Genomic DNA, 288,358 nt, shown 5'->3' with positions numbered 1-288,358 from the left:
CACATTTACCCATTATTTTTCTGCTGTGCTATTACTATTATATACTCTTCCAACAGGACTTTTTATAAGTCTTTTTCTTCCAATTCATCTTATACATTATACTCCACAAAACTTCCTAAAGTACTAGTTTGCTTACTTCATGTTCCTAATCCAGCTAAATAAAATATAAATTCTAAACTTGACTTTTCAGACCATCTATGTTAAGACATAAGTGCACTGTTTTCTTTTTTTTTTTTTACGGCCACACCTGTGGCATATGGAATTTCCCAGGTTAGGGGTCCAATCGGAGCTGCAGCTGCATGCCTATGCCACAGCCACAGCAACACCAGATCTGAGTCACATCTGCATCCTATGTCCCAGCTTGCAGCAAAGCTGCATCCTTAACTCACTAAGTGAGGCCAGGGATTGAACCTGCATCCTCACAGAGACTATGTCGGGTTCTAACTGCCGAGCTACAATGGGAACTCCTAATTATTGTTTTAAATTCTATCCTCTACAAAATCTTCATGCACATTATTCTCCAGAAAATTCAAATAATTGCTTTTCCTCAATCCATGGCATTTCCTAGCTCTATGCACTTTTTTTGCTATTCCTTCCACTAGGAATATACTTTAATCTCCCTTTTTCGCCTTTAAGGCATTCACCTGAAATTTTCTTCTCTTTCAATGGCTTTTTTTGTAGTAGTAGTTAATTATGGTTGTGTGGCAAGTTACTCCAAAACTTAGTAGTTGAAAACAACTAACATTTATTATCTTATAATTTCTTTGCATCAGGAGTCTAGGTATAATTTAGCTGGATGCCTTTGTCTCAGTGTCTTTCACTAAGCTGCAATTGAGGTGTCAGTCAGGGCTGCAGTTATCTCAAGGCTTGACTGGAACAAGAATCCACTCCCAAACTCACTCATGTGGTTGTTGGCAAGATTCAGTCTGCCATGGACTATTGACTGAGGTTGTCAACTGGCTTCTGATTACAGGCTGCCCTCATTTCTTTGCCACTGCAGAGGGCCGCTCCCAATATGGGGGCTCGCTTCACCAGAGCAAGTAAGTGAGAGAGAAACAGAGACCAAGAAAGATGGAAGCCAGTGTAATTTTGTAATGTAATTTCAGAAGTGACATCCCATCACCTTTGCAGTATTCTATACATTAGTGGAGAGCCTCTTAAAGGGAAAGGATAACATAAGGATGTGAATATTAGGAGTCAAGGATCGTTGGGAGCCGTCTTACATGCTGTCTACCAACTATACTCTTCCATTGCCATTCCTTTCTTGTTTCTCACAGGAAATACAAACCTTTTCTGGTATGTGAATTCCTATACTAGTTAATTGGCTTTGGGTTTTATTTTTATTTTTTTGCCACTAATCACTTTTCTCTTTTTGTTAGAATACTGTCATTCATACTTGCTATCAACTATAATAACCTTAATTTTCAATCTGTTTCTATCTACCACCACATTTCACATGTACTATGTTTGACTAAATATTGCCATGCAGCTTCTATTTATGACATAATGTCTCCTGAGAGAATCACTTTCTTGGACCTTCCTCTTCAAACTCTCACCTCTAATATCATGAACACTCTAACTAGGAAAACCAACATAAACTTGCAAAGTACTCAGGTTTGATCCCTGGCCTTGTTCAGTGGGTTAAAAGATCCGGCGTTGCCATGAGCTGTGGTGTAGGTCGCAGACGCGGCTCAGATCCCATGTTGGTGTGGCCGTGGTGTAGGCCAGCAACTACAGCTCCAGTTCAACCCCTAGCCTGGGAACCTCCACATGCCACGGGTATTGCCCTAAAAAGACAAAAATAAATAAATAAATAAATAATAATAAAATAAAACATACTAAAGATTGGTTAATAAACTAACACTCATTCTATCTTAATGGAACTTAAACCTAGACAATAATTTCATAAATCATAGCATAGCGATTTCATGAAAAGTAGTCTAACAATGAACTGATATTAGCTCTCTCACCTCATAAAATGTGGAGAAGAGTAGTCATTATTTTTCACTTATTACATTAGCTAATTAACATCCTACATTATTTCTATAAATTACCTTAAAGTTATTTGTCTTTTTTAATAGTTTACAAATATACTGTCTGTATTAGATTATACTCTCATACCAGAAATGCTTGACTTAGAAAATCCAAGACTGGCCAATCACAAATAAATGCCTATTATAAGCATTTTAAATGACAGCAATTATCATTTTCTTCTTAAAACTGTCATTTATTTATTTTAAAAGTAATAAAAAAAAATTTGAATAGTTAATACTTACAGCTAAGAATGAGCATATATTATTTCTGTAACTTTTACTACCAGCATCAAAGAATAGCACCATTTACTCGATTTTAACCATTGATGACTTTCCCCCAAAGACACTGTCAATTGGAAGGCCAAAGGGATCATTGGCAATGATACAGAAACATTTAAAGATCACCATGTGGTACACAGAACTGTCATAAATTAAATGCACCATCTGCTGCTGTTTAAATAAAATAATGGTTTGAAACCTCCACAAAACATACAGAAACTTCAGAAAACATATTTTTACTACAAATATGAGTATAAAATTTGTTTCCAAAAAAAAAAGGAAACCACAAAGTCCTTGAATTCCCTCTGAGATTAAGTTAGAATCCAGATCCTCCTGAATTCAATTCATTTTGCATCAGATCTTTAGTTGATCTGGTTTCCCAAAAGATATAAGTTTCGTTTTCATAATTCATTCCCAGTTTGGCCTGGAATAAGATAGCTTACCTCCACATTCCTGGCAAGCAACATTTCTTTGCTGGAAGAAAAGTTCACCTCTTAACTGAATGTTTGGCTAGAGATCAGGAAAAAATAAGATCCGATTTCTTTTACACTTGACTTCCTTTTTCATATGACCCTTACACAGAATTGTCTTTATTCTTCACTCTGTCAGCTGGAATATAATAAATTATGCCAGTTCCTGTTGATCTAGCACCCCTAGGAATTCTTAAGCATATTCCACAAATAATGTATCTTTCTGTTCATTGAAATCTAGCAGCTTGAGAATTCATCTCAAACAAAGGATGTGAAATGTGTCTTTACTTCCTAAGAGGCCAAGTGTACCAACTGCCTTTAAACTGGTGTTTGATTTTCCAGGCTTCTAACTAGTGCCAATGTTCCTTCTTTACAATATTGCTGATTCTGCAGTTTTAGCCTCCTCTCTTCTGGCCCTCTGGGCCTGCAAATTTCTCTCCTACAATCTTTAAACTGCTGTTGCTTTGTTTACACAAGTTAACAATTTCTTACCAACTCTCTCCCCTTCCCTTCTCCCCTCCCCACTCCCCTGAACAATCTGGTCAACAAGGGAAGGCATGAAGGAAGGAGGTAGAGAAACTTGTGGCTTCTAAAGTACATTTTGATGAAGAGGATGGTTGTAAATGATCCAGTTTAATATTAAGTTTTTGCTATGACAGTTTATGCATGAAAGAATTGAATGCTCCATGTAAGATGAGTAAAAAGACTACCTTATAGCAATCTCAAGATGAGTAAGACAAACATACCAAGAAGAATGTTGTTTAATAAAATAGAGCCATTATTGAAACAATACAAATATTTTAGGGGTTGACAAAGTAAAATACGAGAACTTATATTACATGGGAGGGCTTCTGTTATTGCTTAGCTCAGATGTATGTATATCTGTATGTATGTATCTGTATCTCAGATCAATCATCTATCTACCTACCTACCTACCTATTTATCAAGAGAACACCACTGTTCCACCATATTTTGTTCCCCTAATAGTGTCTAGTACAGTGTCTTGCAGGCTCTCAGATCCTTGTTTAGTTGGTTTGAAGTGAGTTTTTATTTGAGTAAAAAAATGTATAGAACAAAAGAATCTCTTGAAGACTCAATAGGAACAAAGACTGAAACATCTTCAGCTGAATGGGTGGAGAAGGAAAATAAAGAAAGATATCAGCCAAGGTCTAGTCAGGAAAACTGATTACACCAGTTCTTTTAATGGAGAGAATTTAATATAGGAAATTAGTTAAACCAGTACTGAAGGACCAGAAAGGCAGCAAACAAAACCAAGATAACATAGAGATAGTAATTTCTAGGGGCATCCTTCATCTGTAGGGTTCATGGAACAAATGGGAACAATTGGTCATTCGACTCTAGAAGCTTGCAGTAGGTTTCCATGAGGCTGAGACTCACAACTCTTAAGTCAAGGTGCTGTCTGGTGATGCTGGTACCTCGGGAACTCTGAACCCACACCTTTGAGGAGCCAAGCACCAGGTGGTTCTTGCTAATATCTCTGATGTAGCTCTTTAAGATGTAAAGCAAACCAAGGAAAAAAGAAAGTGAAAGTTGTAACCAGTTACCACTGGAACTGACTGCTACTTCCTGAGGAGGATGAAGAGTCATCCTGAGGAGACACTGGCAGGAATAGCAAGCACAAAGGAAGGAGTGAGTGCCTTCTTCTTCCTCCAGCCTTTCAACCTCAACCTAATAGGAGATAGCTGGCAAAGCGTAGTTTGCTGAGTCCCAATTCCAGAATCACAAAACAGAATAGGAGGGGGAGGGGGAGGGAGAGGGGGAAGGAGTGGGGTGGTTTGGGAGCTTGGGGTTAATAGATACAAACTATTACCTTTGGAATGGATTAGCAATGAGATCCTGCTGTGTAGCACTGGGAACTATAAGTCTAGTCACTTATGATGGAGCATTATAATGTGTGAATAAAGAATGTATACATGTATGTGTAACTGGGTCACCATGCTGTACATTAGAAAAAAAAATTGTATTGGGGAAATAACTATTAAGAAATCATAATAGGAGTTCCCGTCGTGGCGCAGTGGTTAACGAATCCGACTAGGAACCATGAGGTTGCGGGTTCGGTCCCTGCCCTTGCTCAGTGGGTTAACGATCCGGCGTTGCCGTGAGCTGTGGTGTAGTGTTGCAGATGCGGCTCGGATCCCGCGTTGCTGTGGCTCTGGCGTAGGCCGGTGGCTACAGCTCCGATTCAACCCCTAGCCTGGGAACCTCCATATGCCGCGGGAGCGGCCCAAGAAATAGCAACAGCAACAACAACAAAAAGACAAAAGACAAAAGAAATCATAATAATAACAAAAAATAAAAAATAAAGATGATTATTTCAATTAAAAAATAAATAAATACAGAATAGGGAGGGCCCCAAGAGAGAGTAGGTGAATAACCAACACAAGAAAGGAGAAGGAACCAAGAGAAGACGCAAGATAAGGCTACCTGATGGGAGCAAACTATCTGGGCATGTGAGGTGATTGGGAGTGTGGTAGAGAGGCTGTGAAGGGTGCTCAGGAAAGCCAAGAGGTCAGGGTTTGCCCTTAGTAGAGCTTTGGCAGCTGGTTCCGGCTGCTCTCTCTCTCAATCATTGACGTCACTCTCCTTGTCTAATGCCTTTGATGCCTTCTCACTGGCTGTTGACTGAAATTCGGTTATTGTTCCCTTGTGCTGATATACCTTCATGGCGTGGCTTCTTCCTGCCTTTCCCATCTTCTCTTCTCTTCCTCACAAGGGCTCTAGCTCCAGCTACCTAAAACTGTTTGCTGTTCCCAGAACCCAACATGTTGCCACATTGAAATGTTATTCTCTCTTTCCAGTACATTCCTACTTATGATTCAGAACAAAACTGAATTGTCCCCTCCAGGTGAGCCGTGTCTGTGGAGCCCTGTCTTTGTTCCCTCCCCTAATAAATGACCTGCATCACTCTGTTTTACTTTTCTGACCTCGTATTATTCTTCCCTCTCTCTAGCTTACTCTGCATCAGCAACTCGCCTCTAGGTTCTTGTCTCAGGATTTGGCACTGGCTTTTGCCTTCCTTGGAAGCCTCTTTCCCATTTGGCTCACCCCTCACTTCTTTTAAACTTTTGCTCAAATGGCACCTTTTCAGTGAGGTTTTTCCTATACATATTGAAAAAGTTCTAGACTGCAAATCCATCTGTCCCTCACACTCTCCCTTTTCTTGCTTCATTTTCCTGCATAGCCCTTACCACTTTCTAATATACTCCATAACTTATAACATCTACTCCATGAAGACAAGTTTTCAGTCTATTTTATTTATTGTAAGTCCACAGCACCTGGACAGGGTCAGCCACATGCTAGGTCTCAGAAAATATCGTTAATTGAATGAATTGGGGCTGAATAAGGCATCACAAAGCACTGGGGAGCTGAAATACATCAGCTGCTAAAGAGAAGTAATGAAGCATGAAAGCAACAACAACAAAGAGAGGCTGGTGGATTTAGTGATGTTGTAGTCACTGGTGGCTATCAAGAGGTAGTTTGAACAGGAAATAGAAATCAGATTTTAAAAGCCTGAAGAGCAGTTCCCATCATGATGCAACAGAAACGAATCTAAGAGCCATGAAGTTGCAGGTTCAATCTCTGGCCTCACTCAGTGGGTTAAGGATCCGGCCTTGAGCTGTGGTGTAGGTTGCAGACACGGCTCAGATCTCACATTGCTATGGCTGTGGTATAGGCTGGCAGCTGTAGCTCCGATTTGACCCCTAGCCTGGGAACTTCCATATGCTGCGGGTACAACCCTAAAAAACAAAAACCAAAAAAACCTAAAAGCCTGAGGAGAGAGTGGGCATTAAGGCAATGGATGTGAACTCATTTTTTGCAAAGATATTATTCTTTGAATGTACACAAAATGTGGGAAAAAGTCATTAATTTTTAAGAGAATTTGGAAGTATTTTTAGGTTGGGGAGTAATACAAAACAAGAATTTGGTAATTTTCAAAGCACATTTTTGAAGGAAAAGAAGGTAATTGATTATGAGCCTAAGTAACATGGTTAAACTTTAAAAATAAAGGGGAGGGAGTTCCCGGTGTGGCGAAGTGGTTAACAAATCTGACTAGGAACTAGGAACTACGTTGCGAGTTCGATCCCTGGCCTCGCTCAAGGGGTTAAGGATTCCACGTTGCCCTGAGCTGTGGTGTAGGTTACAGATGCGGCTTGGATCCCATGTTGCTGTGGCTCTGGCATAGGCCGGCGGCTACAGCTCTGATTAGACCCCTAGCCTGGGAACCTCCATATGCCGCAGGTGCAGCCCTAGAAAAGACAAAAAATAAATAAACAAATGGGAATTCCCATAATGGCACAGTGGAAACAAATCTGACTAGTAACCATGAGGTTGGGGGTCAATCCCTAGCCTCGCTCAGTGGGTTAAGGATCCGGTGTTGCCATGAGCTGTGGTGTAGGTCGCAGACGTTGCTGTGGCTGTGGTGTAGGCCAGCAGTTGTAGCTCAGACTGGACCCCTAGCCTGGGAACCTTCATATGTCGCAGGTGCGGCCCTAAAAAGCAAATAAAAACAAAAACACAAAAAATAAAGAACTTTAAAAATAAATACTCATTCTCCTCTGAGACTGGAAGAAAAGCAGAAAAGTGAAGGTAAGGGATTTTGTTTCAGGGGTAAGAGGAGAGTTGCAGAATGCCTCTGAACAAATTAGGACATTATGTCATCTAGTTATATACCTGGTCAGAATGAGAAGTGACAAGTCTTCTATAGTAATGGCAGGACCAGCCAGAGTACCCCCAGCCAGAGATAACCACAGGTGCCCCCAGAATACTTGTCCTGCTCTTTGAGGATATGGAGGGAGACCAAGCACCTGGTTCCTCAACTTTCTGCAGCAGCATTTCACAGGGCAAGCGCAGGATTAGAGGAAGGAGATTTGCATTTGTCAATGTCGCTTCTGAACTGAACAGATGGCAATGATCTGAGAGCAACTATTAAAAAACAAGGCCAGTGTTGATTGCAGCTTTTCTGTACAACTTGGCAGGTAGAAAGTGAAGACCTGTCATTTGCTTAGGTTTTTGAGGAATACAGGATGTGTGGTGGGAAAGATCCAGCTTTATTTAACATAATCGATAGAAAGAACATTTGCAACAAGATTGATAATGTAGGAGTGCCCCTTCAACTCAAGCCAGCTCATACCACCAAAGTACTCAGTGGAAAAAAGATAGATGGCCAGCCTGCAGAGCGAATTGGAAACAGGACTGGCAAAAGGGAATGAAAATTGAACTGAGTGTAGGTGGAGTCAGCCTTCTGGGATGGTGACCGAGGTGAAATGATGAAGTAAGCAAGCCTTTCATGAGTAGTCTTAAGGGAATTTAGGCAAAAGTTGACCTTAAAGTAATGCATGCAGATGATGTATTTGTTCAGTGTGGTAATTCTCATGTTCAACTGTAGTAGTTCCTGCATTTACTCTCAATTCACCTTGGGAGGCAAACAAGTTTTTCTGTAACAGTCAAGGGACACTGCCAAGATACTCGTCTGCTAAAATCACATTTTTTGGAGAGTTAATAAATGCATGAATTAAAGTATATGATTTCTATGATCATATACTGACTGGTTGCTTTCAAACACAGATTTAAAATTATATGCAAGCATTATTGAAGTTCTTGAGTTCCTGAGATTTGTGGTAGATGCATAATATGTAAGGAGATTAAAATAATGTTGGTATATAAGGAGGCTAAGGTAATGTTGGTATACCAAAAACTGAATAAAGAAATTTGCCTGTATCTTTATAAATCCCTATGTCCTTTATCATATATCCTTACAGTATTTAGGGCCACTAAATTTCCTGGTATTTTAAATGTGGTACTCATATATTTATTTTTCTCATTTATGCCACTTTGAACTTAAACTTAAGAAAGAAAATGTATTTTGTCAGTTTATAGACTGAGAGTATATAATATTTAGGATGGATACAATTAAGATCTATTGGTAGGAAACAGTATTAAATGAGTCTACAATTTAAAAAATATATAAAAACTAATTTTTTCAAGTCATTTTATCCATTTCTAAAATAATATATTTACACTATTAATTCATCAGCCACATCTTTCCATTAACAGGATTTTATACGCTGAAAACACATGCTCTTCAAAAAATGTATTCAACTTGTAAATCAGCCCCATAGTGCTTTTAAAAGTACTTTCTTTATCAATGGAAGAATCTAAATAGAATGCCAAAATGTACTTAGCCAGCGTATATATGCAAGATTTGGCTTGATTTGGTTATGATTGTTGAACTATCCTAGTTACTTACTTATCTGCTATATGGCCTGCAGTGTCACCTAATATTTCCTCTCCATGTTTTGAGGTTTAGAAAGACATGCTACCAGGATATAATACTCTCTACAGGGTAAACACTGACTTTCTCATTAAACCCCCATACACTGTAACTATGACACATCTTTGAAAATGTATGACAGTTAATATAATGAGACTGTGAAGAAGATCATTGCCACAAGAAAAGTTTTGAAAGATTTTTTTTTTTTTAATACAGTGGGTGCTCAGCAAATATTTGTTTAAGAAATGTTTCTTGGAGTTCCCATCATGGTGCAGCGCGGAAAGAAATCCTACTAGGTTGCAGTTCAATTGTTGGTCTTGTTCAGTGGGTTAAGGATCTGGTGTTGCTGTGAGCTGTGGTGCAGGTCGCAGACGTGGCTCGGATCTGGCGTTGCTGTGGCTGTGGCATAGGCCTGTGGCTACAGCTCTGATTAGACCCCTAGCCTGGGAACCTCCATATGCTGCAGGAGGCATAAAGACAAAAAGACCCCCCCCCAAAAAAAAATGTTTCCGGACAACAAGGGAGAAATAAATGAGGGAGAGGGAGAAAAATAGAGAATCCAGGAGAGGGAGGGAGAGGGAGGGAATTGGGGGGGGGGAAGCCTTTTCTCAGCATTGCCTACAAAATCCTGAGATAAAACTTGGATTAGACCAGCCTAAGTCATTTAGCCAAGAAATCAAATGCTACCATAGTCATATAAATTCACATATTTTCTTTAGAACCACGTAGATCCCCAAACAGGATTCAGTGGTTCCAAATGGGAGAAGGTGCGAATGGATGTTGGGGAGGCTATCAATAAAGGAATTTTTTAAATGAATGCAATGTAATTGTAATTACTTGGGTTCACGTCAAGGACAACTGTGTCCCCTCAAGGTTCATTGATGCACTTCATAGACATGGAGATACTATATGCATCTGTCTATTTGACCAAGGCTCTCCCTGACCAGAAAACGAGCTCCACAAGGAAATGAAAACATATCCTGTCTTTTTTTCTTTTGTGGCAATTCATCCATTGTATCCCTAGGGCTTAATACAGTGGCCAGCACATACTAAGAGCTCAATATATATTTTAATGAGTCAATAGAATAAATCTAGGTCCTGCTGTATATCCAGTCACTTGTGATGGAACATGATGAAAGATATTATGAGAAAAAGAATGTATGCATATATATGTGTGTGTGTATAACTGGGTCACTTTGCTGTACACCAGAAATTGCCAGAACATTGTAAATCAACTATAACAAAATTTTTTTTAAAAAATCTCGTTTCACCAAACCTTTAAATACCTATGTGGCATACTTTGCTATTTTCCACATATGTTATTACAACCAAAATTAATAAAATGAGGATATTTGAAAGGCTATTTTAATGGAAATTAAAATTTTTTTTAATATTCTATTACTCTGAACATCCATCTACAGGGAAATGTTTTCCTAGGCTCAGGCTACATGACCACAGTTGAATTGGATCAGTGTTCAAAAACTAATTGAACAATATAGCCTATGTGTTTGCTGAGGGCTATTTCATACATCATGAGTGTCAGGACTAGTTCTTCTAGTTCTCCACTACTGAATACAGGCATGTAGACGAGACATGATTCACTGTGCCAAGGCCATTTTCAGAACTTTCTGATTCTTAATTTTAGTCCTCAAACCATGATATGTGATATTCATGAACATCTCACATTATTCACCAAAAGTCTGTGGGCAGCAGAAGTTATACCCTGTACCTAGAGATCCATCCAAGGCCCTTGGGCACATGCAGTTTGAAAGCAAGCACAGCTCAATAACCAAAAAACAAATAACTGCATCAAAAAATGGGCAGAAGATCTAAACAGACAGTTCTCCAAAGAAGACATACAAATGGCCAAAAAACACATGAAAAGATGTTGAACATCACTCATTATTAGAAAAATGCAAATCGAAACTACAATGAGGTACCACCTTACACCAGCCAGAATGGCCATCCTCAAAAAGTCTACAAACAATAAATGCTGGAGAGGCTGTAGAGAAAAGGGAAACTTTTACACTGTTGGTAGGAATGTAAATTGGTGCAACCACTGTGGAAAACAGAGTGGAGATTCCTCAAAAAATTAAAAATAAAATTACCATATAATCCAGCAATCCCACTCCTGGGCATCTATCCAGAGAAAACCATGACTCAAAAAGATACGTGCACCGCTATATTCATTGCAATGCTATTTACAATAGCCAAAATACAGAAGCAACATAAATGTCCATTGACAGAGGAGTGGATAAAGAAGATGTGGTATGATAATGTGAGAAAAAGAATGTATATATATTTATATGTGACTGGGTCATCTTACTGTACAGTAGAAAATTGGCAGAACACAGTAAACCAGCTATGATGGAAAAAAATAAAAATAATTTAAAAAATAAAAAAAGAAGATGTGATACATATATACAATGGAATATGACTCAGCCATAAAAAGAAATGAAATAACAGCATTTGCAGCAACATGTATGGACATAGAAATTATCATACTAAGTGAAGTTAGTCAGACAGTGACACACAAACATCAGATGTTATCACTTATATGTGGAACCTTAAAAAAAGGATACAATGAACTTATTTGCAGAACAGAAACTGACTCACAGACATTGAAAAACTTATGGTTATCAAAAGAGATAGGTTGTAGGGGAGGGATAGGCTGAGGGTTTGGGATGGAAATATTGTAAAATTAGGTTGTGATAATGGTTGTAGAACTATAAATACAATAAAATTCATTGGATTAAAAAATAATAAAAAAAAAGAAAGAAAGCACAGTAGCTTCAGAGTCTTTGGAAGTGACTTTTCTCTTATTTTCTGACTTAGATTTAGCTGTTTATAGTCCATAGTTTTAGGTGATCATCTTAACACCTTTAAACAAATTTATTTTTTTTTAGGAAAAAAATTAAAGTCTAAAACAGTGTTTTGCCAACTGACCACAAAGCAAGAGAATCTCAGAGGATTCAGTCATCATGCCCTGGCATAATACACATAAAGCCTGACTGGTTTGTTCATGCTTGGAAGTCGGCCTCAGGATAGTTTGGGTTTTATGTTTTGTTTTGTTTTTATTAAAAAGAACTAAGAGTACAGCAATAGCAACAAATTAATTTAAAATAAATCATCTAGTAGTCCTTGGTGGAATCCTAGAATAGAAATTAGTCATTAACAAGAAACTAATGGGAGCCCTCATCGTGGCTCAGTGATGATGAACCCAACTAGCATCCATGAGGACTTGGGTTTGATCCCTGGCCTCTCTCAGTAGGTTAAGGATCCAGCATCATGGTGAGCCGTGGTGCAAGTCACAGATGTGATTTGGATCTGGCTTTGCTGTGGTTTTGGTGTAGGCTGGCAGCTACAGCTCTGATTGGACCCCTAGCCTGAGAACTTCCATATGCCATGGGTACAGTCCTAAAAAGAAAAAAATTAAATAAAAAAACAAGAAACTAATGAAACTCGAATTTAGTTTGTAGTTTAGTTAATAATACTGTATACATATTGATTAAGTAAAACAAACATACCATAGTAATGTAAAATGGTAACAAGAGGGAAAGCTGAAAATAGAGTATATCTGTACTAACTTTGTAACTATTTTTTAAAATGTAACATTATCTAAAATAAAATTTTATTTTTTAAAAGAAAATTGCATGGAAATTACTCTCAAAAACACCAAAGATTCCATTTATATACATGTCAAAAATGATTGAAATTTAACATTTTTCATTCCTTTTTTCCTCAGTATCTCACATATCGTAACTGCCTCAAAGATTCTCTACTATTCCACATGAAGATTCCTATATTTTTATCCTACACATAGACTGCCAGAGTTCATTCATTCAACTGCTGATCCTTTCTCATTTCTCCTGTTTTTTCTTCTCATCAGTATCTCAGCTTCTTTGTTACCTGTCTCATTATTTAACCATATGCTGTAAAATATTCTGCAATCACTGAGCAAGACAAAATTCTTGGTTGTGTGTGAAACAATGACTACATGTATATTAAAATTTGAGCACTGGTAACTATGTCTAATCACTTCTGATGAATCTATCTATACATGTATGTGTAACCAGGTCAACATGCTGTACAGTAGAAAATTGACAGAACACTGTAAACCAGTTATAATGAAAAAAAAATTTTTTAATAAAAAATTAGAAACAGATTATAACACAATAGGATTTCAGCAGAAAGATTTATTATAAAATAATTCAGATATTGTTCATGAATGATTGAGAAACAATACTTCTGTTAAATAATTTGTCTATATACCTACATAAAGGTTGGGTATCATCAAATTGTTTTTTCTGTAGTAATTAATGTGTAGTTAAGGAAACTACAGAAGTTCTTTCAGAATGTTTATCAAGCTTGAAAACTGATCCTAAAATTTGCTAGAGTCAGAAGGGTTCAGAAATAGCCTGTATAGTTCAGAAAAGAGAATAATGATTAAGAGCTATCCTTACAAGACAGATTTATCACTGTCTGCTATACCTATATTTTATGCTATTTACATCTCTCTTCTACAAATAAAATATGTTTCCTAATGGAATATTGTCTTTTCTTTCCCATTGCTATATTTATTATTTCTATAACAATGCTTGGCATATAATATCACTTTGTTAATAATTGTTGAATAAACCAATTATAAAATTACAGTCTTTAAGTCAACGTAGTGTGAAAAACAGCCAAATAGCAATAGACCAAGAAACAAACCCAAGCATACCTGGACCTAGGAATATATCAAAAGAGCTATTTAAAATTAGTCAGACTTGGGAGTTCCTGTCTTGGCGCAGCGGAAATGAATCCGAGTAGGAACCATGAGGTTGTGGGTTCGATCCCTGGCCTCCCTCAGTGGGTTAAGGATCTGGCATTGCTGTGAGCTATAGTGTAGACCGGCAGCTACAGCTCTGATTAGATCCCTAGCCTGGGAAACTCCATATGCTATGGATGTGGCCCTAAAAAGACAAAAAGACAAAAAAAAAAGTAAAATAAAGTTAGTCAGACTCGGCAGAGGAGTGGATAAAGATGTGGTACATATACACAATGGAATATTTCTCAGCCATTAGAAGGAAAGAAATAACAGCATTTGTAGCCACATGGATGGACCTAGAAATTATCATACTAAGTGAAATCAGTCAGACAGCGAGATACCAACATCATATGCTATCACTTACATGTGGAATCTAAAAAAAGGACACAATGAACTTCTTTGCAAAATAGATATTGACTCACAGACTTTGAAAAGCGTATGTTTCCAAATGAGACAGGTTGGGGGGTAGGGGGAGGCGCTGGGGGTTTGAGATGGGAATGCTGTAAAACTGGGTTGTGATGATTGTTGTACAACTATAAATGTAATAAAAATGAGTAATAAAATATAAAATATAAAATTAGACTTGGGAGTTCCCTTAGTGCCTCAGCAGATCCTGACCAGGCTCCATGAGGATGCACGTTCAATCCCTGGCCTTGTTCAGTGGGTTAGGATCCAGCGTTGTCGTGAGCTGTGGTGTAGGTCACAGACGTGGCTCGGATCTGGCATTGCTATGGCTGTGGTGTAGGCCGGCCACTGTAACTCCAATTCAGCCCCTAGCCTGGGAACTTCCATATGCCATGGGTGCCCTGAAAAGCAAAAAAAAAATTAGTCAGACTCAAAGGAATCTGTGTTCCATGGTGAGCCTTGTCAAACTATATATAGCTAGAACATGAAAAAAGAAAACAACTCTGGGCCTGAAACTTCTTTTTGTGCCAAAATATGAAGAAATACTCAACGAGTTATGGGGACATGTGTAAAGGTAATAGAAGCCATCTTGAAGGGGCTACCTCTGACCAAAGCTGGGATAATTCATACATCAAAATAAATAAAGATGTTAGGAAATTAGAATCTATTGAACAAATTAAGAATCATGAATCAACATTGCTGTAATGAAGGAATGGTGACTGAATGAAAGAAGACAGGATGTTCTTCCTTGCTAACTCATAAATGCAGAAGAACTGATAGAAGTAGAAAATAACCAGGAGCTCCCATTGTGGCTTGGCAGAAACAAATCCAACTAGTATCCACGATAATGCAGTTGGATCCCTGGCCTCACGCAGTGGGTGTGGCATCTGGCATTGCCGTGAGAGCTGCAATGTATTTTTCAGATGTGGCTTAAATCCTGAATTGCTGTGGCTGTGGTGTAGGCTGGCAGCTGCAGCTCTGATTTGACTCTTAGCCTGGGAACTTCCATATGCACTGAGTGTGGCCCTAAAAAAAAAAAAAGAAAAAAGAAATCAAAAGAAAAGAAAAGAAAAAAAGGAAAAAGAAAATAACCATTTGCCAACCATCACAAGGACTTAGATGCAAGAAGGTATTAAGTGTAAACATATGGGTGAATCTAAATAAACATTGACTATATAAAATAATAACAGTATGGTTCACATTGTTGAATTAAAATGAAATAAAACAGAACTAAAATACTGGACAAGAGCATGAGGTAAATTGGGAGAGGTTGATCACAATTAAAGCATACTACAGTCTTTGTATTGTTTGGAAGGAGAAAGAATAAAGGTTGATTTTGGAACTTAAATATACATATAAAAATTTCTAGGGTTTTCTCCAAAAGTTCCAGGCAAGTTGTAGGCTGGGGTTACAGTAACCTAAAGACTGGATTGAGGCTAAAGGACCATTTCCAAAGTAGCTCTGTCACATTCCCGGCAAGTTAAGGCTCATTGTCGACAGGAGGCCTCATCGCCTTGCCTCATGAAACTTTCTATGGGAACATTTTTTAGGTTGTGTATTATACGTGCTTTTAAAAAACATATATGGGAGTTCCCGTCATGGCTCAGTGGTTAACAAATCCAACTAGGAGCCATGAGGTTGTGGGTTCGAACCCTGGCCTTGCTCAGTGGGTCAAGGATCTGGTGTTGCCATGAGCTGTGGTGTAGGTCGCAGATGTGGCTCGGATCTGGCATTGCTGTGGCTCTGGCATAGGCCGGCAGCTACAGCTCCAATTATACCCCTAGGCTGGGAACCTCCATATGCTGTGAGATCGGCCCTAGAAAAGACGAAAAGACAAACAAACAAACCAAAAAACCCATGTATTCTACAATTGTTGGATATGGTGTCATAAATACACATTAGCTCCAGCTTTTTATTTACATTCCTCAAATCATCTGTATTCTTATTTTTAATTTCAAAATAATATACAATGTGCACATAATAAAGCACACAAATCCTGAAATTTCACAAATGCCTACATCTATATAACCACCACCCATATCAAGAAATAGAGCATTACTAACACCCAGAAATTGCATTCAGGGCCCTTCTAAGTAATTGCTTCCCCAAAGGGAATAATTCATGACGTTTAACACTGTAGTTTATTTTTTCCTGTCTTTTTTGAAAATCACATAAATAAAATCATGTAGTATGCATTCTTTTATGCCTGGCTTTTTTTTTTTTTTGCTCAATTTTGTAAGTTTCAACCATGTCTTTGCATATATAGTGGTTCATTCTCTTTCATTGCTATGTAGAATTAACTGTATGTTTTCATGAAAACTTATTTATTTTTTAGCTATTAATGTCCATTTGGGTTATTTCTCCTTTGCAGCTATTACAAATGATGCAACTATATATATATCTTTATATATATATATATCAACATAGTGTATAGACATTTACAGTTCTGTAAACCTGTATAAACTAGGATGACAGTGCTGCATTGGAGGAATGAATGTGTTTCATTTGAAAAGTATTTCCAAATATTTTTCCTAAGTTATTTTCATTTTTTTATTTTTAATTTTTTTTTAATTTTTTTCCACTGTGTAGCATGGGGACCAAGTTACACATACATGTATACATATTTTTCCTCCCATTGTGTTGTGATGTAAGTATCTAGACATAGTTCTCAATGCTACACAGCAGGATCTCATTGTAAATCCATTCCAAGAGCAATAGTTTGCATCCCTTATCCCCAAGCTCCTGATCCCTCCCACTCTCTCCCTCCCCCACCCCACCAGAAGCCACAAGTCTATTCTCCAAGACCATGATTTTCTTTTCTGTGTAAATGTTCATTTGTGCTGTATATTAGATTCCAGCTATAAGTGATATCATATGGTATTTATCTTTCTCTTTGACTTATTTCACTCAGGATGAGAGACTCTAGTTCCATCCATGTTGCCTCAAATGGCATTATGTCATTCTTTCTTATGGCTGAGTAGTATTCCATTGTGTATATATACCACATCTTCCTAATTCAATCATCTGTTGATGGACATTTGGGTTGTTTCCATGTCTTGACTATTGTGAATAGTGCTGCAATGAACATGCGGGTGCAAGTGTCTTTTTTAAGGAAAGTTTTGTCCGGATAGATGCCCAAGAGTTTGGATTGCTGGGTCATATGGTAGTTCTATTTATAGATTTCTGAAGTACCTCCTCCATATTGTTCTCCATAGTGGCTGTACCAGCTTCCATTCCCACCAACAGTGCAGGAGGGTTCCCTTTTCTCCACAACACCTCCAGCACTTGTTATTTGTCGACTTACTAATGATGGCCATTCTGACTGTGTGAGGCGGTATCTCAAGGTAGTTTTTATTTGCATTTCTCTAATAATCAGGGATGTTGAGCATCTAAGTGATTTTCATAAGCTATATTGTTTTCCGAAGCATATGAAAGTTGCAGGTATTCGACATCCTCACTAGCCTTTGACATTAACAGTTTTATGTATTTTAAATTTTTAGTCCTGATGTACATATAATAGAATTTGTCCTAATTTTAATTTTCTTCTCTATAATATTTAGTCAGTGGTGCTGGTATAGAATCTAGGTTGTTTGTTTTATTCTCTCAACACTCCAAATATTTCACTCTATTCTCTTCCTGTTTGAATGGTTTCCTAGAAGTCAGATGTGATTCTTCTATTTGTTCTTTTATATGTAAATGTTCTTTTTCCCTCATCTGGCTATTTTCAGAATATGTTCCTTATTTTTGACTTTGTGTAGTTTAAAAATTATATACCTAGGTGTGGTTTTCTTGGCATTTGTCTTACTTGGATCATGTGAGCTTCCTGAATCTGTGGTTTGGTATCTAACACCAATTTGGGGAAATTTTCAGTCATTATTACTTCAGATATCTTGTCTGTTCTTTTCTCTCTTACTCCTCCTTTGGTATTTCCATTATTCATGTTACACCTTTTATAGTTGTACCACATTTCTTGAATATCCTATATTTTTCAGTCTTTATTCCCCTTGATTTTTAAATTTGGGGGTCGAGATATCTTCAGGCTTAGAGATTCTTTTTTGAGCCATATCCAATCTGCTGATAAACCTGTCAAAGTTATTCTTCATTTCTGTTACAATGTTTTTTGACCTCTAGCCTTTCTTTCTTTTTCTTTCCTTTTTTTTTTTTTTTTTTTTCTTTTTAGGGCTGCACCTGCAGCATATGGAGGTTCCCAGGCTAGGGGTCAATTTGGAGCTGGAGCTGCCAGCCTATGCCACAGCCATAGCAGCAGAGGACCAAGCCACATCTGCGACCTACACCACAGCTCCCTGCAACGCCAGACCTCTGACCCACTGAGTGAGGCCAGGGATCAAACCCGCATCCTTATGCATGCTAGTCAGATTCATTTCCACTGAGCCACAATGGGAGCTCCTCTAGCAATTCTTTTTGATTCATTTTGAGAACTTTCATCTCTGCTTACATAGCCAGTTTGTTCTTGCATGCTCTCTACTTTGTCCACTAGAGTTTTTATCTTTATTTTTATGTTCCTGGTCTCATAATTCTAATATTCCTGCCATATCTGAATTTGGTTCTGATGCTTGTTCTGTGTCTTCAAAATGTGTTTTTTTGCCTTTTTTATGTGTTTTATATTTTTTCTTGATAGCCACACATGATATCCTGGATCAAGTGAGCTGTGAAGTAATAGTCCCTTAGTCATGTGGTGGTAATGTATAGAGGACAGGGAAGCATTCTGTAGTCTTACAGTTAGGTCTCAGTCTTTTAACCAACCTATGCCCCTGGACTTTGACCTTCACAAGGGCTTTTTTCTTATCCTTCCTCCCCCTGCCTCGTTATGTGGGATATGATGGTTGCTATGTGCTTGACATGGGTATTTTTCTGCCTCTGTGTGGAAGGCTAGAGTTGGATAAAGGTGGATCTTTTCCTAACCCAAACCAGGCTAGGCTGTGATAAAACTCCCATAGATTGGACTATGATAAAATAGTTTCTCCTGAGTGTAAGGCATCTTGAGAACCCCTTAAACATTATGCTTAGTGAAAGAAGCTATGACAGAAAGATAAACACTGAATGATGTAACTTATGTGTAGAAGCTGAAAAAGTAGAACTCATAGTAACAGAGGGCAGAGTGGGGGAATAGAGACATGCTGATCAGAGGGGACAAAATTTCAGTTGTAACATGAATAAATTCTGGAGACCTAATATACAGCATGGTGACTATATAAAATATATTCCATATTATACATTTATATTATGTATAATATATTCAGCAATGTGATTGTATTTGAAATTTGCTAAAAATAAATATCATGTTCTCATACACAAAAATATAATATTTTATGCATTATATTATACTACATACAATATACCTTATACAATGATAATAATGTACTATATATTTTAAATTTATATTATACTACGTACAATATACCTTATACAATGATAATAATGTATTATATATTTTAAATTTGCTAAGAGAGATCTCGTGTTCTTCTCACAAAAAAATAATGACTTTAATAAGATGATGAATATGTTAATTAGCTTGTTTGTGGTAATCATTTCACAATGTACACATATATCAAAATATCATGTGGTACACCCTAAATTTATACAATATTTATTTGTAATTTATACCTCAATAAATCTGAGGGAAAAAATGAATGAACATGTATTCTCCATGCTCAACTGGGACACAGATGTGATGGTGGGAGCTGGAGTAGCCACTTTTGTACCAGACATAGAAGTCAAAGGTGATGGTGCCAACCCTGGGACACTGACCTCAGGGCTGTTTTGTGAACAAGAAATATATTTCTGTCTTTTTTTTTTTTTTTTTTTGTCTTTTTGCCATTTCTTGGGCTGATCCTGTGGTGTATGCAGGTTCCCAGGCTAGGGGTCCAATTGGAGCTGTAGCCACCAGCCTACACCAGAGCCATAGCAACTTGGGATCCAAGCCGTGTCTGCAACCTACACCACAGCTCACAGCAATGCTGGATCCTTAACCCACTGAGCAAGGGCAGGGATCGAACCCGCAACCTCATGGATCCTAGTCGGATTCGTTAACCACTGCTCCACAACAGGAACTCCTATTTCTGTCTTATTTTTAAAAATCAAAAATGCCTTGGCATATCTCAAAATGATTTATTTTCCCCATTTCTGCCAGAAACAGAAGGGGATTTGCCTCTAGTATTTACTGTGAGAATGTAGTTAAACTCCTGGAGGTCAAACTCCCGTATGTATGGGAACTCCCTGTAGATGACCCCCTGCCACACATACACACACTTGGAGTTTTTAACTCTCAGACTTGTCCCCTCTGCGCCTCTAGAAATTTGTCAATTACAAGTCATGTTGTCCTACCCTGGCATGGTTTCTGTGGAGATTTTTGCTCAGAGGGGTTTCTGCTCTCTTAAATTGTGATAATCTACAATTTCCTGTCTGTCTCTCTAATTATAAGGGCAGCACTTTGCACTGTGACCTCACTTCTCTAATGGATCTAAGAAGAGCTGTTGTTTTTTCAGCCTTTAATTTGTTGTTAGAATAGAGTGACAACTTCCAATCTCCTTATACACTGGACCAGAAACCAGAATCACCCCAATTATGCTTTTAATTTTACTTTATATGTCTGTACTTCTACTCCAGGCACACTAAACAAGTTACAGTTTTTCTGATGTTCTCTGCTATCTTATGTGGTTACCTCCAAGGTGAGAAAGCTCTTTGCAAGAAAATCAGCTTTTAAAGGGAAAAGAGAGAGTTATATCTAGTGGAGAAATAATGATGACCCTAGGGTCATAATTTGATGGATTGATTAAAAGGGTGAAGAGAGATGTTGAAGTTCCTGGACAGAGAACGTAACTGATGGAGCAAAGCCCAGAAATAAAAATGAACTTGACACAGCTCTCCTCTAGAGATGATGGAAGCTGAAACATCTCATTATTCTTAGGAAGAAATTACTGCCTATAATTAGAAAGAAAGGGAATCAGAGGATCAGAGAGGTTAAATGCGTTACAGAAAATCACAATGGCCAATTAGTGTAAGATGATTCTTATGTATCAGATGCAGCAGTGATGTCAGAATTCCATTTTAAATCATTTACCGGGAGTTCCCATCATGGCGCAGTGGTTAACGAATCCGACTAAGAACCATGAGGTTGCGGGTGCGATCCCTGCCCTTGCTCAGTGGGTTAACGATCCGGCGTTGCCATGAGCTGTGGTGTAGGTTGCAGACGCGGCTCGGAGCCAGCGTTGCTGTGGCCCTGGTGTACGCCAGCGGCTTCAGCTCCAATTCGATCCCTAGCCTGGGAACTTCCCTATGCCGCGGGAGCGGCCCAAGAAATGGCAAAAAAAAAGACGAAAAAATAAATAAATAAATAAGTAAGTAAGTAAATCATTTACCACCCCCACAAAAAACATTATGCCTAAAAGCTTCATTCACTGTGAGGTCTGTACATCTGTACCTTAAAACCACTGCTCTTTTTTTTCACAAGTGAAGTTAGTTTTACAGCGTTGTTTTTGACGAAATTGACTCTGTCAGAAATATTTTTAAGAAAGCCATTAGGCCATCACATGCCTCATGCCATGGTTTCAGTGTGGGCCTGCCTTCTACAAAACCATTTCTTCTGAACGTAAAAGGACTTTTCTACTAAGCACAGTTTCATCTTGATTATTTTGGACATGATATAAATATACAATTACACACAGGAAAGTAAGGAGTGGCATTTTGTTTCAAAATTATCATGGTATAAAGTGAAATAGATGTGAATAATGAGAAAACTACATTCTCATACTAAAAGAGTAGCTGAAATCATAGTACTTATTCCGTACACTTGCTTTTGCAGGATAATGATGAAATTGTGCAGGCAAACAATGTAATAAATTAAATAATAGATCAACTAAGTACTATGAAATCACATTTAAATATACTATCCTTGATTGCTAGAGTGAAGTTCAGAGTATACACTGGGAAAATCAAGTTGTCTTGAACTAGTTATATGGTCCTTAAATAAATTATGCTTTGCTAATGCATTTGCTTTTACACATGATTTTGTTCTAGACAAAAGAAAACTCTCATACTGGCATACCTTGTTTTTTGTGTGTTTTGCTTTATTGGGCTTCACGGATACTGTGTTTTTTTAAAAATTGAAGTTTTGTGGCAACCCTGTGTGGAGCACGTCTATTGGCGGCATTTTTCCAACAGCATTTCTTCAGTTCCTGTCTCTGTCACATTTGGGTAATTCTCACAATATTTCAAACTTTTAAAATTATTTTCGGAGTTCCCGTCGTGGCGCAGTGGTTAACTTAACGAGTCCGACTAGGAACCATGAGGTTGCGGGTTCGATCCCTGCCCTTGCTCAGTGGGTTAATGATCTGGCATTGCCCTGAGCTGTGGTGTAGGTTACAGACGTGGCTCGGATCCCGCATTGCTGTGGCTCTGGCGTTGGCTGGCGGCTACAGCTCCAATTCGACCCCTAGCCTGGGAACCTCCATATGCCGCGGGAGCGGCCCAAAGAAATAGCAAAACAACAAATAATAAAAAATAAAATAAAATTATTTTCATGTTTGTTATGGTGATCTGTGATCCATGTTCTTTGATGTTACTATTATAAAATCATAAGCAATAATGGTTAGCATTTTTTAGCAATAAATTATCTTAAAATTAAGGTATATACTTTTTTAGAAATATTTCTATGCTATTGCACACCTAATAGACTACAGTATAGTGTACACATGACTTTTTTTTTTTTTTTTTGTCTTTATTGGGCCGCATCCGCGTCACCTGGAGGTTCCCAGGCTAGGGGTCGAATCGGAGCCATAGCTGCTGACCTACGCCAGAGCCGCAGCAACTGCCAGATCCGACCCGAGTCTGTGACCTACACCACAGCTCACCATGATGCTGGATCCTTAACCCACTGAGCAAGGCCAGGATCGAACCTGCAACCTCATGGTGCTTAGTCGGATTCATTAACCACTGAGCCACGACGGGAACTCCCTACATAACTTTTATATGCACCGTAAAACCAAAACTTTTGTGTGACTCAATTTATTGCAGTATCGGTTTTATGGTGATGGTCTAGAACAGAACTGGCACTGTCTACAAAGTATGCCTATATAAACCCCCCCCCAAAAAATAAAATTACTAACATCTTCTCTTATCAGGAAATATAATCATTCTCTAGGTCAAAAATATGCTCTTGGTAGTATTCATAATAAATGTGGCATTGTTTTGTAGTAAAAAAGAACATTAGATTTTGTTAAAATAAGCAGATTATACAACAGTCTTTTGCCACTAATTGTATATACAACTTTGAGATACTCATCTGGTTTTGCCAGACTTCAGTTTCCCAACTGGAAAAGGATAGAATTACATATACTAACACTAAGATTTCTGATTCTAATATTAAGTTTCATGAAGAAAGAGCTTATCATGTGCTAAGCTATTTATTTATCTTTTAATTTTTGTTCAGAATCTATAAGGGAGGTATTAGTATCATTTTACAGATTAAAAGCCTAAAGTTTAGAGAGGTTAAGTACAGTAGCCCTGCTCTTATCCGTGGTTTTGGTGTTCAAAGTTCAGCTACCTGCTGTCAGCTGTGGTCCCAAAATGGTACATGAAAAATTCCAGAAGTATTTAATAAAGTCTTGAGTTGTGCACCATTCTGAGCAGCATGATAAAATCTCCTGCTGTCCTCTTAGGTCCTGCCTGGGATATAAGTCATCCTCCTGCCTGTGAGCCACTTAGTAGCTGCTCTCTTACCAGATGGACTGTTGAAGTAACTTGGTGTGCGTATTCATGTAACTCTTATTTTACTTAATAAAGCCCCAAAGTGCAAAGGTGGAGATGCTGGCAGTTTGCGTCTTCCAGAGAGAGCCTACAGGGCTTTACTGAAAGGAAAATATAAAAGTTCTTGACTTAAAATCATATGCTGAGGTTGCTAAGATCTGCAGTAAGAACAAATCTTCTATCAGTAAAATTGTGAAGAATGAAAAAAGATATCTCTGGTCGGTTTGCTGTCATAACTTAAACTGCAAAAATTATGGCCACAATGCATAATAAATGCTTAGATAAGATAGAAAAAACATTAAATTTTTACAATAAGATATTCTTAGAGGAAGAATAATCACATTCACATAACTCTTATTATAGTATATTGTTATAACTATTTTATTATTAATTATTATTGTTAATGTCTTACTCTGCCTAATTTAGAAATTAAACTTTATCATAGGTATGTGATGATAAAGTTTACATGCCCACAGATATCTTCAGATGCCATATTATGTCTGCAAATAGGAAAAGATGGCATATATAGGATTTGGCACTCTGCATTTTCGGGCATCCCCTGGGGTCTTGGAATATCCACCTCCCCACCCCCACAGATAAGGGGGACCACTATAATGCACTCACAGTCAGGTAGCTAGTTAGTTGCAGAATCAGGATTTGAATCTGCCGCTTAGTCTCAAAAACTCATTTTATTCCCTTATTTATACCCATGATTTTTGACTAATGCTATTGCCTGCCCATCTTTGAGCTGACGTTTCATCAGTCTTTGTAAAAGGAAGAAGAAACAAATGCATTAATTGCTATTTCTTGAGGAAAGAGCAAAATAATTCCCACAGCACACACTAGAAGGAACTCATCACTGAAGGGCTGCCAGTTGATAGAGCCAAGAGCAAATAGGATGCTCACTTAGCCTCAGAAAGGATGTAACAATGTTGCTGTGGAGATGCAAAAACTAAAATTCAGAAAATGATTACCCATGGCATTGGCATGCTTAGCTAAACCTACTTATAGTGTCACATGCCCACAGATATCTTCAGATGCCATATTATGTCTGCAAATATTTGTTTTCTCCATGTAATAATGGTAGAGGAAAAGGGGTATTGAATTTTCAATAACTTTGGACTATGTAGGCATTGTGGAGATGACGCAGGTGAGTCATGGTGAAAGAGGGGAGATGTACCTTCCTCACCCTTCAGATGAACTCTGTCCTTGAACCCTGAATCACCTTCGAGTTTTGCATCGAATTTAAAGCTAGAGAAAGTTTCTATAACTAGAATGCTCAGATTAAATTTGAGCTGAGTAATTCCTTTGACTCAAATGCACATTCTCAGGGATTTCTGGGCCTATTTGGGGGTCAACCAGTTTTTGCTATTGGGGTACAGACCCTTTCCTCTTGAGAGGAAACACCTCTACACCAGAAGGAAACACTAAACCACCACAGGCCATGAGATCTGGCTTACAGAAGGCCTCCCAAAGAAGCCAAGTTTCTCAGCCTAGAAGCGAGGTGAAGGTATAAGTTGAATTTTAGCCATTGGGAAAGCAGGAGTTAGTGGAGATGTACAGAGACATTACCCTTTGATCCATATTTCCATGAAATACTCTGAAGTAGTGTTAGTATGTGCGTAGAGCCCATCCAGGGAAGACATGCATGCTCCAGCAACATGTGACCTCACAGAGCCTTCCTGAAACAGTAGCCAGCACAACAATGTGCTTCACCTGCTTTCTCATCTTTCCTTGCCTCCCCCGCTTCACACTCACTCTTGCTCTTCTGGTTTTGTATACTCCCATCCCCCACCCCAGTAGAGCATCAGCTCTTACATCTTAGCCTCTGATGCTGCTCCCTTGTAAACTTAGTTTATGGCAATAGACTGCTAAACAATAGAGATGCCAGAGTAATTTGTGAGAACTGAGTTGTGGGAACTAAAGAAAACACAAAGAGGAACCTGGATTCTTTAAGTTGGAAGTGAGAAATTGAAAGAGAGATGGAAACTAGCCTTTAAGATATTCATGGTATGCTGGACACAACACCTCATTTAATCATATTATCTTCTTTATAATGGTAAAGAAACAAACACTTGGAGAGGTCCTGTGGCTTGCCCAGGCCACAGGTTTTATAAAAGGGTGCAAGGATTCAGAACTAAGTTTTTGTTTTGTTTCGTTTTTACTCCAAAATATAAACTATCTCCAATTAAGAAGTGGAGGAGCTGAGAGAAGACATATTTTTGTAGGCAGACGCTCTGATTAAAATTTCAGTACAGTAATACAGACAGAAACAACTAAACCAGGTGCTTTTCCTAAGGAATAAAAGGAGGTATATAAAATAAGACAAAATATTATAACCATCCTATCATTGCATCAAATAAAATCATTTCATTTAGGAGAAGAATGCAAGCTCTTAAAAATATGTAACTAGTATATGGAACAACAACAAAAAAATCACTCCAGTAAAAAAGAAGGGAAAATCCAAAGGTCCATTGTACTGTTGGCATATTGTTGGCAGATATTTTTAAATCGAAATTCTAGAACTGAATGTTCGAGCTACTAAAGGGAAATGCCCAGGGGCAGTTGGCCTGGGCCTGGACCACCGCTCAGGCCTCTACACTGGCAGAGAGTAGTCAGCACTGAAATCGTCAGCACAGTTGAAGGCGTTTATGGGAAAGCCAAGACTGAAGGTGAAGGGAAATGAGATGGAGGAAATGAAACGGCTGTATTACTCAAATGTGCTGCAGACAAATCTTCAGCTCTGGAAAAAATGCACTCTGTATTCCAGGTAAATGTATTAAGTTAACTGATTCCAGCTGTTCTCAAGGATAATTGATTCATTCAGCAAATATTTCTAAAGTACCTACTGTGTGAAAAGCAATGCTATGAAAAAGAATGTGTGGCCAGCATTCATTCATTTCTGGAGTTGCTCCCAATTTCACATCATTGGTCTTTATTTTATTGTCATGCATTTAAAAAAAATCAGAATTTTCTCCAATGCAATTATTGGTTAAGAATCTAGATGGTCAGTATGAAATCTCTTTATCTGTTTCCCGTCTACACTTTACTTCAAAGATTTTTCTCCCCATTCCTCAGTAACTTGAACTAATTTACTCTGTTATTGTTTGTGGCAAAGTCCATATGTTTGAAATACTTTTGGCTTTACTGTTTTCTGCAAAGAATTCTCTAGATTTTACCTAGAGACTTGTAAGATAAAGGTATCACAGTGACTAAGAGAGAAGTTCATTCTAATACATTGTTCCCTGAAAGAGAAGATCCCCCAATTGGGAAAAAAATTAAATGATAGAATATAATATTATTCTTTGTCCTTAGTTTTTTTGCAACTACAGGAAAATAATTAATACAGTTGAAATAGAATACATTTAAAGTTGAAACAGCTTAAGATATTTTGTTATTACTAGCTGATTGCTTAAATACTTTGTATTAAAAGACAATTCTTCCAACAGCAAGCATTTAACTTTTAAAACTTCAGTTTCATTTTAATGTGTTGGAAGTGAAACACAGTATAGTAACTTGATAATTGTTATATGTATGATATAGGTTCCTGGAAAAGATTATTTGACCAAACTTTAGTCAAGCACCAGAACCTTCTCCTAGGCACATCTGTGCTCTAACTTGTAAGGTGCAGTATTAGCTAGAACCTTGCTAAGTTAGTTTAGTAAGAACCCTTACCCTTGACATTTGATTGGGTTTCTCATTCTCCATCATCCCCCAGATGATGTCTGATCACCCTGGCTGTCTTCTAGGATATATATACATATATTCAAAAACTATGCTCTTAACAAGATCACTTTAATTTGTTTCAAGTTGCTTGGATGGTTCATAAATATTCAAAGCTAGCGTTCCATGTTAGCATAATTTTCTTCAGTAGTGTAGACAAGAATAATATTCATTTACTTTAGAAATAGTTGGCTCTGATAACTAGACCATTCAAGAAGATCTAGAGATATGAAATGAGTCATTTAAAACAACTGAGGCCCAGGTGCGACATCTCTGGAGGACAAGATTACAGTCTTGAGATGGCAATGAGAATGGTTTATGTTCACAATTCTTCATGATATTGCAACCTTGTCATGAAAATAAATTACCTATAATCCTCTGCCATGTTCTGTTCTTGTCTCATCATGATAATAAGGCACAGGTTTTTCACATTCAATATATTCTGAAATGCAATTTCATATAAAGATGTGTGGGGTACCGAAACACTTGTTACCTAGGTTTACTCATAGATTTCACTTACATTCATATTTCTGAAGGTACTGCCTGCTCTGTCTAGTGATATATGAAAATTAAAACTACGGTTCTGAAATATGGATGGCTCCTTATAAACAATAACCCCTAATCTCATTTTAATCAATTAGGGTGAAATGTTTTTCTAAATTTAGAAATGCCAAAAGTAACTACAGGCAATTCAAGAAGTAGGATGGGAAAAGGCATTATATTTCCATACTATTTTTTTCAAAGGAACATAAATATTTTTGCTTGGTTAGGTCACATGCTATCTTATCACATCCTAACGTACTCCCACACACTAAGCCTATGGTTACCAGGACGTGGTCCTGATATGCAAAATCATTTTCCAGTGACCATATCTCATAAATGGGGGAATTATCACCCTATTAAGAGGACACAGTTGAAATGGAGCGTACTGCTATTTTTTTAAACAATAAGGAGCTATTCTGTTCAAAATTTTAAGAACCATCAAAAAGATATAAAAGATGGATTTTTCAATGTAAGATATGCTTATTTACAACTAGAGAAATATCACAAGTGAATTAAAAATTGGTAAAATGGAAATTTTAAAAGCTTTTTGGAATAAGATAGCTAGATAAATGATAAACATCATAATAAAACAATCTTACAAGGTTTGGATGAGAATAAAATACCCTGTACTTTCTCTGATATAAATAGTCCCAAAATCTAATTACTTAGCTAATCCTGTTCTATGCTATATCATTAGCTTCATAAGAACAGAAATCCTATGTACATCTCATGGCTACATCTCCAGTTTCTGGTACTGTGTTCAGCACATGGTGGATACTCAATGAATGTTTACTAAATTAATGAGTATTTATCTTTAATCTAATAAAGAAAATTGAATGGACATTACAGAAATGTTGATAGGTTCTAAAAGTAACAATACCAACATTGTCATATCAAATATTGACAAAAAATTAGCATATTGACAATATGAAAAATAAATATAAAAAAGTAGAAAATCTGTTTTCTTTTTTTCCTTTTTACAGCCTCAACTGAAGCATATGAAAGTCCCCAGGCTAGGGGTCAAATTGGAGCTGCAGCTGCTGGTCAACGCCACAACCACAGCAACACCAGATCCGAGCTGCATCTGTGGACCTATGCCACAGCTTGTGGCAATGCCAAATCCTTAACCCATTAAGTGAGGCCAGAGATCAAACCTGTATCCTCAGGAACACTATGTTGAGTTCTTAACCCACTAAGCCACAACAGGAACTGCATAAAAAGTAGAAAATCTTAATATGCCATTTGGGACACCTACATATTTTCCCAGCTCTTATCATTATTGTTAAACCTCTATTTTAATTAAGTTACTCTATCTTTATTCCAGATTTCCTTCCTTACTCTTTTACCTTTACACATATCGTCCTAACAGTAGCCAAAGTGGCTTCACGCTGTATGTCAACCATAATTGATTGATACTGGCTCTATTGAAGACTGCAAGGAGTTTAGAGGAGAAGCGTTTGGGGCTCTATTAGCAGTGTCTGCCGCAAGTAAAGCTATTAGTTGGGGTAGCCTTACCACAGTGTATTTGCTGATGTCCTGCAATCTTTGTCTGCAGACATTCTCCCTTTCCTATACCTATCCAAATGGACCTAATCTTCAGGGTCTAGGTCACATGCTAACTCTTCTAAAATAGTTTTCGCAACCATTAATTCAAAATAGTCACATCCTTCTATAAAGTTCTGTGGTATATATTTGCCTAATTTTGTCATAGATGTTATCTTCATATATCTGAAGCATTTTTTTTTTCTCCTGGACAATGAACTTGTAATCTTTTTAAGAACAAAGACTACATTTTTTTGGTCTGTTTTTCCTACGTTATTTAAAATGCTACACATGAAAAATCTCACTATATCCCAAGTGAAAGATAGATTTTTATATGTAGAATTAATCAAGGTGCTTTCCTCATCAATACCGTGGTGTGTTCTCTTTTGAAATTAATTCTCGCTGGTGAATTTTTTTTAATGTTTGTAAATACATAAAATTTGGTATATTACTTTACTATTCCATTGTAAATGTGTTTTATTTTGTAAAACCAGTTTCAAGTTAAAATTTTTCAAAATTAAAATTTGTCATAAATCTCTTGTCCACATCTTAATTCTTTTACCGTTTTTAAATTGGGCATCATACTGAAGAATTTTTTCCCTATTTTTAAAATATGACATACTGGAGTTCCTGTTGTGGTTCAGTGGTTAACTAATCCATGAGGATGCAGGTTTGATCCCTGGTCTTGTCAGTGGGTTAAGGATCCAGCATTGCTGTGAGCTGTGGTGTAGGTTGCAGACATGGCTTGGATCTGGTGTAGCTGCCGGCCTATGCTACAGCTCCAATTTGACTCCCAGCCTGGGAACCTCCATATGCCATGGGTGTGGCCCTCAAAAGCAAAAAAAATAATAAATTAATTTTTAAATAACATATTTAAATACATTATAAAACAAAATTCTACTACTTTGAAAATCTGATATATTTAGAACAATTTTCCTCATTGCAAAAATCTTCCCTGGTTTGCTGTTGATACAACCAGTCTCTTTCTATAATCACAAAAAAAATTCTAAATGGAATATCACCTTTAAAACACTAAATGAAATATTAATTTTTGAGTAATTAGAATGCAATACACAGGCTCAAATTTTTCATTCTTCATCTTTCTTAAAATTAATCTAATTGTAAGGCTTGGGATTGAGATGTTCTTCCATGTATTCCAGCTCATCTTAATCTGACAATCTCATCTTTATCCTTAAGCTTAGCTGCAGCTTTGACCTCTTATGGGATGTTATATGATCCCCCAGATCTGTGTCCTCCAGAAAAAGTTGGAGCCTTTCCTCTCCATATCCCCACAGCATATCCCAGTTCCTCTAGTTCCTTCCATCAGAGCATTGATCACCCACATTGTTCTTATTACGTGTATCTCCATTATAACTTTCACCTCTTTTGGAAACCTCTTCTTTCTTTTACTCTTTGTATCTGCAGTGCCTAATACTAAGTAAATCATGGCTAGAATAAACAAATGAACAGAAAAAGGATTCACTGGGTACTATTAGAACTCGCAGTAGCATAGTGATTGCGGATAATCCTAGAGGTAACAAATTCCAGATTCAAAACTATCACTGACATTTGAGAGCTTTGGGAAATTAGTTAATGCCTCTACAAGTCAGACATCTCTCTGGGGATGAGAGAAAGTACATCTCATAGAGTTGTGAAGATGAAACTGAGAAATGAACAAACATTTAAATGCAGGCACACAGTATGCCAAGAAAATGGTATACTGTAAATAAATAATTTGGGAGGATTGATTTGTTTTAGCTGTTATTATTGTTTAATATAACAATTATGCCATTAAGTGACTTATAGACTAAGTATCATAAAATATGTTTAAGGGGAATTCTGGTTAACAGGCAGAGCTAAAGCTCTGCATCTTTCAGTCTCTTTCTCTGATCACATAGGAAATGGGGAGGGGGGAGATTGTGGTGGGCAGTAAAGAAGTGGGGTTGGTGCAAGTTCCATAAGGTTTAGGAGTGAACTGCTTCTCACCCAGTATTGGGGAGAGGCTCTATACTTAGATATTTACTGAGACATGAAATCGTTCAGTCAACAATTATTGCATTTTATGTCTCAGAAGTAGGAGTCATGTTTGGAAAGGAGGCAGAAGGTCAAAGCTTAGAACAAGTTGGAAATCAGAGGAGATAAAGGAGATAATTCATAGAAGCAAAATATGATCTGAAAAAACTCTTCAGTTAAAAGAAGAAGACTAAAGTGGAAAAATGAGAATTGGGCCTACAGTAATACCAGGGATATTTGGGGATGCCATGGGTGGTGATTGTTTTTTTGCTTGTATATTTTTATTTCTATTTAAAATTTATTTTATTTTATTTTATTTTTATGGCCACACCTGTGGCATATGGAAGTCTTCGGTAACATCAGATCTTTTAATCTCTGTGCTGGGCTGGGGACTGAACCTGCACCTCCACTGTAGTTGAATTCTTAACCCACTGCACCAAAGACGGAACTATACTTGTAAATTTTTAAACATGAATGTTGATTCAAATCATTTTGGGCATGACTGCATATTAGACATCCATTTGAAAGGATTGAAACACAATCCTTTTCCTGTCCTCCCCGGGGTACATGGAGTTCCCAAGCCAGGGGTCAGATCTGAGCCACAGTCCCAACCTAAGTGGTGACTTCGGCTAAACCGATCCTTAACCCACTGTGTCAGGCTGGGGATCCCAACCTGTGTCCCAACACTCCCAAAACACTGCCAATCCTGTTGTGCCACAGCAGGAACTCCTAGATTTCTTCTCTTGATTCAAATAACAGTTTTAATATTTCCAATCCACCTTTGAAGCCCTCAGAGCCCCTAATCAAATCAACAGTCAATATAAAGTATCTATTGGTTGTCCAATATGTCTTCAGCTCTTGTTGGTCCTTGAGAAGTCTAACAGACACCAATCTGCAATCTTTGAGATGATTGAGTGGATAAGACCATTACATACATAAGACAGATGTGAACTGTATAATTTTAACAGCAGAACAGGTTTTACTATTATTAAACAACTTCAATTAGATATCTTTCTTAAAGGTACTGAACAGTATCTTTATTTTGTAAACAAGATAATTAAGTAAAATGGTTCTTAATGATTAGCATCATCCCTGTAAACATCGCTGGCTCTTCTCTGATATAATTACAGCACTCCTTGTTGATGGCAGAAGCAAACACTCATTTGTATACTTAAGAAGTTATAGATATTTTTAAAATTGTTGAGATAAAGAGTAAGAATACGTTCCCTTACATTAAAGCTCTCTGAGACATTAGGGGGTTTTCTGAGCACTCAAATCTATGTAAAATTATTTTTTCCATCTTTCTGGCTGTTAGCTCTTATATCTAATTTTACATTACCCATTACTTTCCTCTGGCCTTCACCCCACTCCCCTTTCTAAGTTCTGATTCTAATTTGTTGTGTACTGAGACAAGATAAATGGCTTTATTAAAATTTTGTCCAAATTAGGAATGAATACATTTATATATTTCCAACAAGTAAATTTTATGAACATTTGGTTATTAATTTCTTTTTTGGTTTCTTATTATTTAGTTTCCAAATGGATGAACTTGTCTAATAAATATCATGTCTGAAAGTGACACGTATTCAATTTAAGTATATGATTAAGTATAGTACTGTTTGATTCAAGTCCCACAATTTCACTTAATTCCAACAAGGAGAACATTGATGAAGCCTGCATAGTGAGGAAAGCCATTAAGAGACAGCATTTGTTGTGTTTCTACAATGTCTTCCTTAAGAGGTACTGGGTACTGCGGAGAGCCTGACATGTAATCAAAAGAAATCTGTGTCATACAAAAGTGGGTAAAAGGAAGGAGAAGACAGGGCAGAGATGAGGTGATGGAGGTAGGATGGGCCAAATGGCTAAGAACAGGGAACACCCTGCTTGGATTGTGGATGTTACTTTTTAGAGCAATTATTCTTAAAATTTAATGTGTTTCAAAATCACCTGTTCAGCGTGGTAAAAAATGCACCCATAAATGTGAGAGTGACAGCCTCAAGACAGTGATGTGGGAATTCCTAGTGCTGGTCCCTTCCCCAAAGCATTAATTTGAACAACTGTTCATGCAGGAAAATACTTTCCCAAGAGCTAAGACTTCCAGGATAGAGATTACACTCTGGGGTAGAACACAGAAATAAGAAAAATGCATTGAAGATGGGAGGAAAGAGTTTCACATTGCCCATTGTCCCTTACACAAACCCAGGAGGCCCAGCACAGAGAGAGACACTCTCCCTTCCCCACAGGGGAAGAATGAAATGACTACCCAATTTGACTTCAAACTCTAGCACCAAGCCCACATTAGGGTAAGGCAAGCTCCCATGGACCCAGCTCTGGCCGACCCCAGCTCCAGGCCTACCCCCATGGTCCAGGCTCCAGATGGACTCCTATGGACCCAGAATTCTATCCCATCTCAGCACCAGGCTGGCCCTCAGGGCCACAGAATCCAGGCCAGCTCCTGGAGATCTAGAACCCAGACTCGCTTCTGTAGAGTCAGGCTTTGAGCCTACCAGAGTGTCAGACCAAGCTCATGGACCTCTAGTTAGTTCCTACAGAAATAGGCTACTAGGCTGCCTCAGTGCCAGGTTGGCCCCAGGGGCCCCACTCTCCATACATACTCCTGTAGACCCATGTTCCTGGCCTGCTCCAGCCTCAGGTTCCAGGCAGAGCCTTATGGACACAGGCTCTAGGTCCACATTAGTTCTAGGCTGACTCCCATAGTCATAGTATCCAGGCCAAATCCTATGGACCTTACTATGAACATGTCAAAAAGGCAGAAAGATCACGATTTTAAAGTAAAAAAATTCTGTTCTTTTGTAGAGATATCGCAGTCTCTCTTTCAATATTCTACAAGTCACTGCTAGAGCTGAGAGAGACATCAGAGAAAACAAGTGCTATTTATTTCTTTCCATGTGAAGAAATAGCCTCTTTCCTTGATTGATATGTTGATTGATTTAGCTACAATTTATTGAGGAACTACCATATTACAGGTGCATTTTACTAGGTGCATATAGTCACTGTGAACAAAACTAGATATGCTTATTTGTAATGTCTTTGTTTTGGTACTAGGTTTTGGTACTAGGGTAAAGCTGACCTAGTAGAATTTATTTCTATCCTCTGAAAGTGATTTTAGACAACTGGTGTGATTTCTTCCTTAAATATTTGATAGAATTCTCCAGTGAATATTCATCTGGGCCCATCATTTTCTGTTTTGGAAGGTTATTAATTATTGATCCAGTTTTTGAAATAGGTATAGACATGCTCAGATTGTCTGTGTATTCTTGTGTGAGTTGTTGGTAAATTGTGTCTTTCAAACTGGTCCTTTTCATCTAGGTTATCAAATTTGTGGGCATAAAGTTATTCATAATATTCCTTTATTATTCTTTAATATGCCCATGAGCTGTAATTATGTTCCCTGTTTCATTTCTGATATTAGTAATTGTGTCCTCTTTCTTTTTTTTCTTAGTTAGCCTGGGTGGGGGCATATCAATTTTATTGACCTGTTTAAAGAACCAGTTTTTGCTTTCACTGATTTTCTCTATTAATTTTCTGCTTTAAATTCCATTGATTTATGCTCTAGTTTTTATTACTTTTTTTCTTCACTTATTTTGAGTTTAATTTGGTCATCTCCTACTTTCCAAGTTGGATAGTTAGATTATTGTTTTAGATTTTTAAAATTTTTCTAATATGTGCTGTAAATGCTATACATTTCCCTGTACTGAAACACTTAAATTTTAATGTTTAATTTTAATTTTCATTCAGTTCAAAACATTTTTAAATTTCTCTTGAGATTTCTTCTCTCACCTATGTATTATTTGGGAGTGTATTCATTAAATTCCACGTACTTTTGTATTTTCCAGTTATCTTTCTCATTGATTTCTAGTTTAATTCTATTGTGGTCTGACAGCAGACATAGTATGATTTCTCTCTTTGTTTTCAGTTTGTTAGGGTGTGTGTGTGTGTGTGTGTGTGTGTGTGTGTGTGTGTTTTCTTTTTTGGCCATACCTACCGTATGTGGAAATTCCCAGGCTGGAGATCAAAGCCATACCAGAACTGCGACCTACACCATATGCAGCAACTCTGGATCTTTATCCAGTGCGCTGGGCCAGGTATCAAACCAGTGCCTCCACAGAGACTAGCCAGATTGTTACTCCACTGTACCACAGCAGGAATTCCCTGTTAAGACAAGTTTTATGGCCCAGAATGTGGTCTATTTTGGTGAATATTCCATGTGAGCTTGAGAAGAATGTATATTCGCCTGTTGTTGGACGAAATAATCATTAGATGTCAGTTATTATATCCAAATGATTGATGATGTTACTTAGTTCTACTATATCCTTATTGATTTTTCTACCTGATGGTTTTATCCATTTCTAACAGAGAGCTGTTGGTTTCCAACAATGACAGTGGGTTCATCTATTTCTCCTTGCTGTTTTATTGGTTTTTTCCTCACATATTTTGATGCTGTATTGCTCTGAGTATGTACATTAAGCACTGTTATGTATTCTTGGAGAATTGCCCTTATATCATTGTTTAATGACCTTCTTTTTTTTTTTTTTTTTCTTTTTCCCTTTTCTAGGGCCGCTCCTACAGCATATGGAGAATCCCAGGCTAGGGGTCTAATCGGAGCTGTAGCCACTGGCCTACGCCAGAGCTACAGCAACACAGGATCTGAGCCGTGTCTGCAACCTACACCAGAGCTCCCGGCAACACCCACTGAGCAAGGCTAGGGATTGAACCCGCAACCTCATGGTTCCTAGTCGGATTCGTTAACCACTGCGCCACAACAGGAACTCCTAATGACCTTCTTTAGTTTTATGATAACTTTTCTTAACTTTAGAATCTACTCTGTATGAAATTAATATTCCTACATCTTCTTTCTTTTGATTAGTGTTAGCGTTATATATCTTTCTCCATCCATTTACTTTTAATCTATATGTGAATTAATATTTGACGAGCACGTTTTATAAACAAGTAGTTAGGTCTTATCTTTGTTCCACTCTGAAGATTTCTGTCTTTTAATTGGTACATTTAAAATATTGACAGACAAAGAGATTATTGATAGAGTTGAATTAATAGCTACCATACTTATTATCACTTTCTGTTTGTTGTCCTTGTACTTTGTTCTTGTTTTTTTACTTCCTTTTCTGCCTTCTGTGGTTTTAATTGAACATTTTATTTGATTCATTTTTCTTCTTTCTTAACTTCTTGGTTATACTTTATGTTTTTTAATTGGTTTCACAAGAATTTACAGTATACATTTACAACTAATCCAAATCCATTTTCAATTAACATAATACTTCTTCACAAGAAGTATAAGTACTTTATAATGATAAAGTAATCCTAATTCTTGCCTCCTGTCCCTTATAGCATTGCTATCATTCATTCCACTTATACATGAGATATGCAAATTAGCATACATCTCCAAGACCATTTTTGTCATTATTAATTTGAACAAACTATTAGTTGTTAGATCAATTAAGAATAAGAAAAATAGAAGTTTTTATTTTACTCTCACCTATTTCCTCTCTGATGCTCTTCCTATCTTTACATAGATTCAAGTTTCTGACCTATACTATTATTTGCCTCTCTAAAGAACTTCTTTACGTTTCTTGCAAGGTAGGTCTACTTGCAAAAAATTTCTTCAATTTTTGTTGTCTGAGAAAGTATTTAATCTTCTTAACTTTTTTTTTTTTTTTTTTTTTTTTTTTTGTCTTTTTAAGGCTGCATCCATTGCATATGGAGGTTCCCAGCCTAGGGGTCTAATCAGAGCTGTAGCCACTGGCCGACACCACAGTCACTGCAATGCCAGGTCCAAGCTGCATCTGCAACCTACACCACAGCTCATGGCAACGCTGGATCCTTAACCCACTGAGCAAGGCCAGGGATCAAACCCACAACCTCACTGTTCCTAGTCAGATTCATTTCTGCTGTGCCAAGATGGGAACTCCCTAACTCCTTAACTTTTGAAGGATAATCTCACGAGTTACATAACCAAGGATGATGGGTTTTTTCTACCAACACCTTTTTTTTTTTTTTTTTGCTTTTTAGGGCCACATCCGCGGCATATGGAAGTTTTCAGTCAAGGGGTTGAATCCGAGCTGTAGCCTCTGGCATACACCACAGCCACAGCAATGCCAGATCTGAGCTGTGTCTGTGGCCTACACCAGAGCTCACAGCAACATCAGATCATCAACCCACTGAACAAGGCCAGGGATTGAACCTGTGTCCTCATGGTTACTAGTCACATTCATTTCCGCTGAGCCACAGTGGGAACACCAACACTTTAAATATTTCACTCTGCTATCCTGTTCTTCTTTTTCTTTTTTCTTTTCCTTTTTTTTTTTTTTTTTTTTTTTTGGTCTTTTTAGGGCCACATTTGTGGCATATGGAAGTTCCCAGGCTAGGGGTTGAATTGGAGCTGCAGCTGCTGGCCTATACCACAGCCACAGTAATGCCAGATCCGAGCGACAACCTTCACCACTACTCATGGCAACACTGGATTGCTTAACCCACAGAGCATCAAGACAGGGATTGAACCCATGTCCTTGTGGATACTAGTCGGATTTGTTGCTGCTGAGCCACATGGGAACTCCTTACTCTCGTATCTTCTTGCTTGAATAATTTCTGAGGAGAAGTGGGATGTAATTCTTATCTATATTCCTCAATAGGTAAGATCTTTTCTTCTGGCTTCTTTTGGGTTTTTTTCTGGCTTTGATTTTCCATAGCTTGAAAATGATAGGCTTAAGGGTAGTTTTCTTGGGATTTATTCTGCTTGGTTTTCCTTGAGCTTCCTGGATCTATGGTTTGATGTGTAACATTACTTGGGGGAATTCTTGGCCATTATTTCTTCAACTATTTTGTCTGTTCCTCTTTTTCTTCTCCTTCTGGTATTCCAAATATGTATATGTTACATCCTTTGTGGTTGTCCCACAGTTCTTAAATATTCTGTTCCTTTTTTCCCCCAGTTTTGTTCTCTTTGCTTTTTAGCTTTGGGGTTTCTATTGAGATAATCTCAAACTCAGAGATTGTTTCCTCAGCCATGTCCAACCTAGTAATAAATCTATCAATGACATTCTTCAATCCTGTTACAATGTTCTAACATTTCTGTTTGTTACTTTCTGGGAATTTCCAACTCTCTGCCTACAATGCCCATCTGTTTCTTGCATGTTGTCTATTTTATCAAGTAGGGCCCTTAACTTATAATTGTTTTAGATCTCCAGTCTGATAATTCCAACATTGCTCTCTTGTCTGGTTCTAATACTTGTTTTGTCCCTTTAAATTGTAATTTTTGCCTTTTAGTATCCCTTGTAATTTTTTTTTTCTTGATAGACACACATAAGGCTCTGGGTGAAAGAAACCATTGTAAATAGGTCTTTAGTGGTGTGATGGTAAGGTGTCAGGGGAGAGAAATTGTTCTATAGGTCTCAGTCTTTTAGCATCTATGCCTCTGGACTGTGAACTTTACAACTGCTTCTCAGATTTTTTCTCTGCTCCCCTTAGATAGTATAGGATGGCCAGTGTGGACTGTAGTTGGATATTTCCCTTCCCCCAGGTAGTGAGGCTCTGGCAATACCTAGACAGGTTAGACTCAGGCTAAATAGTTTCCCCTGAGAGAGGGCCTTGATAAGAACAAAATGTTTTCACATGCATAAAAGTGATTCATTCATTTTTCCTCTCCTCCTTCTTGAAATAAGAGAATTTTTCTCTAATCATTGCTGTGAGAACATGATCAGGCTCCTGGAGCTAAAACTCAAAAACTTCTGGGCGTCCGCATGACAGGATTCCCCCTGGAGTTTTTAGCTATCAAAGTTGTCTGCATTAAGCCTCCAGAAATTTGTCAATTACAGTTTGGGTAAAAACGAGCAGTTTCTGTGCATCTCTCCTCTGGTAGAGCTGTGGCTGTCTCTAATCACTTGTCTCCAATACTGGGAGCAGTGATTTACCCTGTGCCCTCCACTCTCTTATAGATCAAGGAGAGTTTTGATTTTTTTAGTCTGTTAGTGTTTTACTTTTTGTTAGGCTTGAGCATGTGAAAAAAGACCCAGGAATCTTCTAGATACATATCCTATCTTCTAGAGTTTGCTTTCCATAGCTAGAGATGTCTTTTACTGGAGAGACTAATGGAGGAGTTAATGAGAATGCTTAAGGGCTAAAAAGAAGAGGTGCATTAAAAAGAACTAATCTATCAAAGTAATGTGATGTCTTGATGTTGTAAATATTGAGTAAGGAGAACATTTATTTATAAATGAATGTTTATACCAAAGGGAAAATTAAGTATTTGCAAAGAATTTTAAATCAGAAATTCCACATTTCAGTATATCCTGGTTCTTCCACTGTTCAGTTACAAAAGATATTTCAAGGTACTTAATTTTTATGATTTACTTTTGTGTAAATAAGAATAAATATAAGATTTTACACCCAGCCTGCAACATTCTAAGATGACCAAATAAAAATGCATAAAGAATCTGAAAAAGAATATGTGTGTGTGTGTTTATGTGAGTCAATTTGCTCTACACCAGAAACCAACACATGATAAATCAACTACAGTTCAATGAAAAAAAGTTCTTTAAAGAATTTTGTAAACTATAAAGGGCATGGGGCTGTTATCTGACATTATTAAGCAAGGTAGAAGAAGTACTTAAACTCTTGAGCTTAATCTGTAAATACTCATTGGTGATGTTTGAAGTGTTTATTGTGACAAGAAGTGCAGGTAAAAATTGCCCCTCTTTTTTGGCATTTGGTCATCACAATAAAATGACCCATGGTCAAAAGATTAGAGCCTGTATTTTTAGAACTGACTTTTTTTGGTGATTGTTGAAATTCTGTTAACTTGTCATTGGAGGCTTTTTCAGAATGATCCAGTTTTGAAATTCCTACCCAAACAAACCTGCCTTTCTTGTAGTCACAGTTCCATACATTAAGTTATGGCGATAAACTCAGGTTTTAAAAAAAAATCTTCCTTAACTAAAACAAATATTCGGGCTTTCCAACTTTTGTAAACTGCATCAAAATTAAATTTCAACAGTGAGATGTTTCCTCAATGTTTCCTTAAATGAACTGTTGACAACTCTTTGGAACATTTCAGTATTAAATTTGGCTTCCCTCACAGTAAGGCTTCTTCTGTACAGATTGTTAAAATCTAGTCACACAACCATAGGTCCAGAATTTTCATTTTTGTTCCAAAATGTCACTGGAAGGGATTTTGTCCTTGCAAACTGCATAAAATTTACAGTAGAATATTTGTAAAAGCAGAATGCTGAAATAGATCTGCTTTGATTCCTCGGTAAAGAGAGAAGAAGGGCAAGAAGCTTCAGCTTCTGTTTACCCTGGCATTAACTCAAGATAAGCCTTAAAATTACTTTTTGGTATACAAACAGTGTGGTTTCTCCATCAAAAGGTTATTTGTTATAAAAGGGCTTTATTCTATAAGACATTGGGTACATTCACTTTTTAATTAGAGCTGCCAAACTCTAGGCCAGGGTGAGGTCAAAATCATGTCTTTTTATGATACTCTTTTTCCTGATTATAAAAGTAATAACAAGTGCGACAGAACCAATTTCTTTCCCAGAGGATTCTCTCAAGTTAACTGAAAAAAATTAACCAATAAACTGATGCCCTGATTTTGCCCTTAAAGATGTCTTTAAATACTACAGTGGGATCAGAGGGACTATATTTTGACTAAAATTGGGGTTGTGTTGCTATTTTTATTTTTGTTGTAGTTCTTTTTCATATTCATCTGGTACTCAGTGAATGAATGAATGAATGAGTGTACATGAGACAGACTTATTTTTCATGACCTGCCAGATGGATGGGCAACAAAATACAGTGGCAATAAAATATGAATTTTATGCCCCATTAGTATTGTTTTGCTGAGAATTATGGAGCAATATCAGGAACACAGTGGCTAAGCATGATAATTTTTTCTACTTAGACTTAATAATGAAACAGTGACATTCAAGTGATATATTAAATCAGTGTCTTTTTCCATTACAGATTCTGATTTGCCATGTGTTTCCACCTACATAATTCTTTAATTCCTTATTTCACAGAGGTAAGGTGAACAGAGCCTAAAATGAAGTGGTTATTCTTCAATTTTAAGCATCAAACTTTTCTAATATACTTTCACCAACTATGAAAGGTTTGAACATTAGGCTTTATTGAAAGAGAAAATCTTTTTTTAAAAATGTCTTTTTTTTCAGTTCACAAATTTTCCCATTGCAAAGGCAGCACAGAGCTTGAGAGTCTGAGCTTAGGGTTTTCCTACAAAAACCATAGAAGAGAGGATGGAAAAATGTAGGAAGTCCATGCAATTCGGAGAGAAAGGATAATCCTTCAGTCTTGGAACTGAGTTGGAAAGAATTGGGTGGATAACATCATGATGCAAAAGGAGAAAGCTGCAAAAGCAGCTTTTCCTTAACTCAACCACTCAAATCCACCCCAAAGAAGAGATAGAATGCTTTGAAGAGAGATACTAAAACACAAGGAAAGTGATGGGGAAACTAAAAGCAAAGACTGTTTTTGTGCCCAGCTTCTTGATTGGAGAGCTAAGAAGAGACTATACATTGTACCATCATGGTTCAGCCAAAGCACAGTACAGCCAGTTCCTCATCATCTATGTGACACAATAAACATTCTTGAGGACCTAGAGAGGGGATAAAAAAAATGATGAGAAGCCCGGTGGACCATGATTTTATAATGACACTATTGCAGGATACCCTATGACATGAAGGCCCCGGGGACATCACGATGGAGACAATGTGGACTGAAAAAAAACAGCAGAACAACCAGAAGACCTTTCTTCCCTAAACAGGAGGTTAGGCATACTTTGCCCTCATCATATTAGACCATCTTGATAAAGAAAAGGGGAAGAGAAAACTCTTCCATATGGGAAGAAATATGAAATGACCAGCTAAAAGACACTAACACCAGGGATAAATATTGGAGTACCAAGATTAAAGTTTGATTTTTGCTTTTCTCTGTTTCCTCTTCTTAATCAGTGAGAAAGGAAACTTGAAAGCAAGATGAGATCAGATATAGAAAATAAATCAGGAGTTCCCATTGTGGCTCAGTGGTGAACAAATCCAATTAGGAACCATGAGGTTGCGGGTTCGTCCCCTGGTCTTGCTCAGTGGGTTAAGGACCCGGCGTTGCCATGAGCTGTGGTGTAGGTTGAAGACTTGGCTTGGATCCCACGTTGCTGTGGCTCTGGTGTAGAACAGCAGCTGCAGCTCTGATTAGACCTCTAGCCTGGGAACCTCCATATGCTCCAGGAGCAGCCCTAGAAAAGGCAAAAAGACAAAAAAAAAAAGAAAAGAAAAAGAAAAGAAAAAAGATCCTATCATATTTTAACATGTCTGAGTTGTAGTTTGTAACTTCTGGCCTGCTAAAGTGGCATTACCCAGACATTCCTTGGCACCCTCAAGCTCTGTTTCCACTCTTTGCTGTGGGACTGTTGCAAGGTAGTATTAATATTTCCAGGCTAGGAGTTCCTGTGGTGATGCAGAAGGATCAGCGATGTCTCTGGAGTGCTAGGACGCAGGTTCAATCCCCAGCCCGTTACAGTGGGTCAAAAATACGGCATTGCTGCACTGTAGCTGCAACTGTGGCTCGGATCTGATAAAAAAAAAAAAAATGCTTATATTCCCAGGCAAACAGTCTCACTTGCAGAGGAACAAAGCACTTGTTCATTCTGAGAAAAATATCATAATTGTATGCAAGCACAACTTTGCTCTCCCACAAAAAGAAGAAAGGCCAATTATGCTAAATTTTAAATGTATTTTTATAAAAATGTCAAGATATACTCAAAACCACAACTAAAACAAATTAATGAAAATGGTTTGGAAATAGTTCAGAAATAATAGACCAAAATGAATGTTACTTTTGGAAAATAAAGTTGTGCTACATTAAAGTATATTATACTAAGCCTTCTAAAATTGATTATATTACACACTAATACTTGACAGAGTTATAGTCTCATATTTATTTTTATGATAATTAGTTTTAAGACAATTATATCCAGAGCAAAATATGCTGATAAGATATAATCACAAAAATACTTTAGACTTCCTTCTATTTTGCCTATTTTTCCCTATAATTACATTGACAGAATGAAAGCAAAGTGAAAACTTCAGCACTGGATAAATATAACTTCCTGAATTATTAAATAAATAAACCTCTTATTTTTTTATTTGTAGAGTAGTTGTACAGGTAATTTTGTTGTCCTTTCCCTAATCCTGCATTTGAATTGTGTGAATAATGCACTTCTACTTTACTTTGCCAGTGAAAATAAAGCCCAAAAGATAGAGAGATGCAAATATTTTGCATATCAAATTTTTTACTTTAAAAATTAAGGTTTAGAACTAGAAGAGAGCTAAATATTTAAAGTTCTGTGATTTGATAATTCTCTAAAATTTATGTCTTCAACACTTGCACTAAAATCAGAAGAAACTACATGTGCATGTCATTGCATTTGTATCCATTATATCATCCCACTTCAGTTACTTCAGAACTCCATAAGAATATGTAAAGAATTGCTTACATCTTTAGTTTTATAGAAAGGAAAAAACCCACTAAACTTCAAAATCAAGGAAGGACTCATATAGCCATCTGGTGGCTACTTTGGGAAATGCATCTGAATCTTCCCATCACTATTATTTGTACATTAGTATATTAAAGAATATAAATCATTCTTTAAAATAAGTTAATATTTGTATAATTTGAAATATCACCTAAAACACTCTAATTTCCTGTGAATTTATACCTTATTTTATATTTTTCCTTTAAAGGATAAAGCTTTTCCCATTCTGACACTAGTAAATGTATCATTGTCCTTTGCTATTTATTGTAAATTGTGTCATTGTTCATTTTAAGGTAATAGCTGTCCTTAAATGTAAGTTCCACATAGACTAAGCACTTACTGTTGGATAATTGTTGATGATATTTTTTATAAATACTCATATATACTACTCATATTTATATATAGATCCTTTCAACCAATATACATATATTTATATTATTAAATTCCAGGCTTCATAATAATATGAAAAGCATAGCCCTAGTTTTATAAACACCATAAAAAAGAACCTAAGTAATAATACATAAGTATATGTTAACACTGTTGAACCTTACTAAAGTATTAAAAAAAAATCAGAGAACGATCATATGTAGTTCTAATAAAAGGTAATTGCAGAAAAATCTGCCTATGCATTGCTTTCACATGACATATTATTTACATAAAATTTTATAAATATTTGTATTGAATTTGTATTTTAGAAAAAGAGACTTTCTTTTTCATGTAGCTGTTCCTAAGCAGTGAAATAAAAACACTTATAACTTAATATGGCCTTGATGAAATGAAGAAAATATTGCACATATTCTTAGTGAGGTTTTTGTAGGCAGAGACAAAACAAATGTATAAATTTACCAAAGGAATGTTTTACTATGTCTATATTTAAAAAAGAAAAGAAGTAAGAATAAATTAAAAGCTAAATAATAACCCATGTGGTATTAGCTTCCCCTAAAGGTAACCAACCATTTTCCCAATATTAAAAAGTAAGGGTTGTTCACAAGACAAGTATATGAGTTTAGCAGTGCATTTGCATAACACAGAAATTTATTGGTAACAGAGTGTTTTGCTAGACTTTTATGGCATCATTGCATATGAGATTTAATGTAATGTTCACTTAAATATGGAGGCTCATCTCCACATATTACCAAGGTTAAAAACCCTACTTATCAGTGATTTTCCAAATGTGTGATATTTTTAATCCTAGGATTTTATTGCCAATTTTATGAATAAAGGCATACTTCATTTTATCATGCTTTGCTTTATTGAGCTTTTTACAAATTGAAGGTTTGTGGCAACCCTGTATCAATCAAGTCTTTTGATGCTGTTATTCCAATATCATTTGCTCACATCATGTGTCACATTGTGGCAGTTCTTGCAATATTTCAAACATTCTCATTATTGTTATATTTGCTACAGCAACCTGTGATCAGTGATCTTTGATTTTACTGTTGTAATAGTTCTGACATTCTTTAACAATAAAGTATTTGTTAATTAAAGTATGTGTGGGGTTTTTTTAGATATAAGGCCCTTGCACATTTAACAGATTGCAATATAGTATGCACATAACTTTTATATACATTGAGAAATCAAAAATTTTGTGTGACTCAATTTATTATAATATTCATTTTATTACAGCGGTCTGGAACCCAACCCACAATATTTCTGAAGTAAGCCTGTCATTAATTTTTCAATAAATGAAACTTTTTAGAAGCAATATATAAAATTTTAGTCAGGAGAAAATGCAAGTTTACAAGGCAGTCAATCTGGTGAGTTCTCTTGTGGCACAGTGGGTTTAGGATCCAGCATTATCAACTATAGCAGCTTGGGTCACTGCCTGTGGTGCAGGTTTGATCCCTAGCCTGGCAGAAACTTCCACATGCTGCAGACATGCCCCCCAACCCCAAAAGTAAGACAATCAATATGAAAACCAAGGAATACTTTAAAGCAATCAACACTGTTTTTCAACTCCAGCATTTCAATCTAGTAATACTTGTCTGAACAATAAATTCTCATTAAAACTCATGACTTTTAAATTCATTGTGGTACAAGTAACATATAATTAAGATGATCAAGACCAGTTTCTTCAATTCTTGACTTCTAAGTGTAGCTTTGTTTTCATCAGGCCAAGAAAAAATATGGAAACATCAGTGTTTTAAAGGATTTTATGTGGTATTTACAATTTTAGATTCACAGAAAAATGGAGAGGAAGGTATTGAGATTTCTCATCTATCCTCTGCCCTCACACATGCATCACCTCCCCCTCATCAGTGTCGCCCACCAAAGTGATATATCTGTTAATGGGTCTACATTGACACATTGTAGTCATCCAAAGACCATAGTTTACATTAGGGTTCACTCTTGGTGTTACACATTACAAATATATTTAAAAATGTAACTATCATTATAATATCATACTGAGTATTTTCACTACCCCAAGCCCCACTCTCTACTGCTAGCAACCACTGATCTTTTGAATGTCGTCACACTTTTGTATTTTCTGAAATGTCATATAATTGTAATCATATAGTATATAGCTTTTCAGATTGTCTTCTTTCAAGTAGTAATATGCACTTAAGTTTCTTCCATGTCTTTCATGACCTGAGAGTTCATTACTTTTAAGAGCTGAATAAGGAATTGTTGTTATGATTCAGCAAGTAACCCAACAGTGTCTGTGAGAATGTAGGTTCAGTCCCTGGCCTTGCTCAGTGGGGTAAGGATCTGGTGTCACTGCAAGCTATGGCGTCAGTCACAAGTGTGGCTCAGATCCCATGTTGCTGTGGGTGTGGTGTAGGCCTGCAGCTGCAGGTCCTGTTTGACCTAGCCTGAGAATTTCCATGTCCCTCAGGTGTGACCCTAAAAAAAAAAAAAAAAAAAAAAAAAGGAAAAAGAAAGCTGAATAATATTCCATTGTCTGAGTGTACCACAGACAATTTATTAATTAATTCACCTATTTATTTTTGAACTTACTAATTCAAGGCATCTTAGTTGCTTTCAAGTTAAGTATTTATGAATAAAGCTGCCATAAATACCTGTGTGTAGGTTTTTGTGTGGACATAAGTTTCAATTCCTTTGGGTGAGTACTAAGGACTGTGATTGACGGGTCATAGGTAAGAGTTTGGTTAATCATCTGAAATATTGTCAAACTATCTTCCAAAGTGGCTGTGTCATTTTGCATTTCCACTAGCAATGTATGAGAGTTCTTTTTGCTCCACATTTGTGTCAGTATTTAGTATTGTAGGGATTTTGGATTTTGGCCATTTGAATGAGTAGGTAGTGATATTGTTTTAATTTTCATTTCCTTGACCACATATGATGTGGAGCACTTTTTCATGTGTGTGTACTATCTGTGTGTCTTCCTTAGTAATGTGTCTGTTAAGGCCTTTTGGCCCATTTTTTGGGGGGGGTTGTATATTTTCTTATTGTTAAGTTTTAAGATTTTGGGGGGGGGTATATTTTGGATAATAGTCCTTTATCAGATATATCTTTTGCAAATAGCTTCTCCCATCTGTGACTTCTCTTTTCATTCTCTTGACAGTGACTTTTACAGAGCAAAAGTTTTTAATTTCAATGAAGTCAAGATTATCAATTATTTCTTTCATGAATCATGCTTTTGGTGTAAAAAGTCATCACCATATTCAAGATCGTCTGAGTTTTCACTTTTGTTATCTTCTAGGAGTTTTATAGTTTTACATTTTACATTTAGGTCTATGATCCATTTTGAGTTAATTTTTTAAAATTGTGTTAGCCGTATGTCTAGATTCATTTTTTTTGCCTGTGTAAGTCCAGCTGTTCCAACACCATTTGTCTTTGAAAAGACTGTCATTCTCCATTGTATTACCTTTGCCTCTCTGTCAAAGATCAGTTAACTATATGTATGTGGGTCAGTTTCTAAGCTCTCTCTTATGTTCCATTGATCTATATGTTTATTCTATCACCAATACCACACCATCTAGATACTATGGCTTTATAATACATTTTGAAGTTAGGTAATGCCAGTCCTCCAACTTTGGACTTCTTCTTCTTTAGTATTGTGTTGTTTATTCTTCCTCTCCCTATAAACTTTAGAATTAGTTTGCTGATAGCCACAAAATAATTGACTGGCATTTTGATTGATATTTCATTGAATTTTTAGATCAAGTTGGTAAGAATTGACATCTTGAGAGTGTTGAATCTTTCTATCCATGAACATGGAATAACTCTCCATTTATTTAGTTTCTTCTATCAGAGTTATCATTGCAAGGTATTTCACTTTTTAGATGCTAATATAAATGATATTATGTTTTTATTTCAAATTGCATGTGTTCATGACTGAATTATATGAAAGCAATTGACTTTTGTACATTAACCTTGTTATCTGTAGCTTTTTTATATTTGCTTATCAGTTTCAGAAGGTGCTTGTTATTTTTTGTCCAATTCCTTATGATTTTCTGCATTGATGATCATGTCGTCTGTACATAAAAAAACTTTGATATCTTCCTTTCAAATCTGCATACCTTTTATTTCCTTTCTTGTCCTAGGGTATCGGCTAGGACTTAGAGTACAGTGTTGAAAAGGAGTGGTCTGAGAGTACATCCTTGCCTTGTTCCTGATCTTAGCAGGAAAATTCCACTTTGTCATTATGAACTATGATGTTATTAGCTATAGGATTTTTGTAGGTATTCTTTATCAAGTTGAGGAGGTTTCCCCTCTATTCCTAGTTTCCTGAAAGTGTTTATTCTGAATGGGTATTAGATTATGTCAAATGTTTTTTTCTGCATTTATCCATATGGTCAAGGATTTTTTTTCTTTATCCTGTTGATGTGATGGATTACATTAGTTGATTCTTTAAATGTTGAACTAGCCTCGCATGCTTGGGATAAATCTTGCTGGGTAGAAGTTCCTGTTGTGGCTCAGCAGAAACTAATCTGATTAGCATCCAAGAGGATGCAGGTTTGATCCCTGGCCTTGCTCAGTGGGTTAAGGATCCAGCATTGCCATGAGCTGTGGTGTAGGTCACAGATGTGTCTTGGATCCCCTGCATAGGCCAGCAGATAGAGCTCCGATTCAGCTCCTAGCCTGAAACCTCCATATGCTGTGGGTGCAGCCCTAAAGAGACAAAAAAAAACTTACTGAGTAATGGTATATAGTTATTTTATACATCAATGAATTTAATTAGCTCATATTTTGTTAAGGATTTTTACATCTATATTCATGAGAGGCATTGATTTGTAGTTTTCTTATGATATATTTGTCTGATTTTGGTATTAGGATAATGCTTGCCTCAAAGAATGAGTTAGGAACTATTCCTTCTGCTTCTATCCTCTAAAAGAGATTATAGAGCATTTATAGTATTTCTTCCTTATATATTTGAACACATCTGGTCTTGTTGCTTTCTGTTTTAGAAGGTTAGTAATTATTGACTCAATTTCTTTGATAGATATAGGCCTATTAAGACATTTATTTTTTTGTTGTGTGAGTTTTGTGCATCTTCAACTCCACTTTAAGTCTGAACTTTGAAATTCTAAAGCAGTCGCTCAAGTATGTAGTAATTGGAGAATGCCCTTTGCTACAAACCCTCTCCAAAATTTGTTATAGTCAGAATTTTCAATGCAGGTAATGTAATAGCATAACACTATGGTTAAAGTTAATATTTCCTTGATCACATATAGGGTTGATCATTTTTTTACTTGCTTGTTGGCCATTTACATTTTCTCTTTTGTATAGTGCCTCTTTAATTCCTATTGATTTATATGGATTATCTATATATTATGCAGGTTTGTGAATTGTGTTGCAAATATCTTTTGTCACAGTGAGCTTGTTGGTTTGAATTATCTTCACAGTGCCTTGATAAGCAAAACACATTTTTATTGAGGTATGATACATACACAGTAAAATGCTCAGATTTTCTTTTTATTTTCCCAAAATATTTGTGTAAGTAAATATCATTTCTCCTCTCTTCACTAGTTGTATAGAAAATTATGATTTTTATTTTGTCTGAGTTTATCTTGTTGTCATGGAAGCTATGTCATTTCTCACATAGCTCTACATCCTAAGAGGAATGTCAATTATCTGCATCCGTATTAGACAACGTAATATTGATCCATATTAATTTATGACATAGTACATGACTAATAACCTTCTTAAAGCCTTAATATTTTTAAAAAGATTTATCATGCAAATTAAACTCAGATTAATGAATTTTCAGATAATTTGACAAAATAAAGTAATGCTTTTCAAAGATTGTGTATAGTTGAAATCTGTGTATGTATTTCAGAGTCTTTCTTCCTCCTACTTCTTGTCTACCACTGCATTCCCATTCTATTTCTTTTTTTCTTTTTCTCCCCCCCCTTTTTTTAAATGGCCACACCTGCAACGTATGGAAGTTCCCAGGCTAGGGGTCGAATCAGAGCCACAGCTGCTGGCCTAGGACACAGACATAGTAACACTGGATCCAAGCCACATCTGTGGCCTACACAGAAGCTTTCAGCAATGCTGGATCTTTTAACCCAATGAGCAAGGCCAGGGATCAAACCTGCATCCTCACGGAGACAATGTCAAGTTCTTAACGCAGTGAGCCACAATAGGAACTCCTCCATGTCTTTCTACAGATATTTATATAAGCAAAGAGAACATTTTTTTCACCTCTTTAGCCAACAATAGCATATTTCCATATCTGATCAAGATTTATTATTCCATGATTCCTTCTTTCATGATTCTGGGCCACACATAACCCCCATTTTATAAACTTTTATTGAATTTTAATTACATAATTTTCATTATGTGTGTTATCTTGTTCTGTAACTCTTTCACACATCTTGAATCATATGTTATGAAACTTTCAGCTGCAAGTAACAGAAATCAAACTCAAAACAGTTACATATAAAGGTAAATGTATCAGCTTCTGTAACTAAACCATACAAAGATAGGAGTGGAGACACTTTTTAGACAGAAGCTGAATGAGTTGAGAAATCAAACAATATCAGCACTCTTAATTTTTCTCTCCAGCTTTCTCTCTTCACCCACCCACAACCATCACTATTCTAGACTTCTGTTTTTGCATGATATACCCGTTGTGGCATAAATTCATGGTCTATGGAGGAGTCAGGGCTCTGACTTTAATTCTCTTTCTTTCCAGACCTGTGTAATGAGAAATTGTTTGGGTTTATATCTTAACAGCTTATGATTCTAGAAGAAAGAGCTATTTTTCACTCTAATTTGGAAATCAAGGAAAGACCCTGATTGTTCTGGTTTGGATCACATATCCACCTCTTGGATACCATGACCAAGAGGATATAAAACTATCATTAGCTTAGCCTGAGATATATTCTCCTCTTTGGCTGTAGAATGAGATAGGTTGGGACAGAGTACTTTGGCAATCTTTTATGACCTATCAGAATCCCAAAGTTCTGGAACTAAGTGCCTGAAAATTAGGACTTATGGTATCCTTTAGTGTCTTTTTTCCCTATATTCCCCTCTGAACAGAAAAAGTGCTTTCAGAGGTCTTCTGATGATAAGAAATATGTGTTGATTTAAATTTATTGGCTGAAGCTACTGAATTTAAAATACGTTCATCAGAAAAATTTTGTTTGGTTTTGTAGTTATGTTTGGGCTGAATTAAAGTGATATTGTTTACCTATTTCTTAAACATTGGTGGAATAAATAGAGTATTTATTATCAGAAGAAGTTAAGATGCTTAACGTGTGATGTAAAGATATTAAATTGAGGAGTTCCCGTCATGGCGCAGTAGTTAATGAATCCGACTGGGAACCATGAGGTTGCGGGTTCGATCCCTGCCCTTGCTCAGTGGGTTAAGGATCCGGTGTTGCCGTGAGCTGTGGTATAGGTTGCAGATGTGGCTCGGATCTGGTGTTGCTGTGGCTCTGGTATAGGCCAGTGGCTACAGCGCCAATTGGACCCCTGGACTGAGAACCTCCATATGCTGTGAGAGCGGCCCAAGAAATGGCAAAAAGACAAAAAAAAAAAAGATATTAAATTGAAAGAGTTAAAGATTTATATCAATTGGTGACAAAGAATAGGCAAATGTTAGTGGTAGAGTTGAAACAACCTCTTTTATCTGTCTCCCTAAATCTTTTTTTTTTTTTTTTTTTGTCTTTTTGCTATTTCTTTGGGCTTCTTCTGTGGCATATGGAGGTTCCCAGGCTAGGGGTCTAATCGGAGCTGTAGCCACCAGCCTACGCCAGAGCCACAACAACGCGGGATCCGAGCCGCATCTGCAACCTACACCACAGCTCACGGCAACGCCGGATCGTTAACCCAGGGCAGGGACCGAACCCGCAACCTCATGGTTCCTACTCGGATCTGTTAACCACTGCACCACAACGGGAACTCCTGTCTCCCTAAATCTTATGCCCAGGAGTAATTTATACCCCTCTCTTGGTTCTCTGTGGAATTCCAGTCTTCATCAATGTGTTCTTTCACCGATCCTACTCTGCTTACTTGTTTTTCACCACAAAGTAGAAATCTGATCATTTATTTGAAATCATTTATATGATCATTTTATTTTCATAAAAATATGTGTCAACTGCCTCAATTAGGTTCTAGATTTTTTTATGGAAAGTGGTATGCCTTCTGCTTTTTACATCTATGTAATTCTAATCATAGTTCTGAACCCATAGTCAGCTAATATTTGTGGACAGTAAAGAATCAGAATAGAAGAGGAGTTCCCGTGGTGGGCTCAATGATTAACGAATCCAACTAGGAGCCATGAGGTTGCGGGTTCGATCCCTGGCCTTGCTCAGTGGGTTAAGGATCCAGCACTGCCGTGAGCTGTAGTATAGGTTGCAGACATGGCTCGGATCCCACATTGCTGTGGCTCTGGTGAAGGCCGGTGGCTACAGCTCCCATTAGACCCTTAGCCTGGGAACCTCCATATGCCATGGGAGCGGCTCAAGAAAAAAGGCAAAAAGACAGAAAAAAAAAATCAGAATGGAAGGTTAGGAACTCCCAGCAGGATATATCTTGTTCCTGCTTTGAAGGTTGTTTAAGAAAAAAGCATCATGTCTACCAAATATACATTCTTATATTTACTGTTACAGATGCCAGGTCTTTACCATCTTCCTTGAGGTCTGGAAAGGAAGAGGACTAAAGTCAGAACTCTGACTCCTCCATAGACCATGAATTTATGCCACAAGGGGTATATCATCATGGGGAGGAAAGGATGGAAGCTCTGCTGGCTTCTATGATTGTATCTTCAAGACAAGGGGACCAGATAGTTCTCTTCCTACCCATTCAGGATGGAACAGCAATTTAGGACTTGGATTTTATCTTAAATTCTCTGAAGAAAATGACAGGATATAAATAATTGAAAATCAAATGATTCATTCAAAATACAACAAAGTCTACTTTGCCGGCCTTACCTGAAATAGAACAAAGAATCTATATATTTCTCTGAGGAAACTTCTGTGTTGAGGGCCTTTTCTCAATTAAATTTAGTTTCAGGGTTCATGAAAGTTGTGAGGTCAGGAGAGCTGGCCCCAGTGATTGGGGCAGTGGCACATAGTGGAGATGGAACCCAGACATCAGCTGTATGTAAAGAGGTTTTAGCTGGTCTGCCTGTACTAAGGCGAAGATGAGGGCACATGTTTTCTTTTTCACAAGAGCTCTACCCTACTAATGTGGCCTTGCTAATGCACTGGATAAACTAATATCTTGTGACTAAATTGAGCAAGTCCATTTCTCATTAACTACCATGCATCTCTTTCTTCTACATTTAATAATATTTTCAAATTCAGACCACATAACTTTTTTGTCCAGAAAACACTTCTGAAAAAAATCAAATAAACCAAGTAAGCAAAATATAATCTCTGATTCTAAATATAGAGAAGCAAGAACACAAAACACATCAATAGTGATGAGAGAGCAAACTTGGCCTTAACTAAAATTCCAGCACAGAAAATGTTTATTTTACTAAAAATAAAGGCATGTAGCTATTTAGCGGCTCCTTTTATTGAAATGCAGTGACCTTTAGTCTGATTTCTGACTTGAGAAGTATGGTTCTTCTTGAGGCTCAAGCATAGTCTCTGTTAGTGGCTGATTCTCCCTTTGTACTATTTTGACCACAAAGTACTTTGGGTGGGATGTAGTGACTGGACACATCTGATTGTTATCAGGCTTATGTTAAAGCCCCCAAATCCCCATGGCAGTAGGGAGTAGAGGCAGAAGAAAAGGTCTAGTGTGAGCATGCATTTGGGACTGTGTCAGCCTCACAGAGTGGCACAGAGCAAGAGCGAGATGGACCCTGTGCCCCAGAGCGGAAGTGTGGAAGTAGCTGAGAGGTTGATCAAGGAACAGTGCAGTGACAACTGGATGGACCAAGGACCAGGAATCTTCCAGCACCATGTACATCTCAGGAGATGCCAACAGGGACAGAGATGAACACTACAAACCCTTTACTGCTCAGAGTTTGGCACTAAGAAAGCCACTAAGAATTTTGATGAGTTGAAGGTAGAGTGGAAAGAGATCCTGAATCAATGAAAATTACTTGGAATGGAGAAAGGTTAACTTTCTGTCATGAAAATTGGCCAGTCAAATAGACCTTCAGTTTAGTGCTAAAATATAAACATCCATTTCTGGTCCAGCTGTTTTTTGCATTTTTTGTGCTTTTTTTTTTTTTTTTTTGGACTCAGAGTCATCTTTGATGCATTTGAAAAGCACATTTATTTCAAGAGAACAGATAATCATGGCAGTTACTCCAGGTTTTAAACTTTGCTACATTTCAGAAGTTTCTTTTATTCTGGAAAATGACTTAGGAACACAAGGAGTTGAGGAAAAGCAGACAGCAGAGGTTTCAGAGCAAAGACCTAAGCCCTCAGATTGTGAAAGCAGATGCACCCAGGCCTGTGTAGACTGTTGTCAAGAGGAAGCAGTATCAGGGTTAGAAATGCTGATGGGAGGAACTAGGTATTGAGGAAGAGGTGTGCCTAGCTCATTTCATAACAAAATTTCTAAGTTTTGAAGGACAAAGTCTCCTCAAAAATTCATCCTAAAGAAAATAGTTACACAACTTGGTCAAAGGACAGGCCCAGGGAATATATATATATATATATATATATATATATATATTTTTTTTTTAGTCCCAACCTCATGGCAAATGGAAGTTCCCAAGCTAGGGGTCAAATTCGAGCTGTAGCTGCCAGCCTGCACCACAACCACAGCAACGCCAGAGCTGAGCCACGTCTGTGACCTATACCACAGCTCACAGCAACACCAGATCCTTAACCCACTGAGCGAGGCCAGGGATCAAACCAGCGTCTTCATCTACACTAGTTGGGTTCCTTACCACTGAGCCATGATGGGAACTCCCCAGGGAAATTTTGAGTGTAATATTTATACAAGACATAAATAGACAAAAGTGGCTAGGGACAATTAATTCCTTCTGGTTTTAATGGGGAGGCTGATGGCCACTTGATATTCCAGCCAGTTATTCTAAAGGATACTAGTCCCTGGGGCCAGCTGGCAATCACAGGAATTTATAGGTTATACCTGCATGTAATGTAAAATAGAATGTGCACAAACATGTCATAAAATACACTGCTTTTTTTTGGGTAATAAACATTTTTGGTAATAAGAAAGCAAAAAAAAAAAAAAAAAACAAAAAAAAACTCCACCAATTTTATAAACATTTATTACTGAAATTTGTTTCTCAAGAGAGTTGATAATGAATATGTAACTGGTTCAAAACATGTGCTGACCTTACCATCTAGTATGAGGCTACAGTGATATCATTGACTACATAAAAGACAGAAGAAATAGATCTGATGATGAGGCATCAACAACTATTTCAAAAAAGCAACAGTGAGTTTTCAAACATTGTGCTCACGAAGACAGAACAAGTGTGGCTGCCGAAGGTACATGTACTATCACATTGTGATGCATGACTTTTCACATACATCAAATAACTGTACTTCTGAATTACTTTTACCCATTTCAATTCCATGATTTCTTGGAGAACTATACATGATTGCTGTTAATATATTGGTTCTATTAGCAAAAGAAGATGTTTATAGAGTTAAATGAGGCCAGTTTTATTTATTTATTTATTTATTTTTTGCCTTTTTAGGGCAGTACCTGCAGCATATGAAAGTTCTCAGGCTAGGGGTCTAAGGGGAGCTACAGCTGCTGGCCTACGCCAGAGCCTCAGCAACGTGAGACCTGAGCCGTGTCTGTGACCTACACCACAGCTCAAGGCAACGCCAGATCCTTAGCCTACTGAGTGAGGCCAGGGATCGAACCCACAACCTAATGGTTCCTAGTGGGATTCGTTTCCACTGCGCCACAAAGGGAACTCTAAATGAGGCCAGTTTTATATCATAACATATAGCATATATGTAATCATATAAGCTAATTTTAATAATGCAATAATTTATTCATTCTATTTATGGAGTCAATATAAAGCCTTGCAAGTTTATTTTTTCTGAAGTTAAATGTTTGATATTATTATAAATGCTGCTGTGAATTCAATTAAGAAGATCAAAATCGAAGATCATTTTTATATTGAAAATTAAAAATACTACATTTTCATGAGATTAATTTCATTATAATTTAACAATGCCGGGAGTTCCCTTCCTGGCTCAGTGGTTAATGAACCCAACTAGGATCCAGGAAGATGGGGGTTTGATCCCTGAGCTCACTCAGCGGGTTAAGGATCCAGCATTGCTGTGAGCTATGGTGTAGGTTGCAGACACGGATCCCAAGTTGCTGTGGTTGTGGTGTCGGCCAGCCCTGCAGCTCCTATTTCACCCTTAACCTGGGAACTTCTGTATGCCTGAAGTGCGGCCCTAAAAAAAAAAAAAAAAAATTAACAGTGTAATTCCTAAATTAATAATCTATGGAAAATTAGAAATAGACATTAGAAATATTTTTTGAATTAGTTGTAGTACAAACAAAATTCATCATTGTATCTATTAATTTTCTATTCCTTCTATAACAAATTACCACAAACACTGGCTTGAAACAACACAAATTTATTTTCTTTTTTTTTTTTTTTTTTTTTTTTTTTTTTTGGTCTTTTTTTTTGTCTTTTGTTGTTGTTGTTGTTGCTATTTCTTGGGCCGCTCTCGCGGCATATGGAGGTTCCCAGGCTAGGGGCTGAATCGGAGCTGTAGCCACCGGCCTATGCCAGAGCCACAGCAACGCGGGATCCGAGCCGCGTCTGCAACCTACACCACAGCTCACGGCAACGCCGGATCGTTAACCCACTGAGCAAGGGCAGGGACCGAACCCGCAACCTCATGGTTCTTAGTCGGATTCGTTAACCACTGCGCCACGACGGGAACTCCACAAATTTATTTTCTTATAGTTCAATAGGTCAGCAGTGTAACACAGGTCTCACTGGGCTAAAATCAAGATATAATAGGGCTGCATTCTCTTCTGGAGGCTCTAGAGAAGAGTCGATTTTCTTGCCTTTTCCAGATTTTAGAGGCCACTTATATAGCTTATATAGCTTCTGTCCCTCTTCCTCCATCAGTGATGCACCTTCTCTTTCACTCTGCTTCTGTCCCCACATCTCTTCCTCTGATCATAGAGGTTGTCCACTTTTAGAAGCTGCGACATTCGGTGGGGTCACTCCCGTAATTATCCAGAATAATTTTGCCATCCCAGAGTCCTTGGCTTAATCAAATCTATGCAGTTGCTTTTGCCACACAAAATAACATACTAATAGTTTTCAGATTAGGACATGAAAATCACTGGGGCGGTGGAGGCCACTCTTCTGTCTACTAGAGCATCCAAATAAACCAATGTATCCTACCAACCCAAATATAAGCTTCCATAAAGACTCTGAAGGTGAACAATCTCACAATTACAAATTTACCAACAATAATGCTGTAAAAGAAAATTATAAGGATCATGAGAATGTGTAGCAGGAAAGATGTCCTGGATGAAATTTGAACTGATAACCAAAGAATAGGTAGAAGGTAGGAGTTCCCGTCGTGGCGCAGTGGTTAACGAATCCGACTAGGAACCATGAGGTTGCGGGTTTGGTCCCTGCCCTTGCTCAGTGGGTTAACGATCCGGCATTGCTGTGAGCTGTGGTGTAGGTTGCAGACGCGGCTCGGATCCCACATTGTTGTGGCTCTGGCGTAGGCTGGCAGCTACAGCTCTGATTAGACCCCTAGCCTGGGAACCTCCATATGCCACGGGAGGGGCCAAAGAAATGGCAAAAAGACAAAAAAAAAAAAAAAAAAGAATAGGTAGACGATAAATATGTGAGGATTGTTGAGCATGTAGTCTGTAGAGCAAGATGTTTTCAAGAAACTAAAAGGGAGTTCCCTGGTGGATCAGCAGGTTAAGGACCTTGCTACTATAGCATGGTTTCAATAGAAGGCCAATGTAAAGGATGTACAATGAACAAGAGGAAGAGTGGCATAATATAATACCAAAAGAAGAAGCAGGGACCTGATCAAACAAGCTTTTTACATTGTTAACTCTTTAAATGCAATGATAAATCATTTAAGGATTTTAGCAGGAGAAGTGTTATAATCAAATTTAGGGTTTTGTAAGATATCTGGCTCTGTGATTCACCATGGAAAATGGATAGGAAGGAACAAAAGTGGATACAAGATACGTGGACTCATGATCTACTCAGAGATCTCAAGGTTACCTGGAGAAATCTCAGGTCTTCTCACATAAACCAATTTATTTATTTATTTTTAGGGGTCCTCCATGTAAGTAACCATCCAGTTCTACAAGCCAAACTCTGGAAATCATTCATGATCTAGCTCTTGAATCTGTACCCATCTTTCCCTCTTCACTCCCAGCACTCTAATGAAGACTGCCTTTATTTCTTACCTAAAATCTTGTAATAGCCTTTTAACTGACTACCCCCCCAACACACATGGATTCTTATCTGATTATCTATGCTGAAACCAGTGTAGTTTTTCGAAAGCACATGTTTTATTAAAATCCTTTACCATACCTTGCATTTCCTACCTCTCCTCTAACATTCACACACACACACACACACACACACACACACACACACAAAACATGCATGTTTGGAACCCGTGGGTGTGTTGGACTCTCTCATAATGGGGCTGTTTCACATGCCAGCTTCTTAGTTTCTCTGCCTAGAATGTTCTTCCCTGTGCCTAGATCTAATTCTAATTCTCTTTCACATCACGGATTTTGAAAAAAGCATTTCTTCAAGGAAGCATTTCCTAATACCTCAGCATTCATTCTTCTGTGCCCTCATGGAAGTGATGCTGGCACCTGGACCCAAGTCCAAGTGGATCTGATTCTCAATTCCATGCTTTTGACCAGTAAGATACCCACCACCCTCCAGTTTAACTTTCCTCCTCCAATGTCTCATAGTTCAAGAAAGGCTACCCTACTGAGTATATATCAATCCATTCTCAATTTAATTTTCAGCAAGAACATAAAACTTAATATCAAAAACCTGGCCAATTTTAATATAAAAATGAATTTTCTGTAAAAGTGATTGAACATTTATAAGTTTTTGTTTGTACCCCAGCTACACATTTAACAAATGAAAATCAGTGATAAGGATTTCCAAAGTTGTGTTTTAAGAACAGATACACCATATGTACTTATTAGCATGAGTCCTGTCTGGAAGTGGAGCAAATGAACCCCTGACTCTGGGAGGGCTCTCACAGCCATTACCTTTCATGGGAAAAATCATGAACACAATAGGTAACTTTGCAAGTAAAAGAATAAGTAAGAAACCTTCTGTTCCTAGAGAAAAGAGGTGAGAGGTACTAATGAGGCTGCTTAGAGTGGTTTGCATTTGCACTATTTGTGCCCTGCGATAGATAAAAAGGGCTCCAGTCTCCAAGGCTGTCACTCCATCACCCTTCACAACCCTAAACTCACTTAATTTTTTTTTTTTCACTTTAACAGCTAAGGATGTTATCACTTTCTCTGAGGTCACTGAGAGGGTAATACTACTCTTGGTGACGCTAATGAAAAGGTACAGTGGTGACATGAGTTAATTGCATAGTTACCACACAATTACCAATTTATGCTCTACTGATGTTAACAGAGAATGGAAGGGAGCTGGCATTATGTGTACTGAATGCTGCCTGATATAATATAAGAACAGTGCTTGGTAGTATGTGACATTTTCATGAACAGGTTTACTCACATAAACAAAGAAGATTAAGAAAACGTATGCTTTCCCATATCTCTTTGTCTACTGCTGCTTAAAAATGGACCTAAGAGCAATGACCTTTCTTTAACTCCTTCTCCTTTAATCATTCAGGTTTCAAATATCTGGTTGCTAGATTAAAAAAATCATTATAGTAATTTTCAGCTACAAACATAATTGTTTTCTCCTGAATGCAAGCTTCAATTTGACTTTGCTTTTCTATACATGAAGCTTTATTTGATAAAGTACAGAGGGACAAAATAGATTCAGCTAAACAAGCTCAGTTCCCATAACAGAAAAAAAAAAATCATTATTAAAAATTATAATTGTAAACCTCTTTTTCTTGGTTTTATTTTATTAATTTATTGTCTTTTTAGGGCTGCACCCACGGCACATAGAGGTTCCCAGGCTAGGGGTCGAATCAGAGCTGTTGCTGCCGACCTGTCGGAGACATGGCTCAGATCGTCAGTGTGGAAAGGTGAGTCACATTAACACGGGGAGATCTCAACAAGGCTCTTTACTTCTGCAGAAGGGCTCAGGTACTCCAAAAAGTGTGCCCACAAACAAAGGACCCTCCCCTATTTATCCCTAATGCAGGTGAGTTTCCTGTACCCTTCCCATTGGTCAGGTCAGGGCACACATTCTTCCTGGTTGGCTAATTTGAAACAAATTGTTACTGGGAAAAGAGGGAAAGGGGAGGGGTGGGGTTCACAGGAAGGCAAAACCTGAGCAAAGTGGAGTAACCAAGATTTCCTCTGATAGAAAGGACATTATGTTACTTTCCACAGACCTACACCACAGCCACAGCAATGCCAGATATGAGCTGCGTCTGTGAACTACACCACAGCTCATGGCAATGCCAGATCCTTAACCCACTGAGAGAGGCCAGGGATCAAACCTGCAACCTCGTGGTTCCTAGTCGGATTCGTTTCCGCTGTACCACAAGGGGAATTCAAATCTCTTTTTCTAATATTTCATTAGTTCTTTACTTCCATTTAATTTTTAGGATCTTCATGTTTTTTATGTTTACAGTGTCACACATCCCCAGGAAAACAAAGAGGACTGTTTTTCTGTATTTTCTGAATCACCTTTTTTGAGATGCATTAACATATAATAGAATTATCTGAACACAAATACACCAGTTTTAAAACAAGGTTAATTTGGTAACTCTCTGAAGGATGACTTCAGTTCAGGCTAGGAATGATTCCTTCTATAAAATCACCCATAGAACCTCTAAACTCATCTCTTGAGAAATTTTACCTTGAACACCAAGTGGGGCCCATCAACCGTGCATATATAGAATGAACTTAAGGGTAAACCTTCTATTAAAATAATTTCATGCTGAACAGTTTTCAGTCATACCCAACCTTCAGCTACACATATTTTCTGATAATGAGCACAGTGATAAAAAGCTATAAGTCATGAATTCTTGTCATTATTCTGTCAAAAAATACATATTAAGTACAAGGTACTTGTAGAGTCATGTTCATAAACAGGATGGACACCACCCCTAAAATTTATTTCTTCACCATTCTTAATATTTTTATAAGTTATTTAATACCGTGTTCTAAATACTTTCCTGCTTTAACTAGAGTAGAATTCTGTTTTCTGAATGCTGACCAATACAGCTACTAATGCTTTCTTATATAGTCACATGGTCCTAAAGTATCCTGTCTTTCATAGAATATGTCTTAACTGCTGACTCAATATGTTGTCCACACTCTAGAATACATATGGGATTGTTTCCCACTTCCATTGATGGGAAAAGCAATTTTCCAATTATTTAGAAGCTGAATACAATCCTCACTGCAGAAAAGTGACCTCCATCATGCTTGTCCTTAAACTGTTTCAGGCTCATAGTTAAATAGTCTGCCAAAAAATGTTGGGTTAATACTTGTGTATGTCATGATCCATCAGATCAGGTTCTCAAAGTGTGGTCATTGGCCCAGTAGCATCAGCATCACCCAGGAATTTCTTAGAGATGCAGATCCTTGGGTCCCAGGCCAGAGCCTACGGAATCAGAAATTCAAAAGCTCAGGCCCCCGAATCTGTGTTTTGACAAATATTCTAAGTGATTCTGATGCACATTTAGTTTGAGAAATTCTGGGCTGAGTTATGCTCAGGTAATAAATTTCTTGTGACTTAAATAAGATTTATTTCTCACTCATGCAGGATATTTTTTGTGTCTTACCTGCTGACTCCTTTCTCTGATAATGTCCTTCCTTCAGAACCCAGGCTGAGGGAACACTCCTGCTACCATTTAGAAGAAAAAAGTAGATCTGGCAATTAAATATGCTGGCCTAGAAATTCACAAATGTCACTTCCACTTAGAACTCATTAGCCAGGTCTGGTCACTCTGTCACACCCAATTATAAGAGGGTCAGGAAATAGTATCTAGCATATTCTTAGAAGTTAAAGATCGGAAATAATTAGTGAGGAGCTTTGATGATCACCACAACTCTTACATCAAATAATGAAATCTTTGGCTGATTTCTCTTTTCTGGACACAAACACACTTACCCTCTAAATGAAGGCAATAAAACAGAAGTCCCATCCAACATGGCATCAAGCCCTAAATCCACATTCTTTGGGTGATACATCATAGTTTTTAAAGTTAGGGATAATGTGGGACAGTCCATAGCAGACCTAAATGTAGCTCTCCCTAATTTGGACATCCATGACAAAAAACCAAATTACTCTCACCCAAAAACCAATGGTGGAAAACACCTCTCCACTTAAGGATAGTGTGTTCCTCCAAGTCCTGAAAAAAGTAGATGCCAAGATGGGAATAAGCAAGTCATTATTTTTCTAGGGGAAACACCTGTGGGGGAGAATGAGGAACGGTCTAGAGAAGGCTGGAAGACATACCAGAGTATGATGTACGTCGGACCCTGATTGAAGGAAGAGGGAAAGGAGTAATGGGAAAAAGCATCTTAGATGGTCATGACATCAAAAAAGGGTTCAGTCAGGCTTCCAGATGTGTCTGTAGCCAAAGTCAGCTGTCAAAGTAATCCCATATCTCTTAGAAATGGGCTGCCTTAGTATTACAGGTGCACTCAGACACTGACTGTGAGAAGTCTCTGGTTAAGTGTGGGCAAGGACAGACATGGGTATCAAAATGCAACAGCTAGGTCAGTTAAGTTCCCAGAAGTTGGAGTTTTGCAAGGCACATTCTCACAGCCACCACAATCTACCCCTTGTGACATGTAGGTGTATTTCTCTCCCAGGTTCAGGAAATAGCTCTTCCATTGTTCCTAATGGCCCCCTCTTCCTGAATGGAGTTTCAGAAGAAGAAGGTTAGTCAGTCAAACTACAACCCTTGTCATTGAATTTGATCTTGGGGATATAACTGGTCCTTATCCTCTCTTTCCACCATCGTCCATTCTAATTCCCTTTACCTTCAACTATCACCTTGGCACGTATGGGTGTAAAAGCAGCCATACCTCCTCCTGTGCTGTTGATCAGGAATAGCTGAGTATGATGACTCTCTTTTTATCTACTGGCTGCTGGGCATAAGCACTCCAAAGTGCTGGTAGTAGCCACAACTTGTAGTTCCATAGGAATCTTGCTATGTCCCCTTCATGAATTCCACTCTTTAGGGACCAGGACTCCCACACTTACAGATCTCAGATTTGTGAGGACAGGAAGCACAGTATTTCTCAGTGAGTCGTTGAACTGATATGGAAGCCACTTTTTTCCCACTTCTTGATTCCTCAACATAGGTATCTTTCTACCTATGGATACAACATCATGTAGAGACCTTTGATTTACTAAACGCACACATCCTGCAGGATGTATTCCATTCCTTCAACTATTTCCTCTAACATGGTGCTTCAGTTGTGCTTTTGGAAACTTGATTGAGAATTCCAGGAAGCTGGGTGCCTCTGGGTTACGCAGCATGTGATATGTACTACAGATCCCATGACCATGGGCCTGCTCCCACACATGATGCTGTGTGGGTTATATTGGGATTTAGCCCTAGTTATCAAGACAGTGTATAGGAAAGTACATGTTGGTGGCTTCTAAAGGGGGAGTAAATAAAGCACCTGTTCTCTGGAGTGGGAGTGGTTTCTGTAGCATCTTCTAGCCCTTGCTAGAGAAGAGTGGGCTACTTCTCTAACCCCAAAGGGTCCAGTGTGGTTAAAGAAGCAACCTTCTTAGGTTCATTCATCTTGCTCTACCATGGGAGCCATGTAAAATGTGCACCAGGATTCAAGAGTCCAGGTTGTCCCCACTAGACTCCCAAGCATCATGTAACAGATCAGCCAGAGCTGAGCATTCAGGCATCTCTGCAGTCTTATAATTGTAATGGTTAGGCCTTCAGCCTTTCCTCAACAATGTCTGCCCTTCCTCTATAGGTAGTGAGGGTCTCTTTGTTAGCTAAGAGAGAGGTTCCTTGACTTCCATGCTTAGTTACTAACTTCTGGTTATCAGCTCTCAGGCCCTCATCATTTTGCAGGGTGAGGGCACAGCTTAACAGAAATGAGTGATCTTAGCTGTCCTTGTAGGCATTGTTCCATCCTTATTTTTACAAAGATCTGTACCTTTATCACCTCTTCCATAACATCCCCCTCCACTAGGACCTTTCCCCTAGTCCCCTTTGGTGAAATCTTGAGCAATTGTTCTGTTCCTTTGTGCCAGAGATTATCTCTACTCCATCTACCGGCTAGAATGGTGTCTTCCTCACCCACCAGGTGCCTGGTGAGCTAGGTTTATTTTTGTACTCCTTGGGATTAAGAAATATTTGAATTTTCCAACTCTCCAAGTCCCCTAAATTTTTCTATTTCTTTTCGCTTCTGCTTCTAAATCAGCAAACTCATTTTTCTAATCATCTTTGTCTTACAATTGCTTGTCAAACATAGCCAATAGCAGCAAACATTGTTTCTAACATCTATTTTCAGATTGTGTTTCCCGGCAATCAAGTTAACTTCCTAGTTAATAGAATCAACAGTTTACTAAAATGCTTCATTGACATGGTTCATGGATCCCAGTTTTTGAAACCAGTTTCTTCACAGCCTATGACTGCTCAGTCCTCTAACGATTGCCTGATGCTTTACAGGGCTTTAGTATCCTTATAAAGTAGCATCACACTTCTAGTACCAATTCGTTTCACTTAAAATTGGCTAGATTGTAGGAGTTCCCATTGTGGCACAGTGGTTAACGAATCCGACTAGGTACCATGAGGGTGCAGGTTCAATCCCTGGCCTTGCTCAGTGGGTTAGGGATCTGGCATTGCCGTGACTGTGGTGTAGGTTTGCAGATGCGGCTTGAATCCCGCATTGCTGTGGCTCTGGCATAGGCCGATGGCTACAGCTCCGATTAAACCCCTAGCCTGGGAACCTCCATATGCCGCAGGAGCAGCTCAAGAAAAGACAAAAAAAAAAAAAGAAAAGAAAAAAATTGGCTAGATTGTACTGCATTAACAAACAAACACACAGATTTTAGCTTAAAAACCAGGATTTTTTTTTCACATTTATACAAATATCCCTGGTGGAGTAGCTAGCGACTGCGTTCTGTACTCTACTTTCTTTTCACCCCAAGCAGATGGTTTATTCACTGGATCAACTAAAGACCAAGGTTGAGAGGAAGGCCCTTAAGGGTGTCATAGCATCAATTAAATGCTTCAGCCCACAGGTGGCACTCTTCTGCTCAAAACTAGTCACATGGTCCCACCTATCTAAAGACAAACAGGAAGTATAGAAGACAGATAATCAGAAATATTCAGAGGATATAGTTAATAGCTAGCATAGCAGCAAAAGAATGACGGATTTAAAAAAAAAAAAGTTTCTGTAATAATTCAAGGAAAAGAGAAAGCCTTCTGAATTACGGTGGTCAGAACAGTTTTCTTTTCTGAATATATGGAGCATTTTCATTGTTCCCTAAAGAGAAGTGGAAAGAATATTGCAGGACGGTGGGGCAGCCCATACAAAGGAATGGATGGTTCCAAGCTTTATTACTAAGAAGTGAGAAATGCCATAAGTTTACTAAATTCCATTTCATATTTCTTTCTGGGCACATAAAAATGATACTTCCTTGGTACAAACTATTAGAAGGGGCCATGCAGCTATTCCGGGATAATTAAGCCTGATTCAGATGGACATGTGTCTGGCTGAGGCTGAGGCAATAAAAAGACCCTTTGTGATTCTCCAGTCTCATCGAGTTCATGCTGTCATGAATATGGAGGGCTCTTGTTGAATGCAGAGCCTCAAGTTCTATGTAGTCTTGATAATTGTCACTTTTTTTTTTTTTCTTTTTGGTCTTTTTAGGGCTGGACCCTCAGCATATGGAGGTTCCTAGGCTAGGGGTCTAATTGGAGCTATAGCTGCCGGTCTACACCACAGTCACAACAACTCGGGATCCAAGCCAAGTCTGCGACCTACGCCACAGCTCACGGCAACACCGGATCCTTAACCCACTGAGAGAGGTCAGGGATTGAACCCACAACCTCATGGTTCCTAGTCGGATTCATTAACCACTGCGCCACGACGGGAACTCCTAATTGTCACTTCTTAGAGTACGACTCAGCCTTTGCCCTGAGAAGTATACTCCTTTTTAAAACAATTGTATCACTAGGGAGTTCCCTTGTGGTGCAGTGGGTTAAGGATCTGGCATTGTCACTGCAGCAGCTCGGGTTGCTGCTATGGCATTGGTTGGATCCCTGGCCTGAGAACTTCCACATGCCATGGGTACAGCCGAAAAAAAAAATTATTCCATTGAGACTTTGCAGTTGTTTGTTGCTGCCACACAGGTCCAGCCTAACCTAATTCTTATAGGAAAAGGTTGGGGCCAAGTGTGGACACCCATCTATGCTCCTTCTTAGATGTTTTGATAATTCTCTTTAGTTATTCAGACATCATGTAAAATACTGGAGCCAAAAAGTTAAATGAAAGCAGTCTGTTTTGTTTTAGGACAAAACTAACAGTGTGTTGGTTGGTTTGGGAAAGGAAGAAACGAAAGGCAAAGAAATCAGTTCCTACATCATTGCCTTGATTTAATGGAAAGGAAAAAAAAGATGCAAGAGTTTGGGATAAAACAACATCAAGAGTTTGTGATTAAGTGGCCAAGAAGAGCCAGGAATAGGGGGAAATGAAGATCATTCTAAGGCTTCATGTAAGAATAATAAGGAAAGCTCTGGCAGCTTTTTCAGAAGTAGAAATGTTGTGGCTGGAGACTATTTCAGTGTGTTTGTTCTAGATAAAGGTAGGGTACAGTCAGGTAAAGATATTCCCAAGTAAATAAAAATAAAACATTGGGGTTCAGGAAAATAAGGGCGAAGAGATTTGGGGTATGGTTAAAGGTGAGTGAGGCACAAAGGATAAATCAAAGTGTTTGAGTAAGTCACTGGGGTCAGAGGTTGAGGTTATACATTTCAATGGATTAACAAGGACCTGGAATGGCCACTTTAAGTCAAAGAGATAAAAGAAAGAATATGAATATGCATGCCTACAAAGGCTTTGTTGAAGCTTCAATTTACCTGCTGTGAAAGGGGAGCTTGCTTTTGTGATAGAATTTCCAGCTTGAGGCCAGGGAGGAAGAGTTCAGAGAGCAGAGTAGACTCTGTGTGAACTGGATAAGCTTCAGTGCCAAAGGCCAGTAAGTAAGATCAGGGTGTTGGTGAGAAGAGTACTGACGTGGAGTTCCCATTGTGGCGCAGCGGAAGTGAACCTGACTAGGAACCGTGAGGCTGTGGGTTCGATCCCTGGCCTCACTCAGTGGGTTAAGGACCCGGCATTGCCGTGAGCTGTGGTGTAGTAGTAGACAGCAGCAACAACTCCAATTAGACCCCTAGCCTGGGAACCTACATACGCCGCAGGCGCAGCCCTATAAAGACAAAAGACAAAAAAAAAAAAAAAAAAAAAGATGAGTCCTGACATAACTCACCATGGATTCAGCTGTGGCTGAAGAGGTTAATGAACTTGGAGAGACAGGAACATCAGGTACCTGAAGGCTGTGGCAGAAGTGAAAATACACCCCTACCAGCTTTTGAAGATCCTTTCGAACGGCATAAAATGTTGGCTAAACGTGAGGAGGCTCCTAGAGCATTGATTCTGCTGGTGTGGCAGGGGACAGGGAGAAGCTAATTTGTGTTTCACTGTGTTCTGCACGATCAAATCCAATCTTAGAAGAAAGAGCAATTGTGAACAAGTCCCATAATGACATCGTTTAAAAGAAACCAAGTATGATTGCTGGGTTCAAACTTTTACTACATTCCTGTATGCCTGTCGCTTAACTCTGGGATACATGTGGTTTTGCATCAGTAAAACTACCTCCTAGGGCTCTTATGAGAACTAAGTGAAATCATACCCAAGGTGCTTAGCACAGTGTCTGTTACAGTAACATTTTTAATTGATAGTTTATGAACATTATGAGTAATTGTGGTGACGTGGCAAAAATACTATTTTTGGAGTGTCACAAATGCATTTACAAGACTTGACAAATAGCCCCATAAATATTGACTGGTGCCTTAATTTTTTGAATCTACCATGTCAGCAGTGGGAGCATTGGTAACCTTAGTCAGAGATGAAAGTTATACACAAGTGTGTAAAATTTAAGTGCCACATGGGGAACCCCTTTGCCCTGATTCTTGGTGATGTCTGCGTTTCCACCATTCAAGATTTATTCACTCCATAAAATTTTTTCCCAGATCTATTAAAATGCAGATACCTTCAAAGAAATGAAGCATTAAGCTATTAGTAATTACAAAGGAATTTCTTATACTCTTTCAACAGCTTATCAATGAACTAAGGTGAAGAAATAAATTGAGAGCATACGTACATTCTCAGGTAAGGCTTTGGCAGCCAAAAGGCAAACAACCTCTCTACTGTGTATCTCAGAATTTCATTAAAAGGAAATGTTAAAAGAACTTCGTGTGTCTTCTGATAGCGAAAGCCAAATTTATTAGTTCGCAGTCACAAAACCTATTATCAAAGATTACAGACACATTAACAATTAGCAGCAGGTGACGAAGAAATAAGACATATGGTATATATGAGAAAATTGAAGTAGCACAGAAGGGAAAACTGACAAACTCTGTTGGAGGGGGCTTGAGAGGAGGACTACAGGAGAAGGTTCATTGTTTACAGAAAGAACAAGGCTCAAAAATGACTAAATGGGAGTTCCTGTTGTGGCGCAGCAGAAACGAATCTGACTAGTATCATGAGGATGTGTGTTCAATCCCTGACCTCGCTCAGTGGGTTAAGGATCCAGCGTTGCTGTGAGCTGTGGTGTAGGTCACAGACGTGGCTCAGATCCTGCGTTGCTGTGGCTGTGGGGTAGGCTGGCAGCTGTAGCTCTGATTTGACCCCTAGCCTGGGAACTTCCATATGCAATGGGTGCAGCCCTAAAAAAGCCAAAGGAAAAAAAAAAAAAAAAAAAAAAAAAGAGTACATTTCATGTTCAGCAGGAAGATAAGGGAGGGGACATCCCAGATGGATGTGACAATGGACGTAAAGATACAGAGGGAGACGAGCATATTGGGCCCAGGCACAGAAACCCATTCTTTCACTGCTGTAATTTGCTTGGAGGAGATGGGAGCTTTGAGTGGTCATGAAAATCAATGGTAACTGGGAAGAACAACTAAGGCCCACGCTAAGCTTTTTGAAGCTGATAGGAAACTATTGAAAGTTTTCAAATGAATGACCATGGAAGTAAATGTGTCTTTCTGAAAGTTATCTGGGATGTTGTGGCAGAGCAGAGACTGATAGCCTGGGACACATGAAGGCCTTAGGGTTCCTAGGTGGCATGCTAGATGTCCGTAGTCACTTGGACATAACCTACAGTGTTCCACTTTGTGTAATTGTTTACTTCTTCTGAGAGAAAGACAGCTTGCACTAATCCACACTGGCTGCTATGACAAAATACCACAGACTTAGCAGAAATTTATCTTCTCACCGTTCTGGAGGCTAGAAGTCCATGAGCAAGGTGTTGGCAGTGTTGGGGTTTCCAGTGCCAGCACTCTTCTTTCTTTGCAGGTGCCCCCTTCTCACTCTGCCCTCACATGGGTTTCCTGGATGAGCACACATGGAGAGAGAGGGGACAGAGCAACCCCTCCAGTGTGTTTCGTGTGAGAATGTTAATCCTGCAGGGTCAGTGCCCCACCCTTATGGACCTCTTTTAATCTATTTACTTTCTAGAGGTTCCGTTTCCAAATGCAACCACACTAGGAATTAGGGCTTCAATATATGAATGGGGTTGGGGGCATATAACTGACCAGGCTAATTATGAACCGGAGGCAGGGAGTTAGAAAGTTAAGTGAATGCATACAATGGATAAAATAGTATTATTAAGACCATGCCAGGTTGGAGTTCCTGTCCTGGCTCAGCGGAAACAAGTCTGACTAGTATCCATGAGGCCGCAGGTTCCATCCTTGGTCTCACTCAGTGGGTTAAGGATCCGGCATTGCTGTAAGCTGTGGTGTAGGTCACAGACACAGCTTGATCTGGCGTTGTTGTGGTCTGTGGTGTAGACCAGTGGCTACAGCTCCAATTCGATCCCTAGACTGGGAACCTCCATATGCTGCAGGTACGGCCCTAAAAAGACAAAAAAAAAAAAAAAAGATAGTAACAGGTTAAGTGAAATGGTATTGAAATATGAGAGAAGCAGTCACTATAGTTGCACACCCAGTACCTATTCTCTGTGCTTTCTCTGTGATTAGAAAAAAAAAAAAAAAAAAAAAAAAAAGACTTCTCACATGCACTTCAAACTCAGTATTTCCCAAACTCTCCTAAGTTATCTTCTTCCCAAACTTGCTGAAAAGTTTGCATTAATTAATGGAACCATGATTCACCCAGCTGTCTAAGCCAGCAACATGGAAACCATTAGTGATGCCACCATTTTCATTGCCTAGAGTTAGTATTTCAGTTCATCTTCTCCAGTGGATTAAAATAAGGGTTTTGTTTTTCTTCCATAACAAAAAGTCTGCAGGTAAGGAGTTCCCAATTGGGAAGGCAGCTCAAGAATTCCTTCAGGGCTCAAGCTCTTTCTGGTTTCCCATCCTACCATCCTCAGTGTGAGATTCTCACCCTCCTGGTTGCAATCTATATACTTCCTTCATTTTATCTGTACTCCAGACTCTACTTCCTGATGGGAGCATGGCACAGTCATAGTGCTTATAGGGGTGGGAGGAACTTGTGTTCATTTTTTTAATGGACTGGAAAAAAAAACAGAAGATAATTTAGGAGAGTTTTGGAAATATTGAGTTTGAAGTGCCTATGAAAAATCTAAGAGTTTTAGAAGGTGATTGGAATATCAAAGTTCCTACAGTACTGGCACTTAGGAGAAAGCTATGGGTTTGAATATGATTGAAAGATCAATAGCCAATTTCATAATAGGGAACATGGATAGAGTGCCTGAGATTGCCCAGGAAGAGTGTATATAGCATGAGAAGACAAGAGGCTAAGGGGAAAACCTTAGAAAAACCAGTTCTTACGGATGGTTGGAACAAGGTGGTAAGAAATATAGATAAGAGAATGTTTAAGAGGGTTAGTAGACATAGACTCTGGCGAACTTAATATAAGGTCTCAATGTGTCCTTATTGGATTACCAGCCAGGGATTGGTACTAAGTAAGGCCCTTCCAAAGAGCAGAGTCTGTGGAATGGAACCAATGAAAGCCAGATGCTGGTGGGAAGAGGAGTGAACAGAAGCATTGATAAAGAGACCATAAATTGCCTTGGCTAGTCATTCTTGGCTGCAAAGGACAAAAAAATAGGGCAACACCTGAAGGGGACAGAGAAGAGAGAGCAAATTCAGTTTAAATTTTTTTTTTTTTTTTTTTTTTTTACCTTGTTGGTAAGATTTGAACATATTTACAACTTGCAGGAAAGAAGCCACTGGTGAGAGAGAGTTCAGAGATGCAAGAAAAAGAAATAATTGATAGAACAAGGCCAGGCATAGGCAGGAAGGGATGGGATCAAGAACACAGGTGGAGGGATTAACCTTAAACAGGAATTGAATCTCTTCTTCCTGTGAGAGCATCAATATTTCTTCCTGAGAAGGGGAGGGTGCACTTAGATCCACATGGGATACTCAGGAGGGATACAAAGGGCCTGAGTGCCATAGTCTGAGCTTTTTATCTGATGTCTGATCTTGATTGGAGGTATGTGAGACCTCAGAAAGGCAGAACTGGTGACTTCACTTGTGAGTGTTAAACCCTGGCAGGAATCCTGAGCCAGCTGCTGTCAGCTTTTGAAAGCAGTCACTACTCTTAAATTCATACCTACATAATAGAGTGCTCCTTAATAATTAATATTTTGAATGTTGTGTATTGGAAGATGAAACAAAGCAGAAGACTGATCATTCACCTATAGTTTCCAAAATCATCAATCTGCCTCCAGAAGAGAAAGCTTGTTCTCATGATACAGCGATATGGAGAGAATGTGAATACATTTAATTGTAATGATGTAAGATTCTTGACTCTTGAAGGAGCTCATATAAAGCAGCTGTATTGAAAAGAGTAGAATAATTAAAGAGGAGAAAAATATGTTCAGAATATATATAAATTTTGTTTAGGAAATGAAAATTGAAATTAGAATGAGGCAAGGAGAGGAAATGATTGAGCCAATAGAGCCAGTTAAATTCAAGGATAAATCTTTGGTAGTATGGTGAAGGGCTTTTCAAGGACTGTTTGACTTCATTACTTAAAATATAAGTGGGCATAGACTGTATGATAAATCTGTAGTAAAGTTTTGATATCTGTCAAAAATTATATTAAACAGATGAGATAAATGAATATGTTATTTCATTATGAGAATATATTTCCTTAGTGCTTAATGAGTGGTATTTTTTTTCCTTTTCATTTAGGTGTCTGATATTTTGCATACCAAATTTCAACAAACAAATTTTTCTTTTGGATGTATCTTATATCTATTTTATCTCATAACATGAATTGCAGTGTTTTTTTTTTTTTTTTTTTTTGCTTCATTTCTCTGTGGGAGGCAGGATGATATGGAAGTTGCTAGCCTTGACCTTGGAACCAGGTCAGCTCCGAACTTACCAGCTTCATAATTCTGATACTTATCTTCCTCACCTATAAATGGCATTAATAAGACAAATCTTTTAGGGTTATTGTAAGTACTCAATGTATTAACTGATTGAAAGCCCATAAAACAGTGCATAGCATAGTGTAGGCATTTCAAAAAAGGTCGGCTATCATTAAAATATAGTGATGATGATAGTTAATGACTATTTTGCGCAGCAAAGCTTCTCCATATCCTCAATATTTAATTATGTGAGACTGAAAGAAATGTAGTTTAAGTTACCAATTAAGTACATCTTAACCTATCTGTTTTTTGATATTTGGTCAAGTTAGTTTTTAAAGGAGTATAATATTTATAACAAAGCATCAAGAGCAAGTATTTAATTAACCCCATCTTTTTTCTCTCTCTTTTCTTCCTTTCTTCCTCTTTTTTTTATTTTTTTTTATTTTTTTTTTATTTTGTCTTTTTGCCATTTCTTGGGCCGCTCCTGCGGCATATGGAGGTTCCCAGGCTAGGGGTCTAATCGGAGCTGTAGCCACCAGCCTACGCCAGAGCCACAGCAACGCGGGATCCGAGCCGCGTCTGCAACCTACACCACAGCTCACGGCAACGCCGGATCCTTAACCCACTGAGCAAGGCCAGGGATTGAACCCGCAACCTCATGGTTCCTAGTTGGATTCGTTAACCACTGAGCCACGATGGGAACTCCATCTTCCTCTATTTATTCAATTATTTTATCTCTCTCTTTCACTGTGTCTTGCAAAATGGAGGGTGGATTTCTGTGGATATTTTAGAAGTTCAAATCTAAGTACAATACTTAGTTTCTTTTTGAATTTAAAGAAATTTGAATATCAACTAGATGCAAAACTGAAAAGGAGTTTAATTCAGCAGATGACAAAAGGCATAAAATCTATGGGGAGAGGATATGCGGAAGAAAAATTATAATTTAGAATAATAATATAATATACAATATTATAATTGCAGTATAGTTATAATAATACATTGAGTATCTCAGCAAAGATCAATAACCTTAATGATGACTAAAGACAAAAGGAAATGGAATGCAATTGAATGATCACTTTATAGATCCCCTAATTGTTTACTTCCTTTTCCTTTAAATTTTAAAGTTGCATTTTCCTTTTTATTTCTTAGACTTGGCTTGTATAAATAAGAAAACAGCTAGAGATTCAATCTTTTTAGTAGGTCTAGAATCTCATTTTCTTTTATGTCCACTAGATGGCAGGTAGAGGATTCAGAATGCCTTTCAGAAGCTATGTGTCAGCTCTTCTTATTTGCAGCACTGGATGAGAACACTGATTTGGTCCAAGGTAGGAAATTTTAGAAATGATTCTCTTTTTCTTTCACTTCCCTCAGTCTCCTACACATAGACTTAAAAAACAAAAAGAACTGGTAAAACTGGTAAAGGGGTATAGAGTTTCTAATAAGGCTTTTATGTTTTATCTACAAGTACAGAACAGAACTTTGCAAATTTATTTTTCTTATGGAAAAATTGTGAAACTAATGCCCAGCAACAAATCTGTATTTGAGTAGCTATGTATTTTCACAAAAACTTTAGGATTTTTTTTCTTTCTTCTTTGGGCACATGCAATCTAAATGGTGTGTTGTTTCTGAATAATCTAAATCCTTTTATTTTCTCACCATGGAAGGTCTTGTTATGCGAAGGGCAGTTGGTGATTACCTTATAACTTGGTAATTGATTTGTTTATTTTTCTTTATGATAGGAGAAAGTAGGGAAGTAAAGAACTTTTAAATGATTCTTTTTCTTTTCTCTCTTTCTTTTTTTTTTTTCCTCCACAATTTTGATTGGAGTTATTTTTCCCCTGGAGTGAAATGAGGTAGAAATAATTGAATTTTCTGGTTTGAGCTCATGCTTTCCATTGAGGGGCCAAGGCCTTGGAAATGTAAAGGGCCAATCTTTGTTGCAGAGGGGTTCATTGCAGAGAAGGGTGTGTTCTGCAAAGACAAACAGGTCCCACAGATAGTTGCCAAGGGCACCAAATACATCTTTGAATTACACCTTGAACTAGCAGGTTCATATCACCTCTTTTTTATTGCCTGCCCCATAAATGACTGTAAAAGTTTGCAAATCTTGCAGAGATCTTGGCAATCAATACTTCAGCAGGAAATCTACAAAGAGAGGAGGTAGGGATAAAAGAGACCTAGCCTAGCAGTTTGCTTTTTTTGGCAGAGGACCCATACAGTTGACGTTGAGAATTAGTGAATATTCGATTTTGACAGGGTCTCGGCTAGATGCCTAACGTCCATCCAAAGAGGGGTTTCAATTTAGAAGCTTAAATCTGAAATCTTGGTTTTACATTTATAGTAACAGGTAATAGGGTCATTCCGTGGCCATATTTACTCCGGGCTTAATCTGGGTGCTCCTGATCTGTTACTAGAGCAAAACAAAAAGACTTTTTTTTTTTTTTTTTTTAAGGGCCACACCTAGACTGGAGGTTCCTCAAGCTAGGGATTGAATCTGAGCCGTAGCTGCCGGCCTACACCACAGCCACAGCAACGCCAAATCCCAGTCGCACTGTGACCTACAGGGCAGTTGGGGGGGGGGGTTATCCTTAACTGACAAAGCGAGGCCAGGGATCGAATCCGCATCCTTATGGATGCTAGTCGGGGTTCCTTACCGCTGAGCCACAAGGGGAACTCCAAGAAAGGCCAATTTTTATCTGGACCAATGCGTGGCGAAGGAGGGTGCCTAGTCCTGGAGGCCTTGCCTTGTAGCTTTTCACAAGTGTTTTCAAGTGCCCGACTCCCCCAGAGAGCCATGCAAGGGTCTGGACGTTACTTTTTAGGATCCACTCGGTGTTGATAGCGGTGCTGTTGAAGGGACACCAGTCAGTTCCTCCTCCGTATTCAATCTGCCTGTTCTGCTAGGTTTTGAGGTTTCTATTATTATTTGTTTGTTTGTTTTGCCACTTTAAATTCAAAGTATTAAAGGCGGGTGCCCCGAAGAAAGTTTGGCAACTCCAACAGACCAGGATACCAAAGCCCGGGATTCAGAGTCAAAATCTGTTACTACTCCGGGCAGGAGAGGCAGACCTCGCGGAAGCGACTGCGCAGGGTCGGAGGAGATGAAATGGCTTAGCATCCTCTTTCCCCGCGGCGGGAGCCCCTGGCAGTGCCTCGCTCAGGGCTGTACTAGGGTGCAAAAGGTCTGTGCTTTCTCTGAAAGAGAAGGGGGTGGACTACAAGATCGCGAGCAGCTGCGGGAGGGGAAAAGCCCCGAGGCCTGGATGGCTCTAGGCTGTTCCCCTCAGCCCACTACCCGCTAGCAAAGCCTTTTCCTCACCCCAGTCCCAAGTATCGGGATCCCGGCCTTCACTTCTGATGCATAAAATATGCGGTGGAGTCCAGAGAGTTTTTGAAATTCTGGCCGAGGTTACTTTACCCGTTGTTTTGCCCCCAAGGTCAAACACAGCCCGAAAGGTAGAGTTGGGAATGCGCTTAGCGCCGCTCCAGACTTTTAAATTTCACCTGAGTCCGGGTGGCTGCTTCCAGCTCGCCTTTCTTTACATACGAATAGCCTGCAAGGAGTCACCTGGATTTTGCCCAAATCCAGAAAGAATCGGCAAATGGAGAACTGCATGAGCGTTTGACTTTTCCTTTGTTTTTCCCAAGGCGTGTAAGCGTGCGTGAGGGTGGCCGGCCATCCTCACGGACTGCGCCCGCCGAGGCGGTGGCCCGCTCCAGTGTGGGTGCGACGACGGTCGCACCAGGTCAGGGGAGGTGGGGGTCGCCTGGACCAGTAGAGGACACGTCCGTTCGCATCTTGGGAAGGTTTCTGTACTGGCCAGGGGCTGGGGTTGCCCTCGGAAACACGGTCTCTAGGTGTAGGAATCTTCAAGACCTTTTTTTCCCTCGAGGTTCCGCGCGCCTGCCCGCGCCCTCCCCACCTCCCAAGCGCTCTGCCAGAGGCCACTGCTTTTCATTAATAGTATCAGAAACGCTCCCGGGAAAACGCGGAGTTTTTCTCCAGACGGTCTGGGGGCATTGGAAAGAAGGGCGGGGGGGGGGGGGGGGATGGTGCAAAAATGGTGATCAAAGCGGAAAGGAAAAGCCCAGGCTAAATGGGACGTAAAGTGAGGCAAAGGGTTTTCTGATGCCACTTTTCTGTGTTTAGTTTCGGAGCACATGTGACATAAATATATATGTGTATAATTTCTTCCTAAACACTAACTATTGAAACAGTACTTTGCATCTTCTGAGAATCTTTCCCTAAAAAATTATCCCGATCTCTTTCCTCTCCTTGTGCTGTTCCACCACTCCCTACCTCGCCGTGCATGGAGCACGTTTTTCATTTTCAGCATCATAAATCCACGCCATGAAGAATCATAATATATTAGTTTTAGGGACAATATAAGTGATGCTCTAAAATTTGATCAATTGACATTGGTTGGTTTAGAAAAAACTGCCATACCGAGAGCTGAGCCAACTCCCCATACTTTCCTTTAGCCCTCAGAGTCACCTATTTGTTTATTTATTTAGTCACCTGAAACCACTCCCTACTTGCTGCTGATGCAGGAGGACTGGCAGTGTTACATACACTCTTGGAGATTTTTCTAAATTGAACAAATGCAATGCTTCCTTTAGAAGATAGCAAAGTCTTAACAGAGTTTATACTTCTTTTAATATACTGTCAATTTCCTTATTATTACTCATAATCCTTGTGGCGATAAAATTCCCTGGCAGACATTCTACATATTGTGTCAAAATAATTTTGAACACTGAATATGTGATGATCACTTCCTGGTAGATCAGCGATTCTGCGACACATTGATGAGGAATTGATCATCCAAAACCCAACCCACTGACATCATGAATTGCTAGCAATGAAATAAACTGAGGCTATTGAACTAAAATATGGTTTCTCTTCTGGGAACAACAGATGTCAGATGGCATTAAAGCTCCCGTGAATGCGAATGGACAGTTTCTGTTCTCAGACTTTTCAGCGTTTTATGGGAACTGTATATTTTTATTTTGGCAAGTAATAAGACAACCTTCACTATCCAAGTATCTGGAAATATTTTTAAAGAGAATGTCCACAGGTAATCTTTAAACAACATACCTGTGAAATATTTGCATAATAAATACAACCTGCTAATTGTTTCTTTTCCGCTTCAGCATTCTCTGGACAGTTTTCCTGGAGCCAGCATGGGCAGAGGCCCTCACTCTGACAGGGTTTGCAGACCACGTGGGCAATGAGGACTTAAAGAATGTGTTTTGCTCAACAGGGTCGATTTAAAGAAAATAGTATATGATCTCTCCCCTTTGTTCTGATTTCTAAAACAACCATTTGTTTTTAAAAGAGCCTTTCAGCAAGAGATTCAGAAGGAGGAAACTGAGAAAGTTTAGTAAACCCGATCTAAAAAGAAAAAGAAAAAAATACCTAGCCCTTTGATCTCCCTGGCATTGTTATTACAGTCTTAAAATATCTGCCAACCCCCTGGTCGGAAAAGAAAAACCTTACGGATTAAGTAACTATTTATCGCATGAGGATAATTACTTGTTTGACCTGAAGTCATTCATTCCTGAAATCACGAAGTTAAATTGTTGAGATGTTTTTAAAAGCCACAGCTTCTGACTATTGCTTGGTTAACAAAAGCCTGATCCAGATGACCAGAGCATCTCAAATGGGTCTGAGCATCATTTGTCAAAGTCTAAAGTTTGCGACTGCGCCTAGGGTAATGGGAAGACGAAAGCAAGCTTTCCATCGGATACTTATGTAAAGAGGTGCAAAGTGACTGAATCCACAGGTGGCTGGGTTGACCGGGAATGGAAAACCAGTCTTCCTCTTCTTCCCAGAACTCCAGCAGAGCAAGGTGGTCACAAGCCTCAGGCAGAAATTAACCCCAGCGGCCAGAGGTTGCGGCTTCCGCTAGTGGTGCGGCCTCGGTGCTGTCCCTAGGAACCTGTTTGATTCCCTTTACTAATACTTCCGGCCCTTTTGTCATTGGCTCAATGGCTCGGAATTATATCTGCATTCTTGGGTCAGCAAACTTCTCTCCGCAACCTCCTGTCCAAACGCGCTGGCCCAGGGTTGACACCGCCCTGGGCGAGGCATGACCCGGGCGGGGTAGGGGGACGGTGCCTGCGTCGCGGGGACCTTGCTTAGCCTCAGGCCGCGGGCGCGGAACCTGGCGGGGGTCCTCCGGGTGCGGGAGGCGGGAGAGAGAGGACTCCGGCACCCAGTGGTCGAGCCGCCGAGCGCCGAGCCCTGATGGTGGAAATTAAGGCATGTGGCTTGTAGGTGCCGCCTGGCGGCCTCCGGGAGGCCCCGGAGAGCAGCTAAGGTCCACGCAGGCCGGGCTTTGGGACTTACTGGCCCTCCCGCTGGTCGCCCTGGGGCCTTGGGAACAGGGAAATGAGCGCGCCGAGGCGGCGGCGGCCCCGCCGCTTTCAGTTTTCATTGAGGCTGCTGGTTACTGTTTAACATCCCCACCCACGTTTCAGTTTGTTTAGTAAATCGATCGGACTGTGAGAGACAGGCCGCGGCTTTGTCGCCATTGAGCAAAGCTAATATTCTCCCAGCATATGGTCTAAAGTCTTTGCTAGAGATCGGGGAAAACAAACAAACAAACAAACGACAACAACATCCTTAAGCCTCTTCTCCCAGATCACCCCGCCCCACCCCCACCTCCCACCTCCGCGCTTTCAACCTACTTCCCAGGCTGGGAAAAGTGCGGCACAGGACCCCGCTGCAAGGGCGGGTTGGGGGGACCTGCTGCCGGGAGATGCGGCGGCTGCCGCGCAGTTGACTGCGACGCGGGAGCTCCGGCAGCGGCTCCGCGCAGGTAAGTTTCTTAGCCGACGCCCCGGCGCCTGGGGCTGAGCCGGAATCCTCCGCCCCCGGCCGGTGTGGGGCAAGGAGGAGGCTCAGCTCCCCTCAGGCTGCTGGACGAGGGACGCCCGCCCAGGAGGGACTGAGCCTTAGGACCCCTAGGCCAGGCAAGCTTGAAAGCAGATACCCTGAGGCCTCCCACAACCTGCGGTGGAGGGAAGAAGAAAGGGCAGGAGAGGCAGCGGGGGGCATGCGCGAGACGTTCCCCGTGGAAGAGTAAAAGAAAACTTGGATTTGTTTGGCAGCGAAAGTTTCGGTGTCTGTCGGCGGGTCACGTGGTTGCTAGGTCTTCTGGGGGCTTAGGTGGAGTTTTATTTTGTTTTGGGGGGTGCCTGGGGCAAGTCTAGGGCTTTGGAATGTCTATGGCCCGTGGAGGTGTGTAGGGAGGTGCTTCGTCCTGAAGCATCACTGTAAGGCCTTTGCTCCAGTCTCCGTTTCTGCCACTTGTCTCTTAGACACATCTTGAGAGTGGGCATCTTCCAGTGATGCTGCTGGAGAGATTATATGAAAAATATATGTATATGTCTGTCTGTCTATCTATCTATACTCGTATGTGCATAAATATATCTAATTCTATTTAAACCACTTTAGCTTCTTTTGGGAAGAAATATCCTTTGGAAGCTTGTTTAAGCAAGGTGCTAGATAAGCAGTAATCATTCATTCCATCTCTAACGGGAATAAGCCAGCACGTGATAAGATGTTTGAATTGAATGTAATGGGCTTCATACCTGGTGTGCTGTGCTCAAAGCAGAGTTAAAGGACCACTCTCCAACAAGCAGTCTTCAGTCAGCTTTCCATTGAGGGCACGGGCTAGAGAATGCAGAATACAGAGGTTCAAAACTTAGTGTGATGTCATGAAAACTAAACACCTCATGAACAGTAACATTTCCTGTTTTTCTTTTGTTACTTATTCCCGCTTTTCTGTTCATTTTACTTGTACCTTCTCTCTTAACAAGCATTCCTTCATCATGACAATATTCTTCCCCTCCAACTATCAACATTTTTTCTAAGAAGCTTACTGTCCCCCTTGTGGCCCTCTCATCACACTTCCCTCTGTTTTCATCTTTTGTATTCACTGTTAGGCAAGTCACCTGATATATTTATTGTGAGGTTGAAAGTCAGTGGCCTAGGAGGGTTGGGCTCCTCCATGATACCATTTGGGGGAGAGGGTGGAGGAGAGAAAGGTGGCCAGTGGTGGTAAACCACTCATTCTTCACTTTTCAAAGTGGAGTAGAGATTGAGAGTTGTTTATTCTCTTCTTCCCACCCCTCCTAAGCTCCATTTATAGGCCTATAAATAGGGAAAGTTTCTCAACATGCCTTATGAAGGTAGTCTAATTTTTTAACTAAAGTGTCAATTAAGATCTCATAAGCATGTAATTCTGTGGTTGTGATTATAAGCATATGGGACAGTGGAAATTAATTTTTTGGATTGCTAAGATTTTATTACCCCTATGCAAAAAATAACTTTTTTTTGGACTTTCATTTCTTTTGAAGATTCTTGTTATTTCTATGAATTTTAAAGGTACTATTCTAAAGGTACTTGACTAGTACCTTTAGAATTCATAAAAAAATTATGGTAAACAATAAATTGAACCCCCTTCCCTATTCCATTCCATGTGTATAACCACCATTGATGGTTGGATTTATGTCCCTTCTTGTGTATAACCACAGAAATTTTTCTTCCATTATTTCAAAAAAAATTGGATAGTGGTTCATATATCAGTGTCCTGAAATTTATATCTAATATTTCTCTGTCAATGTATTAAAATAATTTTTTTAATGGCTACTCAATGTAGCCAGCCAGCCAGTATCCCTCAGAATATTCCCATACTTGGATTTTCCAATTTCTTACTATTACAAACAGTGATGCAGTGGGTATCTGTGTACATTACCTCTGCAAGGGTGTTCCTAAATATTTTTTTCTGAGAAGAGAATTGCTGGTTCCAGGGGAATGTTCACTCTAAATTCGATAGATCTTGCAAAGAGCCTTCCTAAGTACTCCCAGTATATTTACCATATTCTTGCCAACACTGTATATAATGATCTGTTTAAAACGTTGCCGGTGTGGCTGCTGAAAAATGAATTTCTCATTGTTGAAGTTGAATATTAGGAAATTATATAAGCTGGTCCTATAATATATGATTTGGAGAGTCTGAGAATTTTGCTTTGAAAATCTAGTCATAAAGTGGAAAGGGAATTAAATGCATCTCAAAATACCACCTTATTTTGAGCTTATAAAAGATGCCACTGTATTAGTTGCTATCTGTCATTTACTGAATAGCTGGAGATACTGGTACTTGGTAAGTGAGAATTTCTGGTTTGCAAACCCATGATTCTGGAGTGCCTAGTAGTTGCTGTTAATGATTTTGTGGATCTTGACTTATGTGTTTGCCACCTTCATAAAAGAGGATTCACATCCTCAGGGATGAAAGCACAATTTTAAATAAGACAACATAATTTTTGGTCCTGAGGAAGCTGTAGATGCAAACAAAACAACTGAGTGTACAATGATACATCTTGTACAATGATACATCCATGATTCATTGTTGTACATTCTGAGTGTATAATGATACTTCTTTCAACCCTCCCCATAGGAACTGGCACCTATTGGTATTAATCAGCCCTTACACAGACCTGTGGAATGCTTCAGATATGGCTTACTCTTACAGTTGGGAGAGCTATTTAAGAATATTAGTAGTATATATATATTTTAGCTGAAACTAAGTGAATTATGAATATATGCTACTTATTGTTCTAGGCCACTTATTTGCATTTTTTCCTTTTAGATTCTTTAAACAAGAATCTATTATATTAATATCCTTCCCATTTTCAGATGGGAAGAATGAAACAGAGAGAAATTTAAAAACTTGACTAAGGTTACACATCATTAAATCCTGTTTAATTCTGGCTACTGTGGCTCTAGGCCATAATGGTAACCATGGCATCTCCATATGGTCCTTGGTTGTTCACTGCACAGGGTTGCCCCTCTGAAGGGGAAGTGAGGAATGATACCTTGATTGGACCCGAGAGGCCAAGCTATGTCCCCTTATTCTTGGCTGAGTGTTCTTGGGGGAAGTCACTTTTCTAAGTCACAAAATGGCTGTAAGGGCTCACAGCAGCCCTGCTCCTGATATTCAGGAGCTTCCTTTAGCCATATTTGCATACTTGTGTAAGTACCTTTGGAACTCAATACTACCTTGCCTATTCATTAATACCCTTTAACAAATCTCCTTACTACCTATTCTCCCTACCTTGTATTTAATACACAAGGAGACAGCAGGCTCTCTGTATTTGGAAAATTAACTTGTAGCCCCTGACATTGTATTGACATGAAAACCTTTGGTTTTATCAAGATGATTTTTTTGGAAATGCAAGAGGAATTTATTTATTTATGTATTTATTTGTTTATAATTCTTTTAACATTTTGGAACATATGAATGTTTTTGCGAATGACCATCTCATGGGCTACAAGCAAAGAGAGAAGGCTTTGTTTTCACACAGGGGCATTTATATTCCTGTCCAGCTATATACTAAAAGGGGCGCAGAAGCTGGGGCACTGGGCAAAGTTAACCTCTTTGAGGCCTAATTTCCTCATTTTTGAAGTGTATGTGATCACAATACTTATCTTGTAGTATTGGTATGATGATTATATACATTAATTCATGAAAATATTTAGGACAATACCTGGCATATACTGAGTACTCAGCATGTATTCTGTGTTGCTGTCGTTGTTGTGATAGAATGAGATAATTCATCTAAAACACTGCTTGATTTAAGGTAAGTTGTTAATAAGAGTCCCTTGTTTTTATTGACTCTGTCTCTAGAGAGATTGTATTTACATACACAAACAAATTGCATGAGACTTTAAGAGCTTATGGACTCCTAAAGACCTGGCCAAGCCCTCTAATAGACTTCGGAGGTCAACGATGAATAAGAGAGATGTACTCCCTGACTTCATGAAACTTTTAACTAAGCGGTATAGACAAGGATCCCCCTAAATTTAGTTCAGCGGTTAGAACAGGGGCTTAGAAATCATGAAAACCTGAGTACAAATCTCTGTTCTGCCCTCTGCCAGCTGTGTGTCCCTGTGCATTATTTAACATTTCTGTGCCTCCACTGAAAAAGTTTTAAAATGACAATAACATTCTTTTCTCTTAAAGTGTACATGGATTAATTCTTGTATTATTTAAGCCAAGTATTTTCTTTGTTGAATGTTTAACTTATTTCAATACAGAAGAATATCACATTTATATCTAATAGCAAAAAGTCAACATAGACATCGAGGTAGTGTGTTCCTGCCTCATTTAAAAGTATCTGCTGATAGCATCGACTGTGCCTGGTAATTTAGTATTTAATATTTTGAATCTTTGAGTATTATTCTTCAAGGCTTGCATACTGTGTTGTACTTTGCTTGTGTTTCTGGCTTACTAAAAAGATTATGAAATCTGTCCCAGTGTGTTTTTCTTTTGCGTTTTCTTGTTTTAGACATCATGGACATAGTTTGCAAATAAAATCTATGTATTAATTTAGATGGAGTGAAATTATATGCACTGTACTAGATGCCTGGTAGAAATAAATCAGTGTCCCCACTTTGAAACACAAATAATCTACTTGTAAGACAAACATATATAACTATCTATTTCATAGGGTGATAACCTAACCTTTGCATTAATAAAATAAAAATACCATGGAAAATGGAAGCACAGAGGATATAGTTAGCTTGAGTAGCCTGAAGAGATTTCATGGAGGGGTTAATGATTTTCTGATTGGAACTTGCTGAAGAGAGAAGGATCAGAAAGGTAGAGATTGCATTTGAAATAGGTGGAATGTCAAGCAATGAAGTGGGGAAGAAACACTGGGCCAGATTCTGACAGTCTTGAACCCGTGGGTAACAAAGATTTGAGATATCTCTTCTATGCAATAGGGAGCCATCAAAAGTCTGTAAATAGATTCGTTTATGAAAGCTTTCTCTCTCTTTCTCTCTTAATTAAAATGTATTGGAGGCATTTTGGAGGCTGGATCAAAGAGGGACAGACAAGAGACAGAAATAAGTGGGAAGCTTTCCCAAGGGCAATGGAGATGTGAAGAGGATAGGATAGAATCTAGAGATGTTTTGGGGTTCTTTAAACTGAACTTAAGAATGGTAGAAAAAGGAAGGTGAGGGAATGTGAGGGATTGAAGCTGACCTTTAATCTTTAGGATTGTAAAGGAAGCTTTGATTTGATCATGGTCATTATGGATTTATAGTTTCTCACCTATTATATTCCTGCAGGTTGTTCACAATTTGAAAATTGGTTTGTATGGCAAAATTAAACCTTATTTAGCCATTTAAACCAGGTTGTCAAGGGTTTAGGAAAAGGATTGTTTCTCTAGTTCGGGCTAATTTTTGGCAAAGTAATTACTATTTTTAATCTGAATTTGTGCAACAACCAATCATTCTCCCTTCCTAGATTTACCCCCGGTCAGTTCCTGTGATGGCAGTTAGAGTGATCAATCAGATCATTGTCTTTGTTCTTCCATTTAAAACCATTTGTTCACTTCTCAATGGCCTTCTCTTGAAATCCACATCACTAGATCCCATGTGATCTGGACTATGATTTCCACTCCAAGCCTCATCTCTCTTTTCTTGCATTCCTCACTTTTGTCTTTAGCTGGGGTGAATCTTTTCTCGTTCCTCAAATGCACTATGCTTTGCACCTCCAAAGTGCTGTAGCCATTGTTTGGAAAACTCTCAGCCATTGTCACCACTTCCCCTCTCCATTCCAGCCGACTCCCACTTATGTTGCAGGTCTTTGCGCAAATATCCTGTCCTGACCTCCTGACCCACTATACCAGTTGAATTGTATCTTGTTCTTTCCCTGTCATGATACTTCCCAACTTCATCACACATTGTAGTTTCAGATTTGATGAGGATTCGCTTGAGCTTGAGTGTTAGGCCTCTGAGAGTAAGAAATATATTATTCTTGCTCACTTCTTTAGATGGGCATTTAGCTGAGGTTTAATGAGCATGTGTTCATTGAATGAATGAGTAGCTGTAATAGAGAAGGGAGGTGAAAATACCAGCAATGAATTAAAACATTTGTTGAGAACCTAATTTTCAAACCCTACATCCTATTTTGAGGATTAAGCAATGATTAGAAATAACTTTTTCCTAAGATTTTCATGTCTGGTTAGGAATATGCTTTAAAGACTTATTACTCACTGTGACAAGGGCCAACATTGAGCACTGGAGAAGGGTAGTAGAAACCTAGCAGAAGGCCCACTAACTTTTACTGAATTAGGCTACATAAAAGATGACATATGAATTCTTTAAGTCAAAAGGGATATAACTTGTTACATTGCATTGACATAGTAAAAAGGATGGGTTTTACGTTCAATAGAACCCATCCTTTTTAACCAAACACTTCAATGAGTTTCAACAAATGTATGCAGTTTATAATCATCACCAACCACAATAAGGATATAATATAGAACATTTCTGCACACCCCTCCCTCCATTCCCTGAGGCCCTTTTGCAGTCAACCCCCTTCACCTCTCCCCATCAACCCCTGATGTGAATTCTGTTCCTAGGGTTGCCTTTTCCAGAATAATATATAAATAGAATCATAAACTATATAGCTCTTTGTGTCTTGCTTTTTGTCCTTTAGCTTGATCATTTTAGGGTTTATCTATCTTGTTCTATGTATCAATGGCTTATTCCTCTTTAAAGAAACAGATATATGAGGTACAATTAATGTACAATAAAAAGTAAGTGCACAATTTAAAAAGTTTTGACATATGTATTTACCCGTGAAACAATTACTGCAATAAAGATAGTGAAGATAGCCAACACCCCCAAAGGTTTCTTTAAGCTCCTTATAACCCTCTCTCCTATTCCTTCTTCCTTCCTTCTCCTCTGTCCTGAAGCAACCACTTATCTACTTTTTGCTTTTGCAGATTAGTTTGTATTTTCTAGAATTTCTTATTTGTGGCATCATGGGGTTATTCTTTTGTATCTCGCTTCTTTCTCTCAGCACAATTATTTTGAGATTCATAACTTTTGTTGCATCTAGCAAACGCTCGTTCTTTTTAAAGAAAATTTTAACTGAATACCATCACATTGTATGGATATGCCATGCTTTATTTATTCATCTGTTGATGAACATTTGAACAGTTTCCAGTTTTGGCTCTTACAAATAAAGCTGCTCTGAACATTCTTGTACAAAATTTTTGTGTGGACATATGTTTTCATTTGTTTTCTATAGTTACCTAGCAATCAAAGGCTAGATATATGGAAGAAACAGTCAAACCAGTTTCCACAGTAGTTGTACCATTTTATGTTCCCACCAGTAGTATGAGAGTTCCAGTCTCTTCACATCTTTACTAACACTTGTTATGGTCAGTCTTTTAACTCTAAAAGGTAGATGATGAGATTTAATTGTGGTTTTAATTTGCATTTCTCTGATGGCTAGTGATGCTGAACATCTTTTCATGAGCTTTTGTACCATTCATGAATTTTCTTCGGTGGTTCAAAACCTATGCATCCGTGCCCCTCTGTCCCACCAGTCTTTTAAAAATTGAATTGTTTACCTTCTTATTCTTGAGTTTTAAGGGTTCTGTGTATACTTTAAAAGTCCTTTATCAGATATAAGTTTTAAAAATAGGATCTCTATATGAATTTGTTCTCATACAGGGGGTAGGATTTGACTGAGAGAAGAGACTAAAGAACATTTTAGTCATAAATAGGAATAGCACGTGCAAATGAAAAAGTTGGTTTTGTGGTTTTAAAAGGCTTAATGTGTGGCAAAATAGGAAAAGGTGATGGAAAGTGAGTTCACACAAGAAAGAAGCCTGAAAATAGAGATTTTTTTGGTATCACGCTATGGACTTTAGACTCTTTGTGTGTGTGTGTGTGTGAGACTATCATGAATAAATATCCATATGAGAACAATATTGATACTAATAATCGAGTGTCACAGTTTATAGATTCTTTCATATACATAGCATGCAGTATTTGGCGCTCCATTATTTTATTTAAGTCCTGTGACAAACATGGAGAGACACTGAGATTTGGAAATAAGTGTGCTGAATATTAAATATACATTTTGGTGTTTTGAGCTCAGGTATATTTGGCTAGTGTGTGAGCATGTGTAAGTTTAATGTGTGAGGAAAGAGTGACAGCTGGGATGGTCTGCAAGGGCAAGAGACCGCTAACCCAGTCAGACAGGGATGGTAGAGTAAACCCTGATACAAGCTGGGGAGTATAGGTGTAGTCCTTCAAAAATTCACAGTCAGCATTGGGTGTTTAACTAAAACTCCAGAATCTCAAGGGATTTTCCAGATTCCATGAATTTTCTTTTAGGTGTTCTGATTCTATATGAATAAAGTATATTTGTTATATGTATTTGTTATATGTATTTGTTAGCTAATTTGCGAAGGGAAAAAAACAGTATGATCAAGTTCTTTATTTTTATTTCAGCATATGGAAGTTCCCAGGCTAGGGGTTGAATTGGAGCTGCAGCTGCTGGCCTACACCACAGCCACAGCAACGCTGGTTCTGAGCTGCTTCTGTGACCTACACCACAGCTCATGGTAACGCCAGATCCCTGACCCACTGCTCAAGGCCAAGGGTCGAACTTGCATTTCTGCTGCCTTTTTTTTTTTTTTTTTTTTTGAAACTCCAAGTTCTTTATTTTTTAATTTCTTCATTTCTCATAGGAAGTTTTCAAACATAATTCTGTTTCCAACATCTGGCCAGGACAGCCCTCCTTCCCTATGCCACTGACATGTTCTATTTGTACCACAGGTCAACTTAGGAGACATGAGAAAAATTACATACTGAACAGACACACTATTTAGAAATTAATTTTTTCTTTTTTTCCCCCTCACTTGGAAGTTTTGAAATTTCCTCATTTGCTCCTAATTTTGCAAATTTCATCCATTTTTAACTCCCATGAATTCTTGTTAAAAGAATTATTATTCTGAATATTTCAAATATTCACTTAATTATAAATATGTATGTATATATTACTGTCTTCTCTTCAGTCGTCATGAAAAAGTACTAGTTGAAAAATTGTCTTAATTAGTGATTAAAAATGAAATTTCTTGGGAAGCAAGGCTTACAATTTAAAAGGCTAGGAGTGTTTTACAAGATGATTTTCCTTTCTTGGTTTAATTGATCAACTTCTTTCTGGTATTATTGGTTTAAAAGGGTTATATAATTCAATTAGGCAAGAATTATTTGAGTATTATGTGCAAGACATGTAGTGGCTTAAGTGATGTAAAGAATAAATAGAATCGCTAGATTTTAGGAACTGGCAAACCAGTGAGAAATATAAATACAAAAAATATTCTCATTCAGGTTGGTTTATGGTATTTTAATATACAAATATGATATACAAATATGGTGTTATAACATACAAATCACTTAGTCCAGTGACATGTGTATCTGTGTATACACATATATGCAGATACACATATATGTTTGTCTGCATATATATATATTATTTACACACAAATAATATACATAAATAATATACCATAGTATATACACAGGTACATACACATATGTATTTGGATTCTAAATGCATTCATTCCAAGTTTGAGCTAAATAAAAGAGTTTAAGTAATCTTAGTAATATGCTATATTTTCCATTATCTGTCCTTAATGTCTTATAGTTAAGTATTACGCCTTGAGCAGTTTGTCAATTTTAAACAAAATAAATAAAAAGCAAAGGAGGGGCAACTATCAAAACTAGTGAAGCTGATTTCGAAAAGAGAATAAAAGCAGAGCAAAATGTGGGAAATTTATTAAATCTGGAGTTCTAAAAATCCATGTCTATAAAAATATATACACCAAAGAGATTCCATAGTTCCTCTTTTTGGTATAGTGTATTCTAAATATAGGGAAAGTACACAGAACTTACCTTAAAAATACTTTTTGGAAATTCCCTGGTGGCCTTATAGTTAAGGATCTAGCATTGTCATTGTTGTGGCTCGGGTTTGGTCCCTGGCCCAGGAACTTCCACATATTGCAGGCACAGCCCCTCAAAAAAGTCACTGCAAAAAGAAAAAAAAAAATTTTTTTTTTTTCTACTTGAAGAGAAAAAAGGAATAAAATATCTTTTTAGGTAGGTATTTTAGTTTGCTGGGGCTGCCATAATAAAAACCACAGAGTGGGTGTTTTAAACAACAGAAATTATTTTTATATTCTCACAGTTCTGGAGCCTAGAAGTCCAGTGTGTTGGCAGGTTTGGTTTCTTCCGAGGCCTCGCTTCCCGACTCGTAGATGGAAGTACACTTCGTGAGTGTCTGTATCCTAATGTCTTCTTATGAGGACACCAGTTATATTGATTAATGAAGGGCTCATCCATAGGAACTTATTTTCCTCTAATTACTCTTTAAAGGCTCTGTTAACTATATTTATATATTTAACTATTTACATATTATAGCATTTTATATATATACAAAATATCTGAAGGCCAAAAGATACAAGCTTCTAGTTACAAAGTAAAAAAGTTACTAGGAATATTCCGAGGTACTGGGGGTTGGGACTTAAACGTTAAGAGTTTGAGGGTTGGGAAGACGTCATTCAGCTCACAACAGGAGGCTAAGCATAAAGTGTGTTAGCCTTATTACAACCTTAGGTGTTCAAATGATACTTATGGTTCATGTGTATTTTTGTTTTAGATTCTAAATTAAATCAACTGAGTCCAAAACCCAAATCGTTTACGTTGAACTCTAGGAAGCTTTCCTCTCTCTTTTCACTTGGCACATCCACACTCTATCCTTGTTTCCTTAATATTTCCTTCCTTCTGATCTGTCCCTCTGCCTGGGACAGATGGCCAAAAATGGTGTGGCTTGAGATAATATCTAGATTCAGTGAATAATACATAAAAAGAAAAATCTTCTGGGAATAATCTAGAGATATGTCTGATTAAAAAATATATATATATATTCCCGCAGTTCCCGTTGTGGTTCAGAGGTAATGAACCCAACTAGTATCCACGAGGATGTGGTTCGATCCCTGGCCTTGCTCAGTGGGTTAAGGATCTGGCATTGCTGTGAGCTGTGATGTGGGTTGCAGATGCAGCTCGGATCTAGCATTGCTGTGGCTGTGGCTAGGCCAGCAGCTGAGCTCCAATTTGACCCCTAGCCTGGAAACTTCCATATGCCACAGGTGCAGCCCTACAAAGCTTATACACCCCCCCACACACATATATATTTCTACTGTCTGTAACATATATCCATAGTATTTCCCCATCTTGGTCTTTGTTTTTTTTTTTTTTGTCCTTTGTCTTTTTAGAAGAGAAGAGACATATGGTAAAGCACCATTTATGCCAATAACAAAAGTGCCAAAATGTCAGACCATTTCTGAAGGATGCTCTCCATGGCCCAGTCCCCTCTTCCTTGATTGAAAGAGATAAACACAGCCTTTCACGTACAACGGGCAGTTTCTGCATTTGAAATTATGCATTAAACAGATTGTTTAAGAGTTTTTCAGGTAGAATCCTAACAACTCAGACTGGAGTAAAAGCTCTATGATTCACTCCCACAAAACTTTAATTTCACTGACAGTATAATTGCAAATCACAGGCATTTCAAACAGTTGTGTTCAGTACGGTGAGTCTATTTTAAAATTGTGGAAGATGAGTTGTTCTGTTTCTTTAGCCACCTTGCAGTAAATATCTGGGGAATATTCAGTTCACTGATTTAGAGAAAATTATCAGTCCTGGTAGGGTTATGATGTGTGGAAAGCATTTTCAGTCAGAGGGGGTTAAACAGCAGACTGAGCTACTGAGTGACCCCTGACAAGTTATTTAATTTCTTGTGCTTTATTTTGCCCATTTCTAACCTGGGATAATACACCTGCTATCATAGGGTTCCTGAGACTCTGAAATTGGACAACATATATAAGAGGACAACATAGATAATGCCTCCCACCATTTACTGGTATTTGGCAGTTGCTTAATAAATGGCAAAATCCTTTCGTTCTTTTCCGTGATTTATGGTCTCCTCTTAGGATATTGGAAATAGATAATAAAAAAGAAAACACTTTCAGTTTTTTACTTAAACCAGAGCCAGGTGTTATCTTTAATTTCTGTCTTTTCCTCAAACACCCAATCTAATTTGTCAGTGAATTAATCTTTCCTCTTTATTTTCTCTGAAGATTTTAATTTTTGGTTGATTTAGCTAATATTTATTGAGCATTTATTATTGACAAGCATTGTTCTAAACCTGCATTGACTCATTTAGTCCTTGTAACTACCTAATGAGTCTATTATTATTGGTTTTTTTTTTTTTTTTTTTTTTTTGGCTTTTGTCTTTTTTCTTTTCAGGGCCACACCCACAGCATATAGTGTTTCCCAGGCTAGGGGTCCAATTGGAGCTACAGCTGACAGCCTGCTCCACAGCCACAGCAACGCCAGATACACCACAACTCACGGCAATGCCGGATCCTTAACCCACTGAGCGAGGCCAGGGATCAAACCCAAAACCTCATGGTTCCTAGTCTGATTTGTTTCTGCTGCGCCACGATGGGTACTCCCTATTATTGCTGTTCTTATTCTACAGATAGACATTATGCAGTCAGTGAGCAGGGATGGTATTCTGGAACCCTTAACTGCTACCTTATATCCTCCACTTTTTGAGGTTCAGCTGCCTTACTTTGTTCTTTTGAGGCATGGTACTCTCTTCCTTGATCCCTTCCTAGTCTGTAAATTTCTAGCCAACTCCACATCCATCTGAATTTTTTGCCTGGAATTCTTCTCTCCATTCAGTACTCTCACCTCCCTCTGTGTCTCCTCCATGCCATTCACCTTGTCTGAAAGTGCAATTACTCTTCTTTTTCCTTACATCTACCCTTTAGTAACATTTTACATTAATTACTTCTCAAAATTCTAGTATTTTTTTTTACCAGTTTTTAATGATCAGAGCAGAATTATAACAACATTCAAGGATTTTTTTAAATTATAAATCACCCACTCTTCAATCACATACACATTTCCTTTTTACACATTTCTCTCTAGTCTCCTTTATGTGTGTGTTTGTGGGAATGCATATGTTTTATATTTACTCACCATGAGTAAGTTGTATTTGGATTTTTTTTGCTGATTATTGATTGTTTTTTCTCTAAAAAGTAGTCCTTAAAATTATCTCTGTAGTATCACGTAAAAATTCCATTACCTTGAAATAACATAATCTACCTCACCAGTTTTCTACTGTTGCACAGGTTGATTTTAATTGTTTCCTGTTCACAATTCTACAACTAATGTTTGCATGTGGACACAGGTTTTTTAAAAAATTGATTTATTTCCTTACTATTAAATTAATTTATTAAGTCAATGAGTCAGCATTTTTTCTACTTTTGACACATTTTTGTTGTATTGCTTTTGCTTTTAATTGGAGATTTTTTTTTATTGTGTTGTAGCCAATCTTAAAGTATACACAGTTTATACAATGTAAAATGTAACTATTGACACCTAAAATAGAGTTTTTCCAGTTCGTTAAAAAATACCATTGGGCTTCCACTCAGGCATAGATTAAATTTGCCTCTTTCACTGTGTTGCTGTGTATGTTACTTGCTTGTTCTTTTTCATTATTCTGTAGTATACCATTGGCTGGATATACAACAGTTTACCAGTTCTACTGTTGATGAATATTTGAGTTGTTTCCAGTTACGGGCTACTGCAAATAAAGCTGCCTTAAACATATTTTACATGCCTTGGGTTGGCTCTGAACCCTCACTTCTGTTGAGTCTATTCCCAGGAGTGGAATGACTGAACACAGAGGACACATATATTTATCTGAAATATTACCTTCCTTAAGGTTTAAAATCTATTTAAAATAATAGGAAAATATTTCAAAATTATAAATTGGTAAGGATGTTATACTGTCATACGCAAGGGGATGAATAAATCATTTAGAAAAGCAGTTACAGAACGGAGTTTACAAACTGTCTATCATTGGTGGAAAAACTTAGCAAGTTCCACCTGCCAGGGATGATTCCCTTTATTTCTGCATGAATTTATCATACATGAAACTATTAACTATAGTTCACAGAAATGAATTCCTAAACGGTTAGACTTTTATTATTATTACTATTTTTATTGCGATATAATTGACATGCAACTATTTTTACTATGTTGGCTATAAATACCCTTTGCTTCTACTCTTCCTGGATTTTGCTCATGCTGTTGTGTTTTCCCAGAATCACATCCTCAGTAGTCTGTGTTTCCCCATTGCACTCTGTTTATCACTTCACACTTAGTAAGTGCTGAATACACACCATCAATTGACAGGTGTAAGTATTTGTCTATGTTAGTGAACCCAGTGGAACTGTACCCTTGCACTTTTAACATAGAGTTCACGTGAACAGTTTAGGTAAGCAGAGCACGCACAAAGATCCCTGCATGCAAATCCTGAGCTTTATTGGGTATCAGTAAGCATGATTTTGAAAACATACTTTATATTTAAGTAAGGTTATGAAAACAACATCTTTTAAAGAACTTAAGGTACACTTATAAATTACATCATCTGCTCATCTTATGGCCAAGTTTTCTCAAAGTGATTCGGGTGATTCTTTTATAATCCTCTCTTATACCTCTGAACCAGGAAGTGAGTGAAAAAAATTCCTCCCCCACAGGCTTTCATGCATTGTCATTAAGCAGCTTTTATTTGTTAGGGTGTGTCAGCCTTAAATATCTTCTCTCTGGGACACCTGAATTACAGCCATGGTTTGAAGCTTAATAATATCCTTGAGGTGCAGGCCAGACAATGTTTCCATTATTGCAGTTCCTATTTATTGGAAGGTAAAAGAATGTGAAGAGAAAAGAGTAGATGGGAAGTGATAATGATTGGCTAAGTGCTGTGAAACACTCTGACACTGATCAAACTGTGTTCTTGTTTATTTTAGTTCTTGGCAGTATTAGAGTCTCTTGTTCAGACTCCGTCATGTAAAGCTGTTTCTAGGCCTGAGGGTCATCACGAAAGGGTGGGAGAGAAATCAATTATTTATTTTGAAAGAGAGACAAAAATCACAGTTAAATATTTTAAATCTGTATGTTCTTTCCCAAACTGTTAACTGACTTTACTTTCACTTTTCATTTTTCATTTTTTTTTTAGGGCCGCCTCCACAGCATATGGAACTTCCCAGCCTAGGGTCAAATTGGAGCCGCAGCCACAGGAATGCGTGGTCCCAGTTGTGTCTGCAATGTACACCACAGCTCAGGGCGATGCTGGTTCCTTAGCTCACTGAATGGGGCCAGGGATAGAACCCGCATCCTTATGGATGCTAGTCAGGTTTGTTACTGCTGAACCACAACAGGAACTTCTGACTTTGCTTTTAAGAAAATGTTTTAATGTTTTAAGATATTGCTATTACATGAGAAGTGAGGCATTAAAAAGTAATGATTTTAGGACAGTTTTATTAGAAATTTACTACATACCACATATTGGCAATTTGCAGGTATTTTTATACTCATACTCTCATGCTGGTTCTTAGTATCAGAAAGAACTTTACCTTCTGAAGACCCATGAGTGGGTTGGGGTGTTGAGCATCTAGCAAGCATTCAGACTCTAACTTTTGGAATAAGAATATAAGACATTAACGGAGTTTCCTGGTGGCCTAGTGGGTCAAGGATCCAGCATTGTCAATGCTGTAGCTTGGGTTTGATCCCGGGCCCAGGAACTTACACAGAAATTAAGACTGTTTTATTATTTAGTGTAGTACCTAACATGTAGTGGAATGATTGCCTCAAATATTTGATGATGAATGTATATATTAAGGAAGTAAGTAAAATTTTTAAAAAGTTTACCATTTAGATAATAACCGGCTATATTGAGAAAAGTGTAGAAAATAACAAAACCTATATAATACTGCAGTAGCTGCATAGTATGGCATGTGAGATAATTCACAAATTACTAAGTTAAATGAATTCTAAAGGTTTGTGTAACTCTAATCCAGTGGTTCTTTTCTTAGCTACATACTCTAGACAAGCTCTTGCCCATGTGTATAAGGAAACTTTTACAGCAATGCATGATAGCAGAAATCAACAAAGAGTCCCAATGTCCATCAGCAGTACAACAAATAAAATACAGCTTTATATTCACACAATGGAATATTATATTGTAGTAAAGAATGATTGAACTAGAGGTACACCATCAACATGGTTCAATCTCAGAAACATAACATTGAGTGAAAGAAGCAAGTCAGAGAAAGATCCATTGAGTAGCATTTTTTTCTATGATTTCAAAAACTAGAAAATATAAATACTTTTTGATATAATATTTTTAATTATATTCTGTAAAGAAAAGAGTTGGAATAGTGGTCAAAATCCCATGTTAATGCTTAGTTATTATGGTATATACCAAGTAGGTATGTGTATGGAGCGGGGCACAAATTAGTTTTTCACAGACTGTCAGTGTTCTCTTTCTTCACTTGGGTAATGTTACTCAGTGTTTTATTTTTTCTTCTTATTAATTGAAGCATAGTTGATTTACAATGCTGTGTTAGTTTCAGGTGTACAGCAAAGTGATTCAGTTATATATAATATTTTTTCTTTTCGGATTCTTTTCCATGATAGGTTGTTACAGGGTATTGGATATAGTCCCCTGTGCTATATATAATAGGGCCTTGTTGGGTGTATCTGTTAATACATGTTTCATTTATCATTAATACTTAACCTGCACAAATGTGTTATACACATGCTTCCTTTTCTAATGTATTTTACAATTAAAAATAAAATATGATACAACCACTATGGAAAACAGTATGGAGGTACCTTAGGAAACTATACATAGAACTACCATATGACTCAGCAGCCCACTCTTGGGCATCCATCCAGACAAAACTTTCCTTGAAAAAGACACTTGGGAGTTCCCGTCGTGGCACAGTGGTTAACGAATCCGACTAGGAACCATGAGGTTGCGGGTTCGATCCCTGCCCTTGCTCAGTGGGTTAACGACCTGGCGTTGTCCTGAACTGTGGTGTAGGTCGCAGATGCGGCTCGGATCCCGTGTTGCTGTGCTCTGATGTAGGCTGGCGGCTACAGCTCCGATTAGACCCCTAGCCTGGGAACCTCCATACACCCCGGGAACGGCCCAAGAAATGGCAAAAAGACAAAAAAAAAAAAAAAAAGTAAAAGACACTTGCACCCACATGTTCACTGAGCAGTAGTCACAATAGCGAAGACATGGAAATAATGTAAATGTCCATCAACAGATGATTGGATAAAAAAGATGTGGTATAGATACACAATGGAATACTACTCAGCCATAAAAAGAACAAAATAATGCCATTTTCAGCAACACTGATGGAATTAGAGACTCTCATACTAAGTGAAGTAAGTCATAAGGAGAAAGACAAATACCATATGATTTCACTTATATCTGGAATCTAATATACAAACCTTTTTCACAGAAAAGAAAATCATGGACGTGGAGAACAGACTTGTTGCCAAGGGGGAGGGGAGTGGGGTGGATTGGGAATTTGGGGTTAATAGATGCAAACTATTGCCTTGGGAATGGATAAGCAATGAGATCCTGATGTATAGCACTGGGAACTATATCTAGTCAATTATGATGGAGTATTGTAATGTGAGAAAAAAGAATGTATACATGCATGTGTGACTGGGTCATCTTGCTGTCCAGTAGAAAATTGACAGAACACTGTAAACCAGCTATAATGGAAAAAATAAAAATCATTATTAAAAATAAAATAAAATAAAATGAACCATGTCTTAGAGACAGTAGTATGTTAGGTAATAGCCTTGTATTCTGGAGCTTTCAGCTAGAGTAAAGGTAGACATTAATTCAATAATTGCAATTGCTCTAGGCTTATTGAATGTGAAGTATGTGGTGCTAAAAGACTGCAATAGGTGATATGATCTAATTAAGGAAGTGAAGAAAGGGCTTCATTGAGAAAGAGAGAATAACTAAATAATGAGCTAATATCTAAATAATGAGTCAAAACTAACTTGGAAAAAGAAGGAAGAAAGGTTAAAATATTCTCGTAGGGAAACTAATATACAGAAAGTCTTTGTAGTGCAGGAAGGACCACAGAATATGAAGAAAAGAAGGACGATGCAAGTGATGCAAAGACAGAAATGAGTGTGGTGAAGAATATTATCCAGGAGGCATGTATACATAATATTAGGGCTTCTGTCTTTCCTCAGAGTGATAAGAATCTGTCGAGATGTTCTAAGTAGGGAGATGATATGAATAGACTTACATTTTGAGTATATCACTTTGGCTGCAGGAGAATGCCTGATTGGGTGGGGACAAAGGCTGGCCAAAAGTATAGACCAACCAAGAGACTATTTAGTAGTGGTCCAGGTAACACTTTATGATAGCTTGGCCGAAGGTGCTGGTAGAGGAGATAAGGTAGAAATTGACTTTAGAAAATTTTGTAGGGCAAAATGTAAGGGATTTGGTAATGAACTGGATATGTGAATGTGTAGGAGATACTTCAAAAATGATTTCTAGGTTTCTAGACTGCCTAAATGAAGAGTTAGTTGTATCCATAACTGAGAGAGAGGATATAGGAAAAGACCACAGCCTAGACAGACCCTGTCCATGGTTGACTCCAACTTGTACATACTAAATATGTGCATTTCAGACTTCTAAGAGCAGATATTTCAAAAATATGTTTCTTTAATGTTTATGTCTTGAACTAAATTTTCAGTGTGGAATAAGACCAATTTTTTCTCCCTCCTTTTTAGAAACAGAAATACCAATATAAAATAAGCCTTTATTATCTTCTTCTCTTCCATTTTCAGTGTCCAACTCTCACCCACTAGATTCAACATAGAAGAGGATTATTGGTTCTTTGCTGCTCACCATGACTGAAATAATGCCTTTTCGCAATAATGAAACTAGTTGTGCTAATGTTAGGTTTGTTCCCGTATTAGGGAATACCTTGATATTTTTGCAAATGTGATGACTTGAGGGGTAGCTCTGTGTTGTTCCCTTTGATCAGGACCAAAAATCTGAATTTAAGAAAGAAGTCTGGGGCATTCCCGTTGTTGCACAGCAGAAACGAATCTACGTAGTATGCGTGAGGACGTGGGTTTGAACCTTGGCCTTGCTCAGTGGGTTGGGGATCCAGTGTTGCTGTGAGCTGTGGTGTAGGATGGCGGCTGTAGATCCCATTTGACCCCTAGACTGCGAACTTCCATATGGTGTGGGTGCGGCCCTAAAAAGCAAAAAAAAAAAAAAAAAAAAAGTCTAGGAGAAAGAAGTCTAGAATCATAACATTTTGTCGTTCTGACTTCCAAACAGAAATACCATGGTTATTCCTTACTTTAATTTATGACAATATGGTAGATTATGTCTAGGGAAATTTTCTCATTGGTAAAAATTTTAAAAATGCCAGATGGAATATATTTTTCTTTTTTTTTTTTTTTTTCAAATTACAGTAATGGAGTCACCAATTAATTAAGTAGCTACTGTATTGTATACACTGAATTATGTGCTTTCCGTACATAATTTTTACTTTTTAAAAATTTATTCCATTTTTTATTGTTTGTTTTCTTCTGGTTTTATTGAGATATAACTGACATACTACAGTGTATAAATTTAAGGTGTACAGCATAAAAATTTGACTTACATATATCATGAAATTATTACCACAATATGTTTAGTGAATACCCATCATCTCATATAGATGCAAAATAAAAGGAAAAGGGAAACATTTTTTTTCTTTGTAATGAGAACTCTTATGATTTACTCTTTTAGTAACTTTCATATATAATATATAGCAATATCACTGATATTAATCATTTTGTACATTACATTCCTAGTAACTTTTTTACCTTGTAACTGGAAGCTTGTACCTTTTGGCCTTCAGACATTTTGTATAAATATAAAATGTTATAATATGTAAACAGTTAAATATATAAATATAGTTAATATATAATATTAAATTATTTTGTTGTACATCTAAGTTGGTAAGAAAGTAAGGAGACTTGTCAGAGTCCATGGACAGCACGAAATCACAAATCAAGATAAGTAAGCAAACACTGAAACAGACAGTTTTCCTGGGGATATTTGACAATCCCTCATGGAAGTTTAGGATTTCAGAGAGCATTTTTGGTAAACAAAAAACAGCTTTCGTGCTAAAAATTGGCAGGTTGGATGGGAAAACCCTTTGCATAAATAGGATCTTTGGAAGCCAGCTCTTATTGTGAGTTAAATTAAGCAAATAAAGCAAATAGAGAGAGAATGGGAGAGAGAGAGAGAGTAAACAAATGCTCTTGAGAGAGTGAGAATAATTAACTTTCTTAGTCTTGGTTGTGAGTACAGTGGAAGAAATAGAGAGTTTTACCTGAATGAAATTCCTAACTTTACTCTCATATAATTCAGATGCACACTTCACTTGTAACCTAAAAAATCTAAGGATAAAATTTCAGTTTTAAGTTTGATCATATTCCCATGTATTTCACAGAAGCAAGTAAAAATTCTTTTGTGGAAGGGAAAGAAAATAATTTAAAACAAAGCTTTAAGTAGTTTCCACAGATGAAATTTCAAAGAGCATGAGATTGCAATAAAAAGTAGTCACCGAATTCAGGCAAAATAAAGCATCACAGTGAGAGTCATTAGGAAACACAAACAGTAGAAGCAAGTCCAAAAAGATTATAGCTGTTGGAACTTTCATTTATGAATTAACTATATGTAAAATTAATTACATTTAATATATTTAATACTTAAATAATATATAATATCAAAATATAATAAAAATAAGTAACTTTAAAACAAACACATATTTGAAAAAGAACCAAATAGTACTTTGAGAGATTTTTAAAAATTAACAAATGAAAAGTTAAAATACATTTTATATTTATACAGTAGAGGAGACATAGCTGAAGGGAATTTTTTGAAATATAAGATAGAGCTGAAGGAATTATGCATAAATTGTGAAAGAAGATATGAAAGAGACTTTAAAAGATAACAAGACTAGAAAGAGAAAGTATAACATATACCTAATTAGAAAGTCAGAAAGAGGGAGTAAAAAAAATACAGGTGAAACAATATTCAAAAGGATGATGGATGAATAATTTTTGAACTAATGAAAGATACACTTCATATTCACAAAGCAAACCATATATCAAGCCAATTATACATTAGTGTAATCACAGAACACCTTTATATATTATTGCGAAATCACCTAACTTTGGTCAAGATGAAGAAAGGAGCAAAAAAGTTAACAGAAAAAATAGGACAATAGCAGATGGTAAAAACAAGTCGCAAATCCAAATACATCAGTAATCACAATAAATATTAATGGATTAAAATTTCCAATTAAAAGAAATTATCAGGCAGAAAACAAACAAAAACCATTGTAACAAATCCCATGTCTACTGTTTATGGAAATATTCCTAAACTAATGAATGCAGAAATTGTTAAAGATAACAGAAAAAGGAAATAATGCTAAAAATATTGCTCCATGTGGTAGCTAGCCTCTGAGGCAGCCCCCCAGTGATTCTTGTCTCCTAGTATTCGTAGCTTTGTGTAGTCTTATCCAAGAATGTATAGGTATGCCTTAGTTTAATCAATAAGATATTTTAGAAACCACAAGGTAGGCCTTCTGAGATTATAAGAGACAGTATAGATTCTACCTTGCTTTCTTGGAGTACTGCTCTGTGGGAAGTCAGCTGCAATGCTGTGTGGGCATTCAGCCTAATGGAGTGGTACATGCTTAAAGGATTGTGGCCTTTTGCCAATAGACAGTACCAGTTTGGCAACCAGTTGACTGAGCCATTTTCAAAGCAAATTCTCTTCTGTAGTCAAACTTCAGATGTTTGCACCCTTGACAACAACTTGAGTGTAACCACATGAGAGATCCTGAGATAGAACCACCAAGCTAAACCCCCAAATTCCTGGCCCATAGAAACCATGAGCTAATAATTTTTATTGTTGTTTTAAGCTATTAAATCTTGAAATAATTTAATATGCAGCAACATATACACAAAAAGAAAATGTTAGTAAAACAAGTGAATGCAATTTTAAACCTTAATGGATGCTGCTAGAACTTTAGAATAAACTAAGTAATAATTTATAGTCATTTTAATATAGTATTACAGAGGGAGAGGTAAATCAACAATATTAAGTCTCATACTGACAGGCCACTAAAACAGTAAATGTATAGAAGATTTTATGAATTTTAAGACTAATATCATACAATTATATTCTTTTTTTTTTTTTTTTTTTTTGTCTTTTGTCTTTTTGTTATTGTTGTTGTTGTTGTTGCTATTTCTTGGGCCGCTCCTGCGGCATATGGAGGTTCCCAGGCTAGGGGTCGAATCGGAGCTGTAGCCACCAGGCTACGCCAGAGCCACAGCAACGCGGGATCTGAGCCGCGTCTGCAACCTACACCACAGCTCACGGCAACGCCGGATCGTTAACCCACTGAGCAAGGGCAGGGACCGAACCCACAACCTCATGGTTCCTAGTCGGATTCGTTAACCACTGCGCCACGACGGGAACTCCATACAATTATATTCTTTAACGTCAGCACAATTCACATATAATTCAATAATTAAGTACAAGAACATCTAGTTTGGAAATCAAAAACATACACTTTAAAAAACTATTGTGTCTAAGAAGAAATCATAATGGAATCATAATGGAAATTAGAAAATATTTAGAACTGGATGATCACAAAAAATCCCACATATCAAAACTTCTAGAATACAGCTGAAGTAGAAGCAAAAGAGAAATTTTAAGTTTTAAAATGCTTACAATAGATTTTTTAAAAGCACTGAAAATAAAATAGATAAAGGTCTCACTGAAGAAGTTAGAACAGTAGGATAAAAACAATGAAATTAAAAGTCATAATGGTAAAAAATTGAGTGAGAAAGTAATACAAAAAGGAATGAACAATATAGAATGGGAAAAAAGCCTTAGAAATTTGAAAACCTCTAAAAAATGACTCGAGAAAACAATCAACAATGCCTAAACACACACACACACACACACACACACACACACACACACAGAGGCACATTAGCAATAAAAGTGGGATATAACTAGGATACAACAGAGACTACAATGACAATACATGGACATCATGGATAGCTTTATATCAATATATTTAACAATTTAAAAAGTAATTATATCCACAAAGATATAACTTACCAAAAGTGATACATGAAGAAACAAAATCTTAATAGTTCAATAGCCACAATGACACTGAATCAATCAATAGTCACAATCTCTCAATGAAGAAAAGATAAGTCCAAATCTAATAATTAAGGATTCTATCATTTCAGTAGTACCCGAACTTTTCAAAGGATAAAATACTTGTGAATACTCTACAACTTATTTCATGAGCCCTGTATAACCCTGATACTAAAACCAGGTACATAACATGAGAAAGCAAAATAGCCGATTGATCTGACTCATGAGCACCAATGCAAATTCCTATACAAAATATTAGTAAAACAAAACCATATTAGTGATAATTAATATCATCATCTTATAAGTATAGAAAAAGCTGTCTATGAATTCAACATCTGTTAAAGTGTTTAATAAACTAGAATACAAGAGACCATCTTTAAAATGGTAACATGTATCTACCAAAACTTTTTTTTTTTTTTTTTCCTCTTTGGGGGGCACTCACAGCAAATGGAAGTTCCCAGCCTAGGGGTTGAATCAGAGCTACAGCTGCTGGCCCACACCACAGCCACAGCAACATTAGATCTGAGCCGCATCTGCGGCCTACAGCACGGCTCACAGCAATGCCTGATCCTTAACCCACTGAGCGAGGCCAGGGATCGAACCCACGACCTCATGGTTCATAGTCAGATTATTTCCCCTATGCCACGACGGGAACTCCGCTACCAAAAGTTTTTGATAAAGATCTCATTCTATGGTGGATCATTAAAATTCAGAGTAAAGGAGTTCCTGTTGTGGTGCAATGGAAACTAACCAAACTAGTATCCATAAGGATGCAGGTTTGATCCCTGGCCTCACTCAGGGGGTCAAAGATCAGGTGTTGCCATGAGCTGTGTATAGGTCACAGATGTGACTTGGACCCTGCATTGCCGTGGCTGTGGCTATGGCAGGGGTCAGCATCTGTAGTTCTGATTTGAACCCCTAGCTTGGGAACTTCCACGTGCCATTGCTGTGGCCCTAAAAAAGGCAAAAAAAAAAAAAAAAAAAAAAAAATCAATCCAGAGTAAAATCAACAATGCCTGTTTTCATTACATCAAGTTCCTATTGTACTGCAGATTATAGCCAGGACAATAAGAAGAGAGAAAGAAATACAATTTATTAAGCTTTGAAAGGAAAAATAAACAAATTTTAATTTGTTATGTAGGTGATGTGATTTCCCATTTAGAAATAAAAATCAAAAAATTATCATTAGTCATTTTAGCTGTAAAATATACAAAAATTGAAATACAAAGTTAAATAAATTTCTATATATTAGTAATTAATATTTTAACTAGAAAAATGTTCTTTTAGTAGCATAAATTATACAGTACAGTACTTCAGAATAGTGTAAAAATAAGTTATTTTCATGGAAAATTATAAAATTTATTGAAGAATATTAAAAGCCGCATAAATGGAGAATCACACTATGGACAAGAAGATAATATTTTTAAAACTGACAGTTTTCCATAATAGGTTTATGATTTAATGCAATTCCTATCAATTCTCATTAAGACTTTTCATGAAAACTAACCATCTCATTTTAACATATATGGTAGATCAGACCCATAAGAATTGTTATTTCACTTCTGAGAAAGTAGTACAAGCAAGGATATCTTGTCCTATCATATAGAAAGATATTTTATTTTATTTTATTTTATTTTATTTTATTTTATTTTATTTTATTTCATTTTATTTCATTTTACTTTTAGGCAAATGGAAGTTACTGGGCTCAGGTAGAAGCAGAGCTGTAGCTGCTGGCCTATGCCACAGCCACAGCAATGCAGGATCTGAGCCACTTCTGTGCTCATGGTAATGCCAGATCCTTAACCCACTGAGCAAGGCCAGGGATGGAACCCGCATCCTCATGGTTACTATTTGGGTTTGTTACCACTGCGCCACGACGGGAACTCCTTAAATCTATTTTAATTATTACAATGTGTTAGTTTAGGAATAGATTGCTGGGACAGAGGGCTTGGCTTGTAAATAACACACACATCTGTAGACACTTGTTCTCTTAGCCAGCACTGCTGACCAATGGAGAAAGCTTAGTCCTCTGGACAAAGTAGTTGCAGAAATTATCAATTATTATGGAAAAGATAAAAGTGGACCCCATCACATAACTTATCATAAAAACCAATTATAGTTGGGTTAATAAAATTTGAAAAGGGACATGAGACATCTGATCTTTCTTCCATGAAAGAAATACTTTTAAAAAGAAGTACTGTCATGGGATTTTCTTTATATCGATTCGTGAAGATCTTCCTTATTCTTTTTTTGTAGCTGCATAATACTCTCTTGTATCTATTTTTCACAATATATTCAACCAACATCCTAGGTTGAATACTTAAGTAGGCTCAATACTTTGTAATTTTTTTTTTTTTTTTTTTTTTGTCTTTTTGCCATTTCTTGGGCTCTTCCTGCAGCATATGGAGGTTCCCAGGCTAGGGGTCCAATCAGAGCTGTAGCTGCCGGCCTACGCCAGAGCCACAGCATTGCAGGATCCAAGCCTCGTCTGACCTACACCACAGCTCACAGCAATGCCAGATCCTTAACCCACTGAGCAAGGTCAGGGATCAAACCCACAACCTCATGGTTCCTAGTCGGATTCTTTAACCACTGCGCCACAATGGGAACTTCTCAATACATTGTAATTACAAACACCTTGTAATTAATAATACTGTGTGTGTGTTGTTGCTGTTGGAGGTTCATTTTCAGGATTACTTTACAGTAATGGGATTGGACCATTAAAGGACAAACGCAACTTTATTTTTCACTTTTATGCAAAATAAACCTGGTCATTCAGTCTTTTCAAAATTCATTTTCAGTCTTCCATCAGTTACACATTATAATTTATACTTAAATTATTTTCTGCAAATTTCTAAAATGTGAATTTTTGATGAGAAATAAAATCCAAAATATTCCATCAAATTCATAGAACCTAATAATTTTTTGCTCATATGCAATATCAAGATCATTACTACTTCACAGATGATATTGTTAAATTATACTACATGTAAAAATAATGTAATAGTTTGCTCTATTAGTACCTAACTTTCATTCTTTTCTTTATATATACCATTGAAAAAACACATTTTTTTTCATAGAAATATTAAGAGTATTAACTATACCAAAGACAAAGAAAATTAAGCAAATTTGGCTGTCCCGTTTACATCTTTAAATACCTGGGATCAAAATGTGGTTTAGTAAATTGCATGAACCCTAAATGTTCATCTATGTGAACAAATATTCTCTACAAAAATTTTTCCTTATTTAACTTTTTCCTCTCTAAATGACCTAAGGCTTTTTAAATAATCAACTTACATATTACACTATAATAAAAATAATTTATAATTTAAAATGCTGTTCTGTCAATTCACAATTTTTACTCCATCACTGAGACATTTTTTTTTTTCATATCATGTATTTTTCAGTGAAGAAATTGGAATGTTGATTTATATTTCTGGTGATGACATCTTAATCTGGATAACTATTCTAGAATATGTTCTTGTCATTGCCACTGTGCCATCGGAACATACGCTTAATGAAACTAGAACTCCCAACTTTTGTTTTGTCAGTGTAGTCCTACAGTTTTAAAATTTATAGCTGATTGTGTTTGTCATCGATAGAGCTGAAAAAATATTTCTTGATGTGATGATTATATATCATTTGTGCATATATTAGAATAGGTGCCAAGTTAGTGAAATCTTTGTTTTTGTCAAGCCCCTAGATGTTTTTGTTTTGTGAGTTGATCCTCAGTTGCCCTCAATTTCTGCAAACTGTTGGACTATGTTGTTGGAAAGTGGTACATGAACTACCATCTTTTTTGAAGATATACCTACCTATAAGCACACACTTTGGATACAATCTTTAACTCATGTTTTAGCAATGTTTATGTATTTTTAGCCTTAGCAACACCATATCCTTTTTTTAAAAGCCTGAAAAGTATACTAATGTTTAAATGGGAAATATAAAATATCTACTTCTACCAGCCTTACAACTCAGCATTCTTGTTTCAAATAATTCAGTTCAATCAATAATCCCATCAGATAATTTGATTTTGACTTTGTTGCTTTAGGCTTTTTTTGTGTTAATGCTTCATTAGCCAACAAATCCCCTCAAATAACACATTGTACTTTCACATGAGAGATGACATTCCTAGGTAAAACTGATGGATATTTGTTCTGCATTTCTTTGAAATCACTTCCTTTTGTCATTATTTTGTGTACTGCTACTGCTATATTCTTGTCTTTTTAGGGCCGCACCTGCAGCATATGGAGGTTCCCAGGCTAGGGGCTGAATCAGAGCTGTAGCTGCCACAGCAACAGGGGATCCAAGCTGTGTCTGCAACGTACACCACAGGTCGTAGCAACGCCAGATCCTTAACCCACTGAGCAAGGCCAGGGGTCGAACTTGTGTCTTCATGGATGCTAGTCAGATTCATTTCTGCTGAGCCTCGGCAGGAACTCTACTGCTACATTCTTGAAAGGTGTATCTTGTCTTAACAACAGTAGCAAAATACATTTTAGTTTATATTGCTTTTAACAAAATAGACCTTAAAAATAATAACACAAATTTTACTTCTCTTATTTAGCTATAATGTTAAATCATAAATTTAAAAAGTAGGCTTAAAAACTGTTATATCTGGAATGGATGGACAATGGGATCCTACTGCACAGCACAGAGAAGTGTGTGCGATTGGGTCTCTGTTGTGCAATAGAATTTGATGAAACATTGTAAATCAACTATAATAATAATTAAAAAATAAATAAAAAATACAAAGCAGGCTTAATAATATATGAAAAGAATGTACAGATATTCTATACATATATATATATGTACTCAGATTTTACTTGATTTTTATCCTCTTTTGGATTACAGTTACCAATCTAATCTTAAAAATCTCACATGGTCTTACTACACATGACTCATATGTGGTTTTTGTCATATTATGAGTCACCACATGGATTCAGCAGAACCAAACTGAAGAAACTCTGTTAAATGAGATGAGTTCACTGATTGTGAGTTTGGATATTACAACAAAGTTCAATTGCTGTTAAAGACTCTAAGTGATTAGCCTCCATTTCTGTACTTTTCCCATCATGGATTTGTAACAAACAATTCACAAACTAGCTTGGGTCCCCAAATCGTATGTTGATATGTACACCTGGAACATAGACCAGAATATCTATAGCAGCACTTTTTTTAAAAAGCAAAAAGTTGGAAACACCCCAAATGTCTGTCAGTAGCAGAATGGAAAAATGCACTGTGGTATGTTCACATGATGATTGACTGTAAAGCAGAGGAAGTAAATAAATCACTCCTCTATCCATCAACATAGATAAATCTTGTAAACACAACGTTCAGAAAAAAACTCAAGCCAAAGAAGATATTATAGTAATGTTTCATTTATATAAAGACCCAAACAGAAACAACTAAACAGTACATCATTGTTATTAGTTCATACACATGAGGCAAAACTCACGGAAAAGTAAGGAATTACTAGGACGGGCTAGTAATGAACTCTAGTAGGAGTGGGAATTCAATAAGGAAAGATACCCAAGGCCTTCATAGTCACTCTTTCATAGGCTGAATACTGGGCATATGGATATTTGTTTCGTTATAATTATTAAGCTGAACAGATATTAAATTTTATTGTTCGGAGTTCCTGTTGTGGATCAGCGGGTTAAGAACCTGACATAGTGTCTAAGAGGATGCGGGTTTGATCCCTGGCCTTGCTCAGTGGGTTAAGGAGCCAGCATTGCTGCAAGCTGCAGCATAGGTTGCCGATGTTGCTCGGATCTGGTGTTGCCGTGGCTGTGGTGTAGACCAGCAGCTGTAGCTCTGATTCAGCCCCTAGCCTGGGAACTTCCATATGCCACAGGTACAGCCCTAAAAAGAAAATGAAAATATTCCCAGATAAGGAGGCTCAGGATTATAAAGCTTTGAGTTCACATGAATATATATGTTTGGTTTAATTCTAATCAGGAAAGTAATAAGCAAAATAAAATTAAAAAAGTAATACCCATAAATGTCCAAAGGCCTCCTGTGAGGGACAAGACATAATTATTCTCTACTGAATTTCAGTATAGGGGGTTGATCAGAGCAACATAAACACCTTGTTTTTAAGGTGTTTGGGATTATAAAAATTATAATAAAATGTCCACATTGAGTGAGTTGGCCAGACTCATTGTACAATGAATACTCGGATCACTGTGACTGAAAATCACTACAGTGCACCTGGATACCAAAACTCATGCTCTACTACTTAGTGACTCATATTTTAATCAGCCTGCTTAATTGCATTATCTGGTTTTCCAGTATCTAAAATGAAAAGAACAATAGCACTAAAAACTTCTCCGAATTATTGCAAAAACTCTGTGAGAAAACATATATTAAAAGTTTAGCATTATACGTTAGTTGACAAAAATTATCCTACCCTCGTGCTAATGAAGAATTCTATGAAATTAGATTTTTTGAAAGTTTATTATTTTATTTTTTAAACTTATTTACTTTTTTAAAATTTCCCCAGTACATTAGTTTTTTTTCTAGTGTACAGCATGGTGACCCAGTTACACATACATGTATACATTCTTTTTCCTCACATCATCATGCTCCATCATAAGTGACTAGATATAGTTCCCAGTGCTGCACAGCAGGATCTCATTGCTAATCCAGACTATTGCCTTTGGAATGGATTAGCAAGTTTATTTTTGGATATAGTGTACATAATATTGTGTGATTTTTTTCCACCTGTGTTGTATACATCCATCTATGCCAGTCTTTCTCTGTGATAAATTCATTATAATTTATTTTATATTATGACAAAATAAATTTTTATAAAGCCTCCCTTTCTCTTCCTCCTCCCTAAAGTTAGAAACTGTTAAGTATGAATGAACAAGTGTGACTTGCCATACTGGATATCAATTGAACATTACAATTATAATAATTAGAGCTCTATGATATTGATTCAAGAAGACTAGAGCAGTGTAACAATATAAAAACTCTGAAATTGACCCTAATGTTTATAAATTTATAAAATATATATTATCTGATATAAATCTAAATATATGTAATATAATATATCAACGATCATGATGTTTCTAAGGAAAAAATTTAGAAAGTACTGCTGGATGTCATTTGGAATGAAAAATTATGAGTGAAATATAAAGATAGTAAAAAAAAATACACACACAAAAGGCCAAATATCTATCTGATCTTGGGATAAGGGAAACTTTATAAATATAAAACCATGTAAAAAACTATAAAGGGAATAATAATAGGTTTATAGAAGAGAAATATTGTATAAACTATATAGAAACATCATAACATAAAAATCAAACAACCACCTATGGACATTATATCCTATAAATATTACAGGAATAGGTTTAAATCTCTAACACACAAAGAATTCCGTAAACTAAGAAGAAAAATTCTCAAACTTCAATAAAAATGACAAACTAAAAGCTCAGTTTTCCTGGTGTATTAATTAGGATGAAAATTATACAGGCAGAACTCAGTGTCCCCAAAGAGTTGCTCAGATAAAATAGAAATTTCTTTCTTTCACGTAACATCCCAAAGTCTCTGATCTGGGTTGAAGGACATTTTTGTTTCATGTGGTCATTTAGGGGCTCAGATCATTTCTCTCTTGTTGCTTTGCCATCTCCTAGGGCAATATTTGGCATTTTTTTCTTTTTTTTTTTCTTTTTCTGTAAAGGACCAGGCTATTGTAGGATTTGGGGCCATTTGGTATCTCTTGAATATTACTCAGTTTTGCAGTTGTAGGGTAAAAGTGGCCATAGACAATACATAAACAAATGGATATAACTCTGTTCCAATAAAATTTTATTTACTAAAAGAGGCAGCTCTTTAGTTTTATGACCCTTACCCTAGGGCATTGTCTCGCCCTGCCTGGGTGATGTGAAATCACAGGAACATTTGCATTTCAGCTTTCAGGAAGCAGACACCCTGGAGGATTTCATACATGGTGTTTTAAGGCGTAGGCACATAAATAACAAGCATCACTTTGAACCCATTCCACTGGTGCAAACTTAGCTACATGACTCCACCCAGTTGCCAAGGGGGCTGGGAAATGCGGTCTCCAATCCACAGTGCCCAATTATTAATCTCTGGCTGTGGAAAGAGGAACATGTCTTTGATACCTGTCTCTGCCAAACTGTTAATCATGGAAATTCAACATCACTTTACAACTTTATAATAAATGGTATAAATACATATTATTAAAGAACAAATATTATAAGTTCCAATATTGGCATTATACCCTTACTAGTAATATATACAATAACAAATAATCGTTGCAACCTTAATATATGTCCAACATCCTTTATCCCTAGTAACCTCACATCCTGTTATCCATAACAGTACTCAAAAGATGGGTACATTGTCACCACTTTCCAAATGAGGATCTGCGTTTTCAAGAGTTTAAAGTCTAAACCACACAATTAGTATGTGTTTGAGCCATAATTTTACTCAAGGCACTCCTGTTCCAAAAACCTTGCTCATCACTCGTGGATAATAAAAAAAAGACCACTTTTTTGAGAATGCATTAATTTTGTGGGTCCAGATCTTTAGAGAAATTTATACCATCTGACTTAATGATCGTGCTTCTAGGATATTTTCCTGTTTTAAAATAATTCATGATGTAGTCAAAGTCATTACAGTTTATTGTCTAGCTATTAAAAGAATATTTTCAGGAGTTCCTGTTGTGGTTCAGCGGAAGCGAATCTGACTAGCATCCATGAGGATGCAGGTTTGATCCCTGGCCTTGCTCAGTGGGTTAAGGATCCAGTGTTGCCTGGAGCTGTGGTGTAGGTTGCAGACTCGGCTCAGATCCTGCGTTGCTGTGGCTGTGGCATAGGCCAGCAGCTATAGCTCTGATTCTACTCCTAACCTAGAAACCTCTGTATGCATGGGTGCGGCCAGAAAAAATAAAAATATTTTCAGATAATAATGATATAGGACAATGCTCAAGGCATTATATTGCATGAAAAGAAGAAAAAAAATGGAAAAAATCTACAAATAGAGAATAATATGTATATGGCAAATGTTTATATACATGAGTGTATAATACGTTACGCATTCATATGTAATATATATGTGCATATAAATATATATGTATATCTAATGTAAGAAAACATTCAAAGTAGTAATTTGGATAAAATTATAGGTTATTTTTTCTTTTTACTTTCATATATTTTACAAAATTTTCAATAATAGGCCTACATTTTGTTTACATTCAAATATCAAAGCTAATAATTAAGAATGTCTTTCTCTCGAGCCCATATTTCTTTAGTGTTATTATAATGCTTAATATAGTTAAACAAGAATGAACATTTTTAGAAAAATACTTAAACCAAGTAAATCAAATTTAGATGAAATTCATTTTTTTTTTATATAGGCGTGTTTTCATTTACATAAGGAGTGTATTTTCCTGGCATATGTGTGTCTTTTCACATGGCTGCTTTTATATTTCCATTTTGGTAGCTTTGGGTTCTATATACTCTTTGGTAGGCCACCTTATTTTCTATTTAGTGTTAATTTCTGCCAAGAAAGGTATATCTTTGAAGTTATTTTTATTTTAGTGTCTAGTACAGCACCAATAAGATTTCAGATTTCTTAACTGAGCTTCTGGTTGTAGTTAGAGGTAGAATGGATCAGTGGCACAAAAAACATACATGATGGCTCACCAAATATGATTTAGAAAGATGTAAATTCTCTTTTCCTTTTTTCTCTCTAATATTAAGTTTATTCTTTATCACACTATTTTAAGTTCTGAGAAAGGCCGTAATCTTCAAAACTAGAAACTAGAAAACTTTTGAGAGTTAAGTGCATGCTATTATTAATTAGGCTTGGACAACAAAGACTGTCACATCTTGTGCAAATCTAGACTCCTGATCAACACAGCAAGTGTCAGCATGACTAATCAAATTTAATGTTCAATGGAAGATTTATTATTCAATTCTTAGGAAGTAATCACAAACCCCATTTAATATAACATTTATATTAAAACAACATTTGATTTTATGTTAGAATGGAAACATTAAGTTGATATATTATCTCATTTTGAAGAGAGTAGAGATTGTAGGAACTGACTCTTGGTTTTCATTTGGAGTATTGGTAAATTTGTTTATGTCATAGGTCCAACTTGAAAGTCAACATTTTACTTACTAATTTACGTAAAAATTTTAGTTTCTGACTCATAATTATCCATTTCTTTATTATTATTATTATTTTTGTCTTTTTATCTTTTTGGGGCCGTACCCATGGCATGTGGATGTTCCCAGGCTAAGGGTTAAATTGGAGCTGTAGCCATCAGCCTACACCAGAGCCACAGCAATGTGGGATCCAAGCTGTGTCTGCAATCTACACCACAGCTCATGGCAATGCCGGATCCTTAACCTAGTGAGTAAGGTCGGGGATCGAACCCGCAGCTTCATGGTTCCTAGTCGGATTCGTTTCTGCTGCGCCACTATGGGAATTCCTTATTTATTTATTTATTTTTAGAATTACCCATTTCTTAGATTTTGCATGTACTTTTTGTTTTATAAATGCTGTGGTAGAGAAATAGGATTTTTAACTCCTCAAGAGGGATGCCATACTTTAGAAACACAAAGCTGTTTCTAGACAGACTACTAGGTTCAGCTTAGCTCACCCTCTAGTTTGATAACTTGTTCTCACACTTGGTTTCTTATCTAGAGTTTCATTATATGAGCCTCAGCACAAATCTCAAGTTAGCCTCCTTTATTATTTTTTTTTATTACTCAAATGAATTTATCACATCTGTAGTTGTATAATGATCATAACAATCTGATTTCACAGGATTTCCGTCCCACAGCCCAAGCACATCCCTCCACCCTCCAAACTGTCTCCTCCAGAGACCATAAGTTTTTCTTTTTTTTTTTTTTTTTTTTTGTCTTTTGTCTTTTTTGTTGTTGTTTTGTTGTTGTTGTTGTTGTTGCTATTTCTTGGGCCGCTCCCGCGGCATATGGAGGTTCCCAGGCTAGGGGTTGAATTGGAGCTGTAGCCACCGGCCTACGCCAGAGCCACAGCAACGCGGGATCCGAGCCGCGTCTGCAACCTACACCACAGCTCACGGCAACGCCGGATCGTTAACCCACTGAGCAAGGGCAGGGACCGAACCCGCAACCTCATGGTTCCTAGTCGGATTCGTTAACCACTGCGCCACGACGGGAACTCCCATAAGTTTTTCAATGTCTGTGAGTCAGCATCTGTTCTGCAAAGAAGTTCAGTCTGTCCTTTTTTTCAGATTCCACATGTCAGTGAAAGCATTTGATGTTGGTGTCTCATTGTATGGCTGACTCTCCTTTATTATTCTTGAGCTTATTCAAATCTTTAAAAACTAGTTTTGTGGATGCAAACTATATACAGTGTTTTTTAGTAAAGATGCATGTCACCAGTTATATAAACTTGGGCTCTTCAAGTTTATTTCCTCTAAGATTATACTTTAAAGACCTGACTTTATTTTTCAAATGTTAAAGGCAAGTCAAATATACATAAAGTTTCCCTTTGCACATGCTTCATTTTTGAGTGGTAGCCAGTTCTTATATACTTGGGTGACATCCTTTCTACCCATTATTTTTGCTACCAATGAAGAAACTCATGACCTGTGAAGATTTCTGAGCCTGTATCTTACTAGAAAAAATAATTTAGAATTACAGGGGTTGTTATAGGAAGGTGAGAAAGAGGAACCTACTATAGCCTTATATCTGCCAAAAAACTTTAAACTTTATGATGGGAATTTATATAATATTGCTTTCTCACAGGATGTATAGAATGTCACTCAGTCACTGACAGAATAAAATATTAGAGGTGCGGAAGGCCCAATGTGATCATGGAGCATCATTTCTGACTTTTACAGAAAGCTGACAACTAGACAGGATTGTTCCCGGCTTGATGTTTTCATTGCACTCTTTTCTATCTATTTATTGAACTTATATTATCTTGAAGGGTATGTCCATAGATTTGTCTTCCGCTTGAATGAGGGATGCTTGAAGGCACATTTGATTATCATTCAATAGATATACTTGAATAAATTAATGAGGAAAGGAATGATTACATAATTAAATTTAAGAGATTAAGTCCTCACCATTACATAGCAGTAATGTCAGGCCCCCTCAATTTAAGCTTTCTATTCTCTGTCCCAGGCTGTTCTAATACCTACAGCCAGACTCCTTAGTCCAGGACTATCAGTTCTGTTCATTCCTTGCCAGAAGCAGAATATTTTAGGAACTAAAGAGATTGATTTTGACCTCCTAGATTTAGGTCTTATTCTACCTCAACCATGGGCAGGTTGTTTATTTCATAGTTCTGATCTCTGTTTTATGTTTTATTTTGCAAAATGAGGAAAATAACATCTCCCATAGGACGTTACTGAGGATTAAGTATGATAAATACAAAATGGTTAGTACACTTCCTAGGACATTCTAAGGACTCCAGCTGCTTACCCTCCTGTTCTGCAGTCACACTGGCCCACCCGAAGTCTCCAGAATGCCCAGAGATTGTTGCTGCTTCCATGTAGCTGCTGCACACCGTGGGAAGGGCTCTCCACTGTTGCCCTTTTCTCCCTAGTTATTTTCTGAGGTCTCTTCCTACATGTCAAATTCTTGGAGGTCTTCTCCAATCAAATTAAAAATAGCCTTCATCACGCTATCATCTCATCATGTTTCATTTCTTTTCATTGTATTCAGCAGGCACTCATATTTTGATATGTATTTTTATAGTACCCCCTTGTGCACAAGAATGAGGTCCATGAGAGCAGGGACTTTGTCCTTAATTCATTGCTCTGTTCCCAGCACTTAGGGAGCATCTTGTCTATGGCATCATTAAACACTGTCTTTTGACTGAACGAAAGAAATCATATAAGAATATGCTGGTATTAAAAATCAAACTACTTAGAAACACACATATATATGTATGTTGCTATAAACATTAGCATTTTGGATGGAATAACATAAAACTGTCAATTATATATGAAAAATGAGATATAGGTCATAAATCCCTCCTTCCCTTTTACTCCCGCACATCTCCCTTTTGTGCAGATAACATATTCCTTAAGTGCAGATGACATATTCCTTCTTCTATCAAAAACCAAACAAATAATTCATCCTCCAATTTAAGTATATCAACCGTCAGAGCAATAAAACACTAACTGTAAGTTTTTGGGAAATTGACTTCCTAAGAAATTAATACCAGATTACTATGCTCTTTTTGAAAACACAAAATGTAGTTTTAGAGAAAGTGAAATTTATGAACTTTTTAAACCTAGGTGTTATATTTCGCATAGCTCTTCCATCTGTCTCTATTTAGAGGTATTTTATTTATTTGTATTTAAGAAATCACATAGCTTCTAGACAGGAAATAACTGATAATTTAAAAAATAAGGTTCATAAACTGTTGGTATCTTTAGTCACATACATATTCAACCATGACAACAATGCAGTGATTAATGTTCAGGTAATTTATGCTCAAGAGAACAATTAAAATCAATTGCTACAACCTGGTGTTTCCTGTTACGCCTGAGCATTGAAGAACTATAATGTTCTGGATAACTCAGCTTAAAGTATAGCAAAATGAAATGTGCAAGTAATTTCAGAAAATGTTCTACTAACATTTATCTTGATAAATTATTTCAGTTCTCTGATTTTGCAGACACATCCACTGTCATTCAGTGTCATTGAAATAACTGAAAAAGCTCATAGGAGTAGTAATTGCCTTTACATTTTCCGGTTGGATGTTAAAATGATTTTTAAAAATAACCATGATGCACTGTTAATACAGTTTCTTCTATAATTTACTTTAGTTGCTTTTAAAATACTAGCAGTTACAATATTTGTATATTTTCTTTATGAAGACTGATTTAATCTCCTCTTCTTCAAAATATTAACCAAACCAAACCAAACCAAAAGCAAAAAACAAAACGTTCTAATTGAATAGAGTAATAATCTCAATGGAATTTGGTCTTCTAAATCAGAACTGGTTTGTGGCAAGTTATATGAACTTTTCTACCTTATGGACATAGTTAACTAACTGGTTATGGGAACTATAAAATACATTATTTTTTTATCTGAGACTTCTTTGTCCAAAAGTACATATTTTATTAACCTGCCCATAACCTTGCATACCTAAAAGGCTCATTTCCTACACTTCTGAGATCTTATGCTCTCCGTAAGATCTTAATTGAATTATTCAAAATTCAGCATAGCATTGTTATTGTTACTGAGGAAGGAAACAGAAAAGTATAAAGTTAATTTTAAATGGATTAATCACCTACCGAGAATGAGTTTTTAAAAGTTTGAGGGTAGTATGAGCACTGAAATGTAATACAGTTCAAGAAGAGACTTTTGGGACTATTGTGAGCATTTGCTGATTTGTATGCTTGAGGTTTTTGGTTTTTTTTTTTTTTTTTAACCTTTTTTCTATTTTCCTGAAAGCAGTCCTCTGAAAAATGCAACACTTTTTTTAAAAAAAAATTTTTTTTTTTTTGTCTTTTTGCCATTTTCTTGGGCCGCTCTGGCGGCATATGGAAGTTCCCAGGCTAGGGGTCTAATCGGAGCTGTAGCCACCGGCCTACACCAGAGCCACAGCAACGGGATCCGAGCCGTGTCTGCAACCTACACCACAGCTCACGGCAACGCCGGATCCTTAACCCACTGAGTAAGGGCAGGGATCGAACCCACAACCTCATGGTTCCTGGTCGGATTCGTTAACCACTGCGCCATGACGGGAACTCCTGAAAAATGTAACACTTTTTGTCTTTTCTTGGATTGCTTGATTTTCATTTCAAGTTTTTACTTGATGTTATATCTTATCTGGGCCATTTTTAGGCCTAATTCCTTTTTAGATAATGGAACATAAAGAATTGACTCCAAAATTTCCTTTAAAAGTATAAAAAATACAGTTCTTACCAGAGTAGTGACTTAAATCTCTTCCTGATAGTCTGAAAATGATGAAATTAACACTCTCTGTAAAAGCCACATAGGATGAAGGATCTGTTTTAACCAGTTAATTTTTTTAAATATTTACCAAGTCTGATATATCCAGACAGATCCATTGACTAATTAATTAATTTAGTCATTTACCAAGTATCTGAAGTATTCAAAGTAGATTCCAAGGCCCCATATTATAGTGAGGAACTGTTCTGTGGGCCAGTTGTAAAGAGAAGACACGTGCAACTGTTTTCATGATGAAAAACCATATTTCTTACATACCCTTAATCTAAGAGAAAGTGAGACTAGGATGTGCATTAACCCCCTCTGCCCTGCCCCTCTTTTGGCACAGTCAGGTCTCCTTGACTTGAAGAGAGCTGGGGTGTGAGCTAAACTGGTGGGCCTTAGGTCATGGCCCTAAGCAGATTCATGGGGAACTTGGCATCATCACTATGTTGGATTCAGGATCCTCAAGATGGGGTGATTAATTTAGTGATAGAGGAGTGACCATCATAAGGTAGAGTTCCTTGTTAGATAGTGGAAACTTTTAAGAGAATAAACACTTGCTAGGACTGCTGCAGAAATTAATTCCTCCTTCCTGAGGAATTATCAAAATGTGTTTATGCCAAATGCAGTGTATAAAATGAAATGGTTATTTTTTTAGAAGTGTATATGCATACACACACATATATATACTTACAAATGAGTGTGTATGTGTGTACACATACAGTTATATGTATACATGGCTAGGAGTGAGATACTGACCATTTACAGTAAAGAGCAAATTAGAGAATGATGCTAATTTTAAAAAAAATTGAATGGGCTGTTCTATTTCAAGACCAGCCTGTTCATTGCTAGGTGATTAGGATTAGAAACATACATTTGGGAGATAATAATAATAGTAGCAGCTCTAATCGTACATAAGATTTTTGAATTAATGTATTTATATATAAACAAGATGAGGTTAAAGACCAAATCTTGAAGTAAGGATAGGAGGAAAATGTAAAACCCAGTTTAGAAGAGGAGGAAGGAAGGAAATAATTAGGAGAAAGAAGGCGACTGTTTATATTTAATAAACTAGATTTATCTACTTACCATGGAGGGAAAGTTGTCAAAACAAGGGAAAACCCTGAGGATAAAGACACGCTTAGACTGATTGTCATTATTATTATTTTTTAATAGTTATTTCCCCAATACAATGTTTTTTCCTACTATACAGCATGGTGACCCAGTTACACATACATGTACACATTCTATTTTTGCACATTATCATGCTGCATCATAAGTGACTAGACATAGTTCCCAGTGCTACACAGCAGGATCTCATTGCTAATCCATTCCAAACACAATAGTTTGTATCTACTAACCCTAAGCTCCCCAACCACCCCACTCTCCAGACTGATTTTCAAAGACTTCATTTTTCCCAAAGAAAGCAAGGGATCCAATTTTTGTGATTTCTACTGAAACACAAAACAAAACAAAAACCTGTTCTGACTTTGACAGTTCTAGATATGTGTGAATGTCTCCATTGTCCTGTAAGCTCCTTGAAAGCAGGGATTGTGTCTTCTTCATGTCTTTGTTTCCTAAAAGTCTGGTGCCTTTGTTACATTTATGTAATTGAATTTACACACTCGTGGGAAGAGGCAATAACTTCCACTTCCAGGTTGGCATTCAGGGGCAGAGTTCAGGTTTCTTCAGCATAGTTAAGTAGGTCAAAGTTAAGAATACAGTTTTCCTCTCATGTATGCTTTTAAATCAAAAGCGAAAGTTGCAGAGAATAATAATAATCCCTCTTGCTCTCTTTTATTTTCCTAACGACTTTCTGATATTTTGAACTGTTTTTGATGGATAAAAATGCGTGTAAAAATTCTGTTTCTGTTAAAATATATAATTTTAAGGGACAGTAATGGTTCTTTTATCTTAGATGGTAAGATTCTGAAATAAGCTATTGTAACTATATTCAAAATACAATAATTTAAAATATTGGCATTTTTAATTTTTCCATTTATTTTTCTTCACTCACAATGACTACATTCATTCCACATTCACTGAACAAATGCATATCTATGTGTGTATCTACCACCTATCTGCCTATCTATCCATCTATTATTAAAACACTTCTAGGCAGGGTGGGATTATATAAATAGACATAATTCCTATCTTCTAATAAGAAGGAGCTTCATAGCGAATAACACATATAAAATTGAATAGAACATGGGCTAAATGGTAATATCAAATGTGTCTTTTTTAAAGATGGTCTGTATAATCCTCGCCTTTAAAATTTTTTTTTAAATTTTTATCTTGGGCTGTGCCTGTGGCACATGGAAGTTCCCAGTCCAGGGGTCTAACTGGAGTTGCAGCTGCCGTCCTATAGTCCTACACCACAGCCAAAGAAACACAGGATCTGAGCCGTGACTGTGACCTGTACCACAGCTCACACCAATGCGGGATCCTTAACCTGCTGAGCGAGGGCAGGGTTCGAACCTGCGTCCTCATGGATACTAGTCGGGTTTGTAACCCCATGAGCCACAATGGGATCTCCCTCAAATGTGTCTTGTAGCAGTACATATATGACTGCTTCCCTAGTTGGTATGAAATTTATAAAGTGCAATGGGTTCTTAGGAAAGAGAGATCACTGTGACCTGTCAAGAATATAAGACCTAATTTATGTGGAGAATTTTAAAATGTGCCTGAATTTTTCTCATTATATGGAAAAATATTCTGATTTCTTGGAGCTAAACAAATAAACTGTGTAAAATATGATCAGGAAATCAATAGGAACATGAAAAAAATAGTTGCTTTGTTAGGTGATAGGATTCTGGATAATAAAATATTTATTCTAGTCTTGACTTCATAATGTTGCTCATGTAGTGGTGTTTATAAATGAACTGTGTACTCTGGCTTCATATTAGCAAAGAGAAACAAACTCTGCTATGTCCTTGTTTAAAATCAAGTAACTAATTCATGTATATGCTCCTTCAGGAAATGTTTGTTCATTTGTGCATTTAATCACATACTGTTTATTCATACCTCCCATCTTAGTTTGGGCTGCTCTAACAAATTAATGTCGGCAGGGTAGCTTAAATAACAGACATTTATTCCTTACAGTTCTGGAGGCTGGAAGTCCAGGATCATGGCAACCACGATGGCACCAGCCCTCTTCAGGGTTGCAGATAGAAGACTTGCTGTATCCTTATGTGGCAGAAAGACAACTAGTTAGCTCTCTGGCCTCTTCTTATAAGGGCATTAATCCCATTCATGAGGATTCCACCTTCATGACCTAATAACCTCCCAAAGGCCTTACCTCTAAATACCATCACTTTGGGATTAGGGTTTCAACATATGAATTTTAGAGAGACACAGATATTCAGTCTGTAATACCTGTTATCCTTTGGGATGATCCAGACACTGATAGTGGGGTTGACTGACACTTATCTTCAGAATGCTGGCAGTCTATAAAAAGTTCCCTCTCTCAGAATTGTGAACTTGTGTACGTGTGTGTTTGTGTGTATGTCACTCTGTAAGCATTTAATGAGCACCTACTAGCTTTGTACAAGAAACAGGGACTTTTCTGTTTAGTGATGTATGAAATTCATCCTGATGTCCAATTAAGAAACACCCAAAGCAGTTTTCTTAGAGCCAATGCAAAATACCCATATAAGAGCTGCAGGATCTTTTGGTGAATACCAATAATGGTTCCTTAAGGAGTCATTTTATAAATGAATTAGGTGGTATCTTGAACTGAGGTGCATACCAGTGAAAAACCATATGCCACAGAAATAATGGGAGTTTTGTAATCATTTGTCCTTAGTCAGATTTTATACCAGTTAGGGTGATCATGATTTTCAGTGAGATTTCACGTACTTGTGAGGCCTCCTGGGTACTAATTAACTAGTGCTGTGTTATAATCCTGTACACAGAAAGGTTAAATCAATACATTGCATCTGAGGGAAAAAAAAAAAAAAAACTCTAAAAATATTGTGGTCTCAAAGAATTCCTGAAAATGACTGGTGACAAAGTAGTTTGAAAGAGTTAATATAGTTCCCTGCAAGCCTGGTTCACGAAGACAGTACCTATCTCTGTATTGAAAAAATGGATATGGTTTTCAAATTTAGTCTCTTTATGTGTGGAGACTGTGGTGACAGAAAGTGTTTATTTCCTTTAATTCAATTTACCACTTAATCTATAAATGCAAACCATGTTACAGGATGCTTGAAAAAAATAAACTTGAAAGCCAGCGTTGACCTCCCAAACCAGCAGAAGGTGCTCAAAAGACAATAAGGCAAAATTTCATTATATAGACTTCAAGTGGTTTTTTTTTTAAAAAAAAACCCCATAACCTTTCCTACTAAAATGATGAATGCTGTTCTGATTCTAATTGACAAGTGTTATATATAAAAGCATTCTTGCCTTCATTCTTATCAAAACTGTGGGGATTTCCAATGATAGGACAATATTATGTGGGTGGAAACTTCTCAGAAGAATAGAGAACTTATCAGTATTTACTTAGGTTCTATTACATCCAGAGCCATAAAAGCAACTACACTCATAAATTTATAGCCAGTCAAGGATATTGCCTCTTCCCCAAAGAGGCTAGATATTAAAGAAGTAGAGTGAATGAGCTCAAATCGTGGTTTCAATATTGGGGGAGTTTTCCTCCTTCATATTTCAACTTGTAGACAGTATGTTATGAAGAATCACTGGCTAGCTGACTTGGCGGCGGGGGTGGGGGTCTGGAGGCAAAAGACAATCTTAATCTTTCTTCTTACAAATTTTCTTTTTTCTTCTACAATTAGTACCTAGTAATAATATCTGTACTTTAATGAATTCTAACTGTAGCCTAACGATCAGTCAACTTGCTTGGACGGATGTTTTTATAAATTCACTTTTGCAGATAAAGAAACTGGAGGTTCGCAGAGGGTAGGAATCTTGCTCAAAGTCACCTAGCAAAGACTGGGCTTAAGCCCAGATCTTTCTGATTCTGGAGGAGCCTCTGTATTACCTTCCTAGTTCTGCTGTAACAAATGGCAGTAAACTGGGTGGCTTGAAATAACACAGATTTATTATTTTACAACTCTGAAGGTTAGAAGTCCCAAAGGGGTCTTGTTGGGCTGAATTCCAGGTGTAGCCAGACTGCATTCCTCTGGAGACACTTGGGGAGTATTCCTTCTCTTGGCCTTTTCTGCTTGTACAGTCTTCCCCCATCCCTTGGCTCATGGCCTCTTCTTCCATCCTCAGAGCCAACAATCTCATTGCTTTTTTATTCCTGTCATCGCATTTCCTTTTCTGACTCTTTTGTCTCCCTGTCTCCTCTTTGAAGGACTCTTGTAATTACACTGTGTCCACCCCAATTATCCAGGATAATCTGCCTATTTTAAAGATCCTTGACCACATCTGCAACGTCACTTTTGCAGTATAAGGTAACGTATTCGTGGCTTCCGTGATTAGGGCATCTTCTGACGAGGACCAAAGCTTAAACAGTTCTAGGTAAATATACTGCCATTCTAAGTGTATTTCAAAATCGATATTTTGATATTTGGTAGACCAAATCATAATCAGTAAGATTAATGACCACTAAAATGATGATAGGGTATAACATGTATAGATTATATATATAGTACATAATGAAGTGGTTCTGAATCTAGAAAAATTCCTGCTCCATCACTTACTACCTGTACAACCTGAGGGGACTCTCTTAGTGCCATTTCTTTAGAATTGAAATGGTGGTAACTTATACCAAATTTTATTCATAGAACAAATGGAAACATAATTAAACAGTGAGCAGGTAGATGGTCAATAACTGCTTGTTTCTTCACCTCAATTTTTAGAAAATAACAAAGAGAAGGCAGGTAAAATATTACATGTGTCCTCAAGTGTCACAAGTACTGTCTGATAATAATTAAACTATGGAAACTATTTATTTTCTAAATATGTTAAGCATTTTATAGGCTTTATTTTTATTTAACAAATAATATTCTGTGGTTCAGTATTCTCTCTTTTTCTTTTAGTGTGCTTTGTTTTTTGGTACTTTTTTTGGCCTGCCTTTTTTTTTTTTTTTTTTTTTTTTACTAAAATGTTAAACAGAGTATCTGAATTCATTCATTACCTGATGATGACTTTTTTCTGATTCCATTTTTCATACTTAGCTTTTTAAGATGAAGCTTTCCTTATTGCTTGTTGTTAAGTGTACAACTAATAGATTCATGGGAAATTGATCCTGGTCAGTCTTTTAAAATATTTTTTTTTTAATTATAATCTCACATTAAAGAGAGTTATAATAAAGCACTATCTGTGCCTCATTATTCCTTTGCTCCGCTCACCTTCTCAGGGGCAACTCTTAACTGGACGTTTTTAGTTGTTTTTCTTTGCACTGCTATTCTGCAATTCTTAATCACATGACCTTGGAGCTGATATCCTTGACCTCTGATGTGAAACTTGCAGATCTGTCCCACTTTGCTTACCCTGCCTTTCCCTGCACCTCCTTTCAGCATTTGACATTTATATTTTTAGTTTTGTTCTTTTATTGATTACTTTTATAATGCAAAATATGTAGCTGAAAGTCTATTTCTCTTTTCCGACGAGCCCATACTGTTTACTTTCTAAGACAAGTTGTTCATACTTCTACTCATTTCCTCAGTTTTTCCTTCTCACAGAGGGTTTTAGCCAGCTAAACTTTTACTTTTATATTGTCAGGCCTGTTTATATTTACATTCTTTGTGTAACCACCACCAAGTCTTTTTTTAATATGTTGATTCTAAATTTTGGAAATGTGTAACAGTGTTGGCATTCCACAAACACTGTCTGATGATGAATCACAAGTATGCTCTGTTCTTAGATAGAGCCCATCCCAGGAAACCTGGGACACTCTCAGAAAAAAGTTCACAAATAGACTCTCTTTTTTGTTTATTTTTTAATTCAGTTGCTTGATATTATTCCAGATTTACATTTGCTTTATATCTGGGCTTTGACTTTTTCATAGGGGTCAGTTTTTATCCTGAATTGTGTTTCTTTTTGCTTTCTGCTCTAAATTTGCTATTACATTATCCTCATTTTATTTTTCCCATCAAAGTCTCAGAGGTTACCCCCCAGAAACTTCCATGTGAAGCTCTACATATTTTTTTTAAGTCTCAAAATGCAGTATCTCAAAATTTCACAAAGATATGAGTGTGGGCAACTTTTTCACTCATTATATTGGGATCCCCATGAGCCTGTTCAGTTTTGAAACTTATTATCTTGCTTTAGTTTGGAGATATTTTCATTTTTTGTTTGATAGTTTCTTCTTTCCCATTTCTTTGTTTTTTCTTTCTCACTCTCATTTCTGTTAGTTGCACCTCCTAGATTAGTTATTTTTTGTCTCTTGTCTTTTATTTCATCTTTTAATTCTCTTTCCACTTTTGATCTTTACATAAGAAATACTTTTATTACTTTTAGGCTTCTGATGCATTTTATGTTTTTTGTTATCATATGTTTAATCTTTAAGATTTCATTCTAGTTCTATAGTTATTTCTGTTTTTAAGTTTACATTAATTTTTGAAACTATAAAAATGCCATACATGCATAAAGTCAAGTAGATATTATCTTCAAGATTGTCTTAGCTACTCTCTTCTTTTCAATACTGTATAGATGTTTAGAATGAGCTTATTAAAATTCACTAAAAATCACAATTGGATGTTCATTGGAATTGTTATAACTTTGTGGATTAATATGATTTATTGAGTTGAGGTGAACTCTGTTGGTATTTTCTTCAGCTTTGGGGTTTTCTCCATGGGACCCTTTCATGTATATGAATATGTATATTAAGTATATTATGATTTTATAGAAAAATTTAATTTTAAAGGAAAAAACCCTCTGTTTTCTTTACTTGGAGGTAAAGGAAGTGCTGTTTTAGTCAGCTCTTGGTACAATATTGTATAATAGCAACGACAAAATCATAAAGTGCTCAGTGGCTTACTGATATTAAATTTATTTTTACTCTCCCAAGGGTATAAAATGGCTGATCTAGGCTAGACTCCTTTGGAATAGGGCTACCCTATAGGCTTCTGCTTAAGTTTCAAACCCAAGTCCAGGCTGAAAGAATAGTAGAATGAGTGACATGTTGTTTTTGTGGCAGATCACAGGTGCAGGAGAGAGCAAGCTAAGCCACGCAAGCAATTAGTCTCTGTTACATCATGTCCACTCACATTCTCTTAGTCAAAGCAATTTCATGGCCAAGCCCAACATTAGTGGGGAAGGGAAGTATATTCCACCCACAGTGGGAGGCACTATAAAATTACGTAGCACAGGGTGTGGCTGTATAATCCTAGTTTAGGAAACTGAATAAATGGGACAATAATCCAATTTATATCAAGAGGAAAGTATGTGAATAGAAGTATGAATATTCTTGATGTACCTGACTTTTTGTTTATCTTGCCATTATCAGAAATTTCCACAAGCTTTTTTTTTTTTTTCAAAGAATTTTCATTTATGGAATTCCTGTCGTGGCTCAGCAGTAACAAATCCCTAAAAAGACAAAAAATAAGAAGAATTTACTAGATTCAAAATGTTACTCATTTACTTTTTTTTTTTTTTTTTTTTTGTCTTTTTAGGGCCACACCCACAGCTATGGAAGTTCCCAGGCCACAGGTCAAAATCGGAGCTACAGATGCCAGCCTACACCACAGTTATAGCAACGCCAGATCTGAGCCGTGTTTGTGACCTACACCACAGCTCCAGATCCTTAACCCACTGAGCAAGGCCAGGGATTGAACATTTGACCTAATGGTTACTAGTCAGATTTGTCTCTGCTGAGCCACAGTGGGAACTCCACACTTCTTAATGATATATAATTAGTTACTCTACTGTAGTAGTGGTGAAAATTAGAGAGGAAAGCGCCTCAGTCTCTCTTGTGAATGTAAGGTCTGTGTTTTAAACAGTCCAACCAATATTCCTCAATATTGAGGATATTCCTTTTTTTTTTTTTTTTTGTCTTTTTAGTTCCCAGGCTGAGGGTCAAATCAGAGCTGTAACCACAGCCATAGCAATAAGGGATCCCATTAGGATCCAAGCCACCTCTGCAACCCACACCATAGCTCACAGCAATGCTAGATCCTTAATCCACTGAATGGGGCTAGGGATTGAACCCACATTCTCATGGATACTAGTTTTTTTCTTTGTTGCTGAGCTAACAGTGGGAGCTCCTTGAGGATATTCTTTATCCTCAATATGCACCATTATTTCCTTAATTCATTATTTACCCTAATCCTGCTTCTCCTTAATTTCCCATCACCAGATCTCTTGTGTTATTATCACGTTTTCTTTCTTTCTTGTCCCTATACCAACTGGTGAACAGATCCTGTCAGCTGCAAATCATCCTACTTTTCAAATCCCCTCACTCCATTTCCACTCCATTAGACATTTTCAGCTTTAACCAGAAGTTTTACCTCATAGACATCTGGGGCCAGAACATCTTACATAAAAGAAATCTGAGAGTGTCCCATGTTTAGAGGCCTCAGCTGCTAGGGCTGTGTTCAGTCTCCATTGACTGAACTCTAAATGTCTTAGCAGGAGTTCTCTTTTGGCTCAGTGGGTTAAGGATCCAGTGTTGTCACGGCAGCAGCTTGGGTCGCTGCTGTGGCACAGGTTCATTCCCTGGTCTGGGAACTTCCACATGTCAAGGACACGGCCAAAACCAACATGTCTTAGGGTACCATCTAGAGCCCTTTACAATTTGGTCTCAATGTATTCTCACATGAGGAACCTCCACCTTCTCCTCTCTCTGCTACTCAAACTATGTAAAATGCTGACTGCAAAACCTTTCACTCTTCTAGATGATTCTCTCACTCCCTTGTCCATAATCTGTTATCTTCTCCACTCAGTAAACCTGATTCCCCTTCCAGAGCCAGTTCCCCTTTTCCCTCAGGCTCTGATTGACTCAGTGGGTGGTCTTCTTCTGGGGTTCTCTCAGCATTCTACCTGAATATCCATTAAACAGTTTTTCTTGGATTCTGTATTTTTGATCATTAAAGTACACCAAACTTTAAAAAATGAAATGACATTCAGAGTGTAAAGAATAAAATAAAGAGTCTATAGCAATCATTGTTCTCTGGCTTTAGAGAATACAGTTAACCTTTTTGGTACTATTTTTTTTTAAGGTTTTTTTTTTTTAATTTAACAATATGACAAAGGCTTTTTTTTCAGTTATGTTCTATTGTAAAAATTAATTTAGCTCTTTCTCTCTCACCCTAGTTTGTTCATTCTTCCAAGGAGCATCTGTTCTTAGTGTACACCCTATTTCAAGGGAACCATGCATTGTCTGGCAAATAGGAAGCACTTCATTAATAGGCTTTTGAATATTAAATGACGTGGGAATGTCTCTCTAAGCACAAATAATTCAATGAACCAAAAAATGTAACTATAGTCAGTGATAAATTACAAAATGATAGGGTTTTACTGATGTTAGGGCATCATATTATGATACATATATATTTTGGGATGCTGGCATCAAAACAAGGCTATAGTCATAGTGTAATTCTGTGCTAATCGTATTTGTCACTGTTTTGACCTCTGGAAATTGTTTGCTATAAGGCATCCAGTCACATAAGGCTTTAAATATTGATCAAAGAATATCACAGCTTTAATACCTGTAAAAGATACAAAGGGTTAAATCATTCTAGCCCTGTTTTTTTTTTTTTTTCTCCTTTTAAAGACATGTAACTTCTTTGTCTGATCTCCTTATGGTCCTTGTCACAACTGTGTGGCTTTTAATCACTCATACATTCAGTGAGTTACTGCACTGCTGGAACCTTAATAATGTTCTAGTTTGTTTGGATGATCTTCCTGATAAAGTCCTGACAATCTCTCAGTATAATGGGAAGACAATCAAAATAAAAAATGCCCTGAGAGTTCAGGTAGTAGAGCATACCATTACTTTTCACATGGTGCAAGGATATTAAAATACTGACTTTCATGCTTTTGATTGAGTTTGTGATGAAATCCCAGAAAAATGGAAAATTTGAATTATTCTACTGCCAGTAGAGACTGTATATCATGAACAGAAAGCAGGCGTGTGTAACCAATTCTTATATCATAATCTCAAGAGTGTCAGATTGCTCTTCTTTTATACGAGTTTCTGTAGTATGTCTAAGTAATTAATTCGTTATATAGCTCTTTTATATTTGCAGTTACCACACGGAATTTTACAAAAATATAAAATGTCATCTTTAGGGCACACTGTTTGAAGAGTTAATAATGATGATTTATGTTGATAGACTGTTTCAGATTTTTCAAGGTACTTTCCATTAAATTATCTGACTCACTAGCCCTCTTAAGTAAGCAGTGGAATTGTTAGTTCTCCACCTGTCCCATTCTTTCTGCCTCCTTCCCTCTTACTATTTTCCCATTTCTCTCTCTTCCTTCCTTTCTTTCCTTCCTTCCTTCCTTTTTTCCTTCCCTCTTTTTTATTTCTTTCTTTTTTCCTTCTTTCTTTCTTTCAAGGAGGCAATTTGGTGTATGGAAAAAGCATAAAAAAGTGAATTCAGGCATTTCGTTCCATCCTTGCCCCCACTGAATTTAGTTTAGGGCAGATAACTTTCATTTCTCTGAACCATAGCTCCCTAATTGGCAAAATAAAGATAATGCTGAAATATAGTCCTCAAAGTTGTGAGGATTTTTTCTTTTTTTCTTTTTTTTGGTCTTTTTTAAGGCTGTAACTGAGGCACATGGAAGTTCCCAGGCCAGGGGTGGAATTGGAGATACAGCTGCCAGCCTACACCACAGCTAATGCTGGATCCTTAACCCACTGAACAAGGCCAGGAATCAAAACCCATGCCCTCATGGTACTGGTTGTGTTCGTTAACCACTGAGCCACAATGGGAACTCCTGAGGATTTTTTCTCATGGGTTAAAGGGGGTCTAATAATTCCTATCTTGTGAAACTGTTGAATACAAAAATAGGTAATGTTTATACTGATCCTAACACGGTTTCTGAAACATAGTAGTATATACTCTTTTAAAAATATTTTCTCTTCTTTCCTTTCTTCCTTCTATATTCCCTCATTTATTTCTACCTTATTCTTCCCAGACCTCTGGACAAGATGGAGCACATGATTGTAAAATCTTGGTATTTAATAAACTAACTTTTTTTTTTTAACCCATCAAGAATTAAACAAAATCATTAAGTTCTAATTGAGGCAGGAGAGGGGGATCCTCTTTTCTGAGTAAAGACCCCATATTGTCATACTTTGAAATCTCCACCGAATCCTAAAAACTTTGAGCAGTAGAATTTGAAAACTGCTGATGTCGCCCCACCTTCTCATTTTGCAGATGAGAAAGCTGAATTTGAGAGAAGTTGAGTGACTGGCCTAAACTTGCAAGCTGGTAAGTGCTGAGCTGAGGAGAGAGCTCAGCTGTTTTTTTTTTTTTTTTTTTTTCACTCTATTGTTCCCCTTACTATGTGAAGGTATAGGAGGCAAATATGTAAGATTTCTCTCTTGAAGGATACTACAGTCTGTTTGTGGATATGGAATTTAGACATAAAAATGAAGAAATGAGAAGTAGCATGACATAGCTATGAAACAATTGGAACAGGTAAATGCTTTAAGAAGAGAGAAGCTCGAAGGACTATTATCCTTTGAAGGTGAACAGGGCAAACTCCATGCAGGCAGGGGCTTGATGCTCATTGTCATTTTGTTCCCAGTGCATACAGAAGTGCCTGACTTCCAGCAAAGGATTATTACTTGTTTTTCGAATGGAATGAATGATGAATGGCTTAATGAAGTATATAATTGAATAGGATCTAGAAAAAACTTAAGGATTTAAGTAATGTAGATCAGGATGCTTAAACAATGGGTTGCACTTCATTATTGAGGGAAGAAATAAGTTTATTGGATCATGATTTACATATAAGAAGTTTATAGAGTATCATTATTTCATGAAAACTGGGTCTATTTATGTGATACCAACATAAAATACAGATGTATCATTTTATGTATACATGGTCACAGTTTAAACTGTACGTCTCACTGTATGTAGGTCATGGTTAAAAGTACTCGAAAGATACTATTTTACACAAAGGGAATATTAAGGTTTGAGGCAGGCATGTGAATGCTGTATAGAAGAATAGTGACTTTAACAGTTTTGCTCAATCAGAAGTGGAAAGAATGGTGAATCAGGACGAAGTTTATTCTGGGGAAGAAGAATCCATTTGGTTCTTTAGCTATTAAATCATTGAGACTCCTCTGCCCTCTGCTGTCTCTATTCTCCACATTAAGAGGATTTAACCAAACCACATGTTTGAAAGATGAAAAAGGTCAGTCTCTTGGGAATGAGTAAATTGGATTGGAATTGGGAAAACCAGACCAAGGACTGTGCAAAAGAGTCAGTTTAGGGAGTTCCCTTTGTGGCTCAGCAGTTAATGAACCTGACTAGGATTCATGAGGATTCGGTTCCATCCCTGGCCTCACTCATTGCCATGAGCTGTGGTTTAGGTCACAGATGTGGTTCAGATCTGGTGTTGCTGTGCCAGTGCAGTAGGCCTGCAGCTGTAGCTGCAGTTCGACCCCCAGCCTGGGAATTTCCATAAGCTGCACGTGCGGCCATAAAAAGCAAATAATAATAATAACAATAATGATAATAATAATAATCAGCACAGGATAAGGAAGTTGGCCTTGATCAATGACAACTCCTAGAGAAAAATTTCTTGGCAAGACTTGGGTGAAAAGAGCTTAAAAAAAAGTGAGTGATGATGATGAAATGGAAGCCAAATAGTAAACAATTTCTTAGAACTGCTGTCTAAGGAAAAAAAATTAAGAGAAAAAAGTAGGATAGTAGAATTACAAAGTTTTTGTTAACATAGGGAGGAGATGAATATCTTTGTGGTCAACCAGGGAGAGTCAATAGAAGGCTTCTAGACATAGATGAGAAATGAAACTAAAATTCTAGTTAAAAGAGATTCCCTTGGAAGGAAGAAAATTCCTTTCTTCTAAAATCTAGTGATTAAGAGGGGGATGTATGGTCCTGGATAACAGAAACTTAAAAGAAATATGTAGTTAAAAACATTGCTTTCTGTATGTTTAAGATCGACCAGGTCAAACAGTTTGAAAGTTTGAATCGAGATGTGGCATTAGCCTACTAATTTTCTGTTACTAACAAAAGACATTTTTCAAGTGTGTAAAAACATTTAATTTTCTATGTAAGAAACATTCTTTATTCACCCTAAATTTGTCTAAATCACTACTATAACTTGAGAAATAATAAATGTATATACCATATTATGTGTAAGTTGAGAACTTAGAAAAAAGAAGGTTGAGTGTTGGTATGAAAATCTTGAATTTCAAATCCTGAAAACCTCCTTAAAATGAACTTGAGGAGTTCCCGTCGTGGCGCAGTGGTTAACAAATCTGACTAGGAACCATGAGGTTGTGGGTTCGATCCCTGGCCTCACTCAGTAGGTTAAGATCTGGCGTTGCCATGAGCTGTGGAGTAGGTCTCAGACACAGTTCGGATTCTGCGTTGCTGTGGCTCTGGTGTAGGCTGGTGGCGGCAGCTCCGATTAGACCCCTAACCTGGGAACCTCCACATGCCACGGGTACGGCCCTAAAAAGACAAAAGACCAAAAAAAAAAAAAAAAAAAAAAAGAAAGAAAGAAAAGAGAAAAAGAAAAAAATGAACTTGATAATGATGAAACAAGTTCAGAGGCTAGAAATATCTTGACAGAGGGTTGAAGTACGCTCACCTAAGTTGAGCCTTTCTTTTTCATTTGGGTTCATCTGCCTTTCAGAGGAAATTCAGAGGTCGAGACTTGTGAATTACTATAGTTTAAATAAAAAGCCATTGCTTAAGTTATTTGTTTTTAAAAGAAAACTAAATAGCAGCCCTTTGTTGTTTATTAAAGGAAAGCTATGATGGCTTTATAGACATCCCATGAACATGTGTGTATGTGAGTTTACACAATTAAAAGAGAGAACATGACCATAAACATGTTTGTGGGAGGTGGGGGTGGGGTGGGTGGGTATGTGTAATGAAACTCTGTCTCCGGGCATGGTCAGGTACAAAGGTCCATCATTTGAGTCTCAGAACTAAATAAACATGTGAGATTATGATTATTTTATTGAGCTTTCTTATTTTATGACCCACTAATGGCTCATGGATCAGTTATATTGATGAGCACTGGCAACCTACAGCTTCAATGTGGTTTTTAATTTATTCATTTATTGTTTTTATTTTAAAGTGCCAAGAAGAAAATGCCCAGTTCCCAGTCTTATTTTCCATTTACAATAAGCCATAGAAATATAATCATATTATAGAAAAGAAACTACAATACGTATTAAGTGTCTACAACTGGCAATTTGTATGTGACTTTCTAATTTAACTTCAACTTCTAATGCAAATTGTTGAACTTCCAAGTTTCAGTATATATCTTCATGTCAACTTCCAATGTCAGGCTTATGGGATTTTTTTTACATTTGTTAGGCTGAACTCATTGGCGAAATTAACCCAGTTATGTGTTTCAGCATTTGTGAGAAGATAACGTATTGATGCATAATTTTTTAAATTTGTTTTTGTTTTGTTTTTGCATATGCTGTAATTTATTCATGTCATATTTTACTAGTAACTCAGATAGTAAGAATTCCATTCTGTGTAACCTTCTATAAGAACTTATAAGCAGCTTGCTCCCTAAGGAAAGAGGGCCTGACTGGGGCTACACACCCCAGTTTTATCTTCCCGAATTGTCCTACCACGTAAGTCTCTTCACCTCCTCCAGAGCCAGGAGAATAAATGGGTGGCCTGGGGTCAGACAGCTTCAGTTCTACAGAAAGAAATATCAGGAGTGAGGACTAAGTGTCTCCCACCAAAATATTAATATTTCTAATATTCATGAGAGGGTTTAATTTGAAAACTAAGCATAAAAGTTTTAATGAATGTAGTGGTTGGTAATTTGGCTTATTTATCTGTTTCAAAATAAAATTAAAGATTTAGTATTTGCCTTTAACATTAATTAGCCCTCCTCAATCCACTTGCTTTATCAACACCTTGCCAGTTTTATGGCTGGCCCTTTCACTAGAGTTTGTCGAGTGAAATAGAACTGTTTGCCAGTTTAGCTTCGATAATCTTTTTTTTTTTTTTTTTTTTTTGCTTTTTCTTTTTAGGCCTGCACTCACGGCATATGGAGGTTCCCGGGCTAGGGGTCGAATTGGATCTGTGGCCGCCAGCCTACGCCACAGCCACAGCAACGCTGTATCTGAGCCGTATCTGCAACCTACAGTACAGCTCAAGGCAACACCGGATCCTTCACACACTGGGCGAGGCCAGGGACCAAACCCGCAAACTCATGATTCCTAGTTGGCTTCATTAACCGCTGAGCTACGAAGGGAACTCCTCAATAATCTTAAATATTTTGTTTTTTTAGATTATCCTGAAATTGAAAAGGAGACCATTTGACTTGATTTGTCCATGTGTTCCCTGAGGTCAGAGCCTACTATTACATTTTGAAAGGATTCTTAGGTTAATCTTTTGAACTGTAAACTTTTAGAGCTAAAATATTTATTAAAATCATCCTATGGGGAAGAGAAATACTATTGTCTATTGCATCATGTATATTTTGAATCAAATTTTTCATGTCTCTTTATAGATACAGAAATTGAAGTTCTTATATATACAGAAGTTGAAGTTCATTATCAGGTGACCAAATTTGGAAACATATGTACAGGGAGCAGAAGGGCAACAGATATCCAAGGAAGAGAGAAACACCTATTTTCTGAGTATATAAATACTCAATATAGGGTCAATCCAAGTTAAATGAAACTAAGTTCAGGGTTCATTATTCTGTTAGACCTTGCATTTTTATTTGTATTACTTTTTGTACCATTATAAGAATTATTAAAACAAGTTCTCATGATTCACGAACTTATATAAATATATATTGAAATTCAAAAGATTCTAGGGACAAAGGATGAAAACCTTTTAAGGACCTCATGGATATGAGATTTCTCATGAGACTTCCCCAGACGTTTTAAAATTTTAAAATTTATTGTTACATGGATTCCAAACTCCAGGCCCTATATAGTGGAATTTTTAACATGTTTCTTTTGGTGAATATCATGAAATTCATGGCAAAGCAAGAGCTAGATGTTGAGTCTGCAAATGGAGGAGCTATGAATTCACTTTAAAAACTAAAGGAAGTGACTTAATCAGACTCTGGAATCTTCAGATGTGTGTGGTGACCTGAGAGAATCCATTTTGGTACCAGATAAATTTGGGTTAGACTCTTAGTACTGTGAGTAATATGTGTCTTTGCTCAAGTTACTGTTCCCTTTTGAGTCTTGGTTTTCTTGTTTATAAAACTGGGAACAATAACACATCACTGTATAAAATCTAGTTAGGATTAAATGAGAAAAAGCCCTTGCAAAATGCATGGCACGGAATAGTCCCCTCAGTATCTGTTAAGCACAATATTCTCCTTTCAATTGCAATGCATCAAATTGTCTCTCTCCAAGCTACAACCCCTATTAAAAGATAAATCCACCTCTCAGATTATATCTCTCGGCTTTGCTCATGAATGAAGGCAAATGATTGTTTTACCTAAAGAAATAGAAATGATTGTCCTTGAACAGTCAGCAGATTCATGCACCTAAAAATGAGCCACATTTGCTGAAGTCAAACCTTTCATTTCTTGCATATTTCCTTGATAATGCAATTTTCAAATGCAGATTATATGGAATCAAGTGCTCTATCTTTAGGAGAGGATGGTGTTTGAGTCTGTTCTGTAGTCTCTGATACTTTTTCTTTTTCCAGATATACAATTCTATGGTAACCCAAAGATAGTATTTCAAGAGGTGTCAGAAATTTGGTAGTTTTTCCACCTATAAGAAAGCAAAGAGGGGGAAAAAAACCAACATTGTATGATGGTTTAAGCATTTCCTTAAGATTAAAAAAAAAAAAATCTGCATTCTTTTTTTTTTTTTTCTTTCTTTTTTTGTCTTTTTGCCATTTTCTTGGGCTGCTCCCGTGGAATATGGAGGTTCCCAGGCTAGGGGTCGAATCGGAGCCGTAGCCACTGGCCTATGCCAGAGCCACTGCAACTCGGGATCTGAGCCGTGCCTGCGACCTACACCACAGCCCAGGGCAATGCCGGATCCTCAACCCACTGAGCAAGGCCAGGGATCGAACCCGCAACCTCATGGTTCTTAGTTGGATTCGCCAACCACTGAGCCACGACGGGAACTCCTCTTTTTAGTTTTTTAATCCATATGGAATATTTGGATTTACTTCTACCTTTTAAAAAAGAACATGTGTGAATTTTCCATTTGTTTATAGTTTCAGACTAATAGTAATAACTCATTAATTGTTTTAGAAATGTCAGCTACCACATGAAGTAGTTCACACGTGTTAACATGTTCAGTCTTCACATATATATAGATATGATTCCATTTTTATATGTAGGGAAATTGAGATAAAAAGAATTTGGGTATATTTCACTGTGGTCACACAAGTAGTGGAACCAGAATTTGAACTTGGGGAGACTGGAGCTGTATACTTATTCATGGCACAGTAAATAGATAAAGTCAGGAAAAAAATAATACCACACTATGTCATTAATGAGGTTCTGCCATTTGCTTCTAATGATTTTTGGTATGCGTATGTTTTGTGTAAAGAATAGTTGTACTGTGTATGAGTAAGTTTTTTGTTGAATGAACATTTTGTTTGCTAGAAAATGGATAACAAAAGGAAACATGACAAACATTCTATATTTGTTTAACTATCATGCATGTGGATGTGAAGGAGCATTTTATGATAAGCTGGAAAACGTTGAAAAAACATTCTTTTCAATACCTAGTTTTTAGGGGTTTTCTGGTTCTTAGTTAAGAGTTTCGTTTTGGGAAAAATACTGTGCAATTTCCAAACAATGTAATTTCTGGTGAATGTGTACTTAATTGCCTAGTAGGTAAGAAATGACTTATCTATGTAATATATAAGGCAGCTTTTACTGTATTAACCTAAATAATAAAAATTTAAGAATTAAAGACCACACAAAGCTTTATTCAGTTAATTGGAATGTATCAAATACATAACAGTGATATGCAGTCCAAATATGGGAAATATCATTTCTACTTCTTTAAGCAGGACTCAATATTTTTTTATGTATTTTATTTTATTTTAATTATTACTTCCCCAATACATTTTTTTTATACTGTATAGCATGGTGACCCAGTTACACATACATGTATACATTCCTTTTTCTCACATTATCATGCTCCATCATAAATGACTATACATAGTTCCCAGCGCTACACAGCAGGATCTCATTGCTAATCCATTCCAAAGGCAATAGTTTGCATCTGTTAACCCCAAGCTCCCAATCCACCCCACTCCCTCCCCCTCCCCCTTGGAAACCACAAGTCTATTCTCCAAGTCATGATTTTCTTTTCTGTGGAAAAGTTCATTTGTGTCGTATATTAGATTCCAGATATAAGTGATATCATTTGGTATTTGTCTTTCTCTTTCTGACTTACTCAATATGAGAGTCTCTAGTTCCATCCATGTTGCTGCAAATGGCATTATTTTGTTCTTTTTTCATGGCTGAGTGGTATTCCATTTTGATTGTAACCTGTGTGCAGTCATGATGGAACCCCTCCCAGAGTGAATGTTGAAAGTGTTGAAGAGAGCAAAGGTGGTGGCTCAGGCCAAAACCTGCAGCATGACTGATAAGCAACTATAAGCCTTCTATCTGATTTTGTATTTTTAGATTAAAGAACAATTTTTGAGTTCCCATTGTGGTGCAGTAGAAATGAATCTGGCTAGTATCCATGGAGGATGCAGGTTCGATTCCTGGCCTCGCTCAGTGGGTTGGGGACTCGGCATTGCCAGTGAGCTGTGGTGAAGGTTGCAGATGCAGCTCGGATCCTGCCTTGCTGTTGCTGTGGCATAGACTGGCAGCTGTAGCTCTGATTTCAGCCCCTAGCCTGGGAAGTCCCATATGCCGCACTTGTGGCCCTAAAAAGAAAAAAAAATTTTTTTTAAATAAATAAATAATTTTCATCAATGCAAGAATGAGTTATAAAGATAACATTTAAAATAAAATGAAATTCAGCTGGAGGTAAAATCGTCTACCATTATTAATTTGTTCATTTTGAAGTGTGTATCCAAATAATATTTTACCTTATTTTTCCTGAACCTTACTGGAAAATATAGCTGAGATAATCCATGGTGTTATACATATTACTGCAAAGTAAGTAAAGTACCCTTGGTCTCAAAACCTAGTATGACTCTGAGTAAGTAACTTCATTTCTCATAGTCTCACTTTCTCGTCAGGGGATGGAATTTTCAAACAGTGCTTTGTCAGGTCCTGCAGATCAGGAGTGCGTTAGTCTTCTACACAATTCTGACTTTTGTGTTTTTACCTATTAGTTGCATGCTTGAGATTTGTTTAAAAATACTTCCAGAAAGTAAAGATTTGAAAAGCCTCTGGATTAGATTACACTTGGAATTTCTCTCCCTTTTAACATTTTATGATCCATTTCTTCTTTCCCAATTCCTGTGCTGGAATCAAACACACAGATCACCACTGCTTTGTATTCCAGACTTTTCCAGGTGGGATGCCCATCTGCCCATTTTCATCAGTAGCAACTGCACTTGTTTTTCAAGGTCCAAGTCTATGGCCATCTCTATGATGGGCAGGAGATACTCCCCTTCCTTGGAATTTCAATAACAATGTGTGAGCATCTGTTTGAGGTACATACCTGTTCTTCATTCTATCATGGTCATTATCCATTTGAAGAGTTGCGATCTCTAATTCCTATGGGGACCAGCGGGAGTAGGGAGAAGGGTAGAAGGTAGTGGTGGGATGATGGGGCACTTTATGCAGAGCATGTGTAGCATCTGGGGCATAGTCTTAATGGGATTCCTGGGGATTTTCCACAGGGAAATTTAAAATCGATATTATTAAATTATATATATATACGAATATATATATTTGTTTTTTTAGGGCTGCACCTATGGTATATGGAGGTTCCCAGGCTAGGGGTAAAATAAGAACAACAGCTGCCACAGCCTACACCATAGCCACAGCAATGTGGGAGCTACACCACAGCTCACAGCAACTCCAAGCCAGGGATCAAACCCGCATCCTCATCAATACTAATCAGATTCATTTCTGCTGTACCACAACGGGAACTCCCTGTACATCTATATTTTTGTCTCTCCTTTTTTTTTTTTTTTTTTTTTTTTTTTTGTAGGGCCGCACCTGCAGCACATGGATGTTCCCAGGGTCGGGGTCTAATTGGAACTATAGCCACTGGCCTACACCACAGTCACAGCAACGTCAGATCCAAGCTGCTTCTGCAACCTACACCACAACTCAAGGCAATGCCGGATCCTTAACCCACTGAGAGAGGCCAGGGATTGAATCTGCGTCCTCATGGATGCTAGTCAGATTCGTTTCTGCTAAGCCACAATGCCAGGAACTCCATACATTTTTAATGAAAAATTTAACTTCTGGAAACATTTAAAATAAAACCCCAAATGTGCCGGAACAATAAAACACATGCGATGGTCATTCATATACACCTCTGAACCACACATGCACGTGTTTTCATCCCCAAACGTGAACATAACCTTGCACCTTTGTTCAACAAAAACTTAGTGAATCTTATTGGAAATATTAGCACTTAACATCATGATATTTATAAACTAGTGCAAACTTGACTGTCAATAGCAATGTGACAATGTTCTCAAGATGATCAAATTGTAAGTGGATATCTTCTAAGGTAAAATCCTTCACTCTTAACCTCGGTACCCTCTACTTGATGCCCTGCAGCATAATATAAAAAATGCCTTCCAGTTCACCAAGGGTATTGAGGAATATTTCAGAGTTGTACTATAGTTATGAAAGAGGCAGACAGATTAGCCAGTTGCCTAGAAGGACACAGAATGTTCATCTGGAAATTTGAGAGGACTTTAAAGCAACCTTCTTGTGTTAATCTTGAAAGAGATCATTTATATTAGAGCTGTTTTTCTTTTAGCTGCTTTTTCTGAGCACCTTTAATGTTCACTAAATATACTAGAAAACTGTTGGCGCTTATGTTCTTTTAAGTATTGCCCTGCTGGCAATCACACTTCCTTATTCCCATCAAAACTGTTTAAATTTTAAACTAAACGAACACGATTTGAGACACTCATGTTTTAATTCTCTAGGTAACAGTGATAGTGTTTATCACAGGTTTACCCCATCATTTTATTATCATTTCCTGTTTGAAGTTGTTCCCAATTAATTTTTCATATTCTAGTTAAAATTTTAATCTAATCACTTGTTCGGTTTATGACTAAATGACAGTGTTTGGTCATGACTGGACATTCAGAAAGGCGACTGAACATTTCTTATCCAATGACAGGTGAACTGAACATGCACAGGGGTTATAACATAAAGTTTGAAGTGATGATAAAATAACTTTTCAATTATGAGAAATCACCAGTTGTTTATCATGTTACATTTTACTAAAATGCATGTAAAATTGATTGTATTTTCTAAAAATAATTTATTTATTAAAAATATTTGTTCATTCATTTTAATTAGATCAGATACAAATTTCCCAAATTTTATCTTGGTAAGTTAGTCAAGGGAAATTTATTTTCTCTTTCCAACACAAATGTAATTCTTGAAGTGCTTTTGGTAGCTCGGAGCTCAGTACTTTTTCTTTTAACAGTCCTGTTAACAAAATAAGCAGTGATGTTCTCTTGTTAGAAGAGAACTAACCGCCTGTTTTGCTCAGGGACGACCAGGCTGGTAGGTTGGTTCCTTCCTGCTCAGACTCCTTCAGTTCTGCCACTTCCTTCCTCAGCTTTTGTTACACTGCCCCCTGCATCTCACCAAGTGGCCTCACAGTCTAAATTGTTTGGGTTACTCATCTTTCTTTTTGTTTCTAAAAATGTGTAGTCTGCACAACTTTTCATTAAAATTCAGTGTCATTGATCTAAACCTGGGCTTATTCAGTGATAGGTCTACTTTCTTTAAAACTAAGAAAAATGATAGTGTTTGAATAGAAAGTAGATAATATTTTTTAGAAAGTAAATATTATTAAAACTAAGTCATAGCAGATATTCCCCTTAAAAATTTATCATGATGACACCCGTTGCAGGATTAAACAGGCTAAGATCTTAATAAGTATTATTTGTTATAGTTGCTTGGAACTAATATTTCTGTGTTAATATACTTGAGCAATAATAACACCATTGATGAAAAGAATAACTAACATCTTAGTACAGTTTTCTCTTCGGATGACACTTTGATATGAAATCTCTCATTGGATTATCACAGCCCTATTAGTATTATGATTGTTATACAGATATTATTAAATATTCAAAAATAAGTTAAGAAAGACACACTAAGGAAGCCAAGTGGATGGCTGATTTTCAGAATGTAAATTTTTAGCCTTTTAATAAAATGAAATTTTGGCAAAATTGACGATATTTTTTCCTTTTGACCCAATGTATCATTACGCAAAAGTAATCTCAAGTAAATATGAACTTTTATCTCAGCATTTTCTTAAAATAGAAATTATTAGAAAAAATCCAATGATTAATAGAAGGATGTTTAAGTATATTATTGTGTATCCTCATGATGAGCATTAAGCAACTCTTGGAAATCTTGTTTTCAAATAATGTGAAAAAGTGTTCACAGGTTAATGATAAAGTGAAGAAAAGCAGGATATACAACTGTAAAATGTGTATGATCATAATTATAGAAACATTCCTCTGAGTCCTAAGCTTGAATACGTCAATGCACAGGGCTTCCACCCACCTCAGCATCCTCTCTCAATTCTCCTGTTTCATCTCTTTGCCTGGCTACTAATCTTTCAGGTTCCAGATGACATGTTACCCTCTCAGGAAAGCATTCTCTGATCCTCAGGGTCACTTCAGACCAGCTGTGTACCACCCCAGTTATGTGTTTTCCTAACAGTCTAGTACTTATCATAATAATCATCTTGTAATATCATTTGAATCTCTGCTCAGCTCTCTTCTCAATAGACTATTACTTCTTCTGAGTAGGAATTGCATCAGCCTTGCTTCTCAATGCCCAGTACAGAAACTGGGTCACCGTATAAGCTCAGTAAATACTTGTTGGAGTTCCTGTCATGGCTCAGTGGTTAATGAACCCAACTAGTATCGTGAGAATCCAGGTTCGATCCCTGGCCCTGTTCAGTGGGTTAAGGATCCGGCATTGTGGTGAGCTGTGGTGTAAGTTGGAGACGTGGCTTGGATCCTGCATTGCTATGGCTGTGGTGTAGGCTGGTAGTTACAGCTCTGATCCAACGCCTAGCCGGGGAACTTCCAAATGCCACGGGTGCTGCCCTAAAAAGATGAAAGACAAATATATGTATGTAATTTGTTGAAGAAATGAGTGAATGAATGGATGTAAGGTGCTGTGCTGAGGAATTTTCACATAATCTCTCTGAGACTCCAAATAAAACTTATAAAATGGGGACCATCTCTACCACCTTTTATGGATAAGGAAACAATCTTAGAGAGAGAATAATTGTCCAAAGTTATATGGCAAGTCAGTGGGCAGCTCAAATTGAACTCTGATGTCTTGGAATGTAGTGCCCAAGCTTTTAGCCATGGATTGTGCAAGTTGTTGCATTTAATATAATGTCAACTATATTTTGTTGAACTATATTAAATGTTCATATTTGTTGGTTAATTTGGTGAGAGATCACCAACTTCGTGTTAATTTATTATTAATAATGAATTTACAAGCATTTTACATTTTGAAAAATACATAAAGATATAGTGGTAGGGTTGCAGTAGTTCTTAAGTTTTGCCCACAATTTTAACATTCTTCAAGTTTTCTACACTAAGTTTTTATCATTTTCTATAAAAAGGAAAATAGTTATTAAAATCTATCTACCCTAGAATGGTGCATACTGCTCAGTCCAGATATTTTGACACCAAATTCCAGAGTTTTCATTCAAAAATCACACTATGTGAAAGAGAAAAATCAGAGTTCTGTATATTGCAGAGCTATAACCATCTCGTGAATTGGCATACAATTAGCAATTGATTAACTTTTCCACATAATTTAATCCAAAGTCAATCTTATGAGTAAATGATTGAATGAATGAATACCCTCTATCTTACTAGATTGCTAATTTCTAGCTGATTTTTCTTAACCAGGATATTGGACTTCTTGGCTTGATGTTACAAATGAATCTGATGATCCTTCCTTGGGACATTGTCTCTAGGACCAGCCTTTGCCAAATTATTTCTCTTTAAATCCTCTACATGACTTAAAATGTAACTTTCATTGTCCCTTTTGCAGAGATCCCAACATGCTTTCTCCCTGAGCTTTGACAGTACATTTTATTACATTTTAATAACTAGATTTGAATAACCTGATTTGGCCATCTTTTCTTCCTTCCTTGATCATAGATGTATGCTGAAATTTTGTTAAGTGCAGAGTAGAGCTAAGCCCTGAGATGGAAGACAAAATACATGTGAATAGTAGTCTTTATCTAGTAGTATTTAAATTACTAATAATTTACTATGGTTCATTTGTGGAGTGAACCATGTAGCTTATCTATGCTTTTGTGGATGGAACCTGGCCCAATTCTAGCACACCAAAAACAAAAATTTTAAAACCTTTTCCAGCTTAAAATTTTAGTCGATTTTGAAAATTCACTCTCCAAAGGGGAATTCAAAAACTGAGTAATTTTATAATCCCACTTAACATCTTAGAAATCTGAAACATTGTAAAACCTGGTAACCCCATTTTGTTTATTCACTCTTTTCTGAATAAGAATTTTCACAACTTTTACATTTCATATTTTCACAGTCTTTAATTTCCTTACTGATAAGGTTTACCTTGAGGCAGTCTCCTTTTGCCAACTCACAGATGAGTTGTCCTTTTGCATATAATTATATGTATGGATCACTCATTCTTTTTTTTCTTTATTTTGTTTTATTATCAAAATTTATAAGATGTCCTTGGTTTCAAGGCCTGCCATATTTAAGACTTCCAGGATAGATACATATTTGATTTTTTTATGTGTTATTTGATTTGTACACTTACCGCTTATCTACTCAAAAAAAATTTTTAATGGCTTCCATTCATGCCTGGAAACAAAATCGAAAATTTCTGCCTAGCGTTTGCTACCCCCTCTATAATGTAGCCCCGCTTTTAAAGTCTAATCAAAGTCCTGCATATTCTTTCGATCACCCATTATTTGCTTTCCTTTTACCCCAAAGTCTTCTCTTGTCTACCAATCAAAATCAACGCATTTTGCAAATCCCAGCTTAGACCTAATATCACGATTACCCAAATCTTCAATTAGAAATTTTCCCTGAATTTCAGAAGTTAGAATAATTTCATTTCCCACTTTTTCCTGCTAATTACTGATTTTTCTCTCCCCAAGTAGATAAAGACGCCTTGAAAATAAAAACCGTATTTGAAATTGCTGCTGTTATAAGCAATTTAACAAAATTGGACATTTGGACATTTTGAATAAAAATTTAGAATGATGTAATCTTAGTGCCTTGATTTTAGAGATTAATATACCAGATGATTTATTTTACAGATGAGAAAACTGAGATTTAAATGGGGGCAGTATGGATCAGCTATTCTTAATAGTCTTTATTTCAAGTGTCTTTGACACTCTTTCTCATTCTGTTTCCTCAAACTTTAAAATGAATATGTGTGTTGTGATGTTTTCCGCCTACTAATAAACGTAAAAGACACTCTGTGCTTCAGTCACAAAACGGAAGCCACTTTAGAAATCTGAAGAAGGAAGGGATTTCAAAAAACTAACTGCTCACGAAACCAGTAGAAGGCCTGGAGAAACAGAATTCGGGAAAGGACACCTTAGCTTTCAGGTTCACCATGGACTTTAGAGAGTTAAGGAGCTGCCAGCCTTGATAAAACTACTTTCCAACACTGAAGGAGCTGAGTATCAGGAACACAACAGAGGCCACTAGAGAAACTCCTATGTGCTGAAGCCTGAGCATTTATTCACCTGCTACTGCTGCAGGAGCAGTGAAGAATCTGCATCTTTTCCACCTTCTGAATGTATGTGACTGTTCCTAAAAGGTAGAATCTGAACTGGGAAAATAGACCAAACAAACAAACCAAAACCCAGAAAACCCAAAAAACAAAAACCCGAAAAACCCCACTTATATTTACATTGTAGTTTTTTATCCCAGCAATTCAGTAGTTTTTTATCCCAGCAATTCAGTTGCCTTTCAATTTAAGGGCAAATGTTCCCACACACCTCAGTAGCTCACAGATGATCAGTGTGCTGTATCATTGAACAGTAATTGATGTTTATACTAACAGAATTGTTAGCGCTGGAAGAGACTAGAGATAAACTGAACTCATCTTTAAAAGATGAAAAGATCAAAGTCACATCACAATGGAGCTGGGAGAGCCACCCTTTTAAAACCTACGTCATGTCTAGAGATGGCGTGTTTTCTTGCTACCCTTGTCTCTGAACCTCTCCATTGCTCTATGCTTACAGTCGGTTTAATTTTATAGCCTCTGACGTAAATGAAATTAGCACTTCTTATACCTAATTAGTTAGTGCTAAGACCGTGTTTGAGCTTGATAAGACACTTCAGACAATTTTGCCAGATCTTTCTTGCATCGATATAAATGCAAAGGGAGTAGTTAAGACTACCCATTGCTGTTCTAAGATCAAATCACCATTTTATCTGATGACTTACAAACTGGAAAGTTGGCCAATAAATCTATTTAATCAGCTCTCTCAATATTGCGAATGAGCCTCCTGATAGCCAGATATTATAAATCTGCTGTGGCCAATTCTCATTTTTACTTGTTGTTCTGGATGGAACTGGCTGTGGCACTGGGATTTTCTTAAGTATAAACCATTCCAAAAATCACACTGTTATTATAGGTTGCTTTGTCCTCAGGCTGTCTGGTATTCCTTTTGGGCTATTGGTCTTTCAACATGCAGTTAGGGGATTAAAGTAAATCATTTAATCCATGCAGCATGTCACTCAATAGTATACTTTTGGAAATTGTTTCCACAGGAGCACCAGTGAAAGCAGCCAGTCTGAGATATTGACACTATAGAAAAAACTGACAGCTTACTCCTTGTATTGATTCTACTCTTCTCTACAAATATAGACTCCGTTCCCTACCACAGCCTTGTAAGTGGTGACTGCTGAGGTTTCTAAATTGCTTTGTAAATTATTTATTACTTGGACACCTTGTAAAGACCTCTTTTCTTCTTGTCTCCTTGCTTGTGATTTCTAAGATTTCGTATACATTGAAAGGTGTCAGTGTGTATACTGACCACAACCTTCTTAAGGAACTCCTTTTCTTCCTATTTTATGTTGCAAATAGGATTTGTTCCACCAATATTATGATTATGCCTTTTGCCATTCTTATTTCTGATATAACTCCTGATAAAATATCATAAATGCTTATATGCAGAGGTCCCAGACTGAGCACTAAGCAGGGCAGCAGTTTGGAACCTAGTACTGAGTAACTAATTAGCACATTTTCAAACTAAGAAGTTTAGTGTTTAAAGAACATTTATTTAATGACAAAGAAAACAGTTTCTGTTAATAAAAATTGTTTATCAGAGCAGATGCACATATTTAACCCCCTTGCACTAATGTGGTAGAGTCAACGTTCTGGAAGTTCTCTTTTCTCTTGGATTTTCTTTTGTGATTTTGTGAACCAGGAGAATTTTTAATGTTTATAATTCAGATAATAAAAAATACATTTCTGTGTTCAGTAGAACAGAGCAATTTGAAGATTGTGACTGTCTACTCTTAGCTGACTGAAACTACACACATAGACATAAAAAATACTCAGCAGAAAGAGGTGTGTGCTTAATAATATGAATTTCTCACTTTCGGTTCCCCAGCTTCCTACTTTGGTAGGTTCAGTACCAGTATACACTTTGTGAATTAAAGCTGGGGTTTTTGTAGCACCCTGTATGGTCTGGAAATCCCAAAGGCTACACATCTTGCCCAATCTTTAAAATTCATTTAATCATATTTGAACAGTATGAACTTTTCAATCACATCTGCCATTTATGAGGTCTGTGACTTGAGGAAAGTAACTTAATTCTTGTAAATAGCACTTTATTCTACTATGATGATAATAATAAGAAGAATATCTATGAAAAGGGTTATTGAAAGAATAAATGTGATAATATAGAGTCTTAGCACAAGCACATTTTAATTGGTTCTATATGGTTCTGACATTACTGATGTGTAATTTTTGCCAAAGAATTTAATTTTACCATGTTTATATTTTATATACCAATAGATACATGTTGAGAATAAAGAAAATGGGTAGTTAACAATTATACATAAAGACCCTAGCATCTTTTGGGCAATTTTTTTCTAATTATAGAAATTTGAGGAATATGAAAACATCCTTCTAAGATCACTATGATTCTCAATGAAGTGGAGAATGCAAATCTGTTAGAAGATAAAGGTTTAGATCCATTATGAAGATTTCCAAAGAGATGAAGCCAGCTATTTGAGACAGACTGCAGTGGGCAAAATATGCACAAGAAGAGCAGAGCCGGAAACCAGCAAGCAGCTTTAGACAATGAAGTCGTTACAGCCATTCTCTTAAGCCTGTTTCCATGATAACCTGTCCAGGCAAGGTTTGCCCCAGTGCAGTGCTGATTTTCTTATCCATTGCTTTATACCAACATGTATTGTTATGACCTGGTTTCATTCTTTTCCTGTATGCTGAAGGAACTCACCTTTAAAATGAGGTTTTTTTTTTTTTTTTTTTTTAATACTTATTTTCATACTCCTGATTTAGAATGCTTGTTTCTTAAGATTAATTCCAGTGTTTCAAGGCCCAGCAGAGGTGTCACCTCCCTTACAATCTGTTCCTGTTATTCCCACCTACTGTTTCTTCCTTTTATGAATTCTTTCAGCATTGATAGTGATGAATCACTCTAGCCAGCATCGGAGATTAGATGCTAATCTAATCTCCATTCAGATAATATCTAACCCACAGAGAAACACATGTAGGGCAGGAGAGATTCTTTTACTATCCCTTCAATAGCTCTCCAGTGAAAGATTAAAAAGAGACTGGAAAATCTAGTTAAATCAGAGAATATTTATGGATAAAATGCAAATTCTAGCACTAATTGGAGCTTTATATTAATCCTATTTGTTTGTGCATCATTTTACTATATATACTAACAGGCTTTACTATGCTCCTTCATAGATTACATAAAGATTTCTCACAATTTATTTCATTTATTCTTCAAAACCATTTTATGAGATGTCTTGTTATCCTTACTTGAAGAGATGAACCAGAGCCTGAAAGAGGTTATTCACAGAAGTCCCTTACTTGATTTTTATCAGTCCCAGCTCACTCCACAGAATGGCCCATCTCATCCTCACAGGAACTACCTGAGGAAGGCCAGAAAGTCATTCTTAGCTTTCATTGATAAACAATGAAAATGATTTCTCTTTCAAAAAGTGAGAGAAGAACAGCCTAAAAAGTCTCTGCCTCTTCCCCTTTGGAGGCAAGGAGGAGGGTTGTTCTTGGAACAAGATTGGTTTTACACCCAAACAACCCAATCAAAAAATGAGCAGAAGATTTAAACAAATATTTCTTCAAAGAAGACATACAGATGGCCAAAAAGCTCATGCAAAGCTGCTCAACATCACTAAATATTAGAGAAATGCAACTCAAAACTATAATGAGGTATCACCTCATACCGTTCAGAATGGCCATCATCAAAAAGTCTACAAGCAGCAATTGCTAGAGAGGATGTGGAGAAAAGGGAACCCTCCTACACTGTTGATGGGAATGTAAATTGGTGCAGCCACCAAGGAGAACAGTATGGCAGTCCTTAAAAGACTGAAAATAGAACTACCATAAGATCCACTCCTGGAGAAGACCATAATTCGAAAAGATGCATGTATTCCAGTATTCATTGCAGCACTATTTACAATAGCCAAGACATGGAAGCAACCTAAATGTCCATTGATAGAGGAATTGATGAAGAAGACATAGTACACATATACAATAGGATTTTACTCAGCCATATAAAAGAATGAACTAATGCCATTTGCAGCAACATAGGTGGACCTAGAGATTCTCATACTAAGTGAAATAAGTCAGACAGAGAAAGATAAATACCCTATGATATTACTTATATGTGGAATCTAAAACAAAAAAAATGATACAAAAAAACTTATTTACAAAACAGAAACAGACCGACAGACTTCAAATACAAATTTATAGTTGCCAAAGGGGAAACATGGTGGGGAGGGATATATTAGGAGTTTGGCGTTAACACATACACATTATGATATGTAATATAGATAATCAACAAGGACCTACTGTATAGCACAGAGAACTCTACTTAATATTCTGTAATAACCAATATGGGAAAAAAAATCTGAAAAAGAATGAATATACATATATATATTACAATGTTGTAAATCAACTATACAATATTATAAAATAAAAATTAAATTTAAAAAATTGGTTTGGCACAAGACACAGGTGGCAACCAGCAGACCCACTGTCTATGAAAGATGCATAAGGGAACAGAATTGGAACATAATTTTAAAATATATGTATATATATATATATATGTATATGTACAAATACACATGTATCATATATAGATCATAAAACATTAAAATGCATGAAAAAATGTGTGTCTACCTTTACTTATATTGTTAAAAGCTAAACTGAGGCATATTAAAAATTTTAAAGTTTGACCAAAAGTCAATCCTGATTGGATAATGCCAACACTTAAGTAGTTGGGAGCCTCCAGAACAAGAGCTAGGGGACAGGCCAATCAAGAAGTTGCAAATAAAGGAAAGCATTTGATTAGCTTGAAACCTAATTGACTATTTATGATTTATTATCCTTAGTTTTTAATTTCCTACTTTTGAAGCATTTGCAGCTTAGATTTTGACTTGCTTACATAAGCCACCAAAGCAATAGAGCTACTTTAGTCTAACAGCCTCCTTTGTAATTGTTTTAACATGTGTTTAGTGAAATTTTGGATTGAAATTGGTTTATCCTTGAGATGGACCAGATTCGTGTTGAAAATTTTTAGAGAAGGAAGCAAGGTAAATAAGGGAGCTATTGGGCTGAACTGGATTAGGTAGACTCTTTGATGCCCTAAGGAGAAATGCAAGATGGTGGGACATGGGCTTCTCCACCCTGAAGAGTTCCCTAAAAAGGCCCTCTTCTTCACAAAATGAATCATTGAGGCAAATATTATAAACGTACCTTTGTAAAATGTTGGTACCTAATGAGTATTTCCAACATAAGTGTAAAAGATTGTCCATTCTACTGTATCTTTATTAGCATTGGGTATTGTAACTGAAAAAAAAAATGCTAATTTGAAATGTAAAAAAAAAATACTCTTTATAGTTTTCAGTGTAGTTAGAGTGAAATTGTCTATGTATTTGTTTAGTAATTATGTTTCCTATTTTTCAAAATTGTATATATTCCTTTTTTTTTTTTGGTCTTTTTGGGGTCACATCCCCTTAAGATGGAAGTTCCCAGGCTCTGGGTCAAATCGGAGCTATAGCTGCCCGCCTGCCTACACAACAGCCACAGCAACATGGGATCTGAGCCACATCTGTGACCTACACCACAGCTCGTAGCAATGCCGGATCCTTAACCCACTGAGCAAGGCCAGGGATCGACCCTGAGTCCTCATGGATATTAGTCAGGTTCGTTACCGTTGAGCCACAATGGGAACTCCCCAAAATTGTATATATTCTTAATGTTTCATAGTATCTATTTTAACAGTGTTTTAAAAATCAATTTATATAAGCCTCATAGTGTTTTTATCCTTTTTAAATACTTGATAAGCATATATAATTCCCACCGATATCAGTAAGAATTAGAAAATTCCTTTGATACCTACTGATTTCATTGTCTGACTTCGTTTTTTATTGTGGTCCTTTTCCAAAAGAAATAGTTGAAAATTTGTCCCAATAATTGAGGTACATTTTTAAAAAATTCTCTCTGTTGCTACATTTCCCACTCTAAGCAAATTTGCAGACATAAAAATCCATTCTCACTGTGTTAATATTTTCAAAATCTGAGATCCCAGAAAGCCTTGTATTTATATTTAAATAGTAATATATTTTAGGACTACTGACTAAGTAATCATAATGTACTGAGTCCATACTTTGTTGAAAAGCTATGGGAAAAATCTGAGTTTTATAAAACATTGAATCTTCCTGCAAAAAAGCAGTGTATTGAGGTTATGAACATGTATTCAATAAATTAACATGAAATAAATGACATAATAAAGTCAGACAAAGTGTTTTTGCAGGGAGTGAGTAGAAAGCATTCCCCCCTACCTTCTAGCAGCAAATGATGTGGTAGATAAGTGAAAATTAAGCCATTTTTATGGCCTAAAATAAGAGACACACATTAATAAGGTCTTTTATTATAGTTGCATAAATTGGCCTTTAATTTGTGACCCTTGAGAATACTGCTACTGACTAGAGATTAAATTTGTTTTTATTGAATATAATAAATAAAGATTGCATATTAAAATATTATGAATCATGTGTATTTAGAAACAGTTTTATCAAGTACAAGTACGATGACATTAATCCTTGAAATTATTGCCTAGATTAGTGTCTACTAAATAAAAATGATTGTTACCGTCTTTTGAATGAATGAATGAATAAGGTAATGTTTGAAAGGGCTAAATTTTAGATAATGTTGTTCACTCAGGATATACATATAAATAAACATGCACTCAGAGACAAAATCATTGAAAATATATTTTAGTTTAACAATAAGCTAATACTTTAAAAAGGTGACAAGAAGAAATTTTATTTAAATTATGGCCTGCCATCTGTGGGCAGGGTGATGTTCTTGGTGTTTAAGAAACTTCATAGGAGTTCCCGTCGTGGCGCAGTGGTTAACGAATCCGACTAGGAACCATGAGGTTGCGGGTTCGGTCCCTGCCCTTGCTCAGTGGGTTAATGATCCGGCGTTGCCGTGAGCTGTGGTGTAGGTTGCAGACGCGGCTCGGATCCCGCGTTGCTGTGGCTCTGGCGTAGGCTGGCAGCTACAGCTCCGATTGGACCCCTAGCCTGGGAACCTCCATATGCCGCGGGAGCGGCCCAAGAAATAACAAAAAGACCCCCCCCCCCCCCAAAAAAAGGAAACTACATAGTTTCATGAAGTTTGGTCTCCATTAATGAGTAATTAGGTTCCGGTAATAAGCTGTTATATGTTACCAAATAAAAAAATGGAGGACAGAATGAGGAATATCACGGAAGGAGAACAAAAGGCAATGGTTTTGGAGCAAAATGAATTTTTTCTTATTCTATTTGTGCTTTAGCAGTTGACTCACAGGTTATAGTTTTTACGATTTGAAAAATGAAACAGTGCCCCCATACCCATCTCATCTTGTTCTCTTCTTTTATATGAAATACTATCAAAAAAATCACTTACCTACCACATGATTATTCCTTAGTCTCCTTCTACATTGTCAACCATGTGTGTATGTGTGTGTGAATGAGAAAATTTAAAGATTAAAGAAAACTTTAATAAATTGTAATATCTCAGAAATCTCCATTTGGAATATCCCTATGTGATGGCATTCACTATTATCACTTTTATTAGCATTGTTAAGGATGGGAGGTTACTCTTAAACAAGACACTAACCAGCAATATTACTGTAAGTCCCCAAATTCACTAGACTCAGGAGCTGGCAGGATCAACTACATTATTACTATATGTGTAAATAGCATTAAAATCAGTTTTAATAAAAAGGTTTTGCCATATCTCAGATGACCAGCATAAAGTTTTGTGATTATGAGAATTGCCGTTTTAGGAAAAATCAAATGCAGTGGTGTTTACTTGATTTAGAAATATTACCTTGTCAACCAAGTACAGATTTTGCTGTAACAGAGTACATGTTCTCAGTTTCATTGACCCATGATTCAGAATAGTTTGGTTAAGTAGTGTCCACAGCCCTTTGCTTCCCAGTAGACTTGACTGGGTATATAAATGTTGTGTAGATGAGAAGAGTGTAATGACTTAGAACCAAAGAGAGCTGTGTATTTGTATTTGATTCTATTTTAAAGACCCTTAGGTGCATAGAACAGCTGTTTTAACACAAAGTCTGTTCTATTAACAGAAAGAAATGTGTTTGTGTTTGTGTGTTGTTAGAGTAAATTTAACTTCATTAGGCAGAGGATATCACATCTGATTCCTTGCAGAAGGAGTTCTTAACTGCTGGACATAATAGAGAAATTAAAAGAGGTGTAAATTCCAGTAAATAATATATCCTATAAATAACTCACAGAGAATAAGATAACATTGTTTTCCTATAACTATTGAAGAGAAGAACATCATTATAAATTCAGGGCAGAAAATCTTTATTTCATCTTAAATCCTATTATCAAATCTATTTTCTTCCTGGTTGCTCCCTGATCTTTCCTAGATGTCTTTGTTTTCTTTACAGTAATGAAAGAAACTCTCTAGATATTTCTGTGTTCCTAGCAATTGTTACTCTATGAATTTATTCATAGGATTCTTGTTTTTTTTTTTTTTATGAAAAGAAGAGTCTGATGCTGTGCTATTACAAATCAATTTAGAAGCCAAACTTAAATTGTATTTACTATTACCCTGGTGTCTCAGTTTCAGGTATAAAAATTTTCAAAAATATGTACAGACTCTTTTAAAATATACCATAATGATATTATTATATACATATTAATAGAGGCCTCACTGGAAATTTCAAAAGAAAATTAAGGTATACTGTAGGCAAACACTAAGACATTTGTGAACCACAGAGAATCCTTAAATTCTACCATATAATCCCTTATGTCAGAGTATCAATACACAATTTTAAACAAAAAAGACTGCTTAATGCAGGGAGTCTTGTTCCAACAACATTTATATAAATCAGATTTTTCTTCAGAAATGATATTTTCCTAATTATAATTAATTATTTTGGAGTATATTATTCAAAATCCATACCCACTTTTTGGGTCTTCTGTTAACTCTGTCAAGTTAACAAGTAAGAGAAAAAAATGAGGCTTTACTATGAACAATTGTATGCCAACAAATTCAGTGACATAGATGAAATGGACATTTTCCTAGAATGACACAAAGTATACAAACTGACTCTAGAAGAAATAACAAATCTGAATAGACTTTTAATAAGTATAAAATTGAATCAGTAATCAAAGGAAAACCCATGACTGGATGGCTTCAATGATGAGTTCTAACAAATATTTGAAAAAGAATTAGCACAGATTCTTTGAAAACTATTCTAAAAAATTCAAATGGAGGGAACACTTCTGAATATATTCTATGAGGCCAGTATTACCCTGATACCAAAACTAGACAGAGATATCATTAAAAAACCCTACAGACAGTAACTCTATGAATATAGATGCAAAAGTCAATCAATGCATACTAAAAGAATAACAGACAAAAATGACATGATCATCTCAGAAAAAGCACTTGATAAACTCCAATATCCTTTTCATCAATCTAGAAAAAGTGAACTTCCTTCACTAGTTAAAACAAACCTAACAACAACAAAAAAATCACATCTAATGTTTAAAGACTGAACACATCCCCCAGATATCAGGAATAAGACAAGAATGCCTGCTTTTGTTGCTTCTATTTAACTTTATATTAGAGGTTCTAGCCAGGACAACCAGCAAAGGAAGAGTATGCATCCAGATTTGAAAGAGAGAAGTAAAAGTATCTCTATTTGCAGATGGCATGATGTTGTGTATATGAAATCACGAGGAATTTCATAAAAGCTATTAGAGCTACTATGGTAAATTCAACAGGGTTATAGGATAGAATGTCAATATATTTTTTAAAAAGTTGTATTTGTATGTACTAGAGTCCACAATCCAAAAATGAAATTAAGAAAACAGTTCTATTAACAATAGCATTAAAAAAATAAAATACCAAAGAATAGATTTAACAAAAGGAGTGCAAGATTTATATACTGAAAGTTACAAACATTCTTGAAATAAATTGAAGATCTAAATGCATTTGGCTCTTGAACAACAAATGTTTGAACTGTAAAGTTCACTTGCATGCGAATTTTCTTCAGTACTACTGCATGAACAGAGGTTGGTTAAATCCCCAGATATTGAACTGCATATATGGAAAGCCAACTATAGATTAAACTCAGATTCCCCACTGTGTGAAGGTCCAGTACCCCTAATCCCTGTGTTATTCAAGTGTCAATTGTAAGTGGAAAGACATCCCACATTCATGGTTTGGAAGACTTCATGTTGTTAAAATGGCGCAATCCCCAAACTGATCTACTCATTAAACAAAATCTCAGCAGCCTTTGTTGGCAGACCTTAACAAGATTATCCTAAAGTTCATACGGAAAAACAAGGAATCCAGAATTGACAAATCAATCTTGAAAAAAAAAAAAAAAGTATGTTGGAGGATCCATTCTTCTTGACTTCAAAACTTACAACTTATTACAAAGCTACAGTAATTAAAACTGAATGGTCCCGGAATAAAAATAGATACATAGATCAATGAAGTTGAATTGAGATAATTCCAGATATAAGTCCATACATTTATAATTAGTCAATTTTGAAAAGAGTATAATGGTGTTGGGGCATCTGGAAATTCATGTGCAAGAGGATGAAGTTGGACCTCTACTTAACACAGTATATAAAAATACACTCAAAATGATCACGGCCTAAATGTAAGAGCTAAAACTATAAAATCCTTATAAGAAAACATAGTTTTACGTCTTCATAAACTTGGATTAAGCAATGGACTTTTATATATGATACTAAAAACACAGGCAATGAAAGAAAAAAAGACAGCGAAATTAAAAATCTTTGTGCTTCAAAGAACAATATCAAGAAAGTGAAGAGACAACCCACAGAATGGGTGATAACATTTGAAAATCATAAATCTATTAAGGGGATAGTATCCAGAATATATGAAGAATTATTACACTGCAACAGTAGTATGATACATAACCCAATTAAAAATGATCAAAGGATTTGAATAGGTAGTTTCATAAAGAAGATCCATAAATGGAAAGTGCAATTTAGAATGACAATGAAATAAGACTATGATGAGTACAATAAAAAAGACAGACAATAACAAGTATTAGCTAAGACATTGAAAAATTGAAACCTCACATACATTATTGGATAGAATACAAAATATCACAGATGCTTTGGGAAGAAAATTTTTACAGTTATTCAAAAAGTTAAGTATAGATTCATCATAAGATTCAGCAATTCTACTTTCAGGTATATACTATGAGAATTTAAAATACATGTTGATGCAAAAAACTTCTACACCAATGTTCATAGCAGCATTATTCATAAGACAAAAGTGGAAACAATTTATATTTCCATCAACTGATGAATAAACATAATAGTAATATCCACACAATAGAATATTATTCAACCATAAAAAATGAAGTACTGATACATGCTACAAGAGAGATGAATCAAGAAAACATTATACTAAATGAAAGGAATATGACAAATTCATACACACAAAATATTCCATTCGTATTGATTGTCTGGAATGAAGAAATCTAATAGAGAAAATATATGGAATAGTGATCACTAAGGGCTTATAATGAGTGGGCTTTTGGGGGGGTGATGAAAATGTTCTGTAATTAGATAGTGATCTGGTTGCACAACCCTTTGAATATTAAAAACAATCACACTATAAATAAATAAATATAAATATATAATTACTATATATGTATATACTTATATATGTTTATTTGTTGTGTGTGTAGATATACCTCCTGAGAACAATAGACAACACCAGATTTTAAAACATACTAAAAAACTACTATAATTTTAAAAAATTGGTATAGAATTATGATAAAATAGTCCAAATGTATTGCTAAACACACACACAGCTTTTTTTCTTTTTATATGGTGACTATATCAAATGATTGCTAAACAATATTTTATTCAATAAATACATGTAGACGATAGGACAGTAGTCAGAGAAAAATTTTTAAGTGCATCTCTGCTTCATATATTATGCTAAAATACATTCCAGATGAAATACATTTTTAAATGGAAAATAATAGCTACACAGGTTGTAAGAAAGAGGGAGTGAGATTGTGAGAATATTTTTTCTCTAATTTTAATAAGAATACCTCTAACAGTAAACACAGTAAAGTATACAACACAACAAATAATGAAATTTAACTGTGTGAAATTGTTTAAAAATCTGCCTGAGAAAAATGCTAATTTACAATATCAAATGAATATGAATAAATATAAATTTTAATATATAAAGAGCTTTTTTAAATCAAGAAAGTAGCAACCAGCTTTATAGGCAAAGGATGTTTGCGTGTAGTTCAAAGAAAAAAATAAACTTTCTAATAGATTTAAAATGCCTGCTCTTGGAGTTCCCGTCCCCGTCATCACTCAGTGGTTAATGAATCTGACTGGGAACCATGAGTTTGTGGGTTCAATCCCTGGCCTCGCTCAGTGGGTTGAGGATCCAGCGTGGCCATGAGCTGCGGTGTAGGTTGCAGACGCGGCTCGGATCCCGCGTTGCTGTGGCTCTGGCGTAGGCCGGTGGCTACAGCTCTGATTAGACCCCTAGCCTGGGAACCTCCATATGCTGTGAGTGCGGCCCTAGAAAAGACAAAAAGACAAAAAGACCAAAAAAACCCAAAAAAGCCTGGTCTATACAAATAATTAAAGAAGTGCAAGGATTCACAACAATATAATATTTCTACTATTCATTTTAGCTAAAATAAAATCTTACATTATTACTTAATATTGAAGAGGTCGTGGGAAAACAGGCATTTTATTGTCACATAGTATTTGTGTGTGTATAAATTATTACAACAATTTTGAAGTAATTTAACCTGATCTCTCTAAAAGAAAAAAAAAATTATACCTGTTGACTCAGGGATACTGTCTCTAGAAAAGACTCACACATTGCGGGCAAAGATATTTAGAGACTATTTGTAATAATATCATCTATAAGAGCAAATGCCTGGAGATAACTTGACTGTATTGAGAGAGTGATTGCCCGATACATGGTGTAGAAGCATTTCCTGGATAGATGCTCAAGCAAACAAAGACATTTGAGGGACATAATGTAGATTTGATTTATTTCTACCTAAAAAGTACACAAACATATTTACACACATTCAGTTTTTACATGCCTATATTTTCTCTGCACAAATTTGCAATAGTGATGAAATAGCTGTGGTGCCCCTAGGAAGGGCAGTTTGGGATCTGGAGGGAGAAGGAGATTATTTTCCATATCAAAAACTTTATAGGCAAATAATTCTTAATATTCAAAGAGATTTCCTGTGGTTAAAAAAAAAACAATGCACTGGTTATAAGAACAGACTTTGACATTAGATAGCTCCATATTCGTATTTGGTTTTGTTACTATATTTCAGTTACACTCTCTAAGAACCATTTTGCTCTCTAAAATAAAGATTAAAATGATGGCCATCTTCAGAGCTATTGTAAGTGTTAAATAAGATAAAGTATTAAAGTAAGTACGGCCTGACAAAGAGTAATCATCTAATAAAAGCCATATATTATTTTTATTAGTAGTAGAAATAGTAGCTCAAGAATATTGATATACAGAGTTTTTGGCTTCTAATGACAGATATTGTCAAGATATTCTTACACTGGCTGCTGATCCAGATCAGAGCTTCCCCTATAATGTGCCATGACAAGCAGAAATGTGACAGTCATTGTTGTGTATATTGTAACTTGTTTCTCATAGTCCTTGAGCAGAGTTTGAGGATTGTTTCTTTTGTGTTAGAACTGAATCAGTGCTATGCCAATAAAAAAACACCTCTATCACTCATTCGAATTGTTAAATGATTTTTTGAATAGGAAAGGAGTGGGGTTACCTTCAGCCATAATGCAGAGAATTGTTGACAATTCTGGGTGTGCCAATGGGGGTGTGCCACATATGAGAAAATTATGTCATCACAGGTTATAAGCCTTTGCTACCGACTGGTTTAAGGTCAGTAAACACTAAGTTCCAGGTGATCTAAGGACCTAAGGATCATTGTGGACTATTTTCAGAATACGCAAAACCTAAAGTTGCCTCTGTAACCCTAAAAGCCAGTAAAATTCTGGGCACAATCAGGAAAGGAAACAGAAAATGTAGTCTTACCCTTTATATTAAACAATAGTAATTCTGCTTTTAAAATACCAAGTGCCTTTCTGCTTCCTAAATCTTAAGAAAGACACATTCTTAGAACTGGTATTACTCAGCCAAAAGTTCTAAGTATTTTAACAGTTCTTGATGTATACACACTCATATAAATACATACATATATCTGTTTAGGGGAGGGCAGCTTATACTGTTATCAGCATTGTATGAGTGATATCAGTTATCTGCAGCATGTAATGTCATTTATAAAATAAACTAATATGCTAGGCATAAAATTATATTTTGAGATCAATGTCCTTTAATTATTACCAAGTTTGGATGTTTTCCCGTATGTGGGTAATTTATTTATATTTCCTTTTTTTCTAAATTGTGTATTTATGTTCCATTTATGATGATTTATTAGGTTCTGGATGTTTTTATTAAAAATTAAAATGATCCATCGTTACTTGTATTTAAGTACTCTGGCGTCTTTTACTCTGAATTATGACTTCTGGAAACCGGTTTGAGCCTTTTATCTGTCTGACTCAAGAAGTTGTGATTTAGAATTAGACCTATTATATTTGGTGGTCCATGAGTGAAAAGGAAAGTAGGTATTTCTTAATTTCTCTTACTAATGGTGGTAGTTATAGAAATTTCTACCAGAATCTGCAATATAGTTAACTCTTAGCATTATTATGACCATCATTTAGAAATTTTCTTTGCAGAGGATTTTGTTAATAGTTCATTAGAGTTTAGAGAGAAGGGCTCTGTTTTTCTGTGCTCACATTCTCTGAAAATATGTTAGTTTTTGAGTGCGAGAACGAATTTTACCCGCTAAATATTTGATTTAGTTACTGATTTCTCAACCCAATTCTTCTGCTAACTTGGTGAACTTTTGATGAATTACTTAAACTCTTTGATTCCTCAACTGCAAATGAAGCATTATCCTGAGATGTCTTCAAACTCCATGCTGGCTGTGCCTATTGATTCATTAATACTGTACATTTCTTGTCTCCAAATACACCTTTGGAATTTCCAAATGAATTTCAGATTCTCCATGGTCTACACTAAGTTGGATTTTCTCCCTATCTCACTCTTTAATCCTTTTCCAAAGCAAGATAAACAGTACAAAGTTTTCAAAAGTTTGAAACCCCAAATCCTGCTGTTTTGAAATTATGTTCATTTACTAAAAAACAGACAAATATAAAGCAAAATATGTAAGAACATTGTTTGGTCCTGCAGTCTTTTTGAGTCATTCTGACTGTCCTGTCACTTATAAACAAGACACATGTGCCTGAGACTTGAGATAGTTATATTGCAAGCTCCATAATACAGTAGTTATAGTAAAGCACTACATAATATGAGTTGCAAATACACATGGTTTTGAATCCTTGACACTTTTCCATCTAGTTTAAAAATCATCTGAGAGAATGTGATGAATTCATTTAACTCTCAGTTACATTTTAAATATTTTGTACATACACGGACTTTGAATAAGTAACTCTGCTTACTACTCAGTGATTTAAGTGGAATGACCCTTGACAGTCTGTTTGTAATAACTAACAGTCCACTCTAATTAATTTTCTAATTGTGAAAGATATCTCCACAGTTTAAGATTCCTGGAGGTAAAATTGCCCTTTTAAAACTGGTTAGTTTGGTGATTTTTCTCCCTTAACGAAAAGGACAGCTTTATTTTTGCGTTTTAAAAACCTGGAAGTGCTTTTAAAAAGGGTTATGTAAGTAACCTAAGATTAGATATTTGTTATAGAGAATGGTACTTTTTCTTTCTACCACTGCATACCAAACTTCTAGCTTATTAGAAACTGTGTAGCCTAAAAGTTAAATAGGACTGAAAGTAGAAGATTTAATGATTTTTATAAGAATATGAGCGAAGTCAAACAAATACCATACTAATTTCATCAACACGAAAATTTAGTTTATAAGATAGCAAAAATGAAATCTATCATAAAATTATAAGAAGCTTTAATAATTATTAAGTACTAGGTTTAGTAAGCAGTGAACTCTTATCTTCCTTTTTAAGTGGCTGTTTATCTTGTACTTGAACTCTTCCCTCATTTTATCCTTTTGAATAACCCTGTACTAAAGTGAATCTCTGATTAATATTTAAATGTGCATGGGGAGAAATAGGTAACCTAATCAGAGAAAATAATTAACAAGCCACCTCATTTTCCTATTCCTTGATTCCTACAGGGTAGTCTGTATCCTGATTACTAGAATCTCATTCCCTTTGACCTTCTTTCTAAATTCAAAGCTTGGTAGATTTCCTGATTGAACTGGCTCACTACTATTTAATTACAGTTCCTAATATTTTCTGAATATGTTGTTTATGCACTGGCTTTTCCTAAATTCCACTTTTCTTCTCCTATGTAAAATCAAAAGGTAGTCTGTAAGGATTATTTCCCCCTTCCAGTTCTTGTGACCTAGATGGAAACCACTGAAATAGCTTCCAACAATAACAATAAAAAATCCTTTCATACAATGAGTAAAAATGATATAGATATTCCACATATAAAGGAAGAATAATATTCCTGTCTCGTCAGTTGAACATACAATTTTATTTGGGCTGAAAATTTCTATAGGCATTTGAAAAGGTTGTATGTATAGAAACTTTTACATTGTATATGTGTATGTTATATATGTGTGAGTGTTTAAGAAATGTATTTTGTATATTTATATATGGATTATATATAGGAATTATAGATAATTATCTTTTTTATATAACATGTCTACCTCCTACTTTATTACAATCTCTGTCTCTGTATCCCTATCACTGAAGAGTGACATTGCTGAGGGGAAGAATTGACTTTCAAATTTTAATTTACTTACATTGTAAAATTTGCTTTTTTTTCCAATCACGCATATATGACTTTTATAATTAAAGGCTCAAGGGGAGAGTTTCTACTGTGGCTCAGCAGGTTAAGAACCCAACATAGTATCCCTAAGGATGCAGGTTCCATCCCTGGCCTCTCTCATTCAGTTAAGGATCCAGTGTTGCTGGGAGGTGAGGTGTAGATTGCAGATGTAGCTCAGATCCAGCATTGCTGTGGCTGTGGCATAGGCCGGCAGCTGCAGCTCAGCTCTGATGCCAGCTGGAGAACTTTCAGATGCTGCAGGTATGGCCCTAAAAAAGCAAAAAAAGAAAACAAAAGGGTACAAGGGAAATGGGGATGATATTCATCACTATTCTTTTTATAAGGAATATATGTGTGTGTGTATATATATGTGTGTGTATATATATATATATATATATTTTTTTCTTTTTACAGTCACACCTGCCACATATGGAAGTTCTGGGCTAGAGGTCAAATCAGAACTGCAGCTGCTGGCCTATGCCATAGCTTGTGGCAACACCAGATCCTTAACTCACTGACTGAGGCCAGGGATAGAACCCGCATCCTCATGGACACTATGTAGGGTTCTCAACCCACTGAGGCACAATGGAAACTCCAGGGAATATATTTTACATATAAAAGTAATATTTATAGTAAAGATAGTGAGATAGATGTAGCAGGAATTGATTATTGAGTAGAAGAGGAGAGGGGAGAGAGGAAGAATTTGATAAAATTTAGGATTTTATCTAGACTGATGATGTTGGTCTGCTAGGCTGATGATGGTACCAATTATAGATTAAGAGACTGCTAGAGAAATAGATTTGACTTGGGAGGGTGGTAGGAAAGTTTTGAAGAGGATAATTTCCATTTAGGACATACTAAGTTTGAGATACTAAGATGAGGCTAAATGAGAGGGTTGGTCTAGTTTAGCTTGGCCACATCTCTCTCTCTGACTCTATCTCTCTTTCTTTCTCTACCCATATCCCTCTCTCTATCATTTCTGTATGTTTGTATATGTATGTGTGTATATGTGTGTGTGTGTGTGTGTGTGTGTGTGTGTGTGTATATATATATATATACATGATAATTATTCATATATACATAATTGCAACCATCAGAGAAGATGAGATTACCAACCTTCAGAACGTAAGTAATGACAGCTAAAACAGCAGATATCTCAGGAAGAGAACTGAGTAGAAGTGATTATAGGACTGAAAGTTCAGCTAAGATTCACAAGCAGAAAATTCATAAATAGTGTATTAAGTCCTCTTAGAAAGTGAGTACAAAGTACCATGGAGGCAGAACTACTTGCAGGAACCTGCTCACATAGAAATCAGCTGAAAGAACATCCAAAGAAAAGCAAGATGAGATATTTGTAGCTAGGGTTTTAGGGTCTTATTCCTAGTTCTAGGGAGTTCTATGTAATGAGACAGTTTTCACTGTGAAAAGCCAAGGACTGAACCAATATGAGAAAGAAATAGAAAGTGCAAAAGTTTGGGAATCATGCTGGGGTCCATATTCAGTGCTGTGGATCTCAGATTTGACTGACAAGAGACCTGAGGTTAATTGGAGGCATTTAGTCAGGACTGGGCAGACTAACAGGAATTCAGCAAATGAGCTCGAGGGTAAGAAACTTGAACATTCTAATGCCCATCATATGGTGGTATCATCGGATACTGATATACTGAGAGGCATTGTCATAATTCATTTGGAAATGGTGTCAAAGTAAAATTTATAAATAAGGCCCATGAGTGAAACACTCTCTCTTTTTCACTCTTTTTCTCTGTCTCATCTATCTCCATGTCTATCATCTATCTCTGAGTGAGTGTATTTATGCATGTGTGTTTTATATAAGTGAAGTCTATGTAACTAAAACTCATTTTGAATTAATATTTAATAACAGTGTTTTTACATTTTCTTGTAATCATTTTATATTACTGCTTAATATTTTATTCAGTTAGCACTTTGGCTTTTTGTTTTGCTTATGGTATCTTTTCATGTTATAAAACAAAAACAAAAGTTTTATTAATTTAATGTAATCAGGTATATCAATATTTTCTTTATGGTTTGTGCTTTTTGAATTTTTATTATGATTCCATTTCCTATACTAAGAAAATAAATATATTTAATATTATTGATTTTTTTTCACAAAAGCTTTGTTTTATATATTTAAATCATTTACCTACGTATACTTTATGTTTGGGATTTGATCATATAATTTACATAGGAATAATTAACTTCTTAGGGCCATTTATTAAATATTCCACCATTTGCCCATTGGTCTGGAATGGCATTTACATATCAATTATTTCTCACCCAGACATAGCTGTATTTTCAGTGCTTTATTTTTTATTTTTTGGCTGTGCCCGTGGTGTGTGATGTGGAAGTTCCTGGGCCAGGGATCAAACCTGAACCAAAGCAGTGACTCAAGCCACTGCAGTGACAACGCCAGATCCTTGACCCATTGCACCACAAGGGAATGCCACAGGGAACTCAGCACTTTATTCTATTCTACTTGTATATTAACTATCTCTGTAACTATATCATACTATAATATTTAAGTATGCCTTCATGTCTAATTGGGAATGTCCTTCCTGCTTGTTCTTGGCTTTCCTGGGCCTTTTCTTCATCTATATCTATTATAGAATCACTTATTCAAATACAATGAAAACATCATTGGCTATGGGTGAAAGTTAAGTTAACGATGTAGAATAACTTGAGCAGTGTTAACATCCATGAACATGGTATATGTCTCCATTTATGTAGATTAACTTTTATGAGTTTCAATAAGGTTTTATAATAGTTTTCATCATTCCTAAGTACATTAACATTTTTGTTACACTGCTGCCTGGGAGATTTTTTTTTTTTTCTTTTCAAAACCCAGACTTTTTATCAGTTTATTGCTAGTATAGCGGATACAATTGATATTTGGGATTTTTTGAGCTTATGTTCAGTAAACTTTTTGAGTGATCATATTAATAGTAAAAGTATTAGTAAATTCTTTTGGGTTTTCTCTTTGGACAAGTTGATCAAAAAAATTTTAAGTCCCATTTAAGTCCTCTAGAACATAGTTGAATAAAAGCAATGTTAGTTGCCATCTCATCTCTTTCATGACTTTAAAAGTTATGATCTTATTTTTTAACTGTTAAGAATAATATTTGGTGTTAATTTTTATTTTAAAAGCTCACTAGTATTTGTAGTTTACTAAGAATTTTTATCATGAATGGCTATTGAATGTTATCAAATAATTCTTCTACTTTACATTGTCATCTTTATTATTTTAATCTCTAAATTAAATTAGAATTACATCAATTTCAAATATTAAACCATCCAAACATTCCTACAGTATATCCAACTTGATCATATTGTATTTTTTTATATATCGTTGGATTTAATTTGCTAATTTTTATTTGTGTTGTATCTACTTATCTGTCCTTGCCTGATTTCCGAATTAAGAATATATTCATGAAAATAATTGATTTATGTTCTAAAATAGTGTATGAAAGGTGGAGTTTATATACTTTTTAAGTGTTTGACATAACTTGCTTATAAAATTTCCTGAGCCTGGAATCTTATAATTGGTAGATTCTAATAAATAGATACAATTCTTAAGGCAATAATTACTTCATTCAGATTATCTACATCTTCTGATCAAACTTTGTAAATTAAATTTGTTTAGCAAAATGCCCATATGGTCTGGATTTTCTAATCACTGCCATAAAATTGTTCATAATGTTCACATATTATTTTAAAATATCTGATGTAACTGCTTTATTCCTTTTATAGCTTCTAATATTCTTTGTGTCTTTTCTTCTTTCCTTTATAATCTTGCCAGATGTTTATTTCCAATTTACTATCTTCTCAAAATCAAATGACTATGTTGAACCTCTTTATTTGTGAGTTCACTGCTTGAGTTAAGTCACCTATGTTTTATTGAGTTGATGTCCCTTATTCAGTCAGTTGCTCGGAGAGGAGTACTGTGGTGGATTTGACTGTTTCTTTATTCAGATTTATGAATTTTTGCATATGTATTTTGGAGATTTTTAAGTGCATATATATTTAGGAATGTTATGTCTTCTTAAAGAATGACTATTTATTTATTTAAATTACTCAAATGAATTTATCACATCTGTAGTTGTATAATGATCATAATAATCTGATTTCCCAGGATTTCCATCCCACAACCCAAGCATATCCCCCCACCCCCCAAACTCTCTCCTCCGGAGACCATAAGTTTTTCAATGTCTGTGAGTCAGCATCTGTTCTGCAAAGAAGTTCAGTCTGTCCTTTTTTCAGATTCCACATGTCAGTGAAAGCATTGGATGTTGGTGTCTCATTGTATGGCTGACTTCACTTAGCATGATAGTTTCTAGGTCCATCCATGTTGCTAAAAACGCCGATTATTTCATTCCTTTTAATGGCCGAGTAATATTCCATTGTGTATATATACCACATCTTCTGGATCCACTTCTCTGTTGATGGACATTTAGGTTGTTTCCATGTTTTGGCTATTGCAAATAGTGCTGCAATGAACATTGGAGTACATGTGTCTTTGCAAGTTGTGGTTTTCTCTGGGTAGATGCCAGGAGTGGGATTGCTGGATCAAATGGGAGTTCTATGTGTAGTTTTCTGAGGAATCGCCATACTGTTTTCCAGAGTGGTTGCACCAATTTACAATCCCACCAACAGTGTACTAGGGTTCCTTTTTCTCCACACCCTCTCCAGCACTTGTTTGTAGACTTTTGGATGATGGCCATTCTGGCTGGTGTAAGGTGGTACCTCAGAGTGGTTTTGATTTCCATTTCTCTAATAGTGAGTGATGCTGAACATCTTTTCATGTGTTTCTCAGCCATCTGTATGTCTTCTTTGGAGAACTGTCTGTTTAGATCTTCTGCCCATTTTTTGAAGGAGTTGTTTGTTTTTTTGGTATGGAGCTGCAGAAGTTGTTTATAAATTTTGGAGATTAATCCCTTGCCTGTCGATTCACTTGCAAAAATTTTCTCCCATTCTGTGGGTTGTCTTTTTGTGTTGTTTAGGGTTTCCTTTGCTGTGCAGAAACTTTTCAGTTTGATGAGGTCCCATTTGTTTATTTTTGTTTTTATTGTCAATACTCTGATAGGTGGACCTGAGAAGATGTTGCTGTCGTTTATGTCAGAGAGTGTGTGGCCTGTTCTCCTCTAAGAGTTTTATCGTGTCTGGCCTTATATCTAGGTCTTCAATCCATTTCAAGTTTATTTTTGTGTATGGTGTTAGGGAGTGTTCTAATTTCATTCTTTTCCATGTGGCTGTCCAGTTTTCCCAGCACCACTTATTGAACAAGCTGTCCTTTCTCCATTGTATATTCTTGCCTCCTTTGTCATAGATTAGTTGACTGTAGGTGCATGGGTTTAATTCTGGGCTTTCTATCCTGTTCCACTGATCTATATTTCTGTCTTTGTGCCAGTACCATGCGGTTTTGATGATTGTTGCTTTGTAGTATAGTCTGAAGTCCAGGAGCCTGATTCCTCCAGCTCCATTTTTCTTTTTTTGTCTTTTTGCTATTTCTTGGGCCGCTCCTGCGGCATATGGAGGTTCCCAGGCTAGGGGTCCAATCGGAGCTGTAGCCACTGGCCTACACCAGAGCCACAGCAACTCGGGATCCGAGCCGCGTCTGCAACCTACACCACAGCTCACGGCAACGCCAGATCGTTAATCCACTGAGCAAGGGCAGGGACCGAACCTGCAACCTCATGGTTCCTAGTCGGATTCGTTAACCACTGCGCCACGACGGGAACTCCTCCATTTTTCTTTTTCAGGATGTCCTTTGGCTATTCTAGGTCTTTTGTGCTTCCAAATAAACTTTAAAATATTTTGTTTGAGTTCTCTGAAAAATGTCCTTGGTAATTTGATAGGGATTACATTGAATCTGTAGATTGCCTTAGGTAGTATTGTCATTTTGATATTAACTCTTCCAATCCACGAGCATGGTGTATCTTTCCATCTATTTGTGTCATCTTTGATTTTGTTCATCAGTGTCTTATAGTTTTCAGAGTATAGGTCTTTTGTCTCTTTAGGTAGGTTTACTCCTAGGTATTTTATTCTTTTGGATGTGATGGTAAACGGGATTGCTTCTCTAATTTCTTTTTCTGCTCTTTCATTGTTAGTGTATAGAAATGCCATCGATTTCTGTGTATTAATTTTGTATCCTGCAACTTTGCCAAATTCGTGGATGAGCTCTAACAGTTTTCTGGTGGAGTCTTGGAGAGAGAGAGCAAGAATGACTCTTTTATTATTGTATAAAGGCCTTCTTTAATCCTGATAATATTCCTTGTTCTGAACTTATTTTGTCCAAAATTAATACGGTTTTATTTTACGTAATAAAAGCATAATATACCTTTTTAAAAAACTTTTTTTGGAGTTCCCATCATGTCTCAGTGAAAACGAATCTGATTAGCATCCGTGAGGATGCAGGTTCAATCCCTGGTCTTGCTCAGTGGGATTTGGCATTGCCCTGAACTGCAGTGTAGGTTGCAAATGCAGATCAGATCCTGCATTGCTGTGGCTGTGAAGCAGGCCTGTGGTTCCAGCTCTGATTCGACCCCTAGCCTGGGAACCTCCATGTGCTGCAGGTGCAGCCCTATATGAGACAAAAAAAAAAAAAGAAAAAAAACTTTTTTTTCTTTTTTTTTTTTTAACCTTTAACCTATTTATGTCCTATAGACAGTATATAGCTGTATTTTACTTTTTTATTCAAACTTTTTTTTTAGCCCTTAACCTATTTATGTCCTATGGACAGTATATACTTGTGTTTTACTTTTTTATTCAACCTGACAATCTCTGTATTTTAGCTGTAACGTTTAGACTATTTGTATTTAAGGTAGTTATTGATATGACTGCATTAAGATCTACCATTTTGCTAGTTGTTTTCTATTTGTTCCATTTATGTTTTGTTTCCCTTTGTGTCTATTGCTGGCCTCTCAGTGCTAAATTAAACATATTTTATGATTTCATTTTACTTCCTCTATTGAATTTTTTTCTTCCTCCTTAGACATCAATGTGTCTGTCCATTTTTTGTTGCTGTTGAATAAGTGAAGCAATGCAATAATTTAATCTTTGATCTCCTTTATTCTGAAATATGGAAAGTAGTATCTACATTTTATAGTTGTTTGGATAGTGTAAAGATTTGGTAAACTGTATAATAAAATAAATAGTGAATAGTGTATATAAAGATATAGTAAATAGTATAATAATATAATAATACTAGTATAGTAGTATAATAAATAATACTAAATATCTGCAATTGATAGATATAAATAAATAGTGATATAGGATAGTAAATAGGATAATAGCTTAGCAGAATGCTAGAAATGTATAAAGAGCTCAGTAATACTAGTTATATAGGAAATAGTTATATACATTATGTAAGACCTCCTTCTTCCACTATTATGATTTTAGGACCATCTATTCCTTTAATGGATGTCATACTAATGTAATAGCCAAAGTTCATAAGTCTTGGTAAATTTTTAAATGATGACCACTTTCATTTAGTGCTTTAAATTTCTGTGCCTCTTTCCTCTTTTACCATGTCTTTTTGCTTATTTTGTCTGCCAAATAACTTCTCTTATTTATTTTTCTTCCTAACATAATTTGCTTTCCTATAAAAGTAGCTGAATTTTACAAATAACATAAAATTAATATTTTCAATAAACATTATAATTTTAAAAATAACTTGATAGTATCTTAGGTAAATCGTTGTATGAATAATTTTGTTTTTATGTTTTAATTTTTTTGTCTTTTTATGGCTGCACCCGCGGCAAATGGAGGTTCCCAGGCTAGGGGTCCAATAGGAGCTATAGCTGCTGGCCTACACCACAGCCAGAGCAATGTGGGGTCCCAGCTGCATCTACAACCTAAACCACAGCTCACGGCCGCATCGGAGCCTTAACCCACTGAGCGAGGCCAGGGATTGAACCTGCAACCTCATGGTTCCTAGTCGGACTTGTTTCTGCTCTGCCACGATGGGAACTCCTGTATGAATAATTTTAAAGTGGAGTAAAATACTAACACATATAATATTAAATGTAAAGAATGGCAAGTTTTTCTCATTTAAGTTTACTGCTATCCAAATCTTAAAGTATTATCTTAAGCAATATGTAATATAAATAAAATATTTTAGACATGGACAATTTTTTAATGGGAAAAATAAGAATTAATAGTAGAACATACTCAAGTCCAAAAGAATAAATATTGGTGATGATCAGATCCAGTTTTAAAGCTGTGGAAATAAATATTCCTGAAGTTTTCCCAGATAGATTCAAGAAGAAAATAAAAAGAATAGCTTACAGCTTAAACTTTCTAGTTAAAAGAAGGCCAGTGGGATACATTTTTTGAGAAGGATATAGAAATATAAACATTTTAAAGTGCAACACAAGGGAGTCCTGGTTGTGGTGCAGAGGAAGCAAATTAGACTAGTATCCATGAGGATGTGTGTTTGATCCCTGGCTTTGCTCAGTTGGTCGGGAATCAAACCCATGGCTCCGGCTTTGCCATGAGCTGTGGTGTAGGTTGAAGACACGTTGCTGTGGCTGTGGTGTAGGCTGGCAGCTGTAGCTCCAATTCAACCTGTAGCTTGGGAACTTCCATAAGGTGTGGGCGAGGCCCTAAAAAGCAAAGAATAAAAATAAAAAATAAATAAACAGTAGTATACTTTTTTCTAAGCACAGAAGAATTACATAATTGAAATAATTCTATATTCCCAAAACTTAGAATGAAAATCACACTTAATCAGTGATACCAATTGCTACTCATCTTTTTCATTTCTTGTGTAGGCTCATGATAATAGTTTATGCAAACATTAAAATATCTTTTTTTTTTTTTTTTGTCTTTTTAGGGCCACACCCGCCACATATGGAGGTTCCCAGGCTAGGGGTCAAATCAGAGCTGCAGCCACCAGCCTACACCACAGCCACAGCAATGCCAGATCCTTAACCCACTGAGTGAGGCCAGGGATTGAACCTGCGTCCTCCTGGATACTAGTCAGATTTGTTTCTGCTGAGCTATGACGGGAACTCCTGAAGGTTTTTAAAATTTTTTTTTGTTTTTTGTCTTTTTGCTATTTCTTGGGCCGCTCCCACGGCATATGGAGGTTCCCAGGCTAGGGGTCGAATCGAGCTGTAGCTGCTGGCCTACGCCAGAGCCACAGCAACACAGGATCTGAGCCGCGTCTGCAACCTACACCACAGTTCACGGCAACGCTGGATCGTTAACCCACTGAGCAAGGGCAGGGACCGAACCCGCAACCTCATGGTTCCTAGTTGGATTCGTTAACCACTGCGCCACCACGGGAACTCCTGAAGGTTTTTTTTTAAATCAAAGATTTGGAAATATGATTTTTACTTTGAAAGCCCTGGAACTGAAAAGTTATTGTTTAGTTTCTCGTAACAACAGCAAAAAAGAATGACTGGTAAGCATTTGGAGATTGGTTCAACGAAAATGTACAAACCTAAAAAGAAAAAAAAAAAAAAAAAAAAGAATGGATTTTTCTTTACATTTAACTCAAATATTAAGCACAGAAATATATTCCACAGATTTTTTTAAAGGTTGGTAGTGCTGTAACAAATTAACACAGAAATTTTTAAAATATGTGTATATTTGATAAACTACAATGGACTTTGTAATTCTCAAAAAGTTTTTATTTTGCATCAAAATGTAATTAACAGGTTATCACAGCCAATTTCTTTTTATTGCATAACAAAACCGCAATAATTATGTGTATGTGTATAAATAGCAGATCATTCATTGTTTGTAGATTCTGTGTTTTTTTTTTTTTTTTTTTTTTTGGTCTTTTAAGGGCCGCATCCACCACATATGGAGGTTCCCAGGCTGGGGGTCTAATTGGAGCTCTTGCCGCTGGCCCATGTCTCAGCCACAGCAACACCAGATACAAACCTTGTCTGAGACCTACACCACAGCTCATGGCAATGCCAGATTCTTAACCCACTGAGTGAGGCCAGGGATCGAATCCTCAACCTCATGGTTGGATTCATTTCCACTGCGCCACGACGGGAACTCTAGATTCTGTGTTTATGAATTTGATTGTTTGCTAAAATTTATTTTTAACCCCAAAATCAATACCCAAAACACTTTTGCAGTGCTTAGCAATTTAAAAAGTTTGAGTTGCTCCATGATGATGTTCTCATTTGAGTTTAAATAAAGCTGCAGCGCCTTCTTCTTTCAGCTCTGTTTTGTAAATGAATGTCCTTTTCACAACATAATTAGTGCCATGTTTCCCTTATTTTTGTGCTTCTTGTTGGTGATCTTGCTGTTTAAAATGACCCCCAAGGGAGTTCCCATCGTGGTGCAGTGGTTAATGAATCCGACTAGGAACCATGAGGTTGAGGGTTCGATCCCTGGCCTTGCTCAGTGGGTTAATGATCCAGCGTTGCCGTGAATTGTGGTGTAGGTTGCAGACGCGGCTCGGATCCCGAGTTGCTGTGGCTCTAGCGTAGGCCGGTGGCTACAGCTCTGATTAGACCCCTAGCCTGGGAACCTCCATATGCCGTGGTAGCGGCCCAAGAAATGGCAAAAAGACAAAATAAAATAAAATGACCCCCAAGGAGTTTCTTTGTGGCACAGAGGGTTAAGGATTTGGTGTTGTCACTGCAGACACCTTGGGTCACTGCTGTGGCATGGGTTCAGTCCCTGGCCTGGGAATTTCTACATGCTGCAGGTACAGCCAAAATAAAATAAAACAAAATAAAAATAAAATCACTTCCAAGTGTAGTACTGTCTAATGTTCCTAATTGCTGAAGGCTGTGATATGCCTTACAGAGAAAATGTGTGTTAAGCTTCCTTCAGGCATGAGTTATAATGCTGTTTTCATTATGATCTCATTGTGGTAATTAAAAAATATAGTCATTAAATAAGGGGTCTTTAAATGAAATCCACGTAAAACAAGGCTATGAATTGATTCACTGATGAAAATATTGTGACCAGAGGCTCATAGGAACCTAATGCCATATTTCTTCTAGGAGCGAAGGTTCAGTACCTGCTAATTCAGTGTTTGCAGCAACTTCCCACCAAAATATCTAAGAATAAAAAACAATGTAAATTAAAATAGGCATTTAAGAATCAGAGAGTAAGGAAAGTTTGCACCTCTTTCTACCTACCTACAGACCAGTAAGTTTACTGTTTCAAGGACTAAATATATAAGACATTGAATTTCTCAATTCAGCTTTGTGAATCCAGTGGAAACTCAATGGTTCAATTATCCACCTCTTTGTAAAGATATCAATTATTACTATTGTATTATAAGTTTCATGAGAGCAGGAAATTTCTCTGTTCATATAGAAATACTCAGTTACCCAGAATGTGCTTGACATACAATGTATTTATCTGCTCAATGTTAATGCCACACTCTAAGTTATTCACCTATGTATTTTATTCACACATTCATTAAGTATTTGTGGAGTGTTTACCATACGGCAGACATTATTCTAGGCCCTAAAGACACACTGATAAGTAAGAGAATATAAAATCTTTGTCTTCATAGAACTTAGAGCTTAAAGCAATAGTTTCCAGACTTTACAGCACATTGGAATCCCCTAAAGATTTTTAAAAACACTAATATCTGACTCCCGCCCCCAGACATTCTAGTGTAATTGGCAACTGATGTCACTTGGACTATGGGGGTCTTTAAAATTTCCCCAGATGATTCTGATATTCAGCAGAACTTGTGAATCACTGAACTAATGTATGAGTGAGAAGTTAAGCAATCCATATTACTTGCTTGAGAGTGATGATAGCTTCTGATACTTTGATTTTGAAACTTAGCACTTTGCCGAAAGCCATGATCTTACCTATGATGTTTGATTCAAATTAAATTAATGTCATTTTATTTGTCTTATATTTTTATTCCAAAAGATATTCTTCGTCACAGTATTTTAAAAAAATCAACTAATATTGCATCTTTCAAAAAGAAATTTACATAAAAGTGGTGAAATACTTAACATTACAGTTGACCAAATATCTACTATATTAAACAGAGATGGAAATCTTAGTTTTATCTAAATCAGATGTCATATTAATATGTTGTTCTCCCAATCTACATAAGAAGCTTTAAGGAGGAATGCTGCGCAGTTCTTGATGATAAGACTGAATGTATAACATCTTACATTTCTTAAAAGGAACTAACCATTATGTATCTATATGTGTATGTATGTATGTATGCATTGGGCTCCCAGATGCAAAAGTTTAAAGTCATTATAATACAGTCATTCAAAATGTTCAAGTCTAACAGTGCACTCAACTTACTAGAATTGCTGCTATTTTTACTAAACATTATACCTTTCAGAACATATCTATAATAAGTACTGGCCTCAACTGATAACTTTCTTCTTTTCATTTTGCATAATGCAGCATCTTTGGTATCAGAGTGCCACCATAGTCTTAAATATTCTGACTAACTTTGCTGAGTTTGCAGTAGCAACAGTGATAATACCCATTGTAAAAAGGAAATGCAGAAATAGTGACTGTCAAATCCCAACATGTTCCTTATATCCAGACTTTTTTTTTTTTATTTTCCTTGCCAGTATAATCTATACTCCAGTTAATAATTTAGTACTAATCAGCTCCTTATCATCTGAAAAGGAGAGTCTGTTTTAAATCACAAGGCAGCTGACCTTGAAGGTGGGTTTAATATATGCAGATTTCTCATATCACCTCTAAGCTTATGCTCAGAGTATTTTCTGGGTTACATTTAGGTTTTAGCTGTGCAGTCTTTTTGTCTGTCCTAACTGTAACTGATTTAATTTTGATATCATTTTTCCCTCCTCATTAGTTAGGGTTTTACATTTATATACAACTAGTTTTAAGTAACAGTCTGATGTTTTAATGAGCAAATAAAGAAAGAATAGCTGAGATAAACTATGTATTATAAAAAAAGTTATATATTTCTAAATTAATTCAATTATTTCATAAGGTGCTGTATGTATCCAATTTAATTAGCATTTTTTAGTAGTAATGTGGGGTTGTTTGCATTGATCAGATAAACGATGGATCTAAAAATGAGGATTTAAAGTTGTTTCTTTGGGGTATAGTCATGAATTGAAAAACAATATGAATTGAACAATGAGCTATGGAATAAAGTATAATTTTTAAGGGAAATTATAGAAATTTGTAAGCAAAATTTATGAAAGTTCAGTTTATTTTAAAAATTTTCCACCAGTTCTGAGATTAGTAGTATTTTCAATAATAATAATATATATTTTTAATGTTGGTAATGACTTTGGCTTAAATGACCTAATGAGTTATATGATTTTGGTAATTGTTGCATGATCATCAGCTAGGTCGAAGAAGGATAAAAAAGGACAAGGAAAAATAGTTTTGTTTATTTAAAAATGATATATAATCTGGGCTTTAAGAAAAAATTTATGGGAGTTCTGGCTCAGCAGTAACAAAGCTGACTAGTATCCATGAGGACTCAGGCTCGATTCCTGGCTTTGGTCAGTGGGTTAAGGATCCATCGTTGCCACAAGCTAGGGTTAAGGGCGCAGACACGGCTTGGATCCGGCATTGCTGTGACTGTGGTGTAGACTGGAAGCTGCAGCTCTGATTTGACCCCTAGCCTGGGAACTTCCATATGCCGCAGGTATGGCCCTAAAAGACAAAATTTAAAAAAAAAAAAAAAAAAAAAAAGAAAAGAAAGAAAAAAAGAAAGAGAATTTATGAAGCACTTAGAAGATATAATCCTGTCATTAGATCTGATTTCAGACTTCTTTCTTTGCATATTAGTGATAGCAACTTGCTTTGAAGATTAAAGTGCCTTTTTTTTTTTTTTTTTTTTTTTTTTTTAAATGGCGGTACCCCCAGCATATGGAAGTTCCTGGACTGGGCAATGAATCCAAGCCACACCTGCAACCTAAGCCACAGATGTGGCAACACTGTACCAGGCCCTGGGTGGAACACGCACTTCCACAGCAACCTGAAGTGCTGCAGTCTGATTCTTAACCCACTGCATGCAACAGTGGGAACTCCAATGCCTATTTTGTTTGTTTTAATTTTTAAATATATTTGTTTTCCCTTATTGAAAGTAGAAAGGAGAAGAGACAAGATTTCTATCTCAAAAAAGGAATGATGATTAGGTTAAGACAGTGACAGCAAGGAAAATAATTGACTACTTTTTTTTGAGAAATGAGGAGGCTTTGCTTTGAATTAATAACCCATTTTATTGGGTAGAATTCTCCTCTTAATGTTTTCCTGTTTATACTGAAAAATGCACTGGGTTGAATTGGATTGCTTTTCATTTAACTTTCAGTGGTCACTTTTGTGTAATTGTCATACTTGAAAAAATGGAATACAGAAACAAAAGAAACTACTAATGTGATTGTGATTAGCATAGTACTTTTAGTAATTAAAAGCAATCTCAAAGGAATACATTTACAGAACAAATTTTATTGACTAAAACTTTAAAGTACACTGTTTCAATATTAACATTTCAAATTATTTTTACGAAAATTCTTTTATGACAATCATCTTGGTTTTTATTATCCTGTTTTCTATTTTAAATCATGCTCCAGAGGAAAGATTAAATCAAATATAAAGTATAGAGCAATTTAACAAGCTTAATAGTCTTACAGATAAGATAGAAGTGTTTCTGCTATTACCCTAAATAGTCAGTCAGTAGTGAATTGAGTTGTGGTCTTCTTTAAACACAATGCTGTTTTCATCTCTTGCTATGTTGCTCTAAATATCATATTTCACCTGCCAGTTAAGAAACCATTGCTTTAAGACATTTTTCGACAACATTAGTTGTCCTATTTAAAATTAACCTTTTATCTACAAATAATGTTGTCTTTTTCTCTGAGGTATTTGATCTGACTAGGACTAAGAAGGTACATTTTAGCCTGCAAACTATGAGATCACACCAAAGACCAATATCATTTTCCAGCTTACAGCACAGATACTGCAAAGTGACGTATGTTTAGCGAAATTTTCAGTAAATCACGGTTTACCACATATATTTATATTTTTGGATGTAGATTAAGTTTATATATCTCTACTTTAGAAAATGTGTGCTAGGTATGACAAATTACTGTCTTAGGAATTAGCATGAATAGTTGATGATTCTCCCAAGTAAACTTTTAGAAATAAATTTTAAATTACTCATAAATTTATGTTCAATGTAGGGTTTACTAATACAAGTCCCATTTTAAGGACAATTGTTTCTATATCACCTAGGCATAAAATTAATACATTTTTTTCTTATAATTGCTTAAGTTTTTAATCTAATATAACCTTAGTGAATTTATCCAGGAGAAGTTTTTAATGAAGCAATTATCCCATTCCTGAAAATAACTGAGTTTCAATGTGAAAACACATAAGTAAACACCATAACTGTTTTATACAACTATATTGTATACAATTTTATTTTGATAAATTTTACCAGGTGACATCTTACCAAAAATCAAAGTTATTGAATTATGAAAATTCCACAATCACTATTGAATGGGAAAACACTAAAAATACTAAAGAGTATGATACGTGCCTTGATTATGGTACATAATAAAAAATCCAAACATAACTATATCTAAAATTATTTCTCTTTTCTTTTTTCCTTTCCTCTATTTATTTTCTTTCTCATTCTCCTCATTGTCCTCTCCTACTCCTCTTTAAGCAAATGAAAAATATTCTGAATCAAGCCTAATTCATTTTAGAAGTAGCAAGAGGGTTTGTCATATGGCAGGGTATAATTAATTTTTAAATACAAGTTATTTCATGCTACAATCAAGGCAGGAGAAAATCTAACTAATCTCTACCTAGCCAGTTCCCTGTGTTCATTTAGCTTCTCAGCTTCCTTTGTGGAAGATACTGGTTAGTTTCTAGGATAGGCTACCTTAAGTAGAGGCTTTTTTTTTTTTCTTTTAAACAACATTGATTGTTTATTTTACATTTTTCTGATTACTAGTAAAGTTGTGCATTTTCAGTTCATCATAAATATTTTGACTTCATTGTGCTAAGAACGTCTAACATGAGTGCTACGTTTTTAACACATTTTTAAGTGTGCGATACATCATTGCCAGCTGATATGATATTGTATAGCAGATCTCTAAAAAGCATATTCATCTTGCTTCAGTAAAATTTTAAATTGTTTAATTAGTAACTCCTCCTTTCTCCCTCCCCCGGCCCCTGGCAACCACCATTCCTTTCTTTGAGTCCATTAGCATGACTACTTTAGATCTCTTATGTTAGGGGAATGATACAGTCTTTGTCTTTCTGTGATGGGCTTATTTTACTTATTGTAATGTTTTTAAGGTTCATCTATGTTGTAGTAGGTACCAGTAGTTCACTCCTTTTTAGGCTGAGTAGTTTTCCACTGTATACCACATTTTTAATCCATTTCTCCACTTTTGGACATTTATATTGTTTCCACCTTGGTAATTGTGAAGAGCACTGCAGTGTCCTCTGACCATCCCATCAACTTTATATAGTTGTCAAGGATCACTGTATTTGTTATCTAGTGTCTTGATACCATTCATTCTTGTTATTTCATTTTATAATGTAGTTAAATATTTCGTAATCTAATGAAACATGAGTGTTAAAAGGAACACCTTTCCTTATAAAAATCAGGGAAATTTTGGAAGTGAATAAAAGCAGTTGATTAAAATACAAAAAAATTCTAGAAGGCTTCTGTATTCATGTTGCTTTACAGATAACTTTGATTTTTTTTTTTTTTCCACTTAAGGAAATACTGGAAGTCAAAAGCAGTGTATGGGATCTTTGGAAGAAAATAATAAAGAATTCCAAATAGGAATTCCCTGTGTGGTTCAGTGAGTTAATGATCTGGCTTGTCTCTGTGGCATTGCCAGTTCAGTCCCTGGCCTGGTGCAGTGGCTTAAGGATCTGGCATTGCTGCAGCTGTGATATAGGTCACAGATATGGCTCAGATTCGATCCCTGGCCCAGGAACTTCCATATGCCACGGGTGTGGCAGAAAAGAGAGAAAAAAAAAAGAATTCCAAATGTAAATTGGTGCAGCCACTTGTGGAGAACAGTATGGAGGTTCCCTAAAAGAAACTAAAAATGGAGTTAACCGTGTGATCCAAAAATACCACTCCTGGGCATATATTCAGAGAAAACTCTAATTCAAAAAGATACATGCATCTCAGTGTTCATAGCAACATTATTTACAGTAGCCAAAGCATGGAAGCAACCTAAGTGCCCATGGACAGATCAGTGGGTAAAAAAGAGTGGATGTAATATTCTATTATATTCATTCCAGAATATAATAGAATATTACTCAGCCATAAAAAAGAATGAAATAATGCCATTTGCAGCAATGTGGATGGACGTAGAGATTATCATACTAAGTAAAGTAAGTCAGACAAATATCATATGATATTACTTATATATGGAATCTAAAAAATGATACAAATAAACTTATTTACAAAACAGAAACAGACTCAGACATAGAAAGCAAATCTATGGTTACCAAGGGGTAAAGGATGGGGAAGGATAAATTTGGAGTTTGAAATTAACAGATACACATTACTTTATATAAAATGGATAAATAACAAAGTCCTTCTGTATAGCACAAGGAACTATATTCAATATCTTGTGATAACCTATAATGGAAAATAATCTGAAAAAGAATACATATATATACATATATTAAAATATTCTTATATTTATGAATCACTTTGCTGTATACCACAAACTAATACAACATTGTAGACCACCTATACTTCAATTTAAAAAAAGAAAAATTCCAAGTAGTGGATTCTTACTCAAATAAAACATCTTGGTTATCTAACAAAACAGTAGCAATTATACATATTAAGTATGGATATACCATTTTTATGGTTCTCTGTTTCAATCATTTTATTTGCTTAACCAGTTCAGTAAATTACCAATTCTAGAATTTAACATAAGAGGACTTCTGCTCTAATTTGTAATCTTTTTGAAGGGAACCCAAAAAACTTAAGAGAAATTTTCCTTCACTAGAGTGAGGCTGACTGGATTCTGTGGGAGTTTCTACCTCTGAATACCATTAGGAAGACAGACTTCTTCTGCTTGAGGAGATATTCCTGCTACTTGGGTCTGCAGTGTCTTCTGGAAAGTCTTGAGTTTTTATTCGATAAAATGAAGAAATAATTTGCAATGACATGGCTGGGAAACAGGTTTCATCCTGAAAGCCAGTTCTGATTCATTGCTAGTGGCTACTGGAGGAGCTGTGCTGAGATGAATTTAAAGCCACTTCTACCTTCAAGTGTATTGCCCTGATTCATGGTGATGCCACCCATGGGCACAGAATGCAGTAAACCAACAAAACTGTCAGCATTGTTCTCCTGCACTATAGCCACATTTCTCTTAGTGTTGTGCAGACTTAGAAATGAATGGTTCTCTACCTTTTCCTTCTCTCCTTTTCCTTCTGTTGGCAAACTCCCATTGGTAACATACCTCAGCATTGGTTGGTCACTACAAGAAAGATCGTGGGCTATGCACAATGCACTCTTTTGGTTCATGCAGGAAACACAACAGGTCTAGGCTACCTTACCACAAAAGGGAACCACTTCATGCAAATGAAAACCACAGGATTTGCTTGCTATCTCCTTAGAAAATGGAATAGCCACAGTTGACCTTCTAAAGAAAATCAGCCCCTAAAATGTATTCCTTGTATATTATCCTTACAATTAAGAGTGCTACAGACTATGAAGGCAAAGAAGACTATTTCAATGATTACCGTTTGATGTAGTGACTCTGGCTGCTAAAATGACTCTCGCTGTTATTTTCACAATTCTTCACATGGCTTTGAGTTTAAGAGACCAGTTTTCCCAGATGAAATATATAATAATTTCTTTTTTTTTTCTTTTTTTTTCTTTTTTTTTCTTTTAAGGGCCACACTCGCCACATATAGAAGTTTCCAGGCCAGGGGTCTAATCGGAGCTGTAGCCACCAGCCTATGCCAGAGCCACAGCAACGCCGGATGCGAGCTGTGTCTGCGACCTACACCACAGCTCATAGCAATGCTGGATCCTTAACCCACTGAGCGAGGACAGGGATTGAACCCAACCTCATGGTTCCTAGTCGGATTCGTTAACCACTGCCCCACGACGGGAACTCCAATAAAATAATTTCTAAGGTACAATAGCCACAAGGTTTTTGGTATTAAGAAATGGAATGGGAACTATTACCTTGCAGTAATCTTTAACAAATGTGGAAAATGAAATTCTGACTTTATAATGTAAATGTGGCTGAACTTCTTTCTTGGAAGATAAGATCAATAAGCATATTCTCAGAAATAAAATGTACTCTGAATCTTATCTCCTAAATGTTCCCCGCACTCTAAATGCTCCTTGTCACACAGACACATAAAAGATACAATGTGCTACACTATTGTATATGGAAGGAATGGTCAACTGGGACCTGCTGTATAGCACAGTGAACTCTACCCCACATTTGTGATAACCTGTATGGGAAAGCAGTCTGAAAAGAATGGATATGTGTATATGTATAACTGAACCACTTTGTTGTACAGCAGAAATTATCACAATATTGTAAATCAACTATACATCAATAAAGCTTTAAAAAATGAAAAAAGAAGAAAAGACAAAATGCTAATATTAAAAAAAAAAGATATAGTAATGTTAGGTAGGAGAAAGTTGATGATGGGAATGTGTAGATCCACACATGTTAGGGAAATTTTATTTTGTTTTAATGCCTAGACTGTAATTGGCATCAGTAGTAAAAAGAAATGACACCTTATCATGTAACAATTATTCACTGAATGCCTGAAATATATTAGCAACTGTCCTGGTTCTGCCCTTGGGATGTTTCTAAACATGCAGGGGACACGGACTCATAGGTTGATAGTTTAAGAGACTATGTTTTATGCCATATCAAGGCTATGCCCAGGCTCCTACTGGAATATATCCTTGTCATTTCAAATTACCAATTCTCTTTTTCTCAATATAAAGTTATCTTTAGTGTATGGGTAAGAAAACTTGAAATTATTAAGTGCTTATGTTAAGTATTAACTTATAGTCTTGACTATATAACAGTAAATAAGTCCCACTGTTTGGAACACATGGCGTATGACTGCAGCCACTTAAATGGGATAAATCATGCACTAATTACAGTTCAAAACCAGAGATGTTCTCTTTTCTATTTTTAATCCTTTTAATGACATCATTTATTGTCTACTGGAAATCAATTTAGGAAATCATATTAGTCCACTAAGCACTTCAGATAAGGTGATTCCATGAAGCATTCCAGCATTATCACAGGGAATTGCTATCGCATGCCATAAAAGCAAAAGAAATACTCAGAATATGGCTTGCTGAAGGAGTTTACAGTTTTACAGCTCCTCCCACTGCAGCACATAAGTCACTCAGTTACAGTTAACTTTGGATTATCACTCACAGATTGAAGGCCAAACAGCCATCACACACTCTGGGCCTGTGGTGCCACTTGTATGTGTGTTTCTAAATCAATGATGAGGGTATCGGAACCGATACTGGACATGGAGATGGCAAATTACAGTGAAGTTTTGGACCCAACTTACACCACTTTGGAGTTTGAAACTATGCAGATTCTATATAATTCAAACGGTGAGTTCTCATCTGCTGGTAGATAAAAGAAAAGTAAGTATAACAAGAGAAGTAAAACTGAGCTTCCCAGGTGGTAGCTCCGTGTTTTATTGCTGGGGAATTCAGGGCTTGCTTTTTTAAGGCCACAAATCTGAGGCTTTTGCACTTCATCACAAAATTTAAATTAATAATGCTATGGCTATTTTATGTTTGAGATAGAAAAAGTTTAGTTATGCGTAATAAAGTAACCTCGGAATTCTGTCATGGGCCAGTTCTGTAGAAAGAGTAGTTTCAAAAGTTATTTTATTTACTGTAAATCACAGTAATAAGTAATATTGGAAGGTTGGCTGTAAAGTATATTTTCTATGCAACATTTAAAATGACATATGGAAAAGTTTCCTTAGCACACTGGGGAGTTTAACTGGTTACCTCCTCTTTTCATTATTCCAGTTCTCAACTGCTGCTGCTGAGAAACTGTATTTAAAATTACTACCAAGTTCTTGCACTGAACACAAATATGAAAATAAATAAAGGTTTATATTATAACCACACTTGACAAGCTAATGTTTAGCCTCACAAAGCTCTCGGCATTCATCTACTGTAACACTTTAACTTTAAATGACATGACTTGTTTAGGGCTCATGTCTTTATAGAATACAGTTTACTTTTGACTTTGAATTTAGATTTTTTTTCCCAAGGAAAAAGCTTGCCAAGATTAGATACAATTATTAAAACTCCTGAAACCTACTAATTATGTATATTTTGGAAAGTGTCTGTCTATATGTGTTTGTATGTTCAGGACTGAGAATGTATCTTGTAATCAAGATATCTTTTTTGTACTATAAAAAGATAAAAGTTTACTTCTTTCATTTTTTAAAGTTTTATTGAAATACAGTTGATTTACAAGGTTGTGATAATTTCTGCTGTACAACAAAATGATTAATTATACATATTAATAAAGATATCTTAATGTTCTACTATGCTGTACAATTTCAGTGACTACTACAGCTATTATATTTACAATAAACAATAATTATTAGTCAGAAGAGTTCTCTAAATGCTTAAATGAATCCTGAAATTTTAGAGCAAGGGAGTTAAAATCAATTTGTAGTGCAACTATTAGCAAGTCACTATTTTGAATCCTCATGTTTAGACTTGGCTAGAGGTATTTAATAGAGTATTTACCTCAGTAGACTCAAGGATTTTTTTTTTAAAGACTATAGATTACTAAATAATAGGGACAGATCTACCATAAATATTTACTAAAACAACTGACTTATGTGGCTATTCCAGTGTGGTCTAACTTATTTTCTTGTAATAATGTGTACGTTTCTTGTTAATAACATGTAAATATGACATTAAACTGGAAGCAAGAGTTGAATTTTTTTGTGTGTTTCCATGTAATCTTCCAGAACACAATCAATCCTTAACACTTCTAACTACCATATTTCTAATATCCATTTTGTTTTTGTTACCAAAATAAAAATTCCTAGCATTGAAATTCTGTAATCTATAATCACATGATTAGCCTTAAAGATATTCTTATTGAAGATTTTTTAACTTTATGAAATTATATATGACAATATTTGTCAGCTCAGAAGTATTAGTGAGTAGAATACATGTATTACCATAGAATGTAATTAGGATATGACAGTCTTTGATTTTATCTTTTTTATATTGGAACTACAATAATGAAATTTTATATTTATATTATTATTTATAATATAGTCTTATATAGTTAATATTTTTTGAATACATATTTACAAAGATGTAGTAACAACAGTAACTAATTTAAGAACTGTTTAAGTAAAAAATAACTATGTGGATGTTCTGAAGCCTCTTTCTTCACAACAATTAGTGCCACTGTGTGTAAGGTGTGGTTCTAAAATCTGGAAGGCAGAAGGGTGACTAAGACAGATAAATCCTCTGACATCATGAAGTTTATATTCTATGGGGAAAAATGGGTAATAAGTGAATAGACCAAAGCATAATGTCATTTAGACAATGAAGTTGTTAGTTTAAAAAATAAGGAGGGTTTAGGTTCTCTTTGAAGGGCAGATGAAAGATAACCCTTTTAAATGCGTGTTTAGAGAATGTTTCACAGAAAATGTGAGATTTGAGCAGAAAACAGCCATCTCAAAAAATTCTTGAGGAAGAACTTTCCTTCCAGGCAGAAGAAACAACAAGTGTAAAGTCTCTGGAATGAGGACAGACTTCAATGAAGGGGCGGGGGGGGGGATAAAAAAAGAGGCAACATTACTGGAGAGAAGTGAATAGGATGAAAGCACTACCAGATAATGGGGCCAGAGAGTGAGAGGAGGGCCTTTTCACTCAGGGCTCTAAAGGCCAGGGCAAGATGTGTAGGCTTTATTCTGTAACTAAGGGTTGGATGCATATAGTTAATATGATGTGAATTTCTTATGACAAGAGCACACTGGGGGCTTTGAGGAGTAAACAGTAGGAGAATAGGGTGGAAGTAGAGAAGCTACGTCTGTGATCCAGGGGAAAGATGACAGATTCGATAAGTGTGGCCGTGGTAAAAGGGTGAAAAGTCGTAGACTCGACACATATTTTAAATATTGACTTATTTTGGATATAAGCAATGAAGGCGAGAATCAGTGAAGACTCCGAGATTATTGGCCATAGGTGAGTATTGGCTGACTAGAGAAAACTGAAGGAAAAACGAGCTCTGAGAGAGGAAAAAAAAAAAAAAAAATCAGAGTTCTATTTTTAATACATTAATATCCAATTCTTAGCAAACTTCAAATTGAAGTTGTTAAATATGTATTTGAGCATTTCAGGCCGATACCGACGGCACACATCAGGACTGGAGATAAAAAATTGGGAGATTTTTCATCATATAGATGATATGTAATGTCATGGGACTGGATGGGCTTCCCCTGGGAAAGAGTGGATTTGGGGTCTGACCCCTGTGGTGTCCCAAGGTTTAATCCTCAGGAATGGGAGTGGGGAGATTGGAATGGAGACTGGTAGGAGCAACCAGTTGTTGAAAGGAGAGCACTGGTGTGAGGCTTCCAAGGAGCCAGGAAATGGACTGTTTTGCCCCTATGAATAATTAGTAGGATAATTTAAGTATGATATCCCCAGAACTAACTTGCACTCTACTCTTTCTTGTTTTTAACAGAGAGTTCTGTCCCAGAGACAACAAGTATGAATACCGCGGATAACGGTGTCAACTGTCTATGTGCCATATGTGGTGACAGAGCAACAGGAAAGCACTACGGGGCCTCAAGCTGTGATGGGTGCAAGGGCTTCTTCAGACGCAGCATACGCAAGAGTCACGTTTATTCCTGCAGGTACTTGCAGTGCTCCTTCCGGGAAGGTTATCTGCAGAGGTGTTTCAAAATGTCCTGCGGGAGGAAGGGAATAAAACTTAGAGCTTTCGTATTTCTGTAACTCTAAGAACAGAATTTATAAGCTACCTTAAAAGGGAGGATGTGTGGGTGTGTATGCAGATGCATTCATATGGGTGGTTCATTTTTATGAAATGTCTTAACTTATAAAACGTACATAAAAAAAACCCAGGTACTTACCATCCAATTTAGACTAATATAGTCAGAGCCTCTAGTGGACACCTCCTCTGTCACTTTCTCTTCCTCCCCTTTCTTCCACAGGTAACTATTACCTGAAATTTGGTGTTTGCCTCTTGTGTTTCTTTATTGTTTTACCACCTCTTCTGTTCGTATACCAATAGACATAAATCTGTATTTAAAATATTTTGCAATGAGTGTATTTTTCTGCATGTTGCTTATCTTTTCAGTGTCCTCACATCCTGAGTTTTAAAACAAATTTCTGAAAGTTCAAAAGATTTTGGTAGCTTGTTGCTGTTGATGAAGAAAATGAAATTTTTGGTTGTAAATTTTAAATGGTTTTTTTTTTTTTTTTTTTTGTCTTTTTGCCATTTTCTTGGGACGGTCTCGCGGCATATGGAGGTTCCCAGGCTAGGGGTCGAATCGGAGCTGTAGCCACCAGCCTACGCCAGAGCCACAGCAATGCTGGATCTGAGCCGCATTTGCAACCTACACCACAGCTCACGGCAACGCCGGATCGTTAACCCACTAAGCAAGGCCAGGGATCGAACCCGCAACCTCATGGTTCCTAGTCGGGTTCGTTAACCACTGCACCACAACGGGAACTCCTTAAATGTATTTTTCATGCCACAATTTTTGCCATTGAATTTAATGTCTGCTCTAAAATGTATTTAACTCTATTGCATGAATCACATGTTTCTAGTGGACTTTTTTTTTTCCCTTTGGCTTTTTAGGGCTGCACCCATGGCATATGGAAATTCCCAGGCTAGGGATCAAATCCGAGCTGCAACTGCTGGCCTTCACCGTAGCCACAGCTATGCAGGATCTGAGCAGCGTCTGCACCCTAAACCACAGCTCACAGCAGTGCCAGATCCTTAAGCCACTGAGCAAGGCCTGGGATGAAGCCCACGTCCTCATGTATACTGGTTGGGTTTGTTACCGCTGAACCAAAATGGGAACTCTCTAGCAGGCTTTTAAAAAATAATATCTAGTCAACATCATAACACAATTTAGGGTTAGATATTTCATCTTGAGTGCTCAGAATGACAGTTCTTGAATGCAGATTATATCCATGTTAAATACGGGCTATTAAAAATGACTGATTTTAACAGAAAAATATCTGTGTTTGCCCTGCCTCTGAAAGTCATGTGTAGGATTGCCAAAGGGTTGTAGGAGCAAGATGGATGTTTGGGAAGAAGTTAACTCTCTGACTGTATGAGGCCATTTGTCTTCTAGGGGTGTGGGAAAAGTTAATCTATAACTCCCGTTTATCTAACTAGCGTTCTCTAGTAATTTTTCTAGGAGAGCTTAAAGTAGGTTAAAAAAATGCAAATCACCCACTTTAAAACCTTCTTGGTAAACAAACATAAAAGTATAATATTGCTTTTATATACAGCCAAATTCTAGAGGTATAAAGTCGATCAAGTGGACGTCCTTCAACAAAAGCATTTTCTCTGTGATTACATCAAGTATTGAGTGCTTCTCAAAGAGTAATAACCAAAATAAATACCAACCAACATGGAAAGAATATTTTTTACAGTTTTTAAGTCATGTCTGTTGAAGGTGAAATAAATATGTATGAAAAATGGTCCTCTAAGCAACTCAATCCAGCAACAACTTTTAAGGGTCAGATAATGTCAGCACAAGATCTCCACCCTTCTTGAATGGGAAAAGTGGAAATGGAATGTCCCGGTTCGGACTTTGGGAAGTTTATTATTATTTATTTAATTAATTTATTTACTTTTGTCTTTTTAGGGCTGCACCTGCAGCATATAGAAATTCTCAAGCTAGGGGTCCAATCCAAGCTGTAGCTGCTGGCCTACATGACGGCCATGGCCACACCAGATCCTTAACCCACTCAGCAAGGTCAGGGATGGAACCCATATCCTCACGGATACTAGCTGGATTCGTTAACTGCTGAGCCATTGTGGAATTCCTGGGACTTTTAGAAATTAAAAAAAAAAAAAATTCCAACAACATCTATAATATGGATGGCTTTGCTTTTCCCGCATTCCCATTATGAATACCTCTGCCAATTAGCCTTCTTTACATTTTTCTTCTGTATTAAGCAAATGCTATGATTTTCCATTTGGAAAAGATTATATAGATATGAGTTTAGGGGCATAAAGGTATTTTAAGTTTAAGTTTTGCTGGTCTCAAAAGTCTTTTTATTACACTCACCTAACAACCTGTGATGGCAAGTCCTCCCTATTTTACAATTATAAGTTAACTTAGAATGTTAAAATAACATTCCTAAGTTCTATGGACAGTGAATAGTGAACCCCGGGAATCAAGCTCAGTTCTAATTCCAGAGACTGTACCTTTTTTAAAAATATACAATTCAGTTTTTTCGTATATTTGGCTGTGCAACCCTTCCTACAGTCAATTTAGAGTATTTCAGAAGTTCCTGTCATGGCGCAGTGGTTAGCGAATCCAACTAGGAACCATGAGGTTGAGGGTTTGATCCCTAGCCTTGTTCAGTGGCTTAAGGATCCAGCATTGCCAAGAGGTCACAGATGAGGCTCGGATCTGGTATCGCTGTGGCTGTGGCATAGGCCAGTGGCTACAGCTTCGATTAGACCCCTAGCCTGGGAACCTCCATATGCTGCAAGTGCGGCTCTAAAAAGACAGAAAAGACAAAAAAAAAAAACAAAAAAACAAAAAAAGAGTATTTCATCATCCCATCAGGAAACCTTTTAGTACCCTTTCATATTCACTCATTGCCCTCCCCCCGACTCCCTTACCATCAATATGAGGCAAATGGTAATCTACTTTCTGTTTCTATAGATTTGCTTCTTTTGCACATTTTATACAAATGAAATTATATCATACATGACCTTTTGTATATAGCTTCTTTCACTTATAATGGTGTTTTCAAGGCTCGTCTGTGTTGCGGCATGTGTTAGCACTTCCATGTTTATTGTTAACATTTCCTTGTGTGGTTTATTTTCATTTTTGGTTTATCTCCTTATCAGCTGACGGGCATTTGAGTTGGCCCCACTCTTTAGTTATTATGAATAATGCTGGTATGGGCATTTGTGTACAAGTGTTTATGTGAACATATGTTTTCATTTCTCTTGGGTATATACCTAGGAGTAGAATTGCTGGGTCATCTGGTAACTCTCGTTTAACTTTTTGAAAAACTGCCAACCTTTTTTTCCCTAAGCAACTGTATCATTTTATATTACAACCAACAATGTGTGAGAGGTCCAGTTTTTCCACATCCTCATCAACATTTGTTATTGTCTGTTTTTTCTGATTATAGCCATTGTAGTGGGTGTGAAGTGGTACCTAATGTGCAAAGACTATACTCTGAATGCTGCATTCAACTGCCTCTTGATATGTCATTTAGAATTTAAACTCCAATTAATGTGAGGTAAAATTAATAGAAGAATACTCAAACAGAGAAAAGCATGAAAGTTCAGAGGAATGGAAGTTCTGATATATTCTCCATCACACTGAAATCATTTAGCAGTAAGCGTTAGAATTTGTATTTCAAAGATTTTTAAGCTAGGTTTGGCTTTCATGGCTCATGATAGAAATGATGATGGATACTGACCAAAAGTGAGATATTCAGTTTTGTTTTTATTATGAGAACGACACCAGAATTAATCCTTGTATTTCCACGTACATGCTGATCATGAGATTAGAAAAATCATATATTCTTATCATTATATATTCTTTCTACTGACCCAAGATGGACCATACTTTTTACACTTTGCTTTTTTGATAAGTAGTAATTTTCTGCAGACTAATGTATCTTTGTTTGATATTATAGGTTCAGTCGGCAATGTGTTGTTGACAAAGACAAAAGGAATCAATGTAGATACTGTCGATTAAGAAAGTGCTTTAGAGCAGGAATGAAAAAAGAAGGTAATAACATGTAACATAATGATAATGAACATAATTGGTGAAAAATGTTATACATACATTATTATTTAATCACAATAACCTTTACATGAATTATGATTTTCATCAGTGGAGAATCTATAGTTCCTTGACTAAGAATTTACTCAGGGACACTGATACCCACTAGTAAGTGGTGGAGCCAGTCTTTACCTTGTGATTGATTTGACACCATTCTGACCATTACTGTGTTATTCCTGGCATTAAAATTATTGTCTACAAAATGTTTCACTGTCCTGTCCAAAAGATAGATGACAAAATATATTAATAGGATGAAATTATAAATGCATTTTAAATGCGCTTTTTATTCTCAGTAAGTGTCTTATACATTTCATAAGCATTAAGTGAATATTGACTTTTCATGCATTCATTTATGTATTTCACAAATTTATCGAGCCCGTCTGCTTTCCACACACTGTTCTGGGTGCTGAGGTTTCAATAGTAAACATAACAAACAAAATAATCTCCACCTCTCAGGAAGCTTATATTCTATTCAGGACAGAGACAGTAGACTAGATGCTCTATTTTAATGTGCGCTAATTTCGTTTAGAATATATCAAATATACTTCATTTAGAATATATCAAATATACTTCTTCTGACAGTATAACTATGGTTAATTTAGCAACAAAAGTGTTCAGCACATTTAAGTGTTTGTCAGGGAAGAGCCGCTATAAGATTTCGTGCTTATCAGTTTTGCCACATGCCTGTGCCTGTCGCTATCAGATACAAATAGATATTTTTCAGAACTATTTCACACACTATTTAAAATAAGTTAGAGAAAATCATTACACTGCAGATTTGGAAAAAATAATCAGGAGTTCCCATTGTGGCGCAGCAGATACAAATCTGACTGGGAACCATGAGGGTGCGGGTTTGATTCCTGGCCTCACTCAGTGGGATAAGGATCTGGCATTGCTGTGAGCTGTGGTGGAGGTCGCAGACGCGGCTTGGATCTGGCGTTGCTGTGGCTGTGACGTGGAGCTGTAGCTCTGATTAGACCCCTAGCCTGGGAACCTCCACATGCTGCAGATGCAGCCCTAAAAAGCAAAAAAAAAAAAAGAAAAAAGAAAAAAGAAAAATCGAGTATATCTTAAACATAATTTCTTTTGTTGCTCATTATTTTCAAGAGACAAAAATTCCATTAGTTTTATTCAGTTGCTAGTTTCAAAAAAGAAGGCAAAATGAAGTTTACAAAATTAAAGGAGAAACACTTTCTCATTTCAAAATGATTTATTTCTAGTGGCGTATTTGGTAGTTTATGGGATTAACTACATACTTTGTCGGTCATCTTTATCCATTTCTACTTGAACCTCTGTTTCACTTCTACAAAAGTACAAACAAATCACAATTTTGTATTTCCTTTAATAAGAATTTTACAATTTGTTAAATAAGATTATTTTTGAAAATAGTGACAATTGGGAGTTCCTATTGTGGCTCAGTGGTTATGAGCCTGATTAGTGTCTATGAAGATGCAGGATCTACACCTGGCCTCACTCAGTGGATTAAGGATTTGGCATTGCTGTGGCTGTGGTGTAGGGTGTAGGTGGTGCCCCTAGTCTGGGAACTTCCATATGCCACAGGTGTGGCCCTAAAAGAAAGAAAAATAGTGACAATACATCTTATATTGTTCATAGAACAATGCATTAATTTTTCCTAAGTAGATGAGGAAATGACTTTTAGCTTTCAAAATAAATATATTTCTCTTATTTACAGCATAATATTAAAGTTAGTTATATCGAAACACATGTAAATATGTTTTTATGTCAAAAATGGTAATAGCAAGATTACATGTGTCACCATATCTTTTAGTGTTTTTCTAAAGATTAATCTCATAAATGAAATTGATAAAGGCATAGCTTACATTTTAATTTTTTTATCTCCATATAAATATTTCCAAATAAGTCTATTTAGGCTGAAAGTCAATAACAGTATATGTTTAAAAAGACAGACAGAGAAGGAGTAAGCTACCAGTAAATATGATTTAAAAATAAAATATTAATGATCCCTCAAACTAAAGATTACTCTTAAAGGCAAGAGTAGTATTTTCTCTTTCAGCTTAATGGAGTTGATAGGTAACAGTAAGTTTTGGTTAGGTAGTAGATTTTAGCATAGGAATTGGTACATTTCTTTAATTAAAAAAATAACTACGGAAAGAAATTCCAATAGTTTTGTCTTTCTGGGTGAATTGAGTAGAGCATTAAAATAAATAATGCAGGGGCTACATACTTTGTTTTCATACTTTTTGGTTAAGAGAAGATAATTTTGCCTCATATATTGAAATACAACTTTGACATCTGACTTACATTATTCTATATATAACAAACATTCAAATTTGTATCCCCCTTCCTTATATTTAAAAATGTAGTTTGTAATACAAAATTGGGAGATACACATTATTCTTTTTTCCTTTCTGAAACACGTAGATCCGTATCTTTCTTAGAAGACTTTCATATAATAGTTAATATTTCTTCATTGTTCCAAAATGCTGGTATTCAAATCTCAGTCTTCTCAAGAGAGGCCCCTAGAGGCTGCAACTTTTGCTTTATTGGTATTTGTAAACTGTCCCGAGGACCTTGTTTCATAAGAGATCATGAGATCTCAGTCTGAAAGAAACCCTAATTAAAATAAATTTACCTTCCATTTTTGCTAGTGTTTTAGAAGAGCGAGAGAAAAATGGGAGTTTCAAAATGTATGACTCACATTTTCTGACAAGTGAATCCACTCTTATCTTTGACCTGGTCAATCTCACAGGCAGTACTCTTCCTCTAGTTATCTTATGGTATCATTAACTCAGAGAGAATGGAAAACCATCCTAGTAAAGATACAGCATGGCTGAACTGGCTGATCCAACACTTTCTAACACGCGTGCCACCATAAAGTCCCCAAAGGCAATATTTTATGAGCTCTAGTGACAAGCCTGGCTCTTTCTACTTTAAAAGTGGTACAGAATGAAAAATATCTTCAGTCATACTTTTCTTCCTGCCTCCTACCCCCGTCCCAAAGTCTTGTAGAAATATCTCTTCTCTCTTTTCACCCTACGTTTTTTTTTTTTTTTTTTTTGGATGTCACACTGTGTATTTTGACATGTATTGAAGAAAACCGACTAATAGATGCTGTGATCTTCTCCCCTAGCTGTGCAAAATGAGCGTGACAGAATAAGCACCAGAAGAAGCACATTCGATGGCAGCAATATCCCCTCCATTAATACACTGGCACAGGCAGAGGTTCGGTCTCGCCAGGTATTGCTGCACTAGCATCCAACCCTACGTGATAGAATCAGCTGTTTGTTTAGGCATGATGTTAAAATGATATAAGTTCATTCAAATATGCTCATTACTATAATAAATTACATCTATGTGAATTTAAGAGTTTTACTTTGAAAATATTACTTGGACCTTTGACTGACTTTTGACTTTCACAGGCAAGTTCCTATCTTTTAAATGGAAAAATGAAGTGCATTTCAATCTAAGTTTTTTAAAAGAAAAGTTGTTTACAAGGTCTATTTAAAATATTTAATGTGTAGCCCAATGCCCTAGGGGCAGTATCTTGTTTTATTGATTGAATCTGGAAAATTAGTTACCCACAGCTTTGGGGGTATTGAGAAATCATCAGAGCTTCCTTCCTTGAAAATGACCTCTAGACTCAAGAGCTCACCTTGGCACCTGCTTTGGAAATGGATATTTAAAGGAAGAGCCAGAATTCAGAAACTACAGGAGAAAGTTTATTATTTTACATTTCTACAATGAGAATATCAGTTCTAAAGTTTAAACATGTAGGTGAACAGTTGAATAAATAAAAACAAACCACTGAAGAATCAAATAAAGAAAACTTGAAGAACGTTTACTTTAGCATTGCCCCTATTTGAAATGTTAATCATATTTTTCTAATATAAAGCAAATTATGAAATAGCTAACTATTAATCAGGCCCCATAATGAGTCAGTGCAACTACTTTCATTTTGGATAATACCAGGGTAATATGATGAGGTTAATCACCGTTATCATCATCATTACTTGAAGATTACTTGATGGTCCTATAAAGCATTTTGAGTATGCCCTAAAAGGAGCTGTGAGGAAATTTATATATACTCCAGGAAGACATATACATATGCACACATGGTCAAAAATTAAATGTATAAAAACTTTTAGGAAGTGATTTTTTTTTTCAGCAGAAAGGCATTTAACACTACTGACATTTTAGATAGTTCAAAATTACATATAATTTTAAAAACATCATTATTTGTTCATCTTTTCAAGTTGCTGAGTCAAAGCTTGTTTTTTTTTAACTTCATTTGGATGGGCTTCCCTTGAATGCAGCAACATTAAAGGTCTGACATCTCATCTAAATCTTTTTCCTTCAGTTTGGTAAACTTTACCCAATGGAAACTTTTCTTCATAAATTACAACTTATTAAAAATGGAAGTATTTCTTAATGGAAGTAATGTTTTTAATTTTTTTTTTTCTTTTTAGGACACCACCCACAGCATATGGACGTTCCCAGGCTAGGGGTCGAATTGGAGCTGTAGCTGCCAGCCTACGCCATGGCCACAGCAACACCAGATCCGAGCCCCATCTACGACCTACACCACAGCTCAGTGGCAACACCAGATCCTTAACCCACTGAGCGAGGCCAGGGATCCAACCTGAGTTCTCAATGGATACTAGTCAGATTCGTTTCCTGCGAGCCATGACGGGAACTCCGGAAGTAACATTTTTAATTAAAAATAAAACCCCACAACATGATTTTATTTGGAAACCTATAGCTCGTTGTATAGTCCTTTTGAATTATGAACCTCTCCAAAACTTGTAGTAACTTATTTTACAGATTTGGCCAGTAAAATAAGATACTATTCCCAGACCATGGTGCCATGTGGTGAATGTTCTCAATTTAACTTGTACTGATAGGTATTTTATTTCTCAATTTTAAGATGTTTAGTACATTTCAAGATACCATAACAATGATAAGCTCACTTTAATGATGGCAGTCATAGGAAAAAAAAAAGAAATATTGGTCTTGTGTTATTTTAAATGACAAATTAATGTACGTTCTTCTTAATACTAGATCTCAGTCCCAAGCCCTGGTGCAAGCACTGACATAAATGTTAAGAAAATTGCCAGTATCAGTGACGTCTGTGAATCCATGAAACAGCAGCTCTTAGTCTTGGTGGAATGGGCTAAATATATCCCTGCCTTCTGTGAGTTACCACTGGATGATCAGGTATAATTTAAAGAGATTCTGAATGCTTTAAAAAAGTTTTTTGAACTTGGCTAAGTTTTTGCCATTGTCATTGTTCTTTTAATTATATTTGTAGTCGATTTACTATCTTTGACAAAGGTTAAATTATCTTCTGAGAAAAAGATTGGTTTTCTTGTTCAGTCACCTTAATCTATTAAGAGGCAGCCTGTTTAACTTCTATTTTAGGGGTCGTACATATGTATTGATTGGATGAGGGTTGATCAAGCCCGTGTTATTTCCTCCTGAGGTTTAAAGAGCTTAAGTGAGGGAGAAAGACAGAAAGCAGGTATCTGCCTTTGTGAGACAAAGTATGGAAAGAGTAAAAGTTTAAAAGTTTGGGAGGCAAATGGGACACCACGGTCTCTTGGTGTTTACCAGAAGGTGTGCATAAAATTATCCAGAAGTACCAGGCCACTTCTAGAAATCACACAGGTTGTGTGGGTGTCTTTGTAGGCACTTTCATGCAGTTAACTTATATGATTTTGCCTTTAATGTTGTCAGTTTTATCATAGCATTCACTGTGTAAAAATTATAAATATGGTAAGAAAAAAAAAGTCTGTAGAGTTGTGCTCTGAAATCTACAGAAAATAGAATTCAGATAGAGTGATCTCTTCCTAATGTATCCATGTTCATATTGTGTCCTGTGCATATTAAGATATTTTTAGTGAATAGTTAAGAAGTTCCATTTTCTAGTCGATAAAGATTAGATTTATTTTTTTAAGATTCATTTTAAACTCCTCTAAGCAGTATATAATATTTTGTGGATGTAAATAATTTGAAATTTTCCGGATTGAATGAAATATGATATACAATATAACCAGTGTCGATTTTTACACCCTCGGACCAGTGCTCCTTTTATCACTGATACACTAAAACAAAGAAACAATCAAAGGGAAAGGTGCAAGATTGTTTAAAAACCAAAGAAGGGCAAAATATTGACACAACCAAAAATAAAAGTAATCACAGCAAGTTAGCAGTTATATTTCCAGGAGCACATTTCACCTAGTGACAAAAAGAAAATACTGTGAAACCTGAAATCATTCTTAATATGTCCTGTAACTCCCTTCCTGGTATGAGTCATGGTTATGGACATATCATAAAGATAGCTTGGCTCAGAAGGTTATTTCAGAGTGAATAATGCTAAATTGCTAAAACTTACTTGTCTCACCCCAAGCCATATAAGTAAGGTTATGTTATTTATCAGTTTTATATTTTTATTATCATTCTTCTTTAAAAGTTGCTGACATATGTGAAGACTATGATTTAAAAATCGGGAAACTGAAATCCGGTAACTTGTCAATAATAGTTTTGATTTACCAACTAACACTTTAATATTAACAGTATCACATTAATAGCCATGGGTTGGTGAATGTCCATTGGTGAATGTTCAGTGGGTAAGGCACTAGGTAATTAGTTTTCAGTTGCATTATATGTTACATTATTTTATTTAAAGCTCTCAGGAGCTCAGCGGCATGAATTTTATAATCTCCACTTTAATAGTTTATAAAACTGAACCATAGGTCAGTTAAATTCACTCAGCAAATTCATCAAACAAATATTTATTTATTAGAACTATTGTTCAGTTTTAGGCTCTGTAAGTATTGGCACTAAAAATACAGATTACATCACCATTCTCATAAAATTCACATTCTATTTGGGAGAGACAGACAATAAAAATATACAGATCATGAGCAAAGTTAATTCTAGGTGGGGATAAGTTCTATAAAATGACATGGGATGAGTTGTTGGGGAATGACTGGAGATGGGATGGTAACATACTTTAAATTGGGGATTAGATTTTTCCTCAGACCTGGTGGCATGGGGCCAAGCATGTCAGATCTAGGGGAGAAATCATTCTGGATCCAGGAACAGCAAGTTCAAAGGCTCTGAGGGCCGGCATAAAGTGCCCAGAGAAAAATGAGCAGAGACACGGGGGTTGGGTAGGGGGAGCATCGAGCCATCACCTCATGTGAGGCCATGGTTAAGATGTTTGGATTTTATTCTAAGGAGAATAAGAAACCAGTGAAGAGTTTTTAGCAGGGAGTGATATTAAGTGATTATCATTATACAAATATCATCTTAGAAGCTGTCTATCAAGACAGACTTAGGATGGAGGGACCAGAAAGGAAGCAGGAATACCTATTAGCTCTTTGGAGTGTATTGTGTTGGGCCAGGTGAGGAATGAACAAGGCTTGGGCAAGGGTGATAGCAGTAGTGAAGCAGCAATAAGATTTACCACACACTTAGATGTAGGTTCGAATGGACTCTTGTTTTTGACATGAAAAAGCGTTTTGGATGATGGCGCCATTTAATAAGATGATGAAGATGTTAGAGAAGCATCACTTTGATGTGTTCAATTTGAAATGCTTCCTATTCCTCCTACTGATGATGTTCAGAAGGCAGTTGAGCTCATTTGAGAGCTTCCTGCAGAATTAAAGTTTCAATCTAGAAAACCCAGAATTCCCAATCTTCATTTCACTACATCACAAAGCTTGGCTTTGCTTTTGTTTCCTCAGTTTATTAAGTGGAAGAGATCACATTTTTACATATATTTTCTCTTTTAGTTCTCCTAACCACACTTTGAGATTTTTGTCACTATCTCCATTTGATAGATGACCACAAATGAGTCCCAGACATACTGGTTAACTAACATAAGGTTAAACAGGTTGTAAGCGACCAAGCTGGAATGTGAACTCTGATTTGCTTGACTCTATTCCAAACATCATTTACTCCCAAACACTGAACTGTTCTGTTCTTTTTTTCTTCTTCTTCTTCTTTTTTTTTTTTTTTTTTTTTTTGTTGTTGCCATTGTATTGACTTGTTAGGTTTAAAAATTTCAAAAAGTAAAACTCTGTTGACATGCTAAAATAGAAAAATAGAAGGCTTAATAATGACAAGAATCTCTGGCTACTATAGTTTGTTAAAAAAAAAAAAAAGTCCCCATCTTAAAGAACACTAAGTTAATCAGACTCATATTATACAATCTTTTAATCATTACATTTTATAATTAATTGTTAATCTTGGAATTTTTCATTAAGGTGGCACTGTTGAGAGCTCACGCAGGGGAACATTTACTGCTTGGAGCTACAAAGAGATCTATGGCATATAAAGACATTTTGCTTTTGGGTAAGTCTTTCTCTAATTTGAGAACAATTATGCATGCTCCATCCTTCCACTGGGTCTGTTCTGTACTCTGAAGGTACAGGCATTCGTTGACACTGTCAAATGGTGCTGTCTCCTCACAAATTGGACTAATTGGTCAGGTGCTCACTCAAGCCCTGATTTTCCTTGCCTTTATCACAAGCAAGTTCAGAGTGCATTGAGATATTCAGGGTGCATTAAGCTTTAAAAATAAAAGAGAGGAGTTCCCGCCGTGGCTCAGCAGAAACAAATCCAACTAGTGTCCACGAGGATGCGAGTTCAATCCCTGTCCTTGCTCAGTGGGTTATGGATCTGGTGGATCCAGCATTGCCCTGGGCTGTGGTGTAGGTGGCAGATGCGGCTCAGATCCTGCATTGCTGTGGCTGTGCTGTAGGCCGGCTACAGCTCCAATTTGATCCCTAGCCTGGGAACTTCCGTATGTTGCGGGTATGGCCCTAAAAAGCAAAATAAATAACTAAATAAAAATAAGAAAGAGATGTTGCTCAAGAAACATAGTATTGATGTATGTTTACTTCATAGCAGGACAAAGAATTAGTGATTCGTGTCACCATCTTATGAAGGCCCAGGGTTGTTTCCGACACCTTAGTATCTACCTAAAAATTATGGTGTATATTATTTTTTTCTTTGTTTAAAGTCTTATTGAAATAGAGTTGATTTGCAGGGTTGTGATCTTTTCTGCTGCACAACAAAGTGATTCATTTATACATGTTAACACATCCATTCTCTTTCAGATTCTTTTCCCATGTAGATTATCACAGACTATTGGGTAAAGTTCTCTCTTTTAAGGAACATGTTTATTTCTTGTGATCTCGTGAGCTTTGATATGCTACAAAATCCCAAATTTAAGAAAAATTTTGGTGACAGTGTCTGGAAAAATCCTGATAGGAAATAGCAGTACTGCAACAGGCAAACATAGGCTGGGAGGTGGAACATAGAGGGCAGGTAGAATAAGTCACAGAGGGAAAGAGCTTGTGTCTCCATTAAGAAAGTGCTCTTAACTTAGAAAATTAGGTTTCTTATTGAGAGAGCCGATCCCTATACTGCTTATTGACTCTACTTCCCTTTGGTGGTGTGAAATGATGACTAAATAGTCTGCTGTATTTTTGTGACATATGTTGTCCCAAATATAAATAAATTGAACATAATATCCCAATCAGCTACTATTTATTGAGAACTTACTATCTAAAATGTATTGCTTTAAGTTCTTTACACACATATGGACATGGTCTCATTTCATCCTTACAGCAATCCTAGGTCATAGGTAGTGTTATTTTTCAGCCTGTTTTGTGGGTGGAGAAATGAAGGCAGAGAAAGTTTCCCTAAGATCACAAAGCAAGTAAGGAATAGCGGCAGGATCCTAGACCATCTAATGAGACTGTCTTAAAATTCTATTAAATGCTCTCTTACATTTTCAGGACCCCTACAATACTGTTCTCTGTATGCATTTGCATGCAATATACATACAACACAAAACAATTTTGCTACACAGTTCTAAATTGTTTTACCCTAAATCATTAGGCAATTTAACTTTTCATGAGAAGAGCAGGGCTACATTTTTAAAAAACATTTTTGCACACGTTATTATATTGAAGATCGTCTTTGCCCTCAGTGAAAGAATTCAAAATATTCCAATTTTTATAAAACCAAACATAAACATTTAGCTGTTATTTTAGAGGCTAAAATAAGCTTCCAATTTTCTAATATTTTAGAAGCTATGGTATTATCATATTACGGCCAGAGACATTCTAAGGTGCAACGTCTTTACGAATAAGGTGGTCCGGCTTTCTGTCCAATTTCTGAACTCCCTTGAATTCAGCCTTATAAAGTGATCATCCCATCTCTATTTAAAAAAGCCCAAGAGGAGAGAATTTACTATGTGATAAGGCAACTCATGAGAGTATACACACTAATTTTAAAAAAGCAACTTCATCGACTTAGGCTTGTTAAAATTATGTCTCAGTCGTTGTTACACCTACATACTCCTAGACCCCTAAAGGAATGCTGCTTCCAATTCACTGTAAGCCAGAGAGATTCTTTAGGTTTTGTAATTATGCTCATTAATGAGTTAAGGCACTAATAGCTAACTGACATAGTGGAAAGCTAATCGTTATATCTTGTTTCTCCCTTGTCAATAATTAGCTTGTTATTAGTCTGTACTTTAGTATTATCACCAGTGACCGAGGCTGTTAAAATGCATGTGATCATATTATCAATGTTATTGATCCCATCAGTGTTCTTAAGTTTTTCTAACAGAACTAACAATACTATTGACAGAGGAAGTGCCATTCCTATTTCTTCAAGGGAAAAACATTTAAAACGTTGATTTGTAAACATTTAAACAAAATCTGACAGTTTTTGTATGTGTGGAGTGATTATTTTTAATGTTTATTTATGTATTGTTTTACCTAGGAAACAATTACGTTATCCACCGCAACAGCTGTGAAGTTGAAATCAGCCGTGTGGCCAATCGGATTCTAGATGAGCTGGTCCGGCCCTTTCAGGAAATTCAGATTGATGACAATGAATATGCTTGTTTGAAAGCAATTGTATTTTTTGATCCAGGTTTGTTTCCAAAGTTTCATTAAAAATAATTGTAGTGGAAATTAAACTACTTTTTAAAATATGAAAATATTTACTCTCTGAATTCCTTGGTGGCTCAGCAGGTTAAGGATCTGGCATTGTCACTGCTGTGGTATGGGTTTGACCCTTGGCCCCAGAACTCCAGTACACTGGGGTCATGTCCAAAAAAAAAGTACACCCTCTAGTAAGACTGAGTATTTAGACTGCCCTCTTTATTTCTTTATTAGATGCAAAAGGGCTAAGTGATCCAGTGAAGATTAAGAACATGCGGTTCCAAGTACAGCTGAGTTTGGAAGACTACATCAATGACCGGCAGTATGATTCCCGCGGCAGGTTTGGAGAGCTGCTCCTGCTCCTGCCCACATTGCAAAGCATCACTTGGCAAATGATTGAGCAAATTCAATTTGTTAAACTTTTTGGGATGGTTAAAATCGACAATCTTCTTCAGGAAATGTTACTGGGTGGTGAGTATGCTTAACAGTTTCTCTCTTATTTATTAGCTTCCCACAGCGTATTCTAGAACAAACTTGACCTGTTTGCTTTTTGTCTGTGATGTTAATGTACTCAAAAATACAAAAATATTGAGCATATCCAAACCTCCTTTCTTACTCGCTTCCACCACCTTTACTCCACCCCACCCCTTTTTATCTCAATTTCCAGGTCCTTCCAAATATGATAAATAGAAGCATATTTCCTATTTTAGTACTTCTTGGAGTATATTATATTTTCTATGCCTCACCGCCTCTAAAAGCTCTAGGACATAGGAATTGCAACATAACCAAAAAATGCGTATAGTAAATACCTTAAAAATACACTTTCTGCTCCTGAAATAATTAGTTTACACAACCCGATGAGAAGGGAAAAATGGAATTTCATTGCTATAGTAGATGTCGGGCATAATTTAGGAAATCTTTTATTTTGTGTTCTGATCCAGATTAAATTTCCTTGTAAAATCACTTTAATTTTAGGTTCTAGTGCTTAATGTGTTTCTAATGCTATCTTTCTGAAATAAAAGTTGTTTGTTTATGCTACTAGGGTGATTCTAAATACTGTAAACTTGAGGTAAGTGATTCTTGGAATTACCTTAACAACAGGCAGCAAACCTAATGAAACCGCACAGAAGGTCCATTGTTAATATACAATGTAACATGATACAACATTAATCTAGCCAATGTACGTTGAAAGCTGATGTTGTCTTTAATATGGCAGTGGCTCTATTAATTTATTTTTGAATTCCCAAAAAGCACTTTACAAAAATAACAATATTCAAGCTGTCAATCAAAACATTAATTCCAAGGTAACCTTGCTATTCCTGATTAAATATCACTAAGGCAAGCATCTTTTTATCTTCCTTAGGTGCTTCCAGTGATACTAACCATCTCCATCATCCGATGCACCCACATTTATCTCAAGATCCATTAACGGGACAAACTATACTTTTGGGTCCCATGTCAACCCTAGTTCATACAGACCAGATCTGTAAGTACTTGGGCTACTTTTGAATCGTAATATCTCTTAAACTTAATTACCAAGAAAAAGTGGAGTTTGAGGAAAGAATCTAGTATTACCCCCAAATTGTAAAAATTGGACATAATTTCTTTTCCAGGACTGAATTGTGGGAGATTGTGATACTTAGCAAGTCACTTATTCTCCTTAGGTCTGAGTTTGTTCCCTAAAAGGGAAATATGAGTACCTAAATCCTTATACTTCATACGCTCAGGAAGCACAGAAGAATATACAAGCAGTCCTAGCTTTGGTTGACCATAAAAATGACTAAGTTGGACCCATGCAAAGGAAGCACGGTAACACTGGATCCTTAATCCACTGAGCAAGGCCAGGGATTGAACCGTGTCCTCATGGATGCTAGTCGGGTTTGTTAACCACTGAGCCACGATGGGAACTCCCCATGCAAAGGAATCTTAAGAATCAATGAGAAAATTATGATTGCTTGTGACATTTAAATATGTTTGTCAAAACACTAAGAATTATTTATTTATTTTTTTATGCTTGCTCCTATTTTTTCTTTTTTTTAGTTACTCAATGCATTTTATTATATTTATAGTTGTACAATCATCACAACCCAATTTTATAGCATTTCCATCCCAAACCCTAGCGCATCCCCCCATCCCCCAAACGGTCTCCTGTGAAAACCATAAATTTTTCAAAGTCTGTGAGTCAGTATCTGTTCTGCCAAGAAGTTCACTGTGTCCTTTTTTTAGATTCCACATGTAAGTGAAAGCATTTGATGTTGCTGTCTCATTGTCTGACTGACTTCGCTTAGCATAATTTCTAGGTCCATCCATGTTGCTAAAAATGCTGGTATTTCTTTCCTTTTAATGTCTGATTAATATTCCATTGTGTATATGTACCACTTCTTCTTGATCCACTCCTTTGTCCATGGACATTTAGGTTGGTTCCATGTCTTGGCTGTTGAAAATAGTGCTGCAATGAACATCCACAGAGTACATGTGTCTTTTCGACTCATGGTTTTCTCTGGATAGATGCCCAGGAGTGGGACTGCTGGATCAAATGGGAGTTCTATTTTGAGTTTTCTGAGGAATCGCCATACTGTTTTCCACAGTGGTTTCACCAGTGTACAATCCCACCAACAGTGTAACAGGGTTCCTTTTTCTCTACACCCTCTCCAGCACTTATTGATGTAGACTTTTGTTGATGGCCATTCTGGCTGGTGTAAGGTGGTACCTCAGAGTGGTTTTGATTTACATCTCTCTAATAATGAGTGATGTTAAACATCTTTTCATGAAAACACTAATAATTCTTTTAATTATATGTTATAAATATATTGGGAAGCTTAAAATAGCAATTCTAATATTTAGTACACTGTAATTTAAAATATTAGAAACTTGGAGAATTAATATGTTGTCTTGGTAAAACAGATCTGAAGAGTAGTTTCAACAGTGGTTGCCACCTCCTCCAATAACTTATAAGAGGAAGTGAGCATCTTTGGTGAATTTTACTCTTTTGGAAGTTCGGGTTAACTTCCAACATTTTATCCTTTGCATTTTCAATATCCTGAAATGTCTCTGAGAATCCATTTGATGTGACTTTTTTGCCAGTTTCACTTCCTCTGGGATCTCTTTTAACACAATTTGTTTTCCTCATTTATGGTGACAAGTTTTCCTTCACTGAGTTCTTGGATACTTTTAAAAGAATCAAGCAGTGGTGTCAGTGTTTCCATAGTCAGCAGTTCCGTGTCTTCTGTAACTTCATTTATGTTCAACTTCAATTTCACTTCAATCATTATCATTTTTTGTTTCTCTACTGCACATTCATTCCTTTTGGTTAGTTCTCTTTCAACTGTCCATTTTTGCAAATGTCATGTGAATTTATCATTGGGAGAGAGACAAGCAGGTAACACAACTATATGCATTGTAGTCAGTGTGTGAACTGAATGAAATATATTCATTGACCAATGATGGACAGACTGAAGGATGTGATGTGATTGGTCACTGGTCAAAACGCACATTTATTATTTCAGTAATTATTTGTAGACTGAGGAATTAGCAGTGAGCTAACACTATCTCACTAACTAGTTAGTTTGTGTTTACGAACCACTCACAGTTAATTTGAGTTACTGTGCTAACTGAAATTTGAACTATATTTTCCAAAGTCTGGTGCCATTTAACTAAGCTATAATAACTGAAAATTCGTGAATATTAGAATTGTGCGAAGAGAAGACCTTCAGCTTCTTTAGTTCTTTGGACTAATTATGTACTAGGGATCATTAGTAGCTAATTAATATGATATTAATGCAGATTTAACACAAATTTTATTTTTATAAACCACCTTGGAGATTAAAAATCTCTCCTTGACAAAATATCTAGAATTAATTGCTTCTGAATTTATACTAATTAATCCCAGATTCACCTTTGATTTATTCCCTGTAAACACTAAACCAGCCACCTCACTGAGATGTCTTGAGTTATTGAGATGTAATTACTACGATTATCTGTATTGCCTACTAAATTTACAATAGCCCTTACTAGCTAGTTACAGTTTTGTTTTACTCAAATGTCCAGTACAATGTGACAACCATTTAGTGAGTTCAGTCTAATTGCTACCTAGTGGTAGAGAGAGTAGAAGCCACAGAAATGAATGTTCACAATGCTATCCTGTAGATATATATGATGGTAGGTCTATTGTAAATTGTTTCTGAACACAAAGTCCATTGAGTAAATGACAGAGGCAGAAATGAAATTGTTAAAATATGCTAATGATGTACAGTATAGCACATTTATTCTGTGGGCCCTAATGTACTTGAAAGACATTCGTTTGGGACCATTCTTTTTTTTTTTCTTGGAATATGGTTGATTTACAATGTTATATTAGTTTCAGGTGTACAACATAGTGATTCAATATTTTTATAGATTGTATCACATTTATTGGCTATATTCCCTGTGTTGTGCATTACATCCTGGTATCTTATCTATTTTACATCTAGTAGTTTGCACTTCTCAATCCCCTTCTCCTATCTAATTCCTTACCCACTTCGTACTAATAGCTACTAGTTTGTTCTCTGTATCTATGAGTCTACTTCTCCTTTGTTATTTTCAGTCACTTGTTTTATTGTTCAGAATCCACATATAAGTGAAAATATATAGTATTTGTCTTTCTCTGTTTGAGTTATTTCATTAAGTATAATATCCTACAGGTCCATGCATGTTGTTGTAAATGACAAAATTGCATTTTTTTAACAGTTGAGTAATATTATATATAGAGAGATATATGTATCTATCTATCTATCTGTCTATCTATCTATCTATCTATCTATCTATCTATCTATCTATCTATCTATTTATGTACACTACACACACATACACATTCCACATCTTCTTCATCTGTTAATCTGTTGATGGACTTTTAGGTTGTTTCCCTATCTTGGTAAATGTAAATACTGCTGCTGTAAAAAAACATTAAGGGGCATATATCAAATTAGCATTTTTGGGAGTTCCATCATGGCACAGTGGTTAACGCATCCGACTAGGTACCATGAGGTTGCGGGTTTGATCCCTGGCCTTGCTCAGTGGGTTAAGGATCCAGCGCTGACGTGAGCTGTAGTGTAGGTTGCAGACGTGGCTCAGATCCTGCGTTGGTGTGGTTCTGGCGTAGGCTGGCGTCTACAGCTCCAATTAAACCCCGGGCCTGGAAACCTCCATATGCCGAGGGAGCGGCCCTACAAAAGGCAAAAAGACCAAAAAAAAAAAAAAATTAGTGTTTTTGTTTTCTTCAGTTTAGTTTTAATTTTTTGAGGGACCTTCACACTGGACCATTCTTAGCAAGAAAATGTTACCATTTTCATGTAATTAATAGTCAATAACAGAGCGAGCCCATCCCAAAAGCACACCAAAAAGTCTTGTCTCTTAGAGATCAGTTATTTATAAACTTGGAAAATAAAACACATTAACAACACATTAAACATTATAGACAACTGGCAAGAAAGCTTAAAATTTTGCTCGTGGTTGAATCCTTTACTTTTTAAATGCTAGTTTTCTAGTATTTTAAAAGCCTATGACTAACCCTAATCATTTTAGAACCACATCATCAAACTTTTCATTGTTATTTTACCTCTTTCAACATAATATTTAAGAGACTAATTTGTAAAGGGCAGCTTTATTTTGCCTGTGCTTATTTGGAACAGTTAATATTTTACACAAAGCAAAACATTAAACACAAGCACACACAAAAATTTAAGTTCATGTTTACTTTTTTGGTCTTTTAGAGCAGACTACTGCACTATTTGATCTATCCTAAATACATATATATTTGTATGTATTTAGCCACAGCAACATGGGATCTGAGCCGTGTCTATGACCCACAACACAGCTCACAGCAACTTGGATCCTTAACCCACTGAGCAAGGCCAGGGATCAAACCTGCATCCTCATGCACACCAGTTGGGTTCTTTACACAACAGGGACTCCTAGAAATAATTTTTAAGCAAATTTGGTGATTCTTTTGTTAATTAAATTATATCTAAAAATGTTATTTTTAAGTAATTGCTAATTCATACTTAATTATATAAAGTTGATATATTTAAAAAAAAACAGGCAAAAGGGACTGTTCTCTTCTTTCTATATATTTTTTAAACTGTTCAGAAAACCAATGGATAAAGTTTGCAATGCCCCATTCTGATCATCAAACATTTTCTATTTCTTCTGTTAAATATATGGAGTAATAATAAATATAAGTACTAAACTATTTCAAGTTTTTAAAAGTTAGAGAATGGCTCCTAGATTATTTTATTTTATTTTTTATTTTTTGTCTTTTGTCTTATGTCTTTTTAGGACCACATCCATGGCATCTGGAGGTTCCCAAGCTAGGGGTCTAATCAGAGCTACAGCTGCCGGCCTATGCAACAGCCACAGCAATGCCAGATCTGAGCTGCGTCTGTGACCTACACTACAGTTCATGGCAATGCCAGATCCTTAACCCACTGAGCAAGGCCAGGGATCGAACCCGAAACCTCCTGGTTCCTAGTCGGATTCGTTTCTGCTGCGCCAGGATGGGAACTCCTTTTTTAATTTATTTTTATTTATTTATTTATTTATTTTTTCCCCTTAGATTATTTTATAATACGGCAAAAATTTGCCAATTCAAGGAAATACTGTTATAGACAATGAAATATTCTAATTGTAACATCTTTTTTAAATTACTCAGTGACCTTTGCATTGATAGGGAAAGCCAAGGTCAATTGTAATAGAATAATTTTGAAGTGACCAAGCTAGTATTTTTCAGATGCTTTTAACTACAGCATAGATTTCAAAGCATCTGAAAAGTTATCTTGCCTTAATTTTTTTATGTCATCTAATGAGTTAGTGAAATCTAAACCAATCATGTTTTATGTGCTGTTTTGATTGCAAGTATTGTTAACATTTGTTTTCTAAGATTTTGGGGAAAAACTAGCTTTCTGTTCATTCTTTTCATTTTAACTCTTTTCTGCTGGGTTTATGAGAGACTCAGATGCTCATAAATGCTATCAAGAAAGGCAGGAAGGTCCTGCTGTCATACAGTGTGTTAAGAATCTGACTGCAGTGGCTTAGGTCACTGCGGAGGTGTGGGTTCAATCCCCAGCCTGGCACAGTGGGTTGAAAGGATTGGTGTTGACATAGCTGTGGCTTGAATTCAGTCCCTGGCCCAGGAATTTCCATATGCCATGGGTGTAGCCATAAAATAAAAAGAAAGAAAGAGAGACAGGAAAGAAGGAAGAAAATGAAGGTAGAAAATACCCATTGACTATCAAGATTTTTAAATATGATCTAATTTAATGCTATTTAAGGAGGTAAGATGGGAGTGCATCTCCAATGGTATGTAAATGACCTGATAATGTCTTATAATCACTACTTTGTATACAGTCTTTTAAAACATATCCAAAATAAAGTAATGCATATTGGTGCCATGCAGGATATAATGGGATGGGCCAGGGTGACTGTCGCCATTACATACAATTCTTTGATTCTTTTTTAGCAACTCCTGAAACCCCACTTCCTTCCCCACCTCAAGGCTCTGGACAAGAACCTTACAAAATAGCTGCAAACCAAGCTTCAGTCATCTCTCATCAGCCTCTCTCCAAACAAAAGCAATTGTGAGAATATGTTTACTTCTGAACGGCACTGCATAAATGTGAAATGTTGTTGGTCTTGAAATATCTCAGGATAGCACTTTTGCCAAACTTTCAGCCAAGGCTTCTTCATGGTGCTGTTATAAGATGGTATCCTCTATTCTTGTTTATATGCTCATTTTGTTTGTTGTTGCTATTGTTTGAAAGCTTTAGATGCAATCAGTGTATATCTGAGTTTTGATATGTTTGTACAGTATATTTTTTCCACCTTCCTTTGTACTGTGCCTGAACCAGTTGAATCTTATGTATACCTTTCATTTGTTGTCTTATTATTAATTTAAATGTGTAAATAATTGCTTTATGGTGATGTGATGTAGAACTAAGGACTCTTTTTGAAGAAGAACAGTAGATCAGAAATCCCAGATTAATATTAATTGAACCATTTTTTTTTTTATAATTTCAAACCTTCAAATCTGAAAGATTAAGCGTTGCTGTAGAATAGGATGTATTTCTTCAAAGGAGGATTACTTATGGTTATCCTGTGTCTAAAAAGCACCTTTTTAGCCCACAGTGAAATATGCCTGTGTAGAGTTTAGAAAATTATAAATAGGCATTCCAAAGATGACTAAGGTATTCCTTGAACTCTGCCTATATTTGAAGATGTATATTAAAATAAAATGTGTTAGTTTTATCAGTTAGGATACAGGCTAAACTGTAAAAGAGTAACCCTTCAAAGGGTGGCTCAATCAAGGCATACATTTATTTCTCTCTCCTAAGACAATATAGAAGTAGTCATCCATTGACTAGAACTTGGCACATGTCCACATCTAATTCTCAGGGAGGCTGGGAGTGTAGTCTGTAGGTAGAAAGCCTGGTGCCAGCTAAAACTGTACATCTCTGGGCTTCTGATAGTGGGAGATGATTTTGCCATCTGTCACACACATGTTGCCTCATTTAATCCTCATAGCAACCCTGTAAGAGAGGTATTATTATCTTTCGTTTATAAATAAACCTTTAGCTTAGAGGGTTTAAGTAATTTAACCAAAGTTTATTAACCTAAGGAGTAGGAGTGCCACATTCAAGCCCAGGTCTGGTTAACTTTCACAAGAATAATCTTTGGTTTGGAAGGCAAGTGTGAGCTTCTTACTGTGGTTCTTAAATATATGCAGTTGAGTGATCATTGAATATTATCCATTGGGTTCCCTATAACTCATATTTATATGTCAACAAGTGTAAATTTGTTGCAGCATGAATAAGAAAACACTTTTGTACTTTCAGTAAGTCTTTCCTCTAAAAAGAAATCTTTTAAATGGATTAAAGAAAATAAAATATATACCAAGGAGGTTATGATGAAAGCAAAAACAAATTTAAATCACTAACTCAGCATATTTTCAAAAATCAGTGGACTGAGAATTATAGTTCATTGGAGCCTCAAACTATTTGATATTATCTAAAGCTGCAGCTTATTTAAAAACAAGTGATGGGCTGCCTCAAGAAACAGCAGTATTTCTTTCTCTCTCCCTTACACACACACACATTTATTTGCTGAAGCAGGGAAAAACTGGTTTAGTAATTATTAATGATATAAAAAAGGTTTCCCCACTCTGAGAGACTGCATTAAATGATTTTTACAGAACCTTTCAAAATTTCTAAGATTATGATTTCATAGTCCCTACCTACCCTGAAAGTAAAAATCTTCTGTTAACTTTAACCAACTTATGAACTCTTAAAATGGAAAAATGATTACATAGAAACTTCATTGATTTAATAGAGTCAATAAAGTTCCTTTAAGAGCTGGACCTGGAAACCTTAAAATATATCTTTGAGAGAGTGAGAACAGAAGAAAATTTTAACTTTGCTCTTCCTTTTTAATTTATGCTAGTGTCTCTATTTCATGAATAAAAATGCTTTTGATTTTTATAAGAGGAAATATATTTTGTAGTTTTCTGTTTAATTTTTTGTGTGTCCTCTTGGAAGATAGTAAAAAAACCTTTAAAATATAAAACATACATCATTTTAATGAACACTCTAACTTATCTGCATATATTTACTAAACAGCCATGTTTTAGAAAATATTGCCAACAAATTTGTTTTAATGACTATAGTCAGGGGATGTGTAATATAATATTTTGTATACTTAACTGCCAAAAATGCTGGACAAAGGAGAACTGAAGTTTTCAGCATATTTTCAAGATGTTGATAAGGAAAGTTATAGCTTTTATATAGCACACTACTTTTTTTCAGGTAATAAAAAGGAATAATTTATTGTCGAATAATGATTCATTTTATAAATGCAAAATTATTTTTATAAATTTCATTGTTGAAAATCAAAAATTACTAGATTTTTTTAAATGTTAAATTATAATGAGATTAAAATATTTCTAAACTGTGATACCATGTTGTTTCACTAAACTTTCTAAATAAAAATTGAGAAAAAAAAATATTGAAGTGTGATGCTTCATTATGGTTCAGACAAGATTTCATAAATTTAGAGATACCGATGATATATTTTATGTGGTTATGTAATTAAATTTATGTAGAGTTTGCAAATGTTAGTCTTTAGAGGCCAGAAAAAAATTCATTAGCACATCTTCAAATGATCATATAGTTGGTCACTGATTGAAGGGAGAATCTTCACATTTGTACTTTAATTATGTTGTTTTACTTGAAAGTTTTGTCAACATAATTTAAAAAGATGACCTAGGCGGGCTTAAACACTGTACACGTAAATGTGGCATATAAATTTTTAACCTAAATGTTTTAATGGCTGGTACCCTTTGTTCACATTTCAAGCTTCTTTGTAAAGTCTCTTATGTTATGAAGACCAATGATTTTACATTTGTAGAATTCTACTAGGTTTTACTTTATTTTCATTCTTAACAGGGTAGTATGTGTACATCATTTTAAAACCCAAGTTATATTTAACGTGTAAAGTGAAAACCTGTAGTCCTGCTCTTCATGTTCTGCTCTGTAGTAACTATATTCAATTATTGCAGCTGTTTTAGCTGGTATTTTTCACCAAGTTTTGAAAGTCTATGATTTTTAATATCTTTCAATTTTTTAGAGCTTATCTGTATACAAACAGTCCATCCCTACCGCATTTGCCCAGATTATTACTAAATTGTATTTTTACTTAGTAGTTACTATTTTAAGAAGTTTTCAAACCACCATTCAAAATATGAAGCAGGTAATTTCTTTTTCTTGTTTCTTTTTGTCTTTTCAGGCCCGCATCCATAGCATATGGAAGTTCCAGGCTGAGGTCGAATCAGAGTTGTAGCTTCTGGCCTACACCACAGCCACAGCAACACCAGATCCAAGCCATAGCTCATGCCAACTCCAGGTCCTTAACCTACTGAGCAAAGCCAGGGATCTAACCCTTGTCCTCCTGGATACTAGTCAGGTTCGTAACTGCTGAGCCACGACAGGAACTCCCCAAACAGGTAGTTTTTATATCTCTGTGGAGAATAGAAGAAATAGACCCTAAGCTCATAAGGGAGAAGACGAAGAATAGTCCTAGCTGCAGTTCACAGAAGGAATGTGACTTAGAATAAACACATCATATACGTTAATAATAAAGTTTATTGCAACCCCATACTTGAGTGCAATATGACATCCATTTCAACTCAGTGATTTGAAATGATGCTTTTAACTTATATTCCTTCCTTCCCTCCAATTACACTGAGTTGCCCAGAGAAGGACTTCTTAAAAATAAGAAAAATCTCTACAGAGATTTCGAATGTTATAAATGTTAAACGTTTAATTTTTTTTTTTTTTTTTTTTGTCTTTTTAGGGCTGCGCCCACGGCATATGGAGGCTCCCAGGCTAGGGGTCAAATCATAGCTACAGCTGCCGGCCTACACCACAGCCACAACAACACCAGATCCAAGCTGCATCTGTGACCTACACCACAGCTCATGGCAAAGCCAGATCCTTAACCCACTGAACGAGGCCAGGGGTCTAACTCGCATCCTCATGGATTCTAGTCAGATTTGTTTCTGCTAACTCACGACAGGAACTCTGGTTCTTTTACGTTTTGCATTAAAAAACCTTAAATGTTTTTTATGCAAAATGTGGAGCAGATGACATCAGAGTAAAGGAAATGCAGACTAGTCTATGATTAAGCACAGGTGTAATGGTGCTTCTGGGAAAGTAATATGAAATTCTGCAAATAGAGACCTCAAAATCGTCAGTGGTCTAACATTAGAGACTGTAGACCAAGGACAGAGCATGCACCAATGAAGTTCAGAACCAAGAACATAAGGGAGTATGGCAGTGACCCATGTGCAGAGGGCTCACAGTGAAATCCCTCTGATTTCTTGAGGCAGACAGGCTCATCAGTGAAGGAGGGTCAGGTCCACAACAATTTCCAAATCAGAGGAGTTGTATTCAGTTACAGAAGGGATGGTGAGATCCTAACTTCAGAGTACTGTAATAATCAGGAAGACAGAGAAGCTTGAAGTCATGCCCACAATTTAGTCAGAAGTGTAGCCAAGTTCCAGAGTGGTTAAATTCTCAAACTAGACAAGTCAGCTACACCAGGATAAGGGCCCTGATTGGGAAAAATGAGACCTTGAAATTGAGATAGGAACTTCTACAGAAAATCTTGAATTCCCTGATACCCTATAACTCTCTCTGCAGAAGTGACAGGGATGGAGTAAGATAGTTACACACGTAGTTGTAGAAGTCCCAGGAGGGGACCATAGCTAGAGAGGGAAACCTAGGGAACTTTGGGAGACCACTGTAAGTTAATAATCACTCAAGAAAGCCATCAGAACCAAGCAGGCTTACCACAAATAAAAGGAGATGTGCCTCAGGTTGTTACTTTTAGGAGCAAGGGCAGGAGTTTAAGGACTGATCTTCTGCTGATTTGAATAAGCACCTCGATAATCCTAGTTTGATCTTATATGGTCAAATCCCCTCTTACCAGATACAGAGGAGCTACTACTCAAAGATAGAAGAAGAAGGGGTCTTTTCCCACCCCCGCTCCCCTTGGATGACAAAAGTGTAGCCCACCTAATCCTCAGGGCAGAGCCTCCTCACCTGCCTGTTTGCATTTCTCACAAACATTCTATCTTAATAAATCTATTTTTCACCCGTCACTTTGTCTTTCACTGAATCCCTTCTGCTTTGAGGCACAAAGAACCTGAACCTCAGTTAAGTCCAGATACCTGGTGAGTGATTCTAATTTAAAAGCCATGGATTCAAGTCCCAGTCTGGGTTTAGGCTGGGTTTGAGTCATAAGTGATGTCAGTTTTTGAAGTGCCTTACTCTTGCTGTTAAGAACTTACTGCTTGAGGACTAATAAAGTCCTTTTCTCCAGACAAGACATGTGCCCTTCAGGACGTGTCCCCTCATCCTCTTCTGTTAAATAAACCAATATCTAGGGTGCAATTACAACATTACCAGGTCAGGGGAGTGCTAGGCTTGCTGAGAGAAAAAAAGGTCTAATCTCCAACATAACGAGCTATAAAACCAGTAGTCAATAGGTTTGTATTTTTAGGGCTGTGCCTGTGGCATATGGAGGCTCCAGGCTAGGAGTTGAATCAGAGCTGCAGCTCTGGTTAAGGGAGATCATATTAATATGTAAATAATCTACTAGGACACAGAATTTATCCTCCTGTCTAGAAACCTTGAAAGCATGGAGGCTGAGTGGTGACGCAAACAAGCACAAGCATTTTAATGAGCAGAAAATTTAGCTAAGTAACCAAGGAGGCCTGACCTGAAAAGAGATGGTTCTTATTAAGCCAGAATCTGTTGTCTTTCTGGAGAGAAGAAATGACTTCTTGAAGGTCCATCAGAGGAAATAGCTTGCAGATAATAAAATCTGAGGATAGGATGTTATTCTTCAGGACAGATGACATGTTCTGTGTCCCCAATAGGTAAAATAATTAAGTCTGGAAACCGAATGGTGGAAATAGCGGTCCTACTTACTACCACCATTCCCAGCCCCTTTGGTGAATTTGTGTTCGCTGTCCTCACAATTCTGGTCTCTCAGTGAACATTCTATGTTTTTTTTTTTTTTTTTTCCTGTCTTTTGTCTTTTTTTAGGGCTGCACCCTCAGCATGTGGAGGTTCCCAGGCTAATCAGAGCTGTAGCTGCCAGCCTATGCCACAGCCATAGCAACGCAGGATCTGAGGCACTTCTGCAACCTACACCACAGCTCACAGCAGTGCCAGATCCCTAACCCACCGAGCCATGACCTCATGGTTCCTAGTCAGATTCATTTCCCCTGCACCACGATGGGAGCTCCTTCGGTGATCATTCTAAAGAGGTAATTCTGAAAAAGATTTCCATTTACAGATATTTTCTATTTATATTTCCAAGATACCAAGACACTAAAAGAAGAATCACTATCCCAATAGGAGTAGTTGATCTTGATTATCAGGAGGAGGTAGGCTGCTGCTACACAATGGGAGCAGAGGGCAACTGATCCATTGGGCATTTCTTGGTACGCCATTGCCCAATTTGAAGGCAAATGGACAAGTGCAGCAGCCAATGCCTGAGAAGAGCTTGGTAAAGAGAGGCTCAGACTTCTGAGTTGAAGGTCTGGATCATGCCAACCATGCAAGCCACTGAGACTGCAGTGGTTAAGCTGAAGGTGAGGAGACTCTAGACCAGGTGGTGAAAGAAGGAGGGAGTGGTGATCAGTTGCAGCCTTAAGAACATCTTCATTGATGTGTTATCAAGTCTATTCCACTTACCTTTTTTTCTTAAAGTTCTCCCAGAAAAGGGGCTCTCTAGAATCAGAGAAGATCTGCTACCTAAATTTAGAGGAAGATATGCATGGGAGAGGCACATGGGTTATAGTGCAGTCAACAGTGTAGACCAAAAGACTTATTCTGCCAGTTGCTGGAATGCAAATGGCTAAGAACTCTCGTCTGGCAGACATCTGTGAAAATTACCCGTACTTGAAAGTGACCTCATTTATTACCATATGCTCTTCCTTGGGGGCAGCCTACATCTAAAGATTTATGAAGGGGCATAGAGGCTTAGCTTTCTTCCACTAACTCGGGATGAATGGTCCAGTCTCAGAGCTCACTATGGGATTGGCTGAGGTCTTTCTTGAATCTACATCACAGCTTAACTTCTTCCTCTCCCAAAGTTTGCCTCTATCCTCTCTTTTGGGTATAGATACTTAAAGCTTTCCCTAATAAATATCCATCTGATTCCTAGGGAATCCAACCAGAAATAACATATAGACTTGATTTATATTTATCAACCATCACAGGTATTTGTAAAATAAAATTAATGAGCCACAGAAATTAAATATTATCATTAAAAATAACATTTGTAAAAAATCAGATTTGCAAAAATCAGTATAAAGTACAATAACTTCAGAAATCAAATTTATAAAACAATCTAATGAAAAATACTTGCACTGAAATAGTGAAAACTAGGAAATATTTCTGAGAGCTTAGTTCATTTTCAGACAAAGTAAGGTATCAAAAACTGTTGAATTAGAGAGTTCTCCTTGTGGCTCAGCGAGTTAAGAATGGGACTAGTATACATGAGGATGTGGGTTCCATCCCTGGCCTGCTCAGTGGGTTAAAGATCCAGCATTGCTATAAGCTGCAGCATAGGTCACAGAGGTGGCTTGGATCTCGAGTTGTGGTGGCTGTGGCTGTGGCCGGCAGCTGCAGCTCCAATTCGACCCCTAGCCTGGGAACTCCATATGCTGCAGGTGTGGCCCTAAAAAAAGCAAAAAACAAGAACAAAACAAAAAGAAAAAAAAAAGAAAAAACAAATAAACAAACAAACAAACAAAAAAAACAAGCTAACAAAACTGATAAATTAGAAGGAAAAGGAAGCATTGAAAATGCTGACAAAGTTGAATTATCAATTGGTGGGCTGCACCCTGCAGACCCACAAGCCCTGTGCCTGCTTATCTTCAAGATCAAAGAAAGAGCTCAGAGTCAGTGACATATCAGTGGTTTAATGGATGGGGGTTCTTACTTGTCTGAAGCATGGTCCTGGAGTGACATTCCACCTTGTGCAGAAGACAGTGGGCAGGACCTGGTGGTAGTCTTAGCTCCTAGGGCAAAGGGGAGTTTGCCAGTTTTAGGGGAGACTGATGTTAAGTTGGCTCATCCGTTATCAGGGAAACTAGCAGAGGGACATGCCCCTCACTGCTCCTTTGATAAGAATAATCACTAGCTGGGGTGTGGACAAGTATGTAGGAAGGTCAGTCATGCGAACAATGTATAGGTGAAGCAGGCACTGGTCAAGCAGAGGGATGTACAGAAAGCAAGAGAACAGCCATACACAGATGTGTGAAAATAGTAATTAAAATGAAAAAGCTGGCCAGATCTGAGTTTCTGTTAGAATAAGTTACTGTAGTTCAGGGTTTCGCAATGGTGACAAATTTCTAGCATCTTTTTTTCACAGGCTGTATCTTCTGGCTGGTGTTCCTCTTTTCTTTGGTCTTTTGGCATGCTCTTACTTGTCCTTTAAGATTTAGTTAATATATCACTATCGTTTTCCCCATAAACATTTTTATTTATTTTTTATTATTATTATTATTTTTTTTTGTCTTTTTGCTATTTCTTTGGGCTACTCCTGCGGCATATGGAGGTTCCCAGGCTAGAGGTCGAATCAGAGCCCTATATTTTCTTCCATTCTCTCACTTTCAATTTGTATGCATCCCTATAAGTCAAGTGGGTCTCTTGAAGACAGCATACATATGGATGTTGTTTTTGTATCCATTCAGCCAGTCTATGTCTTTTGGTTGGGGCATTTAGTCCATCAACATTTAAGATAATTTTTGTTTTTTTTTTGTCTTTTTAGGGCCACACCCACATCCCAGGCTAGGGGTCTAATCAGAGCTGTTGCCTCTGGCCTACGCCAGAGCCACAGCAACGTGGGATCCGAGCCGTGTCTGCAACCTACACCACAGCTCACGGCAACGCCGGATCCTTAACCCACTGAGCAAGGGCAGGGACCGAACCCGCAACCTCATGGTTCCTAGTCGGATTCGTTAACCACTGTGCCACGACGGGAACTCCCCCATAAACATTTTTATAAACTTCTCAGTTAAAATTAAGAACCTCTTTCATGTGTCTTACTAGTTGTTGTGTATGCCACTACTTATAGCATTTACGCCAATACTTTAATTACTGCTTATTGCCAGTTTAGAGTGAAATGCTCCTTAGTTTTGTAGAACATATTTTGGAGAAATTTTTCTGTAAAATATCATTTTGAAAAACAACGAGGTCCTTTTTCAGGCTATTTCTGATATATTATCTTAATAATTCTATTAAGAATTTAGGTGAATAATCCACTTTTTTTAATCAGTTAAAAAAACACTCAGATTGCATTCCTCCTTTAAAAAGTGATCCACATAATCTTGTATTGATCATAATTTGAATATATACCAGGAATTTTTAAACATATTGCATATTACTTTTTTATAGAGTACTCTAATGTGGCAATGCTATTTTCATATTCTGGTAAAACACTGCAATAGAAAGTTATATAAACTACCTAAGGACCTACTGACCAAAACTTTATCAACATGATTACACTCTAATTATTGAACTATGAAAAAAACAACAAATATCTGTATATGTTGTAGCAAAAAAGCTTTTTTGAAATTACAAATATTAATTTAAAAGAGATATACAACATCTACATTAATATATATTTTTATTATTATATAAGGAATGCCTGGCTGGAAAGGGAATGGTAGATATGCAAGGAAGTGGTTAGCTCTTATCCAAGAATTGATGGTGCACCCGAATCACGTATCTAGAATGATCCCAAGGACATAGCCTAGGGGTTCAAGTTTTATGTGGCCATACATAAGATCTAGACAGTCTGAGTGACAATCTGTGCTCTTGCTGCTCTATGTGCCATAAATAATTACACAGGCACAATTGCAAAAGTGCTATAAATGAAAATCACTCTAAGTCAATTCCTATAGGTTGATAATTTTCTGTAATCACTGCAAGCTCAAAGTGCTAGTCACATGGATTTTGAAATCTAGCCAAGTATTCACAGCAATTCATTCTGGGGTCAAGACAATCTCCTGACTCCTGGGTGGATTCAGATAAGATCAGATATAAAGAAAAGCCTTCCCTAGGAAACCATTTGAAAAATTACAAAACAATTTCTTCAACTAATGCCCTTTAACAGCTAAAAAATAATAAAAATTTAGTAATCCTAAGTATAAAATGAAGATAATTGCTTAAAGGTATAGCTCAATAAATAAAATTATAAAAATGCACATGAAAATGTTTTGGTTTGTTCAAAAATATCTTTTGAAAGAAGTAGTCATTTTTTTTCCTTCACAGCAAAATGCCTTGGTAACATATAAAACTGGACTCAAATGCTAGGCCAGAATGAGAAAGGTACATTTCTGTTGGAAATTTGGGTTTGTGTGCAGTAATTAAACAGAAATAATCATTGAAGCCCCCCTCTTAAACCTCTAATGGTTTCCTATTAAGCTTTGAGTAAAATTTCAATTTCCCCCAAAACCCAAATACTGTCTCTTCAATCTAATCATTTCCCATTCGACCCTCTTCATTCACTATGCTGGAGACCCATCATTATCATTATCATCATTATTTATGTTAGCGGAATTTAGGGCTTTCGACCATGCTGTTTCATCTATTCAGAATATTGGTTATATAGTTAACACATTGTTAACAGTTCATGTTTTAGCTCATATGTCACCTCTTCAGAGAAATTTGACTCTGTCCCCTGAGTTATCTTTTCTTTCATCATCATAATGAATGCCTTTATACATGTATCTCAACTAACAAGTGTTTTACTATTTTGTTTTTTCAATTGTCTACAATTTCTCCACGCACAAATACATTTAGAATTGAGGTTACTCGAGATAAGAAATTACGTTGAGTTTATTTATCATTGTACTCCTAGGATAATAACATAGAATGTAGTTTATATACACATTTGTAGAATTAATTAAAAGACAGAAAAGACAGGGGGAGGGAGTGGGAGGGATCGGGAGCTTGGGCTTATCAGACACAACCTAGAATAGACTTACAAGGAGACCCAGCTGAATAGCATTGAGAACTATGTCTAGATACTCATGTTGCAACAGAAGAAAGGGTGGGGGAAAAACTGTAATTGTAATGTATACATCTAAGGATAACCTGACCCCCTTGCTGTACAGTGGGAAAATAAAAAAAAAAATAAAAAATAAAAAAAAAAGACAGACATTCAACTTGAGGTATCATGCACAGCCAGCAAAAACTTAACAAAAAAAAAAGTACTACAAAAAGCTATGAAGCCAGATAAAATAAACCACTTAAAAATGCTAAATAAATGCTAAATTAATTTATTAGAAAGTATAAATGAGACAAAACAGGAAGAAAGGACATATGGAGTAAATGAAAAACAAAAGGTAGTAAACATAAACACAAACCTATTAACTATAACCTCAAGTATAAGTTAACTAAACCTTTAAAGTCAGAGATATTCAGACTGGATATAGAGCAAGATCAAACTATATGCTCCTTATACTTTATGTATAAACCTACAAATATACTACAAATAAAGTGTAGAAAACATTCAACAATCAAACATTAAGTGATTATGTTGATATGTGACATTTTGTAATATTACAGATTCATTTAACCAAGAACATAGTGATAATAAGTTTGTGTTGTTTAATATCAGATCTAAAAACCTATGTGAAATAAATTGATAAGTAAAGGAGAAAACAGACAAATTCAAGATCAGAGCTAAAGTTTTACACTCATCATTTAGTAATTGACAGAAAAATATTGAAAGATAGACAAAAGATCAGTAAGCATATAAATTTAAACAAAATTACCATGAAATTTTATATAATTGAGATATATTATACCTAATAACCATGGAATAAGCACTCTTTTCAAAAACAGATGGACAATTCCCAAAGATAAACTGTATATGTTGCCACGAACATGTCTTAATACTTTGAAAATTTATGAAATTGCATCTAATATGACTTCTGACCACAACAAAATTTAACTAGAAATCAATAAAATTAATGTAATTAGGCAGTAACAAATATTTAAAATTAGGCTGTACATTTCCCTTTAACACTTGGGCCAAAGAAGAAATAAGGAGGAAAATTAGAAAACATTTGAATGAAATTTAATGAAAGCATAACTTGTCAAAACTTGTAGAAAGCAGCTAAAGCAAGTGCTTAGAGGAAAACATGTAGTTTATATACTAGTTTTATAAAACAAAGGTTGAAAAAATCAAGAATGTATACTTCCTTCTTAAGAAGCTAAAGAAATAGGGGTTCCCACTGTGGTGCAGTGGGTTAAGAATCCAACTGCAGCAGCTCAGGTCACTGCAAAGGTGTGAGCTTGATCCTTGGCTGGTGTAGTGGATTAAAGGATCTGACATTGCCGCAGCTATGGCTCAAGTGCAGCTATGGATCAGAATCAATCCCTGGCCTGGGAAATTCCAAGCTGCAGGTGTGGCCATAAAAAAAAAAAAAAAAAGGCAAAACAAAACAAAAAAGAAGCTAAAAAAATAAGATAAATTAACCCCCCCTAAAATAGAAGGAAAAAAAAATATAGGGAGGAAAAAAAAAATCAATGAAATAAGAGGAGACAAACATTAGAGAAAAGTGATACATACAAAAATTAGTTTTTAAAAATATTTATGAAATTAATAAATCCTTAAAGAACAGTCAAGGAAAAAAAGAGAAAACAAATTACCAACATAAAGGAAGAAAGAGTAGACATCAGTATAAGTTTTTCATACATTAAAGTGTAACAAAAATTATTAACAATTTTATGGAATACATATAAATATTTCCAAGAAATGGATAAATTTCTTAAAAATATTTCTTGTGGGGAGTTCCTGTCATGGTGCAGTGTTTAACGAATCCGACTAGGAATCGTGAGGTTGTGGGTTCGATCCCTGGCCTTGCTCAGTGGGTTAACGATCCAGCATTGCCGTGAGCTGTGGTGTAGGTCGCAGACACGGCTTGGATCCCGCATTGCTGTGGTTCTGGCATAGGCTGGCAGCTACAGCTCCGATTGGACCCCTATCCTGGGAACCTCCATATGCCACGGGAGCAGCCCAAGAAATGGCAAAAAGGAAAAAAAAAAATTCTTGTAATTGACATAAAAAGTATAAAATTTAAGTAACCAGATGTTTATCAAAGCAATTTAATTCTTTACATAAAAATTTATCCTGGAGGAAAAATCAAGATGGTAGAGTAAGAGGTCACTGAGCTAACCTCCCTTCAAGAACACATTAAAATATAATTACATGTGGGGCAACTCTTGCTGAAAGGGACCTGGAGACTGGCAGAATGCTTTTCTAAAGCCAGGGAGTAAAGAAAGTATTAACAGCAGGTTAGGTGACACAGAAGGACATATTAGAAATTTGAATGAGAATAATATAAATCATGCAATTAGACAGCAAAAAGAAAAACAAATTAAAAAATTAAGGATAGTTTCAGGGACCTCTGGGACAATATAAAGAGTACTAACATTCAAGTTATAGGAGTGTCAGAAGGAAAAAGGAGAGAGAAAGGGGGTAGAAAATGTATTTGATAAAATTATGGCTGAAAAGTTTCCAAACTTGAAGAAGTAAGCTGATATCCAGGTATAGGAAGCACGATCCTAAGTAAGATGAATACAAAGAGACCCACACCAAGCCATGTCATAATTAAAATGGCAAGAGGTAAAGATAGAGAATTTTAAAGGCAGCAAGAGGAAAACAAAGAGTCACATACAAAGAAACCCTTATAACGTTCTCAGCTAATTTTTCTGCAGAAATATTGCAGACTAGAAGCAAGTGGTGTGGTACACTTAAAGTGCTTAAAGGAAATAAACCTACAATCTAGGATACTCTACCCAGCAAGGCTATCATTCAGAATTGAAGGAGAGGGAAAGAGCCTTTCAGACAAGCAAAACCCAAAAGAGTTCATCAATTCTAAACTGAGATTACAGAAAAAAATGATTTGAGGAGTTCCCATCATGGCTCAGTGGAAACCAATCTGACTAGCATCTATGAGGATGAAGTTTCGATCCCTGGCCTTGCTCAGTGGGTTAAGGATCTGGCATTGCTGTGGTGTAGGTCATAGATGTGGCTCAGATCTGATTCGACCCCTGGCCTGGGAACCTCCATATGCCATGGGTGTGGCCCTAAAAAGACGCCCCCCCAAAAAAAATCTGACAGCAATGATATAAAAGATAGGAGAGAGGAATTAGGAATTTTTTTTTTTTTAGGGCCACACCTGTGGCATATGGAGGTTCCCATGTTAGTGGTTGAATTGGAGCTACAGCTGCCAGCCTACACCACAGCCACAGCAACACAGTATTTGAGCTGTGTCTGCGGTCTACACCACAACTCACAGCCACACCAGATCCTTAACCCACTGAGTGAGGCTAGAGATCGAACCTACAAATTCATGGTTCTTAGTCGGATTCGTTTCTGCTGCGCCATGAGGGGAACTCCTGAATTAGGAATTTTTTGTTACTACAATGTACTTGCATTACTTGTGCAATGCTATAGTGTTATTTGAAAGTAGACTTAGATTAGTTGTAAATGTATACTGAAAACACTAAGGGAAACACTGGTAAAAGTTAAACACAAAAATATAACTAATATGGGAAGATAGGAGTGAAAACAGAATCATATCAATTGCTCATTAAAACCATGAAATGCAGAAAAAAGTAGAAGACAAAAGTAAACAAAAGAAGGGCAGTGCATAGAAAACAATAACAAATATGGCAGTTATTAGTCCAACTATGTCAATAACCACTTTTTTTTTTTTTGGCCACAGTGTGAAGCAGCTTGATATGGGACCTCAGTTTCCATACCAAGAATTGAACTCTGGGCCACAGTGGTGAGAGCACCAAATCCTAACCACTAAACTACCCGGGAACTCTATCAATAACCGCTTTAGATGTCAGTGGTCTAAACACATCAATTAAAAGACAGAAGTCATCAGAGTAGAACAAAAAACAAACTCAACTATTTGTTGTTTTCAAGAAAACTATGTTAAAATATAAAGTCTCGGAGTTCCCGTTGTGGTGCAGTGGTTAACGAATCCGACTAGGAACCATGAGGTTGTGGGTTCGATCCCTGGCCTTGCTCGGTGGGTTGATGATCTGGCATTGCGGTGAGCTGTGGTGTAGATTGCAGAGGCGGCTCAGATCCTGCGTTGCTGTGGCTCTGGCGTAGGCTGGCAGCTACAGCTCCGATTAGACCTCTAGCCTGGGAATCTCCATATGCCGCGGGAGCGGCCCAAGAAATGACAAAAACAAACATACAAACAAAGAACAACTCTCAACTAAAAAAAAATATATATAAAGTCTCATAGATCAAAAGTAAAGAGATGGAGAAAGATATACCGTCTTAACACTAATCAAAATAGAGCAATAATAGCCATATTAATTTCAGATAGAGTGTGTATTTTACAGCGCAAGGGAAATTATCAGCCATAAATAGGGGAACTACGCAATGATAAAGAGGGCAATTCTGGAAGAATATATAATAATGTTTACTGTGTATTTACCTAAGAACGGAGCATCAAAATGCCTATGGAAAAAACTGCTGGAGCTGCAAGGGGAAATAAATGAATCTACTATTATAGTTGGAGACTTCTATATTCCTCTATCAGATGTGGACAGATCCAGCAGGCAAAATCAGTAAGGACATAACTGAACTTAACAGAAACATCAATCAACTGGATATAATTAATATCTATAGAGCACTTTATCCAGCAACAGTAGAATACACACTCTTCTCAAGCTCACATAGAACATTCACCAGGATAGACCACATTCTGGACCAACACAATATTGAAAAAAGAAAAACAAAGTTTGCGGAACAACACTACCCAACTTCAAGATTTATTACGAAACAGCAGTAATCAAGAGAACATCATGTTGGTGAAAGAGTTGAAAAATAAATCAGGGAAACAGAATAGAGATCCCAGAAATATATCTATATAAATACAGTCAACTGGTTTTTGACAAAGGGGCCAAAACCAATACAATGGAGAAAATTGCAACATATGATGCTGGAATAACTGGACATCCACATATAAAAATATGAATTCAGACATAGATCTCACACCCTTCACAAAAATCAATTCAAAATGGATTATGGGGCTATATGTAAAACTCAAAACTATAAAATCTGAGATAATATTGTAGGGAAAAATCTAGATGACTTTGGGCATATTAATGACTTTTTGAATACAAAACAAATAGCATAATCCATGAAAGAAATAACTGTTAAGCTAGATTTTAGTAAATTTTAAAATTTCTGTGAGAAACACTGTCAAAAAAATTGAAAGACAAGTCACAGACTAGAGGATAATATTTATAAAACAGTGATAAAAGTCTCTTCAAAAACACAGACAGGGACTCTTAAAATTCAACAAAAACTCCCCCCAATTAAAAATGAGCAAAAGTCCTGGAAAAACATCTCATGTACGAAAATATATGAGTGATAAATAACAATGTGATAAGCCTATGATGTCTTTCCCTAGTGACATATGAAACATATTATTATGAAACATGTCATTAGGGAAAAGCATTTAAAACAAAAATTAGATGCCACTTATATACCTTTCAGAATATCCAAAAGCTGGAACACTGACACCACCAAATACTGGCTAAGATGCAAAGCAAAGAGAACTCTCATTCATTGCAATAGCGTATACAACTGGACAGCCAGATTTCAGAATATTTTGGCAGTTGCTTACAACTAACCATACTCTCACCATATGACCCAGCAATCATTCTCCTCAGTATTTACCCAAAGGGGCTGAAAAATTTTTCCCATATAGCTATCTTCACACAGATGTTTACAGCCACTTTATTCATAATTTCCAGAACTTGGAAGCAACCAGGATGTCCTTCAGTAAGTGAATTAATAAACTTTGGTACACCCAAACTCTATATAGGCACCGAAAGAAATGAGATATCAAGCCATGAAAGGACATGGAGAAGCTTGAAGTGCATATTACTAAGTGAAAAAAGCCAATCTGTAAAGGGTCTTATTGTACAGTTTCAACCAGATGACTGGAAAAGGCAATAGATAACTATGGAAACAGTAAAAAGATGAATGATTGCCAGGACCTGCTGGGAGAAAGGGATGAGTAGAAAAAACATGGAGGATTTTGGAGGAGGGTGGATTTTTAGGGCATGGAAACTATTTTATATTTTATTGCAATTGTAGCTACATTTCATTTCACATCTGCGAAAACCCATAGAATATAAAGTGCCAACAGTGACCCCTAATGTGAAACATGGACTTTGGGTGGTAATGATGTATCAACATAGGTTCATTAATTGTACCAAATCAATGAACCAGTGTGGTGGGAGATGTTGAAAAGATGGCGATGGAGGGTGGGCGGGGATTGTTCAGTGTTGGGATAAGGGTTATATAGGAACTCTCTGTACTTTCTGTTCCATTCTTCTGACATTGTGGATCTCTTCCTCTTTCTGAAGACTATTTTTATGTGAGTACTAAATCCATTATCATAAAATTGCAATTAATTTTAAAAAATGTATTTTTTAGTTTGCTTTTAAAAATATTTATTTATTTATTTATTTATTTATTTTCTTTTTAGGGCTGCACCTATGGCATATGTATGTTCCCAGGCTAAGAGTCAACTCAGAGCTGCAGCTGCTGGCCTACACAACAGCTACAACACCACCAGATCGGAGCCACATCAGAGAACTATGCTGCAGCTTGCACCGGTGTAGGAACCTTAACCCTTTGAGTAAGGCCAGGGATCAAACCTGCATCCTCATGGGTATTATTCAGGTTCTTAACCTGCTGAGCCACAACCAGAAGTCCTAAAAATATGTTTTTGATTGTTTTATTACAGCATATACACACTAATAAGAAGTCTTGTTAATTCAAATGTGAACATTTCAGAAAGTTTTTAAATAAAGCTGATGAAACAGATATTGAAAATCAGATTCACATTCTATCATTCCTTGTTCTTTTAGAAATTATAAGGAAAAAGTAAGGAATTTGAGAATACTAGTAAATTTAAGTCTAATGTTTGAAGAATTGCATTAATAATTACTTTTTCCCCTACGGGCATAGAATTGAATTTCTCAAATGAACATATCTTAAAGAAGCATAATGCTCAAAATAGTTTATCAGATCATCCTCCAACTTGAGCAGTTTCATCCCACATTCAGCAATATGTCTATAATGCTATTTTAGTGTTGGCAGTCATGGAAGTTGCAACGGAATCTTGGATGCAATACTTAAAACCTTGAAGGTATCCAAAAAATCACAATAAAACTGATGCTCAAGCATAAAAGATAAAAACAAAACAAAACAAACTCTGTACTCTTTGAGTTTGGCAGTCTTTCAATTTGAAAGTGTTTTGATACTTCCAAATACAGTGTGAAATGTACTGAATGGCAGAGGATATAAATTGAAATTAGGAAAAAATGAAATAATAATGGCTTGAAGTAACTCCAAACATTAAATCATATCTAACTGGAAAAACTAGGAATGTTACAATAAAGAAAGAAATTTTTTTCTTTTTTTTCCTTCTTTTCATGCTATACCTGCGGCATTATAGACGTCCCCAGGCTAGGGGTCGAACAGGAACTACAGCTGCAGACCTAGGCCTCAAGCATGGCAACACTGGATCTCAGCTGTATCTGTAACCTATGCCACAGCTTGCAATAATGCTGATCCCTAACCCACTGAGTGAGGCCAGGGTTGGAACCTGCATCCTCATAGACACTATGTCAGGTTCTTAACCTGCTGAGCAACAATGGGAACTCCAGGAAGTTTAGTCTTAATAGCATATTCTAAAATATAATTCCTGAAGTTATTGACTAGCTGTAGTTCTTTTCTTTTTTTAGCTAATTAAGAATGTGTTGAGTTCCCTGGTGGCTCAGTGGGTTAAGGATCCAGCATCGTCACTGCTGTGCCTCAGATCACTTCTTTGTGGCACAGGTTCGAACCCTGGCCCAGGAACTTCCGTATGCTGCAGGCATGACTAATCTGGAGAGTAAAATAGAACCTGGGAACAGGAAGTGAAGTAATCTTAGATGGATGAGAGGGGCTGAAGAATAGGAACTGGATTACCTAGCTAGGTAAACCATTTAGAAAACCTAGATAGGAAGTTCTTGTTGTGGCTCAGTGTTAATGAACCCAACTAGTATCCATGAGGATGCAGGTTCGATCCCTGGCCTCAATCAGTGGGTTAAGAACTCCGTGTTGCCATGAACTGTGTTGTAGGTTGCAGAGGCAGCTCGGATCCCAAGTTGCTGTAGCTGTGGTGTAGGCCAGCAGCTGTAGCTCTGTTTCAACACCTAGACTGGGACTTCTATATGCTGCAAATGCGGCCCTAAAAAGCAAAAAAAAAAAAAAAAAAGAAGAAGAAGAAGAAAACCTAGATAATCCCTGCAGCAATTCAACCTACAAAGATACAGTAATCCAGAGAGTGTCATGTTGGTGAAAGAGCTGACAAGTAGATCAGAGAAACAATGACCTTATTGAAAATATATTCACAAATACAGCAAAAGTATTTTTCCTTCATTAATCAAACTTGTGTTAGTTTAATGTATATATAATCATCTTACATAGTGAATTTACTATTTTATAATTAAAAATAGGAGCAGTAATTGTTATACAAATAGTCTTCCAACAATATTACTCGGTATTCAGTTGTGACTCCTTGGTCAGATTTGGACTTTGGGCTTGGGAGTGTCTAATCACGAAAACTTTGGGTTACATAGTGTTCAGCTAAGTTAAGATCTTATTTATGACACTAAATATCTGAGATATTTACAAGCCGTACAGGATTATATAAATAATTATATATTATTTTATTTATACTATTTTATGAATATAATTATATATTATATATTTATTATCACTTACATAATAACTGTATAGACAGTGTTTCAAACACTGAGGTAATATGAGTACTTGAAAAAACAAAATAAAAAAGAGAATTGAGGTAAGGTCCTAGATAGTGTGGGGTAAATGGAAAAGTTTGAGTGGAAGTGATCTTCAAATAGAGACCTGGATTTATCAAAGTCAACTTTCTGGACATTTTCTTTCATAACAACTATTAGGCATTTAGATTCCAGTAGTAATATCCTGCAATATAGTTAATCTTTAAGCTTTGTACCAGTCTTCTTCATAATTTGAGTGGAAGTAATCTTCAAATAGAGACCTGGATTTATGAAAGTCAACTTTCTGGACATTTTCTTTAGGAAGAACAATGACTGAAGATTGAATATGCAAAAACAGTTGCATGTTAATCACAGTTTCAAAATCACTGTGTTAAAATCTTTTTTCATTTCTGCTGTTACAACTTTGTGAGATGCCTTAACCCTATGATAATATGCATGCCCTTTTATTGGCCTCATAACGAGCACTACAAGCTTTTAATTTTATATCCTTCAAGCAAATATTGATTAAAAAATCCCTAAAGTGTGAAACTATGCAAGTGAATAAATGGAGTTTCATATTGTAATATACATTTAAAATGTAAAATAGTTGAAACTTCATGAAAAATGAAGCTTCTTTATAAAATCCATTGTGCAAATTAATTTATTTGCTGATGGAAATGATGATAAAAATATCACATGAGTTATATTTAAGATTTCAAATGCCATGCTACTCATGGACTAACTTGTAATCACATGTAGAAAACTAAAAAATTAACATAAAGATATAACATATAGTATTGTGTTCACTGTTTAGAAGATTATTATAAATAATTGACATCAGTTCTCAAAAAATGCTTTTTTAGACTCTATTCTATTCTACTCAAAATCTCAGAACAATATTTCTGTAAAAATGGATAAAATAAACCTAAAATGTATATAAAAATGTAAACAATCAAGAACAAGCAAGACAGAACCGAAGTGCAAAATGAAAAGATTTTCTCTGCCAGATAACTTTGTCTCCTTCAAAGTTTGTCATTGGAAAATATCTCTTTTTACCACTATTAATGCTTGTTGTCTTGAACGCTAATTTGTATGAATTTGGTAGAATTAAGCTTCTTAGTTTTCTTTTTATTGAAGTACAGTTGATTTAAAATAGTGCATTAGTTTTAGCTATACAACATACTGATTTGATATTTTTATAGACTATACTTCATTTATGATTATTCCAAAATAATGGCTATATTTCCCAGTGCTGTATAATATATCTTTGTTGCTTATTTATTTTCAACATAGTAGTTAGTACCTCAATACCCTACTACTATCTTTCTCTTCCCCACTTGCCTCACCCCAATTGTAACTGCTAGTTCATTCTCTTTATGAGTCTGTCTTGTTATACGCTTTCATTTGTCCTATTTTAGATTCCATGTATAAGTGGTAACAGAGAGTATTTGTCTCTCTCCATCTGACTTAATTTCACTTAGTATAATACCCTCAAGGTCCATCCACATTGTTGTAAATGGTAAGATTTTTCTATTTTTTATGGCTGAGTGGTATTCCATCATGTGTGTATGTGTGTGTGTTACACATCTCCTGTTGATGACCACTTAGATTGTTTTCTTGGCTATTGTAAATAATGCTGCAATGATCATAGAAGAATGTATGTCTTTTTGAAGTAGTGTTTTTGTATATTTTGGATAAATACTCAGAAATGAAATAGCTGGTCATATGGTAGTCCTATTCTGAATTTTTTGAGGAAACTTTATACTGTTTTTCATAGTGGCTGCACCAATTTTTAGTCTCACCAACAATATAGGAGTGTCCTTTTTTTTCCACATTCTCTACAACACTTACTATTTCTTGACTTTTTGAAAATGGGCTTTCTAACAGATGTGAGATGATATCTCATTGTGATTTTGATAATTAGTGCTGTTGAACATCTTTTCATATGCCTGTTGGCCATCTGTACATCTTCCTTGGAGAAATATCTATTCATGTCTTCTGCCCTTTTTAAAATCAGATTGTTTACCTTTTTGATACTGAGTTGTATGAACTATTTGTGTATTTTGGATGTGAACCTCTTAGTTATATAATTTGGAAATATTTTCTCCCCTTCAGTAATATTGTTTTCATTTTGTTGATTGTTGTCTTTGCCATGCAAAAGCTCTGAAATTTAACTAGGTTAAATTTGTTTATTTTTCCTCTGTTTCCTTTGTCCAAGGAAACATATTCAAAAAATATTACTATGATTTATGTCAAAGAGTATACTACTTATGTTTCTTCTAGGAGTTTTATGGTTTCTGGTCTTACAATTAGGTCTTTAACCCATTTGAGTTTATTTTTGTATATGGTGTGAGAAAATGTTCTAGATCCATTCTTTTACATGTAGCTGTCCAGTTTCCCCAGCACAACAAATTGAAGAAACTATCTTTTCCCCATTGTATATTCTCACCTTATTTGTTGTAGATTAATTGACCTAAGTGTGTCAATTAATCAGTCTCTCTATTCTGATTCATTGATCTATATATCTGGTTTTTTTTTGTGCCAGTACCATGTTGTTTTGATTACTGTAGCTTTGTGGTATAATCTGAAGGCTGGGAGCATGATACCTCCAGCTTTGTATTTTCCCCCAGTTTTGCTTTGGTAATTTGGGGCTGTTTTGGTTCCATACAAATCTTATGTTTATTTGTTCTCATATGTGTAAAATGCCATGGTTAATCTGATAGGGATTGCATTAATCTGTAGATTGCTTTGAATAATATGGATATTTTAACAATTTTAACTCCTAGATTCCATGAAGGTGGGATGGCTTTCCATTTCTTTTTATCATCTTCAATTTTCTTCATCAACATTTTAAACTTTTCAGAGCAAGTCTTTCACCTTGATTAAGTTTATTCTGGATATTTTATTCTATTTGATGCAATTTAAACAGGATTGTTTTCTTGCTTTCTCTTTCTGATATTTTGTTATTAATGTATAAAAAGCAACATACTTCTGTATATTAATCTTGTATATTGCAATTTTACTGATTTCATTTATTAGTTCTAATAGTTTTTTGGTGGAGACCTTAGGGTTTTCTATATATAGTATCATATCATTTGCAGTTAGTGACAATATTATTTCTTACTTTCCAATTGGATACCTTGTATTTCTTTTTCTTGTTTGAATAATATTTCTGGGACTTTAATTACTATGTTAAACAGAAGTGGTGAGAGTAGGCATCCATGTCTTGTTCCTAATTTTGAAGGAAAAACTCTCAACTTTTACCACTGAGTATGATATTAGCTATGGCTTTGTCATAAGTGTCCTTTATTATGTTGGGATATGTTTCCTCTGTTCCGACCTTGTTGAGAGTTTTTAATCTTGAATGAATATTGAATATTTTCAAATGCTTTTTCTGAATGTATGAGATGATTATGTGATTTTTATCCTTCCTTTTGTTAATGTATTATATCTTATTGACTGGTTTTCAGACTGAATCATCCTTGCATCCCTGGATAAATCCCACTTGATCATGGTGTGTGATCCTTATTATGAATTTTTGAATTCATTTTTCTAATATTTTGTTAAGGATTTTTTAGATCTATATTCATTAGAGATATTAGTCTGTAATATATTTTTTTTCTATAGTGTCTTTGTCTGGTATCAGGGTAATAGTGTTCTCCTAGAGTCAGTTTGGGAGTGTCCCTTCTCTTCACTATTTGGAATAGTTTGAGAAGGATTGGTATTGGATCTTCTTTATATGTTTGGTAGAATTAACCTGACCTGTGAAGCCATCTGGTCCTGAAATTCGTCAGCTGGGAGTTTTTTTAAAATTATAAATTCAATTTCACTGCTAGTAATCAATCTGTTCAGGAACCATATAAAAAATCATAAATCTATTTGAGGCTCTAGATAAGGTTTTCTTCCTCCAGAGAGAATTTACTTTTGCTTGTGGTAGGATCTTGGATCAGGACACTACCATTCCGAAAAAACATTAATCTAATAATAGATTAAGGCCAATTGAAAAGTGCCCTTGTCCATAACCAATTACCCTTACTCTTGTAGTGAATAAACTTTAAGGTCTCAACAGAACTCCTGGAGTATTTTTCTGGGCCTTTATTGCTTGTAGGGACTTGAAATCAATTTTCAGCCTTCACTGTTCATGAATCTAACAAAAGTTATGCTTAGCTTCTCAGCCACCACCCCTGAAATTAGTAGTTACCTGGGAAGAAAGTGGTTCCTCTTTGGCTTCCCTTCTCTCCTAGATGGTAGTCATACAATTACCCTTCTCTCCTATCTGGTGGTCATACAATTCTTCATTACTTCAGTGACTTAAAAGAAAAATTTGGAAGTGTGTGGGTTTTTTTTTTTCCCCTACTCTTTTTTTCTACAGTTGTCAGCAAAAATTTGGTTTGAAAATACCTCGTGCACTATTGCCAATGATAGACGATCTAGGTACATATCTTTAGTCCAATCTCAAATGAGGAACCTGATGCTCAGAAGACTAATTTGTTTAATGTCACTCACTTATTAGGTGGAGAAACAGGGTTTGAATCTAGAATAGTCTGAAACAAAAATCCATTTATTTTTTTTTTAACCCATTAAAACTATCTTACTGCATACTGAAAACACAAGAAGGAGGACTTCCAGTTTTACCTCCTATATAAAAAGAATTTGGAAGTCATTACTCCCATTCTTATAAGAAAAAGCTGAACAAACTGAATACCAGTGACTTGTCTTGGACTCAGAGGAAGGAAGTCACATGGAAAACTGACACTCTAAACTCTGGAGAGATGGGTTCATCAGAGGACATATAGCAACTGAGATTGTCTTAGGTGGAATAGAAGTTGCTAGAGCCATAAACTGGTGGGAGCATCAAAAATGTAATTTAGATGAATTGCTGGAGGCTGATTATAGATTAGCACAAAAGTGAGAAACTTCTGCAGATCATGATTCTAGAGCGGGCCTCCACATTGTCTGTTTTTTTTTTTTTTGGTTTTTTTTTTTTTTGCTTCTAGAACACTTTTAGGTTCTTATAGAATCCCAAGAAATATTCCTTTATATCCCTGCTGAATCTTGAAAGAAAAAAAAATACCTCTATAAAAAAGTATGAGGATTATAGAGTAACTCTCATTAAAAATCATGCAAACTCCACCAACCTAGAATTATATAGCCAGTGAAATTATACTTCAAAAGTTTTGGGAAAATAGACATTCTCAAACAAAAATTAAGGAAATGTATTGCTACTATACTTCTGTAAAAAATGTTAAAAGAAGTTCTTTTGGCAAAAGAAAGTTGGTAACTTGGATCAGAAATTTGAATTTACATAATAAAGAAAAGAAGAGCAATGGAGAAGAAATAAAGATAAAATAAAATACTTTATTTTTCATATTTTTAATTGGTCTAAAAGATAACTATGGCAGTAACAGTAACAATATGATGGATGATTATTGCACATGGATAGTTAAGTGAATGACAACAATATCACAAGGAATGGAAAGAAGAAATTGAAAATATTCAAAGATATCCATGCCACATTTAGAGTAGTATAGGATGTGAAGATTTACTTTCCACATTATTTTGAAATATAATTATAAACTCTAACTGGTAAAATATTTTATTTATTTATTTATTTATTTATTTATTTATTTATTTATTTATTTATCTTTTTAGGGCCGCACCATGGCATATGGAGTTTCCCAGGCTAGGGGTCAAATTGGAGCTGTAGCTGCTGGCTTTCACCACAACCACCACACAGGATCTGAGCCACGTCTGCAAACTACAGCACAGTTCACTGAGTGAGCCCAGGGATTGAACCTATGTCGTCATGAATACTAGTCAGATTCATTTCCTCTGAGCCACAATAGGAACTCCTGGTAAAATATTTTTTAAAAGAAGTATAAATGATATGAGAAGAAGCAATAAAATTGAATCATGACACCAGCATCATGGCCACATGAGATGTTCTTTTTGTCTCTCCCCTTTAATCTACAACCAGTGAAACATCCATTACTCAACCAAGGTTTCTCTGCCCAACTTTTCAGAATTCCTTAGAGTCCCATCTAAAAGTCGATGGACTGGATCAGATAGAAGAGGCAGAACCAGGGAAAGAACAGAAGTGGGGCCTGTGATCCTGGCCTCCTAGCCCTAAAGCCCTAAAGGCTGAGCCTACAGCCCCAGACAACATGGTAGAAGCAGGGGAGGTGACAGACACAACTTTGGCCTCCTAGCTACAGCAGTGCCTGTGGCCATAGGGAATCAGACAGCAGCTGCAGTGGGGCCTGTGACCCTATCCCTGCAGCCATGGAGACACCTGTAGCTTTGGCATCACCACTTGCAGTGGCAACACCTGTAAACCCAACAACCCCAGATGCAGCAGAAGTACCCATGACCCTGGCTCCCCTGCCCCTAATGGAAGCAGAGCCTGAAATCCAAGTGACACTGGAAAGAGCAGAGGTACCCACCATCCCAGGGCCCCAGGCGATTATGCCACCACCAGCAGCAACACTGGCAGCAGCATGGCCACAGCGACCCGGAAACATAAGCAGTGACAACAAGGGCAGTGGGCAATATCTCTGGCAGAGGCTGTGGAGGCTGGAAAGTGCTGATTCTCCAAGATAGTCAGCGGTAGAGTAGGTAAGAAAAACCAAAAGTTGTGCTATAGCACCACCTACTGAAATCCAAAAGAAAGTAATTACTGATCTGTTGAATTGTTAGAATCAAATTAAAAAAAAAATTAAAATTAAAAACTTTATCTAAGGAAGAAAGGTGTTCATTACTTCAAATGTGCCAGCAGTGGAACACACCAAGAACCATAAAAAACCATGGTAATGTGATATCATGAAAAGAAAATGGCAATTCTCCAGAAACTAAGCTTAAAGACACAGAATATTGTGATCAAACTGATAGAGAATTCAAAATAGCTGTCACGACTGAGATACAATGAGCTACAAGAAAACTTAGAAAGGCAGTTCAATGAGCTCAGGAATAAAATTAATGAACAGAAGGAATACTTTACTAAAAAGATTGAAACTCTAAAAATGAACCAAACAATAATTCTGGAGCTGAAGAACTTAATAAATGAGAGGACGAATGCATTAGAAAGCATTAGAAATAGAACAGACCATATGGAAGACAGAATATGTGAGCTTAGCAACAGTAATATAGAAATGATACAGGGAGATGAAAAGAGAGAAATAAGATCTAAAAAAATGGAGACATTCTGTGAGAACTATCTGACTCCGTGAGGAAAGGCAACATAAAGATAATGGGTATCCCCCAAGGAGAAAAGAGGAGGGAGGAAACAGAGAGTTTATTTAAAGAAATAATAGCGGAGAACTTCCTAAATCTGGGGAAGAAACTGGATATACAAATCTAACAAGCTAAGAGCATCCCTAATGACCACAATGCAAAAAGAACTTAAGACACATTACCTTAAAACTTTCAAAAAAAATCTATGACAAAGAAAGAATTTTAGAGGTTGCCAGGGGCGGGGGGGATGTAACCTACAAAGGAACAGAGCTCTGAAACAAAAAGGCAAAAGTACACAGAACTTTGAGTATAATGTTAAAGAGATAGAATCAGAAAATTGCACCTCTCTATCAGAATGAGTTTAATAATTAAAGTATGGATATTAAAAAGAAAAAGCTAGGAGTCCCCGTCATGGCTCAGTGGAGATGAATCTGACTAGCATCCATGAGGATACAGGTTTGATCCCTGGCATTTCTCAGTGGGTTGGGGGTGCAGTGTTGCCATGAACTGTGGTGTAGGTCGCAGACAAGGCTTGGATCTGGCGTTGCTGTGGCTGTGGTGTAGGCCAGCAGCTACAGCTCCGATTGGATCCCAGCCTGGGAACCTCCACATGCTACAGGTGCAGCCCTAAAAAGACGACAAAATAAATAAATAAATAAATAAATAAAAAGAAAGAAAGAAAAGAAAAGAAAAAGCTATACAAGGGACCATGACTACTTCAGTTTGGTAACAAACTCACAACATAAGAAGAGATTTCTGCTTCTTGTCATGAGGAGTCAATGAGAACGGACTTGCCCCATGTAAAAACAAACAAGCAAACTAATTAATTAATTAGAAAGCTGGACAAAACAAACAAAACTACTGTTTTTAGACATTAGAGAAGCAAAAATGCAGGACTGTGATCTCTTAGAAAGAAAACAATGATATGAGTCCAATAGTCAACTTGGCTGTTTACATAGTGGAACAGTCCCACTGTGTAGACCACGATGTACGGAGAGGAACCTGCAGTGGCGAGGGTGGTCTCACAGAGTTGAGGAGACCAGGAGACAGAGATCTGAGTTCAGGGTGTCAGAGGTGGCTAAAATTTGCTAATTAGTCTAGCCTATGTTCCTGTACTTCTGAGGCAGAAAAAAAAATAAATCTTGACTTGTTTTTTAGACAACCTCATTCAATGCTGAGCTCTCACATTATTCTAGCTGATCCCATATATGCAAGTTTTATTCAATAATGATCAATAATTTCATCAAACAATAAATAAAATAATGTAATATGGCAAAACAGAATCTATCTTGGACTAAATAAAGGAAGGTCTTTTAAGGTACCAAAAATTGGTGTTACATATATTAACGTATTTCTCTGTAGGTCCCAAAGTGTGTAGACCAGCCAAATAATCCCCTTGTTCCCATACTCCCCCCATACTGTGGGCTTTAGAATGCAGTGGTTTTTCTTTAACCCGAAGGGATCAGCATCACCTGTAACATATAAATTAGCTGAGCTCTGAGAGGCCCTATATTGACCTCAGTCATTTTGTTCAGCAATTCTTCAAAAGCAGGCTAGAGGCTCACTGGTGAACATGCTTGCAATACTGATGTTTGTGCTGCGGAAAATTTTCGGGCGGGAATTCTATTTCCCTGAGCAAGTTTCCAAGCACTAAACTCTCTTTCAAATAATAAAAGAGGTTAGAGACTAACTTAGGGAACAGATTCAATTTTTCAATGTGGCATTAATAGGGGCAAAGCAAAGAGACAGATTGCATTGACAAGGAAACGAAAATGGATAATGGATTTAATGGCTTGAGTTCTAATGGAAAAAAATAACATTCTCTGTGAGATGTTGTATTTTTTAAAAAGTGACTACTATTAATAGTTCCTACATGTACCAAAAAAGGTTATAAGGTGTTATATAAATCATTAAAATGTTTCCAGCAAAATCGAGGAAAATATTTCTATTTCCTTTGCCTTATTGTCTTCTTCATTATTTATATCCTCAGTAATTTCTTATATACCCAATATCATTGATAGTAAGATTTACTGCATTGAATATTCAGTTGTGATTTTTAACTTTTTAAAACAAAAAATAGGAGTTCCCGTCGTGGCACAGCAGAAACAAATCTGACTAGGAACCATGAGGTTGCAGGTTTGATCCCTGGCCTCGCTCAGTGGGTTAAGGATCCAGCGTTGCCATGAGCTGTGGTATAGGTTGAAGATGCATCAGGGATCTGATGTTGCTGTGGCTCTGGCGTAGGCCAGTGGCTACAGTTCTGATTAGACCCCTAGTCTGAGAACCTCCATATGCCATGGGTAGGGCCCTAAAAGGACAAAGACAACAACAACAAAAAAACCCCCCAAACCAAAAAAAAACCAAAAATACCAGTAAGAAGAAATGTGAAGCTAATTTGCATGTTAGCATTATAATTTGTGGGATTATTTTGGTAAGTGATATGATGTAAATTGTTAAAATCAGTATAAGATCAGACAGCTAATCAGGAGAATTTTTTTTTTTTTTTTTTACTTTTTTTTGCTTTTTTAGGGCACAACTGCAGCATATGGAAGTTCCATGGCTAGGGGTCAAATCAGAGCTGCAGCTGCCAGCCTACACCACAGCTCACAGCAATGCTGGATCCTTAACCCACTGTGAAGCCAGGGATAACCCTCATTCTCTTGGATGCTAGTCAGGCTCATTACTGCTGAGCCACAATGGGAACTCCCAAGGGACATTTTAGTTCAAAGTGTTTTTTTTGTTGTTGTTGTTGTTTTTTTTTGTTTTTTTGTCTTTTTGCCATTTCTTGGGCCGCTCCTGCGGCATATGGGAGGTTCCCAGGCTAGGGGTTGAATTGGAGCTGTAGCTGCCAGCCTACGCCAGAGCCACAGCAACGCGGGATCCGAGCCGCGTCTGCAACCTACACCACAGCTCACGGCAACGCCGGATCCTTAACCCACTGAGCAAGGGCAGGGATCGAACCCGCAACCTCATGGTTCCTAGTCGGATTCGTTAACCACTGCGCCATGATGGGAACTCCCCAAAGTGTGTTTTTATCCCTATTATGTAAGATATTGGTAAAAGATCATAAAAACTTTGAAAATCTCATGAAAATGATGGACCCATAGCTCAAAATTTTGTATGTAATTTAGCCAATAAAAATTTGAAAATATAAGAAAAAAAAACACTTGATTTAAGCTATAAAGTAATAAGTAAGTAGAGGGAATATAATGATGGGATGAAATAGAGTTGATATTTTATTTGATCAAAATGCAAAGAGAACATACCTTAAGTATGACAATTGATCATAGCAGAGAAAAAAAAATGTGAGGACTCAAAGAGATCAGAGATCAAAGAGAAAAGACATAGTAACAGGTTGATATTTGGAAGTAAATTCAATTTTGTCAATGTTTAAATGGTACTTGTGATTATTGCATAGGAGAGAAAGTGAGAGAGAGTGAGAGGGCCAGAGGAAGAGAGACTTTAACAGAGGTGAGGGAAGCAAAAAGGTAATTTACAATTCCTAGTAAGAAAAGACAGATGATGGAAGATTAACACATTAGAAAATTATTTTCAATCCTATTTCAGACAATATTTGTTCAGGTACTTGATGAGCTATGTATCAACTCTGTGGAATGGTCTATCAGGTGGTTTCATTGACTTTGCCACAGTGTTACTGCCCTTCAGAAACAATTAGGCAAATTAATGAAAATAATTATGTGACAAGTCAAACATCTCAGGTGTTAACTCTATTACAGATCTTAATAGGTGAATGGTATTGTACCTAATTTGAATTTTCCATTATAAGGATTTATGCCAATTTATGGTCATTTGATCCTATTAAACATACCTTGAAGAGCTACATGATGCGAAGTGCTAATCAAAGAAATGATTAATAATAGAATATTTATTCTATTATAAATATTTAGAACTTTATTTTTAGAATTCTCTTTAAGAATCAAAGAACATTTAAACTAGTTATAGAAACCTCTTACCTCTTAATGTAACATGTACTTCAGAGAGTTTTATTTTTCAGGGAAACTTGGAAATGTACATGATGTTTTTGATAACAGCTTGCTAAAATAGGTAAGTATATCCCCAAATATACCTCATAGATGTTTGCAAACTTTGCTGGAAAAAAAATCAATAAAAGCAAACAAAAAATTTCCTTTCAGAAGCTGCACATCTGTAGTGGAATAAAGGTGGTAAGAATATTAAATGACTTGTTGAGAATATAACTAAAACTTGTAGAAGGAAACAGAAAATCAGTGAGAAGAAATGTGAAGCTAATTTGGACGTTAAAACAATTTTTTGTGTTATTTTGTTATGAGGGTGAATATGATGAGTTTTTAGAGTCTGTTTGTGTTAGACTGGCTAACCAAGTGATATTTCAGTATATACTATTCTTAATTGTCTCTGCCTCTTATGTAAAAATAGTCATAAAACATTAACTAGCTATAAGGTTTCATTTAGTGACTAAACTTATCCCAATCTTTGTTATTTAAAAATATCGATAAAGATAATTTTTCTTTACTCTTAAGCCCTGGGCCCAGTGATATTTAGTATATGACATCATAAAATACAGTTTTAAAATGCTAGTCATCTCTGTTCTCTTTCTTTAGATGAGATTGTTAACCAGATATAGTTTTCTTTTTTTTTTTTCAGCTTTGTTGAGGTATAATTGACAGAAAAAAATTTATATGTTTAAAACATAAAATATGATAATTTTATTTACCACAATCAGGTTAATTAACACAGTTATCAACCTCACATTCTTTTCTTTTTTGTGTGTGTGATGGGAAGGCTTAATTTCCACTATCTTAGCAAATTTCAAGCACACAACACACTGTAATTAATGATAGTTGCTGTACTGTATATTAAAATTTTTCTGTATATTAAAAAACTTTGAAATCAAGAATTAACAAATGAAATACATACAGAATTTCTTCAGCTTATGATTAAAGACTTGACCCTTTGACAAGCTTCTTCCCAGCTCTCCTATCTTACCCATTGCTACTCTCAGTTCCAGAGAGCCAGCATTCTACTCTCTTTCTATGAGTTCTAATTTTTTTAAAGTTCCATGTATAGGTGAGATCTTATAGTATTTGTCTTTGGTTAATTTCCATTAGCATAAGGTTTCTAATGTCATTGATATTGTTGCAAATGGCAGAACTGCCTTCTTTTTCATGGTTGAGTAATATTACATATATATTCATATATAATGGAATATATATATATATATATATAATGATGTGATATATAGTTGTATGTACACATCTATAGCTTACATCTTCCTAATCCACTCATGTATGAATGGAAACTTAAGTTGTTTCCATATCTGGTTATTGTGAATAATGCTGCAAAGGACATGGGAACTTAAATACATTTTCGAGATACTAATTTTATTTCCTTTGGATATAAACCTGGAAGAGGATTACTGGATCATATGGTACTTTTACTAATTTTTTGGAGAAATTTCTGTACTGTTTCCTGTAATGGCTGTCCCATTTTACATTACCACCATTAATATACAGAGGTTCCTTTTTTAAATATTCTTTCCAGAACTTGTTTTCTGTTGTCTTTTTGATAAAAGATTGATGTAAGGTGATATCTCATTGTAGTTTTGATTTTCATTTCCCTGATGATTAGTGATGTTGATTAATGATATTAATGATTTTAATACACCTGTTGGTCATTTGTATGGCTTCTTCGGAAAAATATATATTCAGGTCTTTTGTCCAGTTTAAGAGGAATTATTATTTTTGCCATTAAGTTAAATAATTTCCTTATATATTTCAGATATTAACCCCTATTCAGATATATGGTTTGCAAATATTTTCTCCCGTTCCATAGGTTGCATTTTCATTTTGTTGTTTCCTTTGTTCTGCAGAAGATTTTTAGTTTAATGTAGTCCACTTGTTTACTTTTTTATTTGTTTCCTATGCTTTTGGTGTCACATGCAGAAACTCACTGTCAAAACCAAAGTTGAGGAGTTTTTTCCCTGTTTTCTTCTAGGAGTTTTATGTTTTCAGGTCTTCTATTTAAGTCTTTAATACAATTCAAATTTATTCTAGTGAGGGGTATGATAGTCCAGTTTCATTTTTTGCATGTGTATATCCAGTTTAACTAATATCATTTATTGAAGGGACTATCCTTTCCCTACTGTGTTCTTAGCATGTTTGTCAAAAATTAGTTGACTGGTATATATTTGGGTTTATATCTGGGTTCTCTACTCTATTCTATTGGTCTACATCTCTATTTTTATGCCAGTACCATACTATTTTGGTTACTGTAGATTTGTAATATAGCTTGTATCCTGCAACTTTACTGAATTGATTTCTTTGTTTTTTCCTTTTTTTGGCTGCACCCAAAACATGTGGAAGTTCCTAGGGCAGGAATCAAACCTGTGCCATAGCAGTGATACCAGCACCACAAGAGAACCCTCCAAAAAGATAAAAAAAAAAAAAAAAACCAAAAACTTTGAAATCAAGAATTAACAAATGAAATAATACAGAAGAAATGGGTTATGTAGAGAAGAAAGATAATACTTCCTATGGTCAATATCCTTTCATTTCTCTGTTTTTTTTTCCTGCATATTTTGGTAGATATGCCACTATGTATATATTTGTCTATGCAAATATATAAAATAGTAATGCTGTGCTTCCAGTTGAATAAGCATTTGAGATAAAGATGAAGAAGATAAGTCTACCAAAATCCAACTTTTTCATTCTTTTTTTTTTTGCTTTTTAGGACCACACCTACAGCATATGGAAGTTTTCAGGCCAGGAATTGAATCAGAACTACAGTCCTTAGCCTACACCAAGCCACAGCTTTGTGGGATCCGAGCCACATCTGTGACTTACACCATAGCTCACAGCAACGCCAGATCTTTAACCCACTGATTGAGGCCAGGGATTGAACTCACATCCCATAGATCCTAGTTGGGTTTGTTAATCGCTGAACCACGAAGGGAATTCCCCAACTTTCCAGTCTTAAAGAACAAACTGTTTTCCTTTTTGGCTGTATTTTTCCCACCTCATTTATCCCCATATTTACTTAAAATATAAGAAAAAGAATACTTGGACATTAATTTGTTCCTACAGTAATCTTTCCATCTCAAAGGAAGCAAAGTTTTAAACTGTAGATCTTGTTTAAATGTTTTTGCATTTTTTGCAAAAAAAATTCAAAATATGGGGAGAGTCTTGGAAAAGAAGTGTTTGATTTATACAGTCAGAATTAATAATAATTATATGCTAGTAGCATGAGCTCATGGCAAACCACAAAGAACGGGAAATCAGGATAGCTGCAGATACAACTATGAGAAAAATAATTTCCATGGTATAGTTTCCTCATATCTGTAAAATGGGATGGTTATGCCATATTGTCTCTCAATTGCACTTCTAAAATTCTACCTGGTTTCATGTTGAAAATAAACCTCATTTTTAAGCCAGTGTTTGGCCACATACATGGACGCATGGCTTGCCTTTTTTATTCACACCTAGATTGTTCATATCTATAAATTACTTGAATTTCTAGAGCCAGTAATAAATTGGTGGTTCTATAATGTTTCTATTTTGAAAGAAGTATAAGAAACTATAAATAATGCCATGGAAAGGAAATATGTCAAGAATGTGTTAAACAAAATTACTACTGTCACTCATTTTTTTAATAAAAAATATATTCAAAAAGGTTCCTCTGTTTAGAAAAACTATGACATCCTACTAATATAATCTTTAAACCATTTTGTATTTTACCTATTGATTTGTGACACAATATTTCAATTTGACATAAAATTAAACCTCATCCTTCTCTTATCTGTTCTAATGGCACCACAGCCTCTCCAGAAACTGTTCATTCTGCACCAAGGCGCAGTCATATTCAAATAAGACTTGTATTCGTGTGGAAGATGAAAATTAGCGAATTGACCTAATTCTGGTTGAGCCGTGTTTGCAGTGCCCGTCTACAAATGAGCTCTCCTTTCTCATAGAACAGCCCGACAATTCTCAGAAACCCCGACTACTTGAGTGAAAATTCAATAAGTAAGTTAAGAATACCAAATGGTAACCAGGCCTTGGGGAAGCTATAGAATTGAAACACAACTTTTTTTTTTGACAGTTTGTAGTACAGCTCTGGTGGGCTGTTTCAAAATCTGTCAAAACGATGATAACTGGACTTAAGAGTTCAGTTTGATTTTTAAACCAAATAATCGGACAGCCTGTCTGGCATTACTGCCTTTGGCCATGGAGGAAAAAAAAAATAATCTGAGTTTTGAAAGAGCAAAAACATTAAAATCATCAAATTGTGGCTGTTTACTGGCATTTTCTAAGTTTCACTGCATGAACATCGAGTCAGGGCAGCTAGATAATGAAGGCATCTTCCCTGATGTCAATGGGACTGGACAGCAAACACATCTCCAAAGAAATGATCTTTAACAATGATGTCATCTAAAGTGATGGGGGATCATCTGCCCCCATTTGTTTCAATGACGATTTTAGTTTCACTTTCTCAATCAATAAAACAGTCACCCCCACATTTATTATAGTGGATACTCAAGGAAAACTAAGAAAATTGCCACCAGAATCCATTGCTTTTCAGTTTCACCATACTTCTGTTCAAAAATCTACAAAGTTTTTAAAACAAGGAAAACTGAAAAATATATTGATGATACTGTACTTAGAATGAGATTTGACTGGACACAATGTAGTTCATATTGAATCATAGAGTCATTAGACCTCAGGTTGTGAAGATACTTCAAAGATTGTATCATTTTAGACTTGGCTACTTACATATTCTTTAGTATTTGAATACAGACTACATGAAACTAAGCCATTAAACCAACAGGATCCTAATTGTTTTAGTGAATACTTGAGATAAATAACATCTATAGTAGCAGATAATATTTATTACATGCCTTCAATTTCCCACACCCTATATTAAGTACTTCATGTGCATTTTTCCATTTGTCTGAATTAGTACTAATAGGTACCAATAATATCTCCAGTTTACAGTGAGATTGAGATTTGAGTAACCTCATGACTTTCCCAGAGCTCAAAGTCAGTGAATGCTGTTCATAGGTGATTCTGGATCATGGCGTACCTGGATTTAAATACAGATGTTTCTTCTGGTGTTTAAATTCATTACCTAAATAAACAATTACCTAAAGAGGATTTGTGAATTTCCTACCTGATGTTATGTAAGGGATTTTCCCTACCCATTAGGGAAAAACATACCTCACTGCTGGCCTAGACTACAATTTATATTAATTAATTCAGTGATACAAATTACCAAGTAACTCACCCGCATCCCACTGTGTCATCTTTCTTCAGATCCTTGGCTATTAGTTTGATGACATGTGGCATCAAAAGATAAGTTTTAAGGGAGCAGATAAGGCTGTGACACATTTTAGCTGAAAGAATTAACATGTGGACATCAAGCCAGAAAAATAAGTTTTGATATGAGATTTTGTGCAAGGAAAAAAGGAGAATTGGGAGAGAGATTGGGGGGGGGGGGTACAGGTGGAGAGGAAGGAAATGCTTTGTTGAATATAATAAGCTTAACTTCCCCTTTGTTTAGGGTTGGCAATGCTTATATCTCTCGGTCTCTAATGAGACTTGCCCATTTGTTTTTTTTCAGCAAGTAAAGACATTCTTTTAAAGGTGTCATATCTATAAATGCTTATAAGACATAGAGGTAATTATTGTCTTGAATTTCAGACAACTAAGATAAATGCTGAAAATATCAGAACTGGTTTTTCTGGAAGATCATTATGGAAACTGTTCAATGTCCTAGTGTAGGCAGTTAATTACCATCAGAAATGTAAGAGGATGAAGAAGATTGTGGTTCCCAGAAATGTCTTCAGGGAAAGTTCTGCAAATAATTGAAAGATGGAACACTTAGGGTGAGCTTTGTTTCCCCAACCCTAATCGTCATGTTAAATTCTTGACTCAGGAAATTCTAATCTTCTGCAAAGTGGAAAATACATGTATGATTGGAGCACGGAATTTAGAGATGAATTCCTAGAGATAGTATTATATTGACTTCTACAATCCTTTGTTTTCCCTTCTCCCTTTTGTAGATGCCAACGTCCTCCTTACAGAAAAAAAAAAAATGTTGAATAGTAGTTTAACGATATTTATCTGAAGGTGTATCAGGCTCTGAGCATTTTTGGGGTGCCCATGTGTCTTAGACCAGTCCTCATTACTGCAGACTTGGAGGAGACTTTGAACAGATATATCACTGTTTCAGATAATTACTTATATTTTAAGATCAGGCAAACAGTGAAGCCCCAAAACAAAAAATACAAAGTCAGCAAGAAAAGTTTATACCAAATTTTTCTTTCCTTTTATATATCATTTCATCCCTCCCATCCTATAATTTTAGCTAAGTATTCCCTAAATAATCTATAACTTTGAAGCCTAAATCTATAAAAAGTTTGTGTTCTTTTGAAAATTCATTTACTTATTTTCTTTTTTACAACTGCACCTGCCCCATATGGAAGTTCCCAGGCTAAGGGTTGAATCAGAGCTGCAGCCAAGCAGCACTGGATCCCAGCCACATCTGTGATCCATGCAGTAGCTTGTGGCAATGCTGGATCCTTAACCCACTGGGTGAGGCAGGGGATAAAAACCAGCATCCTCATGGAGATAGTGTCAGGTCCTTAACCTGCTGAGCCACAATGGGAATTCCTTATGATCTTTTTAGAATGAACTAAATATCTGAAAGAAGGATAACGGCTGTTCAGTTCATATGTGACTGCTTCTAATTCTTTCTGGATAGTGGTGGGAATATTTGTATAATCTGGAGAATAAATTTTGTTATATTTGTGCTATGTACTATGAAGAAAATTAATTTAATGTATACATTCACAATGTTAAATAGTTCGAACACAAATCCCTAAGTGACTTTTGGACTATTTCATAGAATCATTATAGCCACCGGGAGGAGTGTTGGCGATAAAACACAAAATGTAACTAAAGTTTTTTCTAAAATTATTTTTTCTTTTTGGCCACATCTGTAGTGTGTGAAAATTCCCAGGCCAAGGATTGAACCTATGGCACTACAGCAACACAATCTGCAGCAGTGACAATGCCAGATCTTTAACCCACTGAGCCACAAGGGAACTCCTAGGTTTTCCAAGATCTGAAGAAAGGTTTTTCCAAATGATACCAGTTGTTTACAACCTTCTACGTGATATGGGGACTATGAAATCCTAGTCACCTTCCAGGGACACACTGGAACCTCTCAGATGTGTTCAGTGGTGAATAGAAACAGAAATAACTGGAGTTTCAAAAATATTGGGGTTTTTTAATGATTTTTATTTTTTTCCATTATAGTTGGTTTACAGTGATCTGTCAATTTTCTATGTACAGCAAGGTAACCCAGTCACATCAAAAATATTGTTTATAACAAATGTTTTACTTTTAAAATTGCCTTTAAACATCTGTAAACTTAGAAAATAATCCTTGGAAAATAAATTTTACTAGTATTGTTACAGGTGAGGCAGACAGAATCACAGAGTATATGGAAGTCAGAACAACAGAATCTGAGGACCTAGCCTGGAATCAGAACAGAGACACTCACCAGAGCCACAATGAATGATGAATTTATTAATTTTCATGAGAAAGATTTAGTAGTTATCACTGGAGCACCAAATCAATTCCACAGTTCATATGTATTTATATATGTATTGTGTGTATATAAATTGCTTTCTATATTTATGCTCAAATTGACTTAGATATTGAGAGCGCTGTGTGTTGCAATTAACTTTTTCATCAAAGATTAATTTTTTTTTAAATAAAAGAAAACCTTTACAAATAAGTAATGGAATAGTCAGGTATTTAACGCCCTTTTTAAAAATAATTTTTAAAACATCAGAAATTTTTCAATATAATCTAAAATGACAAAATTGTGTTACAAGTCAGATATGTGCTAAGGTAAATATTGTTAAACATGTCTAAAATATGATATTTCGGTACTGCTTTTTTTTTTTTTTCCCCTATTATTGGCCGCCCTGCAGCATATGGAGCTCCTGAGCCAGGGATCAGACACAAGCTGCAGTACTGACCTCAGCCACAGTTGTGGCAGTGTTGGATCCTTAACCCACTGTGCTGAACCTGGGGATTGAACCTGCATCCCAGTGTTCCTGAGACTTTGCTGATCGCCTTGTGCCACATTGGGAGCTCCTGGTATTTTGGAATGATGCTCTTTCAATATTATTTTTTTCAGATTTTAGATAAGTATACATTAGGAAAACTTTTAAAAAAAGTTTCCATTTCTTTGAAGAACGAGTTTAGACGTTAAATAATTAAGAGCGTGTGGATGGAGTTCCTGTCGTGGCTCAGTGGTAACGTAATCCGGCTAGGAACCGTGAGGTTATGGGTTCAATCCCAGGCCTTGCTCAGTGGGTTAAGGATCCGGTGTTGCTGTGAGCTGGGATGAAGTCACAGTGCAGCTTGGATCTGGCGTTGCTTTGGCTGTGGTGTAGGCCGGCAGCTATAGCTCCAATTGGACCCTTAGCCTGGGAACTTCCCTATGCTGGGGTTGCGGCCCTAAAAAGCAACAAACAAACAAACAAAAAGAGTGAGTGATGAAACAATTGTTTGGCCCAGTTCCAGTGACTGGAGTTGAAGCCTGGTCAAGAGCACCCTCTGCAATATGGTGGCAAATGGGGTCTGTTTCATTTTGGATGTACTTGGTCCTTGATTTAAAAACTACAACAATAACAAAAACAACAAGTTGTATCGCACTTAATTATAATGTACTTTCATTATTGTTACATGGAAAAAATGGTGTTGATAAAGTCATTGCTTACTACATTATAAAATTTCTCCTTTCCTTTTACATCCTGCTTTCAATTCTCAGTGGCATGTAAAATTGTACTTCCCAAAGACAGAGACAATGATTTATTCCAGCCAGATAGTATATTTACATAGGAAACCATGAAATGTTGTTATGTTGTTTCAAGGGGTACTGCTGCAAATGAAAAGCACTGACTCTAAAAAACTAGGTGGATATAATTGGCTGCTTGTTGAAAACACAAACTTCTTCAAAGTTCCTGTTAAAGTTACCATTGTGGCTCAGCAGGTTATGAATCCAGCTAGCATCCATGAGGAAGAGGGTTCAATCCCTGGACTTGCTCCATGGGCTAAGGATCTAGCGTTGTCATGAGCTGTGGTGTAGGTCACTTATGTGTCTTAGATCCTGCATTGTTGTGACTGTGTGGCAGGCTTGCAATTGCAGCTCTGATTCAACCCAGAGTCTGGAACTTCCATATGTCACAAGTGCAGCCCTGAAAAGCAAAGCAAAACAAAACAAAACAAAAAAACAAGAAAGAAAGAAAAGAAAAAAGAAAATATGAACTACTTAAAATGTAATAGTTTTAAAAAATTAAAGCATTTTTGGTACTTTTTGGAAATATATCTCCTTCTACTCTACTCCAACCAAATTTCATTAAATCAATCAAATCATTTTTAGAAGAAAAAATACTGCCTACACTTCCTCTCCAGGCTTTATATTTCTTCACCTCACTTTTTCTCACCATTTATACTTGTATGTGCATGCAGGTGTGCACAAGCACACACACAGAAGTATATACATGTTCACAGTCACTTGTACACCCATCTACAACAAAATTCTTTTCCTCTATTTATCCGCATCTACAATCCATTGATTCATCATTTTAAAAGATCTGTTTCCTGGGAGTTCCCTGGTGACCTAGAGGTTAAGGGTTTGGTAATGTCACTATTATGTCCAGGTTTAATCCCTGGCCTGGAACTTCTTCATGCCATGTGTAAGGGGAGGCAAAATCTGTTTTCTACTTCTCTCAACCCTAATCAGCTCCGTCTTGTCCTTTTTAAAATCTTCTTTTGACCAATTCTTTCCAACTATTTCTCCTTTTACCCTATGGATTTTTTCTTTTTTTTGCTTTTTATGGCTGCACCCATGGCACATGGAGGTTCCCAGGCTAGGGGTCGAATGGGAGCTACAGCTGCCAGCCTATGCCGCAGCCACAGCCAAGTAGGATCCAAGCCACATCTGCGACTTACACCACAGCTCATGGCATGCTGGATCCTTAACTCACTGAGTGAGTGAGTGAGGCCAGGGATCGAACCCGCATCCTCATGGATCCTAGTCAAGTTTGTTAACTGCCGAGCCACGAAGGGAACACCCTACCCTATGGCTTTTTATTTTTATTTATTTTTTTAGCTCTCTTGAAATCATTAGTTGGTTTATTCCCTATTTCCTTAGGTAGCTGTGTTTTAAAACTTCACATAATTATATAAATTACAAAGGGGAATTTATTTAAAGAAGTTCATTAAGATCTAAGATTGATTACTATAAACAGTTGCATTTTGTTGTATCAGAGGAAAAGGGCAGCTATTTGATCCTATTAACAGGTAATTTTTAGACTCAAAGATTAATTTATTGTATATGACTGACTTTATAGCAAGATAAAAATGGTGTGAAAGGCAGTCTAGATGAAAATTACTACTTAAGTGAAAATTAAAGAAGAAATATGAAATCAGTTAAATAAGAAATTTATCATCAAAGTAATAAATTGGTATGTTTAAAAACAAAGATTCAGCAAAGTTAATTAAACAGAACTAAAGCAAAAAAAGCAAAGATCCAAAAATATATGTTAGTCAAAGCCATTTTTCCAGAATCTCAACAAATACTCTAATCTCTATTTTCCATATTTGCTTTACCTTTTTTTTTTGACCTTCTTTTTTTTTTTTTAATAACATTTTTTTTCCCACTCTACAGCAAGGGGATCAAGTTATCCTTACATGTATACATTTTTCCCCCACCCTTTGTTCTGTTGCAATATGAGTATCTAGACATACTATTCAATGCTACTCAGCAGGATCTCCTTGTAAATCTATTCCAAGTTGTGTCTGATAAGCCCAAGCTCCTGATCCCTCCCATTCCCTCCCTCTCCCATCAGGCAGCCACAAGTCTATTTTCCAAGTCCATGATTTTCTTTTCTGTGGAGATATCCATTTGTGCTAGATATTAGATTTCAGTTATAAGTGATATCATTTGGTATTTGTCTTTCTCTTTCTGACTCATTTCACTCAGTGTGAGATTCTCTAGTTCCATCCATGTTGCTGCAAATGGCATTATGTCATTCTTTTTTATGGCTGAGTAGTATTCCATTGTGTATATATACCACATCTTCCGAATCCAATCATCTGTCGATGGACATTTGGGTTGTTTCCATGTCCTGGCTATTGTGAATAGTGCTGCAATGAACATGCGGGTACATGTGTCTCTTTTAAGCAGAGTTTTGTCCGTACTTCCATATGACCCCGCAATCCCTATGGCTTTTTAATATACTGCCATCAATCCCTCCTGTCACCTCTGAAATAATGGAATTGTTTCCCCCATCTTTTTCTCCCTTAGGGTTAATTTGAAGTTCTTCTGACTCTTCTACTTCCCTTTAATATTGCAGCCTTTGCTTCTTGGATTTCCCCAGATGCTCAGATTCAGGAGGAGAACATGATCCACTTCACACCCCATTCCCACTTTTAGAGTTTTGGCTGCACCACATCTCAACAACATGTCTCTGAAGACATCCATTCCATATGTTTAATACATATGCTCATAGCCACTAACTTTAATGCTAAGACACCCTCCTGACTCCCTACTATGTTTTTGAAAAATAGACTATTTATTTGTGCATTATCGTTCACAGTGACCAGTACCCAGTAGGAGGCCAATAAATGTTATTTAAATGAGTTTGTTCTGGAGTTTCTGCCATGGCACAGTGGCAAGAATCTGACTGCAGTCACTTGGGTTGTTGTGGAGGCGTAGATTTGATCCAAGGCCCATAGCAGTGGGTTAAAATATCCGGGGTTGCCACAGCTGCAGTGTAGTTCACAAATGCAACTTGGATTCAATCCCTGGTCCTAGGAACTACCATATGTGGTGGATGTAGCCATTAAAGAAAAAAATCTAAAAAAAAAAAAACCCCTGAAAAAAAATTAATGAGTTTGTTCTGAAATATTAGAACCAGACTTGTTTTATTTCTTTTACTCTATTCCCTTCACTAAACTCTGTGATCTTAATATCTATGTTAATGCCTCTATTATGAATGTTTTTCCCATTTTCCAAAATCTTTTTATTCCAGTGAATTTTCTCAACTACTTCAGTCATCCATCAGCACATACATAACTGAAACCTTTTTATCATGCAGAATGCGTCATCCCCAACCTCTCTTCCTAGGTACCTTTCCCACGCATTCATTTATATGGAAATACATTTCATTCTCCTTTTGATCATTGGTTTCTTGGCCCCAATAAAAAAGTTATAAATTCTCAAGTAAATTCTCACACTTTTCTCTTAATTTGTAATTCTTACAATCTCTTTAAAAGTTATATGTGAGCAGAGTAAAAGCTACTCATTCAGATTACATTGTTTTATGCCTATAAACTTATTTTCAAAATAGTTGCACCTCTTTTGCAAGTCAATATACATTCTTCAGGTTGGATATTCTCTATTGATTCATTTCAAACTTGTGGACTTTCCCCTCTATGAACCCCATTCTGCTATAAAGCCCATGCAGTGAATATTGACTTTCTATAACATATTTTGCAGTTTGATATTCTCCATTTGATTATTGTATGAATTTCTCAGGGCTGTGGTCATTAATTACCACACACTGGGTGACTTAAAACATCAGACGTTTCTTCTCTCCCAGCTAGAAGGCTGACATCAAGGTGTATGGCAGGGCCATGCCCCATCCAAATGCTTTAGGGAAGAAGAATCCTTCCTCACTCACCTATCTTCTGGTAATTGCTGGAAATTCCTAGCCTTCCTGTACTTGTGGCAGCATAATTTCAATCTCGACCTCCATCTTTCCAAGGCATTCTTCCCTATCTCTTCTGCATCTGAGTCTCTCTCGCTCTCTTTTTTTTTTTTCATTTGTTTGTTTTGCTTTTTAGGGCTGCACTGGAAGCATATGGAAGTTCCCAGTCTAGGGGTCCAATGAGAGCCTACACCACAGTCACAGCTACGCAGGATCTGAGCCATATCTGGGACCTACACGGCAATACAGGATCCTTAACCCACAGAGCTAGGCCAGGGACAGAGCCCAAATCCTCAGGGATACTAGTTGGATTTGTTTCTGCTATGCCACAACAGGAACTCCCTCTGAGTTTATTCTTATAAACAAATCTAATGATTGGATTCAGAGCTTACCCTACTCTAGTATGACTTCATTTTTACTAATTATATTGGCAAAACCCCTATTTCCGCATGAGGTCTCATTCATAGATACCAGCGGTTAAAATATCAACGTACTTTGTGGGAAGGGGCATGATTTGATCTATAAATCTTTTTTTATATTTTCTATTATTGGCTGAGGATTTACTATCTTTTCTTTGATTACAAAAGGATTTTTCTTTCTCTCATTGAGAGTAGTTATAATCTCACAGTTGCTAATGTTGATAATCTTTTACTTTGGTCATGGATCCCAGTTTCTAAGTTCTTTGTATATCAAGGAATTTTGAACTGTATTCTTTGCATTTTGAATATTAGGTTGTAGAGTTTCTGGATTCTATGACCTTCCTCCAACCAATGCGATATTTCTGATGTAGCATGTAATGAATGAGGTTTGACTCAAACTGCAAATTGGCCTTTCTGTTTGAAAGTTTTTTATTGGCTGAAATGTTTATAGATTGCTAATGGCATATGTTGGATCCAGTGTCCAGGACGTGGATAGATTTTATATAGGGAAATGGGCTCTCCTTTTCCGGATCTGTTTTGTGCAAATATTTCCCTTACATTCAGACTTTCCTGGTTGTCCCAACTTCCTTTTCCTTAAGCCAGAATGATGGCAAATTTTTTAAAGGAGCTTGAGTCCACCTGCGCCATGTGGCAATCTGAGCCTGCCTTCAGGCTAAAGCTACCAGACAGAGCAGTCACCTCTTGAGGGTTTATATTTCCATAGTCGGGTCTCATCCAAAATAGGCTTCCTTTTGTTGACCCTTCAAACCCATATGGTAGTTGTTTTATGGTATTTTGTTCAGAGTTTATAACAATAAATAGCTGTGGGAAGGTAAGTCTACTGAAAACTTATTCCACAGTGTCAAGAGTGAGACTCAACAACATTTTTAGGTATATTTAGTATCTTTGCATTCTAGCATTGATATTTTGAAGTCCTCTTCATATTTCTTGTTTTTTTCTCTCTCTGTAATGCATTCTGGGTAAATTCATTTTAAATTCATTTAAAATCTATCTTCTAATTTAAATTCATTTTAAATATATCTTCTAATTTATTAACTATTCTGGCTGCAAGTTTAAGAAATGCTTATTTCTCTTTCCATTTATGTTAACTAGCTGCACATAAATAAAAATTGGATAAAAAATAACTAAGGGAATTAATGAAGATAATTTTTTTAAGGAGAGTAATAATGCATTAACCTATGTTTTGTATAATTTTATTCATTGTATCCCCTTTGGGGAATATTCTTTTTTGTTTTTTCCCCTGAGAGGATTTTTCTTTTACTTTTCCTGTACCGTCTTCTTGATGTCCAAAACAGTGCAAGATAGTATAACTTATCTTTGTAAATATTGCTTTCAAAAATCATTATCATCTTGGGAGTTCCTGTCATGGCTCAGCATGAATGAATCTGACTAGTATCTATGAGGATGAGGGTTCAATCCCTGGCCGATCCCAGTGGGTTAAGGATCCTACACTGCCATGAGCTGTGGTATAGGTTGCAGAGTGGCTTGGATCTGGTGTTGCTGTGGCTGTGGTGTAGGCCGGCAGCTACAGCTCCAATTCGACCCCTAGCCTGGGAATTTTCATATGTCACCAGTGTGGTCCTAAAAAGACAAAAAAACAAAACGAAACAAAACAAAAAACAGAACAAAACAAACAAACCCAAAAAACCCAAAACGCTATCATCTTACAAATCACATTGTCTGCAAAATTTTCATTGACTATAGCCACTTTTGTCACAGGTATGACTCCATTTCCTGAATCCCTGACCAAACACCAGGTTTAGCCAAAGTGGTCCAAATCTGCCTGTGTAAATCACTTTATAAATTAGAGTCTGCATTCCTCATAGAACGTAGATGTATTTGGAAACCAGACAAAATAAATCACAAAGAAGAGTCATGAAGTTAGGATTGCAGCCTAATTTTCATTAAGTGCCTTCAATTAATGTACTTTAAACCTTCAACTTCCTAATCAAAATATTGTTAAATTATGTTCATCTTAATTGTTTTATTTTTTCTTCCTTTTATCTCATCCAAATACATTATTCACACAGAAGATTTTTCTCCTTTACTTTTCAGGGTCTTTGTGCTTTTATCTGTGGGTGAACTTCATTTATGACTTTCAGAATCTTTTATAAGATCCTGCGGAAAATTAACAAGTTTTTTAAAAATATTTTGATGTGAAAGAGGATGGGGTCTGATTCAGTAACATAATATCAGCATTTCAACTATCTATCACCATATAGAGTCCTTCCTTTAATATTAATTAATTCATTAATCCATTTAACATTGATTGAGTGCCTTCCATGAGTGAAGTACTTGATGATGACAAATGTTATGTTTCCTGCTCTTAATCTCACAGTCAAGTGATGGAGACAAATGCTGATATATTTGAGATAAGTGCTGTAAACGAAGTATGTACATAGGAAGAACATTTTCCCTGGCCATTGCCAACTAAACAAATATCCAGGGCAAACCTAAATTATGTGAAGGGCTGTCAGAATCATTGTTCATATTGCTGAAGTTATCACTTCTCTAGATGCTCACAAACAAAAAAATCAGTTGTTTCTTGATGGGCTAGGAATTATGTAAACTGTTTTCTCTGTATGTTAAAAATGTAAGGAAGATTGGTTTTTATATAAATTTTTAAATATATCCAAGCCTTGTAAATGGTGTATAAGGTGAAAAGCGGGAATGTCACATGTCATGGTGTATCAGGGTAATGAGATGTCTAACAAAGACTCATAGACACACAGCCTGCAAAACACGTCTTCGTATTCATATTCCTGATAATTTTGTGTTTATAATATAACATAAGCTCCCAAACCCTATTTCTTTCCATAGAACTGTGGGTCAACTCAAGGTAAGCTATTATTCTGCAAAAACATTGTTCAGAAATAACCTAATTAGGTCTTCTAACCACGTTTCTAAGGGCTACTGTTCTGTTATTATGTGTAAAATATAGGAGCACTTCCCAATAAAGTGAAAATGAGGGAAACTGATATGAAATCTACAGGAGTAGCTAACAATTTTCCAGACAACAGAGTTATATATTTTGCATTATTGTTCCAAAGACCTATAGGCTTTGATTACTTGGCACTGCTTTTTTCTTTCCGCCCTTCCTAGCAGAGCGGCAGATTTAATTTTATCGGTATGAGAAATATGAAGCTAGGGAATTTAATAATTGTTTCACTAGGTAAGGGATGAAGTAAATTCCATTGCCTTGCGTTTGATTACAATCTTCCCTGCTGGTTTAATTAAAAACATCCATGTGAGAAAGGAGAAACATGGTAGAGGATCTAATTGTTTTACTGTATTGGATGTAGAGTAGGAACAATGAAATAGAAAGGTTTAATAGTTGTAAAACTTAAATGTTTCATGTAAATCTAAAATGCAGACCCAGGTCAGCTATAGACAAATGTCAGTCGACTGGATTCAAAATGCACTGCAGGCAGAAAAGATGACATTTATCAGTCATCCATACATCAGTAAGTAAAACAATTTTAGGGTTGTCTAGACAGGCATCTATTATTTCTTAAATTTGAATCTTTAGTTAGAAGGACAACAGCAGACATGGTATCTATATTCAGTTTCACAAGAAATGAGAAGAGGTCTCAGGAAAAATTACAAAAATATTTGCAGGGATATATATAAATGAAAAGAGTTTCATTTCTGTTATTACATAGTGGAAGCAGCTCTGTTACTAAATTAGCTTTCTAAGTTACCACAATACAGACCTGAAAATTTGCACTAAATACTGATATACATAGTTCAATTTTCTGATTTTTGGATAATTCGCCAGTCCTGTTTTTAAAAGGGACCTCTTTACATTTTCACAAGTTTTTATTCATTAAATAATTGTTATTAAATTAGAAAATTGCTTTATCACCAATTTTAAAAATAGTAAGTAGAGTTAGGTAGCAAGACATTAAATGTGCTAACTTGTGAAAATGTCATCCAAAATCTGTTGCAAATATAAAGCCAGTAAAAGATTGTGAGGAATACTAAAAATTAAACAGAATGGTGAATAGTAGAGCTATAAATTAACTTTCCATTTTCTAAGAGAAAACAAATTTGGATAGGGAATTTTATTTAAATTATATATATATATATATATATAACTATCCATTCAAAATGCAATTTAGAAAACTTGATCTGTACAATAACAGCTAACATATCACAATATTTCCAAATAGAAAGATTGAGAATATGTTATATTTTAAAAATCTGAAAAGTTAAAAACAAAAACAAAGGAGAAATAGAAAGAAAGAAACAAGAAACAAGTGAAAGAAATCTTAGCATATCAGTTGATGGACTTTTGAAATTTTATTCCTTTTTCTTCTTGCTGCTATTTTTTTTTTTTACTTTTTACTTGCAATTACAGTTTTTCATGGTATAATTTTATTATTGAAAGATTTTTTTCTGGTATTAATATACCTTTCCAGATATGTAATTACCTAATTCATCAATTACAGTTCTTCCTCCCTGTCTACCATGGATAATTGATAAGTTTTACTACTCTTCACTCATTCTAAAAAAAATCTTTTTTTCTATATTCTTTTTTTTTTTTAAGAGAATTCATGATTTTTTAAAGTCATCTTTAGTTTGGGTTCCACAATTTTTTTCTTTTAACTGTCAATGATCTTGTTTTTCTAGCAACGATTTATCTCAGTGTATGTTTTTCATGTTTTTGTGTTGAGAAATCATAGTACTTTAATGCCATGTATCCATTGGCTTTCCAAGAAGTGCATTTTCCCCCTTCCCCCAACACACACACCAGATATATGTCTTTGTGATGAACATTATTGTGCTAAACATATTACATGGTGCAGATTACCTCAGTCCACTGCTTCTAGATCTTATAGCTGTAAATCATAGCTTTTAAATATTTATAACATTCCCTTGAACACTTAAGGAGGAAAGCCAAAATAAAATTTTTCATTTGCTCCTGGAGTAAAAATGCTTGTGCTGTTTAAAAAACACTACAGTGTTTTTTGGGTTTCGGTATTTGGTTTTGTTTTTTTAAGGAAATTAAATTACACCAAATAACCCCTCCCTAAACTTTTTGTTCTGAATGAGTTTGCCTGTGTGTCCAGCTTTTCCCTTATTAACATCAAAATCATTGCAAATAGGCAGTTCTTCATACAACCCCAGGATCTCTTTTTATCTTTTATTATTATTTTTTGAATCTGGAATTCTCTTTGGCTTCCAGCGATTATTATGAAGCTCACTGTTTTCTTCAGGCAAAAATTTGAGAGGCAATATCCACCCAAATACACATCAAAGCATACAAATCGATCTCCAATTCCATTTAAAGTATATGTTTTTCTGTCTCAGACCAGCTGCAAAGCACAGTTCAAATGTATAAAATAAAGTTGGCTTAATGCTGCCTGGTGAAAACACTTTGCCTATGGAGGTGTGGACATCATTTTCTAACATCTAGAGAATAATGCTGTCCTAGATAAAACGTTGAAAACAAGAGTACCCTAATATTTCTTAAAATCTCTCGAGACATCATAAACTAATTTGGGGTTCATTTACAAGATTTTTAAAGCAAACCTGTTTTGCTGCTTTTTAATTTGATGGGATTTTTTTTTTTAGGTTTTACTTCTTGCACTTGCTTTACCACTAATATCCACTAGGTGGCGATATAATTATATTTTTTTTCCTTCGGTTCAGGACAACATGAACATTTATGATGCTCTGTGAAAGGAATATTCATCTTCACAATTTGAACATGCATCTCTTAATTGGTGTTCCATAAATATTGTGATGTAAATCTATATTTTACCTGAGTGTTATTCTTATATCATTCTACATTTCCTTTTTTCCCTCTGTTTTATTATAGATTCCAAAATACGAACTATTGATTGAATTGATTTCATTTTTATAATTTCCTTCTTTGAATGGAAATATACAATGGAATGAGTATTCTCAATTTCAGAGTATAGTTAAATGTAATCCCTAGCATTATGCAGAGATGTTTGGAGACTGACTGCAGGTTGTTGGCAGGGATTTAATTGGAGGGGTTAGAGAAAAAGAGGTAAGAAAATTTCCTTTTTTCTCTAAGCCATGTGGAATATGCCACTCAACTCTATAGCTTCTAGGAAGCAAAGGGTATGAAAGCAAATGAAGTAGTTCTCAGATCCTGCAAGATTCCCTCTTCATAAAAGTCTGTCCCTTCTCTCTCTTTTTTTCCTCCTTCTTTCTTTGACCTTTCCTGCCCTTCTCTTTCCTTTTTTTCTCTCTTGTTCCTCTCTCTCTCTTTATGTATATTTGTATTTATATCTTTACCTATCCATCAAGATGGATGTATATCTATACCACCCATATGAATATCCATATTCATCTAATGGATAGGCAGAGAAGAATGTACACATACATATATGTATATACATTTATATTAGTTTTTTTAATAATGCAATTTCTGCCCTGTATACATATCTTATACAAATACACAGTTAAGGACTTTATTTTAAAAAACAAGAAATAAAAGTAGTATCCACTTTTAAGAGGACTCCACTTGCTTCTGCATTTTGTATTCCCTTTGCTTTCTTTATGGGTAATGATTTGCTAATTATGTATTACTAGAAATCTAAGCATGGCATTTTTCTCCTTCTTTCTGGCTTTGCAAGAGAATACGATGTTTCTTAGAAACCTTGTTCAAGTGCCTTCCTGGAAACTGGGGACTTTAAACTCTTCCGGCAGAAGGCAGAAAGTTGTTCGTCCCTACTTAAGAACAAACTAGATATAAAACAAGGGACCTATAGTACTTGCCTTAAACCTACAGGGTGGTAAAATTTCAAGAGCTTGTCTAAAGTGAAGTTCTGAGTCACTAAGCACATTAACTAATGCTTGGAGGATAACTTCACTTACCTTCTTCCGAAGAAATACAATCCTAATGTTTAAGGATCTTTCTGACAATATCACTTCTCATCTATTGTGACATGTGTACACAAGGTGCATTTGTGAAGGATAGCATCTATACCCAAGTGTTTATGCAAGCACATACACACACGTAAAGGGAACTAGATTGCTTTGCTTTGGTAAATTAAGCCCATTAGCTACATTTGATTGTATGTAAATACACCAAATGCCTTAAGTTTGAAGACGTATTACTCTCTCATTCTCTGTGGTTGTCTATGCCTATGGTTCTTTAATTCTACATTACCATGTTCACAGTAAGTTTAGCCTGCCACATTTCAAGCAGCTTGTTATTTTTTAAATAAAATAACATGTTGTATATGGAAAGTAAATAAATCATGCTCAGTGCAACACACCCTTTTTTAATTTGAGTCATTGACCAAGCCATGTTGGTAAAATCAGTGATATAATTGCCCAGAGATTCTAAAAGCTTTTTAAGCCTAAAACATTTAAGGCAAGTTAGTTTCTCTAAATTTCCAATTGCTTCCAGTTGGTAGCATTATTGCAATGATAACATTTGATGGTTTTAGACGTCTCATTTAGTTCCTAATTGGAGGAGAGACAAATGTTACTGATTATGAATATGCTACAGTCTATAACCAAACAAAGTAAATCATCAAAAGGCAAAAAGAGTCAACCTCGCACTTGTATAAAGAAATTAAAAAAAGCCACAACAACATACTATTGCTGTTTCAAAGGGCAGGGACAAGTAAAGAATACACATCTCTTTATACCATTTTCCCTCTATTTTTGGCAATCTTTTTAAGACATGCAAAGAGAAAACAAAAGAATAATGGAATAGTGCAGTTTTGTTTACAATTTTTATGCTCCAAAGTATCTTTTACGCACTAATGCTGACTACTGTCTTCATACTGATGCTACTATAGCTGGTATTGATACTTGTTCCCAAACTGCAGTTAATATCAGTATTTATTTTCCACAGAATTGGAGCCATTTTCCAGAGTGACTTTTTAATTGACTTTAAAGAAACAAAGCTATCATGGACTTTCAAATAATTTTTTCTTAACCCTTCCTTCTGCTGCATGCAGATCTCTTATCTCACAGAGACTCTCTCTCCATTCTTTTCATGTTATATTTAAAAATACTGGTGGAGTTCTCTCTTGGCTCAGTGGGTTAAAGATCTGGTGTTTTCACTGCAGAGGCTTGGGTTGCTGCCATAGTGAGGGTTCGTTCCCTGGTCTGGGAACTTCTCACTGCAGGTGAGACCAAAAACAAAAACAATAACAAAAATAAAAACATAGGAATAATAAACAAGTTGCAAGTCCAAATTTTATTTCTATGACTCTTTAGGATACCTAAGCCAGAAATAATTCTTACTATTGCATATTTTTTTGTTACTGAACACCTTTTACAAGTGAAGTAGTTTATAGTCATAATCTGTGATTATGACCTGGACCATGTGAACTGAATGGTGACTACATTCCTTACGGATCTGACTTTGATCAAATTACTTCAACTATTCCACAGTTAACCTCACCTGTAAAATTGAAATGATCTATACCTGCTTTAAATGTTAATTGGACTAACACACGCAAAATCCTTAGAAAAGTGCCTGAAACTAAAACATAAAATGTTACCTATTATTCGAAATATACAGAGTCTAGAAATGTTTAAGCATTTCTTGGTATTAGTTGGCTTATTTTCAAATATTCCTGCATGGCATCTGACACTCTTATTTAACATTTATTCTTTTTTCTAAAAAAACAATTTTTTTGTTTGTTTCCTAGAGGTATTCAAATCTTGTGACTGAAAGACATAACTTGACGTCCCCAAAGTTTTGACAAAAAAATAGAGCTTAGGTTATGGAGACAATGTGCCATGCATGCTTTATTCACCACCTAAAAAAACATTGTGCAAGAAAAATTAGAATCCTCTCTATGCAAAATTAGGAAAGAAATGACAACACTATTTTAATAAGTACTATTGTATGTAGTGACTTTAAATTTACAATTATCTTTCCTTTCTTTGTTTTCTTTAAACCCCACAATAACAGTGTAAAGTAGGCATCATTAGCCTCAAATGAAAAAAAGACGGCAATGGAGGCACAGAGACTTAAATAACTTGCCAAGACTCACTTAGCACGAAATAGTGGAACTGTATCTGGGAGGCAGGTTTTCTATCTCCAGAGCTCCACTCCTAAATAGATCATTAGGACTTAAATGGACCTTCAAATTTTCTAGTCTAAATCGTTATTTATTCAATGAGAAGATGGAGAACAGAAAGGGAAAAGACTGGACAATGTGACAGAAGAGGCAGAGTTTGGACCAGAGCCCTTCCTTGTAATTTCTAATACATTCTTTTAATATCACAATATCCTATTATCTGTATTTTAAACAGCTTTTTTTTTTAACTACAAAATCTGAGAATGCCTAAAATTTTTAAAAAGCCCTCCCAAATAGTTATAATAATTACCCAATTGACCCAAACCTTGGATTGAGACAAGAAAATCATTTGCATAGTCTATTTTGTTAAGAAAGACAGAGCTTCATCACATAAAATCTCAAATGCTGTTACTTGTACAGTGGGGGCTGCAAATGTGGTTAGCTGTTCCTTGTGATAGCAGTTCTCACAATGGTATATCTTTCACAGAAATAATCAGAAGCCCTGTACTTTGCTTTATATGAGGTCTAGGTTTTTTTTTTTTTTTTTTTTTTTTTTTTTTTTTTTTTTTTTTTCCAAACCCCAGTAGAATCTAGACTCTAGAAAAAAATAATAGAGGGATGCAGAGAAGGCAAAACTCCCTCAAACAACAATGAACAGAAGATATGCTTCTTCATGAACCATGCATTTGTTCTCAATTACTAGTAGGAACTGATATCTAACCCTGTAACGAGAGTAGAATAACATTTTCCTAACAGCATCTTCATTTGGATGTCGAATGTATAAGGGTAATGATAAAGTCGAAAGGACTACAATGCACCTCAGTTTTATAGGGGTCTTTAAAGTACCCTAAGGTTTTATTCATTTGATAATAGCTTTGGAGATAAAAATTATCAAGTAGATACAAAGAGAAAAGTCCAGAAGGATACTCAGAGTCCTCTCAGACTGAATTAAATGTGATTTTCTGCGAAACTTCGATTTCTTTCACTTTCTCATTTATTCATTTTCATTCATTTATTTAATAATGTATTCATGCAACAAGCATTTATTGAGTCTACTAGATAAACAGGCCTGTGCTAAGGGCAACTAAGGAACAAACAAAAAAGGTATAAGCTGCCTTCTAAGAAACTAGGTGAGAATTAAAGTATTAATGCACATGACTGCATTACCAAGTTGAGAGTATTAAGTGTCATGAGCATTCATGGTAAACAAGATTTAATGGGGGTATTAAGAAACAGGATGGAGTTGCTGTCGTGGCGCAGTGGTTAGAGGGTCCGACTAAGGACCATGAGGTTGCGGGTTTGATCCCTGGCCTTGCTCAGTGGGTTGGTGATCCGGCATTGCCGTGAGCTGTGGTGTGGGTTGCAGACGCGGCTCGGATCCCGCGTTGCTGTGGCTCTGGCGTAGGCCAATGGCTGCAGCTCCGGTTCAACCCCTAGCCTGGAAACCTCCATGTGCCGCGGGAGCAGCCCAAGAAGTGGCAAAAAGACAAAAAAAAAAAAAAAAAAAAAAAAAAAAGAAAAAATAAAAAAGAAACAGGATGTATCCTTGTGGATGGAAGAATTAGAAAATGGTTCATGAAAGAGAAGGACTTTGGTTAATTGAAAAGAAGATAATAACTTGAGTTTGCGGAAACAGTAGCAAGGACATTTAAAGAGAAGGTCGCAAAATGATTGTGAAAGTAAGTGTGTGATGAGGAGCACGGAGTTATTGTGACCGGAACCTAGACTAATTCAATAATACACAGAGAGAAAAAAATTAGAGGTCTTTTTCTTTAAATTCTGTTTTTAAGTGAGCACTTCTTTTTCCTAGAAATTTATCTTACACATATACTTGCCCATGTGAGAAAGGACTTATGTAGAGGATATTCACAGCAGTATTACTAAAATATCAAAACTTTGAGACACCTAAGGGCTAATTTACAGGTAAATAAATGATGGTATTCACATGCAATGATTACAAAGCAACTCTGAAAACTAACAAGTCAACAAACAAATAGAAGAAACAACAAAAATAAACCTAGGCATTTCATATGTGCAATATTCTACAGCAGCCATGATATGTTAATATTTGGTGAAAAAAAAAAAACACACGGAATGGTGCCCATTGCATGTAACCAACTGTGTAAAAACCAAACAGGATATAAACATGCATGCTTAAATATGTTTAGACTACCTCTGGACGAACCAGTGATAAAAGTGGCTGCCTCTGAGGAAAGGAGATGCGCTGCTAGTGGAAGCTTTGGGAGGAGGAGTTGTTTTTCACCGAGTACTATTTAATACATTTCAACTTTTACAGATATTCAAGCATTTATAATACATATTGTTTAAAATGTATCTAAAGACAGATTGTGGCAAGTTAAATTTTAGAAAGTACAATGGGAGGAAAAATAAAATAGATACAAGTTGGAAGCTACAGTGTTGAATTTTTTTTTCTTTTGATAGTAAATGTCTTGGATGTGCTTGAAGGCAGAAGTGAGGAGATGGATGGATAGAGAGGAAATGAAATAGAAGGTAAGTGAAAATTACAGGATTTAGGGCAGAAGTGGAAAGGCTGGTAACTCAGAAGACAAATGTCCTTTCTATGAGGTGTCTAAACAGAGACAGTGAATCACAATTTTTGAACAAAAGCTGATGGATCATTCTTTGGTTTGTTTTTGTATCAATAGTGATTGGGGAAATGTGTGAACTCAGTGGTTTACTTCGTACCAAGGTGAAGGCACAGTTGTTTTAGGGTAAAGATTGGATGGTTAAAGTCTGTAAGTGCGTGACCACTTCCCTAGCCACTAGTTTGTTATAGATCCACTTGTCCATGGCCAACTAGGAGATGCGGGGTATAGTCACAGTGGGAGGGACTGGGACGGAGACAGAAATAAGCAAGTTTGACATTCTTAAAGGTCACGTGGCTTTTCTTCTCTGTCTGTGACCTCATTAATGAGTCTGGTGCAATGCCATAATCTATGCAGTTGATTTGTTTGTTTTGAGGATACAATTAAGTATATATGGACAATATTTGAAAAAAGGGTAAAATCATATTCAAAGACAAGGTAAAAAAGAAATACAAATGGAAATGATTTTTTTAAATTTATTCTCTTTGAAATAAGTTGCACTGATGGCAAAGTTTGAAATTAGGCTGTAGCCTATTCAATCATATCAGATAAATATTTTAATATTTAGTATGAATATTGTCACATTACTGCATTCACTCTGAAGATGGGCAAGCAAAAATTATAATTTAATTTTGTTGTGCATCAAGATCCATTGTGTTTTCATTTTAGTTAATCTTGGCATGATATTTGACACAATATTTGGTGAATGAATGATTACTGATATTCAAAGGCATTCTGAAGAGTTACTATGACCTCCATCCTCTCCTGTCCCCAATTTTTGGAACCAATCTAAATGTAATTGTAAAAGTATCTTACAATTGTTAAATAATGAAATCCCAGTACAGTGGCATGAAGGTCATTTTTCGTTATGCTTTTTGAAATTTGGGGGAGGAGTAACACAGAGAGCAAGAATTTTGAATTCAAGAACCATGGAGTAAATAAAGAGAAAACCTTTTTTAAGGTGGTACTTAGCCTAGGATTTATTCCTTTATTTCAAATCCACAGTGGGCTAGAGAAGCCGACTTACTTTAGAAGAATATAAAAGACTATATTCTGAAAGAGAAATATTAAGGAAAATCTAATGAAAAAGCACCGCAGGTGAAACTATGTCTACCCATATTTGTAACTTTATCTATCTATCTATCTATCTATCTATCTATCTATCTATCTATCTATGCATATGTGTGCACATGTGTGTGAAGTATTAAATAGCAAAATAACTAGGCTAATATAACTTTACTTAGGGTTAGAATTCAACTTTGAACAGTTGGCAAAGTGGAGAGTCACAACAAATTGCAATTAGTGTATCAGAGCTGGTAAAATAAATTTAACAGTGCAATTGAGAATAGCATGTACTTTCCAAAAATGTATAAAAATTTGAGACAAATAAAACAGGACCTGAATCATGACAAACATTCTCCCAGCCATTTTCAGTTTTTAATATTTTTTGGTCTTTTTGTCTTTTTACGTCCACACCAGCAGCATATGGAGCTTCCCAGGCTAGGGGTTGAATAAGAGCTGTAGCCACTGACCTACGCCACAGCCACAGCAACTTGGGATCCTTAACCCACAGAGGGAGGCCAGGGATCAAACCCACGTCCTAATGAATCCTAGTCAGGTTCATTAACCACTGAACCACAAGGGGAACTCCCTCCTAGCCATTTTCATTCAGTCAATAAAAACCAGCTTCATAATCCTTGTCATGTTAGTTGGCCATGTCAGAAGTATGACCGACTTCTCTATAATTTTTTTTTTTTTTTTTTGCTTTTCAGGGCCACACCTACAGCATATAGTAATTCCCGGGCTAGGGGTCGAATTGGAGCTACAGCTGCCGGCCTATGCCACAGGTGCAGCAATGCCAATCTGAGCTGTCTCTATGACCTATATATACAACAGCTCGCAGCAGCACTGAATCCTTAACCCATTGAGTGAATTCAGGGATTGAACCTGCATCTTCATGGATACCAGTTGGTTTTGTAACCCACTGAACCTCAACAGGAACTCCCTATAATATCTTTATTTATATCAACTTTAATTTGAACCAGAATTTTTGAAAGTAATCTCTTCTTACACAATGACTTCTTTGAAACTTTAAGTTTAGTGTTACAGTTATACTGCTTCTAATTCAGATAAAATAAATTTAGAACTAATAAACAATGTTCATCTGTTTATCCTAGAACTGAACACTATAATTTTGTCATATTTATTAATGCTGTTGTAATAACAAGTGAAACATAATGATGAAAGCCATTACTCTGAAAGTTACTAATCTAATGAGATAAATAAACAGTTAACACAATACATGTAAACAGTATAAATGTAAAGAAGTGGCACCAGAGTACTCCTTAGAGAAGAAAAGGCCTTGTGATCGTAGGGGAAATAGTGAAGCTCTCAGGGTCTGAGCAATGAATAATATGTTTCTCAAAGAGTGGCAATAAAAAAAAAGAAGAAAGAAAGAATGGTTGGGTCATGACAGACAGGATGCTTCAGGGCATGGCTTTAGGTAAAGCCAGGGTAGAATCTGTGATAGTGCAGACATATTTTATAGTGCAGACATATTTTATAGTGCAGAGAACATAGTGGCCCAATAATATTTCGACAATGGATTGCCTAATGCTCTGTGGAAGAACAACAGCTCTCCTCATTGTCACCATACAAACTATTTCTCACTTTCCACCCTCCAAGTTTTCAAAAGTTACTACACTTAACTGCTAATTAGTGTGAGGGAGAATTTTAAATAAAAGAAAGAGGCTTGCATGGAAGCATGGTTCCAGAGGCAAGGGTGACTCTGAGCAGTTACGTCCTTCTCTGGGAATTTCAGGAAATTCAAGAAGCCCTTTGGACTCTCTCATTGTGGAATACAGAGATATGAGATGACTTAAACTCCAGGGTCAACTGTAAAACCAAGTAACTGTTTGTGCTGCCATTACATACAGTGAGGATTCAGTTCTCATTTTTGTTTTTATTAATTTTCCTAATGTTTGCAGAAAAGGCCATGGAGTCATTCAGGACTCATAGCAATTGCGATTGTAAACCTAGACTTCAGAGCATTTCTGAAGAAGCTGTTTATGTATGGATGCATCACAGCCTATGTGAACACCCTGCTTTCCACTCCAAGGAGTTGCCGTTGACTCAGGTTGGGTTCTCCTAGAAGCAGAAGGAGACAAAACTTTAAGGACAAATAGTTTGTTTGGAAGGTACAGGAAACATCAAAAGGAAAGTAAGAAGTTGACTTTAATCTTTCATGGAAACTCTGAGGAATGTACTCAGAATTATCCCACCCAGTGGCAAGCGAGTTGGGAGATTTATACCCAACTCTCAAGAGTCATTTCTTGAAGGATGGGGAGCGAGGCTGATATTGATTTCCCCAGTACATCCAGCTTTCTTCTCATGGGCCCAAGTGGCCAGATTAAAAGCTCTCTTGGGGGTACTCAGCTCAGGGGCAGGAGGCTGGCAACTGGAAGTTAGCAGGAGGACACTGGTGAAATAAGTCCACAGGTTGTGAGCCAAGGAACTTACGTATCTGCCACAGTAACTAAATAGGCACGTTTTTCTCTCTCAATATGCCATAGGGCTAAGAAGAAGAGGGATCAGAAAGCCAGAATACTTCCATCCTAAGGTTACCTATTCTCTCACAGTGTTGCAAAATTGTTTTGATATTACGATGGCACATACCCACATACTAACAGTAGTCTTGTTAGTTGGTTTGGTTTTTAGATTTCCTTTAAGAATGATCAAAATGTCTTGTCACATACGAATTGTCTAGCAAACAGGAGCTGTTAAAATTTTTTATACAAGGGGCATATTTAATCTTGACATCATTTTAGTGATTTAGTTTTACTAATACTGTTTTAGGTGAGAAGGGTAATGCTCAGTATGGAAATTCCTCTGGGATATGTTGCAGCAAAACCTGGGTGTAAAAACAGATGGCAAGGCCATTGTCCTTCCCACATTAAAAATGTCTCTATCTTCTGGAATTCCCGTCGTGGCGCAGTGGTTAACGAATCCGACTAGGAACCATGAGGTTGTGGGTTCAGTCCCTGCCCTTGCTCAGTGGGTTAATGATCCGGCGTTGCCGTGAGCTGTGGTGTAGGTTGCAGACGCGGCTCGGATCCTCCGTTGGCTACAGCTCCGATTGGACGCCTAACCTGGGAACCTCCATATGCCGTGGGAGTGGCCCAAAGAAATAGCAAAAAGACAAAAAAAATAAAATAAAATAAAATTTCTATCTTTTAAAAGATGGACCTGTATGTCCCTGTGGGGGTGAAGGATAGAAGAAACTCCTGTGATCCCAGGACATGATATGGATAAAATAGAGTATAAAAGGAAAAAGGGTCAAGCAATTGTCTTAGTCTGTTCAGGCTGCCATAACAGCATACTATAGACTGGGTGGCTTCAACAAGAGGCAGTTCTCACAGTTCTGGAGGCTGGAAGTCCAAGGTCAGGGTGCCAGCCTGATTTGCTTCTGGTGAAGACATTTTTCCTGGCTTGCAGATGACTGCTTTCTCATGTGTCCTCTTTCCTGGGTGCATGTGAACATCAAAAGGAAGCTCTAGTATCTCTTCCTCTTTTTATAAGGGCACTAATTGCATCATGGGCTCTCCTTTCTCAGGATTCGTTACCAATTACCTCCCCAAAGTCTCACCTCCAAATACCACCACATTGGCCGTCTGGGCTTCAACATATGAATTTTGGAAGGACACAAGCATTCAGTCTATTATAGTAATATAAAGAGCAATTTCCAAAAATGTGTTTTTCAGGATAGGTATTATATGGAAGAGGATAGACTGTGGAAGTCAAATTTGGGAAATGGGAGATAAACAAATGTTATTTTGGTGAATATATATTTTTTAAAAATTTAATTTGTTTTCCAGCAGGACATTTTAGACTTTAAAAAATGTGTTAAATAATATTGAGGCTAGCCAAGAAGATAGCATGTATATTTTTCCCAAGATTATTTGAAACAGGCTCATATCTTTCATGGAACATAATCTGGGCAGAGAGAAGAGATTCTGAGATATTTTTATACTTGCAATCACTCCTACAGATAAATTCTGTTCAAGTGGATTGGTTAATAAATTTACCGTTTTTAAGTTCTTAAATTATGTAGTGCTTGGTTAAGCATTAGATTTTTTTTTTTCAGGAATTATGTCAGGTGTACAAATGGCAAAACACAATTAGAAATGCCAGAGATAGGTTCATATGAGGATCTACTCAGTGATTAAGGTCCCAAACTTCCCCCCATCATTTTCCCACTTGCAATTATTCATAATTTCAGACTTGTCTTGGCCAGATCAACTAAATTTCCCTTGAAAAATGGAGAAGGAAGCCCGCCTCACTCAGTCACAGTCCAGAAGGAATTCCCTGATTTCAAGGACTCTGATGCCATGATTTCCTTTTAGTTCTGCACCTTATCCATCTTTTGGTAAATCACCTTTATTTTAAAATTCAAATGAATAAAGTCCTGGAGTGAATTCTTTTTCTGTTTCTTCAAAATTCTCTTCAATGACAGAGAAGTCTTCAAAATCACAATAAAATATTTTTTAAGACTTTTATTCTCTCTCCTAAAGTGACACTATGAAGTTTCACATAATTTCTAGTCTGCATCTCATAAAATACTGGCAAAATTTATTCAATTCAAATTAAATAGATGTAGCACAGCGTAATCTTTCTCTATTAAATATGTCACTTTTTGCAATTGTTTCTTAATATCCCTCACAGCTTCCATCTAAGATTAGCACTTTCTTTGCTGCCAGAGTTTCACTAACCTACTGAATTATTCACTGAAGCATAACCTTCAGATATCAGGTTAGAAAGACCTTGATTATGGCAGGAAGTGAACTGTATAAACCATTTTTCTTTAAAAGAAAATTTCTCAGTATAGCAAAGTCTGAAATGAGATAAGTATTAAATGTGTGTAAAAATTAAGTTCATAATTGATAGGAATTTAGCCAACTGTGACATTCCAGCATTTTGTTTATTATAATGTATAATACCATCCTAAGTACTGCAAAGCAGCATAAAAACATGTGCATCACTGCAGGGCTTATTTAACCTAAGAAGACACCAGCTTCCAATTTAACGAACAAAATAGTAGTACATTAAATCACATAATATTTTTCACAGTCTCTGAATATTCAGATTAATTTTTTAAAAAATTATTTCCTTTTTTATGTTCTATTCACTTTTCTTTCCTTCACCCTAGCTTTGTTTTAGTGTCCTATAGCATTAGAGTTCATGGTGAAGTCAGCAATTCACCATGGGCCTCCCTGCAGCAAATTCTATTAGTGGCATCCATTGCTTTATCTCAATTCAGTGCTGAAAGGTCATTAGAATACTGACTGAGGAGACAACACTTTTATAACACCTTTGCTAGTGTTGAAATCAGAAAACTCACCACTCACAGATCAGACACTTATGACCAATCCACTGGGTACCCAGCAGCTAAAGTGCAGCCCTGATACACAGCAGAATTCTACTAGATGAGAAGAAAATGCACAGAGACAAATAAGGGTCTACATTTAGCGACATTTATTCCATCCGCCATTGAGAGAGATTTTTTTTTCCTACAATATATTTAAACTAAGACAGCATTCAAATGACTTTCCAAATACTCAGGTGGAGCACATATATTTTAAATATCAGTTCCCTTATTAATGCTGGGCTTCTCCTACTATTACCAGTGCTGTAAAAGTCAACACAACTTAAGAATGTCAATAGTAAAGACATGATGCATTATTAAAGAGTGTGCTTTGATCAGATTTTCTACATAGATTTGCTGCTCAGATGGAGGCAATAAACTAAGAAACATTTTTCATCATGAATCAATGTAACATAGACAATATTAACAATTTTCTTTTAATGTTGCCCACCCTATCCCTGACAAAAGTATCAAGCGCAGTCTCTTCTAAAATTTTAATCTGGTTGGGTAATTATTTGAAAGGCTTTTAATAAGCACTTAGAGAAGTGCCAAATATGCATGTGAAATGAACAGTTGCTCAGAACAAGCAGCACACCCAAGAAACGTGCCAGCAAAGAGAAAATTGTGAAAACATCTTTTCCTTAAGAAACAAAAGTAAATCTTATTAGAAGCAACATCACAACAATTTGCCATTTCGTTCAGGAGAAAAAGTCAATTATTATAGGTATAATGTTTTTACTGGAAAAAATGCAGAATTGGGGAGTTTTTATAAGTTGTTGCACATGATTTATTAGGATACTAATATTTTAAAAAACTTTTTTATCTATTCTGTGGCTTTTTATGCTTTACATACTTGGATTTTTGAATAAATATAGTAAAAAAAAAAAGTAGAAAAAAGTTCCCCTTCTATTGCATGCATGTCATACCTTGTCAATTTGATATAACTTAATTTCTTGCATTTGGCACTTCCATTTTTTTTCTGGGTGGAGTATGAATTTAGAAAACAAACACATCAACATATGAATGTGAGGGATATTATATGAAGGAGTTCCCATTGGGACTTAGTGGGTTAGGAACCTGATACTGTCTCTCTGAGGATGTGGGTTCGGACCCTGGCCTTGCTCAGAGGGTTAAGCATCCTGCATTATTGAAATCTGTGGCATATGTCCTAGATGTGACTCATATGTGGTATAGCTGTGGCTGTTGCTGTGCCCCCCCAAGACATATATGAAGTAGAAAGGCAAAGTTTGATACCTTCTAATGAAGAATAGAGAGATAAGTCATTTTCAAAAAAAATTCCCTGCAAATCCTCTTCCATTTGTTTCAAAAATGTGGAATTGAGTTAAATCAGAGATTTTCCTCGTGATATTTCTCAGTGGAAGGAGGCTATCTAAAATTGCTCTCTCGTTTACAACGATTAGGCCGCTAAATAAGTGTAGAAATGAACAAGACATTGTCTAGCCCCCAGGGAATTCAGTCTTAGGGAGGAGTTCTCAGTTTAGTCAAAGAGGGGTGCTCAGTCTAGCACAGAAATGGCAAATAGGATTCATTCCTCCTCTTCCAATGTTCATGTCACAGATTTTTTTTCTTTTTTGTCTTTTCAGAACTCCCCTAGACCACTTCTCTCTCTTTTTTTGTTTTTGTTTTGTTTTGTTTTGCTTTTTAGGGTCACACCTGCGGTATATGGAAGTTCCCAGGCTAGGGGTCCAATCAGAGCTACAGTTGCTGGCCTAGTCCACAGCCACAGCAACACAGTATCCGAGCTGAGTCTGTGACCTATGCCACAGCTCCTGGGGCAACGCTGGATCCCTGACTCAGAGTGAGGCCAGGGATAGAACCTGCATCCTCATGGATACTAGTTGGGTTCCTTAATCGCTGAGCCATGACGGGAACTCCATGTCACAGATATTTGCGTTGGTCTTTTTTCTTGCTGATCTCAAATGTGACTCCAAAATCTTTCTCAACAAAGCATAGATTAGCATTTGAGTTGAAACTACTTCGAGGCCTCCAGTTTAGTGGACAGTCCTTATTCTATGATACTTCTACCGTGTCTGAGGTTATATGGTCAGGATTTACATAGATAGGAGATAGAGAATACACATGTTAGATATGTCAAGAAAACACCTTAGTAAATTGCTTTGAAGGGAAAATGTTTGATCATACTAACTTAATTGAAAGTCCGGAAATATCCCAGTGTGAATCAGAATTCAAGGGAGAGTCTAGGGAGTTCCCATTGAGGTACAGCAGAAACGAATCTGTGTAGTATCCATGGGGATGTAGGTTCAATCCCTGGCCTTGCTAAGTGGGTCGGGGATCTGGCGTTGCCCCATGAGCTGTGGTGTAGGCTGGCAGCTGTAGCTCCGATTCAACCCCTAGCCTGGGAACTTCCATATCCCATGGGTGCGGCCCTAAAAAGCAAAAAAAAAAAAAAAAAAAAAAAAAAAAAAGAGGGTTTGGGGGAGTTCCTATTGTGGCTTAGTGCTTAGTGGTTTAAGGACCCAACATTGTCTCTGTGAGGATGCAGGTTCAATGGTTCAATCCTTGGCCTTGCTCAGTGGGTTAAGGATTCCAAGTTGACATAAGCTGCAGTGTAGGTCGCAGATGGGGCTTGGATCCAGTGTTGCCATGGCTATGGTGTAGACTGGCAGCTGCAGCTCCAATTCAACCCCTGGCTCTTGAACTTCCATATGTCACAGGTGTGACTGGTAGAAAGAAAAAAAAAAAAAAAGAGAGAGAGGATCTAGAGCCATTTCTCCTAAAGGTCTTTTGCAGATTATATAATAGGACATGATTTGTTTGATACTCCTAATGACAGTTGTAGTGAGATCCAAAATCACTCTGTACATTAAGTCATCAAATTTCATTGTAATTTTTAATATAATAATGCCCATTTTCATAGGAAACCACCTGTTGTTTGAGGGCATGGAATATGTCTATCTTGCTCACTGCTTTGTATCTAGTATACATAGAGGGACTCTGGTATAGCATAAGTGCTTAAAAAATATTTAATAAATTAATAAATTAATTGGATGACTATCTGAAAGTGCTTGCTATGTAAAAGTTCAGGCAAAATTGAGTAAAAATGTAAGTTTAAATTCAAGATGAGCTGACAGGATATACCATACTCATCAGGCTAAACTCAGGTATTATCTTGGCTTTTCAGAAGTTCCACTGGTAACAGATGCAAACTGTGGTGTACTCAGAACACTGATTCTTCTCCCACTTCCCCACATGCATGGCATGCCGAAGTTCGCTGGCCAAGGATTGAACAACCCACTAACACAGCAGCCATCCGAGTTGCAGTAGCGACAATGCCGGATCCTTAACCTGCTGAACTACCAGGGAACTCCAAAATAGCACTCAATTCGTAACCAGCTTATTCATGCTGGAGAAGCAGGGGTGAACAGAGACTACTGGGGGAGAGATGTCCAACTGGAAATGAGGAAAAACTTGGCAAATCTCATGGAAATGTAATAATTAAGTAAATTAGGCATGTGTTGAGATGGGGGAGGCTTTGGAGAAGGGCCAGCAAGTATAAGTATCCTGTTTCACGTGGATCTGAGTGCTGCTGGGTCACTGGCACGCAGGCTTCACATAAGGTGAGAATCATCTCCTCTTTATATTATTTCATTTCCTCTTTTCTCACTTTATTTATGTTCCTGCTCAGATTTATAGCAGCAACTATATATCGAACAACAATCCAATAAGCAATACTTATCTGTGACCATCAGAATGCTCATGAGGAATCAAACAATGCAATTCCATTCTCTTAGTCCATTTTCACTAAGTGTATCCATAAGAGATGCAATAGTTCTATGCAGGAAAGTACCAAACAAATTGAGTGAATAATTTTTCTCCTCCCCAAACCAGTCTTTCTTATTTGACTCCTTCATGAGATTGCTAATTAAGACTGTGATACAGGCGTTTTGTGTACTCTCTTCGTTTGGTTTGCCTGGGTACAGTATTCACAGCGCTATATAGAAGAGGTCTGTGGCTGGCATTCTGGACTTTATCAGTGGTTTTTCAAGAGCTAAACATCATTATTTCATTGAGACATCGTTTGCTACTGTCCCTGATGTCTCTTTTGTTACCAATAAGAACTGTACTCATGCTACCTGATGAGCAATGGTTGTGGTTTGCCTGTGAAAAGAGGCCACGAAGACGGCAAATGGAACCTCTACTGCTGGTCGTTTCATAGCACTTGCTTCAAAACACACACGGTAAATTTGAGTGATATCCCCAAGCCGTATAACAAACTAGGTCAGATCACTCTTGGAACAATTACTCATGTCGGTGGCCCCCTTATCACTTCCTTGACTAGCCAAGTGAATATTTCACTAGTGGGCTATTCATGGAAACCCAATCAAGATTTGTGGCAGGGTTATAATTTATTTCAAATTTATGATTGTATTCCTGGCCTATATTAAAGGAAGTAGCTTGCTCTTACTTTCCCTATGTAGAGTCATACAATAAGGATTCATTCTCTGGGTTAGGAGACTATTTCATAATTAAGTCAGGGTGGTAGATAAAATAAGCAACTACCTATGCAGTGTGATTTATCGATTTTTCAAAAGTGCTCCTACTGATTTTACTTCTCTCAATGGCTTATCACGATACATGAAAATTTCACTAGAAACACTCCTTACGGATCTCCTCAAGACAAAGCTTTTAGCAACTTCAAGTCACCTGCTTTGAGGAGAAATAAGAGATTGAGGAGTTAAGTCTCTGAATTACCAACTGCTGGCATATGCCAGGACTCTACCCTCAGATGATTATTCTTCTCTGTCTAAGATCTCTAAGTGATCATCACCAATCTAGCACATTAAATGAAATTTTCATAAAATACCTCCAAATTTTGTCTTACTGTTTTTCACTGTGCTCTAGTATTTTATATCTAATTTCCTATTAAACAGCTCCACTTGGATGTGTGATTGGCAACATAAATCCCATCTGAGAGAAACTTCTTCTCAGTTTCCTTCATCTTAGCAAAAGACATCACTATAGGAGTTCTCTCTGTGGCTCGACAGGTTAAGAACTCGACTAGTATAAATGAGAAGGTGGGTTCAATCCCTGGTCTCATTCAGTGGGTTAAGGATACAGCATTGCTGCAAGCTCTGGTGTATGTCACAGATGCTGCTCAGATCCCATGTAGTCATGACTATGGTGTAGGCCTACAGCTTAAGCTCTGATTGGACCCCTAGCCCAGGAATTTCCATATGCTGCAGGTGAGCCCTTTAAAAAAAAAAAAGAGGTCATTCTGTACTTAGATTTTTGGAGACATTATTGGGTTTCTTTATTTTTCTGCTTTAAATATATAATTCATTAGTGAATCTAATCAGTTCTGCATTAAAAACATGTCTCTTCTCTGCACCACACCCAGAATGAACTTATGAAAATGTAAACACAATTGAAATAAATCTCCTACTTAAATCCCTCTGATATTTCTCATAAAATTTGGAATAAAATTGCAAATTCTTGCTACAGACTCAACATGTAGCACATCACTCTCACCTCACATAGGACTACCCTCTCCAGGTTCATTGTGTTATGATGCTTCAATTACTTTGGATTTTTTTCTTCTTAATGCATTAAGCATATTTGTTTGTACTCAAGGTCCTTTTTCTGAAATATTTGGACTAGCTCTTTTTTTTTTTTTTTGGCTATGCCCATGGCGTATAGAATTTCCTGGGTCAAGGATCAAACGCGAGCCACAGCAGTGACCCCAGCTGCTGCACTGACAATGCTGGATCCTTAACCCACTGCACCCAAGAAAACTCCCAGACTAGCTCTTTTATTTCATCCATGTCCTAATTCTAAGACGGAGAGCCCTTCCTTAACTATTCAATTAAATACTCCCTCCCCTGTGACTTGTCACACGCAATGTTAGTGTTAACTTTAACAGTGCTTAGGAAATGTCGAATCACCTAATTTATTCATTTACTTATTTTTTACCTGACCCCTCTTTCTGAGAACAAGGTTCTTATCTGTACTACTTACTGTTCTCAGGGCATATCTGAAGTGATGACTAAAATGCTGTAGAAACTCAATACACATTGTTTGAAGGAATATCAAATAGATAGAAACAAAATCTTAGACTCCCAGTATATGGCCTGTACACTCTTTCCACTTAGTTGGCACATTAGTGGTGAATATCAGTGTAGATCTTAGTTTAAAAGATAGCTTAACATTTAAGCTACATCATGCTATCAGAACAAATTAACACTGGAATCTCAGTAGTTTAAATATATAACCTTTAATAATTATTCATAGGTTGTTGGATGCCAGTCACGGGTGTCATACTTCCATTAGGGGACTCAGGGATCCAGGTTCCCTACATGTTGTGATGCCACACTTTCCTAAAGAAGGTGCCACCCCCCGCTCTCAGATATTTGGCTCACCAATGGTGACAAGTCCCCTCTGATAAATCAGTCTTGGCTGGAACTAGTCTCATGGCTTAACAGAATTGCAAGGAAGGCTGGATTATTTAGGGGAGCACATAATATACAAGGTAAGCAGTGCTGCCTCTAACACAACATAATGGCTCGTTAGGCGAGCTAAAGGAATGAGAAATGAAGAGGTAGGTATAGGAGGAAAAAAAGGTCAGGTGATTTGAGATTTTAAAAGAAAAGAAGAGAATGGGAGAGGAAAAAAAAAAAAAAACCTTAAATACACTGATATTGCTCTCTGGGCCGCCAGGCACAGCGAATGCAAGGCCAATAACAATCTCCATACTGGTGAACACACTCTGCCATTTGGTTTGCAGCTGTAGCTAACATTATTATTTCCTGTGCCTAATATTATTTGAAGTTTGCCTCTTAAACTCGTGTTCTTCTTGATTCTTTCCCTCTAAAGTGTCTTCTCACCATCAGCTAGCTCCACCCCAGGCTGGTCTTTGTGTTCCACTTCACAGCTAATCATCTTAGATTAATTCCAGGAGCACTTTTGCCTAATGGAGTTTCAGCTAGAAAGAGAGAGAAAGAGAACCAGGGAGAAAGCCCTGCTAAGTGACTATGTCGACTCATTTTCCCTGTGTTTTACATGCTCTCCGATACAAAAGAAATCACGGAAGTCGATGGATTAAATATAAATGCGAAGTAAGGAAATATGTGATAAAAAGAGAGGCAGATAAAAATGTACTTGAGCCCAATGGGCGGACCATGTGGTGAGCTGATATAATACTTTAATTCTGGCATCCCTGTGGCTAGCCCAGGTTGACAACATTTCAAAGATGACAATTATTTGGAATAAATCCAAGATTATACTTTAAATAAAAATGTTCGTAAATCATAGCTCTTCCACTGTGAATAAGACAAGCACATAAGAGATTACTTATAGGAGCAGTATTATCCTGCAATTCAAGCTGTTTCTTAAGTTGATTTGACTAAAAGCTTATTTTTTTTTCCTAAAGTGAAAAATGAAAACATTCAACTTGTTTTGCTTTGTCCTGTCTATGAAGTTCAATTAAATGAATCATTTATTGTCTCCAAAAGTTACATAAATGAAAAATGGGAAGTCAAGGAAAAGAAAAAAAAAAAAGAAGCTAATATGTTTAGAGTGAAAAGAACTGTGGTAACTGCTGCAAAATGAAGCTGGGAGGGTGGGAGAAAACCAGGACTGGGTCTATCCAGTGACAACAGTAAGTGCTGCAAGTGACTCTAGATTTAGGAAAGAAAATTATCTCCGTCTGGTGGTTTAGAAAATGATAGGAGCTGAGTTCCCATTGTGGCTCAGCCGAAATGAATCTGACTAGCACCCATAAGGGTGCAGGTTCGATCCCCACCTCGCTCAGTGGGTTGAGGATCTGGCATTGCCATGAGCTGTGGTGCAGGTTGAAGATGCGGCTCGAATTTGGTATTGCTGTGGTTGTGGTGTAGGCCAGTGGCTACAGCTCCAATTCGACCCCTAGCCTGGGAACCTCCACATGCTGCAAAAAAAAAAAAAAAAAAAGAAAATGATAGGACCCACAAAACAGCATTCCTACCCATCTTGTACTGTTTAAGAGTGAGCAAATCTGACTTCCAGTTGTGGTTCTGCCACATATCAGTTTTGTGTCCTTGGGTGAGTTTTTATTTTATTTTTAAATTTTATAGGCATACAGTTATTTACTAGATTGTGTTATCTTCAGGTGTCCAGCAAAGTAATTTAGTTTATATATATATAAATATATATATATATATTCTTTCTCAGATTCCTTTCCCAGATAGATTATTATAGAATATTGAGTAGAGTTCCCTGTGCTATAAGTAGGTGCTTGTAAATTATCTATTTTATATATAACAGTGTGTAAATGTTAATCCCAAACTCCTAATTTATCCCTCTCTCCCACGTTTCCCCTCTGGTAACTGTAGGTTTGATTTTGAAATCTGTGAATTTGCTTCTGTTTTGTAAGTCAGTTTTTTGTATCATTTTAAAATTAGATTCCACATATATGTGATATCATGTGACATTTTCTTTTTCTGTCTGACTTGGTTCACTTGGTATGATAATCTCTAGGTCCATCTATGCTGCTGCAAATAGCATTAATTTTGTTCTTTTTTTTTGGCCGAATTATATTCCATTGTATGTATGTACCACATCTTCTTTATCCATTTCTCTGTCAATGGACATTTAGGTTGCTTCCATGTCTTGGCTATTGTAATAATGCTGCAGTGAACATTGGGGAATGTGTATCTTTATGAATTATGGTTTTCTCTGGATGGATGCCCAGAGTAGGATTGTTGGATCATATTGTAGTTCTATTTTTATTTTTTTTTATTATGGAATGACCATACTTTTTCCACCATGGTCGTACTAATTTACATTCCCACCAACAGTGTGGAGGATTCCCTTTTCTCTGAACCCTCTCTGGTGTTTACAGTTTGTAGACTTTTTGAAGATAGTCATTCTAATTGGTGTGAGGCGATACCTCATTGAAGTTTTGACTTGCATTTTTCTAATAATTAATGAAGTTGAGCATCTTTTCATGGGTGTTTTGGCTAGCTGTCTGTCTTCTGTGGAGCAATGTCTATTTAGATCATCTGTTGGGTTAGTTTTTAAACTATAAGTGTGAGTGCATTATTTCTACAATGCAGATTTAAACCTCACAAGGTGAGTTTAAAAAAAATAAGGCACAATGCTGGGCACATATTACATGGAGCCTTGGTGTACTATAGATAATTATATATATTATGTATGCTCATAGATATAGATATCTCCTCTAGCTATCTATTATTGATCTATCTCTGACATTTAGATAATTATTCATGAATACTAATTTAGTTTTTAAAGATGATAATCTGATCACTGTTGTCCTATCAAAGCTTACATATCACCAGTGACATGAAAAGCTGTGCTCCTTCAATAGTGTACACAAGTGTTCCATTGTTACCTATACATCTCAGTGATATAGGCAATTGCTTTTTATTTTATTTTATTTTATTTTATTTTATTTTTTTGTCTTTTTCTAGGGCCACACCCACGTCATATGGAGGTTCCTAGGCTAGGGGTCTAATTGGAGCTGTTTCTGCCGGCCTACGCCAGAGCCACAGCAATGCCAGATCTGAGCCGCGTCTGCGACCTACACCGCATCTCATGGCCATGCTGGATCTTAACCCACTGAGCAATTGCTTTTTAAACTGAAGGATTAAAATGGTCTAGGCAACGGCACTCTACTCGCCCATTGGTGTGGGAAATAGCTCTCACATACATGCCAATGGAATAAGGTTTTCTTGAAAGAGAAGTCGTCAATTTAGTATGAATAAATGTTACATTACCAAGTAGTGAATAAAACTCAGTGAGATGCAGAGAATAAATTACAGAAAACAAATCTATATTCATTCCAAATTAGATTTCTTTAACACACTGAAAAATACAAAAATGTAATGGAAATGGATTAAGCCTGCACAACACTTTAGACAAAATTACCTTTTAAAATGGAAAGTAAAGATAGTGATGCTTAATTTAAAGCCAGTAAATATCCCTATGGAGAAATTTTGGTGGGGGGATTGGAACTTGAAAAAAGTACTCTAATAGTATCTGAAAGATTTTATATTACAGCAGTGACTTTCAATCTTTTGGATTATAACTTATACTATGAAGCATATTTAGAATTATGACTCAGTTCACATGCACACAAATGCACCACACAAAGGGAAAAAAATTGTAAAATGATATTTACTGCAAATGCATGTAATGAAGTTGAATATTTTCTATATTTTCATAATTTATTAGATGTTAATAACTTCCAATAAATCAGTTCTCAGAAACTTAAATGAATTATGATGTACATTAAAAATATACTATTTCACAAAATATTCAATTGTTATTAAAATAAGAGCTATAAGAGAATCCTTACCTTATTATATATTCACATGTATAAGAAAGCTACAAGCATATGAGTGCAACTATAGAAATTCCCGAACTGTATCCATGTTTAAATAAACAATTTCACATAAAATAAAGATGCTATTCCATTTAGTGATAAGATCATATGATACACACACATGAATTGTTAGTGTAAACTTTAGTCATTTTGGAAAAACGATATTTAGATTCTCTCTTTTACACCTTACATCTACCATTGCAAAGGTAGTAAAGGTACAGTTTTAAAAAACAAAATTATAAAAGTAGCAGGAAAATATAAAGACTATTTATGCTGTTTGGAGTTGTGGAAGGCCTTTACAAACATGATGTCATGTCAGAAATCATTTAAAAATTATAGAATCAATTTCTTTTAAAATTCAATTAAGGTCTTCCCGTCATGGTGCAGTGGAAACAAATCCAACGAGGAACCATGAGGTTGCGGGTTCGATCCCTGGCCTCACTCAGTGGGTTAAGGATCTGGCGTTGCCGTGTGCTGTGATGTAGGTTGCAGACACGGCTTGGATCTGGCATTGTTATGGCTGTGGTGTAGGCTGGCAGCTGTAGCTCTGATTGGACCCCTAGCCTGGGAACCTCCGTATGCTGTGGGGGTGGCTCTAAAAAGCAAAAAACAAAAAACAAAAAAAAAAACCTCAATTAAAATCCAAATGGCAATGTGAGAATAATTTGAAGTATATATAATGTACAAATTATCTTTAATATATGAATACCTTCCTTAATATTTAAAATAAATACCACAAAATAAAAATAATGTGTGGAAGGTATAAATAAACAATTTAAAAGGAATAAGCCTTAATTATCTGTAACGAAAATTTTAAAAATTCAACCAATCATTAAAGAACTTCAAGTTAAAAAATAACAAATAACTTTTGTACTTATCAAATTGGCAAACATGTATTTTTAGTGCTATAATGCCCGCTTTTATTTAGTTGACATTTATTGAGTGCTTTCTGTATGTCAGACAGTGTTTTAAAATTCAACATCCTGCTTAATTTTTCCAACAAGCCTATATGTGAGTAAACTACCATCTCTAGTTACAGAACAGTAAGAGTAAGACAGGTTAACTCACTTGCCTCCTAGCTAATAAATAGGGGAGTCAGGGTTTGATGCCAAGAAATTGGACATCAGAGCCCATGTTTTCAATCAAGAGTGTGAGAATATGTAGGAAGGGTAAGGCAGTACCATTTTTCTAGGGAGCACTTTTACGAAAGACCCCCAAAGCACTAAAAATGTACTTGCTGCTAGGAATATCGATTCTATTTCTATGTATTTACCCAAGATATAGTCACAAACCTATGTAAACAATTAGTCACATAAATTTCCATAAAAACTCTTTTATAATTGTAGAAAATGAATAAAAAAGTGAAATATTTACTACTTGAGTACATTATTTGTGGTGTATGTATGTAATCAAACCTCTTTTAGCAACTAAAACACTACTTTTGAAGACTAGTTATTGACAAATAGAGTAAGTATCAAAAACAGAGTATAAAACAATATGGATAACATGAATTTCACTAGAAGAAGAAGATCAGAAGGAGAGAAGATAGTGAGATGGGAGGAATAATTTCTGGCTCCCTCCCTGCAAGTTTTGCTTCCACTTACGATGTCCATTGGGCTTGGTTATGCTTCCTGACAAGAGGACTGACTACACAGTTCTTGATCCTTCTAGGTTCCAAAGACACTGCTGCCGCTCATTCATTTTTATGTAGGGTTGGTAGGTAGCAGCTCATCTGTGATAAGCTCTAGGTATTATCTTAACCTTTGTGGTTCCTTTGTACCCAAACACCTATAACTTCCCTCCTTTTAAAGTAAATCTCCTCAGATATCCGCTAGAGTTGATTGTCTGTTCAATCTGGAGAAAACATACAGAGGTGATTAACACCCAATAGTCCTCACTTTGAACTCAAAATGTGAGTTTAAATTCATAAAGTATTTGAAAACATTTATGTATTAATGGGTTTTGTTCACTGAAAAAGCCTGGAGACAATGAATGACTCAATAGCAATGAGCATCCCCAGGGTACCAATTGGGCTTTTGGAATATGGATGATACCAGCTTGGGGGTAAGTGGGAATACAAAACCTGACTCTGGACCATATTGACATACCAGAGCATGAATGTTGTCAAAGATCACTGGGACAAACAGAACAAGTTGAGCTTCAGAAAGGATAAATTGAAATTGATCTAAACTTGTTGACCATGTTTAAACAAACATGTTTAATAGGTTAGTAAAAAAAAAAAATCCATAAGTGGTTATCTGCTGAAGATAACAGAAAATAATTCATTATCTCAAAAACTGGTAAAATCAGAAGAAAGATAAATATTATCCTGACTTTCTATATGAACCAAATCATGGGATAAAAAATTAGCAGGGTTGAGGAGATGGTCTCTGGAAATCTTTTTTTTTTTTTTTTTTTTTTTTAACTTTAGGTTGTTGAAAAGACTCATAAGACTCAACAGATTTTCTTTTTTTAAAGGCTGTTATCTAAAGTCAAAGAGAATGGTTCAGCAACAGAAAGGGAGGGCACATAGACATCGGAAAGCTAGTGGATATTCAGGTGCAATCTCCCCATGGCTCTTATTCACAGACAGATACACTTTGACTTGATTCATGTGACAAATCTTGAATTTTGACTTTAGAAGACCTCAAGGCAGAAGCTTCCAGGAGGTCTTTTATGCCCTTCTGGTTACATAATCAACCAGCTGTGTAACCAGTCATGCTATTAGAAAACTATCCATACACAAACTGGCTCTAGGGTTTTGGGGGACCACCAGGGGAGTTATGGATTTTAAACAAATATCATAAATTTCAGTGCACTTATCTTGGTTGAGAGTCAAAGTCAGACATCCAGGCATCTCTGGAGACAAAAAGAGTTTTCCAAGGCCAGCTATAGATTAACTCTATCCTGCAGAGCCTCCTTATGAAATTGTTTTACCAGAGTATAAACAAAATAATAGAATCAGAATATCATGATTTTGCCATCCCTGATGGATTAATGGATCCACGCATTTTGCCTTCAAGCTGCAAACATCACAGAAAGATAAATGGTATTTTGTGCCTCCTGATGAAGGAATACACCACCAAGGGAATCTGTGCTGAGATTGAGTGAGTCTCTGGATACAATTGCTGGTTTTTAGGAAATAAAGGACAGAGGAACAGGTTCAATTACACCAGGAGTATGCTCTCAGCAAATCTAGACTGATAAACCTAGGTCACACATTTACACGTCTTCAATATACTATCAGTGTGTGTGTTCTTCACCGAAAAATTATACAGAAAGAAACATACAGGGCAGGGGAATCTAAAGAATTTTTTAAAACTTATATGAAGTTAAAATTTTGGCAAGACTGTATTTTGTGACTAGAGCTGCCCTTACACTGGGTAATGAAATAATAAATAAATGTAAAGAGAGTGCACTCCCACTGGGATGGAGCGTGTGCATGTTTTGTGACTTAAGTGGGGTTCAAAAAGTGTTTGTCTTATAATATTTCATCAGGCAATATTTTTTGTGTACATACGGTTTTATACATCTGTGTTTTATTTTACGGTAAAGAGTTTAAAAATTCTGTTAGAAACAGGGAGTTCCCTGGTGGCCTAGTAGATTAAGCTCCCAGCATTTTCACTCTTGTGGCTCTGGTTACTGCTATGAAGAGAGTTTGATCCCTGGCCAGGGAACTTCTGCATGCTGTGGCTGAGGTAAAAAATTAATTACTAATTAATTAATTAATTAATAGGTTAGAAACAGAGGTTGAGGCCTTGTGTTCTAAGGCAAGGAGTCAAGCCTGAATTTAATTTGGTAGTGTGCAATTTTTTGTTGACTATCTAATATAATGAACAGATTTGGGGGAATACAGGCTTTAGTTTGAAGCCCAAAGGATAAATTGACAATAGCCAGGTAAGTAGAAATGCCACATTTAGGGTCATCTAGTGATCATATGTGGGTATTCTTGAGAATTCGAGATCAGATTTGAATGAGAAACTCTTCAGATACCACAGACCTTGGTGTTGGTGTGATAACAACAATGTATCTATGACAATTTCACAAAAAGAGTGCTGGCTCAGGAAAAAGGGAGGACCTAGGTATGCCAGCCCCACTGTGGTTCAATGGCAGTGTGTCTTTTGGCTTCTGGGACTGAACATTGTAACAGTAGATAGTAGAGAATGGGATCTGTGCCCCAGTAATATCTTTAAATTTAAAAGAATCATCAATCTTCTTTCTGTTTATGCTACTTCAACACAACAGGTAATTTTTGCTCTTAAAATGGATGGACTAGTAAACTAGCAAAATTACTGTAGCAGTCAATGAAATTATTGAGAAAGAAAATAATTTGGGCCAGAGGACCAAAGTGTAAATGATTGTAATACATAAGGTTTCTCTGTAGTTTTAAATGGAAAGAGTAAGATGGGGTAAGAAACAATGGTGGGAAGAAGTAGCCCTACCTATAGAGATAAAAGTAGATTTTCTTTTTTCTTTTTGCCTTTTTTTTTTTTTTTTTTTTGTTAAGGGCCGCACACACAGCATATGGAGGCTCTCAAGCTAGGGGTCTAATTGGAGCTGTAGTCACTGGCCTGTGCCACAGCCACAGCAACATGGGATCTGAGCTGCTTCTGTGACCTACACCACAGCTCACGGTAACCCACAGAGCGAGGCCAGGGATCAAACCCGCAACCTCATTGTTCCCAGTCGGATTCGTTTCTGCTGAGCCACGATGGGAACTCCAAAAACACATTTTCTTTAAACATTGGGTAGAGAGTGGATATTCGAAATGACATCATAATATATAAATGCCCCCCCCTTTTTTAGCCAGAAGAACAAGAAAAATGCAGTCTGATGGCAATATTTATACACGTGAAGATACTGCTAAGAAAGTACAAAGGAAGGTGGGGAAACAAAAGCAGATTTTGTATGAAGAGAAACCAACACTAACTTTCCAATTCTGAGCTTTAGACGATGGCGGACTCTTTTATTCAAAATGCCTTATCGGAAAATCCAAACACTCACATTCTTAAAACAGAGTACTTTGTATCCTTAATAACCATCATTCTGTATTTCTGATGTAACAAAACACATTATTTCTTCCTCTTGAAATAATGTCCAATTTTTAAAGTAATAAGAGAAGCAAATAATGCAGAAGTTGCAAAAAATCTGTATTTTTGTGCAATAGCAGGGTAAAACACACTCACACAGGCACACAAACACAGAGTTTGGTGTGAAAGGTAAAACTGATTTACTGGAGTGGTTACATTTATATTTGGTAATATCCCAGACTTTAGTAAGAGGTGGTCAGACACAGCACATATGAAAATGGAAAAAAAAAAGCTAAATATCAGCCTAGATATGCTTGTGATATGCTAAAAATGAATTTCAAGTACTGAAAGCACCACATAAGAGGAAACTATCAAAAAACTGCCAAGTTTGAGATTTAGAAATGTCACTCACTGATGCTATTTCCAAACAAAAAGCTTTTATTCTTATGGCAGGTTTTCACAGCTTAACAGATAAGCTTGTGTTCGCTGTTTGCACATTGCTTTTTGGAGAGGTATTTTCTAAAACAAGGAAGTCAGCGTGCATGAGGAAAGAAGGAGTTAATGGGTTAAAAACTGTGTAAATGTTACTCCAGTAAAATTACAGCTTGTTGTTCAGATGAATACTCTCCACTTCTCGTATAGCTTTAAATTATGGACAAACGCTTGCAATTGTGAACTCCCCACATTGTGGCTGCCTGTTCCCAGGCTTCATCAACCAGGGCTGTCCAATGGGATTACTGTAAGCCTTCACGGCAGTCTGCCAGCCACTGATGAGAAACTCATAGCCCTGGATGTTAGATTGCTCTCTTTATTCCATCCTTGTGAAGGCTGTGATTGCTGTCATGGTGTTAGGCTAGAAATTAGCATTTTGTGGCCCAAATTTTGCCATCCAGAACACACTCAGAAAAAAAAAAAAAAATCAGAGAATAGTCATTCTTCTGTCAAAAAAGGAGCTCAGGGCTACCATGATACAGACATCTATAAAACTTAGGTCAGGAAATGTTGTGTGCTCCTGGTTGGCAAAGCTAATGCAGGGGTGTTTTGCTATTGAAACAGGCGTCTGCTTAGAAACTGATGGTTTTTATTTTGTAAAACTAACAGAGGGAAATACAGTGTGTCTTTTAAAATGTTAAAATTAAAAAAAATAATCTTGGTCTTCAGCATTAAATCTTTAAAATCTGAATTAATTACAAGGGGCCAGTTAGTACTACGCCAAAAATATAGTTCTTAGCATTACTTATATCTAGAAGCAATGATAATAGAATAGGTGCTCTCTTGTAATGGTTTCTTTTTGATATGTATGTCTGAGTAAACTAGGAAAGATGAAAGATAAAGGAATTATAAAATATGAAGTGGTAAATATCATTAATTTTGTTTGTGTTTACCCCTTAAACTATTATGACAAAATAATCAAAGTAGTGTTATTATAACAAACAACATTTCATATCATCAATGAGTCTGTAAATGTCCTTGCATTAATATTTTCTCTATCTTGTATTTGCTTATACCTATGTGCTTACTAAACCATTATTAACCACTGACTTTTCAGTTTTGTGTGAACTTGCACTGGGGTTAGGACTCACATATAATTTAATTTC

General features: G+C 36.4%; 1 protein-coding gene across 4 annotated transcripts; it reads left to right on the top strand.

The window, feature by feature from the left end:
- Positions 1–80,062: 80,062 nt before the first annotated feature.
- On the top strand, positions 80,063–211,390 carry HNF4G (hepatocyte nuclear factor 4 gamma). Of its 4 annotated transcripts, XM_021089184.2 has the most exons (12): positions 80,063–80,344; positions 130,785–130,838; positions 146,496–146,615; positions 186,131–186,302; positions 190,315–190,409; positions 193,576–193,682; positions 195,504–195,659; positions 198,716–198,803; positions 201,249–201,401; positions 201,647–201,883; positions 202,776–202,898; positions 208,905–211,390. In XM_021089184.2, exons 4-12 carry the CDS (start codon positions 186,157–186,159, stop codon positions 209,024–209,026), a joined length of 1,227 nt encoding a protein of 408 aa, XP_020944843.2. In that variant the 5' UTR covers positions 80,063–80,344; positions 130,785–130,838; positions 146,496–146,615; positions 186,131–186,156; the 3' UTR covers positions 209,027–211,390. The 4 variants fall into 4 exon arrangements, with proteins under 4 accessions (XP_020944843.2, XP_020944842.2, XP_084877338.1 ...); XM_021089183.2 differs by lacking the exon at positions 146,496–146,615; XM_085021212.1 differs by lacking the exons at positions 130,785–130,838; positions 146,496–146,615.
- The last annotated feature ends 76,968 nt before the right edge of the window (positions 211,391–288,358 follow it).

This window comes from Sus scrofa, chromosome 4, assembly GCF_054392235.1.
Source record: "Sus scrofa isolate SSC_HxYL_T2T_F1_AM1 chromosome 4, Sscrofa_HxYL_maternal_Yorkshire_Landrace_v2.0, whole genome shotgun sequence".
NCBI lineage: Eukaryota > Metazoa > Chordata > Mammalia > Artiodactyla > Suidae > Sus > Sus scrofa.
The sequence above is the reverse complement of the archived record's forward strand: the minus strand, read 5'-3'. Positions and strand labels throughout refer to the sequence as shown.

Bases quoted from the DNA above. Each gene is read 5' to 3' on its own strand.
- HNF4G (XM_021089182.2), top strand. From the start codon at position 182,871: ATGTGTGTTTCTAAATCAATGATGAGGGTATCGGAACCGATACTGGAC. The intron at 183,007-186,130 runs GTGAGTTCTCAT...TGTTTTTAACAG, and splicing joins GATTCTATATAATTCAAACG to AGAGTTCTGTCCCAGAGACA. The intron at 198,804-201,248 runs GTAAGTCTTTCT...TGTTTTACCTAG, and splicing joins TAAAGACATTTTGCTTTTGG to GAAACAATTACGTTATCCAC.